At 40.8% G+C, this 243,793-nt stretch overlaps 1 protein-coding gene and 1 pseudogene across 5 annotated transcripts; both read left to right on the top strand.

Moving 5' to 3' along the window:
- The first annotated feature begins 46,468 nt into the window (after window positions 1–46,468).
- AR (androgen receptor) lies at window positions 46,469–242,687 on the top strand. Of its 5 annotated transcripts, XM_074324333.1 has the most exons (11): window positions 46,475–46,571; window positions 46,800–49,452; window positions 155,502–155,653; window positions 186,617–186,733; window positions 204,950–205,237; window positions 210,884–211,028; window positions 214,830–214,960; window positions 215,793–215,950; window positions 216,655–216,708; window positions 231,004–231,056; window positions 236,995–242,687. In XM_074324333.1, the coding sequence occupies exons 2-11, from the start codon at window positions 47,906–47,908 to the stop codon at window positions 237,134–237,136; spliced, it is 2,787 nt and encodes a 928-aa protein (XP_074180434.1). In that variant the 5' UTR covers window positions 46,475–46,571; window positions 46,800–47,905; the 3' UTR covers window positions 237,137–242,687. The 5 variants fall into 5 exon arrangements, with proteins under 5 accessions (XP_074180433.1, XP_019572347.2, XP_074180435.1 ...); XM_074324332.1 differs by having other exon boundaries at window positions 46,469–49,452; XM_019716788.2 differs by lacking the exons at window positions 231,004–231,056; window positions 236,995–242,687 and adding an exon at window positions 226,149–228,134 and having other exon boundaries at window positions 46,469–49,452.
- Window positions 111,002–111,494, top strand: LOC109437500 (cofilin-2; annotated as a pseudogene).
- Window positions 242,688–243,793: the final 1,106 nt, after the last annotated feature.

A 243,793-nucleotide genomic window follows, 5' to 3' on the forward strand; every position in this document is an offset into this window, starting at 1 on the left:
TCTATATCTATTTTACAGGGTTGTAATTTTAATGTATATGTAATTTTGTTGTTGTTTTTTTAAATCCTAATGACGTATCAGAAACATTTGCCCATAGTGTTGCAAGTGTTCCTAATTAATATTGTAATTGTTGGAGATGCTATGCGAAATGTTACGTAGGTTGGCTATTTAGGTTGTTTCTGGCTTTTTTACTATCAGTAGTAAATAGGTAACCAAAAAATGGAGGGTTTTCTTTTCTTGTTAACATAAAGAAACACGCACCAATCAGTCTTTCTAAGTGAATGCAACTAAATTTCCTGTACAGAGGGCATGGAGGAACCATTTGAAACCATGCAAAGTGTATGATAGCAGGGTAACTGTGACAGGAAAAAATAAATCAAAGTAGAACCAATTCACCAGTGAATTTCCTGTATTGTTTCCTCCTGTATCCCCTATTCTGATCTCAAAGTGGTGAAGTCCAGAACTGCACAACAGGTATAGACAGAAAGAACTCCAAGAAAAGCCCTCATTTCTTGATCCAAGAACCCGAAATGATAAGACCTACAGAGAGAGTGGACGAAATCATTGTTTTTATTTTTATTTCTCTCTGATGCCAGCCTCCAGGCAAGCTCCAACCTCTAAGGTACAAAGTCACAGTGGTGGTAGTAATAGCAATGGTAGCAAGACAGGAAACTGAAATTCTTAGGGAAGGGCCTCCTTTTCTTTGAGCAAAGGAATTGTGGTCTAAAGAATGTGGGAAAAAATTCTATTGCCTTTTCTTTTTATCTAGCCATGGATTAACTTAGAGGCAGGAAATGTATGGCATAGTGAAAAGACTAAAAAGTCCTGGGATTTTAGCCAGAGGACCAAGAAGGGGGGCTCTGTGTCAGAGTGATCAAAAAGAAGAGAGTGTTTAGGAAAGGGAGGCCGTAAAGTTGTTTATGAATTTGTGGGGTTACCTCTAAGCTGTATATGTGAAGAACCAGACCCTAAAAAGCGCAAGAAGAGCATTGAGCACTGAACTACAGAGTAGACTACTACCTGGGTCCCAGACATTCAATATTATTCTACTTCAACTTCAGGTATAAAGCACAGTGGTCAGGCACCTACACAATCTATGAAGTGATCTCCCTGATAAATCCAGTATGCTGAGATTTTCCTAATATATATATTCACGGGATGTAAAGTACAGCATAGAGAATATAGTCAAAGTATTGTAACAGCTATATATGATGTCAGAGGGGTAGTAGACTTGGGGGTGTTATCACTTTGTGAGGGGTGTAAATGTCAAATCTTTATGTTGTTTTGTACACCTGAAGCTAATATAAATAAATAAATAAATAAATAAATAAATAAATAAATAAATGGAAATTTTAGAAATGAAAGTACTCAGTTACAAATTTGAGATAACAGAGGAAAGAAATAGTGAACCTGAAGACAGGAAAATACAAATTATCCACTCTGAAGAAAGAAGAAGAAGAAGAAGAAAAGAGGTTTAGTATCAGCGTCCCAAAATGGAAAGAGAAGGAGTGCTATAGACAGGGGAAAAAAGAAAGATGTTGAAGTAATAATGGCTGCAAATGTCTCAAAACTGATGAAATAAATAAACTTACGGATTCAAGAAACCCAGCCATTTTTTTAAATTAAACTTTATTAGGGTGACAATTGTTAGTAAAGTTACATAGGTTTCAGGTGTACAATTCTGTAATACATCATCTATAAATCCCATTGTGTGTTCATCACCCAGAGTCAGTTCTCCTTCCATCACCATATAATTGATTCATTTTACCCTTATTTACCACCTCCCTCTTCCCCCTCTGGTAATTACTAAACTATTGTAGGTGTCTATGAGTTTTTGTTTCTTCATTTGTTTGTCTTATTCCTTTGTTGTTTTCAGTTTTATATACCACGTATCAGTAAAATCATGTGGTTCTCGACTTTTTCTGTCTGACTTATTTCAAATGGATTAAACTCAAACAAATCCACATCTAGATACACATAATCAAACTTCTGAAAATCAAAGTTAACCCTTCCCCCCAAAATAATCTTGAAATCAGAGAAAGCCAATGCATTTCATATGGTGAAACAAAGATTCGAATTACTCCAAATTTCTCTTCACAACTCATGGAGACAAAAAAGTGCTCAAACACCATTAACGTTCTCAAGCAACTACCAACCTGAATTCTGTATACAGTAAAAAACAACTTTTAGGAATAAAGACATTTTTAGATGAATGAAAAATAAAAAAAATTCGTCATCAGCTGATGTGCTCTAAAAGAAATGGTAAAGGAAGTTCTTGAAATGGAAAGAAAATGATCTCAGGGAGTAACTTAGAACATCAGCAATGAAGAAAGAGCAACAAAAAGATAAATATCTGTAAATACAACAGACTACTTTTTCCTCTTTTTAAATTCCTTAAAGTATACATGATGGTTGAAAGCAAAAACGATAACACTCTGTGGTGGAGTTTTCAATGTATGTAGATCTAATATATTTGATAACTAAACCATAGAAAGAAGGGGTAAAGGAACCTATATACTGGTAAGGTTTCTACTTTGCCAAGTGGTAAAATATTAATTCTGAATAGACTGGAGCAGTGACATGTATAGGTTGTCCTTCAATGTATGAGTAAATAAACAACTGTAGTACATCCATAAAGTGGAATACCGCACAGCAATAAAAAAAATAATAAACTATTGATAATACACAAAAACTCAGATGAGTAGTATAAAAACATCAATGAGTCTCAAAGGCATGTTCAGTTTCACATGGTTACTCTATTACCCATTTACATAACGTTGAAATAACAAAATTGCAGAGATGAGGAAAATATTAGTGATTGCAAGGGGTTAGGGATAGCAAGGTGAGGGAAGGGCAGCACATAACTATAAAGGAACACAGAGGAGATTTTTTGATAATGGAGTATTTCTGTATCTTGATTGCAAAGATGGTTGCACAAATATACACATGCAATAAAACGACAGACCTATATACATTCTACCAATGTAAAAAATATTGGTTTTGACATTAATATTATAGTTCTGTAATATGTGGTCATTTGAAGAAACCAGATGAAGGGTACAATCTTTCCTGGAAGAAACATATCTTAAAAAGTGAATGTCCATCACCATATATTCGATCCCCCTTACCCTCATCTCCCACCCCCCATCCCCCACCCCCCTGAACACACAATTGGATTTATAGATGATGTAATACAGAATTGTGCACCTGAAATCTATGTAATTTTACTAACAATTGTCACCCCAATAAATTTAATAAAATAAAATTTTTAAAAAAAGTGAATGTATGTCATAGTTTCACCACCTTGAGGTAACAATTGTTAATGTTGCAGTACATATTTCTCTATATCAGGTGTCAGGAACATTTTTTTTTCTGTAAAGATTAAAATAGTAAATATTTTAGGCTTTTTTCCCCCATAGCATGAAAGCTGTCAGAAACAATAAGCAAATAGCCATGTCTGTGTTCCAATAAGTTCATTAACAAAAACAGGTGATGTAGCTATGAATTTGTTTCTGTAGCTATGAATTTGTTTCTGGTTTTGTTGTTGTTGTTGATCATTTATTTTGTTGTTTAGATTCCATACATAATTGAAATCATATGACACTTGTCTTTCTCTGTCTGACTTATTCTACTCAGCACAATACACTCTAGGTCCATCCATGTTATTACAGATGGCAAGATTTCATTCATTTTTATAGTTGAGTAATATTCCATTACACATATGTACCACATCTTCTTTATCCATTCATCCAATGATGGACTCTTAGGTTGTGTCCATGTCTTGGCCACTGTAAATAATGCTGCATTGAACATAGGGATGCACATGTCTTTTCAAATTAGTGTTTTATGTTTCTTTGTATAAATACCCAGAAATAGAATCGCTGGGTCTCTCTTTATCTTTTGTTATAGACTTTGTTTTAAAGTCTATTTTCTCTGGAATAAGTATTGCTACCTCAGCTTTTTTTCTGCTCTATTTTTATGAAATATCTTTTATCCATCCCTTTTATTCTCTGTGTGTCTTTCAATCTAAAGTGAGTCTCTCATAGGCAGCATATGTACGGGAGCATATGTTTACTTATCCATTCAGCCACCCAATGTCTTTTGATTGGAAAATTTAATCTATTTACATTTAAAGTAATTGTTGATAGATATGTAGCTATTGCCATTTTATTAGTCATATTGTTGGTCATCCTTCTTCTTCTTCCTTTTCTTCTTCTTCTTCTTCTTCTTCTTCTTCTCCTCCTCCTCCTCCTCCTCCTCCTCCTCCTCCTCCTCCTCCTCCTCCTCCTCCTTCTTCTTCTTCAAGAAGTCACTTTAACATTTCTTGTAATACTGGTTTGGTGGTGATGAACTCCTTTAGCTTTTTCTTGTCTGGAAAGCTTTTCATCTGTTCTTCGATTCTAAATGACAGCTTGGCTGGGTAGAGTAATCTTGGTTGTAAGTCCTTGCTTTTCATCACTGAATATTTCCTGCCGCTCTCTTCTGGCCTGCAAAGTTTCTATTAAGAAATCAGCTGACAGTCTTATGGGAGCTCCTTTGTAGGTAACACTGCTTTTCTCTAGCTGCATTTAAGATTCTCCCTTTGTCTTTGATCTTTGGTATATAAATTATAATGTGTCTTGGTGTGGGCCTCTTTGGGTTCATCTTGTTTGGGACTCTGCACTTCCTAGGCTGTGTATTTCCTTCACCAGGTTAGGGAAGTTTTCAGTCACTATTTCTTCAAATAGGTTTTCAATTCCTTGCTCTCTCTCTTCTCCTTATGGTACCCCTATGATGCGAATGTTGGTACACTTGATGTTGTCCCCATAGCCCCTTAAAGTATCCTCATGTTTTTGGATTTTTTTTTCTTTTTGCTGTTCTGATTTTTTGCTAACTTATTTCCCAAAGCATTGATTCGATCCTCTATTTCATCTAACCTACTGTTAAGTCCCTCTAATGTATTCTTCATTTCTGACTGTTTTTTTTCTATCACTATTTTTAAGTTTCCTATCTCTTTTTTGAAGTTCTGCTGAGATCACTGAGCATCCTAGTAACCAGTGTTTTATACTCTGCATCTAATAGATTGCTATTTCCATTTTGTTTACTTCTTTTTCTGGAGCTTTGTTCTGTTCTTTCCTCTGGGAAATGTTTGTTTCCCCATTTTGGCTGCCTTCCTGTGTTTGTTTCTATATATTAGGTAGAGCTGCTATGTCTCCCTGTTTTAGAAGTGTGGTCTTATGTAAAAGGTATCTTGTGGGTCCCAAGGCACAGTGTCCCTGGTTATTTGAGCTGTGTGGATTCTGTGTGCTGTCCTGTTGTAGTTGAGCCTTGATTACTGTTGGCACATCAAAGGGAGGGATTGACCCTCAGGCTGAATTATTGTGAGGACTGGTTTTGACTACATTGGCAGAGCTGTTGTGCAGGGGCTTACCATACAGAGCAGGATTTGCTTTTGCAGGGCTCTGGTGCCTGCCCAGTATGCGCTTTGGGTGTGTCATTTGTGGAGGTGGTTGGGTGGTGCTCCAGTGTGGTCTGAAGCTGACCACTGGGTTTGTTGGTTCTGGGGCCTCTTGGATGGGTCTCTGTTGCAGGCCAAGTTCAGCCCAGGGTCACTTAGTATGAGCTAAAAAGTGATTTGAAGATGATTACCACTTGAGCTGGGCTTGGAGGTCCCTGGGAGAGGTTAAGTTGTAAACTGAAGCTGGCTGCCACTAGTGCTGGACTTGTGGCTGCTTAGCAAAAAGTACAGGGCATGCCAAGTCCAGATGTTGCCTGTTTGGGGTGTGTGGCCCTTTAAGAGATTTTAGGAAAGTCCAGAGCATGAGCCAACATAGGCCATTTGTTGGAAAAGCCACTGGAAGTGGCTTGGGTGGGCCCCCAAGTTGGGTGGGGTCTCAGGGAATCACCAGGGAAGGGTGAACAGTGTTAGCTAGGTTGTTGGAGACTCGGCTATGGCACCCACCTGAGTTTGTGCTGGTTGGGTGTGAGAGGGCTCAACAAAAGAACAGTGGCTTCTGCCACCACTTATGTCTAGGGAAAAGCTGCCCCTCCAGCCCTCACACTGAAACCAGATAACTTAGTTCCTCCCCATATGTCCCTGGTACCGTTCAAGTTGCTGCCCCAGTGCTGGAGTTCAGAGCACATGAGTCTGTCAGTGAGTAAGTCAATGAGCAGTCCCTGTAAGAGGAACACATGGGATTCCTTCAGGCATCAATCTCACTCATACACAATCACCACTGGTTTTGACAGCCAGAAGTTATGGTTACTTCTCTCCCCAGCCCTTGAACTCTGGTCTGGGGAGCCTGATGTGGGGCTAGGATCTCCATAGTCAATATCCCTCCCAATTTTTAACTGCCATACATGGGTGAGGGTCCAGCCTGTTCCACATCTCCACCCCACCTATCAGTCTCAACATGGCTTCTTCTGTATATCTTTATTTATAGGACTTTTATTCAGCTAGATATCAGGTGATTCTCCATGGTGATTGTTCTGTATTTAGTTGTAATTTTGGTGTAGTCATGGGAGGAGGCAAGCACAGCATTTACCTACTCTGCCATCTTGACCAGAACTTCCAACTATACTTAAATAAAAAAAGATAAATGGACAAAGGACAGAAACAGGAACTTGACAGAAGAAATAGAAATAGGCATTAAATATATGAGGTGTGACAATTAAGTTTGCAAACTTGTTGCAATGATGTTGCCAACCTTTTTTGATATCAGAGATATTATTCATTATGAATTCGTACCAACTGGACAAACGGTTAACCAAGATTACTATTTGTAAATGCTGAAAAGGGTGCATGAAAAAGTTATACAAAAATGACCTGAACTTTTCTCCAACAATTCACGGCTCTTGCATCATGACAATGCACCAGCTCACATGGCACTGTCTGTGAGGGAGTTTTTAGACAGTAAACAAATAACTGTATTGGAACACGCTCCCTACTCAGCTGATCTGGCCCCCAATGACTTCTTTCTTTAACTGAAGATAAAGGCAATATTGAAAGGAATATATTTTGATGGCATTCAAGACATCAAGGGTAGTACGATGACAGCTCTGATAGCCATTCCAGAAAAAGAGTCCCAAAATTGCTTTCAAGGGTAGACTAGTTGCTGGTGTCGGCGCATAGATTCCCAAGGGGTGAACTTTGAAGGTGACCATGGTGATATTCAGCAACGAGGTATGTAGTACTTTTTCTAGGATGAGTTCACAAACTTGTCATACCTGAAGAGTTGCTCAGATCATATATTTAATTTTCAATTAAAATAGTGATGATAGGGCCAGCCCGGTAGCTCAGGCCATTAGAGCTCCATGCTCCTAACTCCGAAGGCTGCCGGTTCAATTCCCACATGGGCCAGTGGACTCTCGACCACAAGGTTGCCAGTTCGATTCCTTGAGTCCCGCAAGGGATGGTGGGCTCCGCCCCCTGCAACTAAGATTGAACACGGCACCTTGAGCTGAGCTGCCTCCTGGATGGCTCAGTTGGTTGGAGCACAGGCTCTCAATCACAAGGTTGCCAGTTTGATTCCTTGAGTCCCGCAAGGGATGGTGGCAGCGTCCCCTGCAACTAAGATTGAACATGGCACCTTGAGCTGAGCTGCCGCTGAACCCCCAGGTGGCTCAGTTGGTTGGAACGTGTCCTCTCAACCACAAGGTTGCTGGTTCGATTCCTCGATCCCCACAAGGGATGGTGGGCTGCACCCCATGCAACTAGCAACGGCAACTGGACCTGGAGCTGAGCTGCGCCCTCCACATCTAAGACTTAAAGGACAATAACTTGAAGCTGAATGGCACCCTCCACAACTAAGATGGAAAGGATAACAACTTGACTTGGAAAAAAAAAAAGTCCTGGAAGTACACATTGTTCCCCCTATAAAATCCTGTTCCCCTTCCCCAATAAAATCTTTAAACAAAAAATAGTGATAATATTTTTCACCTGTCAGATGCATAGATTAAAGAATATGTGGGGAATCCAGTTGTCCCATTGACTGAGAGCTGGAGTGTAAATTGGACAACATGCTAGTCTATCAGAATTTGATATGTTCACACATTTGCCTCCAACAGAACTGTATAGGAATTTATCCTACAGAAATAAATGGATCATTGCAGAAAGACACACACACACATACAGGTAAGGGAAGAACATAGAGTAATCTCTTATTGCAGAAGTGTTTGACGTGGTGAAAAGTTGAAAACAACCTAAGTATAAATCAGTAAGTAACTGATAAAATGGAATACCATGTCACTGTTAAAAGGAATAAAGCCAATCTTTTTAATTCAAATGGAAATGCATTTAATATTCATTAAGTGGATAAAGGAAATGACAAAACATTACAATGGTAAAATCCCATTCTTATAAAAACAAAATGCTATTTATACAAATATATGTATATGTATATATTTGTATAAATAGCTATATATATATATATATATACATATATATACACATATATATATATGTATATATATGTGTATATATATATATATATATATATATATATATACACACACACATATATTATATTATAATATAATATAAAGAAAATACTCCAAACTGTTAACAGTGGTTATATGTGGGAAATGGTTTTGTATATATTTGTAACACAATTTTTGGATCCCTGAAATCCAGAATCCAAAATTTTTATGAAGACTATACAAAGAGAAATTATGGTGATCCCTTCCAAACACTGGGAACACACATCTCTACTGACTGATACAGCCAGTGGGGAAATCAGTCACAGTTCCTCCAAGTTAAGAATAAGAAAGATGTTTGTATACTTGGAAAAGCAAACCAACCACCTCCCCCTTCCACCCTATGACGGCACTTCAAGTAACACATCCTGCGAAATGTCATAAACCAGTATTAACATGATATGATCAATAAAAATATCAATCAACATTTGGATGACTCTTAGCATACATATACATGATTGCATTCAGTTTTCCAAGAACTCTGTCAAGAAAGCAGGACAGCTATTTTCATCCACATCTTGTACGTGAGGGTACTAAAACTCCAAGTGGGTGACTTGCCCCAGTGTCACACAGCTAGTTAAGTAGCAGAATCAGGACTAGAGTTCAAGATTGGATATCAAATCCTATGTTCTCCTTTTTTGTTTTGTTTTGTTAATTCATTTGTTTTGTTCTTTAGATCCCACATATAAGTGAGATCGTATGACTGAGTAATATTTCATTGAATATATATACCACTTCGCTGGTTGCCTTTGGGTCAGTAAAACCACTAAGTTATTAGTAGTCATGGTTTCCTTCAGGGATTGAAGTAAGGTATGTGAGGAGCATTGGAGAGAAAGAACAGGCTTCTTGTTTTACAGTTTGTAAATAATCACTTCCATCTGCCCTCCAAATCTGCAGACCAGTTCAGAACTATGTAGTGGCGGACACACTGGGTTAGGAGGCAGGACAGTTTAGTTCTACTCACATTAACTTTTTGTGTGACCTAGGCTAAATCTCTTGATTGATTGGACTCAGTTTTCTATGCAATTGGAATTTTTCTGGTTCAGAGATTCAGGTTTTCTGGAATTCTATTCCATATACACAGAGGAGAATGGACTAAAGTCTTCTGAGTTCTGCTTCAGTTCTGACAGTCTGTACTTCTATGAAAACTGCTACCTAATATTAATGACTATAGTTATTACATGCTCACCATGTGCCGTTCATTGTACTCAACGCTTTACATATAGCATCTCATTTCATACTCACAACGAATCTATGAAATGGGTATTATTATGATTCTCATTTGACTTGTGAGGACCCTGAGACACAGAGATCAGATGACTTGCTCAAGGTTACACAGTTAACTCTCATAGTAGATGGCAGGGACAAATTATGAACCCCAGTAGTTTGACTCAAGAGCCGATGGTTTGAACCACTGAACCCACTAGAAGGGACCTCTCGTCTATTCCAAGCATTTGCCAGAGAAATTACAGGAGACGTCTTGATCAAACAGGACAGTCTGGTCCCTTTAAGTAATATTTTTTGTTGTTGTTAATGTCGGAAGGACATTTTCTGGATCATTGTTTCAAAATCAAAATCAGTTTATGTATTTTGTGTAAAATTAATATATCTGTAAATTCCTTTGATATAAATCCTTCATAGAGAAACTTCTTTGGAAGCACAGTTATAATTTCAAGAAATTAAGATGGGAGCTGAATTTTGTACCCTAAGCCAACTTAGCAACATTGATGTAGGGGAGTTTTGACAGTCGCCTTGTCCTATCTATTTCTGCCTCTTTCTACCCTCACAGACAGGATCTACCATATGCAGTTTTGCAGGTTATTCACTGAACAAGGGGGCCTGGTGGACAGCACAAGTGAGGGCTGACATTCAGCCCCCATTCCATTTGTCCTATGTGCCCTGCTTTCAAGGTGCATCTCCCCCAAAAAAGGGCACCTTTTGCCAATTTTCAGAAAGTCATAGTCCACTCATGAAACCATTCACTTACAGAGCTGGGACACTTTTGGATGTGGAAAGTCGGGAAGAGTATGAGAATGGCTTTTGCTAATTCACACAAAGTTGCAGCATGAACTAGCAGCTGCTTTGCTGATGAACCACTACGAGTATAGACAATTCTCAGAACACTCACAGACTTGTTACACTATGTCACCACCTAGGGCACTGCTCTCTTCTGGGAGACAGCTAGCTAATCTGATAAATTAATTCCCACTACCAGTGTTAAATAGAGTGACAAAGGAAACAGTCCTCAGGCCTAAACACAGTGAAATGAACATTGGTTTCAAGTACTCAAAATATAAATAACATGAGGAGACTATAAAAAAGGATGTAATTGCTTTAACTGAGTTCAAGAGCCCTGAATCACAAAAATCACATACCAAGAAATTGTGAGTAAAGGTCAAACCACTGGGTATTAAGCAGCCCTGGAGGATGGTAAAGAAGCTTGAAAGCTGAAGATAATTCAACAGAGTAAACATTATCAGAAAGGGGAAGAGGGAGCTTTCGATAAACCATAGATGAACTTCTTGATTTCAAGTGAGATTCAAAGAGTGACTTGTTCAAGGAATGATCCTTGAGGACTCAGAAAAAGAAAAAGTGTATACTTGAAGGCAACACGCACTCCTGAGAACAAGTGATGACAAACCAACCGAGTTTGGTTTCGTTTGTGTTTCTAACAAGGTACCCATGCAGGACAATAGAGTTTTGGACTTCAGTGAGGTGTTTGGCAAGCTCTCTCATGCTAATCTTTTTACATAAAGGCTACAGAGAAATGCTGTTAGGGTTCACAACTGAGGGCCAACCCCGAAGGTGATGAGTAATTAAGAAACACACTGACATGAACCTGGCTAAAAAGACTTGGCTCTGTCCCATTCACTGGTTGATCAAAGATGTGCATGAAAATTGAGAAGACACACTGGTTTAATTTTCAGTTCATGGAAATAGGGATGAGAAACAAATGACCTGGATTTTTTAAGGATGGCCGTGATTTCAGATATTTTGTCCCAGTGTCCCCAAACACCACCAAAATGGTAAAAATGTTCCAGAAATCCCCATTTGGGGGATGCAAAATACATCTACCAGACTTCTTTTTACAACTGGACACAGCACCAAATCCCTTTGCCAGACTGTGTGCCAGTTCAGGACCAGGAAAATACCATCATTCTTAAGGAACGTGATTGTACCGGCATTTGTATGGAGGGACTGAACCAGAACACAGGAATGCCAGCAAGAATATGTACTTTGCTGGCAGTGGCAGGGCAATGTTAGGTGGAAGGAAAGCTATTTGTATTGCGTTCTCTACTTAGAGAAGATATTACTTTGGTTTCTCCAGTCCCCCCTCCCCCCGCCTCTTTCTAGGTTGCAAAATCAGAGCTGACTTAATAATCTTGGACAGTTTACTTACACTAAGGGCTTTTCTTTTAGTCATTCAGGCAGATGTTGAGAAATAAGACAAGGAAGAGGCCAGGCATTTGGTGCTGGTTGGAGTTAAATAGGCTGATCCAAGTCATTCTCTGAGACTATGGGGAAGTGTGGAGAGAACATGGGCTTACGGGTCAGACAGACCTTGGTTCACATCCCAATTCTGCCATTTGCTTAACTGTGTGATCTTGAGAAAGTTCTTTAACCTCTCTCAGCCTTGATTTCCTAATCTGAAAATTGTTCATGTCAAATAACAATTTCACGGGGCTGCTAAATATTGAGGAAGATGATGGATATAAAGTGCATAACATGATACCTAGCACATATTAAGAACTCAATAAACAGAACTCATCTCATTTTCTTATGAATTTGCTTCTCCATCATTGTTGTCTTTTTAGTGAGTGGCCTTACCATGCACCCAGTTATTCAAAGCAAAAACTATGATATTATCCTTAATTTCTCCCTCTCTCTCATGACTCCCTTGATCACGGATAAACATTCACACACTCACACACACACACACACACACACACACACACACACACACACAATTACTTAGTTCTTAAGTTCTTTCCACCGTTTCTACCTCTTAAATATCTCTCAAATCTAGCCTCGTCTCTTCATTCCCACGGGTATGTCCTTATTCCCAGTCCCGATCAGCTTTCACCTGGATCTTATCCCTGCCTCCTAACTGGTGTCTCCACTTCTAGTTTTCTCCTATTCTATTTTTACTAGCATTGGTTAGTAAAATTATATAGGTTTCAAGTGTACAATTCTGTAATACATCATCTATGTATCACATTGTGTATTCACCACCCAGAGTCAGTTCTCCTTCCATCACCATATATTTGATCCCCCTTTACCTTCATCTACCCCCCCTCCCACCCCCCCTTACCCTCTGGTAACCATTAAACTGTTGTCTGTGTCTATGAGTTTTTCTTTCTTTGTCTTGTTCATTTGTTGCTTTCAGTTTTATATCCCACATATGAGTGAAGGCATATGGTTCTCCACTTTTTCGGTCTGATTTATTTCGCTCACCATAATAATCTCAAGATCCATCCATGTTGTCATAAATGGCACTAATTTATGGCCATTTATATTCCATTGTGTATATATACCACATCTTTTTTATCCAACATCTATCATAGGACACTTTGGTTGTTTCCAGGTCTTGGCCACCATGAATAATGCTCAAGGAAACATAGGGGTACATATATCTTTATGGATAAATGTTTTCAGATTTTTGGGGTAGATATCCAGAAGTGGGATTGCTGGGTCTTAAGATAGTTCTATTCTTGATTTTTGAGGAATCTCCATACTATTTCCCATACTGGCTGCACCTATTGACATTCCCACCAACAGTGTATGAAGGTTCCTTTTTCTCTACAGTCTCTCCAACACTTGCTATTACTTGTCTTCTTGACAATAGCTATTCTAACAGGTGTTTTCAAATAACACCTCTGATAATGTTAAGGCATTTCAACTGAAACTGAGTGTTCAGAAAGAGGGAACTGACAGCTGCGTCGTCCGTGCTAATCTGTCCATAGCAATGTTATGCTTAGTTCTGGGCCCCGCCTTCTAAGAAGGAAATCACGTGATTGTGAGGGTAGTCATGGCTACAGTTCTTCATAAAGATAGACTTATTTTGGAAAGCAAATAATCACTCCCTAATTTTTCACTTTTACAAGATTTTCATATTCTTTTCTTTTCTGTAACTTAGCAATAATAATAGCACTCCCTCATATGGTTGCAATGAGTATTAAATAAGGTAATACACATAAAACTTTTCCCAGTGCCTTGCGGTCTGACTCTAAAGTTATTAACTACTCTCCTGTGTAATACAGACACAGCATAGTATTTAATTGTCACATCACATTCAGTTGTCACAGTACATCTGTGAAATGCATCTTATTATTGTCATTTTACCTGTGATAAAACTGCAGATCAAAAACTACAAGGGTTCTCTGGAAAGTGACAGTAAGTGACAGCTCTGGGATTCAAACCCAATTCCAGAGCCCATGGCCTTTCCATTAAACCACACTGTCCCCCAGGAAAATATAAAAATAGTCATTTAGAAATCTATTAGGATGAAGGGAAGAGAAAATATTCACCTATCCTTCATCCTTCAAATGAAAAACAAAATACAGCACTTTCAAGAATAAGTGTCTTTCATGAGTGAACAAAATGTCTGTTGAGCTACAAGGAAGTTTGTTGTCTTTTTAGCATATGGGAAGATTACCTTTTGGTCTCCAGCCACAGGAATTCACAGCGTACATTTTCAATAGTTGCACTACTACAGGCCTTGGATCCAAGAATCAATCTCTCTCTCTCTCTCTCTCTCTCTCTCTCTCTCTCTCTCTCTCTCTCTCACACACACACACACACACACACACTTTCACTTTCCCCCAATTTGGCCTGCGGTTTCTCAACAGGCCACAGCTCAGGTTTTGGAAATGTAAGTCAGTCTTGAGGAATCCTTTGGCTAAAGGATCTTTCTCATTGATGAACAGAAATGTTATTCAAGTCCACACCCTTTAAGATGTAATGAATCTCTGTAGGGTTGCGGTTAAGTCCATAAGTACCGGAGACTTCATTTATCCATCCTTTATTTATGTAACAAATATTAACGATAATAGCTAACACATACAGCACCTACTATGTCCCAGACAACATCCTGTGGACTTCACACCAATTAACTCATTTATTTCTTACATCAACCTTATTAGACAGGTACTATTATCATCCCCATTTTAAAGATTAAAAAACCTTGGGTACAAGAGAGACATTATATAACTCATGTAAGGTCACGCAGCTAAGAAATGATAGAGTTAATATTAAAACACAGACAGGGCTTTTGTGTCTATACACTTTTCCACCTACTGTCTCTCTAAACTTCCTCAAACTATGTGTCAAGCACTGGAATAGTGTGGGTGTCCCATAACTCCAAAATAAATGTTGAGTACCAACTCTGGCCTGTGCATAATGCTAATCAATACATTACGGATAAAAGAAGCATTAGACACCATTTTTGCCTTCAAAGATCCTGTAGCCTACTAGAGGAAAAAAAACAAACATGTATTAAACAACACATAAAGACACAGTGTCACTAGATTACTATGATTCAGGATAATTTTTATTGCAAATAGTCTGTCCTGATGTCTCTGTGAACCTGAAGTGTGACAGAAATTCAAATATTTTACCATCCGAACCACATCTCCCAAACTACATATCAACTCTTTCTCTGCAACCAAAGTGGCACAGAATTCTGATGACACATCTATGCTGAAATGCATTAATAATCCCATTTTGACTATTTTGGGGATAAAAATCACAAGTCACTTCTTGGATTGACCCAGGTGAGTCTTTTATCAGGAAACATATGGTATTGCTATTTTGCCTGAATGGGCATCAGAAAATGCCAAGGACTTTTTAAAAATGATTTTTTTTTCTTTAACTTCCACTAGGCATTCTGTGTAACTCACATATGCCAGAGCCTGCAGTAGCTGAAGTATCATGACACACCAGGCAAGACCAGATCTGGGTGTGCAAATTTTACTACGAATTATGCCCTGTAGCTGTTAGGAAATTTGGCAGCACAGAACTTGATTACAATGTGGAGTTGTCTATAAAACTATACCTTTAGAATATTTTCTTTTCTCAATGTTTAAAACTCAAAGACATTGATGGTACTTGTGAATATTGAACATTTTGCTAACTCTTCCATATTTTTGGATTTTATTATCAACTATTTCAGGGCTTAGCAACCTCCAGTCACTGCCTGTTTTTGTCCATGAAGTTTCATTGGAACACAGCCACTCTCATTTCTTTACGTATTGGCTCTGGCTGCTTTTGAGCTACATTGGCAGAGTTGAGTCGTTGAAACAGAGACAGAATAGCCCACAAAGCCTAAAATATTTATCACTGAGCCCTTTACAGAAAAAGTTTACCAACCCCATGGACTATTTTATGAAAAGCTTTATTATAAATCTAACACTAAAAGGGGTTCAAGGTAGAAGATGCATTTAAAAACTTATCAGGAGTTATACATACTGACAACTTATTTTTTTACTAAAAAATGCTTTATAAGATTAAGTCCTAGAATATCAGAACTGGGTAAACCTTGAGAAATCGGTCCATAGATATTCAATTTTATTATTTAAAAAAATTGCTGTACACTTAGTAGGGAAAAAGTCTCAAATACTTTTAACAAAGTTATTTAAATCAGTTTGAGTTCTCCGATTCTAGGCAGTGCTCACACATAACACCTTTACAGAATTATTCATGCACATGAATCTTATAATCTGCTTTCTTTCTTTTTTAAAGCTAAATTTATTGGGGTGAGAATGGTTAGCAAAATTACATAGGTTTCAAGTGTACAATTCTGTATTACATCATTTATACCTTATATTGTGTGTTCACCATCCAAAGTCAAATCTCCTTCTGTCACCATAGGTTTGACATCCTTCACCCTCTTCTACTTCCCTCCTCCCCCTTCCCCTCTGGTAACCACTATAATCTGCTTTCTTCATGTAACATTATTGGACAAATTCATACAACATAAGTGCTTAGAGGTACTTAGAGATTCTCTAGTTCAACCCTAGCCCAGCCCCACTCCAATGTTACAATGGGGATAATGAGTCGCATAGAGGGAAAGGGACTTATTCAAGACCCAACAATAAGGGACTAGAACTGAATTGAGACCCACGTTCCCATTGCTGCTGCCTCAACTCTGTTTTGGGTACACATTCTTCTGTACTGACAGATTCCTTGCATTTAGATGTCAATGGAATTCCTTGCTTAAGCATTCTCTTCCTTTTTTAGCACTCTTGGTTTCCAGATAAGAAAAAAAAAGAAAAGAAAAGAAAAAGAAAGGCAAAGTATCCTATCCCAGATCTCACAGTTAATTAGAGGCAGAGTTGGGACTAACTGCACAGTGCTAAACTAACATCTGCAGAGAATGTCAAAAGATGACATTTGGTCTAAGCCTGCTGAGACAAAACCAGCGGCTCTCTGGGACCCTTCATATTCACAAGTGAATGTCCATTTTTCATTTGATGTTAAGCAACTATAGATCTTACCACCCAACCTGGCTTCTTGTGCCTCCTTGTGGGTATAGTAGCGAGAAACAGGTGGTTCCCAGGCAGCTTCTCCTGCCAGGCCTGAGTAAAACAGACAAGGGAAGGCCTGATGACAATAGGATATGGGATGGTCCCAGATTACTGCTGCTTCATATTTTCCCTAAATCCAGGGATCCAGATAGCAAGACAGAAAACAACTGGGCTCTTGCACAGTCTCTGACATGTTTGCTTTGGGACTTTGAGCGGGTCTGACCCTTCACTTTGTGCTCTCCTCAGCTGAAACTTTGGAACTGCTCTCTCTCTCTCTCTCTCTCTCTCTCTCTCTCTCTCTCTCTCTCTCTCTCTCTCAAACACACACACACACACACACACACAATCTATGCTTTCCTGAAGCCTTTGTTTTACTGATGCTAGGCCTGTTCTTCTCACAGTCCCCAATTTCCCCCGTCTCCTCCTGGGTAAATTTGACCATTTTTCAATGTCATACTCTCAGCTTACATGCCCCTGCTCATGAAACCTTCCAAGATCCCTGCAGCTGAAAGTAAGCTCTACCTCCTGTGACGTCTCATAGCTCTTTGTATAATTCTTTAGGCTTAGCCAGTTTAGTTCTAAGCTAGTATCTTGTATAACCAGGTATGAATATTTATTTTTAAAAAATAATGACAGTATTTGATCTTCACAACAACTGATTTGGTAGGTAGAACAAGAATCATCATTCCCATTTGACAGATAATGAAGTTGTGGTTTTAAGAGGTGAAGGGTCACATGTTTACTATGGGTTGTTAATTCTGGTCAAAAGAGATCCTGGACTTTGTCAGAGAAAGGTCCATGAGGGTCACAGAAAGCGTATCCTTTTAAAAGATAGATAAAAGTTCATTAAGTCAATTCCTCCGTCTTTAGGAAGTCGCCATGTGAACTAGTGAAGTCTTTGAATGGTTCTTCAGCATCATTGGGAGACTTTTCCTGCAGCATTCCACAATGTAACCATCACACAGGGGATTAGAGTTTAATCCAATGCAAGCCTTGCCTTCTGCTTTTCCCTTTTGCTCTATCTGGAATATGAACAGAAATAAGGTTTCTCTCTTCAACATAACCACTGTCAAGATTCTCCCAGAGCCCTGAACACACACAACGTCTCCTAAAATGCTGGAAGTATGGCCTGGAACCCAAACAGAAGAGCGTGGGTGTGGACGCAGGGGCCTGTTAAGCCAAGTTGCATTTGCTCAGGATTATCGTCTACAAGTATCAGGTTTCACAGCCAGAAGAGACTCTCAAGGTTATCTAGGACAAGTTTGTAAATAGAAAAACTGAATTCTGACCCATAAAAAATGAAAGTGGTCAATGTGCTGGTCGACTGTCCTCCATGTTTCCTGCACATGGACTATAAAGCCTTTATGGTAATACTCCAAGGGGAAAAGGCCTTGAAACTCCACAGGCGTTCAGTGCATCTTGCCCCCGAGCTTCTCGTGCTGCTGCTTTGCTACCTTAGGGAACAAGCCAAGCAGCACTAGTTTCATTATCAAGTTCAGAAAAAAACCTTCTCTGATGAAGAACATAAACTGTCAAGAAAGCTTATGGTTGGTTTCCCAGGGCCTTGCTTCTTCTGATGCCTGTTTGCAGTCAGAGCTGCATACTTGACAAAGTAATTTTTGCAGTTGTCAGGGCCAGGACAGCTGTGAAAAGAGTGAGTTGGATTGGATTCTGCCTCCTGCACCACTCCAAAGCTCTGCCAACACCAGTTTCTAGAACCTTTCCCACCAATGAAAGTACAAAGGGGAAAGAGTCTCGTGTGTGCTTTTCACAAGCCTGGCAGAGCCTGGAAGCTTTGGCAATTAGGTACTTCTCCTTGTTTGAACATGTACCCGAGTAGATTCAAAATGGGAATGGCTAGAGGTTAAATATGAGGCACTGGATAGTTTTGTTTAGTTTTATTTGTTTTGTTTTGTTTTTTTACAGATCCTCATTTCTGGCCATAACTTTCCGCAGTTGTATCTAACTTGAAATCCCCAACACCTGTTTGCTCTACAGCATGCAATTTGGGAGAGGAGTTTCAGATTTGCAATGTCTTCAGACATGTCTTTGAAGTTTCATAATACCACTTCCTGTATTTCCCATGCTAGATGGGCTCCGAATTGGCAGTGCCTGTTTTCAGAAGTGCAGGCATTCGAGGGGTCAGGGAGGATGTGAAGCTGCCGGGACAGGCTACGTCATGTGCAGAGCCCAGCACAAAACGAAAACATGAGACCCCTTGTCAAAATTATTAAAATTTCAGGATGGGGATAGCAGATCATTAAAGCAAGCCCAGATCCCTCTAATTACGGGGCTGTGTGTGACTGCACAGGTCACATGCTCATGACGCCATCCCAGTTCCCTGTTTACACAGAGACCAGAACACACTGCAATTCTCAAATTCAAACTGTCCCTTGACAGACAATCTGACAGGTTTGATGGTTATTAAACTCTAATCCCCTGTGTGATGGTTACATTGTGGAATGCTGCAGGAAGAGAAAAGCCTCCCAATGATGCTGAAGAACCATTCAAAGACTTCACTAGTTCACATGGCGACTTCCTAAAGACGGAGGAATTGACTTAATGAATTTTTATCAATCTTTTAAAAGGGTACGCTTTCTGTGACCCTCATGGACCTTCTCTGACAAAGTCTGGGATCGCTTTTGACCAAAATTCACAACGTATCTTGACTCCTTACCATTCCACATCTATTCACAGGACCACATGACTGCTGTTCTCATCTCAGTCAATGTATTGGCGCCGTCATGAGTCAATATTTATATAAAAAATACTTTGAAGATGGAAACCTCGGTGGGTTTTGCTGAACTTTGATAGAACAGGGAGTTGCAGGGGCTGGGCGTCTTCTCAAAACTGCCACTACCACAGATGTGATCTTTGACAGATTTTTTTTTTTTTTTAGAATATATGTTAATTTTTCTCTTTTTTTTTTAAATTTTATTTTATTAAATTTATTGGGGTGACAATTGTTAGTAAAATTACATAGATTTCAGGTGTACAATTCTGTATTACATCATCTATAAATCCCATTGTGTGTTCATCACCCAGAGTCAGTTCTCCTTCCATCACCATATATTCGATCCCCCTTACCCTCATCTATCACCCCCCACCCCCCACCCCCCTTACCCTCTGGCAACCACTAAACTATTGTCTGTGTTTGTGGGAGCTGAGTGGCTGGACTTTCTTTCCTTTTGGTGAAATAGCAAAAGTCAATTAAAGGGGCTGTAACATCTGGTAGGATTTTGCCCTGCTCCAACACTGAATGCTTGAGTTGCTTTAGATGAGAGGTGTTGGCTGTTTTATCTCTGGCCCTCGTACCTTCTCCCTACCTCCCCACACACCCAACACTGTGAAGATGGTTCTTAGCAGGGAACAACTTCATATTATTAAGGGAAGCATACTCAGCAATACCTTGCCTGTGGCCTGGCATTTAGACTTTGTCTACACACAGAAACCGGTTTGACTGAAATCTGGAAAAAACAAACAGACACAGGTGGAAAATAACAATCACAGTAGTTTTACACATACATTGGTTTCTAGGACGAAATAACTGATTTAACTGATTTTGTTATTTTGTATCCTGTGATTCTCGTGCTGTGGAGGCCCTAGCTAGAAGTGCTGGAGTTGTGAGAAATAAAGAGTGTTTTGTAACTACCAATTTGTACTTAATTCTGTCACCTTTTTCATCCTGCCTCCTAACTATGATGTACCCCTGAAACTAATATAGTATTACATGCTAGCTATATTTTAATAAAATCTTAAAATAAGTAAATAAATAACTAGATACAACTACTAACTGTAATGTGTATCCTAGATGGGATCTTGGAACAGAAAAAGAACATTAGAAAAAAAGTGAGGAAATCTAAATAAAGTGTGGCCTTTAGTTAACAAAAACAAACAAACAACAAAAAAACCAGTTGACTCTCTTAAAATAATCTGATTTCAGAAGTCCCTCAGGTATAGCTTAAGGTACTCTATTGACATTGGCCCTTGGCTCTGGAGCATTGGAGACCTGAATTGATTTCAGAGTCAAGGAAACCTAGATAGGCTACTAAAGGCTTGTGATTAGCCAACTCTCAGTCCAGTTCAACATGCACTCATGGAGCCAATCAGTGTGACAGGCCAGTACTAAGAACTAGGGGTTACACAGTGAACTGAGGCCTAATACCTGCCCTTCAGGAGTTCACAGTCTGTTTGCAAAGCCAGAGGAGCAAACAGATGATTTCAATATAATGTGATTAATGATAGGCAAGAGATCAGAACTTGATGTCTTGAAAGCACTGAGGAGGAGCACCCAACCCAGCCTAGGGGCATCAGGGAAGACTTCCTGTAGGAGGGGTCGACAGGTAGGGTTCAAAGAAGTTACTCAGGGAGAAAACAGTGAGAAATAATTGTCAAAGACTGAACAACAGGAGCAAAGGCAAAGGAATTTCAGCACTCCCTTGTCAGGGAGCTATGAAAAGTCAGGAAAATTAAAATTAAAATACAAAAGCTGAAGTGGTGAGCAATGAGAGTGGAAAGGGACATAGTCATGGGAAGCCTGGATGGCACATTTAGAAGCTTAGCTTATATCCTAAAGGCAACAGGGAGCCAGTACAGAGTTTTAAGCAGGGAAGAATTGTCAATTAGAAGGTCGGTTGGATGAATGAATAAACCAATTTATGTCACACCTTTAAAATGTGCAATGCTTTCCCAGAAGTCGACAGGATAAAGCCCGAATTCATTGGTTTGGTTCTCTTCAAGCTGCTCTAATAAACTTCTATTCTCAACTCACTCCGTTCCCTAGCCACATGAAATTCCCCATTCTCCATTCATTTAAAGCTCACGCTATTCCCCATTCCTAATTGGTTCCTTTCTCCTTCCCTTCTTTGGTGAACTCATAATAATTCTCTGAGAGCAAGGTCAATTATTATTTTCTCTCAGAAGCCTTCCCTGAGCTTTAGTTACTCTATTTCTCCTCTGTCTCCTGATAACACCCTATTTCGTGCCTCATAGCTTTGATCACACAGTCTTGTAAGGTCTCTGTTTCCCTGAGTATTCCTCACTTGGCATGAGCTGCTGCTTGAAAACAAAGAAGATGCCTTATTTATTTCTACATTCCCAGCACCTCACATAGTCAGAACTCAATAAATGTTGGTTGAAGGAATCTAAGGACCAACTGGTTGAAATAGAAGGTTTAAAAAAAGACCAATTTGTATTTCTTAATTCCTTCACTTTTTGCACCCAGCTCCCCAACGACCAGGGATGTAAAATCCAGCAGAGAAAATAATAGTCAATAATGTTGCAACTACTACATATGGTGTCAGGTGGATACTAAACTAATCAGGGGGATCACTGCATAGATTATATAAATATCTAACCACTCTGTTGTACACCTGACACTAATGTAAACTAATATTGAATGTCAACTGTAATTGAAAAAAAATAAACAGACCACTCTAGTCATTTGGGCACTGGAAGAGTTTAATCATGAAATGCAGTAGAAAGAGCACCCATCAGAGGTGAGGAGTGAGGGTGAGACAGGGCTTGAGATTCCAGTCGATGCACTGCCATTGACCGAGGACAGTCATCTATCCCTATCTCTGGGCCTCAGTGTCCCGAGCTACATATTATTAGTCCAACTGATCTCCTAAAACATTATCAAGGTCTCTCCCATCCCAGATCTAATTGTCTAGGAATTTAGTATTCATAGGGTCCACGTTTCTCTCTCCTACAGGGATACAGAGACTATGGCAAGGGGATAATAAAACACTTGGGTCTAGAAGGAAAAAAATGCCAAGTCCCTGTGATACATGAATACTGGGAAAGGTAGCTAAGAGACACTGCTGAAGTCCTCACTCAGAGTGAAAACAGCTTTCTCTCTCTCCCTCCCTCCCTCCCTTTATTCTTCCCTCTCCCCCTCCCTGACATTATCATATCTAAAGAACGGGGCACAGTGGCATTTAGAGTTGCAGTTGCTTGGCCTTGACTTTGCCTAGCTTCAGTAGCCCATGAAAGCCCATACAAAAGATTCCACAAAGTGAACCTTGTCAGTTAAATTCCATAAAGTACGCAATCATTCATTTGCAGCTTTCACACCCCAAAAGATCTGCTGTCTGATATTCCAGTCTAAAAATGGTAGGTGTTTGCCTGGATTTTGCTGTGAAACCAAAGCCACCATAGCACAAGCCAGGTGAGAAAAACAAAAGGAATTAAACATATTAACAGGAAGTTACCTGGCACATGGCAAAGGGAATAGCTTAACAACATCTACAAAATGATGTCTAATAGAATATGGCAGTGAGTATTTCATTTATCTGTTTTTCATTTAATGTGAAAAGAGAACACAGGTTCTTTTCTGACTCTTTTATCACTGCTTATTTCCAAAGTTCTGTAACTCTGGTCCATTTGTCCTTCCAAGGTTAGATAAAGTTGTGTTGGCTGAGCCCAGAGAAATGATTGTCAGAGTTCCAGGACAGAGTATCAAAATAAATAATAATGATAATTTAAAATGATAGCATTTGCATCATTCTTTACTGTTAAAGTCCTCGCTTGCATAAATCATCTAAACTGAGTCTCATAATAATCATGCTTTAGTAAGCCTCAGGGCCTTTGCACATGCTTTTCTTTTTGTTTGGACGGTTCTTGGCACCTATTTTTGCTTAGTTCTACTAATGCTTCTGATCTCAGCTCAATGATCACTTTATCAAAGTAACCTTCCCTGACTTCATTGTCCATGCCAACTCTCTCATTTACACACTCGTGACATTTGTACCTTTTTTTGTTTCTCTTGTCATAATTGCAATTTTACATGAGTGGACACGAGGATTTGATTATATCTCTATAACAGAAAATTTTTGTTGAGAAGTGGCTGTCCAGTTTTCTCATCCTCCTTAACATTTCAGGAAAGGGAAAGGTGACAATATGACCACTTCTTAGTTATGCAGTATAAACAGAAGTGATGTGTGCCAATTCTGGAGCCAACACATTTAAAAAGCAGGTGCGCCTTCTTTATCCTCTCTTTGTACTTCTGCCTGGGTGCAGAGGTTTCTGAGGCCCAGGGCAGCGGTTCTCAAACTTGACTGCATGTTAGAATTACCCAAGAACTTTAAAAATTCTGATACCTCTACTGCATTCCAGGCCAATTTAATCTCTGTAAGTGAACACCCAGGTATCAGCATTTTTAAGCTCCTTAGGAGATTCTTATGGGTAGACAAAATTGAGAACCATTGCGTAGGGGTGGCTCCTGGATCTCTGAACCACTGTGTGGAGAAATGTTCTCTGTTGAGCAGGAATATCTGTATTTGGCTGTCGTGTGAGCAAGAAATAAACTTAATGTTAAGCCACAGAACTCTGAGCAGGAGGGCTGTTTGTTATAATAGCTGTTTTACCCTAATACATTCTCCTTTGTATCTCCAGGACCTAGCACAGGGCCAGACACATATTAGGTGCATAATTACTATTTATTGAAGAAAGGCATTATTGTTCTCATCTCTACAGACGAAATTCAAAGTGGTTAAATAACTTATCGAAGGTCATACAACTAGAAAGCAGAAATCTGAATTTAAGTCCAGTTCTCCTTGATTACAAAATGGGTATTCTTCCACTATACTATGATGTCTAATTTTGCTGATGAGGAAACCATAAGATTTCAGAAACACAGGTACTCACTTTACTATTCCTTATAGTGGACAATTAGCAGAGTGTGATGGCCTCCGGATTCTGGCAGCTAATGGTTGACTATCAGCATCTAATTCTTGGTGGAATGAATGAACAGAAAGCCACTTGATGGGAGCTGGTGGAAGTTGTTGGGTGACAATGCTCTTTATCGGGGACTTAGGTTGCCTGTTTCAAGACTAAGCCCAATACATCATACTTTTGGTATCTAAGACCCTCTTTCATGACGCCAGGAAACCAACAATTAGAATACAGTGTTTTATGGTTAAAATATAAAGACCTTAGCCCTAGACCAAATCAAGATCAGTCTAAATGGTCTCATTGACTCCAGTTTTCCTGTGTCTTTCATTTTTGTGTGAGATATCTACCTAAAGACCACTGCATGACATCACTCCACAGCTCAAAAATATATAAAAGCTTCCTGTCCTTTCCCATATGAATTTCACGTTATTCTGCCCAAACCACTAAAAGACCCTCCATAATCTGTCCCTGTCACATCCAGCCAACTGTTTCTCTCATCCCTCCTTTACACACATTTTTCTTTAGCCAGGCTGCCCACGGCACACTCTATAATCCATCCATACCATCTGCAACATGCCATCAAATCTTTTCGTTATGTTGACGCCTGCTCTCCACCCCACTCTGCTCATGTCACATGAAAATCATCTAGTGCTTTTCTAGTTGTTACATGTTGGTTTTATCTCCCTGGAGGAGTTTGTAAGCAACTTGGTTGGCAGACCCCCATATAAAGTTGTCTTCATTTGTATAATTGTAATCACTGATTATTTTCTTTACAGAGATAGTTGGCAAGGCACTTCTGAATATATGATTCCATTTGATGGTCACACTCACCTTATGAAATAAATATTGAGTCCGTATTTCACTAAAGATTTATTAAGAATCTGCTACCTGCCAGGCAATGTGGAGAGAAGGTATTTCTAGATTCTTTTTACAGACGAGGAGACTGAAAAATATCTGAGGTAAAGGGACTTATTCGAGTTCACACAACTGAATAATGACAGACCTAGAGCTCCAAGTCAGGCTTGTCATTCTGTACCCAAGGTCTTTTCTGTTATACATTATCTCTCCCCTAGAGTAAGCATTCAATTCTTCTTAATAAAATAGATTTTATTTTTATACATTTGGGAAAATTCATGATATATTATTGGGGGTATTAATAATGTGATCAAGAAGCATTTGTTGGGCACCAATAGTTTGCTAGCTGTATATGCAGCATACACAGTTTTGATGTATACATAAGAAAATAATAACATCAGGCATGCTCTGTTAAGTTTCAATTGAATGGCAGAAGTGTCTCAGGCCTTCTGAGAAAGATAAGAATTCTGTGAGTTGGGGTGGGCCTGGAAGACTTTGAAGGAAATCTTTGAGCCGAGCCTTGGAATATAAGTAAGATTTTGATAAAGAGAGAAGGGACAGGAGGAAAGACCTTTCAAGGAGAGGAAACAATGTGAGCAAAAACTTCCTATGGTGTTGTATGGCCAGGTTGGGCATCACTGGTTTGTACCAATAATAAGAAACAAACTGGGAGTGACTTCCGGAAAAATGGCGGAGTGAGGTGAGCCTCTGTAAAGCTCCCCTGGAATTAATAAAGAATCGAACAACAAAAACTCCACAAAGGACTCCCTGCATAGCAGACAGGCAAGACGAAGAGGCCCACTACCGACTGAAATCACCTACAGGTGGGAGATTCACGCGTGGAGGGAGGAGGAAAGGGAGAAGTGCGCGGAGACGGAGCCGCGCCGGCGCAGGACTCCGACCCAGCTCAGTGCGCCGAGCTCGCTGCTTCCCGGAACTACCGCAGCTGCGGGAGAGGGAAGAACTCGGACTGCTAGGGCTCCGCCAGGGCTCCACAGGGCTGAGGGGACAGCATATAACACGGCTGAACCCAACGCTCACGGCAGAGACCTCGGAGCAAAGACTGAGGGAAAAAGGCTGAAAACGGTGGTTTAAACCCGCACTGCCGAGCAGAGAACGGAGCCTTAGGCACTGAGACTAGCCGCCCCCTCCCTCCCAGAGCTCGCCCGCCCCACCTGCCCGGTGCTAGAAGCGAAACAGTAGCAGTGTCAGATCAAAACAACAGAAAATTTGCTGTTTTGAGAACTGTGGACTGCAAACACAAATTCACAGCCCAACTAGTTCCAGCAAAGGGAGAGAGCTGTGGAAGCAGGACCGGCTGTGGTGGTGGTCGCCGCCATTGCTCTGGGCCACCTCTCACAACTCACCCCGCCTGACCCCACCTATCTGGGCGGATCCCTGCAGGAGTAAACAGAACTGCTGAAACATACGGGCTCTGAATCAGGAGCTGGAAGAGCTTTGGAACATCAAAGCTCTCCGCATACCCACTGGGACACTGCGCCCTGTGACCTAGACGAACTATTAACAGAGGAGAAGCCCGTCTCCCAGGGAATCCCCCATTGTGTGAGAAGTTGGAATAGTGCAGAGAAAACATAGCACTACCTGTGGGAGAAGAAAATAAGTTGCAGTTGGAGAAATAATAAAACATTCTACCAACAAGTACTGGCAAACAAAAGAAAGACCGCTTTCTATCAACCTGTTGCAGAAGTCACTCCTGTAGATGTCTAGGAAGAGAAATAGTAAACCAGTAATCGCCATGAATAACCAAGGCAACAAGATAGCTCAGAAAGAAAGTGAAAAATCTCCAGAGAAGGCACTTAAAGATACAGAAATATGTGACTTAAATGACAGAGAATTCAAGATTGCAGTTCTGAAAAAACACAACGAGATACAAGAAAACACAGATAGGCAGTTAAATGAACTCAGAAACTCAATCAAAGAACAGTATGAGCATTTTACGAAAGAGATTGAAATCTTAAAAAAGAACCAAATAGAATTTCTGGAGATTAAGAACTCAATAGAAGAAATTAAGAATGAAATAACCAGCTTAGGTAGTAGAGTTGACCAGATGGAGGAAAGAATCAGTGACATCGAAGATAGAAACCTGGAAATGACACAGAGAAGAAGAAAGAGACTTGAGACTTAAAAGAAATGAAAGAACTCTACAAGAACTTTCTGACTCCATCAGAAAGAGCAATATAAGAATAATGGGCATACCAGAAGGAGAAGAAAGAGAGAAGGAACAGAGAATATATTCAAACAAATTGTCGATGAGAACTTCCCAAATTTGTGGACAGAACTGGACCCTCGAATCCAAGAAGCAAATAGAACACCTAGTTACCTCAATCCCAACAGGCCTTCTCCAAGGCACATTGTATTGAAGCTGTCTAAAATCAACGACAAAGAAAGAATCCTCAAGGCAGCCAGGGAAAAGAAGACGGTAACTTACAAAGGAAAGCCCATTAGATTATCATCAGATTTTTCAGCAGAAACTCTACAAGCCAGGAGGAGTGGAACCAAATATTCAAACTATTGAAAGAGAGAAATCATGAGCCAAGAATAATATATCCAGCAAAGATATCCTTTAGATATGAAGGAGGAATAAAGACCTTTCCAGACATACAGAAGCTGAGGGAATTTTCTAATACACGACCTGCACTACAAGAAATACTAAAGGAGGCTATTCGACCACCATCAACAGGGACAATTTGTGGCAACCACAACTCAAAAAGGGGAGAGTAAAGGCCTGAACCGAATATGGGAATGGAGAAAGTAAGCGTGCTGAAGAAAATGGAATACTCTAAATATCAAACTTTCTTTTACATAAACTTAAGGGTAACCACTCAAAAAAATCCAGAATTGAAATATATACTGAAATAAAAGAAGAAACAGAGGGAAACATCATAGAATACCACCACACAGAAATAATAGACAACAACAAAAAGGCAAAGAAACAATGGAGACACAGCCTTACCCGAAAACTAAAGATAGAATGACAGGAAATCCTCACATATCAATAATCACCCTAAATGTAAATGGACTGAACTCACCAATAAAAAGGCACAGAGTAGCAGATTGGATCAAAAAACTAAACCCAACCATATGCTGTCTCCAAGAGACACATCTCAGCTACAAGGACAAGCATAGACTCAAAGTGAAAGGGTGGAGATTGACACTCCAAGCAAATGGTACCCGGAGAAAATCAGGTGTAGCCATAATGATATCAGATGAAACAGACTTCAAGGTGAAAAAGATAACAAGAGACAAAGATGGAAATGGACAAGTTCTTAGAAACATATAGCCTTCCTAGGCTGAACCATGAAGAACTGGAAAATCTAAACAGACCGATCACCAGTAACGAAATTGAATCAGTCATCCAAAACCTTCCCATAAGCAAAAGTCGGGGACCAGATGGCTTCACTAGTGAATTCTACCAAACCTTCAAAGAGGATCTAATACCAATCTTGCACAAACTCTTCCAAAAAATTGAAGAAGAGACAGTACTCCCTAACTCATTCTATGAGGCCAACATTACCCTGATACCAAAACCTGGTAAGGACAGCACAAAAAAAGAAAACTACAGACCAATATCTCTGATGAATACCGATGCAAAAATCCTAAATAAAATTCTAGCAAATCGAATACAACAATGCATTAAAAGATTATTCATCACGACCAAGTGGGGTTCATCCCGGGGCACAAGGATGGTTCAACATACGCAAATCCATCAATGTGATACATCACATAAACAAAATAAAGGACAAAAATCATATGATTATATCAATTGATGCAGAAAAAGCATTTGACAAGATACAACATCCATTTATGATTAAAACACTTAATAAAATGGGTATAGAAGGAAAATACCTTAACATAATAAAGGCCATATATGACAAGCCCTCTGCTAATCTCATAATTAATGGAGAAAAACTGAAGCCCTTTGCTCTACGTTCAGGAACACGACAGGGATGTCCCCTATCACCTCTGCTTTTCAACATAGTGTTGGAAGTCCTTGCCAGAGCAATCAGGCAACAGAAAGAAATAAAAGGCATCCAAATTGGGAATGAAGAAGTTAAATTATCACTCTTTGCAGATGACATGATGCTATATATAGAAAACCCTAAAGACTCCACCAAAAAGCTATTAGAAACAATCAACGAATACAGTAAATTTGCTGGCTACAAAATCAACGCACAAAAGTCCATTGCCTTCCTATATACGAACATATGAAATCTCAGTAAAACAAAAACAATTCCTTTTGCAATTGCAGCAAAAGAATAAAATACCTAGGAATAAACTTAACCAAGGATGTGAAAGACCTATATGCTGAAAACTATAAGACTTTTTTGAAAGAAATTGAAGAAGACACAAAGAAATGGAAAGACATTCCGTGCTCATGGATTGGAAGAATCAACATAGTTAAAATGGCCATATTACCCAAAGCAATATACAGATTCAATGCAATCCCCATCAAAATCCCAATGGCATATTTTAAAGAAATAGAACAAAAAATCATCAGATTTGTTTGGAACCACTAAAGACCCGAATAGCCAAAGCAATCTTAAGGAAAAGAACAATAATGGAGGTATCACACTTCCTGACTTTGGCTTGTACTACAGGGCTACAATAATCAAAACAGCATGGTATTGGCAGAAAACAGACATATAGACCAATGGAATAGAATTGAGAACCCAGAAATAAAACCACATATATATGGACAGATAATTTTTGACAAACAAGCTAAAAACATACAATGGAGCAAAGACAGCCTCTTCAATAAATGGTGCTGGGAGAATTGGATAGCCACGTGCAAAAGAATGAAACTGGACTGCTATTTGTCACCATGTACCAAAGTTAATTCAAAATGGATCAAAGACTTAAGCATAAGACCTGACACAATAAACTGCATAGAAGAAAACATAGGTACTAAACTTATGGACCTTGGGTTCAAAGAGCATTTTATGAACTTGACTCCAAAGGCAATGGAAGTAAAAGCTAAAATAAACGAATGGGACTATATGAAACTTAAAAGCTTCTGCACAGCAAAAGAAACCATTGACAAAATAAAGAGGCCACCAACTGAATGGGAGAAGATTTTTGCAAACAGTGCCTCCGATAAGGGCTAGTATCCAGAATATACAAGGAACTCATGCAACTCAACAACAAAAAACAAACAACCCAATTGAAAAATGGGCAGAGGACTTGAAGAGACATTTCTCCAAAGAGGACATACAAATGGCAAATAGACATATGAAAAATGCTCAACATCACTAATCATCAGAGAAATGCAAATCAAAACCACAATGAGATATCACCTCACCCCAGTCAGAATGGCTATCATCAACAAGACAAATAGTAACAAATGTTGGAGAGGCTGTGGAGAAAAAGGAACCCTCATACACTGTTGGTGGGAATGCAGACTGGTGCAGCCATTATGGAAGGCAGTGTGGAGGTTCCTCAAAAATTACGAATAGAATTGCCATATGACCCAGCAATCCCTCTCCTGGGTATCTACCCAAAAATCTGAAAACATTTAGAGATAAAGACACGTGTGCTCCAATGTTCATTGCAGCTTTGTTTACGGTGGCCAAGACATGGAAACAACCAAAATGTCCTTCGATAGATGAATGGATAAAGAAGTTGTGGTATATATACACAATGGAATACTATTCGGCAGTAAGAAAAGATGATATAGGAACATTTGTGACAACATGGATGGATTGAGAGAGTAATGCTGAGCGAAACAAGTCAGACAGAAAAAGCAGAGAACCATGTGATTTCACTGATATGTAGTATATAAACCAAAAACAACAAAAGAACAAGACAAACAAATGAGAAACAGAAACTCATAGACACAGACAATAGTTTAGTGGTTGCCAGAGGGTAACGGGGGCGGGGGGTGGGGGGTGGGAGATGAGGGTAAGGGGGATCGAATGTATGGTGATGGAAGGAGAACTGACTCTGGGTGGTGAACACACAATGGGATTTATAGATGATGTAATACAGAATTGTACACCTGAAATCTATGTAATTTTACTAACAATTGTCACCCCAAGAAATTTAATAAAATAAAATTAAAAAAAAAAAATATTGTTGTTATTGTTAGTTATTCTACTGCAGTAAGTAGTTCGATTTAATTATCACTGAGTATGTCCAGTTCTATAAATCAGTCAAAAAAATAACCCTTGCCAAGAAATGCAAGGAAAGAAAATATACAAATTGGAAACTTTCTTTCTTCTCACATTGATATGAGTTTATTAGAAGTTCAGGAGGACGGTAAGGCTGTAAGTGGATGGCTTCAGGCACTATTAGTCCTTCACCTTTAAGTGAGCTTCTCGGAGGAAATGGGCTTTGGGGAAAGCAACTTTTATGAAGGAAAAATGAGTAAAGTTTGACAGGATGAGCCAGCAACACTAATGATCATCTCTCACTTTGTCCGGCACTTTGATCCCTTCGGTGTTGCATAGATTCATCTTCTCACTCTGACTCTGAGAAATGAGGAGAACGGACATTATAATTCTGTGGAGGCAGACTTAATGGCTGTGGAGCCAAGATGCTTAGGTTCAAATCCCAGCTCTGTCACTTTCTCCTTGCGAGAACTCTCTGAGGCTCAGAAAGAAAGAAACATCCCTACTTTGCAGAAGTCTCATGAGGATTGAATAAAATATGTATATACAGGACCTGGAGTGTTCCTCAAATATCAGTTCTTGTTTGGTTCCCCGGCATTATAGAGCATAGGTTTGAGAGTTAGAAAATATGGACCCAAGTGAAGGAAATTCATTTAACAAATTGCAATGGAGTTCTTCTGAAGTGTCAGGCTCGGTGCTACGGGCCTGACATAGAGCAGAGAGCAAAAGAAACCCAACATCTTTATTTTTTTAAAGTGTACAGGCCAGGGCTTTTTCCATATATTAACTGCGCACCTGTAATATGAGGTCTGACAATTAAGTTCGCGAACTTGTTGCAATGCTGTTGCTAACCTTTTTTTGATATCAGAGGGATTATTCGTTATGAATTTGTGCCAACTGGACAGTGAACCAAGATTACTATTTGGAAGTGCTGAAAAGGCTGCATGAAAAGGTTAGATGATGTGAACTTTTCGCCAACGATTCATGGCTCTTGCATCATGACAGTGCACCAGCTCACACGGCACTGTCTGTGAGGGAGTTTTTAGCCAGTAAACAAATAACTGTATTGGAACACCCTCCCTACTCACCTGACCTGGCCCCCAATGACTTCTTTCTTTACCCAAAGATAAAGGAAATATTGAAAGGAAGACATGCTGATGACAATGAGGACATCAAGGGTAATACGACAACAGCTCTGATAGCAATTCCAGAAAGAGTTCCAAAATGGCTTTAAAGGGTGGACTAAGAGCTGGCTCAGTGCACAGCTTCCCAAGGGGAGTACTTCGAAGGTGACCCTAGTGATATTCAGCGCTTTCTCTAGGATGAGTTCGTGAACTTAATTGTTGCATACTTAATCCACTGAACCTCAGTTTGCTCACTGGAGCAAACTGATACTAGTCATTGTCTGACACACTTTATCAGGAAGTTGTGAGAATCGTATTAGATAATGCACATTGAAGCATTCTTGTGAACTGTAAACTATTGTACTGATGAGATTGTTAGTAGTTGTGATTCTGTATGATAGGAAGAGGGGTTAAGAAGCATGAGTTGCTAACTGTACATACAAGAGAGCATAGTATGACAGATTCCTGACTAGAAGCCTGGCCAGGCTTGATTAAAAATGAAAACGTCATTAACATCAAGGGCCAGCTGCTGGAGGTACCCAGGGAGTTCTGGCTGTCTGAAATATTGAAGAAGAAAGCAATTGTCTTGGGCCTCTAATCATTCCTTCTTGTAATCAACCCCCTTGCCTGCCAGGAAGCCCATATTCCCATTGCCTTCCAACATTTTTCCTTCTCCCACCTCTAAGTGATTCTACTCTAAGGAAATTATCTGGAAAAATCATTCATATCAATGCACCAGTGACTGAAAAGACTTCATGAATGTCCACTTCCAAGGAAGTGGCATTGAATTGGGGCTTAGCCTTAAGACAAAGCAATAGAATTTGGGGGAATGTCAGAATTCTGATATTCTAATGGTAGAAGTCTGGGGAATATCAATAAAACTCAGGTTCCTCTGAAATCATACCATGTGGTTGCCAGAGGGTAAGGGGGGCGGGGGGTGGGGGGTGGGAGATGAGGGTAAGGGGGATCAAATATATGGTGATGGAAGGAGAACTGACTCTGGGTGATGAACACACAATGGGATTTATAGATGATGTAGTACAGAATTGTACACCTGAAATCTATGTAATTTTACTAACAATTGTCACCCCAATAAATTTAATAAAATAAAATAAAATAAAAAAAGAAATCATGCCATGTGGTTGAAGACTGGTCCAAATACAGGAGACTTAATAATAATAGAACCATAAAATGTCAGAGCTAAAAGACTTTTCAAAGTCTGTTCACTAAATCACTAGTCATCCATCTATTCTTCTAGAATGGAACAGGATGGAGAAGTGATGGCTAATATCCCTGGATAGTTTATGAATCATTGTTAGGACTGGGGAAGGACACAGATCTGTTTGTACAGGCAGAGAAACCCATCTCCAAATCTCACTAGTAAGGTCCTCAGGCTGCATTAGTTGGCAAACATGTATACTCTTTGTCTCTGTAGAAGAAACCTAGTTATTTGATTGACTTTCCAGAACCCCGCTTTGAAGGGAACTTTTCTTCACTTTTTCCGGAAGGAATCCCCCTGTTCACATGGTTACTGAGCGCTACAATGTTCCTTCAATGTGATCCTGCTCCCTGGTCACAATTAATTGGCCAAAAGATGGGCATGTGACTCAAGCCTGTGCAATCAGAATCCTCATCTGTGCTTTCGAACCAAGAGATTCCAGCCCAGTTCGGCTCCTAACTTAAACTGCAGAGAGGTTATCATCAGTGGTCATATCCTCATGTGTGGACTTAGAATGGAGAAAGTGGTCTGCAGAGAGAGGAGGAGGAGAAGACATGCAAAGAGAAGCAGAGACCTGTAGGGAGAGAGAGTCCTGAGAGCCTGGAGTCCCTTTTTCTATTGTTTCTGAGGCCCGGCAGAATTGTGGTTCTGTGAGACACCCTTATAAGCTTCATTATAAATAGCTCTGTAAGCTAAGTTATTTAGTTTCTCTTTTTCCCTTAGTAAGCTCAACTGGGTTTCTATTACTTGCAATTACAACTCCTAACTATTAAAGCCCAATGCTTATCAAAACCAAAGGGAAGTCATTAGTGAGCTTTTATATACATACAATCCTACCATTGCACAAGTATTTTCTGTTTTTATTTATATTATTACTTGATCACAGGTTATTTTTTTTTCATGACAGAGCTTGTAGGGCAGGTGCTATTTGCATGGTTTCTATTTGCAATAGAAACTTAGGCACAAAGCAAGGCAAAGACTTATCAAGAGTCAATATCGGAGTTAGACCACATATCAAGGTGTTGTGATTTGGGATTATTCATGAACTTCGTTGTCTCAGCCCAAAATGGGGATCCTTGGCTTTGTACTAGTGATTTTTACTGATAGTGATGCCAGATTTAAAAAACCAAAATGTTTCCTCTAACCATGTGAGTGATACAACCTATAAGCCTAAAGCCATTGTTACAGTGTTCAAGCGTATTCATTCTGAGTCCAAGGTGGTCGAGACATTCATTTCATGCAGTATGATGTGCAATAGTTAAGGGAGCACAATTTTAGGGTCAGAAGATGTTTGACTCTTTGAATCGTGTCTCTATAACTTTCAAACTGCGTGGTCTTGAGGAAGCAACTTAAACTCTCTGAGCTTCAGTTTTCTCATCTGTGAAATGAGAATAAAAATACGTTCCTAGCTGAACTCATAGACTTGTTGTTAGGATTACATGAGGGGGAAGGCTTTGAAAGTTCTAAAATGTCCAACATATGCTAATTGTTCTGATATTTTTTTAACAAAATAAGGGTTCATTCTACTAACATTGAAAATGATAGGCTTGGTTCTTTTTCTATTGTGAACTTCTGGAGGTTTTACCTAGTACGTGGTAGTTGCAGAGAAAAGCTCAGTTACTGCTTGAGAGTTTCTGGCATTTTGCCAATGAGAAAAGGACTATGCACATGATATGCAAATGTCATTTTTTAATTAGGATGCCATCAGCTATAGAGCCAGGTTTCAGGAGTTCCAAACATTACTGTCTCTTGCTAGGTGTATGGCCTTGGACAAGTTTCTGTATTTCTCTGAGTAATAATAGTACTTTTCTCATAGGACTGTTGTTAGGATTAAATTAGTTAACTTACAGAAAGCTGTTAGAACAATAGCTGAGCACAGAGTAAATACTCCTAGTATTAAATGCGTTAGTTCATGTAAAGCTCTTGAAAGGATGACTAGCACATAATAAGTGTGTAATAAATACTACCTGTTATTATAGTGCATTGCATAGACTCTGGTGATAAGGGAACCTCAACCTAGTTATTCCTACACGAGGTGCTTTCATTTCAATCTTATCACACAATCCAAATGCTCTCGCAACACTGTATTACCTTTGTGTTCATATCTCTGTCCTGGTTTGCTATCTGACAGGGACTGCCTTTAACAGCTTTGCAGATGAGTTTCCAGGCACTGCCATAGTATATGCAATTGCATTTTGGCTGGCATTGGAAAGCAGATGACTAAGGAACGGCCATGTTGGATGGGAGACAAAGTGGTTACTGCTGATAAGCTAGTATTCGATCATTGTATTTGAATCAGCTTTAGTCCCAGGTTTAAGTTGATTCAGAAAGCAAAACAACCAGAATTAGTATCCTCTGCAATTCTATGAGAATGTAATCAGTGTTGGTCTGATGGAAAATACTGTTTGCTTTTTTCTATGGCTTTGAGCACAACAATTCATAGTTCTAGTATGCACAGCCTTGAATTATCTGTCTAACTAAAGTAACAGATTTTCAACTAATGAATATCAGAATACTATTTGTGATTTATTCGTAAAGGGTAAGAATTCTTACTAATCTCTCCTCTTTCCAAGGTATGAGAGAATGATGTCCCTTCTTTACACTGATTTACATTTCAACTTAGCCAAAAATTAAGGAAAGTTTTGATGTTCACAGACTGACTCAGAATAGTCTAATGAGTTAGCTGCTCTGGGTAAGAATGGAGCTTAAAGCGCACAGGCATTTTCTCAGGGGCTTGTGAGCTAGGTCATACCTATCAGAGGAAGGCAGTAGCAAGGGATATAGGACTCCACCTATAATACATCCTCAGCTACACCCCCTTGTGATTTCACTGTCACCCATGCTCAGAAGCTGCCAGGGAAGTGTACTCCACAGGATTTGTGCCAGTTTGAAGATAGAGCTAGTCCAAGCTTAACCAAAATTTTCAGTTAGCTGCAAATAATGTGTGTCTCTGGGGACAGGGGATAACTTGTTGAGGGCGAGTAATCACTGAAAACTCTCGCATGGAAAAAAGAACTCTGACAAGTGAAAATTCTGGCCCCATATTTCTTTGCATCTGAATAGCTGGATGACCTTGGGCAAGTCACTTTCAGTTCAGAGGGCAGGTTCCTCTTTTGCGGAACAGAGCCAATTGTGCGTACTCTGCATAACTTCAAAAGTTGCTATGAAAACTAAGGTATTGTATGCAAATATCCTTTTTGAACCGAATTGTTCTATGCAAAGGTCACTGTGGTCAGGGTCTGAAGCTGCAGACCAACCACAGAGATAGGGTGAAGACACCCCCCTTTTTGTTAATCCAGAGAAATAACATGGATGTGATGGCAGTCATTCAGTGATTCAGTGAACCACTAGCTTTGAACTCTTCAGGGAGGCTCTGTCTGCTATTATGAAATGTAGGCATGATTACAGGTGCACCTTTTGTCTTCATTCTGATTTCCCCAGAACACTCCATTCTTAAAGGTCTGTAGGTAACATGTTCTCTGATTGATGGTCCTTTTCCATTTTGGCAGCTACTGATTCCTTCCTCAGTACCTGGTAAAGCCACAACAAATAGGAGCCAATGTTCTCTGTATGTTGTCATCTTCAAACGTGTTTTTCAGGAATGAGTGCTGCCAAGGGCATTTCCAGAGTCTAATGGGATAGGGTCTTTTTGATGGGGAAGGGTGAGATGTGGGTGGGGAGGAAGAGGGTTCTTGCTGAAATGATTTCCAACTGTTGACCTCTGCTTCATATATTTTGAAATCTTTTAAATGTGGAGTTTAAACTTTGAATCCCAAATGTTATCCCTGGCAGCTGAACTTAGGGTCAAATATCCTTAGGCATTTTGAAAAGTAAATAGCACTATACAGAGATATCAACAATTAACTGTTGCCTAATGCCTGAGATGCAAAATGACATTCTGTTTTGGGTCAAACAGACCAGGCTTCAACATCTAGCTGTGCCTCAACATTATCATCTTTAAAATGGAAATAATACCAGTAATGCTTCCCTTGGGGAGTTGTTGAAGCATTACAAACAATACACATTTTGGCACATGATGGACAAATTTTTATGATAAACCTTATTACACATTTCCTTTGCATTCTTTTTCTTTTTTGATTTCAACAAATTGTCAAGAAGGAAATTTTTATTACCTTCAGTTTACAAGAAAGTAACAGGAGGCCAAAATGGGAGATTAGCCAGAGGTCACATAGCTCATATAGGAGTGGGAAGTATTTTTTTTTTAATTTTCATAAAATGTAATGGTAAAGCCTGTTCCAAAATGCCTTGCTATGCCATAGATTCAATACTACCCCTGCTCATCTAATGTTTGGTCTCCATGCTATGGATGGACAGGGCACCTCGCCAGAGCATCAGAGAGGCAGCTGAGGCATAGTGATACGAGGTCAGTAGTTCCATGATATAACACCTAGGTTCATAGTAGTGGCCCTGTCTCCTATTAACTGTCTGACTTTGGACAAATTGCTTAATATTTCTGAGTTTCAATTTTCTCCTTTACAAAATAGGGATAACCTGTACTCGCCTGGTTTCTTATAGAAAAGTAAATGATTATCAAAGTCCTATAATGCAAGTGTATCATGGTAGATTCCTAGTGAGTTATCACTGTTAGCAGTCAAATAGCAGACGTGAGGACAGAACTCTCTCTTTCTCATACCACTTTTGTAATCTGCTTGCATTTATCATTTTATACCTATATTTTGGTTACATGGAACATTTAGAGCTTTTAGTCACAGTGCCTACTACAGTTCCACACATTTGTTGAACAAATAAAAAATGAATGACTGGCAATACACAAGGTGGGGGATTCTTCCGGGTGGAGGAGAAAGATTTTATATGATATATATAAAGATTATATATATGTGTGTGTATATATACATATACATATACATATATATGATAGAATGATAGATAGATGGATAAATAGATGATAGATGGATAGATGATAGATACATAGTAGATAGATAGATAGATAGATAGATAGATAGATAGATAGATAGATGATAGATAGATAGATAGACAGACAGACACCAGGTAGTGACAAGTGTTTTAAAAGAGATAAGAACTAAGAGTTATATAATAATGATTACTAAATCCAGAAACTCTTCCCAGAGACCTCAATATTTCAGCTGTTTTGAAAGATAAGTTGAATTTGCTTATGAGGGAAGGGAGGGAATAACATTTCAATAAAACCAAACAGCATGACCCAAAGGTAGGCAAGCCTAAGAGTGCAGGACATGTTCAGAGGGAGCCCAGGAAGTCTGATGGGGCTAAAGAGGTGTGTGGTTGGCAGGAGAACAAGATAGGAGAAGGGACTGCAGAGAGAGACTAGGGCCTAACAGTTATAGACAGTAACGGGTAGGCAATAGAACACTGACTTGAACCTGAAGACCAGAGGTTGTAGATTGGCAGCCCATGAACTACTTTCATAGATAGATAGATAGAGATAGAGATTTTTTTAAAATTTTTATTTAATTTTATTTTGTTTTTACCTAAAAAGCGTTGGCCTGCATGATGTTTTTAAACCAATTGAGTTCATTTTCAACTTTTTTAAAAACTGAGGGTTGCTAGATGGGCAGGGGGGTGGGGATAAGGGGAAGGTGAGAGGTTTTGGGAACGTACAGAGGGATAGTGGATGGGGGGAGGGGGGTTCACACAGTGTGAGGGATATAAATGATAAATGTCTAAAAAAAAAAAAAAAAAAAAAAAGAAAATTAAAGGAAGAACTCAGCCATAAAGAAGAATGAAATCTTACCATTTGTGACAACATGAATGGACCTAGAGGGTATTATACAAAGTGAAAAAAGTCAGACTGAGAAAGACAAATACCATATGATCTCACTTGTATGTGGAATCTAAACAACAAAATAAACAAATAAACAACAACAAAAAAAAAAAAAAAAAAAAAAACTCAGGAGATTTCACATTCAAGTCCAGAATACCATTCTTAAAAAATAGCAGAACATCTGGAATACTGAGGGTGTATTTCTGCCTGGCAACAGAAGCTGTTGGAGTTGAGTGGTGGCTGCCCCTTTAGAGGGAGCATCCGCTCTCTAGTTGGCCACAGCCTCCCCTTTCATACTCTTTTGTTTCTCTAATGCCAGATTCTGTTCCCTCACTTTTGTTACTTAGAAGGTGTTGGGGTTTGAAACCTCTGGTACAGGCAAAGGCAACTGAAAGTTACAGAGCACAGGAGCAATACTGTCAGAGTTATCTCTTTAGAAAGAACCCTATGATTTTGATTCTGTCGAAGATAGCCTGGAAGAGGGTGTTCAGGGGAGAAGTTAGGGCTAGAGCTGTGGGAATGGGTAAGATGGAGACTCCAACATTGAGTGGCAGGAAGAAAATATGAAATATAATAATATCCTTTATAATCCTCTAAGTGAAGGAAATAGCAAACATTCACAAATCGTAAGAGGAGAGAATTCTGAGGATTTATTCATAAGCTTCAGCCTTCATTTCCAGCCCAACTCAAATGTAGTTATTTAAATGATTCTTCATTCTCCTTTCTAGACTGTGGATGAGTTACTTATAAGTAGAGTCCATAGTGTTCTATTCATCGGTGAATCCCCAGTGCCTAGCATAGAGTCTGGCAAGCAGTATGTGCTTAATAACTACGCATTCAATGCATGAATTGGAGGGATTCTCTACTTTAACTGTAGGTAGAGAAAACGTTTACTACATTCTTTTTTTTTTAAATTACAGTTTATTGGGGTGACAATTGTTAGTAAAATTACATAGATTTCAGGTGTACAGTTCTGTATTACATCATCTATAAATCCCATTATGTGTTCACCACCCAGAGTCAGTTCTCCTTCCATCACCATATATTTAATTCCTTTTTCCCTCATCTACCACCACCCCCCTCCACCCTCTGGTAACCACTAAACTGTTGTCTGTGTCTATGAGTTTTTGTATCTTCATTTGTTTGTCTTGTACCTTTGTTGTTTTCAGTGTTGTATCCCACATATTAGTTGAATCATATGGTTCTTGACTTTTTCTCACTTATTTCGCTTAACATAATAATCTCAAGATCCATCCATGTTGTTGCAAATGATACTATTTCATCTTTTCTTACTGCCGAATACTATTGCATTGTGGATATATACCACAACTTCTTTATCCATTCATCTATCGAAGGACATTTTGGTTGTTTCCATGTCTTGGCTACTGTAAACAAAGCTGCAATGAACATTGGAGCACACGTGTCTTTATGGATAAATGTTTTCAGATTTTTGGGTAGATACCCAGGAGAGGGATTGCTGGGTCATATGGCAATTCTATTCGTAATTTTTTGAGGAACCTGCACACTGCCTTCCATAACGGCTGCACCAGTCTGCATTCCCACCAACAGTGTATGAGTGTTCCTTTTTCTCCACAGCCTCTCCAACATTTGTTATTATTTGTCTTGTTGATGATAGCCATTCTAACTGGGGTGAGGTGATATCTGATTGTGGTTTTTATTTGCATTTCTTTGATGATCAGTGATGTTGAACATTTTTTCATATGTCTATTGGTCATTTGTATGTCCTCTTTGGAGAAATGTCTCCTCCGGTCCTCTACCCATGTTTTAATTGAATTGTTTGTTTGTTTGTTTGTTTGTTGAATTGTATGAGTTTCTTATCTATTTTGGATATTAGCCCTGTATCTTGAGATTATTATGCTAAGAAAAATAAGTCAGACAGAAAAGTAGAGAACCATGTGACTTCACTCATATGTGGAATATAAAACTGAAAGCAACAAAGGAAGAAGATAAACAAATATAGAAACAAAAACCCTTAGACACAGGCAATAGTTTAGTGGTTACCAGAGGTAAGGGGGCAGGGGGTGATAGATGAGGGTAAAAGGGGGTCAAATATATGGTGATTGAAGGAGAACTAACTCTGGGTGATGAACACACAATGCAATATATAAATGACATATTATAAAACTGTAGACTTGAAACATATGTAATTTTACTCACCATTGTCACCCCAACAAATTTAATTTTAAAAACCCCAAAATAAAAAAGTAAATAAAAAAGAAATTTTATAAAATGAAAACTAATCCATAGTGACAGAGTATAGATCATTGACTGCCAGAAGGGAAGTGTAGGGAAAGGTGGAGAGAGGGAGTAAAAAGGGGCACAAAAGAAACTTTTGGGGTGAGAGAAATTTTCACTATCTTGACTGGGTGATGGTTTAATGAGTATGTACATATGTTAAAAATTATCATTTTGTACAACTTTAAATATATGTAGTTTATTGCATCTCAATAATATCTCAATAAGGCTTTTCTTTTCTTTTTTTTAAATTTTTTTAAATTTATTGGGGTGACAATTGTTAGTAAAATTACATAGATTTCAGGTGTACAATTCTGTATTACATCATCTATAAATCCCATTGTGTGTGGAATAGAAAGCCAAGAAATAGACCCACATCAATATATTCAACTGATCATTGACAAATAAGCAAAGGCAATACAATGGAGCAAAGATAGTCTTTTCAACAGATGGTGCTGGAACAACAGGACAGCCATATGCCAAAAAAAAAAAAAGTTACTCTGGACACAGACTTTACACCAATCACAAAAATTAATTCAAAGTGAATCACAGACCTAAATGTAAAATGCAAAAACTATGAAACTCCTAGAAATTAGAAGACAACACAGGAGAAAACCTAGATGACCTTGGGTGTGGTGATGACTTTTTAGATGCAACAGCAAAGGCATGATCCATGAAAGAAAGAATTAATAAAATGGACTATATTAAAATTAAAAACTTCTGCTCTGCAAAAGACAATGCCAAGAGAATGAGAAGACAAGCTACAAACTGGGAGAAAATATTTGCAAGACACGTCAATAAAGGACTGTTATCCAAAATATTCAAAGAACTCTTAAAACTCAACAATAAGAAAACAACCTGATTAAAAAATGGGCCAAAGATTCTAACAGACACGTCGCCAAAGAAAATATTCAGATGACAAATATGTATTTGAAAAGATGTTCCACATCATACGCGTATGTCATCAGGGTAATGCAAATTAAGAAAAATGAGATACCACTACCAGAATGGCCAAAATCTAGAACTCTGACACCACCAAATGCTGGCGAGGATGTGGAGCAACAGGAACTCTTATTCAGTGCTGGTGGGAAAGTAAAACAGTGCAGCCACTTTGGAAGACAGCTTGGTAATGTCTTACAAAAACAAACATGCTCTTGCTATACAATACAGCAATTGTGGTTCTTGGTATTTACCCAAAGGAGTTGAAAACTTATGTCCCCACAAAAACCTTAACGCGGATGTATTTATAGCAGCTTTATTCATAACTGCCAAAACTTGGAAGCAACCAAGATGTCCTCCAGTGGATGAATGGATAAATAAACTGTGGTCCATCTAGACAATGGAATATTATTCAATGCTATAAAGAAATGAGCTATCAAGTCATGAAAAGACATGGAGGAAACTTAAATGCATATTAGTAAGTGAAAGAAGCCAACCTGAAAGGCTACATATTGTATGATTCCAACTATATGACATTCTGGAAAAGATAAAACTATGGAGACAGTAAAAAGAATAGTGGTTGCCAGTGAGTGGAGTTGGGGATTAAAATGCAGAGTGTTGAGGATTTTTAGAGCAGTGAAAATACTCATACTCTGTATGATAACATAATAATGGATACGTGTCATATACATTTGTCCAAACCCATAGAATATACATTTCCAAAAGGAACCCTAATACAAATTATGGACTGAAGGTGTTATGATGTACTGATGCAGGTTCCCCAATTGTTGCAAATACACTGCTCTGTTGAGGGATGTTGATAATGGGGAAGCCCATCATGTGTGGGGCCAGAGAGTATATGGGAAACCTTTGTGCCTTACCCCCGTTTTGTTGTGAACCTTAAACTGCTCTAAAAATTTCAGTCTTAATTTTTCAAAATCCCTCTGGCTGCTCAATGCAGAGCTGACTCTAGATATCAAGAGTGGAAGAGGAAGACCATTTATAGCGGTCCAGATGAGAAAGGCTAGTACCTCGAATGAGGTTGGCAGTAGCAGAGATGAAGAGACATGGGCAGTTGTGTGAGATATATAGGAAATAAAACCCACAGGATGTGGAGAACGTTCACCATTTTCCAAAGCTCAGCTCATCCTGGATTTACAGAGCAAGGAGCTAGGGAAAAATCCATTAGTAAAGCTCCTTGAAATTGCAGAGGAAGCTCATGGCAAAAGCTTACCCTCAACGCAAATGTCCTGAGAGGACATTACTAGCTATTACTCGCTAAAAAATAAATGTAAAGAAGAAAGAAAAGAATGAGGAGGTGAAGAAAGATGGTACAGGCACATAATTTATGTAATATTCTTCAGTAGTGTCTCTTAATCTTAAAAGCAATGCTGGAAAATAAGATTTGAGATGGGAGATCAGAGTTCAAAATTCAAAATAAAGTATGTGCTCCTATTACGTTCACAGTAGTTAGCCTTTCCTGACAATGATATGTTAATAGCACCACCTTTAAAAATAAAACATAACAAAGTGACCCTTCAGATTTGAAGAATGTTTTCATGTTTACAAAGTTGTTCCATATATATGATCTTTTTTAATTATCACGTCAGCCTTTTGAGACTAGATATTACTGGCCACAATTTCTGATGTGAAAACAATTTTGGCGCTGTGGAAGCAACATGAAATTTGGAATAATTCAGACCTGGGTTTGAATGTCTGTTGGGCTGCCATTTATTCAATAGGCAATTATTCAGAGAATTATTTCTCATCTTAATTATTTTCAGGCTTCTTTGCTTATTACTACCCTCGTCACACCTGGCCATTGGTCATTTCACTACAATTAACATCGTCCCCCCACCCCATGTACCCACCCTTTGCTGGGTGTAAATAAGAAAACTTAAGTCAGTCACAGCATGCTAAGTTGTCAGTGTTAGAAAGACCAGGTGATCCAACCTCTACCTCCTCCTGTCCCCATCTCACAAAACAGGAAGCTGAAGCTGAGGGAAATGAAGATTCCTTGGCAATCTGCACACAAACAGTTCTCCTGCCGGAGACCTATGTTATTTACACTCTACTTTCCTCCCAGCCCAGGTGACTCAATTCCTTCTGAGCAACCCTAGTTTGGTGGAACTAGAGGTCCTGACGACCATTCAAATAGGGTGTTCGAAGTATCTGTGCATTTCAATCACATATTGTAATGTTCCCATTACAATAAGGGAGTTTAGAATTAGCCTTGTTACAATTTGACATTTCTCTGAACAGGCTGCTTCTTTAATCATACTGGTGATTGGTGAGATTCCTCACCAACAAAGCGGTTACATTTGGGATACATCCAAGTAAGGCTGAGGCCACTGAAATCCCAGGGGATGATTTTTCACCTTCCCACGTGAAAAGTTCCTCAGGAATTTGGGTTCAGTAAAGTTCATTTCTAGCCCTTTCCTAAGTGCCCTGGACATTGATGAATCTAGCTAGAGTAGCAATGAGATGGAAGACTAGTTTAGGTTCTAGTAATGTGTGACATAAAACAAAGTATGTCACTGCTTCGGTTCCTTTATCTGGAAAATAGAGCTGATCATGCCCACTTGAGGATTAGGGAAGCTCCTTTGGTCAGAGCAAGTAAATGCCCGTGATGTTTGCCTGTGAACAAGGTAAGGCTTTGCAGAAGCCTGTAAAAAGTAGAAGAGGCCCAGACGAAAATCTGCACAAGCCTTTTGGGACAGAGAGACGCCGCCCAGATCCAAAGGTCTAAAGAATTTCAAAGCTAGGGAGGCACAGGGCCCCGTTGACAAAAAGGGAAAGATTCTTGCCTATATAGCTACCCTTCCATTTCTTCTATTTAATTCCCACCTGCTTCTCCATTTTTACACAGAGACTGTGGGACCCCTCCACAGAACGGCAATTGCAGTAACCCATGTCACCCTCCATTCCTGGCTGTCTACCAAGAGGAAGAAAAGCGGTTCTGTGTAAGTTCCAGTCCTTGAATAGTGCAGTTTGCAAGCTTAAAATATGCAAAAGCAACATAGAAAAGGAAGTGCCTGTATGTAAGCAAACGTCCGCAAAACGCTGGGCAAAATCGAGGTCCCTGTGTACGTGACACGTGTTTCTGGTGTTTGGGTGTTTACCTGCTTGTCTGGGTGATTTTGCCTTTGCACATCTGGATAGGTGAGAAGCGTGTGGTTAGAGGCAATTCCAGACAGGGAAAAGGGAAGAAACGAGGGTAGAGATGACCTCTGGTTCCCAGGCAGAGGGTTCCTAGAGTAGCTGGTACCATGCCAGGAGGCCCAATGTACCCCTAATGGAGAAATCTGAAAGGTTTCAACAAGTATCTCTTGGCTTGGCCATAGCTCGTCCTCAGTTTGGTAGGAGACCCTCCCATCTGCAGCTTTCCGCCCTGAACAAAGTCCCTAGCCGAAGGAGCTAAGGAGCTAACGATCCTATCGCCTCTTCCCACTCCTCCCACCACACGCACGTACAGTGGCTGTTTGGAGATTGGACTTCGGAACCAAATCTGGTAAGTGTTGGCCTCTGGGAGCTCCGGTAGCCCTGTCCTCAAAATAAAGCTCCAGGTTAAAGCTTCAGTCCTGCCGCCTAAAACCTGATCCGGGAACGCAGGAGGTATTCGGGGAGCTGGGGTCTTCCTGGGCTAGAGCGGTCGTCTCCTGCGCTCACCCACGCTGCGCCAGCACTTGTTTCTCCAAAGCCACTCAGCTTTTGCGCGCGCGGAGGGGAGGAGAGAAGAGGAACCCAGAGGGGAGGGAGAAAGGGGGTGGGAGGGCGAGGAGGCCGGCCAGGCGGGGGCGGGACCCGACTCGCAAACTGTTGCATTCGCTCTCCACCTCCCAGCGCCCCTCGGAGATCCTGGGGAGCCAACGTGCTGGGAGAGCCAGAGGGTCCCGAGCAAGCCTGGAGGCAGAGGAGGCGACGGAGGGAAAGAGACCAAGCTAGCCGCTCCAGTGCGGGGCAGGAGCCGAAGGGACGCACCGCGTCAACCCCAGCCGGGCTCGGGCGACAGCCAACGCCTCTTGCCGCGCAGCGGCTTCGAAGGCGCCGCCCCGGAGCTCCCCTTTCCTCTTCGGTGAAGTTTTTAAAAGCTGCTAGAGACTCGGAGGAAGCGAGGAAAGTGCAGGGTAGGACTGACGGTTGCCTTTGTCTTCCTCCCCGCCCCCCCACCGGTCTCCTCTCCTGCTGCTGCCTGCGCCAGCTCCTCTTTGCTGCCCCTCTACACCCCCCTCCCCGCCCCCGTCGGCCCAGCCGGCCCGGCCGAGTTTGCAGAGAGGTAACTCCCTTTGGCTGCGAGCGGGCGAGCTAGCTGCGCGTTTCAGAGACGGATCTGGGTAGCCAAACGCCCGCGGAGTCCCTTCAGCACCTCAGTCAGAATCTGGCTGCACGCGAGCTGGGCCCCCGGGTTCCCCTAACTCCCTCTCCACCTTCCCCTGCATGCACACTCCGCCACTTTGTGGGACCAAAGATCAAAGGATGAAAAGGCAGTCAGGTCTTCTGTAGCCAAAAAAACAACAGCAACAACAACAAACAAAACCCCGAAACGAACCAAAACAAACAAAAAGAAAACATTCAAACGAAATCAAAACCAAAAAAGAAAGGAAGAAAAACAGCCCGGTTCCTACTGCACCTGCTTCAGTGAACACTGAATCTGTAAGGTGGAGAGCCCCCTCCCCCCTTTTTTTCTTCAAGATTTGAGCATCTTTAGAATCTACCGTCCAAGTATTCAGGAACAGACTGTGAGCCCAGCGTGTTTTCGTCTGCAGGAGACTTGGGGGCTGTCAGAGCGCTCTTGTATGGTTATTCCGGCAAGTTTCTTTCTCAGGAGCGCCCCGCAGGTGGGCAGCTCGCTGCAGTGACTACCGCATCGAAGCCTGTTGAACTCTTCTCAGCGACAGAAAGGGAAGTGGGATAAAGGAATTCGGTGGAAGATTCAACCAAGCTCAAGAATGGAGGTGCAGTTAGGGTTGGGGAGGCTGTACCCCCGGCCGCCGTCCAAGACCTATCGAGGAGCTTTCCAGAACCTGTTCCAGAGCGTCCGCGAAGTGATCCAGACCCCCGGTCCCCGGCTCCCTGAGGCCGCTGCGAGCGCAGCACCTCCCGGCGCTCGTTTGCTGCAGCAGCAGGAGACCAGTCCGGGGCAGCAGCCGCAGCAGCAGCAGCAGCAGGGTGAGGATGGCTCTCCCCAAAGCCAGAGCAGGTGCCCCACAGGCTTCCTGGCCCTGGAGGACGAACAGCAGCCTCCACCTCACTCAGCCCCCGAGGGCCACACGGAGAGCGGCTGCCTCTCAGAGCCCGGAGCTGCGTCGGCCGCCGGCAAGGGGCTGCAGCAGCCGCCGCCAGCACCTCCGGACGAAGATGACTCAGCTGCCCCATCCACGTTGTCCCTGCTGGGCCCCACTTTCCCGGTATTAAGTGGCTGTTCTGCCGACCTGAAAGACATCCTGAGTGAGGCCGGCGCCATGCAACTCCTCGAGCAGCAGCAGCCACAGCCGCAGCCGCCGCCGCCGCCGCAGCAGGCGGTATCCGAAGGCAGCTGCAGCGGGAGAGCGAGGGAGGCCGCTGTGGCTCCCACGTCCTCCAAGGACAGTTACCTAGCGGGCAGTTCAAGCATCTCGGACAGCGCCAAGGAGTTGTGTAAGGCAGTATCGGTGTCCATGGGCTTGGGTGTGGAGGCCTTGGAGCACCTGAGTCCAGGGGAGCCGCTTCGGGGGGACTGCATGTACGCTCCGCTCCTGGGAGGGCCACCCACTGTGCGTCCCACTCCTTGCGCCCAGCTGGCCGAATGCAAAGGTTCTCTGCTGGATGATGGCCCAAGTAAGGGCGCCGAAGACACTTCTCAGTATTCCCCTTTCAAGGCAGGTTACACCAAAGGGCTGGACGGCGACAGCCTGGGCTGCTCTGGCAGCGGCGAAGCAGAGGTCTCTGGGACACTTGAGCTGCCATCCACCCTGTCTGTCTACAAGTCTGGAGCACTGGAAGAGGCAGCGGCTTATCAGAGTCGCGACTACTACAACTTTCCGCTCGCCCTGGCGGGGCCGCTGCCCCCTCCGCCGCCTCCCCATCCTCACGCCCGCATCAAGCTGGAGAACCCGCTGGACTACGGCAGTGCCTGGGCAGCCGCGGCGGCGCAATGCCGCTACGGGGATCTGGGGAGCCTGCACGGCGGGGGTGCCGCGGGACCCAGCTCCAGCTCGCCCGCAGCCGCCGCCGCCTCCTCTTCCTGGCACACTCTCTTCACAGCCGAGGAAGGGCAGGTGTATGGGCCCTGTGCTGGTAGCCTTGGGGGCAGCGCGGGTGAGGCGGGGGCCGTAGCCCCCTACGGCTACCCTCGGCCACCTCAAGGGCTGGCGGGGCAGGACGGTGACTTCCCCCCACCTGATGTGTGGTATCCTGGCGGTGTGGTGAGCAGAGTGCCCTATCCAAGCCCCAGTTGTGTCAAAAGCGAGATGGGCCCCTGGATGGAGACTTACTCCGGACCTTACGGTGACATTCGGTAAGTTTCTCCTTTTAGAAATATCTTTCAGCCGAGTCAGTCATGCATTCTAGGTGACATCTTCTCTTCCCCGCGTGAACAGTCTGCCCCTGGGAAAGCTCCAAAGGGACCCCTAGAAAAGGCCTCCCCAAATCGGGAGCCTAACAAGTACTCCAGGCCTGCGAAGACTTGACCTTACAGTTCCAAACCTCCCCTGGGCGCCAAAATCACTACGGCTGAGAGCCCTGGGTGCTGGTGCGTGCCCTCGCAGATTGCTTGAGAACTTTCCACTCCCAGCCTCCGAAAATCTTCGCCGCCTCCTGCTATTCCATGTCCCAAGGGCTCCAAACTGAAGTCCAGTTGCAAGGGCCACGTTGGGAAACAAAGTCTTTAAGCCCTCTACTACTTTTTCTCCTCCTCTTCCCCAAATCTGTAAACCTGGGCAAGAAGGATGGGCAGTTTCTCCGCTTAGGGTGTATTAGAGTTTGCCCTCCCGCCTGTGGTGGGTCTTGGCAGGTTAGAGGCAAGAAGACTGGCCCAAGCCTTTCTCAGCCCGCTTCCTTCAAAGCAATAAAATGGAGTGCGGGATCAAGAAGGTGGTCTCTGGGTTCTAAGGAGAAGGGGTGAAGTTCTTTTCCTGGCAACATTTGCTTACTTGTCTAGGGTTGGAGGTCAGCACAGAGAATCCAACCAGGCAGGATTAGAGCAGGCAAACGTATTGGAAAACCAAAGGACAACTTCCTTAGTAAACACTGGGCAGGATTTGCCCTCACAGGTTGACTGTGTTGGAAGTAGCTGCTTGGGTCAGTTTTTTTTCTTGTAAAGTGTTTATTATTTCTGTGGATTGTAACAGCACAGTCCCCCACTTCAAGTTTGCATCGGTCTATAAAGAGGAGAATGTTCTTTTAATGAAGAATTTAACCAGATTTGAGCCTGGCTTATAAAAGTGTTAGAAAATAAATTGTAAAGGATTGCCTACTATTCCAGTGTGCTCAGAAATCTTCTTTGGGGAGGGAAGAGTACGGCTCTTCAACATGTTCTTTCATTTAAAAACACAAGCTGTTACTTCTAACAAACTGAGTAAGACCTGTTAGGGACCTATGAGCCATAATCTTGCCCAAAAGTTTTAATTAGAAAATGAGAAAAGTGGTGGTCAATTTCGTCTTGCTTATTAAAAATTCTTCTTTAATGCAGTTGTTGAGCTCCTTGGAGACCATGTTGATGATTTGTTTCCCCAGCAAACGAAGATATTAGTTTATCTCAGTGAGGGAGGGAATGTTGACTGGCAAACTAACTCCTCAGGTCTGCTGGGTACTGATATACCCATGGAATTGCGTATCATTCTGTGTTTCTGTAGTTATTTTCTTTTATCTGTGACTTTTCTGAAATGTCTTTGTTAGCCTTAGCATCTTTGATGACTTAAATTCAACAATTTGCCTCTTTTCACTGATGCTTCTGTTCTTGGAAGATTGATAGCATACTATTAGAAAACAAAGAGGATAGGATTTCATAAAATATTTTCTAGGTTATTGAAGAAAGAGCTTCTTACCAGACTTTACATCCTATTAGTTTTTTAAGGTTTGGCTTACAGTATTTTCAAAGGGTTCATTTATAGGGTCAAAGACTTTTCCAGATAATTTGGAGTGTTTTGGTTGGTTTGTTTTTGTTATTTTTGCCAGGTGGTTCTACTATGAGATAAAAGGTATTTTTCATTTTATAAGAACTTGGTTAATTGGTTTTGTTTGTTTGTTTGGCAGGGCTGTCACTAGTCAGCAGAACCCTCTTCTACTGTAAGGGGCTTGTTGACCTACTATTATGCTAAACCCAGTCACTGGAAGCTTCCTTCTTCTGCATGCCCCCTCCAACTAATTCAGTTAAAAGGGATGAAATGAATGATTCCACATATTAGTTACAGGTTGTCTATCTTCGAAGACATAACCTGAAATTTTCAGGAAGTGGCTATAGAGAGCAAAAAAGTTTTTACTATCAGGTGTGGGATAAGCTAGGTGATTTTATCCAAGGCCTTAATGGAAAAACGTCTCTATTATAAAGACCTGCTTAAATTAGTGACCTGAACTAGGGAGAATTTTGCAGTACCTGAAGAAAGTACAAGATTGCTTCCTCTTTCTTGGTTTGTGATTGCTGCCTTGGTCATGGGAGTTTAGTTAAAGGGAAAACTGGTGTTCCTGACTTGTGGTTTGACAAAGAATTTTCATTTCTAGGATATAGAAAATACATGAATACTTGAGTTAAGTTTTTGAAAATTTCATCAGAATGCAACCAATCCCAATCTAAAAATATTTTCTTACTTTCTCTTTCTTTCCCTCACTTTGTAGGGGCACAATTTGGTGAAAGACAAGGGATTTTTTAAAAGCCAAACGCAGCTTTCGCCTTCTCTGTATTGCATGTGTTATGTGCCAACTTTAAGTTAAAGATCTCAAAATTCTAGATGCCTCCAAGAAGCTTTGGGTTCTTCCCTTTTCCAGTTGTGTATGTGTTTATACACATGAGTTAATTGTAGGGGTGAGAATTTTTAAACTTCAGTAATTTCTGGAATAAATCTGTGTTCTTACGCATTTACGTTTCTGCTGGGAGATGAGCGGCTGAAGGTGGTCTTTTATGTTTTTTTCTGTTTTGTTTTTGCTTTTACTTAATTTACCATGTGGTTTGAACAGGAGGAATCATAAAAAGTGATGGGGCTTGTGTGTAACCCTGCTGATATTTTATGGAGCTGTCTTCTTTCAGAGATCAAACAAGACTACAACTTTGTTAATTGACCACTGTCCCAATTGACAGAAGTAGGGCACTTTGTATACCAGCAAACAACACAATAATATGACAAATATTTATTCTTGGGAGTTAAGGCCCATGGATCCTGTGCTGGAATTACAGTTGGGGTTTAGATAAGTTATCTAGATGCAAAAAGAATGTTTTAATTTTTCTTTTGGTATTTTGTTGGGGTCTTCATAATAACTAGTATTTGATTAGTGCTTTGAAATTGGCAAATCCTGCCCTTCTCTATGAGTTATTTCAAAATAAGACATTTGATTAATTCATCTTTCCATCTCCTTTCCCTCCTCAGTTATCCAGCAGTTTTGCATGATAGTCTTTCAGAGAGCAGTTTGTTCTGTAAAGCAGAATTTTGCATTGGGATCAAGATACACTGACACTCTGTCCACAGGCCTTCGGGATCAGTATGTTGGAAAAAAACATCCTTTCCCCATGGTCAGCCAATAGCTGGTGAATTCGGTCTGGGTACCAACAGTGAGAACCTGAGGACCACATAGCCACACTGGCTGGTACCCCATTTTGAAATACAGGCAAGATGTAGCGATGGAGGGCTCCTCCTCTTGTTCCACAGAATATCTCTCTAAGCTTGGCCAAAGGTTAACATCAGTGAGAGAGATTTTCAATGAAGCTTGCCGCCTTCCAATTATAGGGTCACTTTGGGGTGCTTTCTTGCCAGTGCTAATTTTACCTCATCAGACTTCCATTCTTTGAGCTGTAAACTTTAACATGATATATTGAATTTGCTGGCACATTTAATTTTATTTTTAAGTGTTTTTCCTCTCAGTAGTAATTTTCTCATCTGGTATACATATTTGCATTTAAAACAAATAACTCTTTGGCATCCTTACTTTTACTTGTCCTGTGGCTGCTGTTGGTGAAATTATGTGAGTTGGAGTTAGGGGCATGGACAATTTCTTCTTCTTCTTCTTCTTCTTCTTCTTCTTCTTCTTCTTCTTCTTCCTCTTCCTCTTCCTCTTCCTCTTCCTCTTCCTCTTCCTCTTCCTCTCCTTCTCCTTCTCCTTCTCCTTCTTCTTCTTCTTGTCGTTATTACTATTATTGTCATGGTGATATCGACACCACCAGTTTCATACAGAACTCTGCTCTAGCAGGGAGCAGAATGCGGGCTGTGTGTGGCAAGCAAGGGACTTATTTTATAAGCAAACCTGAAATCATGATTCTGAAAAATCAAAAGCAAACAAAAATCAAGTTTTATGAGGTTGGTCAGAGAGGAAGAAGGAAACCTCTCTCCATCCCGTACCTTCACCATTTTTCCTTTGTCTGCTGCTTTCTCAAGTGTTGCCTGTCCCTGATTTCCTTTCTTTCCACGTCTTTAATGATTTTTACATTGAAACATAAATTCTTCTCCCTACTTTTCAGGATTCTTATCTCATTACACCTGTGGCATGCCCCTAAAGATTGTTTTTTGTTAAATCTGGAGAGTAACAAATCAGATCAACCCCAGAACCCCTCTTTTAAGACTAGATGACTTGAGGGGATAACAAAATGAATAGCTGGACTTTTTTACCTTGAAGATGGAACCTAATTCAACACTTGCTGAGGGAGCTGAACTAGAGGGCTTAAGGAGTTGACAATTTCATGAAGTATTTTGCCGCCTGCTGTCTCTGCCTCTCTTGATCTCTGTCTCGCTCTGTCTACTGGTCATTTTGGCAACCTCTCTCTCTCTCTCTAGCTTTGCTATTTTTAAAACTAGTTTCAGGTGTACAAAACAACATAGTGATTAGACATTTACACCCCTCACAAAGTGATAACCACCCCACCCCCAAGTTTACTACCCATCTAATACCGTACAGAGCTATTACAATACCATTGACTATATTCCCTATGCTGGACTTTACATCCTGTGAAATATATGCTGGGGGTGCCAAAAAATGTATACAAGTGGACACTTTGGTCAACGTTGCTCAAGCAGTAGTTCGCCATAATCAGAAGTGTCTGGACACTGATGGGAACCACTTTGAGCACCTCTTATAATTGCAGAAGTCAAACGTGACCTGTATTCATCTTTTGTTATCGGCATATATTGAGTATTACAATGTTAATACAGTTTTTTTTTCTTTCTTAAAATGTGTATACATTTTTTGCACCCTCTGTATATACACACATATATTTAATTATAATTTGGCCACCTTTTCTCAAAGCCTGAGAATAACAGGACCCTCTCCCCTCTGAGTCAGCTCTGTCTGGATCAGATCACCATAGCCCTTTCATAAGTAGGACCTACTGGAAGTGTCTGGCTGAGCTTGCACGCTGATGTCTAATGTCAATTAATCACTTGAAAACAAAGAAAGATATTAAAAGAAGTTATCTTACCTCAGACTACTCCTGCCAGCATTGTATCAAGTTCTAAGATGTTGAGTTCAGAGTAAGTTATCCTCATCCTAAGCACAAAGCTGGCTGTTTTTTTGCTCATTGTTTGTCAAGTTCTGTATAGTTACCAGTATTGATTGGCATTCATCATATTGAAGAGCATTATAAAATCTCGTATTTGGATTGGACCCTTTTCAAAGAAAAGACCCAATGTCTTTCAATTGATTCCCTTGCACTCAGGTAGGTTTGAGGAGGTCAGGAGGGTGCTTAGTGAGTACCCCTCTGCTATTGAAGGAATAGAAAGAGTTGCATTTTCTATATCATTTGTTTACCACATGGAGGAAGCTCTATAGAGCAGTGTTTCTAGCTTTTTCTCCCTAAGCTTCCCACCTGACAGGTCATGTTTTACAGTGTTGCTCAGTAAGGGCTACTTTCAATGGCTGCTGCACAGAGATAATAGACTGGATCATGCACAATTCCTTGCACACTCATGGGGGCTGCCACCCCTTCTTTCTCTCTCACGCCAATTCCTGCTGCCACCTGTAGGCCACAGCACGGTTGACAGTAGCTCATCTAGAGAAGCTTTTAGCTCTAAAGTGCTTCTTGCGTGACAATGCTGCCAAGTTAAATCATGCAGTACCTGAGTTTTATTTTTAATAACAGCTTCATTGAGACATAATTCACAATATATCTAATTCAGCCATTTAAAATGTACAGTGAATGATTCTTAGTATATTCAGAGTTGGGTGCCCATCACTACAATCAATTTTAGAACATTTTAATCACTTAGCAGCCCCCACCCCCCAATACTCAGCAATTATCAACCACCAACCTACTTTTGGTCTCGATGGATTTGTTTATTCTAACAGTTCATACTAATGGAATCATGCAATATATGGTCTTTTGTGACTAGCTTCTTTCATGTAGAATAATATTTTCAGTGTTCATCCATGTTGAAGCATATATCAGTACTTCATTCTTTTTTATAACCATATAATGCTTCATTATATGGATGAACCACATTTTATGTACCACAGTTGATGGACATATGAGTTTTTTCCTTCTTTTGGCTGTCATAAAGAATACTGCTATAAACATTGATGTACAGGAATTTTCCGTGGGTGTGTGAACATATATTTTCAATTCTTTTGGGTACATACCTACAAGTGGAGTTTCTGGATCATATGATAACTCTATTTAACCTTTTGAGGAATTCCCAAACTATTTTCAAAAGTAGCTGCACCATTTATATAATTTATTAAGTGATCCCTCCAATAAGTCTAGTACCCATCTGACACCCTACATAGTCTTTTCAACTTTATTGACTATATTCCCCATACTGTATTTCACATCCCTGTGACTATTTTGTAACTACCTATTTGTATTTCCTAATCCCGTCACCTTTCTCACCCTCCCCCTACCCCCCTTCCCTTCTAGCAACCATCAGTTTTTCTCTGTATCTTTGAGTCTATGTCTGTTTTGTTTCTTCATTTATTCTGTTCTTTAGATTCCACATATAAGTGAGATCATGTGGTCTTTGTCTTTCTCTGTGTGACTTATTTTACTTAGCATAATACCCTCTAGGTTCATCCATGTTGTTGCAAATGGTAAGATTTCATTCTTTTTTATGGCAAAGTAATATTCCATTGTATAGATGTACCACAATTTCTTTATCCAATCATCTATTGATGGGCATTTTGGATTATGTAAATGCCTAACCACTATGCTGTATACCCAAAACTAATATAAAATAATATTGAATGTCAACTGTAATTATAAAATATATAGTCATGGAATGTAAAATACAGTATGGGGACTATAGTCAGTGGTACTGTAATAGCTATATACAGTGTCAGATGGTTAGTAGACTTGTTTCGGGCTATAACTTTGTGAGGGCTGTAAATGTTTAATCATTGTGTTGTTTTATACACCTGAAGCTAATAATAAAATTAAAATAAAATTAGCTGCACAGTTTTACAATCCCACCAGCAATATATGAATGTTCCAGTTTTTCTACATCCCACTAATACTTGTTATTCTCTGTCTTTTTAATTATAGCCATCCTAGTGGGTATAAAGTAGTATCTTAAATGGTTTTGATTTACATTTCCCTAATGACTACAAAGCATCTTTTCACGTGCTTATTGGAGGTTTATATGTCTTCTTTGGAGAAATGTCTATTCACACCCTTCGTTCATTTTTAATTGGGTTATTTGCCTTTTAATTACTGAATAGTAAGAGTTTTTAAAATACATTCTGGATACAAGTCCTGTAAGAAATTATGACTTGTGAATATGTTATCACATTTTGTGAGGTGTCTTATCTCTTTCTTGATGGTATCCACTGAAGCACAAACATTTTAATTTGGATAAAGTCCAATCTATTTTTTTATGTGGCTTGTGATTTTCATGTCATATCTAAAAAGGCTCTGCCTAATCCAAGGTTACAAAGATGTACACTTAGGTTTTATTCTAAGAGTTTTATAGTTTTATCAATTTTGAGTTCATTTTTATGTAACTCATAAAATGTGAGTAGGGGTCCGACTTCTTTTGCATGTAGATATCCAGTCATCACTGCACCATTTGTTGAATTGTTCCCCCACTTAACTGTCTTAGCAGCCTTTGGGTAAAATCTGTTGAGTATAAGTAAATGTGAGGGTTTGTTCTGAACTCTAAACTATATTCCATTAATCCTATACTCATACCAAACTGTCTTAATTACTGTAGGTTTTTAGTAAGTTTTGAAATGGGGAAGTGAGTCTTCCAAATATGTTCTTCTTTTTTTTAAAAGATTTTTTTCGTTATTCTGGGTCCCTTGAATCTCTGTATGAAGTTTAGGATCAGCTTGTAAATTTCTACAAAGAAGCCAGTTGGGGTTCTGATTGAGTTTGCAATGAATCTATAGATCAATTTGGGGAGTATTGCCATCTTTAACAATGTTAAGTCTTCTGATCCATGACCATGTGATGCCTTTCCACATATTTATATCTCTTCACTTTTTTCAACAAGAGTGTAAATTTTGCATTTCTTTTGTTAAATTAATTTCTAAATATTTTAATTTTCCGATGCTATTCTGAATGGACTAGTTTTCTTAATATCCTTTTTAAATTGTTCATTGCTGGTACATAGAAATATAATTTATTTTTGTATATTGACCTTGTATCTTGCAACCTTGCTGAAAGTACCTGACTTTTGAATACCTCTGGGACTTACAAGGCTGAAAGTTTTCACTGCTGTGCTGTAAGTTAAAGTATACTTCATTTCATTCTGCATGAATGCTGTGAGGGATACTGTTCTCAGTTTGCCTCAGTTGTGAATTAGAATTGGTAATGACAGCCCCTTTCTGAATGAGTCCCTAAAATTTTCAGGTCTTTACAGAACAGTAGGAAAGAAACCTAATAAGGCTTATGCAGTTAACAGTACTCTTTCTAGTATTTGGATTTGGGAACTATTAGCAAGGGGATAAAGAATAATCATTTCTATACAGAAAACTGACACGAAGAGATAAGAAATGCAAACTAGGCCAAAGAAATCACTAGCTACATTTGGCTTATGTTTAGGTTTGTGTAAGCAGCTGGAGTCATAATTTTGTTTTTATATGTTGTCCTTTGGATAAAGTAAATGCCACCACTCCTTCTGGTGTGTATTTCTAGATGAGGAAATGGTTCATTTACTCTCATATAACTTGGGCTTCTTTTCGGGGATGCACTCCATAACCATGAAGCAGAGAGAATATTCACCTATAAAAAACTGAACTCTGGCCTCATTAACAGTAGGCTAAGGGCAAATCTAATTAGTTACAGCTATTATGTCCTGGGAATGGTGAGTGAACTGTAGGCCCTGAATAAAAGGTCCTATTGTGACCTAGCTGTCCTTAGAGATGACCCTAATAAAATTGTCTTTTAAGAATGGCTATCATTTTTTGTTGTTGTTTTTTGTTGTTGTTTTGGTTTATATACCACATATCAGTGAAATTATATGGTTCTATGCTTTTTCTGTCTGACTTATTTCGCTTAGCATTATACTCTCAAGATCCATCCATGTTGTCACAAATGTTCCTATATCATCTTTTCTTACCACTGAATAGTATAGTTTACTGGTTACCAGAGGGTAAGGGGGTTGGGGGATGGGAGAGGAGGGTAAGGGGGATCAAATATATGGTGATGGAAGGAGAACTGACTCTGGGTGGTGAACACACAATGGGATTTATAGATGATGTGATACAGAATTGTACACCTGAAATCTATGTAATTTTACTAACAATTGTCACCCCAATAAATTTAATAAAATAAAATTAAAAAAAAAAATGTTGGAGAGGCTGTGGAGAAAAAGGAACCCTCATACACTGTTGGTGGGAATGCAGATTGGTGCAGCCGTTATGGAAGGCAGTGTGGAGGTTCCTCAAAAAATTAAGAATAGAATTACCATATGACCCAGCAATCCCTCTCCTGGGTATCTACCCAAAAAATCTGAAAACATTTATCCGTAAAGATGTATGTACCGCTATGTTCATTGCAGCATTATTCACGGTGGCCAAAACAACCAAAGTGTCTTTCGATAGATGATTGGCTAAAGAAGATGTGGTCTATATACACAATGGAATATTACTTGGCTATAAGATGAAATACCGCCATTTACAACAACATGGGTGGATCTTGAGATTATCATGCTAAGGGAAATAAATCAGATAGAAAAAGCCGAAAACCATATGGCTTCACTCATATGTGGGATATAAAACTGAAAGCAACAAATGAACAAGACAAGCAAACAAAAACTCATAGACACAGACAATAGTTTAGTGGTTACCAGAGGGTAAGGGGGGCAAGGGGTAGTAGAAGAGGATGAAGGGGGTCAAATATATGGTGATGGAAAGGGAACTGACTCTAGGTGGTGAACACAGAATTGCGATATATAGATGATGCATTATAGAAATGTACACTTGAAACCTATATAATTTTACTAACCAATGTCACTCTAATAAATTTAATTTAAAAAGTTGATAAAAAAGTATCCATTAATCAACTACTTTTCATTAAGCATGTGCTATATTCCTAACTGTGTGCTAAGAGGAGATCAGGGGCAAAAGGACACAATTCAGGGAGAATCTTGAGGTCACTACCCTCAATGAGTTCATATATATATATATATATATATATATATATATATATATGTATATATATATATAATGGCAAAACGATGGTGTCAGTATGATGAGATGCTGGATTGTATGGTATGGATTTTTTAAATGTATGCCTTCAAAACAGAAATGAATTAATGTAGGCTGAAGTGGTTAGCAATATCACCTGTGGCTGCCTGTTATCCTTTATGGATTAGTTGGGACATGATTAAACTCAAGCAATAGTTCTTGATGGATATTTCAAACACCATAGGGTGGTATCTCTGGAAAGACAATGAAGAGTGAATTTGACTAAGGGCTTGAAATCTATTTCTGCTTTTACAACAGTGCTATCTCAGTCAAGTTAGTTACTAGTTTCTTCATATGTTCCTTTGACTATATCATTGCCCTTGCTGGGAACATGTTTTGATGTCTTTGACTATAAAACTATGCAACATATGAGGAATGAATTAAAATTGAAGGGATTAATGGGTCTCAGTTTGGCATGAGAACCAATGAAGATGCCCAGTATGGTGGTCAGATGAAGAATTATTATTCTACTCTCAAGGATTATTTTGAACATGGTGGCTTGCTTTGAAGTTCTGTATAAATGGGTTTGCAGGCTGTTGGTTAAGTGAGAGAAGTGAAAAGAACAAATCAAACAATTGTGGGACTAAGGGGCGTGTGAAAACTTTTTATACATATGTAATGGTTTTTCTGAATTAGACAATGTAGCTTTCTGAAATGGCACATCCCCTAATCATGGGCTCTGTTTTCTCAGGTTGAATTAAGTTCTTTGCTTATGGAAGTGTTGTCCCACTCTCTGGCCACTAGGGGGACTGAAAGAGTCCTGCAGCAAGATTTCCCTGGGAATGGTTGGCCTCCTTTGGTGGATTTAACACATCACAGGCTAACTTGAACCAGAAGCACCTAGTACCAGACAATAAATAAGCTACCGTGGTACTTAGTATTTTATCTGGAATGTTCTTTCCCAAAGTGCAAAACATTTTTAGTAACGTTGCTTGACTCCTTGATATCTTTTTCCCAATGTGGTGCAGGGAATAGTGACATTGGACATTCTGTAGCACTTTACAGAGCAGTTTCATATTCCGTTATTGTATTTCATCGTCATTTCTACCTTATACAAGTAGCCAGGCTTCACGGAATCACAATGTTCTTCACACTATTATAATACTGTTATTCCCATTGTAAATTTTATGTTCAGAGAAGTTAGGTAACATGTCTAAAGTCAAACAGATTCAAAGTGGCAGAGCTGGGATTTTAGCCCCACTCTTTCTTCCTTAAATCAAGTGTTCCTCTTTCTTTTATTACACAGCTATCTCACCTCATATACAGAGGGTGCCAAAAATGTATATATACATTTTAAGAAAGGAAAACCATATTGAAATTGTAATACTCAATGTATACCGATCACAAAAGATGAATACAAGTCACGTGTGACTTCTGCGATTCCAAGAGGTGTTCAGAGTGGTTACCATCAGCGTCCAGACACTTTTGATTATAGCAAACTACTGCTTGAGCAACATTGACCAAAGTGTCCACTGGTGTACATTTTTTTGGCACCCGAGTATATACAAACAGGAGATTCAGAGAGGCAAAGAAACATTAACTGATATCGCTAAGAGAAACTGGTGCAGCTGTTAAGGCATCTGGATCTCTTATCTATTCACCAGATTGACAGATGGGCTATGTGGGAGTTCTGGGTACCAGTAACCTTGCCATCCTACTCTATTGTCTAACTTATTCAACAAATACTTATTGAGCATTTATTACATACCAAATTGTATCTGAGGCACCAATGATATAGCAATGAACAAAGCAGAAAAAAATTTCTCCCTTCATGGGGTTTACAGTTTATGAGAGGAGATGTGTAGATATGTTAAACGGTGATAAGTGTCCTGAAGAATAACTTAGCACAGTGTGAGGGGCACAGATTGATAGTGGGAGGGACCGTTTTACAGTTATTGGTCAGGGAAGGCTTTACTGACAAAGTGATATTTGAGCAGAGACTTGAAGGAAATGAGGAAGATAGCGATAGGAGTATCTGGGGTTAGAATAGTCCAGACACAGGCCACCTCAAGTACAAAAGACCTGAGGCAGGAGTAAACGTGGTGTGATGAAAGACAACAGGGAGGCCTGTATGTCTGTTTTAAGTAAGTAGAAAGTGATAAAAGATGAGATCAGAGTTCATGAGAATTCACTGGTTTTTGTAAGGACTTTGGTTTTTCCCTTGATATGGGGAGCCATTGGAAGGTTTTGAGCAGAGGAGTAACATGGTCTGACTTATATGTTAGCAGGATCCTTCTTCATAATATCTACCACTCTGATATTTTATACATTTGGTTGTTTACTTATTGTCTGTGTGGAGCAAGCAGGGAGATGAGGCTGCTGCAGCGATCCAGGTGCGAGATGATGGTAGTTTAGACCAGGATGGTATCGATGGAGGAGATGAGGCATGCCTTGGTTCTGGATGTATTTTGATGGTAGACCTGACAACATTTACTGACAGATTAGATATTTGCTGTGAGAAAAAGAGAGGAGTCAAGGCTGATTGTCAAACTTCAGAGCTGAGCAATTTGAAAAATTGGATTAGCGTTTACTGAAATGGTGAAGATTGTAGGTAAAAACAAATATGTGTGGGGGGCTAGGAAACAAGAGTTTGATTTGCGATGTATAAAGTTTGAGTTATCTGATGGGCATCCTGATAGCTTTTTCTCAGTTTTCATGAAGTGTCCTCAGCTTTTCTGCTCTTCAAAGATATTTAAAAGGGACCTTAGAGATCACCTAGATTTTTGGTACCCTCTCCCCTCTCCCCTTTCACTTTATAGTGGCCTAAAAAGGCTAGTGTCTTGTCCACGGTAAAATAGCAAGTTGTCAACAGAACTAGAGTACAAACTCAGTTCTCCTGGATTCTAACGTGGTTCTGCTTTTCTCAGTGTTATTCTGAGACCTCATTTGGGGGATAGAATAAGTCTTCTTCTTGCACAAAACTTCAGCCAGGTAAGTAAACTAATTAATGAATTAAAAAAACTGGAACAACACACAAATTGTCTGTTGCCTCCAATCAAACCAATGTTATTATTTTTATGTTTTTACTGAACCACGTACCAAAATAATTTATCCGTGAAAAACATATTAAGTAGACTTTTATTTTAAAGGCCATTGAACTTTGATCAATTCTGGAATCTACTGAGAATCTGAACAGAAATGGCTTGAGATTGTAGGATATTAGAGTTCATAGAACCTGGGAGACCACCTTGTCCAGTTAGATCATTTTATGGATGTGGTGCCTGAGGCACAGAGATGGAAAGGAACTTGACCAACGTCACACAGAAAGCTGGTGACTTTTGGGCGGAGCCTGTTCTGGGGGTTAGCTGTCTGTTGCTTCCTTGAAAAAAATCTATGTTGGGAAAGTGATTCCCCACTCAGAACAAATAATTATAATAATATAAATAATAATGATAGCACTTACTGTGTGCCAAATTTTGGTGTCTTACATGGATTAACTCATTTAATTCTCACAACAACCTTGATAAATAGGTAACCCACAGAGGTTAAGTAACTTGCCCAAAGGTCACACAGATAGGAAGTAGCAGAGCTTGTATGCATGCCCAAGAAATCTGAATTGTAACTAGGAGGTTCTAACCACTGTATAATATCAGCAGCTTTTCGGATTAGCCAGCCATTTACCTCTTCCATCCCAAAAGAGTGGTGACTGTGGTAACCTCATTATACACTACCCTTATTGTAGTCTACTGAACCTCACCAAATAGCTGAGTGCCTGGGGATTAAAGCAGAGGTGGAGGGACACAAAGGGGGTGGTGGAAAGAAGTTGATCATTTACAATAGGATTGCAAAGCACAACTATGGAAATTACTTAAAAAGGCCTAGAGATCCCAAGGTGTTGGAAATTTCAAAGTCCAGTACAAACCTGGGCAATCTGATGCCTGCTTAAATAGGAAAGCTACCAAGGTAAGAAAAAGAAAACAGTTGATTTTATGGAATTAGGGACTCTTTTATATGCTTTACATGTGTTAATTCATTAATCCTCAAAATAACTCTTGAGGTAGGTACTATTATCATTCCCGTGTTACTGGTGGGGAAGCAGGCACAGAACAATTAAGTAACATTCCCAAGATTACAGAACAAGTAAGTGAAGGAGCATACTATATTAGTAGTATCTGGGCAGTCCAGCTCCACAACTTATATTCTTTCCACTACATTTAGGGAAAGGAGTGCTACTCTTATTAAAGATTTTTAGTACAACAACATTGTGCCTGAACTTCAACATTGAGCAACTCTTATCCTTAACATACACCAGCTTTTTTTTTTAAAAAAAGATTTTTATTAAAAAATGTAGCTAACAGACAACATTATATCAGTTTCAGGGGTACACATACTTATTCAACATTTATATACCTAAAGAAGTGATCACCATGATAAGCCCAGCAACCATCTGACACTGTACCACACTATCACAATGTTATTGACTATATTCCTCACGCTATATGTTGCTTCCCATGACTTACTTGTTTATACCTGGAAATTTACGCCTCTTATTCCCCCTCACCTTTGTCCCTTTTTAAAATTTTCAATCACTTTTGGCATTCAGTGTTATTTTATATTAATTTCAGGTGTACAGCATATAACATTTGTATAATTTAAGAAGTGATCCCCCTGACTAGTTATTATAATTATTATACATAGTCATTACCATATTACTGACTATATTCTCTATGCTTCACTTTACATTCTCAGGACTATTTTGTAACTACCAATTGATGATACTTCTTAATCCCTTCCCATTTTCATGCTGTCCCTCAACCCCCTCCCATCTATCACCCTAATAGATCTAGTACCTATCTGGACCATGCCTAGTTATTACAGTATTATTGACTATATTCCTTATGCTATACCCTACATCCCCATGACTACTTTGTAACAACCAATTTGTACTTCTTAATCTCTTCCCCTTTTTTCACCCATACCCTCAAATTCCCTCCCATCTGGCAACCATCAAAATGTTTTCTGTATCTATGAGTTTCTTTCTGTTTTGTGTATTTAGTTTGTTCTCCAGATTCCACATATAAGCAGAATCACTTTGCGTCTGTCTTTCTTTGTCTGACATACTTCAGTCAGCACAATACCCTCTAGGTCCATCCATGCTGCCGCAGATGGCAAGAACCCATTCCCATTCCAGGCCAAGCAATATTCCATTGTATAGATGTACCACTGTCTGACTGGGTGTTTTCTGCTATTTGTCTTCCAAATCGTTGATTTGATCCTCTACTTCATCTAGTCTGCTGGTGATTCCTTCTAGTGCATTCTTCATTTCAGTTACTGTATTCTTCATTTTTGACTGATTCTGTTCTGTGGTTTCTACATCCATTTTTATGCTTGCTATCCCTTTGTTGAAGTTCTCACTAAATTCCTTGAGCATTTTTATAACCAGTGTTTTGAACTCTCTATCTGGTAGGTTGCTTGCCTCCATTTTGTTTAGTTCTTTTTCTGGAGGATTCCCGTTCTTTCATTTGGGATGTATTTCTTTGTTTCTTCATTTTGGCCACCTGTGTTTGTTTCTATGTATTAAGTAGATCTGCTATGTCTCCCTGTCTTGCCAGATGGTGTAGTAGGTGCCCTGTGGGGACCAGTGGCACAGTCTCTCTGGTCAACTCTGCTGGGTGCTCGAGGAGTTTCCCTTGTGTGGGTTGTTTGTGCTCTCCTGTTATGATTGAGCCTTGGTTGCTGCTTGCATGTTAGTGGCTGTGATTGACTCTCAGGCTCACTGACTGTGGGGTTTGGTCACATCCATAGCTTATGGGCTGCTGTGTGGGGGGCTTGCCACATGGAGTGGAATTCCCCCCAGTGGGCTCTGGTGCCTGTTGAGACCACCCTTTGGGTGTGCCACTTGTGGGGCTAATTGGGTGATGCTCTGCTGTGGTCTGAAGCCAACCTCGAAGTATGTTGGTTCTGGGGCCTCTTGTGAGGGGCTCCAGTGCAAGCCCAGGTCAGCCACTGGGTGTGATGGCGGGGTGGGGGGGACTGCCTATGCTGGACCTGGAGGTGTGTGGGAGAGGCCATGCTGTGAACTGAGGATGGCTGCCACCAGTACCTGGTCTGGGATAGCTCTGCAGAAAGCCAGGACACTCCGAGGCCTGCTGCCACCTGCCAGCTCCTGTAAGGTTCAGCTGCTGATAAAGCCTTGTTGTATATGGCGGGGTCTCAGTAAGTCAGCAGGGTGGAGCAAGCAGAGCTCAGCAGACCAATTCAGATGTAGATTTGGCTGTAAGCATGGCGGTGGGAGTGGGGCACAACACAGGAAAGATGGCGCCCGCATGCTGGCTGCATGGGTGAAGGACTCCACACGGGAAATGGCAACTATCTTCCAGCCCTCGCCTGAAGTCATATACCTCAGTCTCTCCCTGTATGTCTCCGATGCCCCCTGAATCACTGTCCCTCCGCTGGAGCCCAAGATGAGTGCCTGCGAGCGAGTCTGTGCACAGGCCGTTTAAGAGGATGCCTGAGTTCCCCACAGCCTCTGGCCCACCCAGACGGTCAGAATTCCCACTGTTTTTCACAGCCAGATATCTCGGACTCTTCTTTCCAGCACCAGTACTCCAGGCTGGGGGACATGGTGTGGGGCTGGGGTCCCTTGTTCCTCTGTGGAGAACCTCTGTGGCCAACATATCTCTCCCAATTTTCACTGGCCACGCAGAGGTTTGGAGTTAGCCTTTTTCTTGTCTCTGCCCCTCCTACCAGTCTCAATGTGGCTTCTTCTTTACATCCTTAGTTATAAAACTGTTCAGCTATACTTCAAATGGTTGTCCACATTGATTGTTCTATAATTTAATTATAATTTTAACGTGCTCACTGGATGAGGCAAGCACAGTGTTTAGTCTGCCATCTTGGATCTCCCACACCAGCTTAATTTCAGTTATCTTACTAAGAAAGGTACTTAAACAAGTAACTATCCCAGTTTTAAGTCACATGGGGAGTAATTATCAGAATCAGAGCTTGAACTTGAGACTCCAGACTGTTAGGCCTCTTTGCATTCTATCACTCTGGCTCCCATCTCACACTGACATGTCTCTCTCTATTTCTCCTTCTGCACTACTCTGCCCATAACTTTTTTTTTTAATTAACTTTTTTCATCAGCAAGATTGGACATAGAATGGGGAGAATGATCAGAAAATCCATCTTCTTCCAGACATTGGTCAAAATGAACAAAAATGTCAGTAAAACATTTCAGCATATGGTATTTGACCGAAATAAGAAAGGGAACTTCCCAGTATGACAAGATGCTACCTCTGTCATTCTAGGCCCCAATTGCTTGTGCAGGATCACATAGGAAGTCATGAATGTGGTTGTCAGGTGACACTTTTTTTACTGCGGGAATGGAAGCAGGCTACTAGGAAAGTCTGCCTCTCTCCAGATTTTTTTTAAAGGGTGCAATCTTGCCACTCATATAAAAACAACTGCTTAGGCATTTCTTTTGAAAATTGGCAGTGCATAAGAAAAAGCATCTTTCCAAACTTGTCATATTGGGCCACCTCTATAAAGCATTATCCAACCTCTAAGTAGATGAAGAGGTCGCATCAACCGAGAGTCTGGAGTAAAGACGGAAATCCTGATGTTTGATGTTTGGGTGCAGAAAAGATTCCAAAACATATTTTGGGTGTCTATTCTGCCTACCCTGCCTTTCCTTTCATCTTTGTTTAAAAATACAAAGGTTAGCAAATGTGTAGTCTGTGGGAGTTTCCAATTGTTCATTTGAAAAACCCGTTTTATCAGCCTTTTAAATACAAAACACCAAATTAGACTGGGATAGTTCATTCTCCAACTACCTAATAATAGACCAAAAATTTTAAGCATGCTCATATTTTCAGATTATGTGTCGTTTGCTTTGGACATTTGCTGGGCCTGGCTGAGGTACTGGATTGACTCCAAATATAGCAGGTCATATGTGGAATTCAATAGGGTGGGCTCTTCTCTGGGGACATCTCTACTCTTACAGGTTCAGAGTTTTCCATCAGAGATGACCTCACAATGTCCTGGAAAATCTGCTCTGAATGCTTTGGGAATTAGAGTAGTGAAACGATGTGCTCTTTCCTGAAGCCTTCTCAGTCATTCCCTCTACCTGAGTTCAGATCCTCATCCCCTCTCGCCTGGACTAGTGCAGAGACCTCATGCTTGCTCTCTCTAGTCCTCTCTGCTGCTCTCTGATTCATATGGTAATCATCACACCATTTTAACCTTCCCAAAGTTCACGTACAATATTGTTAGTATCCTCCTTGAAACATTCGTTAGTCTATAAGCTCCTTGAGGGTTGGAACTCTGTCTGATTTATCTCTCTGTTCTTCATGCTTAGTACAGAGGAAGCCTTGCTGAGCAGTTACGTAGGCATGTTTGAAATTGCAGCTCCTCCGCATTTGCTTATAGGTTAAAGTCAAAATTCTTTAAGTCTTGTATTCAAAGCTTTTCCTAATCTGGCTTATTTTTCCAGCCTCATTACCTATAATTCCCTTACAAAAATCTTAAACTCCAGCCAAATGGATCTAATCACAGTCACCTTAAACCATCCTCACTCCTTTATTCTTTGAACTTGTTACTTTTCCTATTATTCTTTTGGCTATGAAGGCTATCCCAATTTTAATAATATCCATTATTCTAAGCTTAGCTTTAATACAGTCTCCTACAAGATGAAATTTCTCATCCCCTAACCCATTGAGAAGCGGTCTCCTTGACATGACATGGTTTCTCTATGATGTGCTATGGTTGAAAGAATGTAAGCTTCAACTTCTTTATATGTAAATTAGGGCTAGAAATCTCTAGCTTGTAAGATTTGGGGGTGAGAGGATCAGATGACATGCTGGATGTTAGGTACAGGTAAGAGGTCAGTCCTTAATACCTTTTAGAGTTATCCCTTTTTTCCTTCTCCATCAATATGGTACTGAGTTTGTTAAACTATAATTATTTGTATGCATGTCTTATACGTCCTTCTAAATTGTACGTTCTTTCAGGGCAAAGATTGATTCATGAATATATTTGTGTAAGACATACAAAACACATAGTTTAGAGCTTGGCACATAGTAGGTATTCCATAAGTATTACTTTATTAAGTGATTCTGAATCGACACTATTAAGTGACTGCCCAAAACAGCTGAGTTCCATTTATAGAAAGATGGGATTCAGAATAAAGGAAGTGATAGTCTTGCTCTGAAATTCTGGTGAGACCATATTTGCAAAGTGGTGTTCAAGCCCCAGTATTGATGTGGAATCTCTTCTTGTAAAGCATGGAGAGCTGAGATGCTGGACTGAGTATGGGAACAGAGGCGGGGAGCCGTGGGCATAAACATTGTCTCATATCTGAAGAACTGTGATTGAATAAAGGAGTTAGTTTTCTGTAGAAGCCCAAAGGGTAATACCAATGAGAATACATTGCAGTTCAGTAAAAGGAAAATATTTTCTCAGAGTGGTTTCACCCACATCAGAAATCAGCAACATGGGCCAGATAAGTTTTTTTCTGCATGTGCGCACGTGTGTGTGCATGTGCATATGTGTGTTCGTGTGTGTGTGTGTGTGTGTGTGTGTGTGTGTGTGTATCAAATTAGTTGCTAACATTTCACATAACAATTCAGATTTCCAGCTTCAGGATGAATACCTGGCATTACTGGGCCTACATTCCCGCATGGCAATCACCAGCTGAAGTCCAGGGCCTGAACTTCCCAGCTGGCCCAGGAACCAGCTACCTGCTTCATTCACTTAAGTTACTTGCTTGACTCTTCTAGGCATTTGAATTTGCCATCCCTGCCAGATCAGGAACGTAGGCAAATCTTGAGAGCCTTCCTCACTGCTCATATGGGAGGAACTAAAGTAAAACACAAGGGACCTTGCAATCAGATCCAACCTGGCTTTCAGTTCTGACATAGCCGTTTACCAACGGTATGACCTTGGGTAAGTAACTTGACCACTCTGAGCCTCAGCTTCTTCATCTGTAGAACACTCTCCTCACAGTGTCATTGTAAATAAAGCAACTTAGATAACAGGCATGCCACTTAGTAGATGCTGAAATATTAATTAATATCACTCTTAATAATAGTAAGTTCCCTTCTTATTCATCATACCCTTTGTGTCCATTGTAGGACGTTTCTGTGTCACATTAGTAGTAAATTCACCCTCAGTAAAGGCAAAGGTTTGCACTCACAATAGATGATTTCCACAGTTCGTCCTTAACGATGTCAAAGTCTATAAATGACTCCATCTGGGTGATTTTAGGCATACCTTGCAGAGTTCGGGATATTTAACAGACAACAGAGAGGCTGAAGACTCCTGGGAAAGAAGTTGGGGTCAGGGCTAAAGTGTAACGTGTTGAGGTTCAGGCATAGACTTTGACAACTGACGGATTTTGGTTTAAATCCTGGCTCTGACAATTACTAACCGGATGTTCTGGGCCACTTAATCTTTCCTAGTTTCAGTTTCCTCATTTTAAAATTGAAGACACTAATATTTCCCTAATTAGGTTCCTGTGAAGCTAAGTGAGATAATAAATATTAAAACATCTTGACCAGTGCCTGGCCCAGAATCAAAGCTTAATAAATCTTCTCCTTCTCCTTCTCTTTCTCCTTCCCCTCCTCCTCTTCCTCCGTCTTTTTCTCTTCCTCCTCCTCCTCCTCTTCCCTACTACTATTACTACTACTATTATTACTATTATTATTATTAGACAAGACCGACAGACTTGGGAAAACGCACAGCTAGACTCTGACTGAAGTGTGTGGACTTGTCCCCAGACCACTGTGCCTGCCTGTCCCTCCCCTCCACAAAGCTCCAAGTGTCCAAAATGCTTTGGCTGGAATGTACATGTGAGGTCACTGTAGATAACAGGGAGCATGATTTGCCTCGGTAATGCAAGTTATTAAGTTACTTCCCTCAGCCCAGCTGAAATCTTTTACTAGTTGATACTTGCTTCAAAGTGCAAGACTGAGCTGGTCTGAGACAAGAGAGAGTGAGAAGACACATCCTCTCAGCCAGAGGTCATGGTCCTCCACAGGGAACAGAATGACCCAGTCCAAAGTCTGAGCCCTGGCTGGGTTTGGAGTCCCTCCACTGAAAGCAGTCACTCCACTGTGCAAGTCGGTCCTCTTCCCCCAGACAATCAATGGGCAGGAATTTCCTTGACTCCTTCCATGGCCTGGAACCACCCCCCTTCTCATCCTTGTGCCCCACACAGCTGGAAAACGGCAGACAGCTGAACAAAAACAAGTCTCTTAGCACAGAGACAGAGTCTCACCATAGTGCTGAATTTGCGTGGGAAGCTCATGTTAACAAAGGACCTTCCTGACCACCTCTCAACACACCAAACAAATTATAACTTTTTTTTGCACTTTGCCTCAGAGCAGCTCCTTGCCTGGTATATTTAAAGATCTGCTGAGTCATTGAAGAGCAGGCTGGCAGATCTCAAGAGGCAAGGAGTATATCCCAGTCTATGGAGGAGTAAGTTGAAATTTATTTGACTTCCTCCCATGGGGACAGAAAGGTGACCCACTTCTAGCCCCCAGCACAGTGGAGAGCATCTATTAAGACTTCTTATTCAGTCACTTTTGGTTTCCTTCTGAGTTTATCAAAGAGTAAGGATGAGAGGGAGGGAGCATGCCCGCCAAGAGTAGTGTGAAAGTGTCAGCTTGATGTGTTTATTTCCCTCTGTCCTTTTCAGTTTCTGATCACATGCATTGGTGCCATGATGTATGCCAGTTGCTGGAAATGATACATATTTCTTTCTATTTTATTCTCACTGCACTTCTGAATTTGTTAGTGGAGAAGCTAGCAAGTGTTCATTGTAGGTACAGATTGTCCTACTTTTCACACTGTAAACCTGTCGTCCTGAAATTGGACAAGATCCTGAACTTCTCCTTGTTTCTGTTCCTCAGACTTCAAGCCCCTTTCTCTTCCAAGGTAACTGCTCGCCTCTTTGATAGTTGCTGCCTTCCTTTGTTTACCTTTACACTCTCTAGTTCCCCAATCTGTCTCCCTTGACTGGCACAGCCTCCCACTCCATTTCCACCATGCCATCTCCCTCTCATCAAAATCTTCCTCAGGGCTCCTCACTTTGCTGAAAGCACCTCTGGACAGAGGAGTCAGGGTATATCCAAAAAGGATGATTCTTGGATAACTAAAATATTGGTATTAAGATCTCTTATCAGTGGCAGCAGTGACTTGCTCAGACAGCCATATCCAAGACCTAGAAAAAATCAGGTAACCCAGAAGTTGCTTGAAGCTGGCAGGACACCTAGTCCTTTACCTCCCCACCTCTTTATTGAGGTATAATGAACATATAACATTATATTAGTTTCAGGTGTATAACATAATGATGCAATATTTGTTTATCATTTCCCTTTTGCATTCAGTTCTTAGATGGTTTGCAGAGGATATAGTGGCTGGCTTTGTTACAGCCAATTGATAATGAGACATGGAGGAGGACTGGAAAATGGGAGTAAACCATTGGACATGTTTGAGACTAAATGATTCCAATTCCTGGGAAATGTAAAATTCTTGAAAGTTCACCAGGTACTCTCAGGCACATCATCTCCTTTGCTTCTCAAACCAACTTGGAGGTAGGCACAGGATGGGTCAACATCCCCGATTCATAGATGAGGAAACTGAGACTGGAGGTAATTATGGAACATTTCATGGTCATTTAGACAGTAAGTGGAGGAACCAGAATTCGGACCATGAATTTTTTTATTACAGGACAAGTTTTTTTTTTTTTTTTTCAAGCTCGCTGCACAGATTTGTTACCGAATAGACAAGTGAATGAGTACATATTTGATTTGGAAACATTATTGCCAACTTTGGGTTAAGGATTTACTCCACCCTTTGTGGAGCATCATTTTAATTCTCAACAATATCAATTTGGTGGAATGATAAACATTTCATTCATTCATTCAGTAATTCATTCTTTTATTCATTTGTGCATTTCCTGAGTGCCAACTTTGTACCAGTCCCTGCTCTGGATTCTGAGGGTGAAAGGGAAATAAATCCTTGTCTCACATCTCAAAGGTCTCAGAGACGGGGCGGGTACTAACACCTCAGTAGTAAACACAAGAGCAGCTGCAGAGGAAACGCCGTTACCAAAATCTCCGATCATATCCCTCTTGCACCAGATCCCTCTTGCACCAGATCCCTCTTGCACCAGATCCCTCTTGCACCAGATCCTTCTTGCACCGTGTGTGTGGGCCTCCGGAAAACAGAGAAGTCTTTTATTTTGGGTACATGAATATGAAGCCTTATAAGTAACTGCCTTTTTAAAAACAGTTTTTTTCAGTTTCAGTTGACATCAGTATTAGTTGATATTAGTTTCAGGTGTGCAGCCTAGTGGTCAGACATTCACACAATTTGCGATGTGATCCCCTTTATAACTCTAGTACCCACTTGGCATCATACATAGTTATTACAATATTATTAACTATATTTCTTATGCTTTGTTTCTCATCCCCATGACTATTATGTAACTACCAATTTGTACTTCTTAATCGCTTCACCTTTTTCACCCTGCCCCCTACCCCCTCCCATCTATCACCCTCAAAAATATAGTATCCATCTACACCATACATAGTTATTACAATATTATTATTATTTTTATTAATAGTTCTAGGTGTACAAAACAATATAATAATTAGACATTTACATCCCTCACAAAGTGATAACCCCCCCCAACTCTACTACCCACCTGACACCATACATAGCTATTACAATGCCGTTGACTATATTTCCTATGCTGCACTTTATATTCCGTGACTACCTATTTATCTAATCTATCTATCTAGATATCTAGATATATCTATATATATATATTATAGTTGACATTCAATATTATTTTATATTAGTTTCAGGTGTACAGTGTAGTGATCAGGCATCTACACAATCTAAGAAGTGATCCCCCTGATAAGTCCAGTACCCATCTGATACCCTACATAACATTTACATTATTGATTATGTTCCCCATACTGTATTTCACATCCCTGTGACTATTTTGTGACTATCAGTTTGTACTTTCTAATTCCGTCACCTTTATCACTCAGCCCCCAACCCCTCTCCCATCTGGCAACCAGCAGTTTGTTCTCTGCATCTATGAGTCTGTTTCTGCTTTGTTTGTTCATTTATTTTGTTCTTTAGATTTCACGTACAAGTGAGATCATATGGTATTTGTCTTTCTCAGTCTGACTTCAGTTAGCATAATACCCCCTAAGTTGATCCACGTTTTCACAAATGGTTAGATTTCATTCTTTGTTATGGCAGAGTAATATTCCATTGTATTGATGTACCACCTCTTCTTTATCCAATCATCTATTGATGGGCACTTGAGTTGCTTCCATTTCTTGGCTATCATAAATAATGGTGTGATGAACATAGGGTGTGCATGTATCTTTCCAAATTAGTGTTTTGGATTTCTTTGGATCTAATCCTGTGTTCCTAAAGCAGAAGTGAAATGTTTCAGCCTGTGTGTGTGAGAGAGAGAAAGAGAGGTGTGCGAAGGTAGATGGGAGCTGGGGAATTGTGCAGCAAGAGATATGGAGGACTTAGGTTTTCTCCAGGAGTTCCAACCCTCTGTATATGTATTGTATAGAGGATCGGGGTGACAAGGACTGTTGTTTAAGAGCTGATCTTAGATATTTTCCCAAATGAATGGCCAGCAGACTTACAACACCATCATTCCGCTTGCTCTGAAAACCTGACACTCAAGGCTCTTTTCTAACATGGGTAAACTGATTCTGATCAAATATTAGATTTTTTTGAGCATCTGCTGCTCAGTTCTAGGAGTGGTGTTAGATGTGGTCAAGGTCTTTTATTGTTTAATCTTTAATCTGGTTCTAGGAAGTTCTTATTAGTTCCACCTTATAGAAGAAAAACTAAACTTCAGAGAGGTAGACTTGTTCAAGGTCATACAGTGAGTAACTTCATGGATCTGGACTTTGAATTTCGATTTTCAACTTTTTGGCCGCTGGCCTCACTGCTGTTTTCATTGTTCTCCACCACTTCAGCTTTACCTTTCACAGAGCCCATTAAATCTCCCCTCCATTAGCCAAAGCTTCTTGCCTCCCTTCAACATTATTCTTTGCTAGCATGTTCTTAAGTAATCCTCAGAAAAGGTTTTACAACCTTCATGGGTACTGGGGCCCAGAGCCTTAATCCAGGCTCTTAAGTGCCTTGGTTAACTGTAAAATGGAAAATCAAAGTCACAGCTAATTCAGGAAAAATGAGTTTGGGATGTGAATTTCCTGGGCAACTTGTCATCTATATTTTACTTCCTTAGCTTCATAAACTTACCCACAATGTTCCCTGAGAACTAGGAGTAATGATGGGAGAGAGGCTTCCTTCCCTTCCTTTCCAAGAGCCCTTCAGCCAAGTGCCACACCCACTCCTGCTTCCCTGTTTTCTGCACAGACATGGAGGTGGGAGCTAGACGTGAGTTTATGCCCTGAGTTTATGCCAGGGCCAGGGCTTTCTTTCCCCCTGGCTGGACCCAAGTGGGAGGATAAGTTGAATGACTGGCAGGAGGACGATGGCTGAAAAAGACTAGGGTACATGAAAGTACAGTGAATGTATGCTTAAAATACCAGGGTTTGTGTCCAGACTTTGTTGGTTTCTATCTGTGTAACCTTGGACAAGTTAACAATTGTGAGTCAGAATTTCCTCATCTGTAAATTAGAACATAAATTCTAATTTTATAGATGAAAGGATAAGTCTAAAAGTGTTTTGTAAACTCAGAAAGGGCTTATAGATTTAAAGTGTTGCTTTTTTATGATCACAAAATAAATGCTATGCTTCAGTGATGAAACTCTGTCCTGTGTTTCCTAAAAGCCTGAACATGTGTGGCTTAAGGGGTGGGTCTTGGTCCCTGTACCAGCTGCATTGCAATTGTAATAACTGGGCTGAGGGGAGTGGATTGCTTAATATGCATTGAGCCAATATGGAAAGAGTGTTCCACATTGAGGGCTCCACAGATGGCAGGCAGAGCAGACCCTCCAAGTCCCCCTTTCACCCTACCAAAGCCCCTCTTATTTATTCAGACTTAGCATTTGAAGCTTGATTCGAGTAGGCATGTCTGTGTCTGGCTAGGCTTATTTCCCTTCTTTGTATACAACAAGGGTTTGTTGACTTGGTTGAAAAACATTACTCTCTTTTCTATTTCCAAGGACTAATTGTGCTTCTCCATTAGACCTGAATTCAAAACAGTGAGTTGAAAGGGGGCAAGCTTATACCAAAGAATCAGAGATGGTCAGAATTTAGAGAGAACCGTGGAGGTCAGCCCCCTTTTGTACAGATCGGCAACTGAAACCAGACAGGAAAAGGGATTAGACCAAGTTTACAAAACTCGTCTGGGCACATTCAGATTGGAAATCAAGGGCTTCTACTCCCAGGTCATACTAGATGCTCTTTCAGGCCCCTTCTAGCTCAGAGGCTCTGTGATCTCCATGATTTTAACCCTTTCTACTATTCTCTGGGGACAGTGGGATCTGAGAACCCACCTCTGACCAAAATGGGAATATGTGCCCTGCCCTCTGCTTTGTTTTTTTCAGGGGCCTGCAGATGGAGGGAGTGTGAATATCCCATGTACTAGTTTCGCAACTGTCATTAAAATCGCATTTGTGAATTGTGTTCAGTAACAAAGAAATGGTTAGCATGGAGAGGGCACGTTTCGTTATCTGCCCTCTTTCCCTCTCTCTACTATGTACAGCAGTAAGGTTCGCAGCTCTGATTGGCCAAGCTGATCTTCTGTAGGCGCAGAAAGCAGAGTAGTTCCTCAGAGGTCATCTCCTTCATCTTCCTGCCTGAGCAAAAGCCTGCCCCCATCGTGCTGGAGGCCTGCTTTGAACCGGACTTTTTGCCAGGGACCAGGGAAATGAATTCAGACCGCCCCTGACATTCCTTGTCACCTTTCCCCATGACACTCTGGCCTCACAGGTCACAGGTGCTTTGACTTAAAATTGAGAACTCAGTGGTTAGTGTTGGAAGGTTTGGACTGACTTATAGGATGCAGCTTAGCATTATGTATTAGGCATGTACATAAGCTTGCTTGTTAAAGTGATTTTAGTGTTGAGTGGTTTGGGGCAGACTACAGTGTGGGTGGGGGATTGTGGTGGGAGCCTTGAGCAATTCATTACTATTAACATGAAAAAAACCACTCACTCTCCTAAGCCAAGGCTGCTTTGTTCACACACATTGACCTGCCTGCAGGACCCCTAGGGCCAGCAAACAACATATCTGTTCTCTTCCGGTTTTCAGCCTGTTTGCACAGGACAGCTGTAGGTTTCTACACGTGTCCTAGCTTGATGTTTGTATGTGATTATGTACCAGACCATGTGTGTCTCTTTATGTGAACCCATTTCTGAACAGTTGTAGCACAGAGACTCAGCAACAGTATCTAACTCTGTCCTTTGCTAGCGGGACCAAGTCTCTGTTTTGTACCTGTGTCTCTCTGTAATCATGTGCCTTACTAAGTCAGTATGTCCCTTTCTCTTCTATCCATTCTTCTGTCCTTGTGTCTCCATGCTTTTCTGCATCTTCCCCCTGGGTTTGGGCATGTTTATATCTTCGTGGGCATTTGTCACTCCAAGCCCATGTGTCAGTGTGTCAATGTGTACAACTCTTTCTGTTGGTGTATGGATTTCTGTGTCTTTGTGTGCCTCTGCAAACCTGTTTGGGGGTGACTGTTTCTGTTTGTGTATTAGCCATTCTCTGTGCGCCTGCTTCTCTGCGTCTTTTTCTTTGCCCAAGGTGTCCACGTGTTTCTTGGTGCATACATTTTGATGCATCTGTCTACTTGCTTTAGTTCAAGTTTCTCTGACTGTGTATCCCTGTTCCTTGCTTTCCTTGGCCCTTGGAGTTGGCCTCTTCATCTTTTATGTGCACATCTCTTCCTTTTAGTGTGTGTCCATCAGCTTTGGGAAGAACCATCTATGTTTGTCATCAATTGTGTTGGTTGTCCCTGTGTGTGCCCCTGTATGAGTACCTGACTGTATGTGTTCCGGTCCATGGAACTTTCTCTTTCTCTGTGATCAGATATTTCTATGTAGCTGTGTCTTTGTGTTGGCTTCTGTCTGTTTCTGTGTTGTGGACTGTATGTCTGGACATATATGCCCATTGCTCTTGTAAGACGCCTACCTGCTTTCTGAGGAATCCACTGGATTCTTTTTTGAGATACCTAAGATGTCTTGAACTTCTTGCTTATTTCATGGCTTGCTGGCCACCGTGGTACTTAGGTTCCTGTTGGTACTTAGGTGTGCATAATTGTTCCTATATAATGTCAAAAGAGTGAGTTAAGAATTATACATGTTGTGTCTTTAAGAAAAGGATATTTGTATGTGGAGAATTGTTGGGAAATGTGTGGTGTTTAAATTGTAAACCTTTTCATGCGAATTAAATTTAAGTGGACTAACTGCATAAGATATTACATGCTCTTAGAGAAACTCAGCATACTGATGGTAGAGAAGGCATTTTTTTTGTACTGTGGCATCTTATTTGTGATGTTCAGTACTTGGTTAGAAGGTATTACTTTTCTGGTTTTATTTGGCTTTTGGTTTTGAGGAGTTAATACAGATGGCTCCGAAGTCAAGTTAGAGCACAAGAAGTACAGACACAATGGAGGATGAAAAACGACAGAGGAATGTACACATTCCTCATCTGGACAGAGTAAATTGGAAGCTCAAGATGGAGTTCACAGGACATGGAGAGGTGAGGCCCATGGCGAGAAACTTAGCAAGGTCCCGTGTCTCCTTGTCCTGGGCTGCTGGGTTTATTCAAGGAAGGCAGTGAAGGGGGGGATGAGGAGGACTCCAGTTGTTTTTTCTTTCTGGTGAAAGGTTACCTCCTGTGTTTAAAACTAAAATTTTTGAGTTTCTCTTTTTTGGTTTGATATAGTAGTTTTTCTAGTTCTGGTTCTGCTACTGCAAGAAGGAAACATCCAGATGTGGCTCACATTTATATATGTGTGTGCTACGTGCTACCGAATTGGCTGTGACTCCTGGTGACCCTATGAGTGAGTGATGTCCACAGTGTCCTGTCCTCAGAGCTGAGTCTACAGCTCAGCTCCCGTAGACTCATGCCTATGGCTTCTTTTATGGACTCAGTCCACATCATACGTATTTGGTCTTCCTTTTTTCCTGCTGCCTTCTATTTACCCCCGCATTATTGTTTTCTCCAAAGAACCCCGCCTTCTCCTCATGGGTCTGAAGTAGGACAGCTTTAGATTTGTGGTTTGGCTTCCAGCGATGTTTCAGGCTTAATGTGCTCTAGGACCTACTTGTTCGTCTTTCTGGAGGTCCAGGCTATCTGTAGAGCTCTCCCCCAACACCACATTTCACATTTTTTTCTGATGGCACCCTTTGTTTATTCATTTAGTGTGCATGCAGAATTCCAAAGAGTACAGTTCCTTCTCATTTACGGTAGGCCCTGAGAAGGAAGTAGTCACAAATAGAGGATTGGGCTGAGTGGAAACATTGAAGTTATGGAGGTGTGGGAAATTAATTTGGTGCTGTGCTAAGGGAACATTTATCTAGAAGTCAACTGCTTTATGATGAGTAAAGAGAGTTATGTGAGTATTTTAATCTAATCTTCCTATAAGATTATAGGAGAGATATTTAAAATACTTTTAAAAATTATCAAACACCCTAGGCATGCTCTTCATGTACAATTGACATGATGATTAAATCATCGTATCTGTTTTATAATAGACTCTCTTAACTTAGTTTGAATTACTGGATGTAAAATAATGCAAATAACAAAACTAAGAGGTAAAATGTGTCTATATTTATAATCCACACAGTTGAGTTTTTCTTGTTATGTTGATTTGAACACAGAAGAATCTGTGGTGCTGGATTTCAGTACAAGATGGAGGTTGGGGAAGAACTGTCTATGTTTGTAATCAGTTCACAGAATTCACATTCTAGCCAACTAAGATAACTATAGACCTTGATAGCCTCATCTATCTAAAATGGTCATAATAAAAACTGTCTCAGTAGTTACCACATAATTACATAAGACCTTTTTAATTATTTAGGAAAAAATAAGAAAAATAAGCACAATGGGTTACTTTTTCATGCAACATAATTTATTCAGTTAAAGTAATATTTTGAGATTGTCTTTTGCAGCAAACCCTGGCCATTCTGTTTTGTTTGGGACAATATTGATTAGATTTGATTCTGCCTTTCTGGGGAAGGAGGGTGAGTGTTGGATTGATGTGAAATCATGACTTTGCTCAGATAATATATCAGTGGTAAAAATTGTGTTTTATACACATGGCAGAAAGTATCCAATTTTATCAGTCAACAAATATGTATGTGGCATCTGTTATGACCTTAGGTGTTTAGGGACTTCCTTATTTCCCTTTTGATCTTCTGTAAAAAAAGAAATTCAAACCAGAATATCAGGTAAAAATCTCATTACAGTGAATATTATAAAGATTATTTTTATATCCTCTAAAAGACTGGAGGTCCTAGATGTTGGCCAATTTATTGATAGAGTATTAGACTTAAAAATTCTAGTATTTAGAAGACAAAAGGCATCATGGTAATTTCCTATGGAACGTCAGTTTGAATGTTTTTTTTCGATTTTACTAGCATGATGGAAGCTGTATTTCAAGTTGTAAGAAGACCATTAGACTTCAAGATAGGCCTTGATCTTGAGGAACAAAAGGAATCAATCCAGCCTATCAAATCCATTTTTAAGTAGATCTGCACTGACTGACTTGTCACAGTCCCTCCCATCCCCTCTGTTGTGTATTTGGCTAGTTCAATATATCATGGGTAGTAAAAAAATAGTTTATACACCCAAATCAGCATTCTCAGATTTGTTCCATTGTGCTTAAATGCTTTCCAGGACCAACCTATCTCATTTACTGCAATCTTATTATATATGTGTAAAGTGCTCTGACATTTAATACTCACAGCAGCTGAGGTAGGTAGGTAGGAATCTTAATGCCATTTTATGGAATAAATTGACTCAAAGACATAAGTTAACTGGGTTAGGGCTCTACCACTAAAACGTGAAGAGCAAGGATTTGAACCTAGTCCATAGTCGTCTCCCTATAAATATTTGTTTTATGGTTATATGGAAGTCTGCACCCCAACCATGGTCTCTACTCTCTGAGGTTAACCATTTTACAAAGCAGAGACTGGAAGGCCATTCAAAGGAAGTGTCTGCACTTTCAGAGAGCCTTTAGGAATGCGAAAGTTCAGGGAAAGCAAACAGAGGCAACTGAAATACTGACACCTTCAGAAAGTACTTGTGAAACATTTAACCTTAGATAATTTGGCTTTGAATAAGAGAGGTGGAGTAAGATGGAGGAACCAGTTCTTCTCTGGATCAGTATTTATTTGTCTTGCTCTTCTGAAGTCTGGGCCAACAGTCCTATTTTTTTCTGAATAGCCCTGTAATGTTACTCCATTTGAGGAGAGCAGATTTGGCACAGATAGATTGATTTTCTGAGATATCACATGGAGGGCTGCGCCGACTGACTTGTAAAAGTCCCTCCCAACCCTTCAAGTCGGTGGCATTTTCTCAGGATCATCTGATCCCAAACCTTTGTTTGTGATAGCATCTCTGTTGCCTCTGACTAACAGAACAAGGCTGCAAGCTGCCCCCCTGGGTGTGTGGACTGAGACTCCTGCCCTACCACCCTTTGACCTACAGTTCCCAGGAGTTATTAACACCCTCTGACTATATATAGGGGAGAATTGAGGTTCAGCGTGGCAACGGCACTTTCCCATGGCTGCACAGCCAGTTCTTGCCAGAGTAAATATCAATTTTGAATTTGTAAAATAGGTAGTTTTATCCCTGGCATTTTCATTTATTGTGAAAATTTTCAAAAGGATAATTAGAAGTAGCACTTGATATATAATGGCTCCAATTAGTGACTGAGGATTCGGTTAAAGTTAGTTATTGTCATCTAGGAGCACTTTGAGGAGAAAAAAATTGTCCATAGTGCTTGTCAATAATACTTTCCTGTTTCATAATCCTCTTGGGACTGTTGATCTAAGACATGTTTCCTGAACTTCACTCATTCCCGGTGAACTTCACCTTCCCAATTTTGATTCTCTGCATACCACCTCTATTCCTCTGTACTTCACATTTTTCTTTACATTGACTTGCCTTTTGCATTTAATAATTTATGTTCAAAAGAAATTTCCACATCAGTATTTTACATGAGAAACCAGAATTTCCTCCCCTATTAAAAAAAATTATGGAAAATTTCAAAAATACACAAAATTAGAACAAATGCACCACTTATGTACCCATCCCTAGCTTCAGCAATTATCAACATTTTGCAATTCATGTTTTATCTACTCCCCATTCACTTTTTTCCCCTTGCTGCAGTGTTTTAAAGCTAATTCCATACATATTCCATCTGTAAATACTTCAATGTGTGTCTCTCTTTTTAACAGAACCAGAAAATTATCATCATACTTAAAAAATAAGTAATAATCTCCAAATATTATCTAATACTCAGTCTATGCAAACCCACGCTTTTAAAATGCTGATTAAAATAAATGCATAAATACTAAAAATAATTTATAGCCGTTCCAGCCTTAACTCATCTCATCATCTCACTAGTCGTATATATTTTACAGTTGAAGAAACATTACTCGGGGCTGGGTCTTATAGCTATTGAAGAAGATAAAATTCCTTTCCATTCTCTGGGTCTTATCTTCCTCATCTGTAAAATGTGATGGAAGTGTGGGAAAGATAAGAGGGGATGATCTTTAAGGCTCCTGCCAGCACATAAGGACATATGATTCTTCTAAGTGGTGATTTACTTCACCTCAGCTGTGAAAGGACTATTGGACATCATCCAGAGAGGGTATTTTGAAAAATCCAAACGATTACTAGAATTAGTGTGGTGATCACATTGTAAGGTATATAAGTGTTGAATCACTATATTGTATACCTTAAACTGATAGTGTATAATATTGTATAACAACAATACTTAAATTTAAAAAAGGAATTAATGAAAAACAAAAAAAGAAAAATACTAGTGACTAAGTTTTTTCCTTCCTGACATGTCTTCTAGAAGGTAATGTATTCCAGCATTTTTCTCAGAGTTGGATTTGGCTTGTGTTCCCCTTCTCCACCCACCCTCTCAAACAAGAAAGGCAGTGCCCATTGATATACTTTCCCACAAGACTGTATTCCTGAAAACACCTTTGTCAAAATGGAGATATATTTAAGTGCCCCAATGATCCATTGGGCTAGTTTAGATGTGTGCATGCTCTGGGCTCTTAGTGTTTGCTTAGGCCCACTCCTGACCCGGATGAGGACTTTACGTCCCCAAGCCCTCGAACCTAGGGAAATGGCATCATCATAGCTCACTCTGTTGCCTCTCAGCTTTCCTTCACTGGCTTTGCAGCAGAGGCTCTCATCTCCAGAACCTCGGAAATAGTGTTGAGTTAAAAAAGCTTGAATCAAACGTATTGTTTCTAGATACCTCCGGATTGCTTCTCAGCCTTTAGAAGATAGGCTCTCTTAGAGAAATGGCTGCAAGGAATCCAAGTAAAGGAAGAAATGTCAAAGGAAAGAAAGGCTTTCCTTCCTCTTACAGGTGTGGCAACTGCTGGCAAAAAATTAGCCTAAGACCATGTGATTACGAGCAAAATTCAGAGCTGAATTTTTTACTTCACAATGTGAGGTAAGGACTACAAGCTTATGTTTCTGACTTTCTGGTGGCACCAAACATTATTACGCAAAGTAAGGAGACCATAAAGATAAACGCAAATCGCAGAGCTGATCTTATTTCTTCCTTTGGGATTGATTTTTAATTAGGGACTCGTGAGAAAGGTAAGGGAAATACGTTTTTGTAATCTGCAATATGTTGACGGCACAAATGATCTCTGCTAATTGCACCCACACAGTCATTATGGAATCTAAGCCCATTTTCAAGTACATTGAGTACATGTAGAGGAGAAAGACAGGCCTGCTGAGTGTATGAAGATTGTGCCCAAATTAACATAATTTCAGAGCTCCATAAAGTAACTTACTGGACAGTAGAGCGGGGTAGGGTGGGGATAGTGAGGAAGTATTTGAAATTGTTTTTTGAAAGGAGAGGGAGGGAGAGAAGGGAAAACTGAGCTATCCGTCCATTGAAAATAAACCTTGAAAGAGATCCAAAAGTCCTTAGAAATCCTTGACTTCTTAAAAGTGATAAGTGTCTGTTTGTTTTTTTTCCCCCCCTGACAATTGTAGAGGTCAGAGAGTTCTCTTTTCTATTGCAAAACATTGAGTGGATGTAGAAATAATTGTAGGTAGCTTGGATCTGGCTGTGGTCAGAAGTTTTGCACTGTGCCTTTAGGATCTGTTTGGAGATATGGCATAATACGTGGCTATACCAAGTACTCCATGGATTATCAAAATGGAATAGCATTGCAAGTAATAGTGCTTTTGTTTAAAAGAAGGAATGAAGTGCTGATGATCACATACCTAACAGAAGGCAATAAGGACTTTCAGAAGCTCAAACTTTAAGTGCTATACTGAGATGCTGAGAAGGGCTAATGGCTATGGAGAAACAATATGGATGGGCCACCATCTCTCCCCTTCCTGTAAGACAGACTGAAAAGAATATGAATATCCCCATTAGCATCTCAGAAAAGTAGTTGTCAACATCTTGGCTTGCTAGTAACTTCAGATGTTTTCTCCTTGACCCCTTACATTTGGGGTGGACTGTGGTACTAACCATTCTGTTCATGTGGTTTGGTTTGGTTTGCATATGAAACTGGTGTGTGTGGGAGGGGGGTGGTAAATATCAGCTCAGTTTTCAACTAAAACTTCGTTTAGTTTTAGGCAAAGGAAGAGAAAAAGACACCTTGTCAGAAGCAGAATGAAAAAAAAAAACAGAATCAAAGAAACATATTTTAAATTTCCAAGAAACCTGTGGGTTTTTATGTATATTACACAGAGCGATTCTCTGTCATCTAGTTGCCAAACCATAGAGGTCAGGAGATCTAGGATGTGTATCAAAAAGTGCTCTTTCTTCAGAAAGAGAAATGGTTGTACTCCCTGTCAGCAACATGACTGAGGACCATGAAGTCCTCATGGCGAGCTGAAACACGGGGATTTTGGAATCTCAGGTGAGAGCAGGCTTTTAATTATGCCTTCAGTGGTAGTCCCCTAAATTTTCTTTTATTCCTTTCATTGTTGATGCTAAGAGCAGTGACAACCATGCCCCCATTTGGTTCCATTGTGTAGTTGACAAATTGAGTTCACTATTAGTTGAATCCAGCCCTAACTCCCTTGGCATTATATCCATCTTTGGTGTGCTTGTGATGAGCTGCCGTATTGAATGTGTATATGGACCAAAAGGCCGGGGAACTGTGTTCCTGAATTAAATAATTAGGTGGTGCCTCAAGGGCTACAGTTCAAACACTTGCTATTTCCCTCACTTAATGAAACATCAGTAGATGAATGGATAATGATGTGTGTGTGTGTGTGTGTGTGTGTGTGTGTGTGTGTGTGTGTGATGGGATATTACACAGCAATAAAAAAGAATGAAATCTTACCATTTGTTACGACATGGATGGACCTAGAGGGTATTATGCTTAGTGAGATAAGCCAGACAGAGAAAAACAAATGCCGTATGGTTTCACGTATATGTGGAATCTAAAAAAAAAAAAAAAGCAAATGAACAAATAAAACAAAAACAGACTTATAGAAACAGAGACCAAACGGATGGATACCAGAAGGGAAGGAGTCAGGGAATTGATGAAAATGGGAAGGGGAATATAGTCAATAATATTGCGATAAGTTTGTGTGGTGACAGATGGTTACAAGACTTAACGGGGTGATCACATTGTAAGGTATAAAAATGTTGAATCACTATATTGTACACCTGAAACTAGCATAACCAATATAAGATTGTATACCAACTATGCTTAATTAAAAAAATGAATGAAAATAAACTTCTCTTTGAAAAGAAAAATGCATAAAGGTAGAAAGACGGGCTGGAAGCACCCTCCTCCTGATACTTATCCAAGTTCAGACACCCTGATCTCAGTCTCAAAGGTCATGTTTTCAGCAGAATGGCCCCCAGCAGTGGAGGATAATATTATTTTACAGAGTTTGGTTTTTGGAGCTGCTGTGCTGAGAGCCTGTAGAGAGGGTTCTACTCAGGCAGATATGCTAACAGGAATGGTTGCTGGTGGAAACAGCAGAGTCTTCCTTCTGTCATTCTCTCCTCCTTAAATGTCTGGCTGCATAACCTTATTTTCTTTTCTATTTTTGTTTTCTCTCTGGGAAACATTGATGGTAGATATTCATATGAGGCATATTGCCTTTGTATAGCTTTATTGATATACAATTTACATACCATAAAGTTCACCTCTTTAAAGTGTACAATTCAGTATTTTTTGTTATATTCACAGAGTCATGCAACCATTACCAAAATCAAATTTAGAATATTTTCATCAACCTAAAAAGAAACCCTGTACCTATTAGCACGCACATCCTATTTCTGTCCATCCCCTTCAACCCTAGGCAACCTCTATAGATTTGTCTATCCTGGACATTTCATGTAAATTTAATCGTGCAGTATGTGGCCTTCTGTATCTGTCTTCTTTCACGCAACATAATGTTTTCCAGGTTTATCTACATTGTAGCATGTATCACTTTTTATGGCTGAATAATATTTAATTGCATGAATGTACCACATTTGTTTATCCATTCATCAGTTGATGGACATTTGGGTTGTTCCTACTTTTTGCTATTATAAATAATGCTGCTTTGAACATTTGTGTACCAGTTTTTGTGTGTACATTATGTTTTCATTTCTCTTGAGTATATTCCTAGGAATGGAATTGCTGGGTCATATGATAATTCTATGTTTAATCTTTTGAAGAACTCCCAGACTTTTCCAAAGCAACTGCATCATTTTACATTGCTACGAGCAGTATATGAGAGTTTCAGTTTCTACACATCCCAAAGGACACTTATTATTCTCCTTTTTAGGTTTTTTTGGTAATAGCTATCCTGGTGGGTGCGAAGCAGTATCTTCTAGTGTTTTTTGTTTTCCATTTTCCTTTATGGCTAATGATATTGAGCATCTCGTCATGTACTTACTGGCTGTTCGTATATCTTCTTTGAAGAACTGTCTATTCAGATCCTTTGCTCATTTTTAATTGGGTTGTCTTTTTACTATTGAATTGTAAGATTTTGAAGTATATTTTGGAGATATTTGTCTTTTTTAATGATGATATTTTCCAGTTATATGATATTTCCCAGTGAGTGTTTGTGTAGTTCTACATATTTTAGCAGCATTATTAGTCTCTTTGCAGAATCTGAGTGACCTTGGCTTCCCTGCTGAGAACTCAGCCCAGGAACAGAAATGTATCCGAAATTTACCATTTAAGTCTTCCACCCCCATCCCTTATCTGGGACTAGGAGAATCTAGTGTTTTTTAAAGGCCTGTGTTTTTTTTGTTGTTGTTTTGTTTTTCACTTTGGTATGGTTGGATTTGGGACCTTTGCTTTTTGTTTTGCCTTATGCAAACTTAAGCAGGAACAGGGGAGAAAGCACCACATGAAATTGTGATAGAAAAGTGAGTAAGTTTAATCGAAATCAACATATTCATGTTGGCCTGTGTGACTGGTCAGTTGGCTGAAGAAATCCGTCATTTCAAGCTCTGAGGTACTTAGACGTACCAATAAGACTTACCCCAAAGTATGTTTGCTTTATGTGTGGGCTTTATGTACTGTGTGTGAAATAATAGACATGAAGAATAGCCCTCACTTTGTTTTAGCAATTTACATTGGTGATTTAATAATAAAATAACCCAAAGTAGAAAATCATGGAACTGCATGTAAGGAGAACAAGTTTTAAAATCGCACAGACCTGAGTTTCAAATACTGTTTGTTTGTTTATTTGTTTTTCTATTTGTGAGCTGTGTGCAAGTTATTTTTCTTCTTTGAATCTCCATTGGTGAAGTATATAGAAACCTATCTTCTTAAACTGTTGTGAGGATTAAATGAGATGATGTATATAAAATGTCTGGCATATAAGTGCTCAGTAAGCTTGCTACTACTGTTGTATCTGAGGATAGGGACAAGTGGGTTTATTCATGGGAAACTGTGCATTAATATATAGTGTAATCTGGGATAGTAGCAAGGAATCCATAGAATGGGCTGGAAAAATAAAAAGACTTTGTGCATTTATGTTCTTTATCTAGGGCTAAGTGCTTGGTAGCTATAGTTTCTTCTCCTGATTATCTGATTTTTTTAATAGACTATTACCTAGCAGCACATTTTTATAATAATAAACTCTTACAGTTACAAACTGTTTTGTGTCTTTACAAGTATTTATTGCCCTTTATTTCACTGTCTACTCATAAATAGACTCTGAAGCAGGTATGCAGTCGGTATCAATTCCATTTTTCAGATGTGATAACTGAGGCCCAGAGACAGTTAGTGACTTGTCTAAATTCATATGTGAGTTCAGTGACGGAGTCCAAACCAGAGCTCAGGTCTGATACCCCAACATAGCTCTTCTCCCCATCGCATCATGCGTAGTGGGAATGCATTCTTTTGTCAGCTTGGTATCTTGAAGGTTCTTTCAGTGGGTGACGTTGGGCAAGTTTTTTCATAGGTCTATGTCTGTCAGTGTGCCTAAGCTTTGTCATGGACTATCTTAAATATTCTAGGTGGTCCTCGTGAATAGCTCTGCCTTCAGAAGGACACTGAAATCTGGAAAGGACTGCAGAATACTGGGCGCATACACATCACTTTTAGGGCTGATAGACTTTCTATTAAAGCTATTTGCAAGGCTACATTGAATTACTTAAAAGCACTATTTCAGAAGAGTGTTGTGAGATCAAAATAGACACTTTGAATGAGGGAAACTGTAAGCATAGGTAAAAAGTATGGTAGATGATTATCTTTCATTCCTTTCTTTAATATCCAGCTAGCAGTCCTTGGAATGCTATTTCAACAACTATTGTATAATGTCGAAGATACTGTTTCAGATTTCCAACATGAAGCTCATAAATCTGCAATTCTCTGTAGTCCTAGGCGCATGAAGGAAAATTTATGAACTTCAGGTTTCTATGTAGCTATTAAAGCATATTTATTCTGGTTAGAGTTCTCACTCGCTCTTGCTTGTGAGCTTGTGCTCTCTTGCTCACTCTCACTCTCTTTCTTTTTGGTTAAAAGCAACAAATACATTTGTTTTTATTCAGATGTCATCAGTGCAAACATTTGTAAATTTTCACCTGTTAGTTCAGCCCCTGTAAAACAAAATGGAAGCCTCCAGGAGACTGGAAAAGTTGGGTTAGTTCCTTCTGTGAGTAGTGCCATGGATCATCAGTTTGCTCCTGTTTCTTCCAGTTGTCACATGACCCTGACACCAAAGGTGGCATGGCCATTTTTTTGTCTTTTTTTTTGCCTTTCCTCAGTCACCACTCAGCATTCCTCACACATATTTGTTACAGCCTGCTTCCCCAACTCCACAGCAGTTCTTAATTCATCTTAAGCAGATGACTCTCTATCTTTTTCCTAAAGATTCTGAAGGGAAAGAAAATGTTTCTCCAGGGAAAATTTAGTGCCTCACAGCCCTGACAGAAGTCTTTTTTTCCTACACGCTAACCAAAGGCTCTCTCCTTCCATTTGCGTTTTATTGTGTTTACAATGGAGATGTATAACTAATAATAATGATTATATTGCACGCAATAAATGACTTTAACAAGTAGTAGTATCTTTTGTTAAAAGTATACAGAGCTTTGGATTTCTTTATTTTAAACTACTCAACTATAAAAACTTTTAGAACAGTGATGAATATTAATTTTATAATAATTTTACCCCATAATTTTGAAATTTATAACGTTGCCTCTGAAGTGTTACTGTTATTCTGGCCGAGGGATGTAGGTGTCAACTGATGGTCATTGGTGCCAACTTAACGCCAACAGGAATCCCCAGTTTTGAGTGCAGTGAAGGGGGAGACTATTCAGTGCAAACAGCTCAATCGTGATACAGCTTAGCTGAAGAACAGCATGGCTGTGAGGCAGCTCAGTATTTTTACAGCTCAATTATGATATAGCATGACTATGGAACAGCACGGCCATGAGGCAGCCTTGGCACTTGGTGGCCCTCTGGGATAAGGTGGCCCTGGGACAAGGCAGCCTTGGTGTTGCAGTTCAGCCCCTCACCAGTGAGACCACTGCTCCACTCCAGTCCACTGAGACAGGACAACTCCACTCTGGTCTAGCAAGAGAGCTTCAGTGGTACAGCTCCAGCTGGGGAGATACAGTCTTCAGTGGAAAGGGAAAGTGCACTCCCTAATCCAGAGGGGAGCTGACTATTATACAAAGAAGTTGCCATCCCTAGTCCTTGATTGGTCCATTCTCATGCAGATGAGGACTCCAAATCCCCACAGTTTGATTGGTCCAAAAAGCACTGTCCTGATCAGTCAGAATGGAACTGCTCTGGTTAGTTTGGTCAATGCAAATGCAAATGAGGATATAGCTCCACAGTTCCAATTGGATGGGGAAAGTTTCAGTCCTACTGGTTGAAATATAATTCCTGGAACTCCTTTGTAAAGGTTGGCTCAGGTGGCAAGAACACAGGCGGGCAGTTCAGTGCAGCCTTTCCCTGAAGTGCAGCTTGAGTGACAGGCCCCTGTTCAGCAGTGGCTACTAGGCTCTGTTTATAAATTTGAGCCCAATCAGCCACCAGGAGACCGTCTTAGTAGGTACCTTCATTCTCAGGGTCAAAACAGAGGTGTGTTCCCTAATTACTAATCTATAACCTGAATGTTCAGTGTACTTTTTGCTGAATCTAAAGATGTCATCTTCACTTGACTATTCCCATGGTTGGTCTTTCTGACGCTAGGACTCAGCTTAAAAGCTTCCCATTCAAAGGGACCTCCTTGAATACTTTATTTCAAGCTAGCTCTCTCATCAATCCCTAGCATCCTATTTGTTTCCTTTGATGCACCTATTCCAATTTCTCATTATAAATTAGTTAGTTTGTTTCATTACTTATTATCCATCTTTCCCATTAGACTGTCAACTCTATGAGGGGAGAACCATGGTCTTTTGTTCACTGCTGTATACATTCCCAGCATGATCAGAGTGCGTGGCACACAGAAAATGCTCGGTAAATATTTGTGGAATAAATAAATCATTAGGGAGAGTTCATGTTCTAACTCTTAGTTGAATAAGTCAAAGCCAGGAATTCTCTACCTTGGTTGCTTGTGAGAATCATTAATGGAACTTGAAAACAATGCCAATCTACTCATTCACCATCCCCAGGTCTGAACTTGAGCATGTATGTTTTTAAAAAGGACCATAAATAACTCTTATGCATCGCCTGGGCTAAGAACCACTTATTAAACAGTGGGAAAGCAACTTACTGTCTCGCCGACTTTAGACAAGTCATTTTATTTCTCTCTGCCTCCATTTTCTTCATCTGTAAAATGGAAATGATAATACCTCACAATGTTTGGGGGTTTCTTGGTTTGGCACATAGCACGGCGCTTCCTGAGTATTATCAAAAGTCAATCAATCAAAATCAATGCTCTCTTCACAAACAATCAGTCAGACAATCTTCAAGATAGTTAACATCATCCCCATTTTATAATGTGGAAACTGATCTCAGAGAGGTTAGTTTATATAGCCAGTAAGTGGCTAAACCTAGACTGGCAGCAGAGGGTGTAAAGAAAAAAAGCCGCTTCTGTGAAGTTTTCCCTTTTCTTCCCCTGTGCCATAGAGGTAATAGAAATGATTGTTAATGACATAGTCCAATTTTATAAGACTCCAGGAAGGGAGAATGTAGAGGGTACAGTTCAAAGTTACAGAAATAAGGTCAGAAAACCAGTACCTGGCTTGCCTCAGGGTTTAGACTACTCAACTGAACTCTTTTGCTACCCCACATCTTGATCTCATTGGTTTGATTCTTTTCCCTAACATGGGGATGCATTTCCAATTTTGTAATATAAGTCAACATCAGATTCAGTTAAAATTCCCTTCCTTCTTTCCTTCCTTCCTTCCATTTTTCCTTCCTTCCTTCCTTCCTTCCTTCCTTCCTTCCTTCCTTCCTTCCTTTCTTCCTTCTCATTTTGGAAAGCTGTAGTGACAAATATGAGTATATGCACATTTACACACATGGTGTTTCTTTTCTGACTATGATGTTCCTTGGCTGTGCAAATGTGATGGGCTCTTTGGAGGGCAGGTACAATATATTTACCAATCCAAGGACTAAATTTCCTCGTTATTTTCCCTGACTTTCTTGGCTGATGATTGGAGCTTTTGTCTCTAATATCATCTCTGCAACACATTGATCAGGAGACCTGGCATCTCCAGAGCTTTGGATGAGGACGTTTTGCTGGTTATTAGGAAGAAGTAGGTGATGTTTTGTCCGTCGGAAGAGAGTGCTTGATTATGTAGTGGCTTTTACAAACGACAGTTGGTGGACTCAACTCTAAGAAGATAGTGACCTTTGACCTCGTCTGTTTCTGTTACTGTTCGTGCCCAGGTCCTCATGAAGGGGATGGACACTTTAGGCCTTTCCATCTACTTTGTGGTCAGTTACACAGAACTGAAGGTGCTGGTTCTGTCATGACTGTTTCAAAATTTCCTAGGAAATAAAAATAATAATAATAATCATACCTGCTCCTATCCCTGGAAATTTTGTTTTATTCAGTCTGACATGAAGTCCAAGAATCTATGTTTTTCAAATTTACCCAGCAATTTTGATATACAACTATAATTGAACACCTGTGGTTGAGCTTCTTCGCTCCCCCCAACCCCAGCACTAATTCCCTAAGAGGGTATTTAAGCTTGGCCTTGAAGAACAGATAAAGAGTTGAATATGCAAAGATGAGTAGAAAGTGATGACTTTCCCCATGGAGAGAATTTAGAAGAAAAAGTTGCAAAAATATGAGAGCAGCTAAAACTTGGATTTTTTTTTTCCCCAAAGAGAGAAGTGGAAGCTTTATCTTTGTACATAGAAAATAGCAGTGTGCATAGTTGGGCAAAGAAAAAGAGGTAGTGCTTATCAGGTTTGAATACCTTTGTAAGGAACCCTCTCTACACCTCTCTGCTTATAAAGAATGTTTTAACTATAAAGGTGGCTTAATTCTGAACCATAGGCCACTGTGGAGTCTCTATCCCCCGCTGGAGGCCTTGAAGGGTAAGTGAATTACTTGTTTCTTCAATATGGAGCCATTTATTATTTTTCTCTATTGCAGATATATCCAGTAGAAATCCATTATGCTTAAGCGCTCCATTACAGTTTGATTTATATAAATATACCTGAACTCCTCAAGTGGTGTTCCTTTAGAAAGCAGTACTGTCCAGTTCTGTTGCAAAGGTCAGGAGTCATAGAATGAAAATAATACATTTTCTACAACAAAGACCTGCAGCGGATCTTTGATGTTTTGTACAGCCATTACATTGCCATAGGACTGCAAGACTGTGTGGGTACTTGATCTTCTACTTGTTAATAGATTATTCTTATGTTTGTGCTGATGGAGTGATTTGGGAGATGGGCCTCCACTGTGAATCAAGAGGTCGGTTTGGAATGGCGCTGCCAGTAGTCATTTTGCTGACCACTCAGGTTCTCCTTTAGATAAATACCTACTCAGATTCAAGTCTTTATGTAATTTTTGGCATAATCGTGGTACACACCAGATATATTGAATAACCACAATGAAAACAATTAAGGCTCAAGTAGTGTGTCAGAGTGTAGTTATTGGTGGTATATAGCTCTCCAATGCCAAGGAAGAGTGGAGAATAGTACATTGTTCAGCACTGCTTCCTACGTCTGGCAGGTTGAATGGAAGAATGGACATGTGACCTGTACCTTTTGAGGTATTGCCTGACATCTAGGCAGTGTTGGTGGAGGTTTCCTGGTGTTCCTTTGTCTTTGTGTTTAGGACATGCCAACATATTACTGCTGGTTTCTGTCCATTTGTATAGCAACTACAAAGCATAGGATCAATTTGTCTCCAGGATCAAGGAGAAACAAATTAACAGATATAAAACAAATAGAAAAGGGACCCATTCTCTTGTCCAGTCAATCCATGAGTATTTGCTGGGTGTTCAATAACTCTCTAAGAAATGCTACTTATTGGGGATCCTGTAGAATAAGTAATGCCTATGTCCACTGTTAAGCCACGCCTCTTCCCTACTCAGAAACTCCTGTTTCCATCACTTTCCACACTCGTACACCCAGGGGAGAGTTCATGGATGAGGGAGAACTTGAGCTACATCTTTTTTTTTTTAATTAAATTTATTGGGGTGACAATTGTTAGTAAAATTACATAGATTTCAGGTGTACGGTGGCCAAGACATGGAAACAACCAAAATGTCCTTCGATAGATGAATGGATGAAGAAGTTGTGGTATATATACACAATGGAATACTATTCGGCGGTAAGAAAAGATGATATAGGAACATTTGTGACAACATGGATGGATCTTGAGAGTGTAATGCTGAGCGAAATAAGTCAGACAGAAAAAGCAGAGAACCATGTGATTTCACTGATATGTGGTATATAAACCAAAAGCAACAAAAGAACAAGACAAACAATTGAGCTACATCTTAAGGGAAGGAGTTGGATTTCAAGGCAAGGGTTGTAAGAAAAGATCAAGGCAAGACTGATCATGGTCTTTATAGAGGAAAGTGAATTGGATAGACTCTGGAGGAGATTTTGAGTAAGGACTTCTGGAGATAACATTACAGAACAGTACATTTGAATCTTCTTCCAGAGGGAACCCCTATTGACTCTTTTGAAAGAGTACCTGATTTGGATTCAGACATATCTGCATTTGACCCCTGGCTTTGGTACTTAAAAGAACTTGGGTAAGGATTGTTTTTACATTGGGTTGTTTACTGGGTAGACACTCAATAAATGTTTGATCCTAAGAAAATTAATTGCTGTTGTCAATAGCAATTGAATAACTTGGGCACTGTTCACTGAATAACTTGGGCACCGTTGATAACCTTTTCTGAGGAATCAGGCACTAGAGTTGAGGAAAATATAAGAGACCAAGAGGCACATTCCTAAATTCTCTCATATTATCTTCCAAATCAACTAGGCGTCTCTTTTTCCAAGGCTGGCTTATGTAATTATTTTTGTATAGAGTAGGTCCTTCTCCAGTGGCCATACTCCTTTCTGAGTTAGACTGTGAGCAGCAGTATTTTCTCGTTATCAACCGACTTTGGAGGGCATGAACTCAGTAGTCTCACTGGGGTCACTTCAGCAGTGAGGAATTATCTCCCCTTTGAAAAAGTATAAGAATTAATAGCAAAAGATCTATTCATATCAGGGACCTCAAAATTCTTTATCATTTCATATCAGCATTCTTAGCAACAACAATAAGCCATATGGATGGCGTTTCTGTGGGGTGGAACAATGAAATAGATCATGGGGTGATAGAACTAGTCATTGGGCTTCTTCAGTGAATATTATCAATTACCTCAACTGTAACAATCACAGTGGTTAATGAGGTCAGTGCTATTCAAGGCTTTGAGCCCCGCTTGAGACACCTCACTGCTCTTTTGCTCTATGACCATAGTCTATTGCTGCCACCAGTAAGCAGCTTTAGAAACCACATACCAGGCCAGTCCCAAGTGTGTAGATATGGGGAGAGGGTGTGAAGAGGTCAAGGCAATCCATGGCCAGTGCCTAGCCCACCTGTTGTACAGCTCTGGAAACACATGAATTACCACGTATACTGTATCAGTGATAACAGACACTGTAAGTTTGCACACCTTTTCTTTTGTCACTTTCTTCCAAGGCCTCTTTGCCCTCCTTTTTTGCCTTCAGCTGACCATCCACTGTTCCTAATGTGGCTTCTTCCAAGGGTAGTTGTATTTTAATAGGGGGACTTTTGAGTGAGAGAGAAAACTCAAGATCCAAAAGATAAATTAATAAAGATTGAATTTTAGGAATTAGCGAGTGTGTGAGGGTAGGTATTTTGGGGAGAGGAGAACCTTCCATGTATCCCTCAAACGGTGGCTGGCAATTATAGCCTCTTCTACCTCCATATCAGAGCATTTTATGCTCTGCCAATTACTCCCCCAACACAAACACAGAAACATACACCGACTCTACGCTTCAACCACAGAGAATTTCTATTTCCTTTCCCTTCTCTGTGGCTTTGCATGCTCTATTTCCTTCTGCCTAGAAGCTTCTTTCCCTTTCTTTCACCTGCCAGAATCCCAGTTCAACGTCACTTTCCTTACCTATACCATCTTTGTCCATACTTCCTTTGTCCCACCTCCTCTTGTGTTGAGTCTATTCATTCACTTGCTACAACTCTCTGAGGGAAGCAGTTGCTCTCTCCACCTCTGTGTCTCACAACTCTGGTATATAGCAGGCACTTTGGAAATGTTTGAAGGTTGAGTGAATGAATTCATGAATGACCAGTGCCGTTTCAAGCTCCCAGTTTTCCCTCTGAAAAGGAGAACCACACAAAAACTCCTGATTTGGGAGGATGAATTTTGGAGGGTGAAGATGTTTTATAGGTGCATGCACAGACCGTTTATTGTTAAGGCATGGTGGAGTTCCATAGTTCTTGTGTGTTGACTGCAATGTAAGGTGAGCCCCACACATAGTAAAGCGCACTCCAGAGCCGGTGGTTATAGAATTGATCCCAGCTGTATTGCTTCTCCTTAAGGCTGGGCTAAGAAATGACACTGCCCTACTTTCTGCCGTAGTAAGAGGTTGGGAATTCACCGCTGTCGATTTCAGTTCATTTGTTGATTTCCTTGGCTTCCTGGTGAGAATACAAGAGTCCCCCATTATCCTCAGGGGACATGTTCCAAGACCCCAATGGATGCCTGAAATTGTAGATAGTACCAAACCCTATATATGCTATGATTTTCCCATACACATAAATACCTATGATAAAGTTTAATTTATAAATTAGGCACAGTAAGAGATTAATACCAATAACTAATAATAAAATGGAATAGTTATAGTAATATACTATAATAAAAGTTACATGAATGGCTTTGGAGCTATTAAGTAAAATAAGGGTTATTTGAACACAAGCACTGTGATATCATCACAGTTGATCTGATAACCGAGAAGGCTACTTGCTGAGTGACTGATGGGCAAGTAGCATAGTGTGCAGACGCTGGACAAAGGGATGACTCAAGGCCCGAGTGGGACGGAGATGGACAGTGCAAGATTTCATCACACTACTGAGAGTAGGGCACAATTTAAAGCTTATGAATTATTTGTTTCTGAAATTTTCCGCTTAATATTTTCGAAATGCAGCTGACCATGGGTAACTGAAACCGTGGAAAGCAGTACCACGGATAAGCGAGGGCCGCGGTATCAACACCCCTGCACTTCTCTGTAGCACTGACACTTACAAGACCCTTCCTTACCTATTGTCCTATTGAATACATAGAACAATCCTACAAAATAGGTGTTCTCATTTTCCAGATGAGGAAAATGAGTCTCAATGAGGTGAAGTTACTTGTTTAAGATAATGCAGGTAGAAAGTGGAGGAGGCAGGAGCTTAACCCAGGTCTTGCTAGCTCCCAGTCTATTGGTCTTTCTACTGGACTACACTGGATCAGCCAGTAGGCAGTAAAATTAGGTGGGAAATGGAGTGCCATGTGTGATGTTTGCCTAAATGAGTACATCCTTGCTGGAAGACAGTCATGATTTATGCGGCATAAGTATTCATTAATGTTCATTTTATTTATTTGGCTACCCATATGCTTCCGAGGGGGAAGGCAAGCTAGGGCAAGTGCAGACAAACAGCCATCAAGTTTGGATGCTTTCTTTCAAAGTGGGGTTGCCAGTTTGAAAAACATACTTCTTGGTGATAGGAGATGGCTTTAGTATAGATTTTATTCATTACTGCAGCTACATGGATGGACATTTTCCAATCTCTGAAAATATTTGTGGGTCCTAGAATATTTTCGGATTTAGACACACTCTTGAGCACCATCACCACATTTGGCATAACAAGGAATTCTACTAGATTGTTTCTGGGAAGGCTGCCTGGTATAATGGAAAAAAACAATGGCCTTTGAAACTGGTTAGATTTGAGTTATAGTCACTCCCAGTGTGACCCTAGGCAAATTATTTAACTTCTCTGAACTTCCTTTTTCTTCTTTGAACTGGAATGTAACAGTGCCATCTTGCCTGACGGTTGTGAGAATGGAAATGAGACCCAGCACCAGGCACATAGAAAACACTACGGAAAGATCACTTGTCTCTTCCCGCACCCCAGCCATCCTTCCAGCTTTAGTCACCCACAGGCATGCATTTCAAAGCCTGCCTGCTGCTCCATGCTGACACTCACAGCTTGTAAGATGAAATTTCTACTCTTCTTTCTTTCAAGGCCCCCTGTGTTCTGCCTCTCCCTCAATTCTAGGGGCCCCCAAGATGGGCAGTACAGGATGTTCTGCAGGGGATCAGAGGCTGTTACTCAGTCTCCTGGCCAGCACTCCCAACTGCTCTTTGCACACTCCATATGAAGGCGTAGTCCAGGTTTCAGAGCACATATGCGTCATGCACTGTGCTGCCTCTTGTACCCAAATCCAACTCAAGGGTGAAGAGACCAGGCTCAGACTTGTCCAGGGAGTAGATTTCCCAAGCTGCCCTTGTTCCTGTACCATTTGATGAAAAGGGGCGCATGATAAACTCGATTGGACTTTACTTATATACGCTAGAATTAGAGTGATTGGTGGTGCCTTCTGTCTTCTAGGGCTCCCAAAGAACTTTGCAAGGTAATGTGACAAGCACTGAGGCCACACAGGCCAGTGCAGCAGCCGCCACCCAACAATTCGCAATTAGTCATGCCCAGCCTGGGATCATCAAGCCTGTTTTTATTGGAAGAGCAGAGAGGGAGGGAATGTTAGCTGGCAGCTTCCCCGTGTACCCTTTATGAAAATGCCTTTGGCTCTTCAAATTTCACCTGAATAACCAGCTCAGGCGAAGTTGCCGCCGTCAAAAATCAGAAAGTGATGGTGCCAAGCTGATGCCATGGTGATGCCTGAGGACGTTGACCAAGTAGGCATGGCCTCACAATTGGTTTTTGTCTTCCCCCTCCTTTTCCCACTTCTGTTCTTTTTCCACCCGTTTTTCCTTTTTCTCCCCTCTTCCAAATGTTCTCAGGAAGAGGTCAGCCAAGGGGTGGATAGTGTGTCATTTTAGGGTGACCCCTATTCTGTCCACCTTTCTCATTCCCTACCATCACACCATTGCTTTCACAGAAAGGGCAGATTTGGAGGTGAAACTGCAGTTGTACCCCAGACTTCTTCCCCTTTAGTAGCACTCAACACACTTGTAACTACTTCCAACTTTCTTATTCCACCAAGGTACATGAAGGCAAGGGCTATGTCTGTCTTGCTCACCTCTGTCTTTGGCACTTGGCAGGTACACATAGTAAATCCTCAAATATGTTTGTTAACTATAAGCTAATAAATATTTAAGAACTCCATTGCTAGTGTCTTACTCGTGCCTTGGTTGTAAGCAGCCACCCACTGTCTCACCTGTAGACTACCTTGTTTGATTCCATATCCCCCAGGCCAAATTTTAGCTCAAAACCTTGCAAAGTGTATGTTAAAATGAAATAAACTACCCCCGCCCCCCAAGGCCTTCTCATTGGTTTGGATTTGAGACTAGAGTTGCATTGACTTTTGTTCTGATTGCCTCTGGAGTCCTATTCTGTTGTACACACTTCTGTGTCCCCTGGGAGTCCCATGAGGGAAAGTTTATCATGGATACACATTTCAAGGGAGGCTGAGCCTTTCCGTCTGTGTCCCAGAGATCACTGCCTGAGCCGTGCTCAATAGAGAATCATAGGAGTGCTCTCAAGGCAAAGCGGCCTAAATTTAGACATGGCAGCTGTGTTTTGGGTGGCCTGGTGGGTGGGATACAGGCAGCCAGTTTCTCCTTTTTTTTTTCTTCCTTCCTTGCTTACACAGCAGAGGGTGGAACCCAGCTTCTGGTAGAAGAGCTGGAGTCTGGAGCAAGCCGCTGGTTCCTGGTCCTGACTGGGTGACGATTTGATATTCCAGTAGAGAAGCTTCAAAAATATTTGGGTTCCCAGCCTCATTTGAAGTTTCATAATTTTAAAAGAGAAACTTGAGGCCTGACGGAACCCTTTTTGCCCTCGCAAGTTGATTTGTGAGCTTTTCAAAACCACAGCGTCTAAACTACCAACACTCTTACTCTTTTCTTGTTTTGTTTCCTTCCTCTTGGCAGGTATTTGATGATAAGCAAGAGCTTCATACTTGCTCTCCGTGGCCATAATGGAGCCAGGTGTTTGATTTAGGTCTTTAAAGAACACATAACTCAAAGACTAGGTTGGTGCGGGGGGAGGTGAAGGCTCTTTCCTTTCAGGGTTAAGCAGAAAGAAGAACTTAGAACCCAGAGTGAAAACCTTGAGTTGTCCTGTATATCTCTGGCAGAGATCCATTCTTTGCTGTAACAGCATTTGCTCAGATCTTCTCATTGGAAGATCTGCATTCAAGGCCTGGCTATACCAGGCATGCATTTAATGATCTCAGGCATGCATTTAACCTCTTTGAGTTTCAGTTTTCTTCATCTGTGGGGTGAAAATGATGGCAATATTTATTACCTCACAGGGTTGATGGTAACAACTAACTCAGTAGGGAGAGAGTGAAGTCAGATAAAGCACAGGGAAGCATTTTGTAAACAGTAAAAGTAAAATGATGTTATGATCTAAAAAGCTATCCTTATTTTCCCATCATACTCTATTCTCCCCAGACTTCCATTTTCTTGTGTCTTGTACAGCATGGATCATTTAAAGTGATCACTCTAAGATGATTCTGGATAGTGTTGGATTGGGTGACTTCTTAAGCTCTCTTCTAGTTTAGGACTTTGTAAACTATGCTTTTTCCCACCCTTCCAGATTATCCCAACTTGGGAAATCATCTTTTAAGACAGAGTGGAAATCTGGAATTCATCAGTCTTGATAATGTCTCTTCAAGTGTAATCGGAGATGGTCCTCCTCCATTAAGTTCTGGTGTCTGAACAGTGTTCAAATAAATAGTAAAATGTAAATGACAGGAAATTGGCTGAGTTCTGAAATCTATTTTTGCTTAGGGTAACAATAAGCCTGTAATGGTCACTGTGACTTGATTTGCTGTTTCTGTAATCTCACACTTATCTCAGAATTCTCCTTCTGCTTCTGCATTTTATGTTGGAGTTTCTTCCAGGTATCAGATTCAACTTGAAGCCCTCCACGTGTATCCGCATGGGCCATAGGCCTGAAATAAATTAGTCTGAGGGGGAAAAAGTGAACGCTGTGGGCAAGAAGCAAATATGCTACTAAAAACAGAATTTGGGACCACAGCTCTGGGCCTGGAAAAGTGACCTGTCAGCTTGTCATAGTTCACACCAGTAAGTGTGGGGTGGGTTGGTGGAAATTTGTGCTAGCTGGCTGCATGAAAGAGAATAGAGAGAGTTGAGTCAGAATACATGTCTCTGTAAAGCTGAGTGTAAAAGAAACTGAAAAAGAAAACACATAGAAAGAAAAATGACTTTGGAAGTAACAGGATTATCACATGCTCGAATGTGAGAAATAAATTGGAGGTTTTGAATTCTCCTGAAATGTTTTCGAATTAAGTACTCCTTTTTGACTCCCAATGCAGCAGGTTTGGTTCCCTTCGCTGGCTCCCGTGGTAGATGAAAGCTGAATCATTAAGGGGGGTTTGGCTGGGTCGGTTGTGCCCCTTGGTGAGCATTGTGCCCCCTCTCCAACCCCAGTGAGGCTTAACAGGGCTCCTGAGGATACCTGTCTGTTACACGCAGGTGCATGAGTGTAGTCATCGCTTAGGACTGATTAATCCAGCATAAAGTTGTCAAAGGGGCTTGGTGGCATGCCTTGGGCAAAGCTGTGAGATGAAAACCAAAGTCTTTACAGAGGTAGAGGATTTAGAAAGAGGCACAGTTAAGCTAGGAGATGTTAAAAGATAATATTATACCTAAATAGGAAAGTGAGGTGATATATGAATTTAAAAGACAATATTATACCTAAATGGGAAACTGAGGTGATATATTCAGGAGTGACACTTTGCTGATGTGGAGCCCACTGGAACCCGTACTGTGCTGTGTGACTGATAATCGGTTTATTAATAAAGAACTTGAAATCGGCCACTTTAGGTACATGTGGGCATGTGAGGATCTGTGCCCACCACTGCAGAGACACGGGCTAAACAATAGGTAACAGTGTAAACACAATACAGGAAAATCCAGATTTATACAAAGAATTAGGGAGCCATTATCCTCATTTTCATTTCCTGGAAGATTTTAAATAAGATTCCTTTTAAATAGGAAGCTCCCTGAATACATTTCAAATAGGTTTGATTTCTATACATTTACCTCTCTAGGAATTGTAAAATAATGAACATGTAATTCGGGAACATATGGACGTAATGCGTTTCCTTTCCTACATTTAACATTCTTACGAGATTATAAAATTGATTGCATATCACATCAAGTTTCCTGTTGATTTCTTGCTTTAGCAATATTCCTAGAGACATGTAGTTTTTTTTTTTATCTACTAGATATGATGGGTAAGAGTGAAAATGCATCTATTTAAATTATACCAGAATCAACTACTTATAAAGATTTTTGTAATATTCTTATCACTGTAGAGCTTTGAACATATCTTAAAAAGAATAGTTAGTTACCTCTACCAACTGTATTTCATTGAGTCGTTACTAGCAACTGATTTTTGATAGCTCTTGTTTTCAAACTATAGCAATGTGAATAAATGGAAAACTAAGAGAGCACAAGGAAATGCCACTGAAGCATTTCTATTAAAAAAAGAAGTAAAATAGTGCCAAGAAAAATAATATAATCGAACTAACCCAAATGTCTACAGCATAACTCTTTTACTTTGATCATGATTCTCTAATTCTGTCTACTTCAGTCCATTCCCAGATGATTTAGGAATCAAAGTTCCAATGTTTCATTACTGTTAAGACTATTGTTTTACTTTTCACTTTAGTTATTAAAAGGCACATCATTTTAAATTCCCTCAGTCAGACCCCTTCACATTTGATTTCTTTTTAACCTTTTTTTTTGTTGTTGTTGGAGCCCAAGTCATCTTTTTTGAAACAGACCTTCATCTTTAGCTTCTTCTCTGGCTTCTTTCCCTTACTTGACTTTCAGAACTTCTTAGACTAGTAGCTTTGGGGCTTCTGTGATTGGTCCCACTAGTAAGTTTCTTTAGGTGATTTCTTAGTAATACGATCTTTTAAAAAAAAGACCCAGACTGTTTTGTTAAACAGCCAGCAGAATGTTAAACCATTTCATAAAACAATGGGAAACGCACATGGATTTTTCCTCAATTATAAATGTTTTTCCCTAAAAAGTAAATTAATATCTTTATCACACTGAACATATTTTACAACTCATACATAGGTGATTTTAATTTTAGAAGGCACATAATGCATTTAAAGCAGTAGTTAATTAATTTTTCATATTAATTTTTAAGAAAGGTGACTATGTCTGCCTATTCACTTAACTCCAGGAATCAAAAGCCTTTAATCAGAGAGAACTGAAGAATGATTTGGACATTTTAGATCTTTGTTAATCTTTCGGAAGAGAGCCATTTCCAATGCAATGGACAAATTATGGATAATTGGAGCTGTTTTTCCCATAATATATGTGGTATATTATACAGATCCCTGAATAAGCAGGTCTTGATAATACTATTATTTAATAAAAATTGAAAAAGAATTATCTCAACAACAAACATAAATGTTTCAGCCAGACAAGTATTTGTAGCTTAGCATTAACAAACCAAATCAATCAATCCATCATTCAGTCAAACAAACAGAAGAACTTGTAGTGGTGGTTGTTTCTATTTTAAAGTACCACAAAAAAATTACTACAAAAACTTGCATCAAAATTGGTGTGAGAAACTTAAAATATTGGCTTATGAGACCAATTCACTCTTCAGCTTCTTCTTCCTATCTATTAATAATTAGGAAATTAAAAATGTCCCTACTTTTTCCATTCCTAAATCATTTCCCAGTATAGAATTCGGCAGATTCCAAAGGAAGACAGTTACCATTTCAGACTTGCACAAGTTGTGGCTTTCATTTAGACTAGAATAGCTGTTAAAGTAAAATGACCCTCACCAGTGCTTAAATCTGACTCTTAAGACATTCTGAGCAAACAGATTACTTGAAAGGTCTTACTTGGCTTGAACACGTAAAGTACTGTTAATGGATGCTGTGTCACATCTAACGCTTCCTTAATAATTCAAGATTTAGAAAACCCTCATACTGAGTATTGACAAATTTAGCAATAAAATGAGCTTGAGAAAAAGATCCATGGCCTGCCAAAGACTATTTTTTTTAACTTTTTAGAAAGGTTATAGGATGGTATATATAAATTTAGATAATATCTATAAATACTGTACAATGGAAGGTATAATCTTAGTTTTGTAAACCTATCTTCATATTTCAATCTAACTCAGATGAAGATTATTTTAAATGTAAATTATCTTTTTTCTCTATGATTATTATTTTTTGTAAGCTTCCCATGGAATTCACAAAATGCATGGGAAGGACTTTTGACATCACTGGTCATGAAATTTCTGATTTGGTGTTGGATTTCAGAGAGTGACTGTTCCATCTATTCACTTAAATTCAAACAGTGAAAGACTATTTATTCCAATCACTGTATATGAAATTTTATATTTTCTAGTGCTTTACTAATCCTAGGGATCTAGAATACCTTCACTCTTTTCCTTGTTTTGCTCTGGGTACTCTGGTTATTAAAAAAAACTCTCTTATTTTTCTTCCAAACATAAAGAAGGGGGATTAAAATGCTATTTACTTACTACCAGCATAAGTGACATAAGTCAGACAAAGAAAGACAAATATTTATTTACTTCACTTACACATGGAATATAAAAAAAAAAGATTAACTTATAGAGACAGAGTAGAATGGTGGTTGCCAGGGGCTTGGATGTGTGGGAGATGTGGTGATGATGGTCAGATGGTAAGCTGCGTAAGTCCTGGGGGAGCTAATGTACAGCATGGTGACTATATTTCGCAGTGCAGTACCATATTATTACTTGAATGTTGCTGAGAGAGTGGATCTTAAATGTTCTCACCACAAAAAATGTAGCAATTATGTGGGGTGATGGAGGTGTTAAGTAACCCTATTGTAGTAATCGTTTTGCAATATATACATGTATCAAATCTTTGAGTTGTATACCTTAAACATACACAATGGGATGCATCAATTGTATCTAAATGAAGCTGGGGGGAAGTTACTACTAGCATAATGAAGCTCAGTGGTTCTCATTGAGGTCAAGTTTGCCCCCCACCCCCAATTCTAGGACATTGCAGCTATGTCTGGAGATAATTTTGTTACCTCTGGGTGGGACAGTGCTCCTGGTATCTAGTGTAGAGGCCAACGATGCTGCTAACATCCTATAATGCACAAAGCAGGCCCCCACAACAAATGGTTATCTAGCCCCAAATGTCAGTAGTGTAGAACTTTAGTAACCCTGTGCAATGGAATCCAAGAAACTTGGAATGTAGTCTCGAGTCTGGCACTAACCACCAAGTCATTTAACATTTCTCTGGGCCTCAGTCTTCTCATTGCAAAATGATAGATTGAATTTTATGATCTTTAAAGAATTTTCCAGTATCAAATCATATAAACCTATGAAATCTCATGATGGTCTCTTTCCTATCAGGGAGAAAGTTTCCTTGATGACTCCACTTTTTTCTCTGTGTAGCCTACCAGATGATGTATTTATTTATTTTGTTTTTCAATTAATTTTTATTTTTCAATTAATATATACAAAGCATTTTGAAAATCTATTTTATACAAAACTATATTATTTTAAATATCTGATTTTAATAATAGTCTAAAAATCTACCTTGGGCTTCATATGCATTTAAAAAATATACTTTAATCATATTGTTTGCTTAAAGGATTCTGCCTGTGTTCAGTCTGTGTGCATTCAGTTTTCCCACACAATCCTGTAAGAAGCCAGCCAGATGGATAATTGGATTATTATGCTACATGATCTTCACATACTCATTTTGAACATACGTAGATCAGTGAGCACCACACATTACATTCCATTTCTCTGGAGAAAGTGATTGTGTCATTCCTGCAGAAATCTCATTGAACAGCCACGTGTGGGGATCTTTTCTCAGGCAGTTCAAACAATAACGCAGTCCCCAATTTGTGCTGAAAAGTAATGATTGCTTTAAGAGCAGTCGTTCTGGTTCTCTCTCTAGGTAGCATAAGTCAAGCATTGTTCTATGCAGTGAAATAGAAAGATAAGTGACTTGCCCCAAATTACGTAGCTAGGAAGTAGTTTGCTCAGGGAGTAAACTTCTTCAAAATATTATTTTATGAAAATGTAAGAAAAGCTTCTGGCACCTCTCTTGATCGGGGGTCAACAAACTTGTTCTGCAGTGGCCCAGATAGTAAATATTAGGCTTTCTGGGCCATATGGTGTCTTTCACAACTGCTCAACTTTGCTGTTATATCACAAAAACAGCTATAGACAGCACATAAAACAAATGAGTATGGCTGTGTCCCAGTACAACTTTGCAGAAAAAAAAAAGGGTAGCGGGCTGCATTTGATGCGTGGTCCATAGTGGTCCCACCCCCGCCCCTGAACATTCCCTAAGGTCCCATGACCTTGTTTGATATCTCCATTTGCCCTTCTTTTCACCCTTTGGGAGCATAGCTAAGTTGAAAACAATTGCAGTACTTGTAATAAGAACAGATTTATAACACTGGGATCCTCAGATCACCAGAAATTAAGCTCCTGAACTTTTACCTCACAGCCTGGGCAGTGCTCTGAGTTGCTCTGTCCCAGCCCCACCTTTGGCCCCTTCACAGAAGCTGACACACAGGCCTTCCAGAGATGTATTTGATGCTGAATGCACAGCAATTGGCTCCTGGTGGCCCATGACTATCTGCTCACTGCTCTGGTGACTCCCTGCCAGATGACTGAGGGCCCTACTCTTCCAACACAGAGCTGTCTGCTAGTCATGGCATTGAAACCGTACATAGCCCTTGCTTTTAGGGTACGTGTGTTCGAGCAGGGTTTGGTGGAAGAGGAAAAATAAAATTATCTAACCAGCACTTAGTAATTGGACATGGATTCCTTCTGGATAAAAATCATCTTGGCAGACCAAATAGACATTTAATAGTGGAAGCTTGTTGTAAGGCACAGATGACCAAGTCCAAGATGCTTTTCCTACCAACTTACCCACAGTGTTTACGGCCTTGGGCAAGTCACTTCTCTGTGAGCCTTCGGTCATTCATCTTGGAGATGGGGATAATCATCTTAATTATCCTTCAGGATTCTTCTGAGAACTGAAGGAGAAAATGGATGTGAAATTGCCCAGCACTGCCACATGGAAAGGAGAGGAAAAAACTGAGATAAGTGTGTCATTCGGACAGCAGTACACAAAGTGCTGCAAATCTGCTGCTTAAATGAGCACCTCTTATTGCTTTTTTTTTTTTTTTTTTTTTTTTTGGTAGCACTTCGTAGCAACTCATTTTTCTTCTGATTAGAACAGTAACCTTTGGCCCTTTGCTGAGTTTACCTATAATAAGGTAAAATAATAAAACAATATTTGAACTAATGTTATATTACATTAGTTCAAATATTATTTTAGTAATATGGTATTATTTGGCTCCAACTAGAGTCTCGGCATTGTTCCCACTGTCACATCAATTTCTCCACTTTGTTTCTACTCAAGGCAAAGTTTGAGGCAAAGAATGTTCTCTTGTGATACTAAGACAGACGTGATGGTAATTTATGTATCAGCCATCCCTGAGTGCCTAACTGTGGAATGAACACAGTAGAACCCTTGGTCTCAGAGAACTCAGACTAGATCCATGCTCTCCAGTGTGTAGCCACTAGCCACACCTGACTATGGAGAACATGAAATGTCACTAGTTCAAATAAATATGTGAGGGATAGAGTGGGATATGAAGGGAACTACCCACAGGAAGGTAGCCAAATAAACCAGAAATGATAGTAATTGGAGAAAAGGGCTATCTACAGAGAGTGCCCAAATAATGTATACACATTTTAAGAAAAGAAAAAAAACTATTAAAATTGTATTACTCAATATATACCGATAACGAAAGATGAATACAAGTCACGTTTGACTTCTGCAATTACAAGAGGTGCTCAAAGTGGTTCCCATCAGTGTAATTTTAATACAGTTGTTTCCTTTCTTAAAATGTGTATACATTTTTTTTGGCACACTCTGTATAGTTAAGGAGGTGGGTAGTGTGTGTGTCATTACCTGTTCCTATATACGCTGCTTTTTACCTACTTGTGGCTTTGGTGGATGCAGTCTCATCTCTAAGTTATATAGGTAATGATGCTAGGTAGATATCACATGTTAGAAATTTAGACTGTATACGAGTACTTACTCATCCATAAGAGTACAGGATGGTGGGAAATAATTTGGTTCTTTTGCTACATGGGAACTGCAAGAGCTTAGTGGAAAGATTCATGGCATAGTGAGTTCACCCCTGAAATTAGACCCTGAGACTGCTTTTGATTTAAATGGCTGGTTGGGAAACTGGGTTCAGGTCACTTAGTTTAGGAAGCCCACTTTGAGCAGTTTGTAAATCACTAACACTGTGCTTCAATGTTGCAGTCTATATCTGTCTTCCAGTTATTAGAGTGGAAGATCCTTGAGAAGGATGATAGGTGTTTTATTAATCTCTGAACCTATACTTGTCCCTCCCACCTTGTGCCTAGTCCAGGGCCTGGCACCAAAAATGTGCTCAATAAATGTTTATTCTATAATAAAAATAACAGAAATCCATGAAGTTTATTATTTGACAAGTGAATATAATTTTAAAGTCATTTTTCTACTACTTAGAACTACAAGTGGATTTTCACTTTAGAGATTTCACAGTACTGATTAATGTATTTCAAAAGAAATGTGAAGCTAAATGACAAATCTGAATGATGAGTTGGTTTTATTTATTTACTTTATTTGTCCGAAACAGGATTTTTACATGTTATTGCCTACAGAAATTGTGAAATAAGTTATGATAACTCATAGTATGGAATACTATGCAGCCATTAAATCAGGCAGCTATGCATGTACTGACATACTATATTGTTGAGTGAAGAAAGCAAATTGGAATCACTATGTTTAGTATCATCTGACTTTTGTAAAAAGAAAATCACTACATTTGCATGTGCATAACGCATGTGTTTATATGTGTGTACAAAAAGCTGGTGCAGAATGTACCTCAAGTTGTTAAAAGTGTATCTTCCTGGGGAGTAAGATGGAGAAGGGTTGGGCCTCAATTTTTACCATATACACCCTGCATTGTTTGCTTTTCAAAAAACAATGATTGTGAATTGCATTTGTAATCTTTTTCAAAAAATTATTTTAAATTCTGGTACTAGCAATAGAGCAGTTCACTACAAGTTTTAAGTGAAACAAAAGTAATTAGGAGGAAAACCAGCTTTGATTAAATTGGGTATTTTGGGGACATATTTGTCTATCAGTTCAGCAATGGTCACTTGAAAAACAAGATTATTCAACAAACTCTGCTTAGTTCTTATAAATTCTCTAACAGCACATCTGATTTTTTTTGTAAAAAGAGGTATTTTTATATTTTTAGTTATTTAAGTTTCAAGTGCAAATTGTGTGTGCTTTTAATGTAAATTAAATGGATGACTTCAGCCATATCACCACAGGATCAGGGGTTATGCAGCAGCTAAAAGTCTGTACCTTTTCTAGTTATTTATCCATAAACTGGGGGAGAGAAACACATTTTGGGTCCTTTTCCTTCCCAAATAATTCCCTGTCTTTCTAGTACAGTTGTAAGCTGATTGACAGTAAAGCTATGTATCTTGTACCTTGTATTTATATCTTAGGATTTCAGGTTTGAAAGAAATCTTACATGCCATCTATTCAGTCCAGTCTGTTTTCTTTCTGATGCTTGGAATTCCCTTGCAGTAGGAAATACTAAGTGTACAGAGTAGGCACTCAACAGTGTAGTTACTTAATTATTCAGAAAGGAGATTTTTTTAAAACCTCACTGTATAGTAGGTACTTTTAGGTTTATTATTTTATTGTTTTCAGACCTGCAGAAAACTAAAAAAAAAAATTCTCGTTTAGAGTCAAATGTTTCTGTGATTGACTACTTCGTTGGTTTTATTTTTTCAGCTCCTGTCGTTAAATATAGATCCTTGAAAAGTTCACCTTTAACCCAGAAGAATAGTACAGAGTGATACGTGAGAGGTAGGACCATCAGCTGTTTCAAATGAATGGGAGCTTGTAGATGATTCAGTCCAACCTCCTCATTTTACAGATGGGTGAACTGAGGTCCATAGAGTTAAGTTGAGATAGCCGTGATCTCTTTAAAATTTCCTGTAGACCTTTTACATGGCCATAAATAATATATAATTAAAAATGATAACCCTTATTTCATATTTATCGTTCTGTTTTAGAATAATAAGCTAAACCATCTCTACCCAGTCCATTTTAATACAAACATATTTTACCCAGATTGAATTTTTGTATTTTTTCCAGAATGCTTAAAATCTGTCCCACCTAGTTAAAATCCTAGCCTCAGTAATAACTCACTGTGGTGGGCAGAATTCTAAAACTGCCCTAGTGCCCCTGTCCTGATATGATCCCCTCCTCTCTGAGTCTGAGTAAAACCTATGAATGTGACATCATCCCCATGATTACCTTATGTTGTATGGCATGGTTGGTTTTACGAGGGGTCTAGTCACACACGCCCTTTAAAAGCTGGGACTTTTATTTACCTGGTAACAGAGAAATTTGAAGCTTGGAGGGATTTCATGTGCCCATGGCTTGAAGATGGAGGGAGCCACATGGAGAGTGCAGCTTTAGGAGGTGAACCCCAGCTGACAACCAGCAGTGAATTCGCTCAACAACCAGTGAACTTGCCCCGTAACCACCATATGAAAGATCAGTCTGGTTGACACCTTGATTTTGGCTGTGTGAGAGCTTGAGCAGAGAAGCCAGCTGAACCCACTAGGACTTCTGACCTACAGAACTATGGGATAATAAATGGGTGTTATTTTAAGTTGCTAAATTGGTGATAATTTGTTGTGTAGCAATTAGAAAAAACTAATACACTATGTGATCTAAGGGTAACCATTTATTGAAGGTCTTGTGCCTTGGTTTCCCTTTCCATTAGGACAGGTTGCCTGTCCCAATGGAAATATCCTATACTGCTTTGAAATTGTACTTGTGAATTGGGGCCCGCCCCTCTTCCTCCTCCCAGTGTCACTGAGCCAAAGCCAGAGCCTCTGTGATGGCCACAGCTGCAGGCACTGTGGCTTCTGGAGTTACAGTGCATGATGAAGTCATCAAAGTTTTTCATGATATGAAAGTAAGGAAATCTACACAAGAGGAGATAAAAAAAAAGAAGACAGCAGTTTTCTTCTGTTTGAGCGATAACAGCAGACAAATAAAATTGTAGAGGAAGCAAAGTATATCTTGGAGGGTGACATTGGTGACAATGTAGAAGACCCCTATACATCTTTTGTGAAGTTGCTACTCTGAATGATTGCCGATATGCTTTTTGTATGATGACACATACAAAACAGAAGAGTCTGAGAAAGAAGACCTAGTACTTATATTCTGGGCTCCTGAAAGTACACCTTTAAAAAACAAGATGATTTATGCTAGCTCTAAAGATTCCATTAAAAAAATTTACAAGTATTAAACGTGAGTGGCAAGTGAATGGCTTGGATGACATAAAGGACCGTTTGACACTTGGAGAGCAATTGGGAGGAAATGGTGTAGTTTCACTTGAAGGAAAATCCTTATAAAATGACAGTCAGATAGATGCTGTCTGGATCTTAAGGAGCTTCCGTGTCTCCAGCTCAGTCGATTGAAATAGTATTAGGATTTTTTTGTCCTCCTCCCACTGGATCCTTCCAACAAAATGAATGAAGGAAATATTATTTATGTAAGCAGCTCATCAGTGATTGCCATTAGACTCTTTCAAACTGTTATTTTTATGTAGAACCCAAGGAATGCCTTCCCATCTTACCATAGCCAAAACAACTGGTTATATGCTTCCTTTGCAGCAAGTGCTACAATGTATATGATTGTCAGTGTAAATAGCTTAAAATACTGGAAAGGGTAAGCTAATTGAATGGCTTGAAAGCATTATCCACTGGTCAGATGGTAAACTTTATTCAGTATTATTTATGGTTGTACTCGAGTACAGTTCTGTGAGGCTCCAGCATTCATACACCTCACCTGCCTTGGCAAGTCTATTTTTGTGACATGGCAGCACGGATATAACACTATGCATTGGAAGCACATTTTTGTAATGAGTTGAACTCTTCACCCCTGAAAGGAATGGCAATTAAGTTGTGTTAACTTGTGTCATCAACTTATCCTAGTACCTCAGTGTTCATCCCTGTTACCTGCATATCTTCCCGCAAGAAATAGCTGATATTAATCCCTTTTTGTTTTCCATTGAGAGTATAGTACTGAATAAGTGTAGGAGTTTTATGTTTGCCATATAAGTCTTGCAACACTAAGGTATTTTGAATATTAGTCATGATGGCGATTTCTGTAGAAAAGAGCCTTAAATGGAATGTTGTTTTTGAGATCAAACTCCCCACCCTTACATAAATGGCCATGTTGCAATAAAAAGTGTGACATATTAAAAAACAGAAACATGACTTCCACAGTAATGAAGTGTGTATTATTAATTTTGGTGGTATTACTAATAACAATTTTGATTCTTCCTGGCCTATAAAAATCATTTTCCTACAAAAATAAAAAAGTAAAGGAATGTAATTTTGCACTAGGTAGACCTTCCTTCAGTGTGATCTTAGGGTACCCGGGCCATATGCCTGCCATTCTACCGTGGCAGAGACAACATGAAACCTGGAAAACTGTCCATTGGCATCACATACTCACTGAGAATTCACTCTGTACCTAGCACTGTAGTAAGCTCTGTAGGTGGTACAAAGGGGAAAGGAATCAGACATGGGCTTTGCCTTCAGGTAATGCATAATGTAGTAGAAAATAACATATGGGGGTCACACTAACTATACTCCAAGGTAGGAAGTAAGTGCTCAGTGCCTTTAGATGAACAAATAAAGGTTGGTACGAATTCAGAGGAGGTTGCCTGTCAACTGAGCCTTGAGGAATAGTTAGGATTTGAATAGCAGGAGACAGAGAAGGAAATGCATTCCAACTCAAGGGACAAGCACAAGCAAAGGTGTTTTAACCTAGGTCACATACGGGAATAACAAGTGCATCAGTATCAATGAAATGTAGGTTGATAAGCGTAATAGGAAATGAGTTTGAAAGAATGGATTGGGGCCAGATCATAAAAGACCTTTATTTCTAAGTTAAGGAGTTTAGGCATTATCATGTGTTTTTCAACAGAGGGGTGAACTGATCAGATTTGTGATTTAAAAAGAAAATTCTGGCAGCCATGTGGATAAAGGTTGGTGGTGAAGTATGAAGGATGATAAGGCAGAGACTGGAGACAGGGAGGCCTACTAGGAGGGACAGGAAGTGAGAGATGATGAAGACATGACTTAGGAGAGTGGTTTTGGGACAGAAGAGGCACAATGTTTTAGGGGAGTCACCAGGGTAAAGTGGACGTAGCGACCTAAGGAAGCAAAGTTCAAGAGGTTTCTAAGTGCTGAGACAGGTGGAAGACACACAGCTACGAGTCAGGATTAGTACCTAGACAGTCCGGCTGTGGATCTCTTGTTTAACCATTAGCGTTCACTCCTGAGAAGGTGGACAGCAGGAATAATCAGGGGAAGCGCCCCTGTATCTGCAGTGTGACAGGAGCAGCACTCCCACCCACCCTGCAGCTGCTCTTTGAGTGCAAGCTAAAAGTTGCAGTGGGATGTAAAATGTGTATGTGTGTATATACGTGCTGCACATGCACTACTGCTAGGAATGAAAATGGGGAGCATATTAGGCAAGGCCATTGCAGTGGGGTCTGTGAGCCACCAGCACTTACTGCTCCAAAGAGAGGCCTTAGCAGTCTGGATCCGTGCACTGGGCATTGCCACACTCGACACACTCATTGTCCTCTGAGAGCATAGGGTGAGTCCGTTTCCCTACACCCAAAGGTTTCTTTTGGAATCCACATTGGTTTGTTCTGCATCTGCTCTAAAGATTTGCTAATTCTCTGCTTGCCACTGCCTCTGGCCCCTGGCCCCTGGCATGTATAGCCTACTTCATTGGGAAATATGTAGCACTTACAACATAGGGGTTTGGGAGGCTTCCCAGATAGTTTATGGTAGGATTTGTAACATGCAATCTTAGGATCATCCATATAGATTTCGCTGGGGTGCCTGTTGCAAATGCAGATTCCTGGGCCCCACTTGAGACTTATTGATTGAGGTTCAGGAATTGACGTTTGTAATAAGCATGGATCTTTTTTCAATAAACATAAAAATTATTTGTTTTATTTATTTTTGTTTGCTGTTTGAAATCCCCAAATAATTTAGTTATTGTGCCAGAATGATGAAAGCAGTTATGGTATTGAATATGTTTCTCTGAATGACACCTTCTCCCAAAGATTCTGATATATATCCCCCTGCATCCACCCTGTTTGATAATGCCCAGTCAGGACCATGTACTTAAACAATTAAAGTAGCATTCCCTACTGTTGTTGAAAATTATCTCTCTTGACTTGTAACAGCTTGTGTGTAACTGTGACAAGATCACGCCAAGTTAACATTAATATCAGCATATTCAACCACTGCCGGAAGAAAGGTAGTCCTGGCCTTAAAGGAAATTAAAATAATTCTTCTGTACATTTCTCCTTTTTCTGTGAAAGTTTTATGCTGGTAGTACAATGGTTTTCACTGCCGACCGCCATTGTGTGCCTCCAGAGGAGGGGGCTTGACTTGGTGATGGTAACTGAGGACTTTTTTTTTATCTTCTTTGCAAGATTGATTGTCACCGCCTCTTCGGAACAGTCTCCTTCACTTTAATCCCTCAGTGACCAGTGTAAGAAAGAGAACCTTATGGTTTGGAGCTGGTTAAGTGAAATCCCCAAATAATGAGGGCAGCACCTTCTTCTCTGGGAATGAATTTGGTAGGGATTTCAGTGCATTTAAGGCACCAAAGTCTCAGCGTCAAGCACGCCCAAAGGATTCTCCAAGTAGACTGTGTTACAGACAACACCGTTGGGACTGCCGGTTAGTGTTGAGAAAAGATGTGTGTGTGGTTGTCGGATGACTCACCCTTTTTGCCTGGATGTTTCTACTTTCATTGTGGAAGACTCTGGAGGGTCAGTTTGATGTGCACATGTGTTCATTCCACCTGGAACGTTCTTTATGAGACAGCATTTGTTGAGTGGTTTACCCTTTTGTTTTACAGCCACTCCACAGGCTATGAAATAGTCATCTGGCCTGTTTATTTGTCTGAGGAAAGCAGTTTTTCCCTTCTTCATGGCTGCCAAGCAGCAGAGGGGTAACTCAGGGGAATCATATGATTTCCTTCCATTTCTCCAGAGACTGTTCAGGAACTGGACAGGAACATCAAATCTGAGCGTTACTGGTTTGTATTTGCCTGAAACTGGACACTCTGGATACAACTGTGATACTCTGTTTCAGGTAATGTAATGGGCAGCCCATTGGCACCCCTTCACTGAAGCCAGTTAATCCAGTATGTGTGTGTTAATGCTGCCACATGCCAGCCACTGTGCTAGGCATGCTCTTAAAAGATGATACAAATTTTTGTCCTCTAGGTGTTTTCAGTCTAACAAGGAACATAAATGTATAAATAAATTGCTATTTTAAAAAATGTCATAGTGTATGCGAATATACGGTACTGAAAATGTGCCTAATTCTAAGGGAAAAGAGCGATAATGGAATGATCTCTGAGGAGGCCAAGTGCAGAGAAGAAGGCACTGCAGACGCAGAGACTAGCACAGAGCATGCTAGGATGCTGGGTTCGAGGAAACGGCAAATAGTCCAGTGTTGCTCAAGCAGAATACAGGTAGTTGGTACTATTCTATGCTAGGTTACAAAGGGCCTTGAATGTCATCGTGAAGGTTTTTAACGTTAGCTTTGTCTGGTGAACAGTCTTAGAGGGATTTTAAAAAACAATCTGCTACATATTGAACACTTCTTATATACCAGAAATTGTGCAGGAAATGAATATTATCTTCCCTAACATTAGTTTTCCCCATTGGAGCTTGGCAATTATTCGTTTGTAAGTCATTGGAAGGATTTTCAGCAAAGGTGTGACTTGGAAGATTTGCATTTTCTAGTGATGACTTGGGAAGTGATATGCAAATTGGTGAAATAGAGGTACTGAGACCATTCAGGAGGCTATTGCTTAAAGTGGGGAGAAAGGGATGGACAGAATATATATTGGATGGTTCTAGGCATTGCCAATATGTCAATCTTGAATGAAAGAGTTGGGGCCTTCTATGGGCTCTTTGTGCATATCATTAACATATATGAATACAAAGAGACAGCATGCTGTTTTTGAAAGAACGTGAAGCTGGGAATTAGACCACGAGCGTTCAGGGGCTGGCACTATTGCATAACTAGTTGTGAATCCATAGGAATCTTGCTCTTCTTTGAGCCTCAGTTTCCTCAACTGTGAAATGGGAGCTTGACAGTTTCTAGCTACTTCCTGGTGATGGGGAACAATTGCAATGATGAGGGTGAAAGACAGTGCGCTACACAAATTCTGGTTCTTGAGGCAGCTGTTGTTACTTAATGTACTGAGTGTGGTGCCCTATCACAGACTTGTTATGAGCATCAAATGCAATAATGGATCTGAAAGCATTTTCTTAGCTTTAAAGTGTGACCCAAATGTTAAGAATTAGTAAAAATAATAACAGAGAACAATTCATTCTACATCCAGATGTCCTGTCTCCACTGTGACTCATGTACTCATTCAGGACTGTGCATAAGAACCTCCATTTAAGTAGCGCAGGCTGCATCCCCACGCACGACAAAATCAAGTGGGGCAAGAACAGTCCATGCATTGACTTCTTCCCTGTCAGATTTTGGCTATGGCACTGACACAAGCAGATACCCATTCTACATGAGCTGTCACCAGCCTTGTGCTCACAGCCGGTCACTTTGCCCGAGTGCACACTGAATTTGGGTGCAGGTCCCTTGATCCAACGGGAACCCCAAGTTTCTTTCCTTCCATTCAGATTGGCCACACACACCAGTCTACAAGTTCTGCGCTTAACAGGGCCGCAGGTTTTTCACAGGCCAGTGAGCACCATGAAACCAGGTGTGATCTGTAAACCTAGTTTCACATTGCTTGTGGTCAGTGGAAACACCCTATCAGGCAGACCCCCGCCACAGTTTGCTATTTCCAGTGGAGTTCACAGCCATATGGAAATTCTGCCTTTGGTATCAATGAAATGAAGGTAAAGGTGAGAAGACAGAGTATCTCCCACCTCCACCCTCAAATTTTAAGATAAAGAAGTCTATGTAATTTTACTAACAATTGTCACCCCAATAAATTTAATTAAAAAAAAAAAAAGAAGTCTTCAAACCCTCTGTCCCCTTGTTTATTTCATCAAAAGTATCTTCCTAGCTCAACAGCAGTGGTTACTGTTCTAGGTGGTGCTCCTATAAAATATTTCCATAAACACAGAAATTCTATGGAAAATATAGCCATAGAGTAAATGTGCCATAATGTACCAAACCGTTTTTCTGTTGTTGGGAATCGAATTGTTTTTCATTTTTAGATATTATGAATAACTTGACAGTGAATATATGTCTGTATGTAGCTATTTGCCTCGGTTGAATTATTTCTTAAGATCAATTTCAAAAACTGAGCCTTTGGGTCCAAAAGTATGAGCAGATTTAGGGGTGGGGAGGCCCTGTAATGGCCATAATCCTTTCAAAAAGGTTTATAATAACTTAAAGTGCTTTGAGTAGCATATGATTATACCAGTTTCACTGCAATCTAAACAGCACTAAACATTATCAATTTAAAATGTTTATTCTACCCTGTTTTCATTAAAAGATATCTTATGTTTGACAGAATTTGCATTTCCTTTTATTATTGGTGATGATGTGGTTTCCTACCTAGCTTTACTTTTCCTTGCATGAAATTGTATATTTATACCTTTCTTAATTTATACTTTGATTTCTTAGTGTTTTCCTTACAAATTTGAATGATAAGGAAGTTGATATAGAACATATATCAAATTTTCCACCAATATAACCTTTAAAATTGTGTTTTCTTACACAATATAATCATAATCTATCCTCCAAAATGCTAGAAACATTTAATTAGACACCAGAGTATTTGAAAATCATTTTAAGATTGTTTTTATGCCACTTTCAAATGTTAATTTAAGGATCATAAAAAGAGACAATGAGAATGAAATCATTTTTCAACAAAGGGCATTTAACTCTTGGGAAACAGAGGAGACATGTAGATTTCTACAGACCAGAAAGGAAAGAGGGATTCATTGTTTCATAAGGCCTCCCAACTCCCTAACATGTAAAGAGACTTAGCAGCTTCAGGGTCTTAAATATTTTTAGGCTTATCTGGTTGCTCCTCTACCTAAGACACATCTGAACACCTTGAGGCAACCACCCAAATGAATGTGCTTTTCTTAATTCATAGGGGCCAGTCCCGAGAGGGGCCAGTCCTAAGGGAATCCAGAATCTTTTGACGTCCTGGACCTGGTGTCTCTGTGACCAAAACGGGAAGTCAGTGGAATCACAGCTAAATATTAGAACATTTCACACGTCACACTAATTCGTTTCTGAAAGGTCTCTCTCCTGATAGGAGGAAACATAGCAAATAGGAACTTTTGGTAGAATGTTTAAAGTTGGCTTGATGTTTTTTCATTAGGGTGTGTGTGTGTGTGTGTGTGTGTGTGTGTGTGTGTGTTGTGTGTCTGTGTGTGTGTTTTTATTAGTTTCAGGTGTACAAAATTAGATAATGATTAGACATTTATATACCTCACGAAGTGATAACCCCTATAAGTCTATTACCCATCTGACACTGTACATAGTTATAACAATATTATGGACTATATTCCTTATGCTGTAATATATATCCCCGTGACTATTTTTTATAGTTAACATTCAATATTATTTTACATTAGTTTTACAAAATTATCAAACAATACAAAAGAATATGAAGTGATCAAATTTCTACTCATGACAAACCTTACGCTCTGCACCTCTCAGTTTTGCTCCTCACGGGTAAGCACAGAGTCCTGTTTCTTGTTTATGTTTGCGAGAATTCCTTGCATATAAAAACATATTTATATAGTTAAATACATGCACATTCTTTTTCACAAATGCTAGCACCCTACAATTACTGTTCGGCAAACTGATTTATTCACTTAACAGATCTCATACACTTTTCCATTTCTGTATATATGCTTACCTATACCGGGGTTGCCAAAAAATGTATGCAAGTGGACACTTTGGTCAATGTTGCTCAAGCAGTAGTTCCCCGTAATCAGAAGTGTCTGGACACTGAGGGCAACCACTTTGAGCACCTCTTGTCATTGCAGAAGTCAAACGTGACTTGTATTTGGGGCCAGCTCAGTGGCTCAGGCAGTTACAGCTCCATGCTCCTAACTCTGAAGGCTGCCGGTGCGATTCCCACATGGGCCAGTGGGCTCTCAACCACAAGGTTGCCGGTTCAATTCCTTGAGTCCCTCAAGGGATGGTGGGCAGTGCCCCCTGCAACTAAGATTGAACACGGCACCTTGAGCTGAGTTGCCTCTCGGATGGCTCAGTTGATTGGAGCGCATCCTCTCAACCACAAGGTGGCCAGTTCGATTCCTCGAGTCCCACAAGGGATGGTGGGTTGTGCCCCCTGCAACTAGAAACGGCAACTGGACCTGGAGCTGAGCGGCACCCGCCACAACTAAGACTGAAAGCACAACAACTTGAAGTTGAACGGCACCCTCCACAACTAAGATTGAAAGGACAACAACTTGACTTGGAAAAAAGGCCTAGAAGTACACACTGTTCCCCAATAAAGTCCTGTTCCCCTTCCCCAATAAAAATCTTAAAAACAAAAACAAAAAAAACGCGATTCGTATTCATCTTTGTTATTGGTATATATTATTACAATTTTAATACAGTTTTCCTTTCTTAAAATGGGTATACATTATTTTGGCACCCTCTGTATATTCTTAAAGGCTTCACAATATTCATTTGTATGGATGTATTGTAATTTATTATGTCATTTCCCAATACTGATGGATATTTTGTTTATTCCTAACTTTTGTGATATTAAAGTAGCGCTGCAATTAACATCCTCAAGAGGCAGTATATGAAGTGCTTAAGGGGAATACTAGCTCTGGAGCCAGACTATTTTGGTTCTCATATTGGTGCCACCAACTCCATATTATATGTCCTTGAGCAAATTCCGTAACTTCTCTATGCCTCAGCACCTTCCCATGAATATATTGAGATAATAATGGTCTCTACCCCATGGTACTGTTATGAGGATTTAATGAGTTAACAATACACATTCAAAACTGAAGTATTTATACGTTAAGTGCCAGGCACATAGTAAATGTAACAATTGTTAGTTAAAATGATGTTATTCCTTTTTAGCATATTTTTGCAAATATAAATTCTTAGTTGTTAAATGGCTGGATAAAAGAGTGTATGGATTTTGACTGCTCGTAGATATTACCCCTTTCCTAGCCAAAAAACCCCTGCAAATATTGGATATTAGTAAACTTTTCAATCTTTGTAAATATGGGAGGTAAAAAAAGCAGTTTATCATTATTTTCGTTCTCTCTTTAATTATGAGTGAGCATGAGCATCGTTTCACATGTTTATTGGCCATTTATATTTCTTTCCATGTGAACTTGCTGTTCTTGGCTTTTGCTGATTTGTTGTTGTTTGCTTTCCATCTGTTTCTTATTGATTTATGGAGCTCTTTGTATATAAAGGAATTTGGCTCCTTGTTATATGTGTTACAAATAGTTTTCCCAATTTATCTTTCAACTTTGTTTATGTGATTTTCTGTCCAGCAGTTTTGAATTATATAGTTAAATTCATCATTCTTTTCTTTTATAGCTGCTGAGTTTGGAGGTCATGCTTTGAAAGTCTTTCTAGGTGGGTTTGATTTAAATCATGCACTGGAAGTATTTTTGCCAAAAGGCTCAATTATGGATTTAAGAGCTAGAAAGGATCTCAGCGGTTGCATAATTCAATATTTCTCTCGTCATATCTTTTGAATTTTCCTTTGCAGAGGAAAAGAAATTTAGTCCCAATAAAGGGAATGAACTGTAAAGGTTCCACAGGAGGCTGATGGTAAACTCTGGGCTCTTGATGCCCATTCTAGTGTTTAACGAGATTGTTTCAGAAAAAGAGCTCTTTTTTACTTTAAACTTTTTTTAAAAAGAAGCATATTTAAACAACTCAAATATGGAGTTAACTTTTAAGGAAGTACATAACACATTTTAAAACAAAGATTTATTTTTACTTTTCAGATTAATTTTTACTTAGAGAAATACCAGCATATGTTCTGTTAAACATAAATCATATATGTGTTTAAATATTTAGCTGAACAAATGTGCAAATATTCTAACCAATGAGGCATGTCTGTTTTCTTTTTTACTTTCTTAATTATTTTAGTTGTGAGTGTGAAATGTGGGTTTATTTTCACAGAAATCAAGTAGACTTTTATTCTGATAGATAGAACTGAAAAGCCTTGGCTTGGCTGCTAATTGCATTCTTACCTTCCTTTCCCTGGCTTTGGCAAGGCCTGGGATTAAATCTAATTCCTTTTAAGTTGTTTGGGACCTTAGCCAGGGTGACCTGTCTAGAATGCAGATCTGTCCAGATCATTCGCCATTCTAAAGCCCGCTCATAGATCCTTAATGGCTATAGGATAAGGTCCAACCTGCTTACCTTAGCTTACTCACTGGAGCCATTGGACCACTAGCACCCATGTGCAGTCTTCCAGCCTTACACTTCCCTTTGTACATGCTGTTTCCCTATTTGGAGCAACTTTCTACCTGCCCATGTGCCTTCCCACCCAAAGCAATATAAATAAACATTATTTCTACTACTTCTGTGAAGCCTTTTCCAATCTTTCTACTTCAAGACTAAGTGTTCTGAAAGGCAGGACTTCCAGAGTGGCAATTCAAGGATCATGGTGGCTCCTCTATGCAGCAAAATAGCCATTTAACTGGTAAAACTGTAAAGAAAAAAGCTATTTACGATTTCTGGAAATTTCCTAAGGACATACAGGAAAGAGAGAAACTTTAATTCAAGAAAATCTGTTGAATCTTGGTACGAAGAACAGGAGTGTGTGGCATCTGAGCCATAACCTACTCTCATCCCCACCCCTAGCTCCATGTGATGGAAGCTGTTGTTTGGGCAGGTGAGGCTGAAAAGATGGGACATCCTCTCCCCCACCACTCCTACTCTTGGGCAGTAGTTTCACACCCAGAGGAGCAGGCCATCAGCATCTCTGATGCCCCTTAGCCTTGTATTACAGTAGCACTATTCTAGGCAGGCACAGCTGAGGGGACTAGAGATCCTTTCTATCACCCAGTTTCCACGTGTGTGGAAGAGGCTCTGTGCTAGTGCTTTTAAGCCAAGAATACATGAGCACTGATTGTGCCTTCCCCAGCTCATACATAGGGTGAAGGTTCTATACTGGGAAAGGCAAGCCAAGAGAACTAGGGGCTGCCATCACTCCACAGGGTCCAGATGGGTCACTCTTGTAGAAGCAGGCCAGGCCTCCCTGGCCCCCAACTACATTGCAATGACACAGAGGTTCTGCCAAGTGGGGAAGGCAGGCCATTAAGATGGAGAGCTTCACAGGTTTGCCTGAGGGGACTGACATTATTTGGAGCAGAGCATGGAAAAGTTCATGCCTAAGGGCATTGTCAGAAACAATGGAGATTTGGTGGTGAGCAATTAAGAAGCGATTGGTACCTCCATCAGAACTAGTAACAACAAGAAAACAACAAGACCAGCCAGAAGGTTACCAGAGAAAACAAGAAAAAGGAACAGCCAAGAAGAGGCCTTATGGGTTACACTCATTTCTGACTCTGTGGAGTACTGTGCACGTGTGCTAGGCTGCACCCACTAAGGAGAAATGAGATCAAGATATGGGCTAGACTCTAAAGCATTCTTTAAGCCACACACAGATGCATCAGTGAAATGCAGCAGGCTTAAGGCTGAAGATGCTTAAGTACAATCTTTGACCAAACATTGTCTAAACAATAGGCTACTCTGACCCTGGGGCAACTTCTAGGAAGCCAGGTTTAATGAAAAAGTCATGCTTGTCTCTAGTGGAATGGAAAACTGTGCCCAAAGCTGCACCCTCTGAAGAGTGCCCAGACAGAACCTCCGAGATGCTTGTCCCTGGCTGAATGTGGGGCAAAACCCAAAATCCATATAATACAGTGCTACTCACTCATAAAAAGGAATGAAGTACTGATACTTACAACAACTTGGATGGACCTTGAAAATACTATGCTAAGTGAAGGAAGCCAGTCATGAAAGGCCACGTATTGCATGATTTCATTTATATGAACTGTCCAGAATAGGCCAGTCCATGGAGACAGAAAGTAGGTAAGGTTCAAATGCGCTTTGGGGAAGAGAGCATGGGGAGTGACAGACAGCTAATGGGTATCGGGTTTTGTTTGGGGGGTGATGAAAATGTTCTAGAATTAGATAGTGGTAATAGCTGCACAACTCTATAAATATGCCCAAAACCATTGAATTGTATACTTTAAATGGGTGAACTTCATGATATGTAAACTACATCTCAAGAAAGCTATTAAAACAACTATGCCTCCCCGCCTCCCACCCCCTCACCCCCCTGCACGTTTTCACCACTGTGTATTCTTCTCAATAACTGTTTGCCTTGCCTGTGATGGCCTCAAGAGGCAGGGTCAGCTGCCTGCTCCTTCCTGGGTCCCTGGCCCATAGAAGGACTCAGTTGCCGCCTTTTGAATGATTACGAAGACTGTGATAAAGACGATAAGCTGCAGCAAATACAGAATGCGGCAATGTTGTTATCTATACACACATCTAAAAGAGACCTGTTCCATGGTTACAGGGGCTCATTGTAGAAAATGTGCATATCCATTAGCATAAATGAGTATTAGTATATCTTATATTAAAACTCTCAATTTCGATTTATGCTTTTATAGAAGTATGCTCTTTTTCCCTTTCAAATTCCAAACAGCATCTTTTCATGATTTTTCAGCTTTTAGCCTCCACCCCTCGCTTATCAAGGAATAAAAACGGAGTTTCAAGATATAGCTACATTTGCTTCCAACACTGGTATGCAGATGAAATTACTATAAATCGGTCAGGATTTCTGAACATGCTACTAGTTGTTAGCTGCCAGGCTTTATTTTGGCTTTGCGTGATACAATGAGGGAGTAGTCAAGTGGATCTGGCTGCTACTTGTTGCTGTTTCTTCTCAGTTGCAAAACCTTAGGCAAGTTACTATGTCTCACTGTGCTTCAATTGACTCATCTGTCATCGCTACCATGCAATGCTGTACAAACAGTAAATTGTGATAGTTTATATAAAAGCACCTAAAACACACACTGAACATAAGTTGTGGTGATGATGCTGATGGTTGTGGTGATGATAGTAGTGATGATGACGGTGAAGGTGACGGTGGTGGTGGTGGTAGCAGTGATGGTGGCTTATTTTGTTACTTAGGGCATATTACACACCAAGCGCTATGCAGAACACCTGACATGGATTAGCTCACTTAATGCACACAATAGCCAGGTAGCTAGAGATTGTGAATACCCCCATTTCACAGATGGGAAACTGTGGTTGCTCGGTAGGTGTGGCCGTAGGTATCACAGTGTTGGCATGTAGTGAGTATTAAATAAATACTACCTGCCTTCCTTGCCATGGCTATTTTTTCCTCTCTCCTTCCAAGTCAGTTGTAGATGCTCAGAGACCAATCTGTTTTTATGTGTGTATAGCACACACATCTAGGCAAATTGTGACTAGGACATTTAGTGAAAGTGAAGCACAGGGTCCCGGGCAGCCCAGTATTACTTAGCTCCGTGAAAGGTCCCCAGACCACTCTAATCCTCACTAGATAGAATACAGTCCTTTTCAGCTTCAAAATTGTGCAGAAAGCAAGAACCACCACATTTCAGATCCACTATTTCCTAATTGCCTAAGAAGTACAGAGAACAAAGAATAGCTTTCCAGGGCAGAGAGAAGAAAAAAATCACTGTCCTCTCCTAACTACTTCTTAGAGGGGACATTTCATTTTCAATTGGCCTGGTTATGCTTCTTGTAGTGTTATGTTCCCTTCTCCTCCCCCTCAGATGGCAACTCCTACCTGTCTCTTTGCCGTGCCGGTTTGTTCCTAGGAGAACAGCTGAAGTTTGCTTCTTGAAAGAAGTTGAAGGTAGTATAGCTCCCTTTGCCAGGAACATACCAACCCAGCTTTCTGCAAGCTGTGTTAATTTGTTTTCTCATTGGTTCATTTGTTCATTCATTCATTCGTTCATTCGTTTGTTCTTTCATTCATTCAATCATTCATTCATCCATAGATTCAATAAATATTTAACAAACACTAATTAGGAGCCCAACCATGTGCTAGGTGTTGCAGATAGAACAGTGAACAAAATAGAATTCTTGCTACTCTCAAGGAAAGGCTAGATTAAGCAAGTAAACTAAGAAGCACCCTGGTCCTATTTTGAAGGCTAAGTGTCCGGTGCTCCTGATCTCATGATCACAGAGCATTTAGCCTAAGTCTAATCCTCCTTCAGAAATAGGGCATTATTGAACCAAATATTCAAGAGTTAATCATTTGTAGAATAAATCATGGGATCCTAGAACACCAGTGCCAGGAGTGAGGCATCGGAATGGAATGAGCACGGAACATATAGTCAGAAGTTATTGTGTCTAGGCCCAACTCTGGTTAAGATACTTATCTCCTCTGCTTACTTTTGCTCATCTGGAGAATGGGGTTGTGGGAACAGAGTCCAAGAGAGCAGTTTCCAGGCTCTCGGCCTCACGTGGAAAGGTGCTGACTCGCTTATTAGATGGCCATCAGCTGTGATCAGCTGTGGCTGGGTGGCCATCAGCTTTTCCCTGTTAGCCATTAGCCACTAATATACCTGCCATGGCTACACTAGGGGCTTGGTTGTTGGTTGGTTGGTGGGTTGGTTGGCAGAGAAGCAGACGGCGGATTGTGCGTGTGTGGAGCCTGCTTCCTGTGTGTCCAGCCCAGCCTCCAGCGAGACTATAGTGGTATGACTCCCCTACCTATGGCTCCGTGGGTGTTCCTTTTTGGCCTCACCATATCCCGCGTTCTTCTGTGGGGAGCGGGACCAGAGACCCCGCATGACAGGGGTTAATGAAAATCTTTACATGGCAGGGTGTTGGGGAGCTTAAAAAAGATATTTCTCAGTCACTCTGTGTCCCCTTATGCTGCTGTGCTTATCAGTATCTAAAAGCATTTTTGAATCTTTATTATGTTTACTTCATGTAACTCCCTCAAAATGGAAGACTCCGTAAGGTGATGAGCATCTGTGTCTGAGTAGTTCATCGCATCCCTAGTCCAATGGTGCCTGGTCTATGGTAGGTACTGGATATGAGTAGATTTTTGACAGAACGGATGGTAATGAATGTGAAGGTGTTTTTACATTTATGAAATTCTGTACATATAATAGTTGTGGAATTAAAGGTCTCTAATCCAAGCCCCTTGCTTTATTGGTATCAGAAGGCAGTTTGGTATGTTATAAAGAGTTCTGGATTAGGAATTAAAACTAGAGTTCAAATTACAGCCTTGCTACTTTCTAGCTGTTCCACTTTAGACAAGTTACTAAACCTCCCTAAAGGTCCCCTGATTCATCTGTTTGCTTCACAGAGTATTTATGAAGATCCCAAGAGATAAATGCATGTGAATGTGCTTCATGTACTTGAAGTGCTCTGCAAATAAAGGTTTTATAAGATGAGAAAAGTGAAGGTCAGGAGAAAAGGGAACTGGTCATGCAGGTCATGCAGCAAGTTACTGTCAGAATTTATAGGCTCCCAACTCTTAGTCTAGTGAGGCAGATTCCAGAGCAGAAACAAGGGAGTCAAGTTGACAGTGGCCAAAGATTAAGGGAAAGCAGGATCTGTCTGGCTGCAACTTGTCCCTTCATTATAATGGCAACAGGGAACCAAGAAGGTACCATGCCAGCGACCACGTGATCACTTTGCAGCGTGAAAAGAGCTTGTTCATCAAGTTGAATGATTTATGTTTACCTAACATTGACAGTTCCAGCAGCTCCTTACCACTTCACTTTTACCTAGTATAAAAGATGCCAAGTATGACACATTTTCCTTCTCAGGTATTATCCTAGATTACATTTTGTTCAGTCTGTGTAAGGCAAGGTAAGACTGTGTCAAGCGATTATTCTCTATTTTCACTGAAGACAGAGGAAAAAATAATCTGAGTGATGTGGGTTAGATATGAGGAAGAATTCATGGCCAGGATGTGGGATGTACTGGATCAAACGGACACTGTGAAATCTTTGGTATTTTTTAAGAGAGGTTTTCATTTATCTGATACAGTTTAACAGTGTCCTAAATTGGGATTCAAAAGTTGCTCAGGGTCCATCTTAGCCTTCAAATTAGGATGCTATTTAAAAGGCAGAGTGGCTGTTTCCTAACTTTGTTCTTTGGCTTAAGAGTAAGTGGAGGAGGAAAAAAAGAGGGAGGAGAATTGAGCAGGAAATGCTGAGGCAGAGTCTGAGCTCAACACTGGAAATTCATCAGTAAATGCCACATGATGGATGGGAACCAGACACATACATGGATTATTTGTAATACAAAACATTAGAAGTGCTCTGAAAGAAGACTTTACAAGTGGGGAGCATGATCATATGCTTTCTAGGGGATGCACAGTCAAGAAGGGCTTCATGGAGGTGATGGCTTCTTGGGCGGAGAACTGAAGTATGAGATATTGTGGCAAGGGAGACAGATGATTGGGGGCAGGGTGAAGTAATTCCAGCTGTAGGGAACGGCGGCATAAGCAATAACACAGGTATGAAACAATGGGGTTAGACTGAAGAATCGACATAGGATGGTGCCACTGGACGGTCATATCAAAAAGCTTGTGGAAGTGGTGAGATAAGGAACCAGATACAGGCCTGCAAAGCCAAGCTAGTGCTTTGAATTTGTATCTTGTAGGCGAGTGGTTTTCAGCACCTCCTATGATCACTTAGGCATTTAATAAAAGTGCAGATGTTTTGGTCTCACCTGTTCCTCAAATTCAGAAAACTCTGGCCTAAGTAGGGGTGGGATCAGGTCTCTGTATTGCTAATTAGTTCCCAGAGGAATCTGATGCATCAGTTCATTAGGCCACTGGTGTAAACCACAGGGAGTTATTGAAAGCTCTTAAGGAGAGGAGTTACAGAAGCAAGTGTTTTACGTAGGATTCCTCTGGGGTCCTGTGTGATTGATGTATTGGAGAGGCTCAGACAGGAAGCAGAAAACTTGCATAAGTGAGTTGCATTTATTTTGGAGGTAAGGTTGTGTGTGTGGGAGGGACTATTTAGGCAGTAAAAATAGCAGTTATTGCTCACTGATGGACTGGATGATGATAACAGGTGGGATACACTGTGGAAATGTATTCCATTAAGTCCGTGACCATTCATGGTTTTCTGGTTTGAGTCACTGGGGACTGCCGTCCCCAATGGGGGATAGAAACTATCATGTAATAGTTGATCTTGGAGTCAGAGAGTCTTGAGTTCAAATCCTGCACCCATCATTTACAGTCTATGAATCTTGGGCAGAATGCTTAAGGTTTCTGGACCTCAGTGTTCTCATCTATAAAATGGGCATAATAGTGCATACTTCATTCATTTGTTGTAGAGAGTACGTGAGGTTAAGGTATGTTGAGTTTAGTACAGTAGTTGGGACATACAGACTCCCAGTAAATGTTAGCTGTTGTTATTGTGCTATATGTTGTGACGTGTACCAGAATGAGATGGGGCAGGGGATTTTCATTCTGAGCCAATGACGCCTCTCCCCACAATCAAAATCAGTATTTTATGTTGGGAAACAGAGTACTTTTCCCGTGTCAAGTTAATACCTGGCCTTATTTTGCCTTGAGTCAGACCTTGCTCTTGGTGTGTTTAAGAGAGCAGGGTAAGCACTGTTGCTGGTGAGTATCTCAATGAGGCTGTTTCCTTAGCTCCTGTGGGTTCTTCAGGCCAACATGTCTGACCTTGGATATCCTGTTTGTGGACTGAGCTTGGAAACTCACCAGCATTGCTACCCAAGTTTTGTCTGTTCACATGGTGCTATCTCCCGTCTGTGGTCTTCTGAAATCCTGAGACCCTTAGCTGAACATTTTTCACATTTCTTAAGCTACATTTTGTTTTCCTTGCCTCAGACACTCACAACAAGACTTTAAAGATAGAGTTGCTTTATTTCTTCAGTGCTTTAACACGTTTTGCGTAAGGAGTGTTAGTGGCTGCTACTTTTCTGCCTTAACCAGGAGTGTCTGAGAGGAGGAGGCAGCATGGCATATGCAGAGCCCACTACGCTGGGAGCCAGATGCCCTAGACTCTAATCCCAAGGGCACTTCGGGGTGGAAAGGAGAAAATGGGGAGAAATGATCATTTATTTTGAGCGTGCCAGCCCCTTTTCCATGTATCAGCTAATGATTTTTTCACAAAACCCTTGAGGCTGGTATATTATTTTCCCCATTTTGTAGATAACGAAATTGATGGTAAGGAGCTTCATCTTGTGTCCACCATTACATGGCGAGGGGGACTCAAATCCGAGTCTCTCTGCTTCCAAAGTCTTTGTGTTTTTCTTTTCCATTTATGACACTGCAACTTACTAGAAAATGCCTTTAACTCGGAGGTTTGTTTGCCTCATCTGTAAAATGGGACTCTGTAACTTTTGTTGTTTATCAAACTATATCTCCTCAGACTAGACTTAGCATAGAGCATGGCAGTATTTGTATCTTTGTGTCCTTAATCTATTCTAAATGCCTCTCCTAGTGTGCACCACATATTAAGGCACTCAGTAAAGACTGACTGATCTCTTTCCAGCAAAAGGGTAGTTCCATAATGGATGAGATCCATTTTGGTGGCTACCATACTGTTTAATGATATTACTATATTTTTTAAAAAATTATAGTTGACATCCAACATTATTTTATATTAGTTTCAGGTGTGCAGCACAGTGGTCAGACATGAATATAATTTACGAAGTAATCCCTCCAATCAATCCAGTACCCACCTAACATGATACATACTTATTATAATATTATTATATTTTACATTTATTTATTTATTTATTGTTTTTCAATGACAGTTGACATTCAATATTATTTCATATGAATTTCAGGTGTACAGCATAGTGGTTAAGCATTTATGTAATTTATGCAGTGACCCACTGATTAGTACCCACTTGACACCATATATAGTTATTGCAACATTATTCACTATATTCTCTATGCCAGGAGTGTCCAAACTTTTTTCAACGTTTTTCACCAAGGGCCATATGCGGTAAAATACACAAACAGCCGGGCCACTCACTCAAGGTGAAGTACGTATTGCCTCACCTGGTTTATTTAAGTAGACTAAATATATTTTTGGAATTTGCTGTGGGCCAATTAACAATGGATCATGGGCCGCAGTTGGCCCGCAGGCCGCAGTGTGGACACCCCTGCTCTATGCTGTATTTTACATGCCTGAGACTATTTGTAACTACCGATTTATGTTTCTTAATCCCCTCACCTTTTTCATCCTGCCCCCCGACCCCCTCTCCACTGGCAACCATCAGTTTGTTCTCTGCATCTGTGAGTCTGTTTCTGTTTTGTTTGTTCACTTATCTTGTTTTTTAGACTCCAGATATAAATGAGATCATATGGCCTTTGTCTTTCTCTGTCTCACTTATTTCACTTAGCATAATACCCTCTCGGTCCATCCATGTTGCTGCAAATGGTAAGATTTCATTCTTTTTTATGGCCAAGTAATATCCCATTGTATAAATGTACCACATCTTCTTTATCCAGTATCTTGATGGGCATTTTGGTTGCTTCCACATCTTGGCTATTGTAAATAACACTGCAGTGAACATAGGGTGCGTATATCTTTTCAAATTTGTGTTTTGGATTTCTTCAGATAAATACCCAGAAGTGGAATTGCTGGGTCATAAGGTAGTTCTATTTTTAATTTTTTGAGGAACCGCCATACTGTTTTCCATAGCGGCTGCACCAATTTGCAATCCCACCAACAATGCACGAGCTTTCCCTTTTCTCCACATCCTCCCCAACACTTGTTGTTTGTTGATTTATTGATGATAGCCATTCTGACAGGAGTGAGGTTTTAATTTGTATTTTTCTGATGATTAGTGATGGTTTTTTGGTGTTGAGTTGTATGAGTTCTTTATCAATTTTGAATATTAACCCCTTATTGGATGTATCATGGTGGAATATTTTCTCCCATTCTTCAGTAGGCTGTTTGTTTTATTGATGGCTTCCTTTGCTGTGCAAAACCTTTTTAGTTTGATGTAATCCCATTTGTTTCTTTTTTGTTTTGTTTTCCTTGCCCAAGGAGATATATGAGAAAAAAATATTAGTAAGAGCTATATCAGAGAGTTTATAGCCTATAATTTCTTCTAGGAGTTTTACAGTTTTGGGTCTTACATTTAAGTCTTTAATCCATTTCGAGTTTATTCTTGTATATGGTGTAAGAAGGTGGTCCAATTTCATTTTTTTGCATGTATCTGTCTAGTTTTCCCAACACCATTCATTAAATAGACTGTCTTTACCCCATTGTATATTCTTGCCTCCTTTATCATAGATTAAATGACCATATAGGTGTGAGTTTATTTCTGGGCTCTCTATTCTGTTTCATTGATCTATGTGTCTATGTTATGCCAGTACCATGCTGTTTTGATTACTATAGCCCTGTAGTATAGTTTAATATTAGGTCGCATGCTACCTCCAACTTTGTTCTTCTTTCTCAAGACTGCTGTGGCTATTTGGGATCTTTTGTGGTTCCATATGAATTTTACAATTATTTGTTCTAGCCCTGTGAAAAATGACTTTGGTATTTTGATAGGGGTTGCATTAAATCTATAGATTGTTTTGGGTACTATGGACATTTTAGCAATGTTAATTCCTCCTCTCCATAAGCATGGTATATTCTTCCATTTATTTGTAACTTCTTTAATTTCTCTCTTCAATTTCTTATAATTTTCCAAGTACAGGTCTTTTATTTCCTTGGTTAAATTTATTCCTGGGTATTTTATTTTTTAATGCAATTCTAGGATTATTTTCTTAATTTCTCTTTCTGATAGTTCATTATTGATGTATAAAAATGCAACCAATTTCTGAATATTAACTTTGTATCCTGCTGCTTCACTGAATTCATTTTCAGTTCTGAGAGTTTTTTGGTGGAATATTTAGAGTTCTCTATGATATTACCATCTTTTCAAGGGATCCTGGAGTGCAGCTGAGTGGCTGATGTTGGCCATTATATAGATTTTTCAGAGCTTGATTGTTCCAAAATCCTGGCCCTGGGAGAACTTATTAAACAGAATATGACTAGAAATATTGTTCTACCACAGAACTGTGTCATAAGAATCATCACACTTCAGGCCTATCTCTGAGAAACTGTTTCTCTTGGTCAATTCTCGGTCCTTTTCTAAATCCCAAAATTTCTCCCTGAACAATAAGGGAGTTAGGCCAGGTCAGTAGGTTTTAGTCCTAATTAGACATTTAAATCATTTGGGGCACTTTGAAAAAATTGGATGCCTGGACCCCATCCTAGTGCAAGTCAATCAGAATTGGGACCGTGGGGCGAGCCATTGGCATTTTAAGAAAGCTCCTCCAGTGATTTACTGTGTACCCAAGGGTGGGAAACACTGGATTAGATGATCTCCGAAGGCGATCCAGCCCTGACATTTAATGAGAGGCTATGACATGTAGCATGGTACACAAAGCATAGGTTTTAGAGTTAGCCAGACATACATTCAAATCCTGGCTCTACTACTTTACTAAGCTGTATGATTGTCAAGAAATTGTTCAATGCCTCTGAACCTCTGGCTCTTCATTGTAAACTAGATATATTCTACGTACCCTGCAGTAGTAGTTGTAGGGATTAAGCACCTTCGACTGTGCTTAATACATAGTAAGCCCTCGGTAAACAGTCTTTCCAGTATCAGAAATTCAAATAAAGAATGTGAGAAAAGTATTGGTCCAGTAATTTTTAACATGTAAATTAAAATCAAGTTGTTTTTTCATTTCCTGTTTTCTTGGCAATGGATTCCAGAAACAAAGAGTGTGGAAACAGCTCTCAGCCCTCAAATTTGATGATGCTGAAGAAAGGAATCTGGCTAGTTCCTCCGTGGCCGATTGGCTATGATGGCTAATGAGCCATTAGAAATATTTTGGCTCACAACATACAGATGTGGCTTGGGAGATACAAGGACATGACTGTAATAAGGATTCATGTGTTCATCCTCATTTCCAAGAGTGATTCCAGGGGAAAAGGACAGCTTTGTCATTTTGGTGGAGCACAGTGATAAAAACAGTCTTGCTACCACCTCTGCAGCTGTCTTTGCGTGTTTGTCAGTAATATAAATTACAGGAAAATGGAAATCACTAACAGGCCTATAACTGCCTGATGCATGGTGACAAGTAATTTTTCTCTTCATGTTTGTATATTGTGCAAAGCAGTGTCTGCATTTCAGCGTTGAGGCTTGAGTATGCATTAGAGCCATGGGCATCCCCACCTCATCTATTCCAGAGTAAATGTTTGACAAGTATGTAAAACACCTCGCTTGGTTAGTGATAGGATTTAGTACATGGTGGGCATTATTCCCTAGACTCCACAGGCAAAACACTCAATTTTTTCTTCCCATACTAATCGTTACCTTGGCCCAGTTTATAGCATTTCTCTTGCTATAACTTGCAATAACCACTTGTACACTTGTCTCAGCCCAAAACAAGGCTATGAAAACTACTGTGAGCACAAGGGCTGTGTCTTTCTCATCTTTACATACTCATCATTTAGCAGAGCTCCCCCTTCATAATTTATGAAAGGTATGGATTTTTGAATGGATGAGTGAATGACTGAAGAGTGTCGCATATATATATATTTCTATTTCCATATATAGACAGATAGATATATAGATATATAGGTATATAGATATACAGATAATATATAGACACATATAATTTAGAGTCCACATATCACAATGTGCTGGAGGTCCATCCATGTTGTTGCAAATAGCAAGATTTTATTTTTTATGACTGAAATATGATTTCTTTATCCACTCATCCATCAATGGACACTTAGGTTGTTTTCATACCTTGGCTATTGTAAATAATGCTGCAGTGAAGATGGGAGTGCATGTATCTTTTCAAATTAGTGTTTTTGTTTTATTCGTATAAATACCCAGAAATGGAATGACTAGATCACATGGAGGTTCTATTTTTAATTTTTTGAGGAATCTCCATACTGTTTTTCATAGTGGCTGCACCAATTTACATTTTCACCAACAGTGCATTAGGCTTGCCTTTCCTTTAATCCTCACCAATGTTTGTTATTTCTTGTCTTTTGAATACTCACTATTTTATCAGGTGTGAGGTATTATCTCACTGTAGTTTTGTTTTGCATTTCCCTGATGATTAATAATTTAGAGTGTCTTTTCATGTACCTGTTGGCCATTTGCCTGTCTTCTTTGGGAAAATGTCTATTCAGATCCTTTGTTCATTTTTTAAATTAGATTGTTAATTTTCCTATTGAATTGTATGAGTTTATTTTATGTATTTTGGATATTAGCCCCTTATCAGATACATGATTTGCCAATATTTCCTCCCATTCAGTAGGTTACTTTTAATTCATGATTTCCTTTGATGTGCAGAAGCTTTTTAGTTTAACATAGTCCCACTTGTTTATTTTTGCTTTTTTTGCTTTGGTTTTCAGTGTCAGATTCAAAATATCATCACTAAGACCTTTGTCAAGTAGTTTACTGCCTTTGTTTTCTTCTAGGAGTTTTATGGTTTCATGTCTAGTGTTTAGATCTTTAATCCATTTTGAGTTAATTTTTGTGTATGATATAAGAGAGTGCTCCAGTTTCGTTCTTTTCCATGTGGCTGTCCAGTTCTCCCAACACCGTTTATTGAAGAGACTGTTCTTTTCCTATTGTATATTTTTGACTCCTTAGTCATAAATTAATTGAACACATATATGTGGTTTGATTTCTGGGCTCTCTACACTGTTCCATTGACGTATGTGTCTTTTTATGCTAGTACCATACTGTTTTAATTACTATACCCTTGTAGTATAGTTTGAAATCAAGAAGCATGTTGCCTCTACCTTTGTTGCTTTGTTCTTCTTTCTCAAGATTGCTTTGGTTATTTGGAGTCTTTTATAGTTCCATACAAATTTTAGGATTGTTTATTCTCTTTCTGTGAAAAGTGCCATTGAATCTTAATAGGGGTCACACTGAATCTGTATGTTGCTTTGGGTAGGATGAACATTTTCCTATATTAATTCTTCCAAGCCATGACTATGGAATATCTTTCCATTTATTTGTATTTTCTTTTTTTAAAATTAATGTCTTATAGTTTTCAATGTATAAGATTTTCATCTCCTTAGTTAATTTTATTGCCAATTAATTTATTCTTTTAATTCAATTGTAAATGGGACTGTTTTCTTAATTTATTTTTCTGATAGTTCATTATTAGTATATAGAAACACAATAGATTTATGTATTGATTTTTTTACCCTTACTGAGTTCCTTTATCAGTTCTAACAGTGTTTTGATGGTGTCTTTAAGGTTTTTGATATATAATTGCATCATCTGCAAATAGTAACAGTTTTATTTCTTCTTTTCCAATTAGGAGGCCTTTTATTTGTTTTTCTTGCCTAATTGCTATGTCTAGGACTTCCAATACAATGTTGAATAAAAGTGGTGAGAGAGGGCATCCTTGTCTTGTTCCTGATCTTAGGGAAAAAGCTTTCAGCTTTTCACCATTGAGTATGATGTTAGCTGTGGGCTTGTCATATATGGCCTTTATTTTGGCAAGGCACATTCTCTTTATTCCAACTTTGTTGAATGGTTTTATCATATGTGGATGTTGAATTGTGTTAAATTATTTTTTTGCATCTATTGAAATGACCACATGATTTTTATATTTCATTTTGTTAATGTGGTGATCATATTGATTGATTTATGGATGATGAACCATCTTTGCATCCCTGGAATAAATCCCACTCAATCATGGTGTATGATTCTTTTAATTTATTGTTTAATTCAGTTTGCTAACATTTTATTGAGGTTTTTTGCATCAATGTTTATCTGGGATATTGGCTTATAATTTTCTTTTCTTGTGGCCTCTTTCTCTGGTTTTGGTATCAGGGTAATGCTGGCCTCATAAAATGAGTTTGTAAGAGTTTCTCCTCTTCTGGTTTTTGGAAGAGTTTGAAAGGATAGTATTAATTCTTTGTTTGGTAGAATTCTCAAATGAAGCCGTGTGGTTCTGAATTTTTATTTGTTGGAGGTTTCTGAATACTGTTTCAATCTCCTTCCTAGTCACCGATTGTTCAGATTTTCTGTTTCATCATGATTCAATCTTGGTAGGTTGTATGTTTCTAGGAATTATTCATTTCTTCTAGGTTGTATAATTGGTTTGCATATGATTGTTCATAGTATGTTATGATCCTTTGAATTTCTATAGTGTCAGTTGTAACATCACCTCTTTTATTTCTGATTTTATTTATTTGAGTCCTCTCTCTTTTTTTTCTTGATTAGTGTAGCTAAATATTTGTGAATTTTATCTTTTCAAAGAACCAGTTCTTAGTTTCGTTGATGTTTTCTATTGCCTTTTTAGTCTCTATTTCACTTATTTCTGTTCTAAGCTTTGTTATTTCCTTCCTTGTACTACTTTGGGCTTTCTTTGTCTTTTTTCTGCTTCCTTGAAGTGAAAAATTAGGTTGCTTATTTGAGACTTATGTTGTTTCTTGAGGTAGGCCTTTATCACCATGAACTTCCCTCTTGGAACTGCTTTTGCTACATCCCATAAATGTTGGTATATTGCATTTTCACTTTCATTTATCTAAAGGCAAATAATTTTTCTGATTTTTTTTTTATTGATCCTTTGGTTATTTAGTAGCATAGTGTTTAATTTTTACATATTAGTGAATTTTCCAGTTTCCTTTAGTAATTAATTTCTAGTTTTATACCATTGTGGTTGGAAAAGATGTTTGATATGGTTTTAGTCCTCTTAAATTTGTTGAGACTTGTTTCATGGTCTAACATATGATCTATCTTGGAAAATGTTTCATGTGCACTTGAGAAGAATGTGTATTCTGTTGCCTTTGGGTAGAATGTTCTGTAAATGTCTAAGTCCATCTGGTCTAATGTGTCATTAAGGCCACTGTTTCTTTTCTGTCTGGATGATCTATTCGTTGATGTAAGTGGGATATTAAAGTCCCCTACTATTATTGTTTTGCTGTGTATTTTCCCCTTTATGTCTGTTAATATTTGCTTTGTATATTTAGGTGCTCCTATTTTGGGTGTATAAATATTTACAAATGTTATATCTTCTTGTTGGATTGACTCCTTTATCATTATGTAGGACCCCTTCTTGTCCTTATTACTATCTTTGTTTTAAAATCTATTTTCTCTGGTATAAATATAGCTACTCCAGCTTTCTTTAGGTTTCTGTTTGCATGAATATCTTATTCCATCCCTTCACTGTAAGGCTGTGTGTGTCCTTACATCTAAAGTGAGTTTCTCGGGGCAGCCAGTTGGCTCAGTGGTTAGAGCGCAGTGCTCATAACACTAAGGTCGCTGGTTGGATTCCCACATGGACCAGTGAGAAGCAACGGCTTGGGCCTGGAGCTGAGCTGCAGATGGGCGGCCAGTTAGAGTGGTTAGAGTGTGGTGCTCATGACACTGAGGTCACCAGTTCGATTCCCATATAGGCCAGTGAGCTGTGCCCTTCACAATTAAATTGAAAAACAACGACTTGACATGGAGTTGATGGGTCCTAGAAAAACACACTGTTCTCCAATATTCCCCAATTTTAAAAAAAATAAATAAATAAAGTGAATCTCTCATAGGCAGTATATAGATTGGTCTTTAAAAAAAACACCATCAGGCCACTCTATGTCTTTTGATTGGACAATTTACTTCATTTAAATTTAAAGTAATTATTGTATGGCTTTATTGCAATTTTAATTGTTTTCTGTTTTTGTTTTGTTTTGTTTTAGTTCCTCTCTGTTCCTTTCTTCTTCTCTTGCTCACTCCCTTTGTGGTTTGATGATTTTCTTTAGTTGTACGCTTATATTCTCTCTCTCTCTCTCTCCATATATATATATATACATATAGTATTTACTATAGGATTTTGCTTTGTGGTTACCATGAGGCTTACTTACATATAACAACTTATGTCTATAACAGTCAATTTTTCTTTCATTTTTTTATTACAATTTATTGGGGTGACAATGGTCAACAAAAGTACATAGGTTTCAAGTGTACAGTTCTATAATACATCATCTATAAATCCCATTGTGTGTTCACCACCCAGAGTCAGTTCTCCTTCCGTCACCATATATTTGATCCCGTTTAACTTCTTCTACCATCCCCCTCCCCCCTTACCCTCTGGTTTGCTTGTGTAGTTCCTTTGTTGCCTTCAGTTTTATATCGCACGTATGTGTGAAGTCATATGGTTCTCGACTTTTTCAGTCTGACTTATTTCACTTAGCATGATAATCTCCAGATACGGGGCTAATATCCAAACTATACAAGGAACTCATACAACTCAATAAGGAGAAGACAAACAATCCAATTAAAAACTGTAACAATTATTTTAAGTTAATAGAAACATAAGTTTAATCCCATTGTAAAGCTCTATATTATTGCTGTCTGCCCACATTTCATGTTTTTGATATCTCATTTTACATCTTTTTATCTTGTATATTCCTTAACTAATTGTTGTAATCACAGTTTTACTACTTTTGATTTTTAACCTTCATACTAGCTTTATGAGTGATTCATCTGCTACCTTTACTAGCATTTACCTTTCCAGTGAGATTTATTCTTCCACATGTACTCTTGTTACTAGTTGTACTTAGTGCCCTTTCAATTCAGCTTGAAGAAGTCCCTTTAACATTTGTTGTAAAGCCACTTTAGTGGGGATGAATTTTTTTAGCTTTTATTTGTTTGGAAATCTCTTTTCTTACATCAAAGTAATTGGGTTTTGGAGAGAGGGGTTGATTTTTTTTTATTATTAGTTTCAGGCATACAGAATAATGCAGTGACTGGACATTTACATAACTCACAAAGTGATAACCCCCAAAAGTTTACTACCCACCTGACACTATACATAGTTATAAGAACATTATTGGTTATATTCCCCATGCTGCACAACTCATCCCTGTGACTATTTTTTAAAACTATAGTTCACATTCAATATTATTTTATGTTAGTTTCAGGTGTGCAGTGTAATGGTTGAACATCTATATAATTTATGAAGTCCCCCCAATAAGTCTACCACCCATCTAACATCATACATAGCTTTTGCAAATACTATTGACTGTATTCCCCATATTGTAATTTCTATCGCTGTGAATCTTCTGTAACTATCAGTTAGTACTTCTTAATCACTTCACCTTTCTCAACCAGCCCCCTAACCACCCTCCCATCTTCTAACCATCAGTTTGTTCTCTGTATCTATGGGTCTGTTTCTGTTTTGTTTGATCATTTATTTTGTTCTTTATTTTATTTATTTTTTTTATTTTGTTCTTTAGATTCCACATATAAGGGAGATCATATGGTATTTGTCTTTCTCAGTCTGACTTATTTCACTTAGCATAATACTTTCTAGATCCATCCATGTTGCTGCAAATGGTAAGATTTCATGCTGTTTTACAAAAGAATAATATTCCATTGTATATATGCACCACAATTTCTTTATGTAGTTATCTATTGACGGGCATTTCACTTGTTTCCGTATCTTGGCTATTATAAATAGTGCTGCAGTGAACATAAGGGTGCATATGTATTTTCCAATTAGTGTTTTGAATATATTTGGATAAATACCCAGGAGTGGAATTGCTCAGGTATAACATAGTTCTATTTTATTTATTTTGTTGAGGAAACTCCATACTGTTTTCCATAGGGGTTGCACCAATTTGCAATCCCACCAACAGTTCACAAGGGTTCCCTTTTCTCCACATCCTCGTCAACACTTGTTTGTTGATTTATTGATCATGGCCATTCTGACAGGTGTGAGGTGGTATCTCATTATGGTTTTAATTTGCATTTCTCTGATGATTAGTGATGTTGAGCATCTTTTCATATGTCTGTTGGCCATCTGTCTGTCCTCTTTAGAGAAATGTCTATTCAGGTTCTCTGCCCATTTTTTAATTGGATTGTTTTTTTTTTCTTTTGGGGATACTAATCTGTATGAGTTTTTTTACAATTGTTGGATATTAACCCCTTGTCAGATGTATCATTGGAAAATGTCTTCTCCCATTCAGTAGGACATCTTTTAGTTTTTTTGATGGTTTCCTTTGCTATGCAAAAACTTTTTAGTTTCATGTAGTCTCATTTGTTTAATTTTCTTTTGTTTCCCTTGCCTGAGGAGATCTAGCAGTAACAACATTACTAAGAGTAATGTCTGAGCATTTCCTGCCTATATTTTCTTCTAGGAGTTTTATGGTTTCAAATCTTACATTTAAGTCTTTAATCCATTTTGAGTTTATTCTTGTATACAGAGTAAGAAGATACCCCCGTTTCATTTTTTGGACTATATCTGTCCAGTTTTCCCAGAAACATTTATTATATAGACTGTCTTTACCCCAGTGTATATGCTTCCTTCATTTCTCGTAGATTAAGTGATCATAAAGGTGTGGATTTACTTCTGGGCTCTCTATTCTGTTCCATTAATCTATGTGTCTGTTTTTATGCCAATACCATGCTGTTTTGATTATTATGGCCTTGTAGTATAGTTTGATATCAAGTAGAGTGATACCTCCAGCTTTGTTATTTCTCATGATCTCCATGGCTATTCAGGGTCTTTTATGCTTCCATATAAATTTTAGGATTATTTGTTCTACTTCTGTGAAAAATGTCATTGTTATTTTGATAAGGACTACATGGAATTTACAGATTGTTTTGGGTAGTATGGATATTTTAACTATATTAATTCTTCCCATCCATGAGCACGGTATATGTTTCCATTTATTTGTATCTTTTTAAATTTCTGTCTTCAGTGTCTTATAATTTTCTCAGTACAGGTCTTTTACTTCCTTAGTCAAATTTATTCAGATAGATAGATAGATAGATAGATAGATAGATAGATAGATAGATAGATAGAAGGAGAACTGACTCTGGGTGATGAACACACAATGGGATTTATGGATGATGTAATACAGAATTGTACACCTGAAATCTATGTAATTTTACTAACAATTGTCACCCCAATAAATTTAATAAAATAAAATTAAAAAAAGAAAAAAAAAGAAAATGGGATTATTTTGTAATGGCTGCGTCAGGTTTTGGAATCAGGGTAATGATATCCTCGTAGAATGAGCTTGGGAGCCTTCCCTCCTCTAATTTTTTGGAATAGTTTGAGATGAATAGGTGTAAATTTTTGGGGGGGATATGTACGTTTTTTCTTTTTTTTTTTAAATTACAGTTTATTGGGGTGACAAGTGTTAGTAAAGTTACATAGATTTCAGGTGTACAATTCTGTACTACATCATCTATAAATCCCATTGTGTGTTCACCACCCAGAGTCAGTTCTCCTTCCATCACCATATATTTGAACCCCTTTACCCTCATCTACCACCCCTCTTCCCCCTCACCCTCTGGTAACCACTAAACTATTGTCTGTGCCTATGAGTTTTTGTTTCTCATTTGTTTGTCTTGTTCTTTTGTTGTTTTTGGTTTATATACCAAATATCAGTGAAATCATATGGTTCTCTGCTTTTTCTGTCTGACTTGTTTCGCTTAGCATTATAATCCATGTTTTTTGTGTTTTTTTTAATATTTGGTAGAATTCACCTGTAAAGTCATCTGGTCTGGGTCTTTTGTTTGGTGGGAGCTTATTGATTACTGATTTGATTTCATTAGTAGTAATCAGTTGATTCAGATTTTCTGTTTTTTCTTGATTCAGCCTTGGAAGGTTGTACACTTCTAGGAATTTATCCATTTCTTCCAGATTGTCCAATTTGTTGGTGTATAATTGCTCGTAGTATTTCCTTAATTTTTTGTTTTTTTTTTTGTATTTCTCTGGTTCCCGTTTTCACTTCTCTTTCACGTATGATTTTATTAATTTGGTTCCTCTCTTTTTCTTGATGACACTGTTTAAAGGTTTATCAATTTTGTTTATCCTTTCAAAGAACCTACTCTTGGTTTCATTGATCTTTTTTTTAATGCTTCTTTTTAAGACTTTTTTTTTATTAGTCAGGTATACAAAACAATGTAATAGTTAGATATTTACCATTTGTACCCCTCACAAAGTGATAACCCCCCTCCCCCAATCTGCTACCCCTCTGACATCACATACAGCTGTTACATTTCCACTGTCTCTATTCCTAATGCTGTACTCCACTTCTTGTGTATATATATATATATATATATATATATATATATATATATATATATATATATATTTGACATTCATTATTATTCAGCTTCAGCTTCAGGTGTACAGTGCAGTGATCAGGAATCTACACCATCCCTGAAGTGGTCTCCCTCATAAGACAAATGTCCGTCAGCTACCCTACAAAATCTTTACAACATTATTGATTGCATTCCCCAAACTGACTTTCGTATCCCCATGGTAATCTTGTGGTTACCGATTGTGCTTTCTAATCTCCTCACCTTCTCCCTTCTCCCTCATCCCCACCCCCCTCCCATCTATCAACCCTCAGTTTTTCCTCTATATTTCTGAGACTGTTCATGATTAGTTCGTTCATTTTTTCTATTCTTTAGATTCCATATATAAGTGAGATCATATGGTATTTGTCTTTCTCACTCTGATTTATTTCACTTAGTATAATGTTCTCTAGGTCCATCTGTATCATTGCAAATGGTAAGATTTCATTCTTCTTTATGGCTGCGTAATACTCCATGGTATAAATGTACCACAGTTTCTTAATCCAGTCGTCTACCAAAGGGCATTTCAGTTGTTTCCATGTCTTGGCTATTGTGAATAGTGCTGCAATAAACATAGGGGTGCATACATTTTTTCGAATTAGTATTTTGGATTTCTCTGGATAGATACCTAGGAGTGGAATTGCTGGATCATAAGGTAGTTCCATTTTCAGATTTTTGAGATACCTCCATACTGTTTTCTACAGTGGCTGTGCCAATTTGCAATTCCACCAACAGTGCACAAGTGTTCCCTTTTCTCCACATCCACGCCAGCACTTGTTGTTTGTTGATTTATTGATGATAGCCATTTTGACTGGGGTGAAGTGGTATCTCATTGTGGTTTTTATTTGCATTTTTCTGATGGTTAGTGAGGTTGAGCATTTTTTCATATGTCTGTTTGCTATCTGTATGTCCTCTTTAGAAAAATGTCTTTTCATGTCCTCTGCCCATTTTTTAATTGGGTTATTTGTATTTTTGGAGTTGAGTTGAGTGAGTTTTTATAAATTTTTTATATTAAGCCCTTATCGAAGACTATCTTTTGTTTATTTCCACTCTGATCTTTACTATTTCCTTCCTTCTCACTTTGTGCTTCATTCGTTGTTCTTTTTCTAGTTACATTAGGTATAAAGTTAGATTGCTTATTTGAGATTTCTCTTGTTTCTTGAAGTAGATCTGCATTGCTATAAATTTCTCTCTTAAGACTGCTTTCGCTGTGTTCCATAGATTTTGGGTGTTTGTGTTTTCATTTTTGTCTCAAAGTCTCTTTGAATTTCTTCCTGATCTCATTGTTAACCCATTCATTGTTTAGTAGCATGTTATTTAGCCTTCATGTGTGTGTTTTTCAGCTTTTTTTCTTGTAATTCACTTCTAGCTTCATATCATTGTTGTCAGGGAAGAAAGACACTTTATGTGATTTCAATCTTCTTAAATTTATTGAGACTTGCTTTGTGACCTAACATGTGGTCTATCCTGGAAAATGTTTCATGTGCACTTAAAAAGAATGTATATTCTGCTGCTTTGGGATGAAATACTCTGAAAATATCACTTAAATCCATCAGGTCTATTGTGTCATTTAAGGCCTCTGTTTCCTTATTGATTTTCTGTTTGGAAGGTCTGCCTGGTGGTGTCAGTGGGGTGTAAAAGTCCCCAACTATGATTGTGTTACTGCCCATCTCCTCCCTTAGGTCAGTCAATATTTGTTTTATATATTTAGGGGCTACTATGTTAGGTGCATAGATGTTTACTAGGATTATGTCCTCTTGTTGGGTTGATCCCTTTATCATTGTGTAATGTCTTTCTTTGTCTCTTATTATAGTCTTCATTTTAAAGGCTATTTTGTCTGATCTAAGTATTGCTACCACAGCTTTTTTGTTTGTTTCCATTTGCGTGAAATGTCTTTTTCCATCCCTTTACTTTCAGTCTATGTGTGTCTTTCAATCTGAGGTGGGTCTCTTGTAGACAGCATATATATGGGTTTTGTTTTCTTATCCTATGTCTTTTGATTAGAGCATTAAATCCATTTACATTTAAACTGATTATTGATAGGTACGTAGTTATTGCCATTTTATTATTAATGTTATTGATCTTCTTTTGTTTATTTGTTTTCCCCCTCTTTTATATTTGTTGTGATACTGGCTTGCTGGTATTGAATTCCTTTAGCTTTTTTCTTGTTTGGGAAGCTCTTTATTGCTCCTTCAGCTTTAAATGACAGCCTTGCTGGGTAGAGTAGTCTTGGTTGTAGGCCCTTGTTTTTTATCACTTTGAACGTTCCTGCCACTCCCTTCTGACCGGCAATGTTTCTGTTGAGAAATCAGCTCATAGTCTTATGGGAGCTCCCTTTTAAGTAACTAGTTGTCTTTTCTCTTGCTGCTTTTAAGGTTCTCTCTTTGTCTTTAACCTTTGCCATTTTAATTATAATGTGTCTTTGTTTGGGCCTGTTTGGATTTATCTTGTTTGGGACTCTGCACTTCCTGGGCTTGGATGTCTATTTCCTTCACCAAGTTAGGGAAGTTTTCCATTATTATTTCTTCAAATAGGTTCTCAATCCCTTGCTCCCTCTCTTCTCTTTCTGGTACCCCTATGATGCAAATGTTGTTATGCTTGATGTTGTCCCAATGGTCCTTTAAACTGTCTTTTTTCTTTTATTCTTTTTGTTTTGATTAGGTGATTTCTGTTACCTTGTCTTCTAAATCGCCGATTCGATTCTCTGCTTCATATAATCTGCTGTTGATTCCTTCTAGTGTATTCTTCATTTCAGTTACTGTGTCCTTCATTTCTGACTGTTTTTTTTTTTTTTTTTTTATGGTTTCTTTGTCATTCTTTATGCTTACTATCTCTTCGTTGAAATTCTTACAAATTTACTTAAGCATTCTTATAATCAGTGTTTTAAACTCTGTTTCTGGGATGTTGGATGCCTCCATTTCTTTAATTCTTTTTCTCGAATTTTCTCTTGTTCCTTTATTTGGGATTTGTTTCTTTGTTTCCTCATTCTGCATGCCTCTCTGTGTTTGCTTGTATGTATTAGGTAGATCTGCTTCATCTCCCATTCTTTGCTGGGTGGCTTCATGTAGTAGGTGTCCTGTGTGGTTCAGTGATACAGTCTCTCTTATTACATGCGTGTGTTCCAGGAGTGTCCCTTGTGTGTGTTGTTTGTATTCTCCTATTGTAATTGAGCCTTAATTGCTTTTGGTACATCAGTGGGTGAGATTGAGTCTCAGGTTGACTGACTGTGAGGATTGGCTACGCCCACAATGTATGAGCTGCTCTGTGGAGGCCGACCCCTCAGAGGAGGATTCACCCCAGTAGGCTCCTGTGCCTCTTGAGACTACCCTCTGGGGGCACTGCTTGTGGGGCTTACTGGGTAATACCCTGCTGTTGACAGTGCCCCAAGCAGTGCTGCCTGAGTGGGGTGGAATGGGGTCCTAGGAATTCATGGGATATGGCTCATGGTTTTCACAAAGTTAATGCAGATTCAGTTTTTGTGCCAGTACTGGGCCTGTTCCCACTCTCCAAAATGCTCCGATAATACTGTGGCCAGCCATCGTTTGCCTAGGGCCTGCAAATTCTGGGGAGCAACCCCAGAAAGGGGTTGCAGCTGACCACCCACCACCAAAAGCTTCTTAGGCCACTGCAGGCTGCCCACTGCTGTACAAGCCTCCAGCAGTTCGTGGGGCAGGGATGGCTGCCCAGGAGCTGAGAGTGCCCCTGTCAATGCCATGCTAGCTGGGTGGGTTGAGGTCTCAGGGAGTCACAGAGTGTGGCCAGTGGTTTTTACAAAGTTAATGCAGATTCAACTCGTGTGCCAGTGAAGAGACTGTGGTCACTCCGTAAAACACCCCAAGAACACCACGACCAGCCACTGCTCAACTCGGGCTTGCAGATTCTGGAGAGCTGCCCAAGAAGGGCTGCAGCTCATGGTAGGGCTGACTGCCTGCCACTGAAATTTTCCCAGGCTGTTGCAGCATTCTAGTGCTGTACAAGCTTACCACAGCTTGGAGTCTATGGCTGGCCGCCTAGGAGTTGAGGGTTCTGCGGGTGATGCCACACTAGCTGAGCAGGGTTTAAGGGAGTCACCAAGGTGGTGCACACATGCACGGATTTTACCCAAACCAATGCAATCTCAGATTTGGCCCTTTGGGTGTGGGTTTAACACAGGAAAGGTGGCGCCCTCCTGTAGATTACATATGAGGTAGGCTCCACACAGGGATAATGGCTGCTGTCTCTCTAGCCTTCATCCTATAGCCATACAACTCAGTCTTTCCCTGTATGTCTCTGTGGCCTCTCGAGTCACAGTTCCTCTGCTGGAGCCCAGGGTGAGTGCCGGCGAGCGAGTCATTCTGTGCACGGGGCCCTTTAAGAGGGCGGCTGGGTTTCCAGCCACTTTCAATCTCACAGGGATGGGTGGATGGAATCCTCACTGATTTTAACTACCAGATATTGTGGGGATTCCTCTTCTTGGCACAGGACCCCTGGGCTGGGTGGGGAGCCTGGTGTGGGGCTGGGACCCCTCATTCTTCCGGGGGTGGGGACCTCTACTGCTGAGGTGTCCCTCCTGGTGCTCAACCACTACCTGTGGGTTTGGGGTCAGCCCATTTCACGTCTCCACCCCTCCTACCAGTCTCAATGTGGCCTCTTTATATCCTTATTTATAGGGGTTCTGTTCAACTAGTCTTCAGATGGTTCTACAGGTTGATTGTTCTATAATTTACTTGTAACTTTATGTGGTCCTTGGAGGTGGCAGGCATAGTGTTTACCTATTCCTCCATCTTGGACCTTCATCTCTTCTTTTCCGAATGACAACTTTGCCAAATTGTGTATTCTTGGTTGAAAGCTTTTTTTTCTTCTTTCAGCACTTTGAATATATCATGCTATTCCCTTCTGACCTATAAAGCTTCTGCTGAAAAATTTGCTAATAGTTTTATGGGGGTTTCTTTGTACATAACAAGTTGTTTTTCTCTTGCTGCCTTTAATATTCTGTTTATAAATTTTAACATTTCAATTATAATGTCTTGGCATGGATTTCTGTGGGTTCCTATTATTTGGAACTCTCAGTTCTTCTTGGGTCTGGATGTGTTTCCTTCTCCGGGTTAGGGAAGTTTTCAGTCATTATTTATTCAGATATGATTTCTTCCCCTTTCTCTCTCTCTTCTTCCTGGGAGCCCTATGATTCAAATGTTAGTCTGTTTAAAACTGTCCCATAAGTCCTTTAAGCTATCTTCACCTTTTTCATACTTTTTTATTTATGCTGCCCTGATTGGGAAGTTCCACTGCTTTGTCTTCAAGTTGACTAATTTTTCCTTCCACTTCATCTCATCCCCTGTTGAACCCCTGGGTGTAATTTTTAGTACGGTTATTGCAGTCTTCAGCTTTGTGACTTCTATTTGGTACTTTCTTATATTTTCCATCTGTTTGTTGAAGTTCTCACTGTGTCATCCATTTTTTCCCCCTGTTTGATGAGCAACTTTATGACCAATACCTTGAACTCTTTATTAGGTAAATTACATGTCTTCATTTTTCTTAAGGTTTTTCTCTGAGATTTTTATCTTGTTCTTTCATTTTGAACATATTCCTCTGTTTTTTGTTTGCTTGACTCCCTGTGTTCCTTTCTATACAGTGGATAAAGCAACCACCTCTTCCAGTTTTGAAAGAGTGGCCTTGTGTAGGAGATGAGCCTTGTCATTCAACCCTGCCTCAACTCTTGGTTGTCTCTCAAATCTTTATGCTTGTCCAAGCAGCCTACTATAAATTTTATAGGTCTCAGTAGTTGAGTATGTGCCAAGACCCGTCAGTGTTTCCCAAAGGGAAGGATCTCAGTCAGCACCTAAATTCAAGATGATTGGAAGCCAGACCACAGGCATCAGCTTTTCAAAGTATGCAGATATATACAGTTCTTGTGGGACTACAAGCATCAGCCCTGCTGGCCATCAGAACCAGGTGATCTGGAGGTGTCCCTTGAGCATCAGTCACAGAAACTGGTATTCTAAATGAGTTTATAGTTCTTTTCTGGGTGATATCAGCAAGCTGGAGAAAGGCAGAAAATCAGGATGGTGCCCACAACCTACATTCCTTACAGGCAGCTCCATAGGCCAATAAATGGATGCCAAATCTGAAGTGTTCCCCTCATGCTGAAGCTCCAGGACTGAAGCAAACAGGCCTTCACAGAAGAGCCAGGAGTGTGCCTCAGTCTGCCGTCTATGCAGTGCCCTGGGAGTAGCATCCTGTCGAGAACTGCCTTTCCGATTGCCACTGTCCTGTGGGACCCAGAAATGCAAGCCCCAAAGCCCACAATCACCAGAGCCTGATGATTGAGGACTGTCCCCTGGGCATCAGCCACAAAAATTGGGCAACAGGCATAGCAACTAGGGCAACAGACAGGTGTAAAGCTCCCCTTCAGTGGACACTGGCTCTCTGGATTGTGGAAGAGGGTGAGAACAAAGATAGTGCCCACCCTCCGAGGTCTCTGGAAAGGATTGCAACCAATCCCGAGATGTGTATTTAATTAGAGGTCTGCCCCATTGAAGTCAAGATGATTAGCTAATAGGCCTTCTTTATGGAAAAACTGAGGTCCTGGGTCTGTTACCTCTTGTGCCTTGGGGTGGTAGCTGTTTAAGAGCTCTTTCTCTATTGATTACAGACCAGTGGGACCTGTCAGCATAAGCCCAACTGGTCACCAAACTAGGCAATGTAGAGGTGTACCCTGGCAGCAGTGACAAAAAATGAAGGCACCAGACAGCAGTATAAGCTCCTCTCTGAGTAACACCAACTATTATAGCCCCATGGGACCAGGAACACAAGCTCCTCTAGTCTCCAGAGCCAGGCAATCAAGAGGCATGCCCTAGGCTGTAGCCACAAAAATCGGGGCACCAGACACATGTAAAAGCTCTCTTCCAGGAGATACTGGTGCTTTGGAGCACAGCAAAGAGAAAACACGAAGATGGCACCCACAATTCTCCATCCCCAGAAAGTGTTCCAACAGACTCCTGGACATGTATGTTAAATTAGATGCCTGCTGCTTTAATATAAGCAGGTGAGCCTCCTTCATTTTAAGTCTGGGCATAATCGGCTGCCTCTGACCTGGGCCCTCAGGTGGGTAAGTCCAAGAATGCAGGCCCTTTAAGAGCAGTTTCTCCGATTGTTAGAACCTTGTGGGTCTTGGGATGCAAGCCCCTTTGGTTTGCAAAATTAGATGTTTTGAGGGCTTGTCTGTCAATATATATCTTAAAAGTCGGGATGCCTGATGTGGGATTTGAACCCTTCTTCACTCCTCAGGGAGAAGCTCCAGGTTCAGAATTCCCTCCCAATTATGGAACACTGTGCCAGTGTGGGGTTTATGGTGAGACTGTGTCCCAGCCTCTCCTAACCCTTTCAAGGTGGCCTTCTTCCCATTTGTCAAACATGTAATCGTCACTCAGCCAGTGTTGTTTGTTTGTTTGTTTTAGAGGAAATTGTTCCATATGTGGCTGCAGACTCAGTGTGTCTGTGGGAGGAGGTGCATTCAGGATCTTCTTACATTTGCCATCTTGAACCGGAAGTCCGTACTGGCAGATCTTTATAGACAGAAAGTAAATTAGTGTTGCCAGGGTCTGTGAGGAGGAGGGAATGGGAAATGATTGCTAATGGGTATAGGTTTCTTTGGGCGGTAATGAACATAGCGGTAAAATTAGTTTGCTCTACCAAAGGTAAATATGCCAAAATAGGAGAATTTTATGGTAGGTGAATTATATATCAATAAACCTGTTAAAATACCCTAATTAAGTTAAACCATGCTATAACATAACTATTATATTATCTTAGCAGTTTATAATAGTGGGAAAATATTGATTTAGGTAGAAATAATCCCAGGTATGAATTCTGGCTTCACCACTTACTATTAATAACTGGATAAACTCAGACAAGCCATTTACCTTATTGAAGTGTCGGTTTGCATATCTTCACAGTAGGAGTAAGGATACCTAACTCAGAGGTGGTTTTTTAGCACCCAGTTCTTCCATCTCTCCTTCCTACCATTTTCTCATGAATTGTTATAATAATGGCCATTTATTAAGCACTGTGCCAGCACTATTGGGGGCTACTTTACCTCCAAAATCTCACTGAATCTTCATCACAGTCTTTTGAGTTCTATATATTTTTACTCATTTTACATGTGAAGAAATTGAGCCAAATGACTTGTTCAAAAATCATCCTGTTAGAAAGTGGCAGAGATGGGCATGAAAATCAGATCTTTTCCCTATATATCATTCCACATCAACAAAAGGCATCATTAAACAGAATTGGAGAGCTATGAAGTAAAGCGAGGTAATACTTTTAAAAGAAAACATGACTGTTCTCTTAAATAGTCATCAAATTTCAAATCTCAGGTTGGCAGTGGGAAAAGGAGGTACCAGTCTTATGCCAATTTCCCCACTGAAATATCTCTTGTGCCCACAGAGAAGTAGGCACAAGAGAGCTATGAGTAGAGAATAACTTTGAAGTGTCTTATTTTTATCTTAACAGTTCACATAGAGTTGTCATTATATTCCAAATGTGATTAATAAGAATATGGTAAATTACTAAGCATCAGGGAAAATATGGTGCTCCATAAAGATGTTCGGTGGTTTCCTAAATCCCTTCTTGTCTGAAAAGTGCAGAGGTATGTATGAATAAGATGTGCTTTTACACATCTAGTCTTGTTTTCCTTCTCTCTCCACTTCTGTTTACCTTTCCCTAAAAGCATTGTATAGCCAAGAAAGATTGTCCTCTTTTTTTTGTTTGTTTTTACTTTAAGGATATTAGACAGTTCCTTTTTTTATGGTAAGATAAAAAGTGAAGGCAGCCCAGACTTGCAATGCAGCTACCATGTGGCAGGCAGAGTGAAGAGCTTAAGATACGTCATTTAATGTAATTCTCACAAAAGCTCTGTAGGGTAGCAAATATCTCCACTCTCCAGATGAGGCAAATGGAGCTCAGAGTTCAAGGTTCAGTGGTGGAGGCAGAATTCCAAGCCAGGTCTGGCTGGCTCCAAAGCCCTGCTGAATTGACATTCCTCAGCCAAACAAGGAGAACTGGTCTGTGACTTTTGCATTTTGCCCTGGTTTCATAATCACTGGGGGACTTACTTAGATAAGTCAGACCCTTTAAGGTATCCCCAAGTCAGAGACAGACAGAGAGAGGGTGGGGGGTGGTGTTTGAGCCCAACTTTCCCATGGTTGAACTGGCATTTGTAATACACTTTTATTTAATTAATTGTAAAACTTGGAGAATAGAAAGTGGTGTTCTGGTTTGGAAAACTTCCATTCTATGTGGCAGCGCTTTTGCTTCAGACTCATAAAACTGAATGCCCTGTGTCGGGATAATAGGTGAGTGTGTAACCCAGGGGAGGTGGAAAGAAACACAATGTCTCATACAAATTCTGTACTTAATGTGTTCTCAAAGCAAACCTCTGCTGCATTTGCTGTTAGGATGTTATTCAGGAGGATGCCAGAAACTTCTGAAGTTTTTCTTTTTAATTTTCCTTTGTATTATGTGCCCGTATAGCCATACAGAATAATACATGAAACGTATGTTATATAGCATAATAATAAAATGAACACTTATGAGCCCTAATTAAGGAACACTAATGCCATTTCTTTCTTTCTTGTTTGTTTTTTCTGTTTTTCTGTTTTTGTTTTTGTTTTTGTTGTTCACTGCTATAACCCCAGGACAGAGACTGGTGCCTGCTATGTAGTAGCTGCTTAATAAACATGTTTAAATGAATGTATAAATCAACTTGATTCCTCATTCCTTATGTCATTCATTACCCCCAGCCTCCCTCAGAGGTAACAACTATCCTATATTTGGGTTTATTATTCCCTTACATTTTTATGTTTTTTCCACACATATATGCACATATATATTGTTTCCTTTTGCTTCTTTTGAACATTATGTAACAGAATCATATAGTAGGTATGCTATTATGAGTTCTGTCTTTCATGCAACATCAGCTTGTGAGATTCCCCTACATGTAGCTGTATTCTGTTCCTTGTCATTACTAAATGGTATTTTATTGAATGAGCATATGCCATAATTTACTTATCCCCTCTCCTGTCAGTGGATGTTTATAATTTCTGCTTTTACAGATAAGGCTGATCTGACCATTCCCGCACATGCCTCCTGGTACAAATGTGCATGAGTTTCTCTAGGATATAAACCTGAGAGAGGGACTGAGTTTGGAACTCTCATTTCCACTGCCCACAGTTCAGTTCATAAGTCAGAACTGTAGTGTGCCCTTTGTCCACACTGGGCCAGGGTTAGTGGGAGTGCTGTCTACAATATTTTGCCAGAGAGAGGAGGGGGAAGTAGGCGGAAACTGGCCTGGTGAGGTCAGGAGATATCACAGGACTCTAGTCAAAGTGGGTTGTAGTTAGGAAAAGTTCAGATTCTAAAATTGCCTTCATTATTTCTCCTCCTTTATAGTTATTTTGGTGTAACATGTATTTTATTAAACTCATATCTAATAAAAAAACATTGATTTTCTTCTGTCTTTCAGCATTTATTATAAATTTGATTAGATTCTTTTAAACAATTTGAACTGTATTTTACATTTTATTAACAGTATGGAAGAAAATTTCTATTTTTTAAAGGTTCTTTCCAAAAAGACCTCTTATTTACTTTATGTGCGTTTCCATTTTGTTTATCTAATATTTATTTTGCAATCATATCCTAATAATTGTTGTCAACTGCCATCATCTCACTTACCCATATATACTTTTATGCTTTTTAAAAAATTACTGTCTTTGAGATGCTTTTTCATGTAGCAGTCTGCACTCTGCTTTATTATAACATCTACTATGTTATTTTACAGTTCCTGTCTTTCTGTCTTTCTCTACTAGAGAGTATGTTGCTTGGTGGCAAGGATAATATCTTGATCAACATGATATCCTTCCCCCCCATAAAAATACTGTATTCCCAGCACCTAGCCCTGTACCTGGTCATAGGGCTCGGTAGGTTCTAGGAGTTGAGTAGAATCAATCTAATGTCAACCTCCAATCTTGTAACATGGTTAGTCATTGGTTACGAGTCCACCCTTTGGAGTCAGACTTAACTAAGATGGAATCTGGCATTTCCACTTACTGGGTGAGTGATCTTGAACAAATTTACTTTATTTTCCTGAGCGTAAGTTTTCTCTCCTATAATATTGGGATGATACAGAGCTACCTGACAGGGTTGTTTGGGAAGATGAAATGAGAGTATGTATCTGAAATGGCCTGGCATATAGAGTGCCTCAATGCATGCCCCTCTGATTTTATTTGAATTGTGTGTATTAGTTACAGAAGTAGGAAAAAAAGTGGGAAGAGGATGAAGACACTTGAACAAAAAAAAAAACAAACAAAAAAAGAAAAACCTTCTGTTTCTTCTCCTTGTTTCATGAATGAGGATGGGGGCCCAGTTTTTACCCAAAGAAATAATGGTTTTAGGCAAAGGAATGACAGTCTTTCTTAACATTTGGCCCATTTGTATATGGGAAGTGAAGCTCTTTTCCTGTGGAATGTGTGGCCTTGCTAGTCCTGGTTCGGTGGACAGACTCGTGCTGGCTTTCCAGTTATGATTAGAAATGGAAGGCTTGTGGCGAGAACAGACAGGCCACCATAGCCAGCTGCTGGGTTTGCATGTCAGCAGAGCTTTTTGAGTGCTTTCAGTTGTACTTGGGAGTTGAATAAAGGCTAATATTTGTATCTTAGAGATAAAGTGCTTGTCAAGTGTAGACAGAGAAAGCTTTTTTTGCTCTTGCCCTGCCAGGACTGCTCATTGGTGGGCTGAAGGGAAGATGGCCTTTCATGCCTTTTTTCTTTTTTTTTTATTCTGATGACTGTGCTGAGCATTATTACCAAAGAGTCATAGGTAAAAAGTGAAGCTAGATGAGTAGTGAAAAGACAATAGGGTAATGGAAACTGTGTTGGCTTTGGAGTCACATAATCCTGCTGTGGTGTCAACTAGTCCTGGGCTTCTCCTCTCTGAGTCGGACTTTCCTTATGTGATACAAGGAGAAAAAATATCTCACAGAGATGTTTTGAGGTGTAGAAATCACCACACACAGCAAACAAGCTACTATTAGGGCTTATTTTCCTTCCTTCCTTAGTAAGGAAGAAGTATTCATAAAAAATAGTGACTGCATTCCTGTGGTTGAGAATATGGGCAAGTGTCATCTACTTGAGACACAGTAACCCCACAGGTCACTTACATTTTGTTTAATGCTTAGATATAGGACAGAGGAGAGGGGAAAACTTACCTTTGTGTAGTAAGAACTATGTTTTATTTGTTTAAACTTGAATTCATTGCTGTGGGAGACTGAGAATTACCCATTCCATTAAGATTTTAGTATTGGCCTCTCCTTCAGAACCACCCAGGTCTCAGACACAGATCTTCTTGGAGAAACGCAGTTTTCGACCAGGTAACTTCTGAAGCTCCATCCTAGTCCAAGGAACCTATGAGTATTTGAATGGCCAGGTGTTGAGATGATAGCCTGAGAGGCTTCCAGCATCACTGTCCATCATTTCTTAACAAGAGCTTCAGGCACAGGGAATCTGCTTTGTGTTGCAGAATGGGGCTGGGTCCATGTCCATGTGATTTAGAGAGACTCCTAAGTAAATGGAAAGAATGGGGGGAAAAAGACCAAAGAACTCTGGTGTGATACTACTGATCACGAGCCCTCGCTTGTGTATTCATTTCAAGGGCTTTTTATCTTTTGTCTAATTTATATCATCACTGACAACAGTAGCTCAGTAGTATGGGTGATGTTCTTCTTTACAGATGAGAGTGAGGCTCAGAGAACTAGATCAAATCCCATCCGATTGCTTGATGTTTAGTCTGTTTTCATTATGGTTCTCTCCCTTTGGGTAAGGTAAGGTCATAGGTCTGGATTCATACCATTTACTTGTTCCGACATTGTTGCCTGACCAGCACCCTAAGTTAGATACTTTAACCTCAGATTTCTGCCTTCATCCTTCCCTCATGTCGACATAACCCATGACATTGACTGATTCCAGAGAACTGCTCTAATTCCTTAGCAGGATGCATAAAGGTTCTAAGTCCACATGACAGGAAACCCTACAAACATTATCCGTAGGAGAATTCCCAGGAAAATTCAGCTTCTCACTGACTGTATTAAGCAATGAACAATAATAGTTAACGCATGTAGTTTACTGCTCAAGACCTCAGAGTTCTACCCTCCAATTTCTGCCAACCACTTATGTGTGTCGCATTGTTTCTCTTGTGTCTTTCCAGTTTGGAGACTGCCAGGGACCACGTTCTGCCCATTGACTATTACTTTCCACCCCAGAAGACATGCCTGATCTGTGGAGATGAAGCTTCTGGCTGTCACTATGGAGCTCTCACTTGTGGAAGCTGCAAAGTCTTCTTTAAAAGAGCTGCTGAAGGTAACATTTCTTGCACACTCACTTCTATTTCCCTTTCTCCTTTATCTTCTAGAGAGAGGCACCAATTTTCCAGGGCATAGGATTGTACCATCTCAGGGACAAGGTCAGAGGCAGGGCCGCCTCAAAGAACGTCAGATCCTAAAGAAGCACCTTTTCATAGTGCTGGTCCCCTGGCTTCAGCAGTCTTGGTAATATAGGCAATATAGGTAGTGAAGGTGGTCCCAGCTGGTGCTTGGAGCTTGGTGGGTCCTAGGAACGAAAGGAAAATTAATTATTTGAAAAGATTTAATTTCTTCCCTGCTTGTTTAATTTCCTCCCTCCACTCTGCTGCCTAGTGAGAGAAAAATTTGTTCTTATTAGAGAGGTTAGAAGTGGAGAAACCCCAACTGAGTCTCCAGCCTGTTCTTTAGTGAATAGGAGACTGTTCCTTAGCGAAGGCTTCCTGGCTTTGGCCCCAGAAAGGAAGGGTTCTGGCCGTTCAGCAGACCATCAGTCTCTGCACCTGCTTCCTCCTGCTGCTGCCTCCTTGAGGCCTCTTTGCATTAATAACTCCCAGGTAGATAAGAACCCAGTGTGATGAAACAATTTTATTCTCCTCTCCAGAGACCTGCCCTCGGGGCCTGCCCATTGGTACAGAGCCCCAAGCTGAACTGCCTGTAATATTGGGCTATTTGGCCTCAAGCCCTGGCTCCTTAGTCTTATTTTGCTTAGCACAGTTCATGGCAGCTCAGCCCCAGAGGTGCTCAGTCTACATCCTTGAGGAGGAGCTCCCATGTCCAGGACTCCTATACATCCTAGTGCCTCCTTCCTTCCCGGTCCCTTTGGGCCTAAGCCATTCGTCCCCTTCACTCCCCACCCTGTAGTAATGGCTTCCTTCCCGAAGAAACATTGATGAACCGCCGATAGACAGAGATGCTGTGCAGTAGGAGCAGACCCAGTTGCTAAACACAGTATCAACTCCTTCCCCCACTTTCCACAAAAGACGCACTTCCTTCTAAGACCTTTGTCTTCCCTCTCACTGGCCTAAAACTGTTGAGTTCCCAGTCAGAACCGAAATAGACAGTCTTTCCTTACGGAAGGGCTACAAACCCTGAGGAAAGTCTTGAAAGTGGCAGGTACGTAAAGCCACACCGTTCACCAGGAAACTGTTGACACCCACTAGAGGACAGCAGAAGCACCAGAGAGTTCTTGGCATCTAGAGAAAAGGCAGAAAGTGGGTGTCCTGTGACTGGTATCCCCACTGCTAACCAATTGGAATGATGCTTGTCTTTTCATCATTTTGGCCCGGTTGCCGGAATACCTGTAAAATGGAAAGCTGTGATTTTGTTTCTTTCCAGTCCCCAAAGCAACAAAGAGACAGGTGGCATTTAGTATTACTGAGAACATGTTGCATGGTTGACCCTTAGCCCTAAGTGGCGCACTGCTACTGCTTAGGTTGGGCTGGTATGAGGTCTAGGGCCCCAGTGCTTAGGCCCAGGCAGTTTGGGAAGAGACACAGAGAGCAGTGCCTTCCTTTCTTAAGGGCACTTTACAGAAGGATGGCTGTCAGAAAAGGAAGTGAGGACCAGCTCCAAAGACTTCAGATCACCCTGCTTTCCCAGGGCGAACCTGCTTCTGCCCCACACCCCGACATCCAGTAGGCCCTGTCTGTAGAGCAAAGAATGAAACAGGCACCTACCTACAGCTAGTGTGTCAGTAAGCCAGGCACCACAGTAATAGCAGTCATATCAGATGGCAAAAGAGTCCAAATAAGCAAGCGAACAAGCAAATTCAATACACAGATTAGATTGCATGTGATACTGCTTCTGGGTTTTACAAATCTGGGTCACGATATTGTTGTTTCTGGAAAACCTGGGGCATAATCAACCATATTGTGAAAGGGAAGATTTTGCTATCGTAACATATTCCACATGGGATCTTTCTGCAGAAGTTAGGGCTGAAGGAGGGAGACAGGCAGAAGTGCAGCTGGCAGGGCTGCCTGGGAGGAACTCTGCTATGACGTGGATCTTGGGCTATTTGAGAACAGGGAAGAGAGGAGGGAGGGAAGGGTAATCACTCAACTTACAGAGCACTTGGAAATCCAGCAGGTCTCAAAATGCTCCTGACCCTAGAATCCCTTAAGTTAGGGAAGCTTGGTTGTATTTTCTTTGAGAAAATGAGCCTCTGTGAGCTCATGGGACCAAATGCTCTTGAATGCTTGAAATATGAAAAATCACCAATGGATTCCTCGCAAAGCTATGAAGCCCCTTGGTTCCTTTGGAATATGTACACTGGATTCCAGTTCTGAGCCCTCCCAGGGACAGGATAAGATGGTTAAAAAAAAAAGCCCACACAAAACAAAGAAAAAAATTATTGGTGTTTTCATTCTCTTCCCACGTGTAAAGCTTGGTGGCTGGAGTGTACTGCCATCATTATCTCTATATGAAAGCAGGGGGCTGTCTTATTACCCTCACAGAACATTTATTGATTTGTTTTTTTCTCCATTTTTACAATGTGTCTTTATCACCCCAATGGCCTTTGTGAAGGTGATTCTGAATCTGCCTTGTTGAAACTTAGAATTCCACCTGTCTTGGAGAGAGTAGGAACACAAATCTTTCTCATTTGTTTGTCATTGTCAGTTAACTCAGACTGAGTATTCAGAGTGTTAATTACCACTTTATTCATGGTTTCAAAAATCTCTGGACTGGGCACAGGTACAAAACTTAAAAGCCTGGCACGTCAGCCAGAAATCCATTTCTAGCTTTGGTAGTTCATAAAGCATAAGGCTTTAATGCTGTCATTGGTAGAAGGCTCAGCACAGAGTCAATTGTATTATAGCCAGGTTTTCCTGTTGAAGAGAAAGAAGAGGAGAGAACACCACATTTTTTCATTGTCAGTAATGTTGGGAGTTTGGGGTGAGGGTGAGGCCAGTCAGGGAAGGATCTGAATATTTTGAGATAAAAAAATAATGGTATTATGCCATGGGGGTCAAACTACTAAAATGTGGTTGATGGAAACTTAGTGAAGGAGTGAAAGTGTGTGTGTGTGTGTGTGTGTGTGTGTGTGTGTGTGTGTGTGTGTGTCTGTGTTTGTGTGTATGCATGCATTCACACGCACGCTGTTTAGGGGATGGTTTGTGGGTTAGAAACAGGCATGACTCAGCTAGCTGGTGGGGTGGGTAAGATGAACACAGAGATGAGATGGTAAGGTATATTGGATGCTATCTAAAAGGCCAGGAAGCTCAGGGAAATTTATGCCCATATGCAGAGATATGAATATGCTCAGAGGGGTTTTGGTTTTGTGACCTTGGATATGAAATTCCCCCCTTTGGACCGCTGTTTTCCTTGTCTGTAAAGGAGTTAAACTAGATATTTTTAAAATGTTCTAAAAGCTGAAACTTTTTGTGATAATTCTACAAATCATAAACATCATCACTATTATTTCAGCAAACACATGTGCATTTATGCCTGCATGTACTTTGGGTTTTGCCTTCCTAGGAGATGGCAAATCCTAGCTCCCATTCCCTTAAATATCAATCTCCAGATGGGGATAGTCAGCTGAGAGAGAGCGCTGTGGATGGACTGGGTGAAAACCCCGCACTCTGCGAGTCCCTTTCCCCCCAGCATTGTGACCATGGCTGGATAACTTCCTTTCTTTTCCATTTTCTCATCTGGAAAAATGAGGATGTGAATCCCCATCTCTACCTCATCATGTTTCAAAGAGAGTTAATTAATTCATCATGTGCATTATGTGCGTAAGAATTTACTATTTTTCAGACATTTTCTAGTAAAACATTGGAGATTGTACATCCATTTGTTTTGTACACATGGCGCACTGTTTGGTACACATCATAAAATTGAAACTGTAGTTTACATTCTGAACTCAAAGAATTACACCATCCTCACTGATGTTTACAATATGTCCTAATTTAGTATCCTTGGCAAATTTTATATAAGTATGGCTTTGATTCTCTCTCTTGCCCCAGGTTTTTGTGAGGGAAGAAATGTAAGTGAACCCTCATTGAACTCTTTCTGTCCTTTAAATCCACTCTTTCCCACCTCAACTCATGTGGAATTGAATGTTACTTCTTGTTTGGAGTCTTGCAGAGAAGTTTTGGTACATATCAGTGTCCTCTTCACTCCATGACTTTTGGGGTAACATTTCTCAGAGGCCATTTAACTCTTCTGGGAGGGTCTACATGCAGCTTCAACGGAGCCTTGATCAGGTATCTTTGGCCAAGGAGTTGACTGATCTTGATTGCACGAGTCCAAGAGATCTTTTCCCAAAGCTCCTCTTATCTTTTCTCTGTCTCTGATTTGATTAAATATCATACATAGCCATACTTTAGATCAGGGGTTGGCAGACTTTTTCTGGAAAGGGCCAGGTAGTAAATACTTTAGGCCATGTGGTCTCTGACTCCACTACTCAACTGCCTTTTTGGCACAAAAGCAGCCCTACACAATATGTAAACTAATAGGAGTAGCCATATTACAATAAAACTTTACGGGTACTGAAATTTGAATTTCATTTAATTTTCACATGCCATTAAATACTGTTTTTCTCTAGATTTGTTTTCAACCATTTGAGATCTAAAAATCACGCTCAGCTCTTGAGCCAGACAAAAACAAGTGTCACACTGGATTTGGCTTTGTGGACTGTAGCTTGTTGACTCCTGCTTTAGATGGTTGCTCCTGTGCTTGCAAATCTGTAGAGTAAATTTCACTCCTTCTCCTCTCCTGGTATTTAGTAACTTCCTAAATTATCTCATTTGAAACATGCGTCTGAGTTGACCAGTCAAAATTTGTGTCTTGCTTTCCCAGAATGCCGGGCCTGGTGGTCTCTATGTCCTATGCTATTTTTCTACTACACAGGAGAAAAAGAAACACCTATTAATACTAGAAGAGGATACCTTTTTTCTGATGATCTAGTAGAACGCTTCCCCTTGCAATACCCAGAGGAGAAGTTGGAAATATTGCACACATTTTCTAAGCTTTTGTACTGTAAGTGTGTGGATAATTATGAAATATATACAAATGAGTTTTGCTGGAAGCTACATATACTCCAGATGTTAAAGAGGAAGGGCTTTGGAAACTCTGATACTAAGCATGATAGAAAAACTCTGTCTCGTAGAAATAGGGCCCAGGTGGCAAGCTGAGTTATGGATCTGCCATGTATTTCCCCATGATTCCTTGTCTCTACACATTTGCTGGCTTAATTCGGATCCTCCCCATGACGAGACCAGGCCACAGACCTGCAGAGTCATGCATTCAGCTCTGTAACTCATGGCAGTTGATGCCCACCCAAGTCTCTTGTTAGTGCCCAATAAGGGAACCATGCCAAGAATTTGCCATTGCTGCTCTATAGTGCTGCCTGCTTATTTATAGCATGAGCATTTTATGAAGCAATGACTAACGAGAAGTTGCTATGTCACCTGCAAGATCTGAGTCCATTGCCTCCTTTTGCCTGGATTTCCTGTTCCCCAGTCTGTTCTATTTTTTAAAGCCCGTCCATATACGACATCCAGAAGCTTTTTCAATCCCTCACACGATCTCTTGGTAATTGTGAAACTCTGGGGGGTAGATGTTTGCAGTTGGCTGCTATTACAAGGGTAACCGTTAAACCCAGTTTTTCTTCAGAACTAGGAGTTATTTCTAACTTCTCTGGGCTCTAGTCCCTTGGCAAGAAACACCCTGTCCCTCAAAACAACTGAACTCTGTGAGATACCATCATTTCAAAAAGTACTAATTTCAGTTATAATAGCCGTGTGTGCGTGCCCTGGAACCTATTAGTCAGGTGTTCACACTCCTCTTCACAGCTGGGCAACTGCTCTCAGCATTGCAAGGAAGGCAGGTGAGCTTTGTACCCACACAGAAGAGAAACTTCCTCTATGCAGAAGAAGAAACAGATTTGGAAGTGAACGACTCTTTAGAGAGGAAACAAGGCTTAGACTTCTCAGTCCTTATGCTTCCCGTCTCGGCTGTGACCCCTGAGGTGCCCCAGTGGAATCATGTCAGCCCCTGGCTAAACCAGTGCCTGTACTCCACTGTGGACCTCGTAGGAACAGGCCTGCTAGTAAGTGTTCAGGCAGTGGACACTTACTGGGTGCTTAGTCCACATGGGGTGTTAGGCTCACATACGCGAGATGCACAGCCTGCCTCAAGGAGCTTATGATCATGACCCTGGATGTCTTGAAATCTCTTCAGTGCGTGAAGGACCACCATATCTACTCTCCATTTGAACTTCCCAACCACCTGAGACAGAAAGTGAGGCCATCCTGGTCGTTTACCATGTAAGCAAACGGAGGCTTTGCCAGTTAATCAACTGGTAGTAACTGGAACAGTTGGAATTTGAACCCAGGTCTTCTGTGTCCAAATGTAGCAGTCACTCTGTTACAACACAGTTGCCCCTCAAATCAATAAACATACTAATTCAAAGTCGAAAGAAAGTTCTATGCCTAGGCAAACAAAGACGACAGTGAAGAGTAACAACAGAATCAGAAATTAGAGAGGAACTTAAGAAAGACATAAGTGATGTGGGGAGAAACCAAGGAGCCACTGAATAGAAGTAACGTCACAGGGGGCTTGTCTTCCTGAGAAAGCCCCAAATGCTGCTCGTTCGCCGGCAGCTCTTCTTCTCAAAGTAGAATCATGGACAGGTGAGCCATAGTCCTTAAACCAATCTCTAATCTTCAGAGAGAAAGTTCTGACTCCGATGAAACCAGGCTTGGTGGCTCTTAAATTCACTCTCATCACACAATCACTAAAGAGAAAGCATTGTTCAACATATGTGCTCATGAGAAATTTGTTCCTCATAAGGGATGAGCTCAGAGACAGAGTGTAAGAATACAAATGATAGTGAACACACAATGGGATTTATAGATGATGTAATACAGAATTGTACAACTGAAATCTGTGTAATTTCACTAACAATTGTCACTCCAATAAATTTAAAAAAAAATGTGTTTGGAGAACATGAAAAAAAAAAAAAAGAATACAAATGATAGATCCAATGTTTTCCATGGGACCAGAAGAAAGAAATCCATTTCCCTCCTCTTCAATGTCAGAAACCAGAAAATATTTTCTTCCAGGACAGATCTAAAGAGTCACAAAGGCAAAGTCTCATTCTCCTCTATCAGTGTTTTAACATTTTGATCTTCCTGTTTTTCATAGTATAGAGAGATCTTGATTTCGTTGTGGTATTTGGATGTGGGCTCTGGAGACTGTGGGCTGCTCACAATTCCGTAAGTTAGATAAGCACATTTCTACAGCCACATGGTCATAAGTTCTTCCACTTTCTGGAGAGTTGATTCAGTCATTTGTTTAGTGATAATACATAAAAGATTGGCAGTACTGGGAATCATAGGACCTTTCATTGCTAACCTGTTGAAACATGAAGGAAGGGAACTTAGAAATCTAAAAATCTGTCCAAAGCCGTTTTGTGGATGAGGAAACTGAGGCCCAGAGAGAGATAGTGGCTTTCTCGGGTTCATGGAAAGTAAATGGCAGAAATGAGGGCCTTCCAACCATTTCTTGTTTCTTGTCTGATAGGTTCTACTGCCTTACAGCCAATCAGCAGAGCCACAGAGATTGTTACCTTGGAACCCCCAAGGAGGATGTGAACCAGGAAAATGGACATTTAGCACAGTCCTTGGCTCCCAGGTGGTGCTCAGTCCCTGTTACCCCCTCTGCCTCTACCACTGTGTGAGAGCATCTTTTGGATCTGTGTGTCTTCCCCAGTAGGGGGAGGAGTAATAATGGTTATCTGGGATGCAAGGGCTCTGTGGGGTACTTTTTTGATGTGAAAATTCTTGCAAGGTTTTGTTTGTATGTATGTATATGGATTTTTTTTTTTAGGAAGAGTTTTCATAGCTTCCATGTGATTCTCATAGGTTCTGTAACCCACAAAAGATTGCAGACCACCAGTCTAATCTTTGATAAGGAATTTATAGACTCATAAGGGAGTATACTGACTACAGGGATATCCAAAATGGCTATTTGACGACTGGCACTCCCCCCGCCATAACTAAGAGTCAGTGCTTACTTACTGTGTACATCAGACCTACACCAGGCACTAGGATAAGAGATGAACAAAAACTATTTCTTGGGAACTCAACATGTATTAATTGCTTTATAGATGTTTTCTCATTCAGTCCTCACATCACCACTATGATGTAAGTATTATTACCCCCCAATTTGCAAATGAGGGAACTGAGGCACAGAAGCGTTAAAGTGACTTTCCCAAAGTCATACAACTAGTTGGTGAAGTGAGTATGACACAATGTCCCCAACATAACAGTGAGATAAGTACTGTGCTGGAAGTAAGTCTGTAATCCGTTGAGCAGACAAACTAAGAAAATAAGTTGTTTTACCTAGAAAGTTTGATAGGGCTTCACAGAGGAGTTAAGGCTTGACCTAGGCCTTGAGAGATAATAGTTTAGCCGATACAAAAGTGTAGGAAGGGAACTGCAGAAAGGGGACATAACTGACTGAAAACAAGACTGTGAAAGCACTGTGGAGTCCAGAGGTGACTGACCACTCTCAATCAGCCTTTTGTGCCTGCGCCCCTCCCCCATGCTTTCTGGAAGCAGGCTGGTGTCTAGGTAGTAGAACAAGAGGCTTTGCAAGAGCACCAGCTGGGACTCCGGTTCTACTGTTGATTTACCTACCATGTGCCTTAGGCATGTCTTGTTCCTTCTTTGCACCTCAGAGAGGCCATCTGAATAATAAAGTGGTTGGACTAAATGATCTTGAATGTTTTAGGAATAAGTCAGTAGCTATCTAAATCCTTAACAATAAATCTCTAAAATTTTATAGATCTCCAGATGTGCCCATTGTCCAGTGGTTCATTTTATGTGCATCAGCCTTGGGAAACAGGCACACCTGACTTCAATCCTTAGCGCCAAGGCCTAATAGACATGTGACCTTGAGCAAGTCACTTAACTTTTCTGTGCCTCTGTGAGGATATAATAGCTCACATGGCTGTTGTAAGAACTAAATGATGTGTAACGCAGCTCCTGGTGCCCAGTAACATTTGATTCTTTCTCCCGGAGTGAAGCCTTAGTCATTGGCACACACACAATTGTGGTATCCTGGGTTTTAAAGAAAGGAAAGATGAGAGACGATATTGTGGTAGTCCCCTGGTTAAAGAAGGCCTTGGTTTGGTGTAATGTTCCCAGACAACCATTTCTCTTCAATGTTACTTAATTAGTGATCAGAGTGCCAGTATCATTTGCATAAGAATATAGGGAAGGCCGGTCTCTTCCTCCTCTTTGCATCCAAGGGCGCTGCAACAGTCCAGACAGCCCAGCAAGCACGGCTTCATTGCCTCTCCTGAATTCTAAGCGTTTGAATGTAAGGTGTCAGAGTTCTCTGTGTATATTCATCCCCATCAAGATTTTTCTGAGCTCCCTGGTAAATTCAGGTCTACAGCCACAGGTGAGGAGAAAAGCTAACAAAGTTCATAAATTATCCTCCACATTCTTCAGCCATTGGTTTCCCTTGTCCGTCCAGAGGCGTGTCTTAAAGTATGTTGAGGCCAGATTCAATAGAAACCTGAGCTAGCACCTGTGTAAATAAATTTTTGTGCTTCTTTTCCTGAAGCCAGATGGTTATTTTTAAAAACCAAGCCAGATTATCTTTTATCTAGAGTGCTGTCTCCCACATTTTTAGTGGACCCTTTGGAGGAATGTGGTTTGGTTGTAGTGTTATTGTTTTGCTTTGTGTGTGTGTGTGTGTGTGTGTGTGTGTGTGTGTGTGCACGTGTGCACGTGTGCACGTGTGCACGTGTGTGTGGTGGGGACAGACATTTCTTTCAAAAACATGTCTTGGTATGGCCTATGACTCTACTGTATTTAAAACGAAACTCTGGCGATACACCAAAATTCATTCTGCTTCCCATAGATTGGCTTTACATCCCTCCACCCCCACCCTCCCTTCAAATTTGAACCTTTTAAAACCAGCCAGCCAAGCCAAACCAGCATGTAACATACTGCTTATCTCTAAGGCTACCTGAATCACCTTCAGATCTTATCCAAAACTCTGTGAGGGGAGGGGTGTCTGCACCCTGCCAAGGTTCCGCAGGGTCCCTCAGTACGTAGCTATGCTTTAGCTCTTCTCAGCTTCAGAATACAGACAGTGTTGGTCCTTCATTTGTGTTGCTTATGACTAAAGGCCTCCAACTTCCCACTCTCCTGCAAGGCCTCTTCTGACTCCTGAACTGGATAGCCTCCATGACTCCCCAAAGATTCCTCTGTCACCCATGTCACTTCGAAAGTATTTTCTTTGTCTCTTTTGCAACTTGATGAGGACTAGCCAGCAAGTTTAGGTCCCATGGAAGCAGAGATAGATGTAAGAAACCAAAGAAAGGAGTGTGGAAACGTGGAATGATTTTTCACCAATCTGCTGAGCCCTGCGAAGATTATAAAGTGCTCTCCACCCAGGAGCCCTATTGATAGTGGTAAAAGACTTGGTTTGAGTCCAACGTTTGTTAACTGGGTGACCTCGGGAAAATGACATCTCCTTCCTGAGCCTTAGTTTTCTCACCTATAAAGTAGGGATAATGCTAACCACAACCCAGAAAAGTTGCAAGGATTACATGAGATAAGGCAACTAGAAGTTTCCTTGCATAGTGTCCAACTTTTACTAACAATTGTCACCCCAATAAATTTAATTAAAAAAAATAAAATAAAATAAAGTGAAGCAAACACTGTTTGCAGTACCTCCTAGTGCATGAATGAAAAATCAGCCCCACTTCAAATTACACCATGTTCCCAGGGGTCCCATGATTTCACTGTAGAAGAAACACTACTGTAAATTAAATAATCTACCTGTTGCTGTTTACATGGATAATTTGATAGTAATTCTTTACAGACAGGTGGCGTATTTCGGACATAATTCAGAATATACCAGTTTTCCAGCTATGCAGATGTGCTCATTCCCAGCTACAAAGAGTTGTCTATAGTAATTGTCTAAAAGGAGTTGTCCAGAGGGACGATGAGCAACATGGAGCTCCCTAGGCCCCATCTCCTAGTTAGAGGGAACTCCGGATGATAAGTGTTTGTATACTCATAGTCTAGTACAGGGAAGAAAGGCTGGAGGGAAGTAGCTTTCACCCATTCATTTTTTTCAAGTATGTACTGTGTCAGGCCTTGTGTGGACCCAGAGTTGACTGTGAGTTGACCCTGTCCTCAGAGGGCTTCCAGTCTGGTGGGTAGACTGGAAGTTCAGCTGCAGCTTTAAAGCTGCACTGAGTATCTAAGTGTGGTGGAGGCAGTGTGATGGGACAGGGGAGAGAGAAACCTACAGGAACAGCTCCTCTTCCCCATGGCCCAAGGGCAACCCTGATCAAATCCAGCACAGGTTGAGGGGCTTGTCACCATCAGCGGCTCTGGAAGCCTTAGTAACAGCATCAATGACAAACAATACTGATGATGGTAATCATAGCAGCTAATATTTACTGAACATTTTCTATGTTAGGCACTAAATGCTTACTTAATCGTCACAACAACTCTAGGAGGAAGTACATAGGTATTCCTACTACCCTTAGTTTACAAATGATGAAACTAAGGCACCGAAGACTAAGAGAACAGGAAGGGAACTAATTCATCTCAGTTGAACAAACAGTCAACATCTGTTATATAAAAGGCTTTGTGCTGGGCCAGCTTAGTGGCTCAGGCGGTTGGAGCTCCATGCTCCTAACTCCGAAGGCTGCCAGTTCGATTCCCACATGGGCCAGTGGGCTCTCAACCACAAGGTTGCCAGTTCAACTCCTCGAGTCCCGCAAGGGATGGTGGGCTGCGCCCCCTGCAACTAAGATTGAACACGGCACCTTGAGCTGAGCTGCCGCTGAGCTCTGGGATGGCTCAGTTGGTTGGAGCGCATCCTCTCAACCACAAGGTTGCCAGTTCGACTCTCGCAAGGGATGGTGGGCTGTGCCCCCTGCAACTAGAAAATGGCAACTGGACCTGGAGCTGAGCTGCACCCTCCATGACTAAGACTGAAAAGACAACAACTTGAAGCTGAACAACACCCTCCACAGCTAAGATTGAAAGGACAACAACTTGACTTGGAAAAAAAGGCCTGGAAGTACACACTGTTCCCCAATGAAGTCCTGTTCCCCTTCCCCAATAAAATCTTTAAAAAAAAAAAGAAAAGGCTTTGAAGTGCCAGGGAGAGAGAGATGAGTAAAACATAGTCTCACTGCAGCAGGAGCCCCAGATAAGCATATAGTGAGGCAAGTATATTCCTGGCCTTCTGCTCAATTCTGGAAACTCAGTGATGAATGAGACACAGTCCTGCCCTCAAAGATCTCAAAGCCAAGAGGGGGATGTCTATGTGGAAATAAAGATTAAATAGTGCTATGATAAGGGTCATAAGAAAGATAAGTGCAAAATGGGACAGAGATTATGCAGCAACTGATTCGTTTAAATCAAAGCCCAAAAGAAACAATTCTGTTAAGAATTATGGAGAAACATTGATTCAAACCAAAGCCCCCCGCAGTGGTTAGACATTTATGTAACTTACAAAGTGATCCCCCTGATTAGTCTAGTACAAACCTGTCACTATACATAGTCATGAGAATATCATTGACTATGTTCCCTATGCACTTTACATCCCCATAGCCACTGTGCTATACACCTGAAACTGTATAAAATAATATTGAAAGTCAACTTCAATTGAAAAAATTTAAAATAAATATTCAGTTTTGTAAAAAAAATAGAACAATATAAACATAAAAAAGAATATCAAAGCCCCGCCCCACCCACTCAAATTGTTACCTAATTTTATTCCAGCTTGGTTCATTTATCCATTTATCATTCTACCCCTACAATGGATTATCAGGATTTTTTCCCACTCAAGGGTAACAAAATGCTGCGGGAGGCCACGCAGCAATATAGTTGCACTCTTTCATTATCCCATCACATGCCCACACATTGTTCACCTTCTCACCTTTACTCAGGCTGTTCCCTTGGCCTCAAGGACTTTTTCTCCACATCTCCATATCCTTAAGTCCTACCTTCCTTCAAGGCCTTGCTCAAATACCTTCTCCTCCATGAAGCTTCCACCCCATCGAAAGGCACCCCACCTTCTCCTGTACTGCAACAGCACTTTGGGGATGCCACTCATGTGGTTCTGGCCACTTCCTGCTTTATCTTTTAGTAACATCCTTACCTATCTTTTTTCCTCTGCTAGACAGAGCTCCTTGGTAGAAAGTTCACTTTGCTAAAGCTATAATCTTACTTTAAATGCGTTGCAAAGCTCTTCTGGGTTGTATTGTGCTGGTGGGCTTCACCTGTTAATCTTAAACCTGTGAAATTACATCTGCTATCCAGAGACTTATACTTTATACTAATGGCTTTTTTAAAAGCCCACCAGCTTAACACAACCACTGACTAAACTGTGTCATTTCTTTTAGGTCTTGCCCTCATGCATGCATAATTTGAAGAGTTGTAGTGTTTTCTTTCCTCATACCTCTACTGTTGGATATTTAGATTGTTTATATGTGCTTAAGTTACATTTACATACATTCCTTTTTTTTTCTTTTTAAAATTTCCTTCGGACTCACTTTCACCAGTGGAAATACTAGGCCAAAAGCAGGGGTCGGAGGTGGGAGCATGTGATGGGAAGACCTTTCCGTATGGTTGGGGCATTCAAGGAATTGGAGGGAGGCAGGTGGTTATATACACAGCCCAAATCATGTGTGATGACTTAAGAATTTGTGAAAGGCCCTTCTGCCTGAAAGCCTCTTGCCATGCATGATCTGTCACAGTGTCTGAAACTCCCACCATGTGTAGAACTGTTTGGGAAACCTTTTCTTCCTGGGACATATTCAGCCATTATCAGGAAATACGACTGGAAATTCAGTTGTCAATATGTCCCTTGGCAGGACTCTGGAGGAATAGAACACCAGTCTCATAAATTTTGAAATGGATAGAGGATTCAGGACAGGTTCTTAGCATAAGGTACTTGTCTGGAATAGGAAGGCTTAGAGCATCAGAGTGGCAAGCTCTGAGGATCAAGGGTCACGTGAAGGCATTCGGCATTTGGTAGGAGGAAAGAACAGAAGGGGAAGAGGGAAGCACAAGAAGAATTGTGGAGAGAGATGAACAAGTTTCACCTACTTAACAGGACTTGGGATTGTGTTGGATTTATGGGTACAACAGAAGCAGTGAGATCACTTTATACTACAGAGAGATGAATGAGTTCTGGGCAACCAATACTTGGCTTTAGATAGAATTGTAGGGGTCAAGGCCTGAGGGGACATCCAGGTTCAAGTCAGTTTCTGTGGACATCAGAAAACCATGAGGGGCAGGACTCAGGGCAGCATGGCAGACTTAGCACATACAAGTAATTTCACACCCATCATCACACATGATTACAACTACTGCTGTGGCATAGAGGCCAGCTGCCACTGCCCTGTTTGATGGTTAGATCTTTCAGAATGGCAGGCTCATTCGAGGAACCAGAGGGAGGAAGGTGGCTGTATTTACCTATTGGTTGACTTCACTGACATAGTTTGGGGGTGGTGCCTTCCAGATACTCAGGTATTCTTGTTTAGGTGGACACTGCAAGATCTACTGGAGAACTGTAAATTCTCTATGGAAAAGGAAATAGACCTCTTCAGTTCGAATAGAACATAGAACTGTGTAGGGTTGAGGATGAGGGGGAGGGGCTCTGTAAGAAGTCAGCATTTCCCAGTTCTGGCCTGCAGGGTTTCTTGTCCCCATCGGGACTCAATTTCTCTTACTTTGGTTCCTAGTGCTACCACCCATTCACTGTTCTTCCCCTCTTCACCCTGAGTATAACTATAGATAACAGACCTTGGGTTCCCAGTATGCAATAGAAATGAGCTCTTATTCATTACTAAATACTGAGGGAAAACAAACCAGAAATGCAATATAGAAAACAAAACTGAAATGAATGGGACTATATGAAACTTAAAAGCTTCTGCACAGCAAAAGAAACCATCGACAAAATAAAGAAGCAACCAACTGAATGGGAGAAGATTTTGCAAACTTTGCCTCTGATAAGGGGCTAATATCCAAAATATAAAAAAAAAATATACAAGGAACTCATGCAACTCAACAACAAAAAAACAAACAACCCAATTGAAAAATGGGCAGAGGACCTGAAAAGACATTTCTCCAAAGAGGACATACAAATGGCAAATAGACATATGAAAAAATGCTCAACATCACTAATCATCAGAGAAATGCAAATAAAAACCACAATGAGATATCACCTCACCCCAGTCAGAATGGCGATCATCAACAAGACAAATAGTAACAAATGTTGGAGAGGCTGTGGAGAAAAAGGAACCCTCATACACTGTTGGTGGGAATGCAGACTGGTGCAGCCGTTATGGAAGGCAGTGTGGACGTTCCTCAAAAAATTACGAACAGAATTGCCATATGACCCAGCAATCCCTCTCCTGGGTATCTACCCAAAAAATCTGAAAACATTTATGCATAAAGACACGTGTGCTCCAATGTTCATTGCAGCTTTGTTTACGGTGGCCAAGATATGGAAACAACCAAAATGTCCTTCAATAGATGAATGGATAAAGAAGTTGTGGTATATATACACAATGGAATACTATTCAGCGGTAAGAAAAGACAAAATAGGACCATTTGTGACAACATGATGGATCTTGAGACTATAATGCTTAGCGAAATAAGTCAGACAGAAAAAGCAGAGAACCATATGATTTCTCTGATATGTGGTATATAAACCAAAAACAACACAAGAACAAGACAAACAAATGAGAAACAGAAACTCATAGACACAGACAATAGTTTAGTGGTTACCAGAGGGTAAGGGGGGCGGGGGGTGGGGGGTGGGAGATGAGGGTAAGGGGGATCAAATATATGATGATGGAAGGAGAACTGACTCTGGGTGGTGAACACACACTAGGATTTATAGATAATGTAATACAGAATTGTACACCTGAAATCTATGTAACTTTACTAACAATTGTAACCCCAATAAACTTTAATTTAAAAAAAAAGAAACAAAGAAAACTGGATCCTAGTTCTTGGAATCCCAGATAAAACAATTAAGAGCTTTCTCTCTAGGCGTTAGATGTCTTCCCATAAGATGACTCCCTTTTAGCCATGTCAACTTGGCCCAATCTTCCCTTGGTAACCCTTCTTTCTTGTTTGTTAACCCATCCACTGTGCTACTATAGGGTCCTAGGTAAATGCCAAACATTTACATAAATATTCAGTAGGAGGAAGGTCATTCTCTAATAGCAAGCCCTTTTATGGTGCTGTGAGCATTTGACATCCACGTCTCTAGGAACACTAATGAGTGACCTGACCCCTCTTTGGAGCAAAATGTGACTGGTATATTACCTCAAGGAGACCCTCACTCTTCTAGAAAATAGAACTATAGAGATTGCTGACTCACCTTGGGGAATATGTACAGAGAATGAAAATATGTACAACTAAGTCTTCCTCCAATTAGCTTCAGAGCTATGGTAGATCGGGCCTTAGGAAAGTCATCTGACCTCTAAGCCTCAGTTTCCTCATCTAATAATGGAGATAATATAGTGGTTTAAAAGGCCAAAGGAACTGATGCTTGTGAAAAGACCGTATAAATTGCACAGTGGCACATGAATAACAGTTTCTAGGAGATCTCCTTACCATCATTCAGAACAGTCATGGCTATTGTTAAATAAATACTTGCTTCTGACCACACTGGAACCCAGTGCAAAGAGTTGCCTGTAGGGAAAACAGCTTTACTTGCAAATTACTCCACGATTTACCTGGTTTCTGTGTACAGCGTATTGATACATAAGGCACATCTATCTCCCTCAATCTGCAGTTACACCAGAGTAATTACCTTTTTGAAATACCTCCCTCTCAGGGCTCCTCAAAGTTAATTTTATCCTCCCGCCAAATGAGTATTTGCAAAGACAACCACCAAATTCATTCACAGCATGTCTGACCGCTTTTCATGATGTAAGGGCAGGCAGATATATCATTTCATTTACAGAGATAATTACTGTCTCCGAGCAAGTGAGCGGTAGCCAGAAAGTGGCCAAGGGAGGCCACGAGGAGTGGCTTCTCATCACAGCTCAGATTTGAGTCTCAGTTGCAAGGTTACTAAGATCCTGTGTAGATTAGTGTTTCTGGAGAAGGCAATACTTGCTTCCAGAGCAAGCCCTTGTTTCATTGCCCAGTGTTTTTAATCCAGCAGACATGACTTTGGTCCGGCATTTGGTAATGGAGTAGTTTCGTAAGTTGCTGTATGCAAATTGAGGAAGACAGGTAATTTTTTTTATTATTAAAGTTTATTGGGATGACAATTGTTAGTAAAGTTATATAGATTTCAGGTGTGCAATTCTGTATTACATCATCTGTATATCACACTGTGTGTTCACCACCCAGAGTCAGTTCTCCTTACATCCCCATGCATTATGGGGATGAATTTATATGTTGCAAGTTATAAATATATGTTTATTTTTTTAATTTCATTGCCCATAAAACTTTATTTGTTTTCCCCAATAGAACCGTCTCCCTGCCTTTCATAAGTCTGCTTTGAGCTCCTGGGCATTCCTGCCTGCCTAACCCGTGAACCTTGCAAAATTGCTTCCAAGGTCCTTTTCTTTGTTTTCTCTTGAGGCCCAAGCTGCCAGGGTCAGTAGTGTTTGTGGTGGGCTGACAATGAGTTGACAGCAAGCTGAGCTTTGTCCTCTGGCCTCCCTTGACCCGTTCCAGCCATCATCCAAGAGGCCCCAAGCCAGCATTCTACAGAGCAGCCACACCAAACTCACTAAGGGGAACCAGGATTTTAAATAGCCATCATGGAGGGAAGGACTGAGACTTCGGGTTTGTAAAACCGCGGTGCTCTCTTTGTTGATTCTTTTCACTCCAGAAAGATACTACTCTTCTTCAGGAAACTATCCAAAACTTATGATCTTTTTGGTTTGGAGCTGATTTCTTAAGAAGAAGCACTTTGCAGAGAGATTTCTTGGCCAACAAAATATTGAAATATTCATTAATTCATTCATGCATTCAACTAATGTATACTGAGAATTTTCTATGTACCAGACACTGGAATTACAAAAAAGGAATAAGCTTTATCTTTGTCTCCTTCACAATCTAATGAGAAAAATAGCCATTCTTTCATTTTTATAATAATCTTTTACATTTCACACACTGCTGGATATATTCACATGGTAATGACACAAAGGAATGATTGAAAAGTGGCGCAGGGACAAGGGAAGAAGGACAGTATGGAGCTGGCCACACTCAAGGCTTCATTTTGAAATACTGGGATTGCAATTTCAAAGGACCATTTTGAAATCTCACCCTATGGCACTGCAGATAACAGAATCTTGCTGTCACTAGAAGCAAGAAAATGGGTGGCAGATGAAATGAATGAGATGAGAAATTGAGAAGGGTTAGAGATTAGTTTTTTCTAGAAAAGAGTCTACTTCATGCCTGCATTACTGCAGAGCAAAACCACCACGAGAAAAAAGAAAGCTAGCGTGTGACCCCAGGCAAGTTCCTGAAGCTTCTGGACTTCTGCTTCTGCAACTGCAAAGTCATTAAATGGTAATTGTCCTTTCTGCTTCCCGAGTGTGTTTGACAGGATGGACGGGAAGGGATTTGCTAATATTAACATATCTTACAAATATATGAGATTGCTGTTAGGACCTTATGAAGGCAGACCTGCCTTCATTAATGACTTGGAGTATCTTTAAAGACCTCTGCATGCTTTATATTACGTCATGTGTGGTACAATTTACAGGGCAATCCTGATTTCCTTTTCTGACTCTTCTCCCGGAGACTAAGAATTATTGACACCAAAAGGCATGCTAGGATTTTTTTTTTTTTGAGACACCACAATAGTCACCCCTTTTACGTGTGTGATTCCATGTTTTTTTTAGTATGTTCAAGAAGTTGTGAAAATATTACTACTATGTAATTCAGAGCGTTTTTATTATCTTGAGAAGATACCCAATTTCTTATGCCCAATTCCCCCTCCTTTCAGACCCTGGCAACCACTAATATACTTTCTGTAGCAATGAAATTGTCAATTTTGGGCATTTTGTATGAATGGAATAATACAATATATGGCCTTTTGTGTCTGCATCACTTAGCATAATATTTTCAAGGTTCATGCATGTGTTAGTATGTATCAGTACTTCCTTCATTTTTCTGGCTGAATAATGATTACTGGGTTATATGGTAACAATACACTGAACTTGTTGAGGAATGGACAAAGGGTTTTTTATAGAGACTTCACCATTTTACATTCCCATCAGCACCATGTGAGGGCTCAAATTTCTCTACATCTTTGCCAAAACAGTATTATTCCCATCCTAGTGGGTATGAAATGGTATTTCACTGTGGTTTTGATTATATTATCACTACTGGCTAATGATGTTGTCTGTTCATATGGCTGTTGGCAATTTGTACATCATCTATAGAAAATGACTATTCGTAGGATTTGCCCATGTTTGAATTGGATAATTTCTGTTTTATTATTGACTTGTGTATGTTCTTTGTGACTTCTGAATACAAGTTTCTGATGAGATGTATGATTTGAAAATATTTTCTCCCATTCTTTAAGTTGTCTTTTTATTTTTGATGGTGTCCATTAAACAAAAGTATTTAATTTTGATGAAGTCTAATTTATCTATTTTTTCCTTCTGATTGTTTGTGTCTTACTATCATAGCTAAAATTCCATTGCCCAATCCAATATTTATACCTATGCTTTCTCCAAAGAATTTTGTAGTTTTAACTGTTACATTTGGATCTGTGATCCATTCTGAGTTGATTTTTGTATATGATATGAGATGTGAGTCCAGATTTCTTATTTTGCAAGTCAATATACTGCTGTCCCAGCACAGTTTATTGAAAATAATATTTTTTCCTCCAAAGACTTGTGTTAGTATCCTTGCTGAAAACTATTAATTATAAATATAAGAGCTAATATCTCGACTCTCAGATGTAAGGTTTATTTTCTATTCCACTGAGCTTTACGTCTATCCTTGTACAACTATCATACTATCTTGATTACCGTGACTTTGAACTAAAGTTTGAAGTTGGGAAGTGTGAGTCCTCCAAATTTGTCCTTCATTTTCAAGATTATTTTGGCTATTCTAGAGCATTTGCATTTCCATATGAAATGTTGAACCAATTTGTCAATTTTAGGAACAGACGGCTGGGTTTTTGATAGAGATTACATTGACTCTGTAGATCAATGTGGCAGTATTGTCATGTTAACAATATTAAGTCTTCAAATTCATGAACACAAGATATCTTTCTATTTATTTAATTGTTCTTTAATTTCTTTCAATTACGTAGTTTTGTTATGTAGTTTGCAATGTACAAGTCTTGCAGTTCTTTTGTTAAATTTATTCTTAAGTATTTTATTTTTTGATACTTTAGTAAATGGAATTGTTTTCTTAATTTCATTTTGGATTATTCATTGATAGTCTATAAATAAAATTAATATTTGTATGTTGATCTAGTTACTGCATCTTTGTTGAATTCATTTATTACCTCTAATACTTATTTTGTATTTTTTAAAAATTTCCTCCATACAAGATGATGTCATCTGTGAAGATGACTAAGGATAATGTTACATCTTTCTTTCCAATCTGCATGCCTTTTATTTTTATTGTCTCATCGCCCTGGTTAGAACATCCAGTACAATGCTGCATATTGATTATCACATGTCTTCCTCATGGATTCAACTTGTTACCATAATAACATGTTTGTCTTTGTCACTAGTCACAATTTTTGTCCTAACGTCTGTTTTTTCTGATAGTATAGCTACTTCGCCTCTCCTTTAGTTACAGTTCACAAGGAATATCTTTTTCCATTCATTTACTTTCAATCAATTTTTGTCTCGGAATCTGAAGTGTCTCTTGCAGGCAGCATGTAGTTGTATCTTTGTTTTTGTTTTTTAATCCATTCTGCAAATCTCTGTATCTTTTTTATTATTAAATTTACTGGGCTGACATTGGTTAATAAAATTATATAGGTTTCAAGTGTACAGCTCTATAATACATCATTTATATATCACATTGTGTGTTCACCACCCAGAGTCAGTTCTCCTTCTATCACTATATATTTGACCCCCTTTTCACTCTTCTACCAGCCCCTCCTCCCTTCCCCTCTGCTAATCACTAAAGTGTTATCTGTGTCTACGAGTTTTTGTTTCTTTGTTTCTTTGTCTTGTCCCTTTGTTGCTTTCAGTTTTATATCCCACATAGAGTACAGTCATATAGTTCTTGACTTTTTCTGTCTAACTTATTTTGTTTAGTATGATAATCTGAAAATTCATCCATGTTGTCACAATAGCAATATTTCATTTTTTCTTATGGCCAAGTAATATTCCATTGTATACATGTGCCACAGCTTCTTTTTTTTTATTATTAAATTTATTGGGGTGACAATTGTTAGTAAAATTCCATAGATTTCAGGTGTACAATTCTGTATTACATCATCTATAAATCCCATTGTGTGTTCACCACCCAGAGTCAGTTCTTCTTCCATCACCATATATTCGATCCCCCTTACCCTCATCTCCCACCCCCCACCCCCCGCCCCCCTATCTATTGATGGACACTTTGGTTGTTTCCATGTCTTGGCCACCGTAAATAAAGCTGCAGTGAACATCAGAGCACATGTATCTTTATGTATAAATGTTTTCAGATTTTGGGGGTAGATACCCAGGAGAGGGATTTCTCAATCGTATGTTAATTCTATCCTTCATTTTTTGAGGAACGTCCACACTGCCTTCCATAGCGGCTGCACCAGTCTGCATTCCCACCAACAGTGTATGAGGGTTCCTTTCTCTCCACAGCCTCTCCAACACTTGTTATTATTTGTCTTGTTGATAATAGCCATTCTGACTGGGGTGAGGTGATATCTCATTGTGGTTTTTATTTGCATTTCCCTCATAGCTAGTGATAGTGAGCATTTTTTTTCACGTCTCTTGGCTGTTTGTATGTCTTCTTGGGAGAAGTGTCTGTTCAGGTCCTTTGCCCATTTTTTAATTGGATTGTCTGTTTTTCTCTTGTTGAGTTGTATGAGCTCTTCATATACTTTAGATATTAACTCCTTATCAGAGGTGTTGTTTGCAAATATCTTCTCCCACTCGGCTGGTTGCCTCTTTGTTTTGTCGATGGTTTCTTTTGACCAATGAAAAACCCAGAAATAAAACCACATACATGAGGTGTGATAAAAAAAACATGGTGAATGTTTAAATTAAAAAAAAAATTATTACAGTAAAAGACACATTGTCATTAATCCCCTCAAAATACTTTCCCTCACTTCGAACACACTCCTCCCATTGTTCTTGCCACTTTCTAAAGCAGTTCTGGAAGTCCTCTCATGAGTACCTTTAGTTGCACTGTCGTGGCTGCCTTGATGTCCTGAATCGATTCAAAATGTTTACCTTTCATGTTCATTTTGACTTTGGGGAAGAGCCAGAAGTCGCACGGTGCCAGATCCAGTGAATAAGGTGGATGAGGACACACCGTAATGTTTTTATTTGACAGAAATTGCCACATACCAGAAGCGATGTGTGACACGGAGTGTTGTCATGTTGGAGGATGAAGTAAAGACACTCAGGAAAGAGGACTTCCAGAACTGCTTCAGAAAGTGGCAGGAATGATGGGATAAGCGTGTTTGAAGTGAGGGGGAGTATTTTGAGGGGGATTAATGGCAGTGTGTCTTTTACTGTAATTTTTTTTTCCATTTAAACATTCACCATATCTTTTGATCACACCTTGCATATGGGCAAATAATTTTCAACAAAGGAGCAAAAAACATACAATGGAGGGAAAAAGCTTCTTCAATAAATGGTGCTGGGAGAATTGGAAAGCCCCGTGCAAAGGAATGAAACTAGACTGCTGTCACCATATGCCCAAATTAACTCAAAATGGATCAAAGAACTAAACATAAGACCTGAAACAATAAACTGCATAGATTAAAGCATAGATACTAAACTTATGAACCTTGGATTCAGAGAGGATTTTATGAATTTGACCTCAAAGACAAGGGAAATAAAACCAAAAATAAATGAATAGGACTATATCAAACTAAAAAGCTTCTGCAAGTTTCTTTCTTTTAATAGCAGTGTTTAATCTATTTACATTTAATAACATACTTTCTTATAAGGTAGGATTCACTCCTGCCAAATCTCATGGTTTATTGCTGCTGCTTTTTATTGTTGTTTTGTTGTTGGATTGATTAGTGAATTTTTTTGAAATAATTCTAGATTCCCAGGAACATGTTGTGGCTGTTCAAAGTGTCCTGTGGACATCTCATTTCCCCACTTCTTTTTTAAGCTTTCTGATTAGCCCATTGTTTGCCACCGTTCTTATCAACCAACTCAGCCAGCCTTGGTGTTCAACATTTGCCTCTGATTATTTTCTACAAATTCCCCCCCCCCGCCAGTCCAGGGGAAACTGTTCACATGGGGCAAGCTCAGAGTCAGGTTATATAAATACAGCTTTGAGAGTGGAGTCTTTCAGGGAACCCCCAACAGGTCAAATAATGACAATTCTCTGAGAAAGAAGCTTTGAAGGAGTTCCAACACTATTCTGCCTCCTGCAATGGTTACCAGGTTTCTGGCTTTCACCATCATTGTAGGCTGTTGGTTTTCACAGTTACCATGGAGCTGGGGACAGGTAAAGGGCAATAGGGCAAGTTTAAACATCACAAAGCTTTGAATAAATGTTCCCCAGGTTGCTACAGCATTTGGTTAATTTTTAGAGTTCTGACAATGTTTATTCTGCCTTTTTTTTTCTTTTTGTCAGTTTTCTAATTTCTTTTATGGAGGAGAGAATTTTAGGAGTTCCTCACTCCACCGTTTTCTCTGGTTTTACTCCACTCTAAGATGTTTTGATTGAGCACTCCCCATCCTTTAAAAAAGTGAATATCTAAACTCTCCTGGAGAAATTACCCTGAAAGTTAATTGACTTTTCAGTACCCTTCTGCTATTCCTATGGTCATTCACCCCAATGTTGTTTTTTGTTTGATAAACAAGAAGAAAACTGTTGTTATTTTGCATGTGGTTCATTACAGAAATGTAAGCCAGACCATGTTCCCCCTCTCCTCAAAATCCTCCAGTGTCTCTCCATCTCACCCAAAATAAAAGTCTGCGACCTATAAGTTAATGACCTGTAAGGTCACAAATAATCTGTATTGCTGTTACCTCTCAGACCTCATCTCCTACCATTTTCCCACTGCTGTAGCTGCACTGACTTTTTTTGCCAGTTCTCCAACGTGATGGGCATTCTCCCACATCGGGGCCTTTACATTAACTGTTCCCTCTGCCTTAAATGCTCTTCCCTGAGATATCTGTGTGGCTAACTCACTCTCTTCCTTCAGCGTTTTGCCAAAATGTTACCTGAATGAAGCCTGCTTCCACCACTCAATTTTAAATTTCTCTCTCCCCGCACTCCCATTCTCTTGACCATACTTTTTGTCCATAGCACTTGTTGCTTTCTGACATACTATTTAATTTTCTAATTTGTTAGGTTTGTTGTTTATTGTCTGCTTCCTTTCCTCCTGCACCTCCTCTCCACACACATTAAAATGGATGTCAGTCAAGATAGGGATTTTTGATTATTTGTTCATTGATATATCCCAAGCACTTAGAACACTGCCTGGCACAGAGTTGGCATTTAATAGATAATTAATTAATTCATTCTGGCCAGATTTCTCTTAATATTTTATCTGCTTTATAGGCTAGCACAGATTCTGATACTGAATAGGTGGTTGGTAATTTTTCATTGAATGACATAATGAATATTATGCCCCATTTCCAACCCTTCATTTATACGGTATTGTCAGGTAAATGAGATGTTTCATTTAAATAAACTTTCCTAGATAACTGATCTCCAGAAAGTCTAGATTTAATATGTGTATATATCTTTTAATGGATTAGGTAAAGTGGTTTGCATGCCTTTCAGAACACAACAGAGTGACTATAATTTAACATTTTTGTTGCTATTTGAAAAACTATGGAGGAAAAAATAAGAGTAAGAATACCTGGTAGCAATGATTTAATTTCTTAACTGTATGAGGTTCTGTTAACCATTCTGAGCCTCAGTTTCATCATTTGTAAAATGGTAATAATAGCTGCCCTGAATAGATCATATAGTTTTGTGAGACTCAAAGAAGGTAATGTATGGGAACCCTATCTTTAAGTTATAAAGCTGCCTACAAATGCAAGGTGAAAGTAATATAAATGTTTATGATTTAGAACAATGATGAATACATATGAACTGATTCTTACAGGTGGGTGTTTAGGGAACAGAGACTCGGTGTGAGAATGGCTAAGCCCAAATAACATTGGCATTGCCTGTCATTAGTTGAAGATAATCTTACGTTCTTTTTTTTTTTTTTTTTAGTTTATTGGGGTGACGATTGTTAATAAAGTTATATAGATTTCAGGTGCAAGGGGAGTAAAAGCTAAAATAGGTCAATGGAACTATATAAAACTAAGAAGCTTCTGCACAGCAAAAGAAACCATCGACAAAATAAAGAGGCAACCAACAGAATGGGAGAAGATTTTTGCAAGCAACACCTCTGATAAGGGGCTAATATCCAAAATATTTAAAAGGAACTCATACAACTCAACAACAACAACAACAACAAAAAACAATTCAATTTGAAAAATGGGCAGAGGACCTGAATAGACATTTTTCCAAAGAAGACATACAAATGGCCAATAGACATATGAAAAAATGTTCAACATCACTAGTAATCAGAGAAATGCAAATAAAAACTTCAATGAGATATCACCTCACCCCAGTCAGAATGGCTATCATCAACACGACAAATAGTAACAAGGGTTGGAGAGGCTGTGGAGAAAAAGGAACCATCATACACTGTTGGTGGGAATGCAGACTGGTACAGCTGCTATGGAAGGCAGTGTGGAGGTTCCTCAAAAAATGAAGGATAGAATTAACATACGATTGATACCCTTTTAACATAAGATACCCTCTTCTGGGTATCTACCCCAAAAAATCTGAAAACATTTATACATAAAGACACGTGTGCTCCAATGTTTATTGCAGCTTTGTTTACGGTGGCCAAGACATGGAAACAACCAAAATGTCCTTCGATAGATGAATGGATAAAGAAGTTGTGGTATATATACACAACGGAATACTATTTGGCGGTAAGAAAAGATGATATAGGAACATTTGGGATAATTTATTTAATCATTCCCCTAATGTTGGACATTTAAATTTTCCAACATTCCCTGTTTAACTTATGCTATGTTAAACTTCTTTTTTGTGCTTAACTGATTATTTTCTTGTGAAACATTCCAAGAAGTGGAAATACTGGTTAAAGGTGATACATATATTTAATTTTTTTGATATATTGCAAAATTGCTCTCCAAAAAGTTTATGCTTCCATCAGCAATACCTCTTCGCCAATACTTAGTATTTAACCTTTACCAATCTGACTTGTGAAAATGATGTCTTGCTTAATTTGCACTTCTATGATTTTGAGTGAAATTGAAATTGAACAGTTTCATGTTTATTGATCATTTGTGCTTCTTCTTTTAATTGTGTATTCATGTCTGTTCCCCATTTTTCTATTGTATTGTTGATCTTCATATATCATGGAAATCGACCACTCATTTTATATGTACTTCATGCCAGTATGTTTTTCTTAGTCTGTGGTTGTCTTTAAATTTTATTATTATGTTTGTTTCACGTAGGAAAGTTTAAATGTTTTCTAGTCAAGTCTATCAAAATGTTCTGTTATGTTTTCTTCATTGTCATGCTTTAAAAAGCCCTTTTCTACCTTCAAGAAGTTTTAAACTTTCACCTATATTTTCCAATAATACTTCAATGACTTCCTTTTGTGTTTGGTTTTTTCACTGACATCTTTAATCCATCTGGAATTTATTTTGGTTTCAACCAGTAATTTAACTTTATTGTCTTTTCCAAACGATTAATCATTTGTTCTGATACCATTTAGTGAGTAAATCATTCTTTCTTCACTTATTTAGAATGACGTATTCCATACACAGAGTGTGTTTCTGGATTTTCTAGCATCTTCCACTGATCAATCTATGCTGGAGTCAGTACCAAACTGTTGTAATTATTGTGGCATTATAATACTTAAAATCTGAAGGAAAAGCCTCATTACTTTTTTCAAAAATATCTTGGTAATATCACACATTTTATTTATTCAGATGAACTTGGGATTATTTGGTCAACATTTTGTTTGTGTTGTTTTAAATACAGATTTAATTGGGGAAAAAACTGACATCCTTGTAATAGTGCACCTTCCCATCCAGGAACACTGTACATCCTTCCATTTAATCCAGGTCTTCCTTACATATCTCAATAAAGTTTGTTAGTTGTGTTCATATAGGCCCTGCATTAATACTCCATTTAGAAAGTATGAGAAGTCCTACATTTTTCAGTCTTCTCTGTAGGTTCATCGTGAAGATGATGACCCAACAACACTCTCCTCATTTGAATGATGCAATGCCATAGATGGTGGGTAACTTCCCGGCCTTACCTCCTCTGCCCCAAATAGAAGTTTTCAGAATGAACATACTGAAAGAAGCCTAATCAGACACTGACCTCAACTCATACTATATGGCACCCGCAATGGGGCTGACAGAAAACCATATAAATGGGGTGTCTATGGAGAAAATATCTGAAGGCCGTCTCATAACCTCTGTTCCTGCTAAAGCTTTGAATTATACTCAAGGTTTATGAGGAAGAATTGGACCATAAAGATGCAGAACACCATCAGACAGTCAAGTATTTCAGAGCCAGGTTCTGAACAACCTGGAGCGTAACAAGAGCTTTTAAGAGCAAAAAAATATCACATTCGAAATTAGGGAAATCCCCCAACACGGAGTATAATAAGAGCTTTTAAGAGCAAAAGAGATCTCATTTGAAATTAGGGAAATCCCCAAATAACACGGAATGTAATAAAGCTTTTAAGAGCAAAAGATACCTCATTTGAAAATTTTCATTCGACCGTGAATGTCATATCAGATTTGACTGCAGAATTTTAAAATTTATTAGAATTTTTTAAAAATCCATTTTGTTCATGGAGTATTAAGTTCAGAGGATGAAGATATCTTGTCAAAAAGAAAATGCCCTTGGTTAATGGTGTTTAGTAGTGATGACGAAGAAAACATTACTTAATACATATTAATATGTTATACTTTTGGTGAAAGTTGCTTTAATAAAGATATTTCTCTTAATTATAAAAATATAATGGTATGATTTTTTTCAATTTTTTGAACCTAACCCTCTTTTTTTGTACTAGTTCTTTGTTTCGTATAACACAGATTCGCATACACAGCATTTTTTTGGAACGTAATAACCGTGTTATATGGGGGTTACCTGTACAGTGCAGTTCTAGAGTGTAGACTCACCTCCTTCAACACGAGGGAAAATTTTTGTTTTTTGCCAGAGATTTCACAATAACATTTTTTATGAGACGAGCTGGGTGTAATGTTTGTAGAATCTGAGAAGGAGGATGTGGATAGGCATTTGTGTCTCCGTATTATCCAGTCACTTAAGCTATAGCATGGGAACAAAGGACCTTCTAGGACCACCTTGAAGCAGGCCCAGATCCCACTTACACACTTCTGTCAACTAAATACAGAAAAGACACTCACAAGGCCATACCCTTACTAGACAATGGACAAAGACACCTAACACCCTCAGAGTGCTCTGTCTTGAGACTACACCCACTCCAAACATATCTCCACTGGATGTAGTTGCCAGATTTTGTGCTGGCTCTTCCACCAACTCCTTGTGGCTTGGGGCACGTCATTTCAATGCTTTGTGTCCTTTTTCATAACTGAAGAGTCAAGCGTCACATTGGGGCATCTTATTAAAAGGCTTTAAGGTGTGGTAGAACCCAAAGATTATGTATTTCTAATTATACCCAATGGGTACAAGCTGCAAGGAGACAGGTACTGAGTTTTCTGGAAGGAAGAGCCTTATAACAGAGTCCAGAGATGGAGCGGCCTGCAACTCAAGAAAAGGTGGAACAACCACTTTGCAGGGATGCTACCGAGGGGAATCAAGCCTTGTTTGGAGGAGTGGGTGTGATGTGACTAAATAGCATTGAAAATTCTTCCCAATCTGTGAGATTCGTCGCCTTGTGGACTGTGATTTGGAGTAAACCAGCAGTGTGATGCCAGGCAGGTCAATTTTGTCTTAATGAGCATCATTTTCTTCAGCTGTATAATGGGGTTATAATAATCCCTGCCGTGCTTTGTCTTGATTGTTATCACCCTTTGTAAGCGACTCAAATGGGAAGGACTTTTTACTGTATGTTATTACATTTTATATGATGTTTTAATTGTTATTTTGTCACATGCTGTGTATTTAATGTATAAATATGTATAATATATATGTTATTATGTTATACTTTATTTTCATTCATTGTTATTATTAAGAATGATAACTTCAGCCATATTGGAGAAGTAGAATAAATAGGAAAGAAGTAAGAGCAACCCAGTGATTGTATATTGGCTATGCCTCATTTGGGGAAGTTGGTAATTCAGGCGGGAGAAGAGGATTGAAAACAACCTTTCAAGGCTGTATGTTGCATCCCCTGTCTCAGTTCCTAATCCAAACTGTATAAATGAGGCACAGTCATATTTTTAGGAGATTCCTTTCATATCCGTCTTTGGAAACTTCAACCACTTCTGTCACTATTATGTATCATTTGAACATTTAAAGTTATTATTCTACTTGAAAAGACACATGTGCCATATGTATGTATGCGTATATTTATATATATATATAGTATATATATATATATATATATATATATATATATATATGAATATGTATATACATATATATGGAGATAATTCAGAACCCCCATGTGTACACATAACACACCTGTGCATTCACACATCCATAAATATACACATGTGCGTAAGCATGTTGTTTATGCATATGGTACATGTCGCTTACAATAATAGTGCCTCTGTGACATTGTATTAAAAGCCTTGATTTTTTTAAGGGGTTTTGAAAACAAACAGGAGATCCAATGACTCCAGTTATAGCGACAGTGTTCCAGTAAGTTACTGTCTTAAAAGGAGAGAGTACAGGGATAAGAGACCATTATTTTTTGTCATTTCTTGCTTAGTGGTAATACTTTGGCCCTTTGTATGAAAGACTCTGCAAATATATCTCATTGAGGACCTACTGTGTGCCTGGCCTATAATAGCAGCAAGGAGGCAAAATATTGAGTGAAATAGATGCTTTTGAGTGGAACCCCATTTCTTTCTTTGAACAGCTGTGCTCCTGAAGATCTCTGGGTCTCAGCATGTATGTGTGTGTGTCTGTGTATGTATGTTTCTTTGTACCTGTGACGACTGCGGGTGTACGCGACAGTGATCATTTTTCTTCAGAGAGGACTTCCTTTCACTTGCTGTGATCCGCCTCACAAAGAATGGGCCTTTTCCCTGTTTGATTGTTATAACCTGCCGGACTGCGGGTATGATCACGAGCAATTTAAAAACAACTAGAAACCGCATGGAGTTCTCTTTTATAGAAGTTTTACCTGTATACGTATTATGAATACTCAGCATCTTATTAGGTTGAGTGTGATGCTATGCATAATTACAGCCATCAGGAGGAGGAAACATTACCCGAGCCCAAATCTCTGCTTTGCCATGCTAGAGGAGTGACAATTTCCATCATGGATCATTTTCTCTGGGGCATTCTTGGCTTTTAGTAAAGATAGGGCATCTTATGTCTTAAAAAAGGAGGGACCATCAGGACCTGAATCATTCACCCCTATGGAAACCAAACAACATAGCATCAAACAAAACCATCCCGGTTTAATAGTGTGATTCTGTGTGATCAAACTGTTTGGGGCCATCTCTAGCCACCTCTTTCATCTAGTGGGATGTACCTTCACACCCTTTCTGTCTACAAATACTCAAGGAGGGAGTCTCCGGAAATATATTAACAGAGCTGTCTACTCTTTGTTCTTCCAGGGAAGCAGAAGTACCTGTGTGCCAGCAGAAATGATTGCACCATCGATAAATTCCGAAGGAAAAATTGTCCATCTTGTCGCCTCCGGAAATGCTATGAAGCAGGGATGACTCTGGGAGGTATGATACTTTTATTCCTCCTTCTCCTCCTCCCTCTCTCTGTCTCTCATTCTCTCGTTCTCTCTTTAAACCAGCTTTTCCTCCTTGATGCTTCCAAGGAGGCCAGCCATGCTCCAGATACAGGCTGACCCCTTCATATCCAGTGTGGCCTTCAGCCAGCCAGTTGGTACCTTTCTTTATCCTTAACCATGCCACACCCTACTCTGGGGCTCAGCATAGGAGCAGGAGGTGTGAAGCAGGGATCAGGACCTATCAGAGTGTGAGTGAGTGTGGACTGCACTCTGAGGGGATCCGCAGGGGACATAGTGGTACTGGCTTTATGCTGGTAAATGGTGGCTCAGATGAGAGAACTAAGGAATCCAGAACAATCACAGGTACAGGATGACCCAATCACAGGTTGGTCTTGAACACCCAAGAATATCTCTCAGTTAAATGGGGCCTGCATTGTAGGGTTGGCTACCTGAATGAGAAGCTGCTTCTCTTTGGAATCGATAACTAGGCTGCCAAGCAGAGCCAATTTCCTATCCCACATCTCCCAGGGATGAGTAGGCCTTTTAATCATTTCCTTTTCTTTGCAGATCTATTGATCATTTCCAAAAGCATTTTTTGGTAGCACAGTAGCTTGACAGAGGTGAGATCCAGCTCTTTTAAGGGCACCCCCCATTGTAAGGCTCTCTGTTCCCTCGCCTCTGTCCACCAGGAGCACTGTCATCATTCCGGAAAGGCTTGGCTGACGCTTATATTCCCCTCCAAAAAAAGTCCTCATTTCTTCATGTTTACATTTGCTCAGTGCCAGAGTCCTCTCTGCTGCCTGCCACTTCCAAAAAGATGCACCTTTCACGAGAAAAGCAAGCTCATTAGTCTAGTTAGATTTGGAAATGGAACCTGAGGAAAAACAAGCCTATTTCTGAATGCCTAAAACTGTAACCTCATACCTGATTACTCATTATCAGCCTGGAAAACCCAAACACCTAGAATTCTGCCCTCTCCAGTGCCTCTCCCAAGGTTAACTTAGAGCATTTGTCCATCTCTGGCTTTCTGTAAGGTGTTCAATGCCTTGTCTGCCTATGTGCATATTTGTAAAAACCAACTTGTTTTCTAACCACATGTGGGTCTTCATGTGGATAACTGTATCCTCCCCTTCTCACAGCCCAGTAATAGTCTTTAAACAGACCAAAGCACTACAAATAAATTGACCTGGGATCAATTTGAGATGGTTCCAAGAGAAGCATCTCAAGTAGTGTCTAGCATTCCCAGACATCACAGGCAGATACTCCGTGAGTGCTTTTCCAGGCAGCCACATCAAATGAAACTCAAATATCTGAAAAAAAAATCAATCTTATTCGTGTTTGCTTGGCATACTTCAGATAAAACCTACAATTGTTGTCCACAATTGTAGTGGGGAGGAAGAAATAAGACTGGGGTGGGGAGTGCAGAAGGAAAGCCAGAGTGATTGACAAGAGTCAGTTTTCTCCATATGGATGTTATGGCCGCATGGTGACGGTTCTGGTACACTCAGCTCTCAATTATTTAGCTCTCTGTGAATTATGTGTAAGAGATAAGAGGCTCACAGGTAGAGAACTCCTTGGTTTTCCATCTGCTGATATAAAGTGCATGCCCACTTTGATGCAGGTAAAGCTTAATGTAACAAAGTTCCTCATAACATTTGGGTCCAGATCTTACCATTAGTTTCATGTCTCAGCCAATATCCTGCATTCTAATGCAGTCTGTGACATGATGCCAGTGAATCCCTGTGAAAAGGAGTCTGTGTATAATAGATAATTTCACGAATGCATATAGCAGATGGACATAAATCTGTAAATTAATTTCTTGTTGAGAAGTGGTATGATAAGTTTTCAAATTGACTTACTGGGTAGAGTGCTCAACTTTGGGCTTTGTCAACACAATGAAAAGAAGCTGAAAAATGCTGTCATTGACTTTGGTTTCAGTTCCATTTCTATATTTGCTGTGTGTCTGCTCTGTACAAGGTACCATGTTAGGCAATAGAGCTTCAGGCTGCTAAACTTCAAGAAATGTTCACAAGATACAAGGAATCCTGATGTTATGTAAATGGTCTTGTCTTTTGAGTCAGGTAGACCTAGGTTAAAGGCTCGGCTCCATTATTCACTGTCTCCCCTCTAAGCCTCAATTTCTTCATCTGTAATTTTAGAGCTATCACTTGCACAGAGCTATAATGGGGATCAGATGACATGATAATGTGAACATCCTTGGTAAATGATAAAGTGCTAGACAAAGGTCAGGGTTTATTATGACAGTGAGGTTACTAGTAACTTAGCTCGTAAGGCTGTTTACAGCACTTCCCAGTTGGCTTTTACTCTGAGTTATTTGGCATGCTGTATAATATTTAACAGCTCCAACAGAGCATCTCCAGAAATCACGCTTGATCACCTTAAACCAAACGTGCCATCAAGATCCTTTCAGAAGATGATTCTAGTAATTAAAGTAATCATATATTATGTTCAAGTACCATGTCATTAGGAACCCAAATGTTTACCCTCTTAGACAACATTGTTTGAAAAACAAACCTTTCCATTTTGCTAAACTTATTTCTACATTCCTTGCTTTTCTGCTGCAAACCCTTATTAAGTTGACTGTTAACTTTCAAATTCAGTGTATACCACACCTTTATTCAAACAATCGAAAAAAGAAAGAAAGCATCAATACAGAGTGGTCTTCTGAATACTTTAGCGATAGACTTCCCTTTTCATAAGATCTGGGTTCAGCATAAACATTTTGATCACCTTGAAGGAGATTTCATATAATTTTGTTTTATTTTTCCCATTACTCAACTCAAAATTGTATAACATATTCCAAAATGGCAGCTAGGAATGTGGCCTTGGGTAAGTCCCTTCTCCCCTGTCAGGCTTTTTTCCCATCACGAAATTGGGATAGTGGGCTTCACCAAGGATGTCTCTGGCACTACCATTTTGTGATTTTATGTCTAAAGTGACAGAGAAAGGATTGTAAGTTTATGAGCTCTTTTTTGGATTGTCTCTCCACTGCTTCCAGAAATATAGAGAGTCTAGACTTGAGTACTTCGACCTGCATAGTAATTTTCACTACGTCAAGTCACACCTAAGTAAGATATATTGTGTGTCTAAAAGTAGACTAGATAGATAGATTATTGAGGGGGTGGAGGGCAGAAGGCCTGTCTTTGTATCTTAGAGAAGTTGGCACTCTACAGCTGATGGATGACTGCTTGGTCTAGAAGCTTCACGATCTCTAATTCGGCTTTCTCTATAGTGTTCCATGTACTGTTTGGTGATGAGATCTCCTCAACTCAGAGATACTTAAAACACATAGCCTTTTCCTTTGTGCGTCTAGGCCTATCTACCTGTGCACTGCTTCTATTCTTATCAGCTCTTGGTGTTTCTGAAAGGATCCTAGGGGTGGTTGGATTCTCAGGGTGGTTCCCTGAAAGACCATCCAGGCTTTCAGCTGCCCATCCGTAACAAGGATAGGCCTTGCTTTGTACATGGTTCATTTCAGGTTGCTTTTGAAAACTCATGAATTGTGAAGTGCTTCAAAAATCTAAACCTCTTGCCTACTTTTCATTTGAGAAAATAGTTATAAATATAACTGTCCAGAGAAGGACCTTCTCTCTGCTGAATTAGCTGTGGTTTTTTTCACAGCCTATAATTAGAATAAATGCACAGTCATCTCTCACTTTTCTCTGCACTTCCCAAGGATGTGCTCTCGGTTTACAAGATTGAATGAGAAAGAATTGCCCTTACCTGCTATCTTCACCCTGACCCTTGTCGCCTCCTCATTTTCCCTCCTATCCCTCCCCAAACATTATTTTTTGTGTGTGTCTTGAAACTCCTGAGTTCTCAGCCTTTAATAAATGGCATTGAGCCCTGCTGCTCCCTCCTCTATTGGACCATGGTAGATTGTAGACCCTTCAAGAATTTCAGGTAGCAGCCAAACCCCAAAAGAAGAGAAGAAACATGGACTCCCAGAACAAGTGAGAATCTGAGATGTGCACAATTTTTTTTAGAGGTTACTCTATAATATTTGAGAAGTGTGTTGTCTACTAGGAGACTCAACTCCACATCTGAGACTTAATGCAATCCTCATCAAAATCCCAATGGTATTTTTTAAAGGGATAGAACAAAAAATCATCAGATTTGTATGGAATCACAAAAGACCCCAAATATCCAAAGCAATCCAAAGAATAAAGAACAAGGCTGGAGGTATCACACTCCATGACTTCAATTTATACTACAAGGCAACAATAATCCAAACAGCATGGTATTGGCAGAAAAACACACACAGACCAGTGGAATAGAGTTGAGAACCCAGAAATAAACCCACATTATATAGGCAGATAATTTTTGACAAAGGAGCCAAAAACATGCAATGGAGGGAAAAAAGCCTCTTTAATAAATGGTGCTGGGAGAATTGGAAAACCACATGAAAAAGAATGAAGCTAGACTGCTGTCTGTCACCATATACCAAAATTAACTCAAAATGGATCAAAGACTAAACATAAGACCTGAAACAATAAACTGCACAGAAGAAAACATAGGTACTAAACTTATGGACCTTGGGTTCAAAGAGCACTTTATGATTTTGTCCTCAAAGGCATGAGAAGTAAAAGCAAAAATAAGTGAATGGGACTATATGAAACCAAAAAGCTTCTGTGCAGCAAAAGAAACCATCAACAAAACAAAGATGCCACCAACTGAATGGGAGAAGATTTTTGCAAACAAAGCCTCCAATAAAGGGCTAATATCCAAAATATATAAAGAATTCATACAATTCAACAACAACAAAAAACAATCCAATTGAAAAAATGGGCAGAGGACATGAACAGAAACTTTTCCCAAGAAGACATTCAAACAGCCAACATATATATGAAAAAATGCTCAACTTCACTAGCTATTAGGGAAATGCAAGTCAAAACCACAATGAGGTATCACCGCATGCCTGTTAGAATGGCTGTCATCAACAAGACAAATAACAAGTGTTGGAGAGGCTGTGGAGAAAAAGGAACCCTCATACACTGCTGGTGGGAATGCAGATTGGTGCAGCCGCTATGGAAGGCAGTGTGGAGATTCCTCAAATATTAAGAATAAAATTACCGTATGACCCAGCTATCTCTCTTCTGGGTATCTACCCCAAGAACCTGAAAACATTTATCTGTGAAGATATATGTATTCCGATGTTCATTGCAGCTTTATTTATGGTGGCCAAGACATGGAAACAACCAAAATGTCCTTCGATAGATGAATGGATGAAGAAGTTGTGGTATATATACACAATGGAATACTATTCGGCGGTAAGGAAAGATGATATAGGAACATTTGTGACAACATGGATGGATCTTGAGAGTGTAATGCTGAGCGAAATAAGTCAGACAGAAAAAGCAGAGAACCATGTGATTTCACTGATATGTGGTATATAAACCAAAAACAACAAAAGAACAAGACAAACAAATGAGAAACAGAAACTCATAGACACAGACAGTAGTTTAGTGGTTGCCAGAGGGTAAGGGGGGCGGGGGGTGGGGGGTGGGAGATGAGGGTAAGGGGGATCGAATATATGGTGATGGAAGGAGAACTGACTCTGGGTGATGAACACACAATGGGATTTATAGATGATGTAATACAGAATTGTACACCTGAAATCTATGTAATTTTACTAACAATTGTCACCCCAATAAATTTAATAAAAAAGAAAAAAAAAGAAAAGATGAAATAGTGCCATTTGCAACAACATGGATGGATCTTGAGATTATTATGCTAAGCGAAATCAGTCAGACAAAAAAAGTTGAAAACCATATGATTTCACCATTATGTGGTATATAAAACTGAAAACAAGAAAGGAACAAGACAAATGAAGACACAAAAACGCATAGACACAGACAACAGTTTAGTGGTTACCAGAGTGTATAGGGGGAGAGGGGATGTCAGAAGTTGGTAGTGGGAATCCAATATATGGTGATGGACGGAGAACTGACTCTGGATGTTGAACACATAATGCAATACATAGATGATGTATTACAGAATTGTACACTTGAAATGTATGTGATGTTACTGACCCATGTCATCCTCACAAATTGAATTTAAAAAAAAACACTGAACAGATCTGCAAGTTTTAACAACCTCCATGATTCTCTATTTGGGAGGATGTATCAGGGAGTCCTGGACATGGTCTGATATTGTCATGGACACTATGAATATCCTTGTGGTTTCCAGTGTTGAAGACAGGTTCGATGCCGGCTCTTTCATCATTCTCCATGCTCAAGTGAAGCCCAGCATTGCTGCTTCTGGATCACGTGTCCTGTGTGCAAGAGTGTGACCCCAATGCTGAAGTACTATTCATGAAATGGTTCTTCAGGAGACAAGTTTTACAGCACTTATTCACCCATCAGTCTATCTATCCATCCTTCCAACCAACCAACTGGCTAAGTACTTCCATGTTTGCACCTATTCATTCCTCTATTTATCCATTTAACAAATATTGATTGAGTGCCAACTATGTGCCAGACACTAGTGTAGGCATTTTGATGGAGCACAGATGAATAAAATTAAACAAGGGAAAAAATTAAACGAGGGGAGATAGACAGTGATAATGAATATACCTGTTCTGTCTCTGCTATTACAGTGTTGCCTTTGGTACTGGTCCCTTGGTTCTCTTATTCACCCTTGATCAAACCTTGAAATCGGTTGTCCATGTCCTAGATCACCATCCTCCCGTTGGTTACATACATAATGAGTAACACATCGTAGGGGAAAAGGTATACTTCTCTGTAATTGTAGTTCTCAAGGCAAATTGTGTTTGGAGAGACCAGAGACTGTATCTCTTAATCCCTCCAAACCAAATTATCTGAGACAGCACATAAATGTTGTAGTCTGTCTCTGAGAGTGTGCTTTTAGAGAACTATGGTTAGAGGTAAGTAATTTTTTCTTATCATCAAAATTGATGATACTCCATACCATGTACGTGAATGACTATCTCACTTGTAATATTTCTACTTAGTCCTTGAATTTTAAAATGAAATACCAGCAGAGAGATTTTATTGTTGTTTACTTTTGCTGTGAATACTCCAAAATCCCTCAGTTGCTCTTGAAAGAGTGAGGTGATGTCATAGGCAACGTTTTTCAAATGTAGTAGGCAGAAAGCTAAGAGTACGCTGCACACAATAGTCTGATATACAAAAGCAAGTATTTTCCAAGTATAAGAATTCAGGGAAAAATTTTTAATTTGTATTGATAACATAACTGCTTCTTTGCAAACATTTCACTTTTGATTTAAGAAGAGTGCCACCTGTAGTTACAAATTGTAGGATGTATTCCTTAAGATCACAAAAGTGTTTAAAACATTTTCTTGTTGTACTGAACTTACACATAGACAGTTTACCTGAGCAAGATGCTTTCATAGAGACATCTGCACATCCTTTGAAATTATGTGTGTATGCAGTAGGACTAAGGGGGAAAATACGCAGCCATCAGGTTGTTTAGTATTGATAATATTTCCATGACAAAATATACCTAGGAAGTAAACTGGAAATGGCATCACTACCCTGGATCACCTCTTTTGGAATCAGATTCCATTTTACTCAGTTCAGTTAATCCTTCCTACACTTTTTAGATCTCTTAAGCCAAGCCTAGAAATGTCTTTCTTTTTCCTATTTAATACCCCCATTGGAGCAATGGTTCTGTGGCTGAAGTGAAAATTGATTGTTGAGGGACATTTCAGCCTTCTAGCAGTTAGCAATTAAAAAAAAATATGTAAGCACCAATCCTGAAGAAACCACCTGCAGAAAACTTGGACTGGCATTTGGAACTAAGAAGAAAATCTGGATCTTGGCCAAGACAAAAGGTCACCAGCCCAGGCCTGCACAGTGTGGTATGTCATGCTGGCCACAATAAAACTGAAAGAGACTGAGGACTCTCCCCATGGTGGAAAATGAGGCATGGAAGCTTTGATTAGTGAGCTGTTAGGCACACAGACATTAATTTTGAAGCATTCCCATCTCCAAGCTGAGTAATAACGCTTGTAATATAATGGAATTGTTTGGCTGCTGCAAGAAATTCAGAAGACCGAATAGGGAGTCTTTGTTGGGTTCTGAGTGGCTGTAATGAGACTGTTAAATTCCACCTCCCTTTTCTCCCTCCACATCCTCCCTCTACCCCCCTAATTTTCACTCACTGTGTACAGAGAGGCTCATGCAAACACATATATATGATCTTTAGTATATTTGTCAATAAAGCAGAAAAGAAGGGGAAAAAAACTGCAAGTAAAGAGTTTTCCATACCTCATCTCACCTCTGTCTTACAGGTTGGTAGGAAAAGAGAAAAGGAAACCCCCAGTCCAAGCTGGCAGCCACCCCATCTCCCCAGTTTTGCACGCTGCCTCCTATGTCAGAAGACCTGACTCAGGTATCTGATTATTCGGCCTGCTAGGTGCAAGCCCATCTTTAAGTTGCTACATTCAACAGTGTCTGTTTTTCACATTAGAAAAATTGCAAACTGACAACGGCAAACATCTCAAAATGACCAGACACTGAAGAAAGGCTGATCTGCCTCATTCAGAATGAGACTTCTAGAGCCTAGTGGATAGCCGAGAAGCACCTGGAATCTGAACCTTAGGTGCTTAAACCCTTGCTCCTGCACACAGACTCTGACGTTGGGGCTGGTGGCTACTCTCTTACATGATGACCTTCCGCCATGGGGCTGGTGGTGTTTCCCTACCTCCCAGGAAGTAGTAGCAGCTCCATCTATGGAGTCGTGTTGTGATTGTTGTTTCCTGCATTATCACTGGGCCTTAGCACAGTACTTTTTGATTATTGCTGATTGTGTGTGATGGCAGCCAGACACTGACTCAGGTTGCTTGCTTTGCACAGTGGGCTGCTGGGAAGAACCTTTGCTGATGAGACTCAAAGTGCTACCTTGAACAAGCAGCCACTGTGCCTGTCTGAGGCTCCCGTGGCCATTTTCACTTGGATATTAGGCAGTTCGTTAGTTTCCCCTTACCTCCATGCCTCTGGACCGGTGCCAATGACCTAGATCTTAACCTCAGGCCTCATCACTGAGCTGAAGGTGGTAGCCAGCCCACAAAAGTTCAGTAAACAAGGACCTGATTTCTGCTTCTCCTGGAAGAGCTGCCACAAGAAGCCCCTCTTCAAACAGACCAGGAGACTAGAGTCAGACAGTTTGTTTTCTCCCTGTACCCAAAGTCAAGGCGACTCTATTTCAGGAACACACACACACCTTTCATAAACAGTGAGGAAGGCAAAATATAAGAACCAGTGTCTACTTGTTTCCTGTTAAAGTTAGGATGATGGTGAAAAGGGGATCAGACTGTATCTCTCACCTGTAGCATTAGTGCCCCCACACTCCCCCACTGCTCACTCCATCATCTGCTTGCCTCTCCATTAGGTATAAGGCCTTGAATTTCTCCCCAGCCAGCCTCAAACTTCGCATTGATGTAAGAGGACAGGCACTTAAGAGTTTCTATTATCTTGCTATGCTATCTCGGCCCCAGAGCCTCCATATTGAAAGCAGTTTTCCTCTCGGGGATTTGGGCTCTTTGGGGCAGACAAATAGGAGAATCAGAAGCACACTTCCTGTCTTGCCGGGGGCCTGCGTTTTCCACTCTCTTCCTTTTCCAGTCTCCACCTACACACACACGCACGCACGCACGCCACACACACACACACACACACACACACACCACGCACACGCACACACACACTCACATGCACGTGCACACACAGTTCTTTCTCCTTCCTCTGACTAAGCAACATTCTGGAGAAAAGCCAAGGAAGGCCTTTAGGAGGGAGGGGACTTTCCCCCTCTTAGGGGCGGAATTTTAATCTCCACACCACCAAGAGGTTCCCTAATGTGAACTGAAAAGCTACTGTGGTTTATTTTTTAACTGCTTTCTATTTGTTTGAACATTCCATATTTCTGATAGTGAATTTTCCTTTAATAAGACCATTAATACACCAGTGGTATTTTTTTTTTTTTACATACAACAGACTGACAGAATTAATGCTGTTAACATTGGGCCTTTTTATCTTCTTTTTTTTTTTCCCCCTCTCGTTTGCTTTCCAGGTCATCCTGACCTGTTCAGCTTAGACTGTTTCACATTTGTTTTTAATGTCAGTTTAAATGTAATTGTAAAAGCATGTATGCTCTAAATTGTGTGGTTATTTTTTCCAGTGGAAAAGCCTGGTATGTGAAAGCATTTCCAAGCTTCTTGGTAATGACCTTGTGCCCCTCACCCAGGATGGCATCTGGACAGTGAGCTCCTTTCTTCTGGCTCAGTAGACAGAGAGAGGAGACGTGGAGATATTTTCTGCCAGATCCTGTGCTTTGGCAAGGATCTGGAGCATTGCATATCATTCTATTATTAATTACATTTACTCCTCCATGAACTAAAAACCATTAGACTAAATAGTCCAACATAAACCTTGAAAGATAAAATTTGATATTCTTTTCCCTGGCTAGTCCTCCAACTCCAAATTTGGATGGGGAGGAGAATGGGGTGTAGGTGGAAGGACCTAAGAGCCCTCTTGCCTGAGAGAATTTGATCTATACTTATTAGCGTGCACTTACACTTGGATGCCCCCCACTAATCTCTCACTCCATGCATGCCAAGTACTGGCTCTCTCTTCCCTGTCTCTTGTCCCTCTTCTAGTTGTTCACCACTCATCTCCAACTAAGTCTTTTGCCCATTAACATGCTACTCGACCTGATGAAATGGAAAGAATACCACCCTAGCAGTCAGGATGCCTGGCTCTAGTTCCTGCCTGGCTACTACCAAGCTATGTGACGTTGGACTAGACTTAGCTTTGGCCTTCAGTCTACTCATCTTTCAAATAAGGATTGGTTGGGATGGGAGAGCAGGGACATTCGAGAGTTGGGGCCTTCAAACATTTCCTTGGCAACGTGAACTTTTCTTCAAACGATACCTGACATGGAGTCCCAAACGTAGATGCAGAATAAAGCACCACTACTCTGCTTTGGAAGAAGGTGGGCTTAGTGGAGCCACATGCTTTGGCCCACTTTGTCTCCTCTCAAGGGCCCTTAAAGAAACTCGTAGAACCCTTGTGGCTCTACTGCTGTACTAGTTTAATGAACTCTGATTCTCTGCCCTAATTGATCTCAATCTCTGTGGAAATGATATGTTTCATCAGTAGGCTTTTCCAGAAAGAAGTTCACCTGCTTGAGATAAAAAGAGGATGAAGTAGAGCAAGGTGGGGCTAAGCAGCTAGCAAGAGTAAGGGCATCATTTCTTGGCCTACAGAATTTACTTTGTGCCAAGAACCTTACATGCATTGTCTTAGGGAAAATTACACAACCCTGTGAGATCCTGTTATTATCTTAGCATTCTGAAACCTGTCACGTTGGCCCTTCACTTTTGGCTTGAGACCAATTGCCTGAGATAGGATGTAATCGTTCTAATAGGTTGCGACCCTGAGCAGTTGTCCAGAATGTTTTCTAGCAAGAGATCCATTCTTGGAAAATATCATAGTCTGCCCACTGGCATACGCTTTTATAGGACACAGAGCATTTGAACTGACATTTCCTTCCAATAATAGACCTCAGCGGTGGTCAGGTCAGATTGTCACCATTATACAGAGGAGAAAAATGAGGTGTACGAGAAATCAAGGGATATGTTCAAGGTCACATGTCCCACAAGATTCTAAATAATAATAATAAACCCTTTATTGTGAACAACATTGTGGAATTTCGATGTCATCGTTGCATTTTGCCTCCTTAAGTTCAGGGCATTTTTCACCATGCCTCCATCCTTCTGGTGGTGTAGAATCTTCCCTCCACTCTCAGATACCACCACAGTGTCTAGATTTATAGTTAATGACCTTATTTATTTGGTACTAATATCATCCCCATTTTACAGGTGAGGATATTGAGGTACAGAGAAGCTAAGTCTTGCCCAAAGTCACACAGCTAGTAAGCAACAGAGCCAGGCCCACAGCTGAGACAGTTGGACTCCAGCTTCTTTGCTTTTAACTACCGCCCTTCATATATGCATGAAACAAAGAGCCAAAGAAGGACAGAGATGTTCCTGAGGTCGCTCACTGGGCTCCCCTGCATCTTCGTCCAGTGTTCCTCTGACCTCCTAAGCCTGAAGTTGTACAGTGATGTCCCCTGACTCTAATCCTAGTGGCTGGAAAGATGGTTGGCATGATTTAAGCCAGAACCACAAAATGGCTTGGCCCAGACCAAAATTCACTTACAGAATTCTGTATGTCCAGCAGAGTCTTTGTTTAGAAAATTGACATGGACTGCCTCTAGGCAGGGCATCAGTCAGATTTACTGTTCCCAGCCCACCCTATTTATGTTTTACTCATTTACATTTCTGCCTGACTAATGAAGGTATTTGAGTTCATGACTCCTGTGTTTTAGGATGACAATATATAAGTACCTGCGCACACACACACACTCACTCACATAATTACAGCCCACTCTGTTTTTACAAAGAATTTGCAGACCTGTACCTAAGATACCTTTATGTTTACCTAGCATTTAAAATTGCACTTAAGACCTGAATTCAGTTTTATAGACAGCTATGTGCAGAAGAAACTCTGTTACTGTTTTTCATTTCATAATGTGTTACGCTTCCCTTCCCACAAGGCATTCACTCCCTACTCTTCAGAAAAGGATGGAGAGTAAAGAAACCATTCTGAGGGCATTCTCTCTTATTTAATTCTTGCAAGTATCCTAAAAACTAGGTGGTAGCAGCCCCATTTTACAAATGAGGAAACTGAATCTCACAAAAGCTAAGCAATGGGGCTGAAAGCTATCGTGCTAGTAATGGACAGAGCTAGGATTTGAACCCCAAATCATCTTATACCACACTTCTGTAAGTGAATTACTTTTCTGTTGCTGCATAACAAATGACCACAAATTTAGCATCTTCAAAGAGTACCCATTTATTAGCTCACATTTATGTAAGTCAGACAGAACGGGACTGGGTCCTCAGCTCAATATCTCTTACGGAGGAAATCATGTGATTAGGGCAGGATTCAGTTTCTTACATTTGTAGGATTTAGGTTCCTAGTCCCTTTGTCACTGCCATGTGGACTCCTTCACTTACGAAGCCAACGACACAGAAGCTTTCTTATGTCAAATCCCCCTGACTCCATGAATGTCTTTTCAGAAACAGCCCAGTCCCTCTTAAGGGCTCACGTGATTAGGCCAGGCCCATCAAAGGTCACCATCCTTAACATTCAACCGAACTGTGGCCCTAATTATATCTGCTCAATTCTTTCACAACAGCACTTAGATTAATAACTGGAAGAAGGTATGTATACACTGGGGGCTGGGAGTCTTGGGGGTCATCTTAGAAGTCTACCTACCACAGAAAGTGATTCTGTTATGTTCTAAATTCCACGGTGAGATATCAGGAAGAGAAACGTCCCGGACCTTAGGGAGAGGGACTGAAACTTTCTAAGACTTTGGAAACTTCAGCTCACCTTGCCTCTCTTTTGCCCATGGACAATAATGCCTCTATCTTGATGTGGCAAGGACTGGGGCTGGAGAGACAGTCTTCCCAGGAGTCTAATGCCAACTGGCTCACACGACAGTTCCTTGTGGGATCCAGGCATCATGTCAGCAGCTCCAGTCCCCTAAGAGTAAGGTAGGGATGGGAAAGTACCTTGCCAGTGGCCCTCTCTTGTCACTGCTCTGACCTCACATTGAACGACAGGGAATAGACACAAAGCACCTCACACACCATCAGAACTGTCTGCCTTAGTGTTTCCTTTTTCCCGACTTCACTCAATTTTTAGAAACCGACGGGTCTCTGCCATAACTCAGGAGCTTGCAGGCCTGTACCTCACGTGGGGCTCAGGACCAGGAGGCAGAAAGGGTGCGGGGGTGGCCTTCATGGCAGAAAACAAGGCCTTGGTAATTGAGTAACAACCGAGCCCCACTGGCCAGCATTCCAAGTCATCCAGCAACATGCCGGCTGCACTGCACAGAGGGAATGAATGCAATCTGACTTCATCTACGCTCAGTACAGTCACTGTCTGTGGGCCAAGAGTCCGGAACACCTGGTGCAGCTGGAGCCACTCTGGCCGCACGGCCAGCACATTACCAGGCCCCAGATGCGAGCAGGAATGCAGCTCCTCTTCCTCAGGCAGATGCCACATCAATCTGGAGCAGGAGGGTTAGAAAATACCGACCACGTTCTCATTACTGCTCCTTAGAGAACTGGACTTATTTCATGTTGATGGACTCTCCCCACAGTGTCTGCACATATTGATCTTGCTTGTAAGGATTTTGCTCAGATCCACAAGTCACCACCCCACTGAGATGTGAGTCATTGGCGGTAGCGTCAAGTTCACAGAGCAGACCTCACTGGCTGCACCAGCACCAACTGCTCTGTGGGCCCCTACACCTTTTAGAAAAATCCATAGATTCATCTGTGGGAAATTCTTTGGATTTTTTAATATTTATTAAATGTATTGGGGTGACAATGGTTAGTAAAATTATATAGGTTTCAAGTGTACAATTCTGTATTACATCATCTGTATGTTGCATTGTGTGTGTTCACCACCCGGAGTCAGTTCTCCTTCCATCATCATATATTTGATCCCCCTTTACCTTCATCTACCCCCCCGCTCCCTCCTTACCCTCTGGTAACCACTAAACTGCTGTCTGTGTGTGTGAGTTTTGTTTCTTTGTCTTGTTCACTTGTTGCTTTCAGTTTTATATCCCACATATGGTTCTTGACTTCTTCTGTGTGAGTTATTTCACTTAGCATTATTTTCTTTTTTTTCAATACAATGAGTAGGGCACAGCAAATTGCACAGCTGCCCAAGTGAACAGTTTAGATTCAAAGTGCACATGCGTACACACACACACACACACACACACACACACACACACACCACAATATTACCTGTGTAGATCCTGAAGGTGTATTGAATCTGTGACCCGCTGGATGAGATGATTTCTAAGGACGCTTCCTGTTTTGTCATGCTATGAATATTTAGGCCACTGTGGTACCCCAAACCTGTTTGTACTTTGGACACATGACTGGAGTATTTTCACAACCTCCTGCCTCTGCCATTCTGGATTTGATACTAGTTACTGAAGTTTAAAGTAAAGTGTGAGGCTAGAAGATAGGAAAAATATAACCCCAGCCCCACTCATCAACTCTGCTATTAATGCTAGAAGTAGGCTTAAGGGCTTCAGACTCCTTGGGGTGGCATCATGATAGAGCAGAAAGAACATGGGCTTTGTAGTCAGCAGACCAGGTTCAGAGGACTGGGTTCTCTTTCTTGCTAGCTGTGTTAACCTCAGTTTAATCACTTGCAAAACAGGGATAGGAAATATTCCTAACCTCATAAGCTCATTGTGGAATTACATGATGTAATGTGTTCATGAAGTGAAGTACGTAGGAGGCCCTGAAAAAGGAGTTATCCTTATTTCTTTTCGTAACCAGACACAGGGCTACTTATGTCTCTGTCCTCTCCCAGGCTTGAAGGGGAGCTGCGTGGTCTGGCAACTGCTGATCTCAAGGCCAGAAATTGCCAGTAATGGGGAAAAGGGGGTCTACCTCTCAAAACAGTGGGTTCACCAGATGAGAAGATATTGTGAGGCCAGGCCTCTAGCTCTGTGAAAAGATGGGCTTATCCTGTACCATCCTTTCCAGCCTGTTCTCTGGGTGGGAGGTGGGAGGTGGGAGTTGTCAGTGGGTATACATATCTCATTACTGACTGTGCCCAGTCCTTGCAGAAATGATTGCTGGGCAAGGTCATCTTACACTCTGGGTTGGTTTTCCAGACTCCCTTGTTTACCCTGAGCTCTTCTCTGTGTTCCTCTTGCACCACCAACCCTACCATTTTCCCTCCCAGACCGTAGTTGTGGATCCAAACAAGTGATCCACGCTTTGCATTGATTTACTGAGTTGTACCGTGATTGGACTTTGCATTACTGGACTTATTTCTCTAATTAGACGTGGAAGTCAGTTTCAGATAAGTGTCTTTTTCTGCAGGAGCCAGAAGCAGATCAGCAACAGGTTTTGTTGTATTTATCCATGTACATTGAGCAATCCATTTCTCTCTTTGTTTTAAACCTTTTAAAATTTATTATTATTTTAAAGGGATTAGAGATAAAGTGGTTTATGGTCTGTCCGGTGCATCTGCCTATACTAGGCCTCAGAGTTATGACTTTTTCAATTATTTATATTTCTGCCAATATAAATGCTAGAGAAGTAAACATCAGTATGCCCAAGGACCTCTAAATTGTGTGTGTGCAAGCAAGGAGGGAGAGGATGGTTCTTTTTTATTATGACTTCTTATTTTAATGTTAAAACTTTACACAATTTGCAAACAGAGAGACTGATTTATCTAACATGGGTTGGTGTGGAAAACTAAGATATGTATCAGTAGTCAAACACAGAATGTGGTCAGCAAACCACACAAAATGCACAAATGAATGAGGAAAACTCAGGCAAAGGAGAACCAAAATAGTTTCCTTAGTCATGTGAAAATATTCAATTCCCTAGTAAGGAGGAACTGCCATTCATATTAGATTTTACACTGTAGCTACATCTTAGTTTTTATCAGTCTCTAAAGCATGTTTATTTTTTTATTAATAGTTTCAGGTGTACAAAACAACACTAGTCTACTACCGGTTTGACATCGTACGTAGCTATTACAATACCACTGACTATATTCCCTGGGCTATAATTTACATACCCGCGACTATATAGTATTTTTAGGGTTTGAGTTTTGGGTTATTGTTGTTTTAAATAATGTTATTTCCATCATCATTTTTAGTGGCTGCCTCCTAGCATGTTTCCTGTTTTACAGACAGATTAGAGGCAAGGACATTCTATTATTTCTTTGACACTATTGGAGATTTTAGCCCTTCAGTTTCTCCCTGTCCCCTTTGCTAAAGAAGAAAATCAATATGTGTGTTACAGTCCATATTCACTATGGGTGTCATATCTTACAATATCTGAGTTGTTATAGTGTTCAATGTGAAATACTGCAATACCAGAAAATTCCAATTTCTTTAGCACAAGGTGGGATGATATAATTTGGTGGTGTGAGGGTGGAAAGGGACACTCATATGCCATTAAAAAAACTCATTCCCATCTGAGGCTTGATGCTTGAATTCTTAACCATTGTGAATCTTCTCTCTGCTTGATCATCTCCAATAACATACATATAAGTGCCCGACAACCTTTTCATCTATTAAAGGTGTGTGTGTGTGTGTGTGTGTGTGTGTGTGTGTGTGTGTGTGTGTAGAGAGAGAGAGAGAGAGAATTAAAATCCAAGTCACTGTACTTTTTGGTACCCCTAGGGAGCCAAAAAATAAGTCGAGTTCTTCAATAGGTCTGCCTTTCTAGTTTGTTTCCCAAGCAATGAGTTAGACGTGTTAGGCATGGACACAAGTACATCACTCTCTTGATTTAAAACATTCTGTATTTGCCTGTCACCTATAAGATAAAGACCAAACTTCTTAATATGATATCCACGTCCTTCTAAAATCAGGCCCCACTGTTGTTTTCACCTTCACAGGTAGCCATGTTACCCACACATGCAATATACACTCCCACCATACCAGTCTCTAACTGGTTCCCCCAAACACTCCCAGTGCTTTTGTTTACGCCCTTTCCATCCATCTCTGCCTGGTGAAATTCTCACAATTCTTCAAGGTCCAGGTGAAAGGCCCACTGTAAAGCATTTCCTGATCCCACCTGTGCAGAGAGATTATTGTCTTTCTCTTTTCTTAATGCCACTGTTGTAACATTTACCAGTTTGACATTTTCTAGAACTTTCTGTGGGTCTTGATTTCTCTTCTACCAGTCTAGGTTAGGACCTGTGTCACCCAGAAGAACAGGATTAACAATGAATCTCTGTGGAATGAATGAATGAATGAATGAATGAATGAATGAATGAATCATGACTACATTAGTGAATGAGTTAATTGAAGGTTCGAGGTATGAATACTGAAGGCTGCCTTTGGGGGACTGTGGAGAAAGCAAGATATGAAAGTTTGAGTTTAGTAGGAATTTGGAATGATGAGTCATTCCAACCAGTGTTAAGCTGAGCACTTGTCCTTAAGGAGTTTAGAGTCTGTGATCAAGAAGAATGCACATCCTTATTTTCTTAGCTCAGGCCACTTTTCTAACAGGGTAGCTGTGCTGCATGTTTTTGGCCACGGATAATAAATCCAAGCTTCTCTTTATTCCCAATAGCACGGAAGCTGAAGAAACTCGGTAACCTGAAACTACAGGAGGAAGGGGAGGCTTCCAGTGCCATCAGCCCCACTGAGGAGACAACCCCGAAGCTGACAGTGTCACATATTGAAGGCTACGAGTGTCAGCCCATCTTTCTGAATGTCCTGGAAGCCATTGAGCCAGGCGTGGTGTGTGCTGGACATGACAATAACCAGCCCGACTCCTTCGCAGCCTTGCTGTCTAGTCTCAACGAACTGGGTGAAAGACAGCTTGTACATGTGGTCAAATGGGCGAAGGCCTTGCCTGGTAAGGAGAAGGAAGTGGGGGCATAGGGTAAGGGAGATAAGATTTCACGGATGCTCCTATGGGCCAGGCACCATGCTCGGTCCTCTCCTGCCCATTAACTTGTGCGGTCCTCACCATTACCCTACTAGGTGAGAGAAGCGCACAATCCCCCCTTTTAAAATAAGGAAACTCAGAAGTTAAGGAGTAGAGCCGCACTATGGAGTGTCCCATCTGCCTCACATGGCACGCAGCAATCATGTTTCCATGTTCAACTCTCAGACGTGGTAAGGAAACTTCCCCATAATCCCAGATCTCATAGACATGTGCTTTATATGCCTTAAGGTGCTCTTCTACATGTGTATACACAGGCTCACCCCAAAGATCGTTTTTTGTTTGTTTGTTTTTTTAAAGTTTATTGGGGTGACAAGTGTTAGTGAAGTTACATAGATTTCAGGTGTACAATTCTGTATTACATCATCTATAAATCCCATTGTGTGTTCACCACCCAGAGTCAGTTCTCCTTCCATCACCATATATTTGATCCCCCTTTACCCTCATCTCCCACCCCCCACCCCTCACCCCCCTTACCCTCTGGTAACCACTAAACTATTGTCTGTGTCTGTGAGTTTTTGTTTCTCATTTGTTGACAAGAGAAACCAAAGATCGTTTTGAGCCTGACTGATATTCCATCTTGAATATTGACTTTAGGATCCAGACTGCGGAAACCCTTATAATACGGTAGAAAGAACGTAGGGTTGGCAATCAGAACCCTTAGATTCTAGTCTTAGTTTGGCTGGTAATTCATTGTGTAATCCCGTCCCTTTCTGGATCTCAGTTTCTCCATCTGTGTAATGTGTGAAGAGTGGTTTGAAATAAGTTGATGGTTTTTTATTTTTGCTTCAAGGAATTCTTAGTGCTCTTTAAAATACTTTAGGCATCATAGTGGGAGGAAATTTTTGGTTATACTAAAAGAAATACAAAGCATTTGTCTAACTTCTACTTGGATATCTCCAGTGATGGAGAACTCACTTCCTCCCTAGGTCATCTGTTTGAACAGGACTGATTATTAAAATATCAGAGTTCAAAGATCCTCTGTCCAAGGATTCACAAACTTTCCTTTAGCAGCCAAATCTTTTATTTCTTGAAAACATCATACACGGATACAAATGGAGCTGGTTGGTTTACAGCCAGTTCCTCTCCCTCACTGAGAAGCCTCAAGTCAGTCTTGCAGAATCTTAGGACTCCAGGGAATATGGTTTGGAAACCAGAGAAGCATAAATTCTTTAAGGGTTCTTCAAATCCTAAAACTCTATGATTCAGAGTCTTTTGCAACATCAACAACCAAACGTCTTCTTGTGGACTCAAAGATCAACCTGCCTTCTGATAATAACTGCCATTCAGGTGGAAATTTATAGTGAACAGAGCAGTTTCCTATGTATTACCTGATTTGATCCTCATAAAAATCCCATAAAGCGGGGTTTTGCCCCTATTTTTCCTTCTTTTAAAAATTCGTTTCAGGTATAGTTCCATAGCCCTGGCTTTACAGTGAGAGGCCATTTGGGTCACAGTGTGGAATACCTGCCTTCAGTGACATTTCATGTTGCTCACCATGCCCCTGTTTTGTCTTTCCAACGCATGAGACCCAGTCATAGCCAGCAGACCATTCCTAACACCTTCCTGGCTTGGGAAGCTGAGGTTGACTAGCCAGTAAGATTACTGGGAAGAAAGCCCAAGGACTCTGGCTGCATATGCACTGTGCCAAAACAGAGGGTTCACAAAGGGAGGAAAAAATACAGAAAAGGAAAAAAGAGAGAGTTGTTTGAATTCTTATCACGTATTCAGCTGGATGTCTTGATGTCATGTGTGTAACAGAGATTCCGTTTAATCTTTCCAAGCAGTTGCCAAACACCTAAATTGTTCCATTTTATGGGATACAGAAACCTTGTCATATATATGATTCCATTTAATCCTCACAGCAATCCTATGAATCATAGGGACTATAATTTCCATTTCCAATGACAAGGCTCACAAAAGTTCACTAACTTGTTCCATTTGGTTACTTAACAAGTGGAGCCAGAACTTGGGCTCACACTGTCTGCTTTCTATTCTGGTGGTCTTAGCAATAATGTGGTGCAAGTCATTTGGGCAGAAATTGTATGACAAGTAGTCACTGGCTTTCCTCAGCCCAACCCCCAGAATGGGACGTCCTCTCCTTACATTAACAGGTCTGCAAGTCAATATCAGTTCACCATCTAGCTCATCCAAGAGAATAATCTCTGACCCTAGGTCATTTAAAAGAATAGCTTCAAAACAGCCAATTACCATGTTCATAAGAACTATTGTTTATAATAGCAATAATCCCCTACAAGTTCAAGTTATTTGCTCATTCAACAAATTGAGTTCCTGTCCTGTGCCCAGATAAATTTTGTTGTAAGCTTTCTGTGGTGGTGGTGGTGATATATGTAAATTGCCTAGTATAGTAGCTGGTACGTGAATAAATGATAACTATTAAGTTGAGGGTAGGTGAGGACATACTATATGCACAATATATTTATAATCAGATGTATCTGCTTTGGAATCTTAACTATACACTAGTTGTGTGACCTTGAACAAAGCACATGCCTACATGTGCTTCTGTTTCCTCATTTAAAGGTGATAAAATAGTCTCTACCTTGCAAATTATCAACATAGTACAGTAGCTGAAACATAGTAGATGGTGGGTCATTGCAACGATGCTTGAGTGCCGAGCCACTGGTTTCACTACCATCAGTTTAAGCTACCAACAATCTTGCCTAGAAGCTAATGCCTACATGAGTCCAAAGGATGTATCATCTTCTTTGAAAACGTTGACTGTCTGGTGCACTAGAGCAGCAAATGTTTCCTACCTGGCCTTTCTTTGCATGTGTGCTCCTGGACTCGACACGAAAGTACTGGTTTTCACTGCATATTGCTAAGAAATGATGTTGATTGGATTCTACTGGGAAAACAGAGTCTCAGAGAAACTGCCTCTGCTCCTTTAACCTGTTTGGTGTGTTTCCAAACCTGAGAATGACTTCTCCATTTCTCCAGAACATTCTAACACAGTGCTAAATAGGGGTTGAGTGAGTGCGTGCTGAAGGAAACCTGTAGGCCAAAGCTACTGTTTTTTCAAGTCATCCCTTGGGAGCCAGGCTCTCTGAGCAGGCTACTTTAAAGGCTGCACATTAGAGAAGAGTTAGGTATTGTAGTCAGATAGACCTATAGGAACATTAGCTTACTACGTCGCTGACGTGTACACGGTGAATAGTCTGGAGTGCTCAGCAACTCTCACTAAGGTCTGGTAGTTAGTGTTACAGACAAACTAAGTTTCCCTTCTTTTCTTTTCTTTGTTAGCTCTCTCATCTCAGGGAGGGAAGAAAACATTCATTTTGACAGCTTCCTTGGTCCTAGTACAGCTCAGTCCTCACTGCCCGTAGGTGCCCTCACCTTTGCACACTCACCAACCAAGGCTTTCCTTGCTTTCTGTTGCCTCCCACCTCAGAGGTTCGGTGTTCAAGCTCGCAAGCCCCATCCCCAGGAGATCCTTGGATGCTCCATGCCTGGCCCCTGCTTTTTCCCTCCTACTGGAAGACCCAGTACCAGGCATGGTATCCTGGGGCTTCAGGCAGGAAATACTCTGGGGTCTGAGGTTCTGATGAATCTGTCAGCACCTCACTACAGTGAAGATAGGAGGCTCAGATCTGGGAGCCAATATTGCAGCTAAGGATGGTGATATAAGGGACTCCAGACCAGAGTCCCCGATGCCTGGTAGGCTTAGGACCTAAAGGGGGGTGCAGTGGGGTGTATGGGTGGATAAGGACCAACCAAGCAGACCAATGTGTCTGGATAATATAGACTTTAGGCCCAAGCCTAGAAGTAAGAGAAGCTCATTTCCTCAGTAGTTCTTTAGCAGTACAGTGCGAGGAACACTGGAGAGGAGAAGCAGAACACCTGTACACTAGCGCCAGTTCAGCCACAAAGAAACTAGATGACCTTGTGGAAGCCAGTCAACTTTTCTGGCTCTCAGTTGCCTTGTTGGCAAAATAAGCGTCACATTGCCTACCAGCTAGGGTTCTTGTGGAGACCGAAGGAGGTCATCAACAAGAAAGTTAGAAGCATTATCTAAACTCATGAAGGCATTGCTAATGAGGTATATAGCAAGACAAATTTTCAGATAAGTTGGGATCTGTTGGGGAGGGGAGAAACGGGGTACTGGTAGGGGATGAGCTCTGAGGCTATGCTTTAAGTATCCACCTGTTTACAGACCCCCAGGAGAACGTAGCTTTATCTGTCCTTCCCATGCAGTAGTGTGCAGTAGCATCTGGGTGACTGTTCACTGAGCTTAAAGGAGGGAATTTGGAGATCATGCCATTTTATAAATGAAAAAACTTGGAGGTCCTTAGTCCATTTAGTTAATATTTTGCAAATGCCTACTCAAATATTTGCACTGTGCTATGTACTAGGGAGGAAAAGATGAATAAGAAGGGGTGGTCCCGTCTTCTAGAAGCTCCAAGTCTGGTGGGGGACACAGACGTGTACAGAGACAAAACGCTAACACTGTGTAATGAGTGCTCTGATCAGGTGGGGCTACACGAAGTTCTGTTAGGCGACGAGTAGGAAAAGGCTTCACAGAGGAAGTAGCCTTTCTGTGAAGACTGGGATGCTTAGTGGGTGTTTATCGGCTGGAAAGCCTGGAGAGGGAGGAACACGTTGCAGGCAAAGACAACTGCCTGTGTGGAGATACACAGGCCTAAGAAAGGATGTTGTGTTCAATAAACGACGTTTTTCAGAATAGCTAGATCCCAGATTATGAGAAGACAAACGACAAGAAACTAGTCTAAGGAGGAAGGTCACACGGCACCTTTTTGTGTCTAACGATGGCATTAGGGCAGGATTGGCAGCAGAGTAGGAAACTAGCAGGGCTAGGGTACTTGCTGAACAGAAAATAGTGCAGAGAAACGAAGAAAGGGTGTCAGAGAAAAGAGGGAGCCTGAGGTGGTGTGGAGAAGCCAGTGGCTATCAAAGTATCCACCACATGCTGACGTGTAATAATACCCTGTTCCCAGGGTTCTTCGGAAGAACAAATAAGGTTACAGCTAGAAAAGAGCTTTGTAAAGTGAAAGGTGCTGTGCATGTGGGAGAAATGGTTATTACCCTGCAGCTTCAGAAAGGCATGTTGATTAAGAGCTTTGGAGTCAAACCATTTGGCTCTGGAACTTGATCTCCCAGTTACTAGCCTTATGGTCTTGGACAAGTTCCCTAACCTTTCTGTGACTCACTTTTCCTGATTCACATAATGGGAATAATAATGGTGCCTACTTTATTGCATTGTTGTGATGATTAAATGAGTTGATATAAGTAATGTGCTTAGAAAAAGGTTTATTCATTGTAAGCAGTCACTGTTAGATTATTATTTTCTTCCAACTGACAATGCCCTGGCTGCGTCCGTCATCATCTCATTTGAGTGGCTCAGTGAAGTGGAGAGGGCAAGGAATGTTATCCCCACCATAGAGTGTGTTTTGACCCTACTCCCCAACACTGATGGTTCTTGGGGCCCCTCAGAGGCTGCCTGGGAACCGAGATTGTCAGCACAGCAGAGCGCCGGCCTATCTCGGCCCTAGCTGACCATTGTCTCTTCCCCATCTCCAGGTTTCCGCAACCTGCACGTGGACGATCAGATGGCAGTCATCCAATACTCCTGGATGGGGCTTATGGTGTTTGCCATGGGCTGGCGGTCTTTCACCAATGTCAACTCCAGGATGCTCTACTTTGCCCCTGACCTGGTTTTCAATGAGTAAGTGTTCATGGGCCTAGCACGCACATAAACACAGCATCCTGGCCAGACCTGGTTGGTGGTGGTGGGGACGGTAATAGCAGTGGTGATGAGCCCTTTTCACCTATAGGTGAGGCTGTAGAGGCCCTTGCCAGCCTGCCCAATCTGAGGTGGCTGTGCCCAGCCAAAAGGCTGACCGGTATGAGGTAAGGAAGGTTGGTACTGAGGCCATCCCTTTCCCACCCCAGACCCAACCCTGGTATTTGGGCCATGTTTCTGACCTGCTTTGTAGCTTATTTAAGAAACTCACATCCAGGTCTCTCCCATTCACTGTGAGCAACATGGGGAATGGGCATAGAGACTCTAGTTGTGAGGTCTAAAGATCCTTTGGTCCCTTTGCTGCACCAAGGGCTACGGCCAGTCACCATTTATTGAGCAACTCCTTTATGCCAGGACTATACTAGATACTTTCTAAATCCTTTCTCACTGAGCCCTCATGATAATCTGATTTCCCCTTTTTATAGATAATCTTTTTTAATGGATGAGGAAAATTAAGCTTAACAAAATAAACTGCCTCACCAAGGCCACACAGCTAGTGCATGTTGGCACGGGAATTCAATGTCTATGGAATTCCCAGCTCTGATGCTGCGTCATGGTGGTTAGTAGAGGGGGAAGCAGCTCCACCACTCTCTGGCCATGTGACCTTGGCCCAGCCACTTCACTTCTCTTAAAAAGAGGCTTCATTAATACTTGCCCTACCACCAGCTCTATTTATCCTTCATGAATTTGGCCAAGAGCCCAGATTTTGAAATGATACTTTTCTCGACTAAAATCTGTTCCATTATTTCCTATATCATTGTCTATGGACAAGACCCTTAACGTCCTTGACCTTCAGTTTCCTCATCTGCTAATAAAATAGAACTTTTCAAAATGGTTTATTATGATGACTGCAATGGGAACTACTGGGTGTGAAATGCCTGGCCCACAATGGGCAAGCATGACAAAAGAGGTACCTTTGTGATACTCTCTTTCCCTAATAGTGAGAATCTTCTCTATGTCTGCTGTCTGAGGTCCCTTGATGGCATTGTGAATGGAGCTTACCAAAAAATCTTCCTAAGGACCTTGAGCTAGTCTTACCACCAAGAATCCCTTTGGTCAGGGCAGGAATTGACCTTCGCTCCCCTCCAGCCCTCCAACAGAGAAGAGCCTTAAAATAAATTCTACACGCCAGTAGTTCCTTCCAGTACAGCACTGCCATGTGGGGGAAAATAAGTGTCCCCAGTTCACCTCTTACAACCCAGCCAGCCCCGATAGCCAGAGGCTAAGAATAACCATTTGGCTTTTGGTACAACCTACTTTGTGGTTTCCTGATCCCCAGAGAGTTACCCGTGATGCCATCTTCTGGGGCAAGTTTTAAAAAGCCCCCTTCCTATTCTTCTCTCACCTCCACCCTCTTGCTGCCCCCCAGTGACTGAATCAACTTTCTGGGCCCCTGCAGCACTCTCCCCATCCAGAGCCCTAAGATCTTTGAACCTTTGCAAAGTGATCGTTGGTTATTTTCTAAATGCTCATTTCCTTCTCTGCCTCTGCATAAGTATGTGGTGCTCCACCTCAGCTTTCTGGCCCATTCTCAGGTGTCTCATTAAATGGTACCACAGGAACTCCCCACAGAGTCAGGGTTCTAGACCCATCCAGCCACAGGGCTCCTGAAACAATAGGTACTCCCTTCTTCTCATAGGAACCCACCATGGTAGAGCTCTTAGGGTCTCTAGAAACATCTAAAGCAAAGTTTCTTTAACTTTGGATATTGTTGACATTCTCGGAGGACTAATTTTTCATTGGAATATGTTTAACATCCTTGGTGCCTGCCCACTAAATACCAAATAGGATTCCAGTCACCGGGATAACCCTAACTGCCCCAATGCATTTTTAGCACCCACTAGGAAGGCAGTACTTCTCCAGTTGAAAGTCACTAATTGCTGCTAGCCTCATCAGCGTACTGATGGGGAAACTGAGGCCCAAAGAGAGAGACAAGGACTCTGAGCTAACCCATTTGCTGATCTCTCTAACACCAAACCCTGTCATCAGAGCTGCATTCTTTTTTCCTCCCTTCTTTGTGGAGAATGCATGTTGTGAGGTAATGAACTTGAACCCTAGCTGTATGACCTTGAGTAAATGATTTAACTTTCCTGAACTTCAATCTCCTCATCTGTTGAATAGTGTATAGTATCATAATGGCACCTTCCTAGTGACATTTATTGAGCACTTACTATGTGCCAGGCAGTGTGCTGAGTGTTCTCCAGTTTTCATCGCACCTCTTTTCTGCTCTCTCTTACTGCCACCTACCTCCTCTCCTCCTGAATGCCCCTCCTGCCCCTTTTTTCTACCTTCCACTCTTATCCCTTTCCTTCCTTCTAAGCCTCTCCCTGTTCTTTTTGCCCTTTCTCTCCCTTTCTTGATCCCGTCCCCTCTGAATTTGTTCCCTGCCTTTCTCCCTTTTCTCCCCATCTTCCCCCAACTTTCTCTGGCCCTGGGACCTGCAGCAGTGTTATCATAATCCTCCATGTCAGAACCATGATTTCAGTGGTAAACAGCCTGCAGTGTTGTCATCAATAGAGGTGTGTTAGTACAATAGAGACCGGAGCTGGTCCATGCCCCAGGGGCAGCATATCTTACTCAAAATTTCTCTAGGGAGAAAGAATTTGCACCAACTCTCTTCTGGTCAGTTGACTTGGGATACTACCTAAACCCTTCCTCTTGCCAGTTGAGCTCCAGCTGGAATTAAGTATTTATACACCATCTGCCTCCTTCCCTTTTTCTCTAGACCAGCCAAGAGCTCTCTGAGATGGGGTGCTGAGCTTCCATCCAGCCAGTACCAGGCCTGCTCAGCCTGTGGACTCCACTAGTGGTTTGTGAACCGAAATGTTAAACCACAGCCTTCAGGCCCAGTCTGGGGGGGGGGGGTCTCTTTGCTGAAAACCAGGAATTAGCAGGAGAATGCTGTATGCTAGAGGCTTGCGATGGCCAGTCATAGGACAGAGAGGTTGCTCCCCCTGAGAAGCTATCCAAGCCTTGGCCACTTACCTGTATAATTTGTAGGTGATAATGTGATGATCTGCTCATAAGTCACTATAATCAAAGCAGCTGACACATGTTTATAACTCCCACTGTGGTAAGGAACAGCCAGTACACGATGGTGTAGGCTCCTGTTCAGCAGGGGACACTTAGATGGGACATTCAGATACACTTCCTGGATGATTTGATAAGCATTGGAGTTTCTTTTGAAGAAATTGACAATTAGAGGGGATCCCCTTCCCTTGCAGTGTGTAAATTTCTAGTATGGGAAATGGCATTCAAGCCAACAGGCAGGGGAATTGAGAGGAGGAACTACTGCAGTCACTTGGGAATCCTGGTGTCCCAATGTTAAGAGTTGGTTTTTAAGGCCTGTCGCATAGAAATCCTCCAAGATGGGCTGGCTCTGGCTGTGTCTGGGATATTAAAACTGTACTCAGGGAGACCATGTGCCTGCCTCAGTGTGTTTATTTGGTTAGGCTTTTCTGTCCCTGTCTCAGGAAACAGAAGGGGCACAGGGGCCTGGAAATTCCATGTGCTAACCCATAGCCTGGCCAGAGAAGATGAGTAGTTATCAGGATGTCAGGATTTTTGTTTTTTTGGGGGGGAGAGAACAACCTGGTTCCCTGTCACTGAAGTACCAGTAAGAGAAACAGCAAGCTCTTCCTGGAGAATCTTGGGAGGGGAGGGCAAGCAGAGACGTGCTCTTGGGGCTTATGGTAAGCCTTCCCTCACTCATCTCCTTCTCAGGTACCGCATGCACAAGTCCCGGATGTACAGCCAGTGTGTCCGAATGAGGCACCTCTCTCAAGAATTTGGCTGGCTACAAATCACGCCCCAGGAATTCCTGTGCATGAAGGCACTGCTGCTCTTCAGCATTAGTGAGTGCTGGAGGGGTGGGGGGTGTCCCCAGGGGCACAGGGGCTTGGAGGAGCTGCTTCTTTCCTTAAAGCGTTTTCAGGGACAAACCCGCTGCTGGACATTTCCTTCTTCTTTCACCCTTGCTGTTCCACTCTCCCTTCCCATCATTTTTCCTCACAAGGACAAATTTCATGGCTAGAGACCAATCTGTTGGCTAAAACTCCACCTCCATCGGATTCCCACCTGCCCCCAGTCTCTCTTTGGGACAAAACCTCTTTGGCTGATTGTAGCAGGTCTCTGAATTTTTCCAAAGCTTCTACCATAGAAACAGGCAAGGGCCACCTTATATTTCTTGTATGGCAGAATGTGATTGCTTCCCGGAAGGAATTTCCTCTTCTGCCAACACGAGAAGGTCTATGTAAGTAATTCAGACAGGGTTTGTTTGGCAGCCAAGGGACCTTTATTTAATGTCTCTTCTAAGCAGAGTGCTGTTTTAGCCTCTGTGACTGATGGCAAAACGAGGCCAAATTGGATATTGAAAGCCATGTGTTTTAATTGTCTAAATCAGAGCTGGACTGTGGCCAACAGAAAACTGTAGGTCCTAAGAAATATGTAGATGAGAAGACTAGAAAAAGGAAAGGCTCAGTGGACTTTCTTTACTTGCTGCCTTTCAAACTGCCTTCTTGGCAGACTGGAGGCCTCAGGCATACAGACTTTAACCGCAGGAAACCAAGTAGATGATCCCCTCCCTGGGGGTGGGGGTCAAGTTTGTGGTCAGAAAAGTTGGTGCTTTATCTAATGCTCCCTCGTGGGCATGCTTTCCCTCCCCATTCTGTCTTCATCCCACATCAGTTCCAGTGGATGGGCTGAAAAATCAAAAATTCTTTGATGAACTTCGAATGAACTACATCAAGGAACTTGATCGTATCATTGCATGCAAGAGAAAAAATCCCACATCCTGCTCAAGGCGCTTCTACCAGCTCACCAAGCTCCTGGACTCTGTGCAGCCTGTAAGCAAATGATGGAGGGTCCTTTGTCAGGGAGAGCAGCCTGATAGGGCCAAGTGATAATATGTTCTCCACCTGTTGGGAGGGGCCTCGATTGCCCTCTGGCTCTGAGTGTGGTCCAGGAAGAAAACGCAATGAAGAATAAAGGAACACAGGTCACAGTGTCCCAGCTGGATGTTGAGAAGCAGGTGGAGGAGTTGAGAACGGAGCAGTTGGGACTCGGGGCAGGGGCTTAGAGCAGATAATTTCTGTGGGCAGACAAAACAGACCTGGATGTTTTCCCCATTTCCTTGAGACTTGTGTGTGTGAGTTTGTGTGTGCATGCATTTGTGTGTGTATGTGTATGAGAGCCAGAGAGAGAGAGAGAGAGAGAGAGAGAGAGAGAGGGAGGGAGAGAGAGAGAGAGAGAGAGAGAGAGAGAGAGAGAGAGAGAGAGAACACCCGCCCTATGGAAGAGGAATACTCATTCCTAAGTCAGAGAGCTTACAATGGTGTAGAAGATCTCTTGGGAGCCCTCACTGATTCCCTGGAGACCATTTAGTATGTGCGTGCGTACACACACACACACACACACACACACACACACACACACGCTAGGAGGACCAAGGAGAGGGAAGGAGGAGAAAATCAAAGGTGGTGGGACAGCCTGACAGAAACCAACTCCTTGTCAATGTGTTTTCTTTCCTCCTTCTTATTTCCCCCCACAGATTGCACGAGAGCTGCACCAGTTCACCTTTGACCTGCTAATCAAGTCCCACATGGTGAGTGTGGACTTTCCAGAAATGATGGCAGAGATCATCTCTGTGCAAGTGCCCAAGATCCTTTCTGGGAAAGTCAAGCCCATCTATTTCCACACACAGTGAAGCTTTGGAAGCCCCCATTTCCTCACCGCACCCCACTCCCCTGTCAGATATCTTCTGCCTGTTAGAACTCTCCACAACTTCTCTGCTGTGCCTTGGGGAATTCCCTCTATCAATGCAGTCTGTCACGAAGATGTTCCTGAGTCCTCGATGCTGGGCTTTTCTCTCTCTTCCTCCCCTTTTCCATCCCCCACTGACCCTCCCACGGCACTTTCAGACTCTGCTCCCACCATGGCTCTTCTCTGTGTTTTGAATGGTGGTGTATTCCTTTAAATCTGTGGTGATCCTCATGTGGCCCACTGTCAAGTTGTGCTTGTTTATAGCGCTGTGCTGTGTGCCAGCCACACAAACGTTTACTCACCTAATGCCACGTGAAGTTCGCAGAACTAAGAGTATCTGGGAAAGCAAAATCAACAACAACAACCCAAAAAAAACCTTGCTAGAATATTTTTCCTGTCAAAACTACAAACCCAAATCCCCAAAGAGGCTGACAGTGACTAGAATAAGGTGAACATTACAAGCCCATGGGGAGTCACTGCTTTTTGCCCAAACCCTCCCTACTCAGGAGACTTATTTTCTGCCGATGGCTATTGGCATTAGAGGGCACGGTAACCCCAGAGCTGAGTTAGTGGTAGAGACAGGTTTAAGAGAGAACAAAGAGGACAGATGGGTGACCAGTACCTGTCCATGGCCTTGGCTCCTGAGGGCTAGACTGCTCAAGTGCAGTGCGATTCATTGTGCTCAAATGTGCTTCTTGTTTAAAAACTTGTCGACATGTGAATGCATGCCCCTGCCCCCAGTCTCCTCTCTTTCTCACCCTCTGCCTCCACCCTCATATTGACTTTCAGTAGCTTTTCTAAGAACTTGGAACTGAATGTTCCCTTTAGCCAAAACTTGGCCCTGTCCACTGAAGTCAAACCATCAAGGAGAGGTGAGATCTGACCTTTTGGAAGGCCCCATTCGAATCCAGGTCAGCTTTCCCATTTGTGGACCAGGGAGGAGCCTAGGGCTGGAATGAGAGGAAAAAGGAAGTGATGGCTTGGCTGTTGTGCTTGGAATACTGAAGAATGGGTTCCTCTTGCACCTACCTTTAAAACACATGAATGTTTTCAACCTGACTCCATGCAGCTGCAAGTTTCCTCCACCCTCCCTTCAGTGTTTTCTGGGCCTGAACTTCAGCACACTGCATTATGGTGGTGAAGCTTCCACTTCTCTGGGCTTGTTCACAGACTCTGCTAAGAGCCCCCACCGCCAAGGAGGCTAGCAAGCCACCAGAGTTAGCATCTATCTCCAGATGCCAGAGGCTCAAAGACTTCTTGCCAAATGTCTCTCATCAGCTACCAGATCTCTGGAGCCCTCAGAGAAACAGGAAAGAAGGTATCAATGGATTGGACAAGCTGGGCGTCTTGCCCTTGTCCCCCAGAGATGGTACCTTCCCACCAAGTGGAGAATTGCCAACTTCCTCCTTCAGAGCAGTGAAAGGGGCTATCCAGATTATGGTTGAAGAGAAAACTCAATGACCAGGCTGAGAAGAATGAAGGCACTCAAACCAGAAACCCTGGAAGTGCTCTCCTTGCCACCCAGCACATCCGCTTGCGGAAGTCATGGCAACTAGAGAGCAGAAACCAAGAGGACACTCTGACGACCAAATTAAAGTCTTCAGAGGCAAAGTGTAAAGCCAGACGGGTGCTGTCTGGTGACATCACTCCTCCTCCTCTGCTGCTGATTCTGGGTTCCTTGGTTGCTGCCTCTCTGTCAGAGGGAAGCTGAAACATTGAGACTATAGAACCATGGTCTCCTTTGGAAAGGTGTGGGTGGTGTGGCTCTCATGGGCTGCCACCCACGAACTCACGGTGTGTTCCTGGGACACTGGTTTCATGCAGTCCTTTGGCACACCTCTGTTCTGTTGACATTGTCCCCCAACTCCAAGTGCAGGGGGGATGTCCACCTACTTTCTCATCTTGGCCTCTGCCTCCTCACTTAGCTCTTAAATTCATCAGCTGAACTCAAGAAATTAGGAGCCAGTCACCAAGCTGCCCATTTCAGTTGGTTCACTTTACTTGTTGAGAAGATAACTTTCTGAGTGACATGATATGATCTACATGGGTTTCCTCCCCTGATTTCGGTGTTGATATTAATAGCCAAATGAACTTGCAAAACAGCTTCTTTAAATAACAAGGGAAACAGGAACCTAAGTTGGGCAATACACCAATCCAAGACTGCTGGAGAAAACTAAAGCTGACAGGTTCTCTTGCTGGGGTAGGCTAGCTAAATTCTGGTTGTCTTTGTTATGACACCATTTGGTTTATATAAGCTCATAGGATCACTTTTAGCTGTTTTAAACAGAAAAAAAAAAAATCCACCATCTTTTTCAGTTAAACTAGGTTACATTTAAATAGTTCCTTTACATACATTTTGAAATGATTTTCATCTTTTGTAGTACATGGATTCGATTATATTCTAATGCCCCTCCTTGTAAAGACTAGAGGCTCTCCTTTCCATTTCTCTGACTATCACATTTTTCATCTTTATGGATTTCCCAATTGTGACTCCTGTCATTATGAATATATATGTTTTTCATTTGTGAAAGCCAAAAATCAGTGTAATTGAAAGCAGCAGCAACTGGATTACTCCAAATTTCTGAATGACAAGACAAGGGGAAAGAAAACAGCCTAAACAAGGCCTACTGTTTTTGCAATGGGGTTTCTATGAGCAAAAATATTTTAGCTTGGATTTGTTCTCCTACAGATGAAAGGGCCACGGGTGTTCCGGCCAATGTAATTGACAGAAGTCTCATTTTGCATGCACTTCACTCTGCTCTAGAAACAGAGTTGACGTGACTCGTACACTGTGCTCACCCGTAAAGGATCAGCCACCCGACCTGTGCACCCGTGAACTGGAAGATGACCGTCACTGACAGACAAGGCACGGGGGCTATCCCCAAAGGCATCCACAGTGTTCGATGGAAATGGAGGGTGAGGAAGAGAAAAAGACGGAGCACCAGGGAAAAGGTCCCATCTGTGGGGGCTGCAGACAGCTGCCAGGATCACAAAGTCTGTGCTCAAAGAAAAGAGTCCTGTGGCCATTTCGGCTCTGTTTCATTGGGCAGCTCACCCAGGCCTGGCCTCTGAGCAGAAATGGGGAGTGGGTTCTCTGATCAAAGCTTTTCTATGCCACAAACCATATTATTGTCCTCGGAGAGTTCATTTTTTTTTTTTTTAAATGAGAAAGGGATCTTTTGAAGGATTCTGCCACATATCTTTGAAGAAGAAAATCAGTAATACATATATATTTTATATATGTTCACTGGCACTAAAAAAGAAAAAAAAGAAAAAAATTGCTTCATTCTGTCCTTGTGTGCTTTGGGTAGTTGCTGAGGGTTGAGAAATAATTTGCTGATACTAGAGTCCCTCTCTGCCCATAGTTTATCTCTAAATGCGTATATGCATATATAACGAGAACTCTGTTTGTACTTTTAAGAGAAAGGAGGCCCACCCTCACCATGATACTGATATTATACAAATGATGTAACTTTGAGCGTCAAGCAGCTTGTTTGTTTCCTGAAGGCACAGCACAGATATGGCCTTGCCCTCTTTTCTCCTCACATATTTGCCAGGGAGCACAAGCCCAAGCCACTCCCTCTACCCTTCCTGACCCTGTGCCAGGGTTGCACTTCGTGAGACTCTCTCCCGAGAACTCAGTAACTATCCCCGCATGGTCCGTGCATGGCAAACGGAAGACAAGAGGCTGACCAGTGATTATCTTGTGCCAGTCGCCCAGATGAGAGGGCACTGAGCCAAGGGAGTGGCCTTCATGCTCGGCCCCCGAAAGGGAGTCATGGGAATCAGGAATGCTAAAGCACAGAATCAAATCCCAAACTGAAAGCCACAATAAGCCATTTAGCATGTGCAATTTCTTTTAAAAGGAAGTTGCTACCCCTGCTGCCTTTTACAGGCAGTTCTATTCTCATACCTAATCTCTTTGAAATTTTTGAAAGATGTTTTTAAAAAGACAAAGACATGAGAGCATCACATTATATAACCAAAGATTACATTGTATCTGCTAAGATACCAAATTTTTTTAAGGGCAGGGAGGGAGTAAACAGTGCCTCTTTGGTAAGCTATCCAAAGACAGACTAAAGGACTTCACTGGTGAGTGACTTATAAGAGTTTTGTGAGTTCCCCCACCCCCACAATATGCGTATAGAAGACTGGGAGATAATTTTGACAAAACATGAGATTATGGGTCCTTCACTGAATGGTTTTATACGCAGAACTAGCTTTCCTTTTCTCTAGTAGTTGTTGAGCACCTTTTTGAAGATCCATCATCGCATGGTTGGACATGGAGCTGTCTCGGCCCCTGTGTTTGCTAGTGCCCATGTTAGCTTAGCTGAAGATGTGAGGCCCTTGCTGAGGAAGGCCTAGCTTTTGCACTAGAGGGACAGCAGGCAGAAATCCTCATTTCTGCCCACTTTGGAAGACACAAAAAGTTCTCTGCAGTTCAAGGCAGAAGGTTGAAATATACTGTAAATGAGTATTTGTATCCATGTTTCAAAATTTAATTATAATACCTATATCTATCTATATCTAAATACTGATAGATATAGATAGATAAATAGATAGATAGATTAGATTAGATGTAATGTGTTTTGATAGCTTTACCTTTCTCTGCACCTTTATATTTGGCTCCAGGTCATAATTAATACTATGTTCTTGTGAGAGAGGCTGCACTTACATTTTAGAAGCTCTCTCAGAACATAAGACACCCGGGTTGATCAGATAACTAAGAGATCACTGCCCCTATTGGGGCCTGACCCACAGGCCTTGCAAAGGAGCAGAGGGGAAAAATCGGTAGGGTACAGGATGTATTGCACTTTACTAGCCTGAGACTGATGAATGTTTAAAGGGTGATGAAAACCCATTGGAACCCACTGGGCTTTACTATATGGATGGCCCAGACTTGGGGCCAAAGGCTCACCCAAATGATTGGCCAGTGGCCCCCTAATGGGACCTGAGCAGTTAGAAGAAGGAAGGACATTTTTTGTTCTTCTCCATCCTTGTGAGAAAAGGGTAGTTGACTGCACTTGGGAACCTGGAGCAAGAGCTCCATCTTTCACATAATTAACTCACCTGAGATAGAGGTCTCTTGCTACTGGGTGTCTGTGTGCTTTAATTCTGATTTTGGATATGTTCTGTAAAGGTTTTGACAATGAAAATGTGTTTTTCTCTGTTAAAAATTTGTCAGTGTACTAGAAGTAGTATCTCTATAGGTACAGGTCCATGTCTGCCCACAGGCAGGGGTGTTTTCTTCGATTAAGAGATTGACACTGGGGTCTGTTGCCCAGAGCCTCCCAACTCTCAACCATTTCTAGGTGAAAGCAGAAAAATCCACCCTATTCACTCCTCTTCAGACACTTCAACTGAGGTACCAAAACCTTTGGAATGTTCCCACTCTTCCAGAATGAGTGGTATTTGAATTTAGCAGGTAGAGTTGTCAAGAATGTAACAACACCCTTTGACTCAGCTTCAATATATCCCCATTTGATTTGGCCAGACAGTAAGTAATAGGCATTGATTGGTTTCCAGCACCAATTCAGTATAGCAGGGCTGCTGGTTCCCTTCCTTATCCCCCATGTCTCTTGGCCTTTCATGGAATTAAATGAAAAGCTAGGAACTGAATGGCCCTTGTGTTCCAAAGCTGTCCTCCCATGCACACTGAACAAGGCTGCCATATAGCTGCAGATTCCACCGGCTACTGAAGACTAGACCATACACAAAGCCCAAAGGAAAGAAAATTCTGAAATGTTGCTGCTCGTCTGCTGGTGCCATCCCTGGCTGATGCTTCACATGGGAGACTGTATTTCCTGTACAGCAGACATGCCAAGTCCCCAGTCTCTCCTGACCTCAGCCCTTGGTGCTAACTGTTCAGCAGTGAAGTGCCTGTGGGGTTGTCCTATCCCATAAGCATTCAGGTGCTGAGAGGAGTCACCACTGGGACCGCCCAAGACAGAAAAGAGTCCCCTCGCCACTCAGTTGACACCTTTCTGCTTTCCCCTAGACTGGAACATTGATTAGGGAGTGCCTCGCACATGACATTCTTCTGCTGTCCTTGAGATTAATTTGGCAGCAGGAGAGAGCAGACTGTCTAACCAGATGTAAGAATTAATTTTGACGTTGAGGGAAAAAGAAAGAAACAGCATCATATAAAGATTGTGTAAAAGAAACATTCATTTTGCTTGAAACTTCTTACTATGGGGCTTCAGTTCTCACAGCGGCACTTGGCCCCCAATGGGCAGCAGGAGCAGCCCCAAGCGCTAGTGTTCTGTTCTCTTTTTGTAATCTTGGAATCTTGTGTTGCTCTAAATATAATTAAAAATGGCAGAAACTTGTTTGTTGGCCTACATGTGTGACTCTGTGTTTGTCTCTTGTCTCTGCTTTCAGAAATGTCAACCATTGTATAAAATATTGGCTTGCTGGTCTGCCAGCTCAAACTTGGCCCCAGCCCCTGTTGTGGCTGCAGGCTCAAGTTATTGTTAACAAAGAGACTCGAGAAAAAGCTGCTAATGTCCTCTTATCACTGTTGTTAATTTGTTAAAACATAAAACAATCTGAAATTTCAGATGAATGTCATCAGAGTTCTTTTAATTAGCTATTTTTATTGGCTGTCTTTATTGCAGTCAAGAGTTGGTATTATGCCCAGTGGCCTTTTATCCTACTTTGGTTTTCATATATTTTTACGAATCTTTGCACAGGGGTTATAAATTTGACCTGTGTTGGCCTTAGCATAGGTTGACCTGGGACAACCAAAATATCAAAGGGTCTGGGCTGGAAAGCACAGATGGACACTGGCAGCCCGTTACAACCTCTCATCAGAAACCCTGAGCTTGTCAACCAGGAGAAGGCCACACAAAACCCAGCTGTCCATCCTCATCCTTATGGGACCATAAAATCGGTGGGGGCTTCACTGCCCAGGTCTTGTCAAGCTTCCAATAAGGAATGGGCATGTTCACATGTTCACTGTTTTTCAGGGGCTGTATCGTCCTTGACCACCCAGGTAAAAATCTAGCCAGCCTTCTTCTGGGTTTGCAAAAGTTCAAGCAAGTTCCCCTCCTTATGAGATCCCCAAAGGAATTTCTGGGCTTGAGATATAGGCCCTCACTGGGGTGTGACAGATGCATTAAGGAATAATGTGAATGCTCTCTTTGCCTCAGTGTCCTCACCTATAATAGGGGTTATCCCAGCATCTCTCTACTCTAGCAGGGTGGGGATTCAGTAAGAATGTATGTGATGCAGCCGGTGGGCTTACTTCTCTGGCTTTGCTCCTTGTTTGAATGCCAGAAGCCTGAAGAGGTTTCCCACATTGAGCCACATTTGTCACTGACCACCTCAGAGTGCATGCATTTCTCAAAATTTTCCTGAGAACAGTGCTTGATGAGCAGAAGAAAGAAGAGATGCATGGGATATGTGTTTGTGTGCGTCAGTGAGAGAGAGAGAATATGTATATTTGTGGGGCTCCCGAAGAGTCCCTATGACCACCATCACTTAAGATTCTCCTCTCTTGGACTCACAGAAACTTACTGAATAGCCAGCCACCTTACTTGGTTTCATTTACCACTCAGCTCCCGCCTGAAGTGACAAGGTAGATAGCACTCACCATAGATTGTCTAAGGAATAGCAAAGCACACACGTCAGGGAGACAAGGACACCTAGTGGATTAAATAGAGCCTGGAGGCAGAGGTCCTGTATGTGAATTGCGTGTGGGCCATATAGCTAGTGCGTAGCTACGATTCTGGCCTGCTGCTATGATACTGGGCAAGCCCTTTCCTGGCCCTTAGTTTTCTCATCTATAAAATGAGTGTGTCTGAAGACATGGAATAGGACTAGATGAGATGGGGAGCCCCTTCTAATGAGGACACCATAGTTTCTGCAAACAGCAATACCTTTCTGAATCATCACAACAAGGGAAAAGGAAGGGCCTTTTTTTTATCCCTAGAACATGTAGTTTTGAAACTAGAATCCCCAGGTTTGTACTCTACGAAAATTTACTGGACACCTGGGGGGCAGGGGGTCCAAACAACAATTGAGTCCTGTGTAATAGATACTATCAACCCCTTGATGGATGGGGAAAAGGTGCAAAAGTGAAACAATTTGTTTATCATTTAGATGCTCTCATAAATAGAAGAGATAAATAAGAGTTTAATAAGTCACGGTCCATGCTTTCAGTGAGTTTACAGTGTAGTAAATGCCTTAGGCCAGGCCGTTCGTGAACTTCAACGTATCACATCCATCCCCAACCCTCCCACATCCATCCTGCTGATAATCTAGGGCTAACCTTTGATTTATAATCACTGCCTTTTAGAACGAGAATGGATCTTATCATTTAGCCCAAACGTCTCATTCTTCACATGAGGAAGCCAGGCCAAAAAACGTATTCAATGTTCTGGTGAATTAGGACCTGTAGCAAGGGACTGGCCCTGGAACACCCAGCTCACGGCCCCTCTATGCACCTGCAGGCATCATGCCCTAGGGGCAGAGTACACAGAAATTCTCCCATTCCCTTGCACACTGGTTCAGAGCCCTGGTAAGAGAGCATCCATTTCACCCCTGTGGTTTCCATTATACAGCCCAAGGAGCTCTACTCAGAACACCACCTACTTCACCGACCACGCACTCCCAGAGGTTCTGTTTTTCACTTTTTTTTACTCCACTGCAAGGGAAGTTGACAGATGGAGAGAACTACTGGGGGAGATAGAGTAGGGAGTGCAGAAGAAATGAGAAACATTTAAAAGACACACTGAAGTGTAGAACCCTAACTGAGCTAACGGGCAAGTGCACGATTCCAATCTTCAAATTCTCCTGCCACCCTTTTGTGTTTGTTTGGTTGGTTGGTTGGTTAGCTGGTTGGTCTTCCTTTCAGACCACAACTCCCCCTCTTTGCTCAACTTCTTTCCCAGGGTGCTTCAAGCAAGGAGAAGACTATTTGGGGAATTTGATCTGACTGCCAACCAGCAAGACTATACCAAATAAACTGACTTAAGCCAGACTCTATGTAAACATTCCCCTCATCCCTATTGGGCCACTTCAAATCTCAGACCAGAAAACAGGCCAACAGAGCAGGCAGTTTCTCTGAGAGGCACGTCACCTGCCACCTGGGCAGTGACACTTGTCCCCAAAGGAAGCAAGCACTCTTGATGCTTACACACAGTGCCAAGAGTGGATAAAGTCAAGGTTGAACTAATCTTGGGGGAAAACCCCACTACTTCAAAAGACTGCAGGGACACTTCATATGGGCGCAATATCCATTCATCCCCTCATTAATTTGTTTTTCCATTTATTCAACAGGTATTTATTTCTGAGACCACTGTGTATCCTACACAGGATCAAGACAGACATGGTCTCTGTACTCACGGAGCTTCCAGTCTAATGAGAGAGACAAAGAGACAGACAATTGTAATATAATGTAATAGGTGCTCTGGTAAAGGAAGTTCAAGGTTTTGTTGAGGTGCAGAAGAAAGATACCTCACCTAGTCTACTGGGAAGATCAAGGAAGGCTTCTTAGAGAAGTCTACGCTGTGACCCAAGTTGAGTAAAGATGGGGCTGTGCTGAGGAGAAAGGCATTCTTTTTTAAGCAAGACACTACAAACAGTTCAGCCTGAGGGAAATGTTTGAAGAAGGGTGTGGCTGTGAGAGACTAGGGTACAGAAGGAGGCACAAGCAAAGCCAGTGAGGGCCTATGTGTCATACTAAAGAGTTTGGCCTTTATTCCAAAGTTAAAGTGGAACAATAGAAATCCTTGCCAGCATTTCAATTCCCAAACACATGATCTCATCTGAACTTCATAACGCCCTGAAGAGGTAGGCAGGTCAGGGATCAAGCCCATTTTGCAGATAAGAAAACTGAGGCTCAGCATGGTGAAGTGAGTGACCCAAAGGCAGCTCCTGAATAATTAATAGCCTTAAGTCTAAACTGGAAACCCTGAATCTCCTGATTTCCAGTCTCAGGTTTCTCACGTTAGACCAATCGATCAGACCTCAGGATCTGGAACAATTCTTGGGATGTGTTCAAGGGTCTCTGTGGTGACAGCAAGTATTGTCTACTACACCACCTGTGCCTGCCATGGCCTTCTTAAGGTGACACTCACTAGCACAAGGTTCCTAGATGGCAAACAGCGCAGCCCAGAGAGGAAGAGGAGCATCATCTTAAGGATAACTCAAAAAGTGATAACCCCAATTAGTCTAGCACCCATCTGACACTATACAAAGTTATTATAACATTAGTGACTATATTCCCCTACTTGGCTTCACATCCCCGTGACTATTTTGTAACTACTAATTTGTGCTTCCTAATCCCTTCACCATTGTCAACCATCCCCCCAACCACCCTCCCATCTAGCAACCATCAGTTTGTTCTCCAAACCTATGAGTCTATTTGTGTTTTATTTGCTTATTCTGTTCGTTAGATTCCATATATAAGTGAGATCATATGGTATTTGTCTTTCTCTGCCTGACTTATTTCACTTAGTATGATATACTCTAGGTCCATCCATGTTGTCGCAAATGGTAAGATGTCATTCTTTTTTATGGCAGAGTAACATTCCATTGTGTATATGTATCCCATCTTCTTTATCCAATTGTCTATTGAAGGGCATTCTGGTTGTTTCCATATCTTGGCTATTGTAAATAGTGCTGCAGTGAACATAGGGGTGCATATATCTTTTTGAATTAGTGTTTTGAATTGCTTTATATAAACACCCAGGAGTGGAATTACTGGGTCATAAGGGAGTTCTATTTTTAATACTTTGAGTAACCTCCATACTGTTTTCCACAGTGGCTGTGCCAATTTGCAATTCCACCAACAGTGCACAAGGGTTCCCTTTTCTCCACACCCTCGTCAACACTTGTTGTTTGTTGATTTATTGATGATGGCTATTCTGACAGGTGTGAGGTGATATCTCATTGTGGTTTTAATTTGCACTTCTCTAATGATTAGTGACATTGAGCATCTTTTCATATGTCTATTGGCCATCTGTATGCCCTCTTTGGAGAAATGTTTCTTCTGGTCCTTTCCCCACTTTTTAATTAGACGGTTTGTTTTTTTGGTGTTGAGTTGTATGAGTTCTTTATAAATTTTGGATATTAACCTGTTATCAGATATATCATTGTCAAATATCTTCTCCCATTCAGTAGGATATTTTTGCATTTTGTTGATAGTTTCCTTTGCTATGCAAAAACTTTTAGCTTCATGTAGTCCCATTTGTGTATTTTTTCTTTTGTTCCCTTGCCTGAGGAGATATATCACTAAAAATATTACTAAGGGTAATGTCAGAGAGTTTAACTTCCTCTATTTTCTCCTAGGAGTTTTATAGTTTCAGGTCTTACATTTAAGTCTTCAATCCATTCTGAGTTTATTCTTGTATATGGTGTAAGAAAGTGGTCCAGTTTCAATATTTTGCACATATCTGTCCAATTTCCCAGCACCACTTATTGAATAGACTGTCTTTAACCTAATGTATATTCTTCTTTTTTTAATTTTTTGGTTTAATTGGGAACAGTGTGTTTCTACAGGGCCCATCAGCTCCAAGTCATTGTCCTTCAATTTAGTTGTGGAGGGCGCAGCTCAGCTCCAAGTCCAATCGCCATTTTCAATCTTAGTTGCAGGGGGCGCAGCCCACCATCCCATGTGGGAATCGAACCGGCAACCCTGTTGTTCAGAGCTCACGCTCTAACCAACTGAGCCATCAGGCCGCCCAACCCAATGCGGTATGGAGAGCAGGGACCCAAGGCAGCATGCGCATGAGCCCATGTCTCAATCAGCAGCCTGTGGCTCAGGAAAGGGCCTGACAGTCAGGCCTCTCCATGGCGATGCTGCTCAAGCAGTGTGGAGAACTGCGACCCACGGCAGCTTGCTGATTCCACCAGACCAATGCAGTCCTGAACCTGACCCTCTGTGGAAGGGCTTCACCCAGAGTAAATGGCACCCTCCTGTACAACACTCGTGTGTAAGCTCCACACTATGGGAACAATGGTCCCAAAACCTCCAGCTCTCGTGCCACGGGTGTTCAGTTCAGTCATTCCCCTTGGGCTCCTGGGCCGCCACCTGCTGAGTCACTCCCTCCGCCAGGGACCAGGTGAGTGCTCACCAGTGAGCGAGTCCATGTGCCAGCTCCACAGGAGGGTGACTGGGTCTCTAGTCACCCTCTGCCCCACCAAGTTGAGTAAAGAGAGTCCTCACTGATTTCTACTGCCAGCTGTCGTGGAACTCCCCTTCCCGGCAGAGGAACTCTGGGCTGGGGAGCCTGGTGTGGGGCCAGAGGGTCCCTCCCCAACAGAGGAAGCCTCCACCACTGAGGTGTCGCTGGCGGGGTTCGCCCTCTCTCCATGGGCCTGGAGTCAGCCTGCCTCACATTTCTGCCCCTCTTATCAGTCTCGATGTGGTGGCCTCTTCTTTAAATCCTTAGTTTAGAGGTTCTGTTTAGCTAGTGGTCAGATGAATCCCGAGGTTCAATGTTGTATAAATTATTTGTAATTTTTGGTGTGATCCTTGGGAGGCAGTTGGCACAGTGCCCACCTATTCCGCCCTCTTAGCTCCTCCCCCGCATGTATTTCTTACTCCACATTTATTAGACCTCTATCTTTCCACTTTCTTGGTGGCGTCCTTTGAAGTGCAAAAGTTCTTCATTTTGAGGATGTTCACTTTATCTATTGCTTCTTTTGTTGCTTTTGCTTTTGGAGTCCTATCTAAGACACCTAATCCAAGGTCACAAAGATTTATACCTATATTTTCTTCTAAGGATTTTACAGTTTTAGCAGTAACATTTAGGTCTTTAATTTATTTTGAGTTAATTTTTATATATGGTGCGTGATGGAGATCGAACTTGATTATTTTGTATGTGGCTATCTGGTTGTCCTAGCACTATTTCCTGAAAAGACTATTACTTTCCTCATTAATTTTTCTTAGCACCCTTGTCAAAAATCACTTGTCACTTAATATAAAGGTGTTTTGGGGTTTTTTTGGACTCTCAATTCTATTCCCTTACTCTATATGCCTGTCCTTATGCCAGCACCATGTTCTCTGGATTACTACCATCCCATTCTATCACTAGATGGGTAAGAACCATACAATATACCTTCTGCCAAAATCCCCTTTATGACTCACTTTCCACCCAACACTTCTCCAGGCATCAGGGTAAGATATGTCCAAACGGCAACTTAATTTGGTTGATTCCAAGCCCTTATTGATTTTCTTTATCTTTCTTTCTCTCTCAATTTTTCTTTCATTCTGTCTTTGTCACTTTCTCCTTCCTGTCTCTGCCCCTTTCCCTATCAGTAGCTCTTTATGTCTTTTTCATTTCATCCTGTTTCTTTGTTCTCCTTTCATTCTTTCTATCCATCTTTTCTTTCTCTATCTCTGCATTGCCTTCCCTTCTCTTGATGTTCTTGTTCTTTCTCATTTCTACTGGCCCATTTTTCTCTTTCAGTTCAGTTTCTTTCACTCTCCTCCCCCCTCAATCTCTTTCTCTCTCTCTGTCTCTCTCGCTCTCTTTCTAGCTCTAATCTTAAGCTCTGAGCTCTCTAGGTCCTGTCTTTTAAGCACTGGCCAATTCCTCATCTCCTGCTTGGTACTTGTACAAAACCACTTAAAGAATGCAGTTGGTTTTGAGTTATACTGGAGCCAATCTTTTCCTCACATAAATCCCAAAGTTTGCCTCAAATATTGCAATTCAACAAATATTTATAGAGCAACCACATGTATCAAACATAACACCTGATTTCATTACACATAATTTCATTGACTTTTTACAACCTTCCAAAAAAGGGAAGGAGTTATTATTTCTATTTTACAAAGAAACTGAACTGAGAGGTGAGGTTCGGGAAGGAAAAAGGGCATTACTAAAATTGCATACTAGAAAAATGTAGAATTAAGATTTGTGTCTGATTCCAAAGTCCATTCTTTTATTACTCTACCATGCTGGGAATGATTGACACTTGCTCCTAGAGCTGAAATAGAGAGAAGTGGAGAGAAGTGTAAGGATGGGTTGGAAGGGCCAGGTGGTATAAACTCTGTCTTCCCTCCTGCCCAGTTTTCCAACCCAAATATGCCATTCTCTTGACCTCATTCTCAGACCTCTTCCTGCCCCAGGTCCTGAGCCAATCTTGATCAAGACAGAGAGAATCTTAAATTTGTTTTCCCCTCCAGTCAATGCAGCCTGGAAAGAAGTTACATTCCTCAGACCTGGCACCTGACATAGGGTAAGTATATTGTGTCTACTTTTCCGACACTTAGTGGTGGAGGACTGAGAGCTAGGCATCCATGTAGCCCTTATGTTTCAGTATTTTTTCCCCTCGCCTCAGGCTTGCCCAGTGCCTAAGCTTGGATTCCTGTCTGTTTATCCTGCTTCATGCAGCCCTAGATCTGGGGCTATGAACACATGCTCATAGCCACCTTCCTCCTCAGCCTCCTCTTCTGAGGACAGGCCCACTCCTGCACCTCCCATTCCTCCAATCTCTTAGCCACCGCGAGATCTTGTATCACCCACCCTGCAAGTGGTGAACTAGCCTGCAATTCTTTCCTGCCTTGTCTTTCCCTAACCAGGCTACCTGTATCTACTGGGTGCTAACACTGCAGTCAAGATACCATGTTTCCCTGAAAATAAGACTGGGTCTTATATTAATTTTTGCTGCAAATGATGCATTAGGGCTTATGTTCAGGGCAATGTCATCCTGAAAAATCATGCTAGGGCTTATTTTCTGGTTAGTTCTTATTTTCGGGAAACACGGTAGTCTTCCCACGTGCTATTTTCTCCCCACCAGGCCCATGTTACAAGGTCTTGGAAGCTTGGAACTCTTATAACTAAGTCAAGAAGAAATCAGTGTTTATCCTGAAATGAAGATCTGAGCCTGGTCTCCTCCACCATCATGCTATCTTATTTCTACAGCATCAGTGCCGACTTTAATTAATTAGGTAGTACACATTTTTCAGGTACAGCATAACCTTTCCATGAGGAACTCTGATTGACAGATTCTAATTTATAAGTTATATTCCAGTGCATAGACAAACACTGCCATGCTCAGACTGTGTCTTTTGAAGGTTATAGCATTTAGACCCCAAAGCTCTTAATTTTATTGGAAATAGAACCAAAAATGTCATACAAATATTTCATTTTGAAGTATAATGATTCCAACACATCCTTTTTACTGCATGCAGTAATTGCCACCCACCTACCCACTTGCTCCATGATTTGAGAGTCAGTCACAGGAGGGCCCAGATCCCTGCTATGTCTGTTTTTGGTGTCCCAGGCAGGACAGCAGAAGTGGTTTTCTTCTTCCTCCATGATGGTTTGCAGAATATCATCTTCCCTGTGTACACATAGACTGGGCCGGGGACGGGGTGAGGAGGGGGGCTTTTTTGGATGTAAGTATTTCAATGGATTCTTTGTAAACACAGAACTATCTGTATACATTTAATGGAGCCATTTGACCTTATTTTTAGCCTAGAGTCCCCTGATGGGCCAACTGGAAGAAACACTCTGATTATTCCAGCCTAGATGGTGTAAATATTGTTTAGAAAGGAGAAACCAACAAGCAGGGGGCCACACACACAGAGTTTGGTACCAAGAGAGCTGAGGGGAGAGAACTGGGAATCCCATGGGGGCAAATGGACAGAGAGTTCCAGTGAGAAAGGCTGAAAAATAAGGGGAAGGGACTATGCTGGCTAAAGCAGGAGTGAGATAAGAACAGAACGGGAAACAGTGGGGCAAGTGTCTGGGAAAGACCTGAGTTGATAGAAATACCGGGCATGGTGACTGGAAAGGATAGTACACAAATCAGAGATGGAAAAGCTGCTTGAGGGGCAGTTGTAGCCAGAACTCTAGTGGTAACATTCAAACCTCCCAGAAGGAACCATGTTTCTTTGAAGATGAAAGGGGAAGAGTGAGCTGACCTCAGTAATGAACTAGAAATAAAGGGAATGAGAAAGCAGACTTGCTTTTGAGATTTTGAAGACAGAAGTTTGGTTTGAACTCCATATCAGAATTCATACATCTGAGTCACAGAAGGAGAGAATTTGTCATCTTGGTACAAGAGGTCCTGGCTTTGCCCACCAAAACTCTGGCCAAATGGAAGATTATGAACAAGGGTATAGGGAGCCAGGTGTTGAAGAAAGAAGGGGTGGGGAGGCCTTTCCCACCTTTTAATTCCATATGGAGGTTTCTCCTTGGGGATTCCCCCAGAAGTCTTTATCATAGTCAGACATATGTGAGTTCTAGTCCTGGTTCCATCAGCAGAAGACTGTGGATGAGTTACTTTGTCTCTATGAGCCTCAATTTCCCCTTACACAAACTGAAGATAATATCATAGTGTTTCTCAATAAATGTTGAGTGATTTTAATGAAACTTGAACTCTCTCCTGATGGCCACAAGAGGGCAGATACAGTAAATCCCAATTATAGCACCAGTTGCCCCTTGCTGTTGGATTGTCTGGGCCTTGGGCCTAATGACTCCTCCATTAGACAAGTGGAGCAAGGGTCTGATGACCCCTGCCAGATTGAGGATAGGAAGGATGTCAGGGTAATGGAAAATTTACCATAGTTGAGGCTATCCTCAAATTAAGGTAGAGAGGAGATGGCAGCTACAGGAAAGTCCAATGCAGCTGAGAGGTCACCTATCACTGGCTCCCCATCTTTACCACTTTTGACACTGAAATATAAAGTGTATTTGACCTCCTTCAGATGGGAGCTGTTCCTCTTTGAATCATCTAGGTTTCCTGACAGTTGGCTCAAATCCCTCCATTGTTCCTGTCTCCCTCCCTGCCTCTTCTGTGCCTCTACTCTCGCTCATTGGAACAGCTATGGGAATGGTCCTGTCTAGGGCTCTGCCAAGCCTCCTTTTTTCCATTCTCTGTACCAACACTTATGGCTATGTTAGGGAGGATGCATGGCTTCAAACCTTTCCGCTTGTCCTTTTAGCCTAGACATTAGTAAATGTAGGGGGAGGACTAGAATTTGTTGAGTGCTGAGCATATGCTGGGCACACAGCCAAATTTATTACATTTGGCATCTCATTTAATCAGTGCAAAGGGCCTATAACCATTTTACAGATGCAAAAACTAAGGCTGAGAGGAAGGTGATATACTCATACAAAATCACATTGTTAAGAAGCAAAAGTCAGGACTTTTGGTTTTCTGGTGCCAAAACCAACGCCCTTGCTACCATGAGCAACTCTGGGAAAGCCTAACCCCTGCCTCCACTTCAATCAGGTCTTTTTGGCAGACTTCCCTTCTGGCTTCATATATGTATAGACCACCACATGTGGTGGAAATGAGGAAACACTTACAGGTCACTTCCACTCACACTCACACTAGGCATTCTTTTAGTTATCAGCCTCACCCTAGGGAATCAAGGAGCAGATGCTGATGACCCCTGTTTCCATTGACACCCTATGGGTCTCTCAGCCTCTCAGCATCTGCCTGAATAAGGTACATTCCCTGGCCTGGACCAGAGACCTGCGAATAGACACCCCCTCTTCCTTATTCCCATCCTGATGCCACTAGCCCCTGGTAAGACCACATCGCACCCTTATTCTTAGCCTAGAGTTTCCTGGTAGGAAGATTGGTAGAAGCACCCTGATTGTTCCAGCCTGGATGGAATAAATGATGCCTAGAAGGAAAGCAACCTCAGTCCTGTACCCATGGATGCCAGAAATGGAACCTAACAGTTCACCTTCCATGCCTCTCATTATTTTCCCTGTGTAACGCTAGTCAGGGTTTCTAATAAGGTAGGCCACCAAAGATGACTAATTTCTACCATTTGGCTGTGGCTTGGCCGAAACCTGCACCTTGAAAGGATCATGAAGCAGCCAGGCCTCAGAGCTCAGCCACAGCTGCTCTGTGAACCCACAGCCTGTGCCTGGCCCATTCCCTAGCCCTGCAGTTTTATTAGCTTCATTTTTATGTGCTTTTTAACTCCCTGAATGCAGCCAAAACCAACATCAAATAACATCAAGGAACACAAGGTCATGATTCCCCCAAACCCCAGTGCTCAACCCCCAACTCACTTAGGGGCAGAGTGGACAGAATACGCCAGAGTTTCCCCCCTTCCTCTCTTGTCAAAGGGTGGAGAGAACTGCAGCTCTGCGAGCTATTCTCAGATACTGCCACCTCAGAACTCACTGTGAGAGACGTTTCAGGTCATCATAACCCAAGGAGCAGAAGGAGGGGGAAAATGAGGGAAGAAATAAAACCTAGCCAGCAAGCAATCCTCAGATCCCTGCCTCCCTGAGGCCATGAGAGCTGGGCCTAATGGTCCTGGCCAGGGCCTGCTGGGAGGGACAGTTGGAGAAATCAGCCCCTTGCCTCTCTGCCTCCTTGCCTCCCTCTCCCTTTTTCTTCCTCTTTCTTATTTTCCCCCAGGGCAAGCTAGGAACAAGCATTCCAACAGGCCTCCTATATGGGCTGCAAATCCCAGGCATCCCAAGGGATTCACCCTTCCTTTAAACTCTTAGGTAGGGAAGCCAATAGCCTCAGACAGGTCCAGGAAGTTTCTCAGTACTGCAAGCTCAACACTAGGCATGAAACCAAACAGAGGAGCCAAACTGCCTGAGCTGAAGGAGTTCCCAGCCTTGAGAAATTCAGAAAACCAGTTCAGGATTATAGCTTTCCTGAACCATAGTGCTGCAGGTAGGGGCAGGAATCTAGCACTGACTGGTCAGAGTCTTGGCCTTTCAGTCAGGAGCCAAGGGTTCTATTCCTGAAGGTTTATCCTTGAAGTCCATTTCCTCTGTTGGTCTTAGAATCTCCCAGAAACATAGCAATTCCCCTTGAACATATTCTCCTAAAGTGGAAGCTTTCTAATGTTTTTAAAAACAGATAATATGTTGACCTTTCATTTGTTAAAACTTTAATGAAGAGATCTTAGAGGTAGCAATGTAAAAGCAAGATCATGTGACAAAAAGAAGGTAATTCTAGAACTCTTGTTATGTGCATCATCCCTTAGTAACCGGGCTATGGTACTATTGTGCCCCACTCCCCATTAGAATCCAAGTCTCTAGTGTCCCCATCTGTAATGAGGTAGATGGTCTCTAGATGCCCTATGATCCCAATATTCTAGTATTATCTAGCCTCTGAGTTTTCTTCCCTGCCTTTCTTACTGAGAATACTTAAAAGTTTAATATATTCCTCTGTGGATAATTATGAATCTATATATTTATAGAACCTCTATATCTATTTCTATCTCTGTGTACCTACCTATATATCTACTTATCTACCTACCTACCTATCTGTGTTAAGTATAGCATTTAGAGCATGACTTCCTTATTCCATTGGAAAATAAGATCAATTAACTAGATGGCTATTCCTCTTCTGATTGTAATCTCTTTTTGTGGGCCTTTTTTCTCATAAAATGAGCTCAAAATGTAAGTTAATGAGTTCATTTTGTCCACTGGTAATGGGAACGTATAAATAACATCTCTCTCCTTCAAATGAGGACCTATTACTAATATAGAGTAGAGAAAGCTATTTTATTATGGCCTATGAAGGAAAAAACACCCCCTAATTCAGAAACTATAATAGATATTTAGAGATCCAGTCAAAGGCAATATTAATTCTGCAGACAGTACAGGTATAGAAATGTTTGTTCAAGCCCCCTCCCCCATCCTCAAGCAGTAAGGAGTTAGATGCAGGGAATACACCCCCTAATTCAGAAACTATAATAGCTATTTAGAGATCCAGTCAAAGGCAGTATTAATTCTGCAGACAGGACAGGCATAGAAATGCTTGTTCAAGCCCCCTCCCCCATCCCCAAGCAGTAAGAAGTTAGATGCAGGGAAGGAGAAAGTAAAAGGAAACTCCAGGCAGTCTTGTGGCCTCTGTATCAGAACAGGGAGATGGGCAAGAGAGGAAGCATTTAGGTCACCTTTCCATTTATTTCTCTTGATGTATCAGGTTATATCAGAAGTTCCCAAACATTCTTGGTTGCCAATGCCCTTAGCATCTCATTAGTTTTTTCACAGTGTCTCTAAGCCCAAAAGAATATCTAATAGTTCCATTTATTTAGTAGTTAAAATCAAACAACTCAATAAGTATTTATGCCCTAATAACTTACTTAGTAGCTGCTTAAAAATTAATACACATAAATTGAAAGAAAAATATGAATACACATTAATATACATAAAATATCGTATTTCTTCTTAAATAGCCACATTTGGAGCAATGCACAACTTCTCAAATTTTTGAATCAGATTGGACATCACCACCTCCATTTCCTGTTCCATATGGATTTCCACACAATACTTGGATTTTACCATGGCAGCCACCAAAAGGAATATAGCACAATCTAATGTTGAAATGTGAACTACCTCAATCTAGTCTCTTGCAGGATGTCTTATAGATGTCAAATACTACTCTGTTTTGCTCAGAAAAATTAAAATATGCCACAATGTACCTGTAATTCACTGTGGTACCCTGAAGAACCTCAGCTCACAATTTAGGAACCCAAGGGTTACAAATTCCTGGACATTCTTAGTCACAACTTTCTCTCTTTTCACTCTACTGGCTGAAATGTCTTTCCTTAATTCTATTTTCCCCAACACATCCATTTATTTTTGTCCCAGAAATCTTAAATTAGATGAAGAGTATGTCTACATCATCCATAAAATTGCTATTGAAGATGCATTCCACTCAACACTGCCAATGCATGCTTCACATTGAAAAGGGCATGCTTCACATGCCCATCAGATTGGTAAACAATTAGAAGCCTGACAACAGCAAGTGGTGGCGAGGATGTAGAATAATGGAAGCTCTCAAGTATTAGTTGATGTCAGTGTAAACTGGTACATCCACTTTGTAAAGTTGTTTTAAATTATTTACTAAAAATGGACATATGCATACCCTATGACCCAGATATTCCACAACAACTGGTATAACCTGAAATCGAATGTACCTGTGCACCATGATACATAAACCAGAATGGCCATAATATTATTGTGCATAATAGCACCAAATTTGAGGCAATCTAAATGTTGATGTAGAGTATAACGCATTGATTGTAGTGTATTTGTACAATGGAATACTATGCGGTAATGAAAGCAATGAAACTGTAGTTATATGCAACAACATGTATTGATCTCACAAGCATAATGTTGAGCAAAAGAAATGAAATAAAAATATATGCTACATAATTCCACTAATATAATAATTTGAAAGGCAAATCTAGCTATATTTTAATGGTTGTATATGAAGATGGTAAAACTATATTTTTAAAAAGATACACTTCTGTTTCTGCCAAGATAGAGTAGCCCAAGTGAGGCTGAGGCTGAGCTTCCACACACACCTGGCAGCAATGATTATATAAGGGGCCAGAGCAAAGCAGAGATAGGTGCAACTCCTGACCACCACCCCCACCTTCCACCTACTCCTGTGTCAGCAGGTTCTTGTGGAAGCGGAGAATCCACCTCCACTGTGCAGCAACACAGCAATTTAACTGAGCCCTCCATGAGGGCAGTGGAACCAGCAAGGGGTTGGTCTTACATCTCACTTGGAAGCAACAGTAAGGTACTCTGCTTTCTTGTATTAGAGGGGTGAAGGGGGAGAGTCCTACCCCATCGATTTGCCGTGAAGCAGTATGAGTCACTAAAACACTTTTGCAGAGGTGGTATCAGCAGGGCCCAGTCAGAAGCTGAACATTCACACCCACCTGGTCCTTGCATTAAATACATCTCAGTAGGAGGACTGCCTGCTTTGAAAAATAAGATAAAGTAAAATACTTAAATAAGACTCAGAATACCATCATATAATTTCCAAATCACCCATAATCCAATAAAGAAATCACATCATACCAACCAAAAAAATCACAACTTGAACGAGAAAAAATAATCAGATTATACCAAACTGAGATGACTCAGATATTAAAATTATCTAACAAGAATTTTAAAGCATCCGTCAAAAAAAATATGACTCGGGCCGGCCCGGTGGCTCAGGCGGTTGGAGCTCCGTGCTCCTAACTCCAAAGGCTGCCAGTTCGATTCCCACATGGCCCAGTGGGCTCTCAACCACAAGGTTGCCAGTTCAATCCCTCGAGTCCCGCAAGGGATGGTGGGCAGCGCCCCCTGCAACTAAGATTCATCATGGCACCTTGAGCTGAGCTGCCACTGAGCTCCCAGATGGCTCAGTTGATTGGAGCGCGTCCTCTCAACCACAAGGTTGCCAGTTCAATTCCTCGAGTCCCGCCAGGGATGGTGGGCAGCGCCCCCTGCAACTAAGATTGAACGCGGCACCTTGAGCTGAGCTGCCACTGAGCTTCCGGATGGCTCAGTTGGTTGGAGCGCGTCCTCTCAACCACAAGGTTGCCAGTTCGACTCTGCAAGGGATGGTGGGCTGTGCCCCCTGCAACTAACAGCGGCAACTGGACCTGGAGCTGAGCTGCGCCCTCCACAACTAAGACTGAAAGGACAACTTGACTTGGAAAAAAATTCTGGAAGTACACACTGTTCCCAATAAAGTCCTGTTCCCCTTCCCCAATAAAATCTTTAAAAAAAAAAAAAATGACTCAATAATCAATTAAAATTTCCATTGAATCAAAAGAAAAAAAATTATGAAATCTCAGCAAATAAAAAGAAGATATAAAAAGCACAAATAACCCAGAAGAATGTAACAACAGCGGAATAGGAAACAGATAAATCAACAGGAAAAAAATACCAGACTAACATATCAATAATTACCTTAAATGTAAATGGCCCAAATATAATTAAAAGAGATTCACAGAGTGGAAAAAAAATAACTGACTTAACAAAATGCTTTCTATAAGAAACTCAATTTAAACACAACATCAGTAAGTTGAAAATAAAAGGAGAGATAATCCAAAGAACAAAACAAACAACCAAAACAGAAACAGATTCATAGATATAGAGAAGAAATTGATGGTTGTCAGAAGGGATGGGGTTGGGGCACTGGTTGAACAGGTGAAGGGATTAAGAAATACAAATTAGGAGTCATCCAAGATGGCGGAGTAGATAAACACTGCACTTGTATCCTGCCATGAACACACCAAAATTACAACTGAATTATAGAACAATCACCTGGAGAGCCACCTGAAGTCTAGCTGAACAGAAGTTTTATAACTAAGGATATAAAAAAGAAGCCACGTCGAGACTGTTACGAGGGGCAGAAATGCAAAACAGGCCTGCCCCACACCTGCGTGATGGCAGTTGAGAATCAGGAGAGAGATTTCAGCTGCAGAGGTTCCCCCTGGAGGAGCAAGGGACCCCAGCCCTTCACAACAGTCTCCCCAGCCCAGAGAACCGGTGCTGGGAAGAGCAGCCCCTCATAACATCTGGTTGCGAAAAACAGTGGGGATTTCCACCATCCAGGTGGGAAGGAAGGTTGCAGAAAACCCAGACATCCTCTTAAAGGGCTCACGCACAGACTCACTCACTTGCAGGGGCCCTGGTGACTCCCCTACCTATGGCTCCGTGGGTGTTCCTTTTTGGCCTCACCATATCCTGCATTCTTATGTGGGGAGCGGGACCAGAGACCCCGCAGGCCTCCCTGCACAACAAATGGCGCAGGGAGCAGGGTCTCCTGCACGACAAATGGCGCAGCGAGCAGGGTACGGTGCCGGCCAAAGCTCTCCAAAGGACGGTGGAGCAGTTTGTGTGTATGAACACTCAGTCTCAGGAAGACCAGGAGGAGCAGCTGCCAGAGAGCTGGACCCCCGTGGAGGGGTGGGAAGACGTTGACGGTTCTCCCACCAGCTCAGGAAAAGCCATGCAGCTGCTGGAGAGCTGGAGCCCCGTGGAGAGGTGGAAAGATGTGGACGGTTCCCCAACCAGCACAGGCTAGAGAAAGCAAAGGTCGTTGCAGCCCTGCGGGCCGGAGAAGTTCCTGCTCGGGCAGCCCGGATGCAGGACTTGTAGTTCCAGGAGGTAACGCTTGCTGAGTTCTACGTGGGAGATGAGGGTGAGGTCAAGGTCATCCCTCACCCCCAGGACAGCCCTGGTGAATGACTATGGACTATGGGGAATTGCCTTCCATCCCTAATTTAATGGACCGCTTGACTGTTTGTTTGGGAACATACCACCATGTAGTGGAATTGGCAGAGGTTTGCTTTTGTGTCTTGACCGGCCGCCATTGAGAATATGTAAGCACCTTGACTGTGAGTCGCTGTTGTTCCAGCATGGTACCCTGAGAGGCCCAGGGAGAGTGGCAGTGCCCTGAGAACCCTGGCTGTGCCCAGGAAGTCTGGCTGAGCCCTGAGATGCCTTGGCTGTGCCCAGGAAGTCGGGCTGTTCCCAGAGAGAGTGGCAGTGCCCCGAGAGCCCTGGCTGAGTCCAGGAAGTCTGGCTGTGCCCAGAGAGAGTGGCAGTGCCCTGAGAGACCTGGCTGAGTCCAGGAAGTCTGGCTGAGCCCTGATATGCCCTGGCTGTGCCCAGGAAGTTCGGCTGTTCCCAGAGAGAGAGTGGCAGTGCCCTGAGAAACCCTGGCTGTGTCCGGGAAGACAGGTGGTACCCTAAAAAGTCCAGGAAGTCTGGCTGTGCCCAGAAGCACTGGTGGTGCCCTGAGAAACCCTGGCTGTGCCCAGAGAGCCTGGCTATGTCCAGGATATTGCATTCACCTCCAGGCTCCTCGCACAGGGCCCCTCGCAGAAGACGCTTGTCGCGTAGATTGTGAGGCGAGAGCCTGTAGGGGTGGAGTGTGGGGACAGAACCCCAAAAAGCAGTTTCCAGGCTCTCGGCCTCACATAGACAGGTGCTGGCTCAGGTAGTAAATGGCCATCAACTGTGATTGCATGGCCATCAGCTGTGGCTAGTTGGCCGTCAGCTGTAACCAGTGAGCCATTGGCCACTAATATAACTGCTGTGGCTGCGCTAGCAGAGAGAGAAGAATGGGGGCTAGCAAGAAGATGGCGGCTGGGCTGGCAAGCGTGGATGGCGGTTTGCGGACAGTGTGGATCCAGCCTCCAGTGAGAGTATAGTGCCGCCAGAGAGAATATAGTGGTATGACTCCCCTACCTATGGCTCCGTGGGTGTTCCTTTTTGGCCTCACCATATCCTGCATTCTTATGTGGGGAGTGGGACCAGAGACCCCGCAGGCCTCCCTGCACGACAATATATTGGCAACAGAGTTCTGTATACTAGTTAGGAAAACTTCCCTCCCTCACTCCCTTACTCCTCCCCTCCATCCCTCCTTCCTTTCTTCCCTCCCTCCCTCCTTTCTCACCTCTTCTCTCCTGTCCCCAGTTGCCTTCCTGGCCACTTTTATGCTGCTTCCCGCCAAAACCCCCAGATGTGTCTCTGTGCCATCAAGGTGTGTCTCCAGTCTACCTTCCCCACCTGGGTCCGTTTAAGAACCTCTACTCAGGAATACTTAAGGTTTACAGATGCCAAGTGATTATTTCCCACTTGCCCCAGACTCAGGGCAAGTTAAGGTGGTCTCCGTGCCCTCATTAAAGTGAAGCTTTGTGAGGGAGAGATGGTATCTTGCTCACATTGGGCCTGGCATTGAGGTGGTGATTATTGAGTGAACATATTTGGACTGAGTGAATGAGCTAGAAGAAACTTTAAGGGTCATCTAGTTGAAGCCCTGGTCATATTTTATTACGTATTGTATTACAAATATGGAACATGGGATTAGGAAAAGGGAAGGTTACACAGTGACATAGGGGAAGAACTAGGGCTTAATTATAGTCCCTTAGATTCTCAGACAAGGAGTCTTTCTGCTACAGAGAACCGCACATCATGAATTTAAGCTTTGGTTCTGTTGCATCCTAGTTGTGATAACTTGGGTGTTTCCCTGTGCCTCAGTTTCTTCATATGTAAAATGAGGACAATAATAGTACCTAACTCACTGGATAAATGTGATGATTAAATTATCCATGTTTAGCACTTAAAATACTCCTGGCACATAGAAAAATGCTTAATAAATATTGCCTAGTATTAGTCTATCGAGGGTGCAAAAAAAATGTATACACGATTTGTATTGAGTATTACAATTTTAATAGTTTGTTTTTTCCTTTCTTAAAATGTGTACACATTTTTGGCACCCTCTATATTATTGCATTACTTCCATTATATATAATATAAAGTATTATTACATTGGTATAATTCATCTTAAACGGAACTGCCTGACTCAATATGCTGTGATCATAGCTGATAAAAAGAGCTTTTTAGGGAAATTGAAAGAAATTAGAAGGTGAAAAGTCAGGAAGGAACTCTCCTCAAGATTTTCTTCTGAGAACCCCCTTCCCACACTCCTTTTCAGGCATTGCTGCCCACCCGCCTCCAGAAAACCCTGTAAACCAGATCCTGAACTGGCCAGGGTATTGGCGGAAGTGACAGAAAAACACATCCTCTTCCTGAAGGACTGTCTTCCACATAGTAGACACTAGGCCAGCCAGATGCATCCATGACGTCTGAGCTCTTTCCACCATGTGAAATCCGCCAAGCTCATTTTACCACATGAGAGCTGTAGAATGGCCTGGCTCTCTTGGTATGTTCTCACCCTTTAGATGGAATCTCTTACAGATAATTTCAGTTTCACTCTGAAGTCCTACAGCAGCTATTCTCAGTGTACCCTTCACTAACTGTATGTTGGTACTGCCTGCCTATCTAGAACATGATAGAGAGAACTGGCCTGTGCTACTCCAGAAAGCAGAGCTAGGGCCAATGAGTGACAATTATGGAGAGGCCAATGTAGATTCAGCTTAAAGAAAAATTTTGTAGTAATTTGGGTTGTCAGTCTAGCAATAAAAGGAGTAGACTACTTCGTAATGTGGGGATGGTCTTGCATTAGTCTGTGGAAACCAGGGCTGGAAGAAATGTTGGAAAGGGGATTCTTGCCCCATCCATCTCTGAGATTCAACTATTTGATAAGTCAAAAATATATATATTGGGGTGATTTTGTTACCTACCTCAATGTTTCACAAAGTGTCGTTTATGAATGAATCTTCCGTATTACCATCATTTGAGGCATCTGTCCCCAGGCCCCACCCTATGCCTATT

Source organism: Rhinolophus sinicus, chromosome X (genome assembly GCF_036562045.2).
Source record: "Rhinolophus sinicus isolate RSC01 chromosome X, ASM3656204v1, whole genome shotgun sequence".
NCBI lineage: Eukaryota > Metazoa > Chordata > Mammalia > Chiroptera > Rhinolophidae > Rhinolophus > Rhinolophus sinicus.

Excerpts from the sequence above, each read along its gene's own strand:
- AR (XM_074324332.1), top strand. The coding sequence starts at position 47,906 with ATGGAGGTGCAGTTAGGGTTGGGGAGGCTGTACCCCCGGCCGCCGTCC. Across the intron at positions 49,453-155,501 it reads GGACCTTACGGTGACATTCG|TTTGGAGACTGCCAGGGACC; the intron begins GTAAGTTTCTCC and ends GTGTCTTTCCAG. Across the intron at positions 216,709-231,003 it reads TGCTAATCAAGTCCCACATG|TCAATGCAGCCTGGAAAGAA; the intron begins GTGAGTGTGGAC and ends TTTCCCCTCCAG.